Source organism: Misgurnus anguillicaudatus, chromosome 21, assembly GCF_027580225.2.
Source record: "Misgurnus anguillicaudatus chromosome 21, ASM2758022v2, whole genome shotgun sequence".
In the NCBI taxonomy this organism is placed as follows: Eukaryota; Metazoa; Chordata; class Actinopteri; order Cypriniformes; family Cobitidae; genus Misgurnus; species Misgurnus anguillicaudatus.
The window spans coordinates 21,527,073-21,766,339 of record NC_073357.2 but is presented as its reverse complement, the minus strand read 5'-3'; the positions used below and the strand labels follow the sequence as shown (position 1 = coordinate 21,766,339).

Genomic DNA, 239,267 nt, shown 5'->3' with positions numbered 1-239,267 from the left:
GACATCTCCAGTGCTTCACAAGATTAAACTCTTCATATTTAATATAAAAATGGTGCTTGTGTAGTGGACTGACTGAGTATGTTTATGCCCATCTCTATCAAAGACTAAAAAGAATGTCTTATTTCAGCTTTTTACAACCATTAAAACATTAAAAACATAAATGACGAGTAATCATACTTTACCCTTATCCTTTTCATATCTAACAGCCGAACTTCTTCAAGCTAAAAAAAAAGAAAATAATAATGGAAGGGGGATTGAGATGGGAGAGACAGAATGATATCTCACAGATCATAAATAAGGTTCCTGCTCACATGAACACTTCCTGTTAGTTGAGTGTGTGGTGGTCTCAGTACTTCCTGTTTCCCTTTGACATTGACCCCCTCATGCTCAGGTATCAAATGCAGGAAAGAATTAACTTAACTAAAAACTCTAAACAAACAGATATGATTTTGAGTCGCTTTTGCAATATATTACATTTTCATATTAACATTTTTTGTTTTTGGTCTATTTGTTTTCAGTTGTATTCTGTTTTTTTTGTTGTTTTTAAGTTTATTTAATGATACTATTTTAAGTAATGACCAAATAATATTTTTTCTAGTTTAATGTTTTTCTTATTACAAGTTAAGATAATGCATTGCATATGATTGAATTCATACCTTTATTAAAATGAATGCTTTGTCACTAATTGCTTTGATGACACTCATGAGAAAACCTGATGATTCATGTAATCTAAGAACATTGCGGAAAGCATCTTGTGTGATTCAGTGAAAGAAATGTGACCTCTTAACACGAGTAACATGGTGAATGTCACAAATGAGCTTTTTCATTACTGATTTATGAAATCTTAAATGTTTTATAGCATAAATATTTGTTTTTTTTTTCCTCTAATACATTGGTAAAACCCCTAAAACTCTTTAAAAGTATAGTAATTTTTAAAGACATTTACATTGTATAAAAATTAAATAGAGAAATTGGAGATTCTTGTTTGCATGTATTAATTTAATTATGTTTTTATTATGTTATATTATGTCATATGTTATTATGTACATTTATTTATATATAAAAATGTAAAGACATATTAGATATTCTTGTATGCATTTATTATTTTAATTATTTGTTTATTATGTTATATTATGTCATATTTTTTCATGTACATTTATTTATATACATAAAGGCCTGTGATGACTATGTAAAAAGTGTATAGGATGCTGTAACCAAAACAACCAAAGAACACAGACAGACAGAAAAGATAGATAGATGTAATTGTAACTTGTTTTATAGCAACTTATGCATTTATAAATATATAGTAGAAAATTACATTGTTTTGTAGGCTAATATTCTCAGCTGTTATCGGTTAATATTCTCTGATCTCAGCTCGATCTGCAAGCTCAGAGTTAACATGTCAGCTGCAATGATAAATATAGACATGCATGTCACACCTGCTGACTATCAATCTGAATGAAAGAGCAATTGACAAAGTGAAAACGTTAGGTGGTAACAGGGTCACCTTTATATATACCACATTATACAAGCCTACTTATTTAAAGCATATGTATTATTTTGAACTACAGAAGTTCTTAAAATATAGGTTCTTGCAAGAACCTCTGTATTTTGTTTAAATCTTAAGGGCTAAAAGGTTTGATTTTGTAAACCTTACTTCCATGTTGTTTACGGTGCAAATGTCACCAAGCTGGGAACCACCTGCAATTTGTCAATTGCTAAGGAAAGTGCATGCCTCTTTTGGGCAATGACCCATGTCCTGTGTTTGTTAATAGCAGGACAAAGATGTCAACAGTTCTTCCATTCAGATCATGTGGGATAATGTGCTCTTAGTCGTTTGCTATTATTGTCATAATCATTTTCTATTTTTATTTTGGATTTGAACAGATGGAAGTATTTAAGCAAATGTTTAGCGTCAACATAAAACCACTTCTGTATAGCTTAGTAAAAAGATTGGCGTTAGCAGAGCAAAAGGTCATGAGTTTGATTCCAGGGAACACTGATTGCTGATAAAAATGTGTTTTTCAGAGTGAAACAGAATGATTAACAATAAATCTTGTGCAGGACCTTTATATGAAAAGAGTGCTGGGTGGACTTGGTGATAAAATTTCAAACGTCATTTTAGAAGTGGTACAGACTGGTGAAGGTGATTTCATCACATGCAACAGGTTCCAAGATCAGCATTGGTGCTTGTACACTATTTCTATCAACCACATTAGATTATATCAGACTGCAAGAGTAGGTTTAAAATAAATTTTAGGTTTAGGGGCTTGTAAAAAAATATTTACTCATTATTTACCTCTGATTTGAGTTAGAGTTATAGATAGGTTTTGGTTGCATTATGTTTATTTGACAATAATGTAATGTTCTGGCAAAATCATGGTGACTGGTACAGATAGAGACATTTTTTGTTTAGAACCTTTAAGAAACTGCTTTAAGAAAACTCAATAGGTCACTAAGAGCATATTAGGACATAAAGTGACAAACAAAGTACCATAAGAGCATTTCTAGCGGGGGGGGGGGGACTTTAGAGCTGACCTAGATAAAACTCTTGTAACCTAATTGTTCAAAACAATCACTCTAGTGCACGCAAATATAAAGAGTTTCAGTGATTAAATAGAGAAGAAATCAATAAAACAGGCACTCCCATCCAAAGAGACATAATGCTATATGTATGTTATTTTATATCCTTGTTATAGACCAGTGGTTCTCAAACTGGGGGCCCCCCTGAGCTAATGCCAGGGGGCCCCAGTTTAATGGCAATTTATAAAATAATAAATTCTGTGTAATTAAACCTCAGAAAAATAAGGGTACTAACCAACAGCACTACATTGTATTATTTATGTTTTGTATAATTCAAATTTTAAGTTTTGGAATGTTTCTTTGGGGGCCATGAAGGGATGCACTATACACAAGGGGGGGATTTTATGTCTCACTTACGTCTCATTCTTACATTGTACAATTCTATTTCATTTATCAGTTACATTATGGAAGTGGATCAGTGGCAGCTGGCGAGATCTGTAACCGGTTGCATAAACATAGCTGGGTATTTTCCAGAATTCTGGCCTATTTATGTCCCCAGGGTGTACTAAACTAATCAAATCTAAGTAAAAACTAATCAAATCTAATAAATTTGAGCACCATAAATTAGTATAAACAAAAACAAGCCTATACTTTTTTATGGCTACTCTTACTAATAATTTTATCACATTTTATTGGTGTTTTGTGGTACAATATTGTCTTTCACCAAAGTTTTTGCCATATTTCAAACATTATTTATCACAAATTAATAAAAAAATATATGCATATGAATTAAATGTTACTTGAACTAATAAACTACATGCACAGATTAAGCATATATATGCATTTTGTACTTTATTTTGCGTAATTTCTACCTGTCCCATGGTTTAGCTAGCTGTCATTACCAACATGCTCTGCATAAAGGGACTTTCCCACAGTTTTTTTATCATAAGTTTATTTGGTAGCCATGGTAATTGACATAGTGGAGCACATGGATTTCAAGCTGCAAGACTTGCCTGCAAGAGATGCCTTGATGTCCAGAAAAGTAAGTAAATCTACTCTTTATTCTTTGTGTTGGGCATGTACACTTATTATGCGTCGTTACCATATGTGTTGTATTTCTGTATTTGTAAACATTTTTGAAATATTTTTATCACTTTAATAGTTAAAATGGTGTACATTACATGTAAAAAGCTAGCTACACTTGCTTAGTCATCATCTTAGCTGGTAAGGCTAGTTTTTTTACAAAAATGTCATTACCAGCACAGCCATTACAGCACAATACATAATTTTGCCAATAAATTATGTATAAATAACAAAAGCATCCTACAATTATACACTTCTGACAATGTATTAAAAAGTTTCGATTTATGGCATTTACTTAAAATAAGCTTAGATTCCAAGGCAGGGTAGATTGATGAATCAGAAATTTAGATACGTAAATGACTATAATTCATCTTGCAAGTAAAAATCTCATTAAAGGGATGTTTTTGAATGGTCATCATGCATCATTTCCTCAGTTGCCGCTGAGACAGGAGAAATATGGATTTCAGTGTTGCACTTCCTTCTTTCAATAATGTAAAAATCATCATTTTGCATCATTGAAAGAAGGAAGTACAATATCTTTGTTGAGGGGGTGAGACTACAAACACCCCTTTTCTCTGTCAAATAGGCACCAAATTCTAAATGTATGTTACATTTCGACTACAAATATGACACACTTTCAATAAAGATTAATGTTAATACGGGTGAAATGCTCCTTTAAGTTCAAGATAAATTAGATTAAATGTGAAACCACAAAATGTTTTAAAAGCACTGATTTATCATTTAAGTTTTATTTTTTACATATATTCAATGATGTGATGGTAAAGACACATTTACTTGACATGGTTAAGAAACTGACAAAAAATCATAAATTCCCTTATCTTGTGTTCTCAACCAAGCTCATAACGTCGCTCCTGACTTAAGGACTGATACTTTGATGTATACCAATTAGTCAAATTTGGAATTTTAATTTTTAAAATTGCAGCAACCCAATTTGGCCCTTAATCTGAGAAATACCCAGCCGTGACGTTAAGACTGCATCTTAAGAATGATTCTGACTAACCAGCAATTATTTAGAGCTAATCAGTCTTATTATTTGGATTAAAATTAGACTTACATTTCTGTGTAACATACTTAAAACAGTTATAATCAGTCTTGAAGAAAAAAAATCATGACTAACTTTTAGTAGTCTTAAAGGTTTATGCAAACGGCCACTGGTCTTGGTGAAGGAGGAAGACGTTTCTTCTGTGGCTGGCTACCGTAGTGATGTATTACAGTTTGGTGACAGTTCTATTGAGGGGCTTGTAGGTAAGTTTAAAAAAGCAGGCGAGATGGTAGATATGGGAAGGGTGTAATGAGGTTCCTCCTCTGGACCTGTGAGGTCTCCACTGAGCACAAGCTCATCCAACCATATCTCCTTCAGCTCTCCCTCCTGAGGTCCCGCAAAAAAACGCAAAACAGCCTGAATCTGCTGCAGCTCCCAAATACTTTCCAGAACTACAAGCAACATGATCAATCCTACAATAAGATAACCTGAAAGAGAAAAACCTTGAATTAAAACATTTAGGGGCAGGGTTTAGAATAACCCAGGACTTTGCTATTTTAGGACATCTAAGTAGTTTTTACAAACATACCTTACAAAAACATTACTGGTGTGCATCTTGAGACAAAACAATGGCACTGATATATTTTAAGTTATGTCACTCCACGCTGTTTTCAGTTAAGACAGCTCAAATCTGAATTTTAGTCTGGGACTAGACCGGAAACTGCGCCATAATATACCTGAGTGCAAAACAAGCTTTTTACTCCAGTTTTGGATATGCACTACTATGTCAGTGTTGGTTAGGTCTGATTCCTAGTATTAAGCAGTCATATGTTGTAGTGTACATTATGGAAGCTACGGACACATAATATACATGGCAAATGCTGAAACTCCTTATGGACTCACAGGATGTAGCAAACTCCAGTCCCTGGAGTGTTGCTTGGCTTTTGGTCCTCCCTGGAAGGTAGTCTCCAAGTCCAATTGTGCTAAGTGAGATAAAACAAAAGTACAGGGACTCCAGGTAACTCCAATCATTCTCCAACAAACAGAGGGCACCAGCAGGTAGCAGGAAGAATAGTGTTGCTGTGCATAAGGTCAGCACGCTACAGTGCAATAAGGCAGCGTGGTTATGAGACAATCCCCAGTAGACCTGAAGGTTCTGAATAGGAGTGTGTGTTGTCCAAGGTAGAAGGGCATGTGTAAGACAGGACAGCAAGCAGTAGGGTAATGGGGATTCCCACAAGGCAGTAGACGACACAGAATGCACGACCTTCATCTGAAAGTGGCATGGTGGTGCCATAGCCTGTTAAAGACAACTACATATTGTCATGCAAGTGTGATGTTCAAATTAGAGTGTATTATATAGTGGCTTGGCTGCAAATTAATTATAATCAGAATGTATATGCCACAAACTACTATATAATACTCCAAAATATGCACGTCCCAAAATTGTTCTTTACAGGGATGCCATTTTTGGCTCCTTAGAAAAGGTTTTTGTTAAAGGAACAGTATGTAAGAAATGTATATCAATTAATCATAAAATGGCCCTGATATGTCACTAGACATTAAGAAATCATTTTCATTTCAAATACTTATATCACACAAAACAGTGGTCTGGCCAGGATATTGTCATTTAAAAAGTGGAGTTGCAGCCCTCAACTGATGTTTATGTTGTCATGTTGTGTATTGGCCACCAGGGGCCCGTTCTTCGTACGTCGCTAACTCAGTTAGCTGGATTTGATTGTTGATGATTTGGCATGATCTTGGATTATTTGGTTCTTCGAAGCTCATTCTAAACTTGCTGTCATAGCAACAGGTCCGTAAGCTCAAACCTGCTCAGGAGCAGGCTTATTTCATGTAAACAAGATTAGTTTGTACCTTTTTAAGCGGATGTGATACGGAAAGTCTGACGCAGTTGCGTATTCTCCATTATACAAGCGCAATCTGCGTAAGATGCATGATTAATATAAAGAGCTTTTCAAATTCAACACGTAATAAAAAAGGATATATTAATTAAATCTTTTAGAGATGTTATTTAAAAAATATATAATATAACAAATATATTTTTCTGTACTTGTGCGACTTGTTTTTGTGTAACAGGTGTTTGATTATTATTCTTAAACGAATGACAAGACAAACATGCTGATCACATTCATTTTAAATTTGTTTGAATTAATCATACCCAGCACTAATAGATGTTATGTACAATAAAGACTATTACTCAGTGTGAAATAATTTTCATTTGAATAAGCTAATCTCCTATTTTAGTTTTTTCTTTAGATTGTCAAGTAGCTTACAATGTCACGCATGAAAGGGTTTTCGTTTAATAATTTCTATCTGTTCTATCTTTAAAACGTTGTCTACAAATATGTTACCCTGTCCCTGTTCTGTGACAAAAATGACCAAAATAACCAAATAAGTTTTTTTGCACATATTTTCACATATCTTTATCTTCTTTATTACACTTTTCTGTGCAGACGCAGCATGCAGGACTTTCAGTTAAACGCGGAATACTGCTAATATAGTCAGAAATCAGTTAAGAATAATGCAATTGAAGTAAACTTATTTAACCACTTGCATATAGTTTCTCTAAAGGACTACCATCTGAGAGGATTTCTTTACTGTCATGTGCATTGCTATCAGAAACGATTGCATTTTATAATCTTTTGATGTAGAATAACATTACCATTCCCTTACTGCACATCATATTTTATTTACCACATTCTCGGAAACTGCTAAAAGTGTTGGTGTATTATCTACAACTGCACAAAAGAGAGGAAAACACTATCTTATAATAAACTACAATAAAAATTTTATTTATCAGGAATTAAATTGTTGCATTGGCTGTGGGTTTAAGAAAGAGCAATTGCTCCAGAGATGATCTGAACAATCAATTAGTTTAGAGACATCACTCCTGCCCGCACATCACATGAGGATGGAGGACCACCACCTGTTTTTATTCTGCTTTTTATGTTGCTGTTTCAAACAGATAAAACAGCATTTAACTGTTTTTAAAAGAGATTTAAAGTACTTTAGGAGCATCAAATTTTAATTACAATCATTAATTTCAATATTTGACAAGCGTAAAGATATCAAGATTATATTTTTACAGAAAATTGTACATTATTTATGGTGATTTATGTACTGAAGTAGCTTTAACTGGGTTTTTTAAATTCAGTGTCATAAAAAGTTCACAACCTTTCATCAATAGCTCTCAGACTGCAGGGGTTAAAAAATGGGCGTGTTCTTTGCCATTGTAACAACTGGCCAATCACAGCGTTGCTGATCAGTGTTTCTACTATCGATATGTATTGCCTTTTCTTGCAGTGCACGAACGCGCAGTGATTTCAGATAATTCAATCCTGCCATACTAATCATCAACAGCAGAGGTGTTCAAAGAACCAAATAAGCGAGATCATAATTAGTGAGATCTAAACATCTCAGATGTCTCATTTGATCTCGGATGTATTAAGTGACGTACGAAGAACGGGCCCCAGTTGTTTGATTGCAGTACCAATTTTAGCCACAAGTTTTGTGATTGCAGTACCAGTTTTGGCCACAATCTTACATACTGTTCCTTTAAGGGTTCTGTGTGACTGGAGACGTTTCTGGTTGGTACCAGCAGCAGCAGGTGGCAGTAAACGCACAAAAAATATTTTTTTCCGTTTTGAATATCATAATAGTACTTGTTGTGTTTTGCTTTGCACATACAATAAATAGCAAGGGATTATTCATGCACACAACCAAAGAAAATGCTCATTTTGTAGAGGAGGACCTTAGGTAAAAGATAATGTAGCATTTGTGACTCTGAGGCAGAACAAAAGACCATTTCATACCTTATTATTATTCATTAGAAGATTGTTGGATATGTGATGATAATAGAACAAAATAACAAAAATGGTTTGTTTAAGAGAATATGGTAAGAAATGTATTCTTTGCTAAATATATAAAACAAACTAATTTTATTTTAAAAATTAACTTTTACCTTTTTAAACCTGTTATGTTTACCAAATTTCCTTGGTTTGAAATATATGGAGGGCTAAATATGTATTTATTTTAATGTTTTATAACATATTATTAATATCTGCATTAATATTATGATTAATATACCATTATTAATACCATTGTCATTATTATCATTATTAATATTATTGCTATCATCTCTATTACAACTGCTATTATTATTGCTATTATTGGATGTATCAAGATTACCATTATCAATATTATTCTTTTTTATTAATATTATTATTGCTATTACTACTGCTATTATTTATATGATTTATTTTTTATCCTCTTCCTGATCCTTCACCCTCCCCGTAAGTCAGGATGAAATTAGTATTTTTGCTAATTTGTTTATCATTACTATTATTGCTATATGTCATTTCATATTAATATAATTTTTTATTATTATTATTGTTAATAATATTCCTATTATTATTGCTATTATCACCCGCCTTATCCATTTTGTTTATTTATTTACCTCTAATTATGTATGTTGTACTTATGCTCCTTTATTAAAAAAATCTCCACTCTTACATCCAGTTACAGTTACAGTCACACACACACACACACACACACACACACACACACACACACACACACGTGTTTTGTTAAAAAATTAGCCATTATTAAAATATTTTTGCCTTATGGGGTGTGTACACAAATGAGGAAACACCAATTTAATCCGAAATAGTAAAATATAAAATAGATAATAAAATAAGTAAATACACAACACAACAATTATCTATGGAAAGTAATCAAAGTATAAATTTAACTTGAATGTTGCTTTATACATCATTTTCTGCATCCACATTGTTCACTTTTTTATATTTTTGTTTCAGTTTTTTTTTTTATTCACTGGGTGTAGCTATTGCAATTTTTAATGTTTGATAAATAAGTAAAATTACAACAGTAGTTTTTGATCTAAACATGCAGAAGGTTTTCATTTAGGTTTGACATCTCACCTGTGGTAGTGAGAAACGTAATGACGAAAAACAACGACGACGTGAAGTCAAAGTTACATTGATCGCTGTCTGATTTTAATACGGCCACACCGCGTCGACTCGCAGAAAGCACCTTCGTTAACAGCTCATCCAAACTGCGCTCTTCAACACAACGATTGTCTGCCAAAAAACGTGCTTTTAGTTCACGGACCTGTTCAACGAGATCATTCTCTTCAGGCTCTTCTAATATCATAAAAACAACAGCACCGCAGATGATAAACAGACCGTATGTGATGATCAAGAAGGTTAAAGCGTGAGCACGTAGAAAAGTTTTCGCTTTATCTCCAACCAGAATCATTTTTGTATCCATAACCGTGTTTTCTTAGTATACAAGACCACACAGTATGTGTAACAAAAGCTTGGAACTGATACGAGGAGTTCAATACATGTTTAAAATTTGATGCATCAGCCTTCTGTTTACTCAATGTGCAAACTACAACCAAACCTTGACTTGTCTTACTATAGCAACCATACTTCCACGATATTTGAAGTAAACCATTGGTAATAAAATGCATACATAGTATACTTTTACTATAATTAAACCATGGTTAACTTTACAGAGGGCTGTCAGTATCACTTTTTAAGTCGTTTGGATAAAGGCAGATTAGAAGTCACATAAGAATGCCATTTAACATCAATGAACATCAATGAATTAGTTTCACACCCATAATGTCAAATATTAAATGTGCACAAGCATGAATTAAGTTGTCACTGTATACTTAAATGAACAGGTTCATGACACAAAAAACCCCACTTCAAATAATTGTGATACAAACATTTATATTTTGCATATCTTACATAATGTTGTATATTTATTTTACAGGCCCAAATCATTACAGAAAATAATTAAACAAGGACCGTCAATAAACAAGGCAACTGTACACACATCCTAAAGTGGCAGGTGAAGCGAGTAATGGGAAGATGTCCAGCGCCGCACTGGTTTACTGACTCGTCCTATGACCGGCAACTTGTGAGCGTAGACACGAGGTGGAAGGGAAGTAACAGGTGGGGTTGGAATAAAGCTTGTCTGGAAGCGTCGTCCCTGGCAACGACGACCCATCTGCCGTCCACCGATAATGAAAGAAAAGGCCGGAAGTCCGGCCTGAGGGGGTGGGAAACGGGCTTTGGGAAAAATGTCTCTGGATTGGCTGCTTGAACGCCCAGCACGGGATGAAGAGGATCTGGAACGTGAGACTGAGGATGAGCGGGCGAAAGACCTGTAGAGAGGGACAAAGAGGCCACAGGTCAGAAGAAATGTACTCTGTTAAAAAGCTTTGTTACAGGCTAAATGAGTTTCCTGTTTAACATAACTTTGTGTTGTCACGAAGTCAAATAGATTTGATTCATACCTCCCTGGGGCAGTAGCAGCCAGACTTGGTGGTTGTTCTGTGCGTGGGCTTCCGTCTTGCCGTGGGCTGATGTTCATACTGGCAGTCAGTTGGGGCATCTTTCGTGTACTCTCAAGATTGGCAGCGCCACTAGCTGGCTCCTTCCTGTTATCTAACGATTGACAGGGAGCTGCAGGTGGGATGCCACCTAGTGGTGGGTCAGTGCTAAACCGTACAGCCAAACTGTCTCCAAAAAAAGAGTAGAGTTCACAGTACATGGCTGGAAGAGAGACTGGGGTCCATTCTTCCCATTGACAACCAGCTCCACCTGCTTGTAAATGGCTTGCAATGCCAAGAGGGGGTTCAGAAATGGGTTCGGGAGGAGGGCTGAGACCAGGAGAGCTTTCTCGAAACCCTCCTGCTCCGGTGACAGATCCTTCTAGAGTGGCACTGCCTCCTTCAGCTGCCATGGATAGACTATGTGCCTTCATTTTTAGCAAACGCTCTACCGCCACCTTCAGGGAGGAAAGGTAAGTGGTCACTGTCATTTGATAGGCTTGCATTAGAGACATTTAGCATGTTTACAGCGCAAAGAATAAATAAAAGAATGAATGAACGAACAAACAAACATACAAGACCAATATTTGATGCTGAACTGTGTAGGGGTGTGCATTGGCACTGCCCTCACAATTCGATTTCAATTACGATTCACCAGGTAACGATTCAATTCAATTCGATTCTACGATGCATTGCGATGCATCAGAATTCTACTGTACACAATGAGGCAAATCAGTCAAGTGCAACTATCCTCAACAAAAACGGAAGCTTAGCAGCTTTAAGACAATGACAATTATATACCTGAGATGAGAATTTACACACAGCGCAAGTCTTGTCTAGTTTCCCATTAACTTCGTAGTATCCGAAATGTGCCCATATGTCCACTTTCCATGGAAAAGGGTGCGTCTTTATTTACCCGTCTATCCCGGTCATCTCTCTCCACCTCAGCCATCCTGATTGTTGTTGTTATGCCCCCGGAAGTAATTGAAACTTCACAACTTTATTGTCCACTCGAGGCCAGAAAATAAACAGTGACATAATCGATTATGGCACTTTGCTGCATCGATGCTGAATCAGGCATGCGCGCATTGCGATGCATTGCCGAATCGATTATTGTTGACACCCCTAGAACTGTGTACTTAAGTGTTTTACAAATGTATAAATGTATCTCTCTTAAAGGGGCCATGGCATGAAAATGAGACTTTTTCCATGTTTAAGTGCTATAATCTGATCCCCAGTGCTTCTATCAACCTAAAAAATGTGAAAAAGATCAACTCATTAACTTAGTTTTGGTAAACCATTCTATACAAGCACATACAAAAATAGGTCGTTGAAATTTGGCCCTCTTTATGATGTCATAAGGAGCTCTTATTAGAATAATACCACCTCTTAATCTGCACTACCCAATCACAGCACTGCCATTTAGTGCAGAGAAAAAGAGAGAAAAAATAATTGACAACACAATTGAGTTTCAATTGCAACAAACCACCATCATTGTGATGAGTGTTTGCACTTCATCAGCTCATTTGCATTTTAAAGGACACACTTAAAACAGCACATTTTTGCACACACCAACAAAGTGTCAATTTTAACATGTTATAATAAATTATCTATATGGTATTTTGAGCTTAAACTTCACATATGTGCTCTGGGGACACCAAAGATTTATTTGACATTTTAAAGTCTTGTGCCATGGCCCCTTTAACTGCTCTCTGCAATATTTCATTCTGATGGCCTTTGGTTAATCCATGCATTCTGCAATCAAATATCTGAGAATAATTACTGTTAAATGTTTTAATAAATTGTTAGTTTACCCAGCACCTGAGAATTTGCAGTATATGAAGGATCAAGGGCCATGGTCTCAGCTTAAAATGTTCCTTAAAGTTCTACTAAAAGAAATCGTATAGACAGTAGCTTCCGGTCTCTGTTTGTTTAATGGTCTGACTAGTGTCTAAACTGGACTGGACAACATGAGGATGAGAAAATGAGAAAATTATTCATTTTTGGGGGAACTATCCCTCTTTAAGACAAATGTCACATACATGTTAAAATACATGACATAAGAGTACATTTCCAATACATTTTCATTATGGTTTCATTATCCCTGAAAACCAATTTTGCCTAGCCTGACGTTCTCATTCTCAATTCTAGTCAGGATTTGAGTCTGATACCGCTCCATTGGGCTATGATTATGAGGCGTGTCTCAACCGAAAAATGCTTCTGCACTAAATTGGATAGACCTATGACCAATCAGAGCAACGGAGTGTGTGACGTATGTTGAAATGACGTCTTTTGCAGCTTGACCGAACTGCCAGTTATTTTGCTACAATTTATTTTTTTTATTTTATTTGATCCATTGGTATGTTGAATGTTAAATAAGCACATTGTAATCCTCTTGTATGTATGCAATGTTCTTGTTCTTGAAATGATTAATTAAAAAAAAAGTTATTTCGCTACAATGACACTAACATTGTGATTATACTAAGTCTGAGTTAGCAAACGTACATTAACACCTACTATTTTTACAACATTTCAATTTATATCACAACATTAAGTATTTACCAAGTCATACAGTCAGACTATCTCTTCCCATTTGTACATTAGGTGAACTTAATCCACGACGATACCCATTACGTTTGGTTGAAAAATATCGGAGCCTAATGTCCCTCCACTTATTCAGCAGCCACGATTCCGGGGTTGCAAAAAGAAGCTGGCAACGACCGCTAATTATATCCATTCTCGTTGTGCATGCCGAGTTGCATCGCCGTGATACCCTTTTCAGTTGCTTCTTGGTTCTTCATAAGTGCGACCAACTTTTGCCAAATCCCGTAGAAAGGACGGCAAAAACATCTTTCCGATCAACAAATGCCTTGCTCGCGTTTCTCTGTTCCTCTTTTAAAATCAACGCTCTGACGATATCTTTTAGAACAGACTCAATCAGCTCGTTTACATGCACACCAATAATGCGATTATTTCCAATAATGCGAGTAAGGACTTAATCGCAGTAAGATGTTTACATGACTGGAGCTAGCTCTTCACTCCGGTTTACATGCAGTTTTTATTTTCGGATTATTCACACATAGCCCAATGCAGAGCACACATGATGAACTCACATACATGGTCCACAGATTTACTTACGTTAAATGACAAACACGTTGTTATGGATGTATTTCATTATCCGGTGCCGTGATGAAGATAGAAATATGACAGTGCCTATAAAGGGCATTCACATTAAAACGATATAAAATATAGTTTTAAAAATCATTTATATTAACGATAATAGCAGAGTTCACACAACAACTATAACAATAGCGATTTTGGCACATGATGAACGATAAACCATTGACAGCCAATCAAATCTATTTTAACTTGAAGTGCACGCGCACTTAAATGCAGTAAAGCTCATTCATTGCTGAGGTCTATAAAATAAAATTACCTCAGGTATACAGTGCTGATGCAGTTGCTGTGAAATTCACTACTTAATGCTTTTTCTACCACACTGACTACGCCAAAAGGTAAGATATTATTACACACTATTACATTCATTGTTCAGTTACGCGAAACGCAGCGAGTTGAGGACATCTGCTGGTTTCCCGCTGTGTAAATGCAACAAGAACAGCTCTATTCAGTGACATGTAAACAATTGCAAAAAAGTTTTTATTACAAGAAATATCCAATATTAGGTAATGCCGTGCTGGTTGAGCGAATTAGCATGAAGTTATCATTATGATGTGGTCACTAATATATTTATCGTTATAATAATTGTTATAATGTCCCATAATGGTTTAATACACTGATGTCGTGTTATTTGAGCTATTTCTGAATGAAGACAGACTGCTGACAGCGAGTCGTGTTGGCAGAGTTCCTAATGTCAAGTTTAAAACGAATTTGTGCTTAAGGTGCGTGACTAAAACACACATGCACTTAATTAGTGCGGAATAAATGCGATTAAAGCGTTTACATGGACGCATACTGCGATTATAAACGGCGTACGCCACCTCTTTTAATGCGATTATACTTACTGCGATTATGAGCTTAATCGCATTATTTTTATCGAATTATTGCGTTTACATGAGGTAAAGTATAATCGCAGTATTGACAAAATCCCATTATAATCGCATTATTGGTGTGCATGTAAACGAGCTCAATGTCAGAATCCACACATCTGAATTCTACAGCGGCAGCCATTTCCTTGTAAATAGATTCAACACACGCGCTCTTTGGTGACGTGGTTGATTACGTTACTGTTGACCATCTGTCCATCATCGTATAAAGCCCGCCCTGACAATTTGATTGGTCGACCAGCTTTGGGTCTCACATAGTAGTTCCTTAACGGAGAAACCCCAGACCGATCTTCCCGTCCTCAAAATGTTGTGGGCGGGGCTAAGATCGGCTGGCACCCAGGCTAAATTTTGCCCATATCGGGGTCTCTTCTTGGATGATAGAATAAGTTAAAAAAAAGTCAATAATTATATCAGTTTTAACCCTTTATTAAAACCTGTTCAGGGTAATACAAAACCTACTTTTCTTTCGATTTTACATTAAAGACTTTATCCATACATATTTATCTTCGCATCTTAAAAATTACTTACCAGAATGGCTCCATAGACTTTGTGGCCATCTGCTTTCACCTGAGCGTTGGACACAGAATAATCATCTAACACAGCTTGTAAATTTGCCCAGTATGCAGGGAGGTGAGGATACAACACACGTTCAACAGCCTGTGTTGGAAAAAAAGACACACTAGTGTTACATTCAGAGGTAAAATGCGTGTTGTGTAAACCGAGGCTTTACCTTCCAGCCGAGTGCGTGCAGACCCACTACAGCTCCGTAGTGGGAACAGAGAGGTCTAACTGGATCAGAGAGAACTTTCTGCAGTGACAGCAAGATCTGATGGTACAGCCCACTTACAAGATCACCATGTGTCCTACAAGTCAGAATGGTGATAGCAAATCAAAGTTCATAATCAAAAAATGATTCAAGCAGATTTAAATCAAAAGAGCCGTAGTTTTCTTAAGGTTGTATGATGGGAAAAGACATAGACTGTAACCATGTGTCATTTATCACATGTACTATTGAAAAACTTGACAAATTCAATCAATTTTTTTATTCCTTAAAACCTAACAAAGTTAAAATGTGTTTTCAACTTGAGTGTATAAAAGTGCTTTCAGTATTAAAATGGGTGCCATTAAAATTGGGCTGGCAGTTCACCAAGATTTGTATATTTAGATAAAATGGCGATTGGAAAAAGTTAATGCTTGTTTTTTTTATGTACCAGAAGATGTGGCTCAGCAGCAGAGCAGCGTAGTCTCTCAGGGTCCAGTGGTCATTAAGAGGGTTGATGGAGGCAGCCAGTGGCTCCAAGATGCAGTACATGACACTGGACACCAAACTGCGCACATACGAGCCCAGGTACAGATACGGGTTCTGCACCAGACTTTTCACCATATGTAGAAGTCTGTTTAACTGGTCTAGGTCATGACTTACTGACTTTACCTGAATATGGTAGAAAAAAGAAAATAAATCATAATATGGACAGAACAGTTCACCATATTCCATTATCAAATTTAATTTAAAAACAAATCTTAGAAAAAAAGCATTATTTATTGAAAATTTATCAAAAAACTATGTACAAAACCAACATACCCCGCTGATGACGTACACAAAGTAAGGCAGGAGGGCAGCAATCTTTGAATTGTACTGTAGGTCCAGCAGAGCAACCTAGTAAAATGATTTCAGGAAAATAACAGATTTTGTATTCTAATGTTTATTCGAAATATGTTACGTTCAGATTAGCGATGTAGTGACAAAGAATACCTTCATAAGATGTGGGTCCTCTCCTAAAATGGCTCGAGTTATTTGTTGGTAATACTTCAGCAGATCATCCGATAGAGACTGAACAGAAGTGGGTACTAAAAAACAGAAGATAAGTGTTAGGGCTGGGCGTTATTGACCAAAATGTTTATGGCGATAAATAAATAAAAAACAACAATCTCAAAGCATCGTGTGAGATGTCCAAATCATTTTATTCAGCATATGCTGAAAATAAAAACATGGAATAAGTAGGCATGTTAGACTGAGTGTGACAAAAGAACATGTGAAATAATGCACATATAACAAATGATCAGGGGAAAAGTCTGTAATTTCATATTAAACACAAGTGAACCCACCGCAGGTCTCTCAAACCCACTGCAGGTCTCTCAAGGCATGTGCAAAAAGCTGCACCGCCATATAATGGTGTCTTACCTGGACACTTCATCCAATCAGAGAAGCCAGTGAATGATTTTACTACCTATTTGAAAGTTACTTCGTAATTATATATTATGTCTTTATATTTACAGCACAGAGTGCACTTTTCCATCCAGCCATACAACTAACTGGCTTAGCGATATGTCCAGCAATCACTGGGTAGCGCTGGGAGAATAAAAGGGACATGTTTTTAAATTGACTAAATTCAATATGTTGATGAATCTTTCATGCTCTATGCCAGGCAGGGTAGACATATAATTATGTTTAATCGGAGCGATTTCTTAAGTTATTTACCCCTGCCGGCTGTGTACGAACGTTGCTTTGTTCCACTATTTTGTATGGAAGACGTCTAGATTGTTTTCCCTCCACTAAAAAGGGGCGGTGACGAAATTGACAGTCAAGTTCCCCGGATGTACTGTATAGGTCCCTGAAATTTGGCTCTCCTTGTGATGTCAGAAGGGGATTGTGATGCCATTTAGTGCAGAGATCAACTCAACTGCATTTAAAAGGACTGCACATTTTTGCTCACAAAGTGGCAATTTTAACATCCTATAATAAATTATCTATATGGTATAGTGCTTCACATAAGTACTCTGGGGACACATCTTAAAAACTCTTCCTGCCCCCCTTTAACTTGCCCATATTTTAAAGGGTGAGCATTTAGTTTTTTGCAATTAAAAGCGAATTAGTGAATATACAAATTTGCAGAAATTTGCCATTACAAAAAATAATAGGCCCTATAATGTGAGGGCTGCACTGTAAATCACATGCGATTATCATGCACATCTCATCAGTAAAGCCGGTTCTATGATTAGTAGTAAATCACCATAACCTGCTTTCAGAAGGAGCAGCATTTACTACACAAAGCCATAGTTTACTGACAAGCTAGGTAATATTACATTCATTATTGCAGGCGATTCGTCGGTCCTTATGAATGTGATAACGCCTAGCTTGTTCACCCAAAAATGAAACATCTGTCATTATTTACTCACCCTTAGGATGTTCTGAACCTGGATAAATGTATCTTTTTCCTGCTTAACACAATTTTTTTTTAGGAATGTTTGTAATGAAGCTGATTGGAGCACCATTTAATTCCATAATAGGAAATAAATCCTATTGTTACAAATATTGCTCAAAATATCTTTACTTGTGTTCAGCAGAACAAATAATTTTTTGGGGTGAACTACTCCTTTAACATGAATTTAGCAGTGATTTTAAGGTGCCTTTTATTTGGTTTCCCAAACACTGTGCCAGACAAGTAGGCCAATTTCATGCCGTATTGATTCTCCTGGTATTTTCCATTTAGTCAAATATTTGATAGTTTATCTACTGTACACAGTAAGGATCAAACTAATCAATTGAAGTAATACACATACATAGCAGCTCACATGTTTTAGGTTTACCTGTGCCTTGAGGTTCCAGATTGCCTTTCCCATCAAGATACGACACATGTACTGCCAATGAGCAAAGACACACAAAAGAAAACTATAGGTTTATAAAATGCAAGCTAGTAAACTCCACACAATTTAAATTTTGACACCCACCGTACCTCGAACCATTGTCTCTGCACAGCCTTTGGGGATGTTGGTAGCAAGCGCCAACTCCACCAGGTTTATCTCTCTATCCTCTACAAAGAACAGTTCTCCTTCCTTTAATGGTCGGAACGGTAAGGAGTCTTGTGCACCGTAGCCACAAACGGTCTTGAAAATATAAAACAGATGTAATGTTGCCCTCAGTGTTACATTGTAACAGACATGTATGTATACACAACAACAACGAGATACCTCAGTATTGCTCCACCGCAGCGCTCTGTTGAAGTCTTCTACGCTCAGCTTTCTTCTTTTAGCATGTCGCATGAACTGTGAGCTGTTCTGTTGTGATAGATAAAACGTGCAGCCTTGATTCTTTGCAAAATTACAGAATCTTTGACAGGTTACTTAGTGACACACGGCCATTCGTTGAACAGACACGTGCACTTGCAGGAGTGTTGTAAAAGTTAAGTCTTCAGATAAATGTTATAATTTTATAAATAACCTGTGTTGCTTCTCGGAGGCGATAACACACATCCTCGGCCAGCAGAGCTGCGACCTCCTCGCTGAGCTCCACTCCTGCGCTCTCGGCCATCAGTTTAATCGATTCGCGAGGCACCTCAGCGAAGCGCCGTTCCTCCCTTTCAGTCATGTTCGCTGCAAGTTACCGGGAAAAGACGTTTGATCAAGGAGTCGGTAATTGAAGATGTTCAGAGTTATACGGGGGTTTGGTTAACGCGACAATAGCTGCATCGCATCATGCTTAACAGACGCAACGCAAACAGTTTAGAAAAGAGGCAGTTATTAAGGTTGGTGATACCATTCGAGTTATTCGTGGCTAATTTTAAACTACAACCGCCAAAATAGGCCAACCCTCAATAGAATGTTGCGGACCAAAAACGAAACAAACCTTCTCAAACGCACGATTGACAGGCCTGTAATTTCACCAGTCACGGTTTCAAACGGCGAGCCTGCGCAGACATTAGCAGCAGCACACCAGCTACTGTTTATCCAGCCATTGCTATACAGATACGCGCCTGATTGGCCATTAGATCAGAGCATGCGCATTACGCTGGACAAGCAGGAACACTGGTACGAAGGAACTTTTGAAAAGGAACCATCGTGTTCGTCATATCGACAGTCATACGCACTTCAAAAAAAATCCTGCAGCTTTGAAACTAGCAGTTTAAACACTTACAAAAAGGTTACAATCAAGACAACTGAAGACATGAAATCCTTTAAGGAAGTTTTATTAAGATGTAAGGATGCGGACACTCCAAAAATAATTTACACTCATTAAGTTAAAAAAATCCATATGTTAAACATTCATATCGCAAGCCATAAATACACAACAGTAAAATAGTCTCAAATTTACATAAGGTTCTCGTTCAGTCTGTCAAATATAAGTGACCCAATTCAGAAGTACAGGACAGACTTAAACTCAAACCATGAGACTTAGTCTTAAGAGGCAGTTAAAAGCAAAAAAGGCTGCAGACACTATATACACATTAAGTAGTAAAAACAAAGGTTAAGGATGGGTTCCGCTCAGTACAGTCAGTGTTAAAGCTTATAGCCATTAAGGCTTGGTAGTAAACATTTATGGTGGGTGGTTAGCATTTCAGGGACTTTTGCCATGCCAGAGGTCTCATGACAACAGCAGCTCCTCCTGTGTGCCACCTTTGCCAGCTTTCTCCAACTGCTGAAGCCTAAAGGCCAGTGGCAGCAGCAGGTCATTTAAATGTTGACTGCTGAATGTAAAGGCATTGTTGGCCACTACATCTACTGATGGAGGGGTGATCGGACCGGAGCCATCGAGGTACACAGGTGAGGCCAAAGCAGATGGAGGCGATGAAGAAGGTGGAGACGGTGAGGAACACGTGTCCGAGGCAGGCGAAAGAGATCCTCCATTTAGCATCTGGTGAGGCCAAGGTGTGTTGTTAGAGACGAGACCCTTGATTGAATTGGGGAGCCCATGCTGGAACCGGCAACGGGTGCCATAAAGACAGAATCCAAAAGCACTAAATGTACGACAGAGGGCACCACGTGGTTTCCACTCTTGGGCATTTGATGGGGGTTGCCAGGTTCTCTCATCCTCCGCGCTGTCAGATTCCGAGCCACCCTCAACATGCAGAAAGTGGCATCTGGTGCCAAAGGGACAAACACCAAACGCACGATATGTACGACATGGTACATTTCTGCGCCGAGGACGGACAGGCCTCTGCTCTTTAAGGTTGTGCACAAATAGACAGCGTGTGCCATAAACACAGTATCCAGCAGTGTGGTAGGTACGACACAGCTCGGTTTTATACTTGGGATGGCGAGAAGGTACGTGAAGATCATGAAGGCCGTGAGCAAACTGGCAGCGTTCGGCATACTTGCAGGTACCCGTTTCAGCGTAGCGGCTGCACAGTTCAGTCTTGTAGCGGGTGGAGCAGAGCCAGGGGGTCATAGGAGATGGAGACTCAACTAAGGGAAGCAAAGCTTCAGCAAGAGATATGGTCCCATTGCCTAATCCCTCCTCAGGGAAGACATGATCAGTCTGGCCTTCCGAGGGGAACAGCATCAGGTTATCTTGACTTGTCTAAAAAGGGCAAAAAAGTGATTAAAGTTAATACGTGCCCTAGGCAAACATTCTTACCACAGAATTCACTTGAATTTGATACTGTTACAGACACAATCCAGAATATACATTTAAAAAAGATAAATTAGATTCTTACCTCAAACATGACTATGTTTTTTGGACTATATAAAAGCAGCTCACAAAAACCGTTTTGTCGTTTAGAAAGTTGATATCAAAGCAAAAGACATCCAACTGTACTCCAGACAAACACCCCGTTCTGTTGTTCTACACCAAAGGAAGACGCGGACTACACCATGTACCTGGCAAGCGCCGCGTACCCTCAAATGTTAGCCACGCTGTTTTAAAGCTGACCTGAATTTCGTTCCCGCGTTCCTTTTAAAATATGAATCAGCTGTGAATCGTAAACGTCATGGAATGGTTCGTATCAACCAATCAGATTTCAAGGAGTTGCCCGTCAATCTAATTTGTGAGCAGTCTGATTGCCCTCATGCTTCGGTGATGCTTTTTGTCTGTCGTGGGTGATTCGAAAATTGAATAGGATAAAATTGAGTCATTACCGCTGCCCTGGTCGAATAAACATTGGTATAATAGCTCGATGGCCAACTTCAAAGGGTCGAATATACACCCAGGCCCATCCCGTATCAATTACCGTGTCACACCTAAAAGTTGTTAATTGAGCGTTGTCTGTGAAGTGCAGTTTATTGAAGTCTTTAGGACATATTTACTTTGTACACGATAAACGACACAGACTTAAAGAATAACACTATATCTAATCAAATATATAATTTACACAGTAATGCAAAAAAATGTAAATTTATCAACTCGATTAGAAACAAATAAAATATAGAAAATAACAAATGTTTTGGTTTCCTAAAGACGAGGGGAGACTGCGATCATGGATCACCACTATGAATTTTGTAGCCGATCTGTAGTTAACTGAAATGTAGTTTTTGATACGCTTTAGCTATGATTTGACATAAGGTAATATACTTGTTTATTTTGCTTATTATCAGAAATAAACTACTTTAAAAGGATCTGTTGTTATTTATTCTTTGTAGAAGTTTTGTTTGTTTCACGAAAGCAGTTTATATATGCTGTTACTGCTGAAACCGTATACAATACTTAGACTATAAGCTAATTATTTATTCTGTTACTTCTTACCCTATTGAAAAGTCCAGCAAGGATCAGCCTAAGCTGGTAGCTGGTGTTAGCTGGTTTAAGCCGGTCCCCCCAGCCTGGCAAAGTTGGTCAAGCTGGTGGGTCAGCTGGTCTTCCACCAAAACACAGCTAGACCAGCTTTGCTTCACCAGCAATACCAGCTAAAACCAAGCTGGGAAACCAGCTGACCAGCTTATGCTGGATTTTTCAGTAGGGTAACAACATATTTTTATTGAAGCATGCCGTCTTTTAATTGCAGTCTTCTTTAAACACATGTGTTTGTGACCCACAATCATGAACAATTTAATTGATATTTGAGTCATACTTTACTGTAGTAAAATACATCAATGCCATTTCTCTGGGGAAAGATGAAAATTGGCCTCTTTAATGACCACAAACAAAAATCTTTATTCATTTTCTTATCACAAGATACATTAAAGGATACAGACACTTGAATATAAAAAAAAACGGGTTTGGGGAAAAGTTTGTGTTGTGAATCGAGATTTACAAAACTGAAATCATTCACACCTTTTAAAGAAACCCTAAAACCAGACGGTCCTTCTTCCCCACCCTATCCCATAATGGACAACATTTTTTTGTTAGTGCTTTGCCAAAACATTGTAGGGGCACAAAACCTCTTCATAAAAACTGATGATGCTTAAAATGGGACTGGTCAACATTTGTGTCTTTAGTGTGCAGTGCACGCTCTATTTGTTTAAGAAACATTACAAAACCCCTAAACAGGGAGAAAATGTACAATAAATTTCAGTTGTCGAATTTCAAGCCAAGAAATCTGTCAAAAATCCCAACTGTTCAACCCTACACATCATCCAATATTTCTATAGTTGAGCCACTACTACAAAATCGTATCAAATACATCATATTTCCCCCTCTCACTGAATTCCTATCATTCATTACCTACAATCACTAACATTATCCTCCCCGTAGCCTTTTTTATTTTTCCAAAACAAAGACCTTTAAACAAATGCAAGTGTCAAACAAACGTTTATGGCTTTGTTCAGGATGTAATATAAGAAAAAAAAAGGTTCAATATTGAGGCACACAAAAGTCTAAATGAATTGTGACATCTGATATCCCATTTGCCTTACATTCATATCTTTGAAACTTTACAATATTAGAAACCATCCTTAACAGTTTGTTTTTATACCAAGACAGCATTTCAGGTAGAACCTACGAAACCTTATGTATCACTGACTTTAGTAGTTACATTGCAAGATTTGGAATCCCCCAAGAAACAAAATGGTATCTGACTATATAAAAACCATCCCAACTTCAGATTTGTTTTACAGAAGAAAATATTCAGGGGAAACTTTTCTTTATTGCCCTCCATAATAAGCAGTTCTGCCGAGCCTTAAAGACTAGAACCACATGTACAAGTTAAAAATAAAAAAAGCATCACAATCGTTATTACGAAATGAAGAGGACAGCCCATACTCAATGCTTTCGAAATTGGAAAACAGTGGTAAGACTGTAGACTTTCTCACACAATTAAACCCTTCATTCATACACATCACGTTGTTGAAAAATCCTGTTAATATTTATACAAATAAAGACAAAACTGCAGGAAAATAAAGTGTGCTTTTACACCTTTTTAGATCGAACATGGTTTGCTTTAAATTAGTTAAAAGTATTTGCATTTAAAAAAAAAAGTAATGGGACTGGAGAAAATTGAAATGAAACACTAGGAGTAAAAAGCAATGAAGTCTGGTGTATGCTGGTTAAGGAGTACAGGGAATATCAACTTCTGTGCCTGTACTGTACGTGTGTACTTATGTAGATGACAACCGTAGACAAGAAATAGAGAAGAAGAGTTGATGATGGCTGGATTTAACATGCTCAGGCAAAGGTTGCATTTTATTGGAACATCGTTTAGTCCTCCAACACTATTGGCTCGCTTGTGCTAGAGGGTAAAATGGGTACAGGAAGTGGCCGGGGTGGCACAGGAAATTTGACTCTAACTGGGATGTGTGGTTTTCTTGCTGCCCTCCTCATCTCTCCCTGAGTAAGGTGTTTCCTCAGGGCTCTGTAAACCCATACATATAAAATTAGACTCGGGAAAAACCAAAACATTGCATTTCAAATGCAAATGCATTTTTTTAAACATACCTGGTGTCTTTTGTAGCCACAAACACTACTGGATTTGGTGCATCGCCTTGACTGACCTTTTGCCTCTTAATAACGGACTGGTTGGCTGCTCTCATTCCTGATGTAAATGGTCTTCCATTAGTGGAGAAAGAATGACCTCCGACCTGCAGCTAGTTAAAGTTCCAAAATCAGCACACATTATTTTACCTCTGGAAAGTTTCATTTATGTAGTTGAGTTGGAACTCACATTATCGTAGGGTCTCTTGCCCAGTAAGGCGGATGCACTCCGTGGCTGGTTGGCCTGGTTACGGTTGATAGGGGTCGGAGCACCTCGAGGGGCTTTGTTTCTCAAAGGAGCTTGAAGAGCTGAAGAACACAACAAGCCTTTTCAATTGTATATTCTTATATCATCCAATTATTACATTACAAAGCATCACAAAGAAAACTGAAGTTGAAGAGAAAAACTAAAACAAGTGTTTTGAAAAATAACAAATGTATTTATCTGTAATAAAAAAATTTAATCTATTATTAATTATTAATGCCTGCATCCTTACCTAGTTCCTTAACTATATTGATGAGGGATGGTCGAGGAACAGTGCGGTTCTTGATACCACTCTTTGCTGCTTTAGGAAGTCTTATCATACCTAAAACAGAAATGAAGCAATCAACAAATACTCTGGGGGGAAATTATGCTACTACATGCAAATACCTGCATCAAAATATTTTACCATTACACCACAGCATGCGACTACTGGTGGCGATGTGATGGCTGGGGATACACTGTATATAGACCTTAACTGAATACAACTTGACATATATAAAAAATATAAATCAAACATCCGTCTGTTTCATAGCACACGTTAAGGAAACAACACGGGTATCACAAACAGACACACACATTCTGCATGCAAAAACCTCAATTTAAAGTCTACTCGAATGCAAGACTGGCCTATTTTTCATCTTTTATTTCATTTTAAGGTAAATTTTAAATAAAATTAAGTAATCTACGAAAGTTTTTTGTATTACAGTAACACAGCTGAGACTCAAACAGGGGACCTTCTTGCTGTGAAGCAACTCTGCTATTCACTGAGCCACCACTATCATTTAAGAGATGGTGCCTTACCTAGCTACAAATCCAGCAGGTTATAACTGGTATCAATTCCATATCTTGCAAACAGCATATTAACCTTAAAATGACGTGGACACTACCACCCGTTGCGCGGTTGTCATGGAAACCGTCACACAGCCCTAATTGTGAATAAATTCTGCTTACACTCTGCTTTGACAGCATTGGCATTAATGGAAGCGTAGGGGCGACGGGCTGCTCGGCGAGACTGCAGGATGTCCTGGCACACGCGACGGGCAATTCGAGTGAGTTTGGTTGTCTGCAGGATAAAAGTTTGACGGTTTTTAGCCAGAAGTTTTGCTCTTCCAGCATTGCTGGTGAAAGGGGACATGCCCTGTACTTCCTGGCGGGTCATGTGACCACGTGGAACAGCATCCTGTTGAAATAAATAAAAGAATGATGTTCAGTTTCGCACATCTAAGCTTCTATCCACCTTTACTATTGAAAATCGTTTGGTTAATGTAAAAGCTAGCTAATAAAAAAATACAAAACAATTGACTGACACAAAACCTTACTATTTTAAAACAGTGAACATTCAAGACACAAAAGATAATTGTGTACAGCATCTGTGCCAGTCCTTGTAGCACCCTCTAGTTGAGTGGGGGTCTTAAGACCACCATACTTCTTCCAGTAAATCCAACAGGTTGAACAGAGTCGGCACTGCATGTTGGGAGGGCCCCATGCGTACCACTGCTGAGACTGGGCAGCTGGAGAAGCAACAAGTCAAACAGATGAATCTTTTTACTATAATGCACAGGGATGTTCAAGCTTGCATCCAAACATGAGCCACTGATACTCACTGTGGCAGCTTTCACAGCTGAGGCCTTTCTGGTACCCAGTGGCTCCGTTCATGCCAGGTTTGTTACCAGGAGCCATGATCTGGTTGGGGTTAGGTTTGGTGCTAATGGAGTGAAATAGACAATATTTGAAATGACAGATCTGGATAAGAGAAACTGAGTGACAATCACATCATTTGTTTTTGACAGTTCGGTGAACTTTATAGGCATTTAGATCTATTAAACAGTAAAAATGCATTTTAATTATGTTTGGAATAAAACAGTAGTGCAGCATACTGTATGTAACACAATAAATACTTCCAAACAGGGCTACAACGAATGACTCATTTGAAAATCAACTCATCTATCAATTATTTCTGATTATTTTATTAGGGTCCAAGCACCGAATTCCTCTTGTTTTCTTTAGGGTTTTTTATTTACACTTTTGGGAATTTTGTGGCCCTTAACATACTCAAAAAAACTTCCACAAACGTCAGAGTCATCAGCCATTAAGCCCAGACAAAGGGTCATACATGTACGCACACAAAACTTGGTACATGTATAGTTCTCATCGACCCAACAGATTTCGCACTGCCACTCATTAGCTCCGCCTAACAGGAAGTCAGACATTTTGCATTTTGCAAAAGTGCATAAGATGAACTTTTACATACTCCTAGACCTAGGGGATTCATGCGATTGACAACAAATTTGGTGAATTTTTGGGTTATATTACATTCAGGTATATTTAAGGCTTTGATAATGCTTAAAATAATTATGAACGTCCAAGTTGTTGGCTGGTAGGCGTGGGCAAAATTGTTTACATGGGTGTGGAAAAAGGGTTCTGCGCCCCCCTTGGACCAAAGTGCTGGGGTTTGTTTTACCTACACTCCCCAAACATGTCATTAACAGTATTATAAAAGTCCACTGATATTTACCCACTTAACTGCACGTGCCCACCATGCATCGTTTTCTGGGAGCCACCATGTAGCAATGGCGCTGTGGTGCCATCATCGCTGCTTGCAGCTTTATATCCAAATACTACAAATGGACTTGCAGGAACACACACATTCCCTTCTCTAACACTATAGATGATTGCTTTTCATGTAGTGAAATAATTGTTTTAGACACATTATAGTTGTTGTTCATAGAACAATATTGGTTTTGTTCTTTACATAGTTCATATTTTAATTTACATGTATGCCATTAATAAATATGGTTAATTTTAAAACAAGCTCTAAAGGCAATATGTTTAATGCTCCCATATTTAGGTCACTTTACATTAAAGCGTCTGCTAAATAAATAAATGCAAATTCAGCAAATACTTTAGCAAAATTAAACTTTGGTTAAAATCATTTATTATTTCACTGACATACTATTTCTATTGCATACAGTGCAAGTAGTATAGCAAGTTCCAAAAATACGTGCAGTGACACTAAATACTCACTAGGTGGGGATGTACACCTGTTTTAGTTTGCTGTCTGCCTCTGCTGCCTTTAGTCTTTTCTGAAAATAAATAAACATACATGTATATAATCAAAAATAGATAAAAACATAGATAATGGTTATGTGCATTCAAAGAAGCTAATGAAACTTTTGGAATAAAAAGTGTCATACCTGCTGGATGTAACGATCAGTAGTCTTCCACATGTAGTAGAACTGGACCACACTAGCTAATGACTTCCAGGGCAACTAGAGCACAATAGCGAAAGAGACCAATCAAAACTAATCACGAAAACCTTGAATATAGTAACATTATAGCTTTATGATCATTCGAATTTCAACGAACTGCACTTTCACAAAAGGTGCATTTTGTGATGAGGTTTTCATAAACTTACAAAGTCTTGGCGGATATCATTAAAGTCTTTGCCATATTTCTCCAGGGCTTCCTCAAACAGCATGGCTTCTGATGCGCTCCACTCCTCCATCTCATCTCTGCACAGCACCGGGCCGCCCTGCGGCACCAGTGTGGACATGGCCTTGGCGAGGTCATAGCCATTCTTCTGCAGAGTGTCCATGGCGTGGAACTACAGACAGATGGAAAGTATGAATGTTAGAGGTTTGTGTTAACTAAAGACTGAGTGTGCCCCCATGCTTTTACTCACCAGTGTGATGTCTCTAGATGCTGCAGCTGCACTCATGTGAAGACTAGGCTGGCGAATGGAACTGCTGCAGTCGAGTGCACGAGCAAACGTGCCAACAGCTCTAAAATACACATACAATATTTACATTAATATCATGAAAATCGTTTTAAAATTACTTTTTACTTGATTTAAAATAGCAACATAATAAAACTTGTACATGCAAATGTATAATTATTTTTTGGACACATTTCAGAATGCAATTTCACAAATACTGAGCCTTACATATTGCAACTTCAATAAAGTAAAGTACTTAAGGGGCTTTTTACGAACCGTGCCACTACCAGGAACTGGTCTATCTGAGGATCTTTCAGCTGGTTATTAGGATCCCAAACCTTTGTCTCAAGTTTCTCCTGAACTCGACTGTCTAATTCACCTGAAGAGACCAGGAAACCATTACTGTTAGTAATCAACCCAAATCAATTCAGAAAGTATTTTAATGTTAAAAAAGCAGAATAACACCTCATTCTAAATAGGTGTGACAAATTAAAGTAAGTTAAGTTATAGTGTTAAAGGAAAACACCATCGTTTTTTTAATATTTAACTATGTTCTTACCTCAACTTAGACAAATGAATACATACCTATCTTTTTCAATGCGTGCACTTAATCTTTGTACAGTACGTTGTGAATGTGTTAGCGTTTAGACTAGCCCCATTAATTAGGATCCAGACAGGGATGAATTTAGAAGCCCACAAACACTTCCATGTTTTCCCTCTTTAAAGACTGTTAAATTAGTAGTTACACGAGTAAGTATGGTGGCACAAAATAAAATGTGGTGATTTTTTTAAAGCGGGAACTATATTGTATGGCGGAAGAGCACTTAGTTTGCAGCACTTCGACCCTGGCGGAGTGCTGTAAGGGGGAGTAGTCAGGTGTAAAGATGTGACTGCAGATTTACGACGCACTGAACAAAGATAAAGGGCATGCACTGAAAAAGATAGATATGTATTAATATTGTTCTTACCTTAAAAGTTGAGGTAAGAACATGGTAAAATATTGAAAAACAGTGGTGTTTTCCTTAGCCATTTTATTTTTCTGTACTCCAAGTACAATATCTTATGAAGCAACAAAAACCATAGTTGATCAAAAATATTTTAAGCCTAATATACAGCTCAGATGGAGCTGTATATTAATGATTTCACTGTGGGTTGAGCTATCCAGTATGACACATCATGACTACAAGACAAAAACAGTTCTGTGGACTGTAGACATAGTAACTTAATGTATATTACTTTAATTCCTAATAAATTATAAAGTAAACAATATTTTTCTTTTCAATATTAAAAAGGAATTTTAAAATGAATTTTTTTATAGTATGGCTCCAGTATTGAAATCTTTTCACCTTCTGCAAGCTTGTCAGGGATCTCGGCCTGGTATTTGGATCCAACCCTAATCTCCCCCTGGTCAGCCAGCAGTGTCTTCTGTACTGGGTCAAACACCAGAGAGTAGAAGAAACAGTCCTGTAGAATACAAATACACATACAGACAACAAATAAGAATCTGATATACTTCTTCAGTTAAAACTACACATTTCTGTGGTGCTTACTACCACAAAAGACTTAAAAAAAAATATTTTGAGCATAAAAACCATAAAGCCTAGATTTAGGACTAATTGGATTTTATAAATAGTGATTTTCATAAAAATATTGTTAATCCCCAAAAACTGACTGTTTAACGCAAAACAAAATACACCTTATGTGAAATATCATCCATACAGCTCCTTGACAAATCTCCCGGAAATGCGAGTATAATGTTTGTCTCCCAAAATGTTGTGCTAATTGTAAATGGAATGCTCATGATCAACTGCAGGTGGATATACTCACCTCTCTATCTAGGTAGCCAGTTAAAACATCCGTCTCATTTAAAAGCGTGACGTTGCATTTTCCGCTGTAAAAAATAAATAAAAAATAAGCCAAACATGATTTTAATAACCAAATACTTCAATAAAAAACAGATGTTTTTTTACTGACTCTTACCGTATGTGTGTGGCTGGGAGAGACTCAAACTGTCGAGACAAGAAAAGTTCTCTATGTTTGAGCTGGTGCTTCTGCTGTTCAGATGTCGAGGGCTGCTTGGACTCTTCTTCAAAGTCCCCTTAAGCACACACAGACAACCATAATCAGTGCTATGCTAATAGCCTAAATTACTTTTGAACCACTTTTCTTTTAGAACACACATCCATTTGCATCCATTTATAGATCCCATATTGACAGTTTACGCATCATGACCTGGTTTTACAAACAAGGCTTAGCTAAAGCCAGGACAAGGCCTTAGTTAAATTAAGATGTTTAGGCATCCTTCATATGAACATGAAAAATGTGTTACTGGTGTGTAACTTGAGACAAATCAATAGCACTGACATTTTTTTTTAAATCTGTCAGTGCAAGTTATTTTCTGTTGAGACAGCTCCAACATGTGTTTTAGTCTAGGACCAACCTTAAGCCTTGTCTGTGAAATTGTTAGCATGTGTCTTAATTTTATTTAACACACAAAGTTATTACATTAACTATCATTAGACCCGACAACTTTACTTCATTATTTGAGTACATTTCAGGAAAGGAAACCCTTATGATGCAAGCAGCAAGACAGTATTCAAAAACAATCTTCCCAAGATACCACCTTAATATAAGATTTATAACAGGCATTTGTATTCGAAAGTGATTATGATATTTTCTAAATAGATGATAGTGAGAGGTAAGCACTGAGCAGGTTTGGCAGACTTTATCAGACTAGATCTTGACTGGACTCCACCCCTGCACGGAGCCTAAGGAAACCCTGTCATTGAAGAGGGTGGGACCTCAGACCACACCTCTTTTCATTAACCCCTCCTGCAACCCCAGTGGCCCTGCCCCCTCCTTTTTCTCCCCTTGGCCAATGCGTCCCTGCCAGCTTAACTGGGAAACCCTGTGCAACAAACCTGAGGCACCCATCCCCCATCGAGCAACAACCCCCCTCCATGTACAAGTACGCCTTAAAAAAAAAAACGAAAAACAAAAAAACACTCTTTCACACGTGCACAAGCAAATGAACACTCGAGACGCAGGCACGACAAAGCCATCATACACACACAGGCGCCACCATTTACGCACACACGCACACAAACGTTTAACACCACTTTCACTTCTTGACAAAGACACCGGCCAGACGTAGTGTTAACCCTTTGAGCTCTGTGGCCTGGCAGGTCCCATGAAGGCTCTTTTGTTCTGGGAGCACAGGGCGAAAGGCAGCTGAGAATAAGCACAGAGGAGCTCATTCAGCAGGGATGTGTGAAAAAAGAAAATGGGCAGAAGATAGAGACAAGAGGAGGTTGTGTAAATGCAAGCTCTGATCTTGTGTGACAGGAGAGTTTAAGTGCTATATAGTGCAGCTACATAAAAATAAGGTTATGTACAGTATTAAAAGTAGTCAAGCAGACTTTGACCTCTCACAATCACAACAGACTTGAACACCAACCCAATTCACAGACATAACTGGTTTACAGCACATTGTTTGCTAACATCATTTATATACAAATAAAGCAAATGAATTGATTAGGTTAAAGACAAACTGTTAAATGTTTCCTTATTTGTAAGTGGTTTTGCATAAAATCATCTTTGCAAAATGAAAAAATGTATTAAAATATACTAAAATTGTAATTGTAAAACAAAATTTGCTCGCAAGCTTAGATAACTAGGGTTACCCCGATCATATCAAATATGTTTGATATTTAGTATTTCAAATAGGTATGATTATGTCACAACTTTCACAATAGCCAATGAGAGACAGAGGTCAATGACAGACTTTTGAAATGGCGACCGCAAAACAAGCTGTTGTACGTGTCCAATAGACAGCAGAGACAGAGAACAGCCTGTGGAAGTGTGAAAAAACACAACTGCTTGAATAACACGTCTGCAAAACTGTAATGTAAAAAACCACACCTAACGATTTGCTAAAACATTATATGACTAGACACAACACTTAAGGATTGTTTCTCGTAGGGATGCTCTGTTCGATCGGGCGCAGTTCGTTGTCGGTCGATCATCGCATAAATGACTCAATCGGTACTCGCTAAATTTGCTGATCTCATGAACCGATCTTTGTGTTTACTTTTGTCATCATAGGGCTCCTGGATGCGGCACAATTGGAGGCCATTTTTACGCAGTGCAAGCATTTTAAAGGGGCCATGCCACAATACTTTTTTAAGATGTCAAATAAATCTTTGGTGTCCCCAGAGCACATATGTGAAGTTTTAGCTCAAAATACCATATAGATAATTTATTATAGCATGTTAAAGCCCCACTGTGTAGGATCTACTCCCATCTAGCGGTAAAATTCCATATGACAACCAACTGAATATTACTTTCTAGCCCCCCCCCCCCCCCATTCGGAACACGTTTTAACTAGTACGGTGGCCCTGTCATGCCAAGGTTAACATGGCTTCCAGTAGCTACAAAGCAATGATAAAAATGAACAATTTGCAATGTACTTTGCCTGTGATCCGTCAAAGCACACAGATTTATGTTAAACATGTAAAAAGTCTGATTGTCATATGACGCTTTTATCAATGAAAGGCTAAAAATAGGGCTGTCACCGTGTGTTTGTGCTAGAGGTTTAGAAAAGATGAAAACATTTATCTCAGTACCTCAGATTACATAAATGGGCGGAGAGACGGCGTGTGGCTGTTCGAACACATTAAACCACATGCGTGTTTACACTAACTGCATAACCATGCTATAGTTAGCCAAGGAACTATAAAACTTCAAGTTTACAACATAGACTGTATAGATTTAAACAAATATGCTGAATTACCTGTGGTGAAGATAAAAAGTAGCAACTTCAGTGTCCATTGAGCCCCATTACATCTTCATGCCGAATGTTTATTATTTTCATGCGTTTTGACAGTTTAAACTTCCATTTTAATCGAAGCTGCTCCTGTGCGCATACACACGAAGTGCCCGCTCACGGACACAGCATGTCACTCAGGTCACGAGTACGGAGCGATCTCTCTCGCGTCTTAAAACTATATTAACCTAAAAAAAACCTAGAACAGTTACAGTCATGAAAGAGCTTACATATCAGCTTTAAGAATCAGTATCAGGCATTAGTATTGGCCGATCATGAAGACAACAAATTGGTACTCTGCATCGGCTGCAAAAATCCTGATCAGAGCACTCCTAGTTTCTTGTGACTGGAGCAGATTTTAAGCAGTCAGAAAGGAACACAAACTTAACGACTGAGTCATTGCACTACACAACACATTTAATGTCTGATTAGTGATTAGTCACGACTAGAAATTCTGCATTGCCCTCTTTGTTTTTACTTTCCATCCATGCATAATAAAGGTTAAATAAATTGGTAAAGAAATCTAGAGTTAAGAAATTAATTTATTATTCTCACATTGAAAGTAAAAATACTATTCAGCTAAAAATGCATTGAATGAGTAAAGGGCTCGTTATAGTCGTGCGTAGGTCCTACGGCGTAGCAGCGACGGCGTAGGTTCCGCGTCGGTTTTCATTTATACTTTTGCGTCGTCGTCCGCGTCGACGTGCAAACACACGCGCGACCGCTGGTAGGCAGTATCCACGCGTGTAACCACAGTAGCAGCACAAACGTGAAAGAATAAGAAGCTTAGCAAGTTAACCCACAAACGAAGAAGAAACAGCAACTTGTTGTGTATAATTTGAGAAGACCAGCAATGATGGAAGTAAATAAACAGCGACTTTTGATGCAGTTTGAGTTAAATCACTCCTCAACTTGGCTCATCTTTGTTTTCACCGTCACAAACGGAAATACCTATGACGCAGTTTTTTTACCTGACGGGAGGGGTTCTGGTGGACCAATCACAGCGCTTGCGGTCCGCGTACATCTGATGCGCTGTTAAATTTTTTGTGAGGTGCCCATCAGGCTACGCAGAGCTACGCACAGGCTACGGATAGCCTACGCCGTAGCTACGGCGTAGAACCTACGCGCGACTATAAATCGCCCTTAGGTCATACACACTCAAACTGAAACTGACATCAGAATAAACTGTTAAAATTGTTTTAATAAAAATGGTCAACCCAACAATAGCCTAGAAAGCGCCTCATTAAGCAAAATAAAAATATGCTTTTTTAAACCTTTAAGGGTTTATGAAGCATATGAGCCACGGATAAGCGAGGTACCTCTAATGTTAATAGACCGAGAGCCGAATTTATTCCAAAATTGCTTGTTTCTCCTCAATGGAAATATGTAAAACAGTATGAGTATGTTTTATCATCTACTTTATTAGCCATTTTTTTCACTTCTTTATTAACGTTTTTCCATCTGCTTTACAAAACAGGTTTTCGTTCACCATGTTTGAGTTTATAATGGTTTTGTTTTGTACATTTTTCCTCTTAATACATTTTTTTTAAATATTGTTTTAACAGTAGGCTAATATATTTCTGAAAAATTCCCCACCTAATTATGTCTTTCGTAATGCATAAGTGTTGCACAGTGTAATTATAATAGCAGAAATACTGGCTAAATTTTACTTCATTAAGAATTTGATATGTTCCGTTGTCCTTTTTTTTTTATTGAGGCTACCTAAATTTAAATAAGCCTAAATAATTTTTTTAATTAAATAATAAAAATAAAATAAAATTATATAAACTAAAACTAAAATAATTTTTGTTTGGGTAATTTATATTTGTCTTAAATATAAACAAATTAAAAAATTAAGCTAGGTGCAATCCTTTTTTATAAGGATGAAAAATGTTTAACATGCATTGTGTATTCGTTGCACCTGTTGCACCTCGTTGCTTTGCGTTTACAATTACATAAATAAATAAATTTGTTTTAACAATATATGCTATATAATAATAACTTTCTACAAAAATGGTACGTAATAACAACCCAACAATTAGGGTTGCCGCGGTGACGTAATTTTCCCACCGGTTAATCAGCGCGTCACAAACCCGGTTATACCGGTGTCACCGTATGGGAGGGGCTTATAAATGCGCATGCAGACGTGCACATTTTACTTTCACTTTTGAATTAGGCAACTGTTTAAATGCAGTGCTTGCGTACGCTGCATTATATTGCGTATGAATTTGCATGCAATTCGAGTGCAACAGCTGGTTTACTTAAGTGCTTGAGTCAATGTGCGCAGGTAATTCTCAAAGAACCAGCCAGTCCCAAGCAGAGCAACCAGCTACTTCTCCATAAAGCGCTGCTTGAATGATGGGTTTATTATTTTTCTTGATGATAAACACAACAACTAAACGATCTCGCTTATATTAAACATCATATATGTATATTATAACAAAAACGAGTAAGCACGTGGCTTCTGCCTTCGTCTGGTCAGTCAGCTCGCCTCGCAAACTCTGACAGGAATAAATGAAATCTGACACTTGCTGCTCTTTGACGTGACGCGCGTTCAGCTCCGCTGAATTCAGGCACCAGACACATTCAGTTTGCTCTCTCTAACAAAACTAAATGATTAAATTACACGAAAATATCAAAACGGCGGTGAAAGACGGTGTCGCGATGGGCAAGTGATCTAACCGGTGAGAGGCTGAAGCACCGGTAATCACCGTTTCACCGACTATCGTGGCAAGCCTACCAACAATACAGCTTATATAAATGAAGGTGGTAATTTAAACCACATTTCGCTATTAAGCCAACCAAAATCACAAGAAAAATTCACTCACCGCGACAGCCCTAACAAAATCATTAATCCACTGGGGTCCTCAGCAACATTCAACAAGCTATGTACATATGCAGCAAAATTTTGGCTATTTCTCTGACATGACAATCTTAAAAATATCTTGTGCACCATGATTTTTAAATCTTGTACTGTGAGCATGTTTCAGATTTAGGAGAAAAAACGCTTAATAAAAATGAGGGCCAGATTTAAGCCAAACTGCAGAATGTGACACAACCTGATTGCCTCTAGAGTAGGGTTGTGACAATAGACGATACTATCGTGTATCGACGATAGTCAGACATATGGCTGATACCGGGCTTTCATGACAATAGTTGGCGATAGATATTATCATCATTATAGTTTCACATTAACATGCGCATTGCGTGCTTTTCCTCGCATGAGAGGGTTTGTAGGCTTCACTTTACGCAAGAGAACTTGTAACGTGTGCATATTCCTTCTCGCACACACCTGGACTTGTAATGCGTGCTTCTTGGACACTTGATCGAACCTGAACGAGCAAGACATGGACTCCTTCTAGCACCTGAACTTGTTATGCACATGACTCAGACTCTTCCTCGCACATGAGCTTGTATAAAGGCCCGGGTATACTTTTTTCCGTGTCCGCGTCCGGCTCGCGCGCGCACGCGTCCGCGCAGCTTTCCGAGTATAGGCCCCGCGGCTACACGCGGATGGCCGCGTTCGACACTATACGCAATTCAAATGATTTCTTATTCAAATTATTAGTCTAACAGGCTGTCAGGGCAGCACTGATTTGGCGACATTTACAGTACATTAAAACATTAGGATAGGTGAAGAAAAGTAACTGATCCACCATTGCAAACACAGTTTAGAACAAACAATAAGACAACAAAGAACAGGAATCAAACAAACATGCTCCAGGGCTTTCTGTTCTTGGAAGAAGTAAAAGTTAAAGAAGAAAAACGATAGTGTGTGTGCAAATGCTGTCTATTTCCTTTGTATAATTGTTTATAGTGGAGTGCCCCGTCTAAATATGTTCACGCGCATGCGCTGTCGTACGCGGACTGGACGCGCTCTGTCCGCGGGGTCTCAAATTTTGGGCTGCACGCGGACGGTCCGCGCGGCCGGTCGCGGACCCTCTTGATGACGAAAATGACGTCATGCGGACGGCGCGCATACGCGGACGTCCCTAGTATACTTTTGGCTTAACGCGTGGCTAGAGAGGTTTTTAGGCCGCAGAGATTTAAAACCAGCGAGTGTGTTGTTCCCACTCCCTGGCACGCAGAGCCCCTAGGCTTTAATAACGTGCTCGGATTAAAGGCATCAGTTTTAAGAAAATTGCGGTCAAAACAGTGTTGCCCTTACTTAGAGTAAATCAGCTTCACTTTACTATCTCACAGACTGACGATGGGATGATTTCGCAATGGGGCATATTGCCCAACACTACAGTCATACGAAAGATCTCAAATTCATTAAATGCCATGTAGAAAATATAAAGCTATAACACAGGATATAATATGAAACACTTACTTGCATTGCTATCGGCCAGTGTGTTCAGGTTGGCAGATATATCTCTCCGCCTAAAGAGACAGACCACCTTGGCTTCTACATTTCCATTGGCTGTCTACAGAATGAAACAGTTCATCAAAAATCAGAAAGTGTGGGATATTGCTCAGAACATTGATCCCGAGTTGGATCACTTAGTAAATAAAGCACTTTCATTATAGAGTTAATACAGTATGTCCTTCAACATATAATGTGTTCAATAACTACAGGTTTTGCATCTGAGCTCTTCATTATGTAAATGCACAAATGTCAATGTGAACACTCATGCTTGAACACAGACTTTGTCTGTGTCTTAGATTAACAGTCCTGCTGTGCTTTACAGCCCATCAAAATTAGGTTACATAAAAGTTTTTTAATCTCTGCTTCAGGAAACAGGCCTGTGTCATGTTCAGCATTATATAAAGGTCTCTGTGGCTTGATCTTCATCTCAAACAGCCCAGTGCACATCACTAGACAACAGCATTAAGCATTAGCAAATCACAACACATGGGAGCAGGTGACAGAAACCGTCTGTTATGCTGCCATGAGTGACAAGGCATTAGCAGAGAACTGACGTGTGTCAATCACCCCTTTTCCTGTGTGTTATGTGTGTGTGTGTGTGTGTGTGTGTGTGTGCGTACACACACTAACAAAATTATAACTACTGTATATGTTGGTGGATATTAGAATCCCCAACCAATTACAGGCAGTTTCTAGGCAGCAAGACTGGTGACACATTATATGTATTATGTATTTTATAAGATTTGAGTCATGTATTCTATAAATTCATCTTGAACAAATGTACATGGGGAGAAAACATTTTACATACATCAAACAAAATTAAACACATAACAAATTGTTTTATCAAAGAGTATAATGGATGCTCCAAAACTCACCTTGTTGAGTTCTTCTATTCGGCGGATCAAATACGGGTTACTAGAGGAGTTTTCAAAATACACGTAATCTGTTGAAAAAATAAAAATAAAAAATGATAAAGCACTAAGCATAGTTTCTGAAAATTATGTTTTATGTAGAAATAAGAAAAAACTGCAATCCATTACAAAAAGAAAGACAATGACTGCTAAAATTTGCATAAGCATTCTTGAAATCGTAATGTCTTAAAAATTGGCTATTCTTTCTACAACTTTCTTCTAATAATTTACAGAAAATGACCACTTAATATGACAAAATGTTTGTGGTCTTCAATTAATTTGTGTTATTATGCAAGCGTTTCATTGCACAAACACCACAGCAGAAGGTGACGTGAGCTTTGGTATGGGTCAAAATTGAGAGAACACACGATCAGACATAGTAAACACTGTGTGCACTGAACACACCACTACAGTTATGCAATCACTCTCTCTTCTGTTCTGGTCAGCCCTGGATGTTCTCGCTTGCCACTGCTCGGCCATGTTCTTAAACCCCACCACAAGGGACGAATCAAAATGGAGGTCTCTTTCCAAGTTCATGAGCTTCATCAATCAGGGAGACAGTAAGAAAAGGCTTGGCTGCATGGATCAATAATTTTTCTCAAGGAGAATCAGGGTCTAGCCATCTGCTCTTCAAGCAGTGATGTGCTGTTTTGCACATAGCATCTGGTGTATCAGACCTACTGATACTGAAACATTTTGGAAAGGCAAAAAGCAAACTTACTGATACTAAAAATACTGGAATTTACTAAGCCCTTAATCTATGACTTATAGAACATAAACGTTGGCAACCCATGAAAAGGGATTATCAAACCGGGTGTCAACAAACCTCAGCCATACACTCACTTCTATAACAGTCACAAAATAACTGATCAACCAGCAGTTATTTAGCCAAGATTATTATCACGGGTCGACAACACTGCTAAAAGTCAATTAAGAAAAGATTAGAAGCAAAGCAGCATTTGCGTGCTTGCACACGACCAGTACTGTCTAGTAATGTACAGAAGACAATCATCCTCTTCGCATCCTTATTACATGTCTGAACACCCTGTCGTAAACATAATGTAAGCTTTATTGAAACAAAACTGTTACAGTTAACTTATACCGCATGTTAGACTCTTTCTTCCTGATGAACAAAGCAGCAAAATCTTGCCTCACTTGAACTTACTCTACTACAAATCTAAATTTCTGTTAAATTTGAAACCATTAAAAATTAGCCTTTTTCCATTTTCATTGTCCACTTCGACAAGTAAGTGTAAGCTGACTTTATTTTTCACCAAGCAAACAAAGTGGATTAATAATTATGAAACATGTAGTCATGCTAAACCAAATAAAAAACCTTTTTTTGTAAACTTAAAATCAACCATAACTGTGCATTAAGACTTATTGTAGCATTCTTTACGATAATATTTTTATATTGCACGATAAGATTACAGTACATCTGGTATGTTACTGTAACCTTTGCTACAATTAATAACCCCTGAGCAGTGAATTATGCAATAACCTGTGTTAGTAGTAAAGGGCAAAATTCAAACCGACAATTCAGCAAGCACAACTGCATTTACAAGCTTAAATCGTAATAAGTATTCAATAAAGCAAAATGAACACTGTGATCAAATGTGTAAGATAAGACCAGGCCACAGCAGGCAGGGTTTCTGATCACAGTGGTAGAAAAACGGATGCTTGGATGCGTCTGAGCTTCAGCCCCTAGGTCAAGTTCAATGACCTAAACAGAACTCCACATATTCTGTACCTACATTTGAAAGGTCATTGTTACATTGCAATCATATACAGAAAGAACAATTAGCCCCTGCATAAAGAACTTTCTTTACTTGTGAACAGGATTAATACAGCGTGTAAAATGCTTTATTTCCTTTTCAGTTTACCACGAAACAGTCTATGAAGTCTGCACTTAAAAGAATAACAAGCAGCATCTGATAATGCAACACAGTCAGATTACCGTGACCTATTTATGGCCGTTTACCGGATTTAAGAAAATGAAAACACCATAGTGACCATCTCACGGTGCAGTCGTTGACGTTGACCTACATGCAGTATCATTAACTGAAACTGCATTATACAGCAAGAAGTCGATAGGAATGATTACTGCATCGCTAGAACAATAGACGTTCAGACGTGACACTGTACAGCGGTGTGGCTGATGTACAGTAGTGTGTCTGGTGGCATTTTCATTCATTAAAATTTAGATGCACCATGTAACGTTTTCTATAAAGGTATAATGGCATGAGCACTCAAATGTTGCACATATCCATTAGTAAACATTCACCTTTATTCATATTCACAAGCAGACTTCAATAATTTATATGGCTTTACCATGTTATAGACCTTCTCATTAAACAATGAATTTGGGTTCATCATGTTTCAAAGGGTCTTCATTTTCCTGCATTATAAACAGTTTATTATTTTATAATTGCATTGTTACGGTTGACTGAAAAGCAATGACTTCCATATATGCTTCATTTAATTCAGTTGTCAGAAGTTTGGCACAATGGTACACTTCAAGCAACGTGTGCAGCAAAACTTCAAACAAAGTCTTAAAAAATGAACTTACGTTTTACTTGACCAACAGCTTCCTTAAAATGAGCTCATTTAAAATCGCAATGGCCAGTCATTTAACACTTATGTCACACAAACAGACTATAAACAAAACGAAATTCTAGACACTCAATGAAAGTTTCTACTGTGAGAACGAAAAAAGTAAACTTTGTCTCACACATACAGTAATATGAAGATTTCTAAATTGAATTAAATAGAGTTTTGAATGGACCTGAACAAAAATGAAACTAGCCTAGCCTAGCTCGCTTAGCAACGGATTCCGCTCATTGTAACTAAGGCGGAAACAGCCGCTCGCGCTAATGCTAATGCTAACCCCCGCGAGCTGGCTGCTACTGTTAGCTTCAACAATAATACTCACCTCCAACTCGGTACATGTTGGCCGCCATTCTCTCGGTCTCGTAAACAAATACAATTATTGAAATATCCCCTTGTTGTGTGGACAAAAATATGTATCCAAAAGTAGTGCCGCCGTTTATATTCTCGCATGTATTGGCGTACTTCCCACCGTCGCGAGACAAAGCCGGGACCCGGCACGGCGCTGCCGCTCTGGCGGGTAAAAGTTTAAAGTTTCCGCTACAATGTTTCTCCGGATGGTAAAAAAAATGCGTCTTTGTTTCGGCGCTGAGATATAACTCCCATCGAAGCCCTTTTCAGACATTCACGCATTCCCACTTCACAAAGGCATGCAGACACAAGCCCTTGATAGCCAGCCTGTCTTTCTCACTCCACTCTTCCTCCCATCCTCCGCTGCCTGCTTCATCCTCCTCTTCTTCACCTCCGCTCTGTTTTACACACATACACACACTCCCCCCTTCCAACGTCATCTTCGGAAGCTCGTAATGACACTTAAGAATTCGACGAATTCCCGCGAAACAGAAAGTAAGGCCAAAATACAAAATATGTGTATGTTTACGAAATTTCTTTTAGTGTTTTACTAGCAATAATTACAACGGTAATTGTTTTGATGACATGACTGAACCTAGAATGTCAATCAAGGGTTGATTTAAAGACTAAGCATATTTACCAGCAAAAAAGCAGTATATGAAAATGACAAAAATAGAGAAGACTAAACTACAAAAAGAATAAAGTTTTATCAACAAAAAGTTTAATTACTTTTATAGTAGCGAGCGAGTACGTTGTAATTGACTGGTCTGCATTTTTTTCCCACTATTACACCAAGAACTATCAGATGTTCGATGTATAAAATTCATATTCAAAGATTACAGTTTTCAGATAGTAATAATGCATTGCTGTTGTCCGAAATTCAAGTCAGTAGACTGACAGTAGTATTCAGTTTCGAGCACGGTTAACTCCATATATAGCAAAACTAGGTTATGAGTCAAAAGTGGTGCAACACTGCCCTCAACAGGTTTGAAAAGAACATCACAACTATTACAAAATAAAATAAAGTGTTGTATTGTCCACTAGGTGGTATTTTAAGATGCTTTAAGATACAGATCATTTTGTAGCGGAACATACAAACAAAAACATGCGTACATCAAAACATATTTATTGAATAAACAATAATTTGAAATTTTCACATCTAACTTGATCAATAAAATACATGTCTTTTGTAAGTTTTTTGAAAGTGGACATATTGCTGTTAGCAATTAAAGCATTGATTATCCTACTGAACAACATTATGCTTCACATAAGACAAATAATTGATGCTTTATGAAATGACACACATGTAGTTTTTAATGGCTGAGAGAAAAAAAGTAATGAGGATGAGGACGAAGCATGTAAATTTGCAAAATAAACATGTAAACCTACACAATTCAAATTTAATGAAAGCACAGTAAGTAAGTAAGTAGAAACAACTAAACTTAAGAATAAAAAAATGTTAAGTTGTACATAAAATAAGTACACTGCAATTTCTGGGTAAATCACCCAGCAAAAACTGGGACAATCTCATTAAAAATAAAAAATAATCTCATTTTAAACAAACCTAAAAAAAACCCCCCGAAGATATTTTATTTTGTACCATTATTTCCTTTGATTTTGGGGTGAAATGTGGCTTATCTTGGGTAAAATGTGGATCCACCCAAATAAAGGTATTTGGTCACAACACAACAACATGTGGTACATGTCAGTTCATTTAGGAATGTAGGTAGTGAATAGTTTATATGCATTTTGTATGACTTCTCAAAAGAATGTTGACATATTTTGCAATAGCAGGTAAACCCTTCCAAAATGGATTGTGTCACAACAGATTGTGCAATATGACGTTTTATTCTGGTTTCATTTCCTTAAAAATATGCATGCCTCTCTTGATTCACGGTATGTGTCTCTGTGTTCCATTTTCTGGATAGCTGAAGGAAGAAGAGACCGAAGAGGAGGAGTGCAGATGATCCTTATTGTCTCCAGTACCTGCCCTTTTAGCTCGCCATTGGAGAATGCAGGTGTCTTTCCCACCCATTGACAGAAGATGACTGTCATTATGTGTGAAGCGTACATTAGTCACATGACTGCCATGGCCCTCATATTTATAACTTGGTGCCTAAGAGAGAAATAGTGAGAATAAATATTCAATATTAAATATACAAACTCTTTCATTACTAACGTAGTGAATGATAATAATTCTAATTGTTTAGTGCCAATTTAGTTATTTAATTTAGATTAACATACACTTTCATGTCCTGTCCCATCAAAATGTAATGCCTTATTTAAGCTTTAGCCTAAGACAAGACTAACCTTTGGTTTGGGACATGGATACTGAAACAGGTGAACTTTACAGAAGTCATCAGCCACTGCCACCATACTTTCACTGTGTGATCGACACAAGGCATTGATGTCTGTCCCATCTGAGCCCTCAAGCCACACACCTAAAAATCAGTTAAAGGTTGTTTAAAAACTGGCATATACACAGAACAAAAAGCACACGCAAGCTACATAATGAACAGTATGTAAATGTCTGTAAATAGAATGTCAATAAATAGCATGGAGAGGATTTGGTTGATTCAAATCCCAAACCCTCAAAAGTTGAACCACAAATAACAAAAACCAGTTTGGATTATTTCCTACCCATGACATGGAAACCAAGCACACACGTGTAGGACGCCCACTCTCGATCTTTACTCTCAAACCGGTTCCTCAACAGCTTGCAGCCACCTGCCACATCCCCTTTAAGAAAAAAAAAAACACAAACGTTCAATTTATCATGATACTTAAAACATCTCATGTTTATACAAAATGCTTAGAATGGACTATAGCACAAAAACATGCATGCTTACAATAGAGAATTTCATAATCGCCAGAGTTGGACATGATGTACTTTCCATCTTTGGACCAGTCCAGGTGAGTAATGAAGCTCGAGTGTCCCTAAAACATTCCAAACAATTAACACACTGGGAAAAGTTATATCTACACAACTAACTAGTACACAATGATAATCGACTCCACAATACCACAAAATACATCATAATTTCACAGTTAAAGCATGCTTTGCTTACTGTGCATTTCCCAAATCGCATATAGCGCCGACCCCCATCTGTGACACTGTAAATGTAGATGAAGTTGTCATGGGAGCCAACTGCCAAAAAGCAGCCATCTGTGTGGGCAAGAAGTAAAATTTAAGATACAGACTGCAAAAGGACTTGTGAGAACTGTGGAAATGAAATGGGCTTTACAAATATAAAGTGCTTAGCATAAATAAGGGACCCTCAATTTAAGATTTTTCTTCATTTGTTAGTAAATATGAGACCAATATGTTGGAATGTTTTATTAAACATTATTGTTTTTGAACATAAGAGTGAAAGTCACTTTCCATCTTTTAGTATATGAAAAATAACACAATAACACACATTTCAATCAAACGAGGTGATGCAAAAATGAGTACACCCTACAATGAAATAAAAGTTGATCTAATATTTTGTAAGGCCTCCTTTATTTTATTTTTTATTTCCTTTTTAATTTGTATCACTTTCGTGACAGAATTCAAACTTATTAGAAATGCTTCACTAATTATCTTAGTGAACTTTGACAATTTTTTGTGCAAAAAATTCTCATGTCTTATGACATTTCTTTACCATGTGGTGCCATTTTGTCACCATTACATGGGAGTGGATTTTTAAATACTACTCTTAATTGCCAGTTATCCTGTGGCCACATGTGTGATGATGGATTAGAGTCATTTCCTAGTGAATTCATTTTAATTAATGTAATTTTTTCTGCTAACATATTTATTGGGGTGTACTCATTTTTGCATCAACTCAATTGACTTAAATGTGTTATTTTTTGTATCCTAAACACGGTAAGTAACTATTAATAGAATAAAATGTAAAAAAAAAGAAGCAAATTGGTCTCATATTTTCTAACAAATGTAAAAAAAATCTTAATTTTAAGTTATGCTGAGCACTGTACATAATGTAGTAAACTGTAGTAAATGCTATGTTATGCTAGCTAAAACACCTAAAATGCCCTAAATGCCATGAACATGTTACATCACAAGCATAACAATCCTCGAGCTTGTAGTTTTAAAAGTATGTAAAAAGTATAAAAGTATAAATCTATTAATTTTAGCCTCAGGTAGCCCTGTTAAACCTTTCAATTAAAACCTGTTTTTTTTTTCCATAAAAGTGAGACTTTGATTTATAATTAGTCACAATTGTAGCTATTTTACAAACAGCAGAATAAATACTACCTAAAAAAATGGTTATTTATAACTATGCTGTGTTTCATTTTAGTATTTCATACTGTAACAACATTGTATTTTATTTTTACCACCCATTTAAACATTTTCATATGAATTCAAGACATCAACAATTTTTTTTAGACTTTTCAAACTACAAAATACATTTTTGTCACAATTGTAACTAGTGACATTAAATGGGTTAAAAAATAAATATGTTCAGACAGTGGGTCTTTGTAAAATGTGACCCAGTCTGTGAAAACCCAGCTGTGAAAATATAACGTTGAAAAATATAATCTTTCATATAGACTGAGAAAGGTCATGTCAAAGTTTGAAATTGAAGTAAAATCAATGAGTGAAGTCAAACTTTATGTATAACTTGCAATGATTAAAAATGAAGAGATTTAAAGTTAATTTGAAGTTCTCCTGTTAGTAACTGCAATTTCCTTTCGGTTTTTATACAATACCCATTATTATTCTACGATTTTAACCGCTGACCTGGCGAGTATCTCATCACAGACAGCTGCTCATTCCCGTCTGTAAGGTCTAATACCACTTCTTTGGTTTGCAGATCCAGCACAACCCATCTATGTAAGCGAGGGGTTTAAAAACATCATAAAACATGAACAAAAGAAACTTTCACAAGCTCATTGTAAAACTTAAGGTGTAATTGTTATTGGCTGTGCCATAAATTAATGTTTTACCTTCCTGTACTTAGTCCAACAGATACAACAGCTCCATTGGGACAGAAATCAGCACACAAACCAGACTCCTAAAATAAAAAAAGATCAAATTCACCTACATATTACAGTATATATTATGATAACATTGTGTTAATGTTAATAAACAGTAAGTTTGATATTTTAAACAATGTACACTCAAATGGTGTTATGTTTTAGGTAACAAGACAGTGATTAAAATAATATAAGGTTGGATTTGATGACTTACACGTCCAACTCAGTAATCGCAAAAAAACACAAGATAAAGAAATTTACTTTCATCCCTCCAAAACAATCTTTGTTCAATATCTTATAGAAAAAAACATCAAAACTTTTCACAAATTCACAGGAGATCATCTTATGACATTAAGAGAAAAAAGACCAAAACCACAGGTTGCTCAGCCCTGTATAAATATGTGAAGTAGCTGTGTTAAAATTAACCCAGAGTTAGTTGCACCTATAAATACAATTTCAGTTTCCTGTCACCTTACTAACCTCTAGTATAATGCACCAGTCTAGTTTGTGATCCTCTGCATTCCACAAACATACTTGACGATCATTCCCACATGTAAGAAAGATGTTTTGAGAGGGGTGTGTGGCCAGACCCCACATTTCATCCACATGCCCCTAATGAAACAGTCCCAAACTATTAGTGGTCACCTAACATAAATGCATATATAATTATATCATTTTTGAGTACAAACAATATACCTGCACAATGGCCACAAACCCATCAGAAAAAGTTCCTCTGAGGATTGCGTTTCGTGTTGTGCCAACAAGCAATTCCTCACCATCTACATCTGCAATGGTGCGGACTGCACCAAATTTCTCTGGAATCTGGGAAAACAAAAACGATTAATTAAATTGTTACATTACATGCATTTGGTAGGACTTTCTATCTTATAGTTTCCGTCTTCTATCTTCAAGTGACTAACAGTGCATTCAAGCTACACATTTAGACACTACATGTATTTCAAGGCCATCAAAGCCTTAACCTTGGGAGTTATACGAACCTAAAGCTCACTTCTTTCATAGCCTCCTGATACAGATTCAATTCTCACCTCACACTCTCTTTCAGGAGCCAAATCTGCACTCCAGCGGATGATCTTACGGTCTTTGCCACCACCGCTAAGTATAGTGCCACCCTGCTGGAGACACATAGCAAAAACACTGCCCTCATGAGCGCGCGTCTGCTTCATGATCTGAAATGTCTCTGCAGACGGGGAGAGAGAAAAAAGTGAGAAGGAAATGAAATATTAAGAGACTAAAAGTAGCCTCAGTGTTTCATAGACATGATATTTGTTGACGGTTTGGGTTGAAATAGGAGAATGACAATTAAGTCACACATACACACAGTGAAGGAATCACTGGGTCTGTGAAACATAAATGTGATATATAACACATTTACATTACATTTATGCATTTGGCAGACACTTTTATCCAAAGTGACGTACAGTGTATTCAAGTTTGATGGAAACCTAGTGGAAATCTAACCTGTCGAAATATATAGGCGCCGCACTGTGTGGTAAAACACATTTGTGATATGGTAAGCAAAAAACAACAAACAAACTGTATAAATAGTATGCACTGTGGTATAAAAATAAAAAATAATGCTTGTTAAATTATCAGATACACATTTCAATTTTTTAAAAATGTATTAATAAATATTGAAATTAACAAATTAACTAAGATTCATTTAATGTCAATTTTTGTTCATTGCTAGTTAAACCAATGTTAACAAATACAATTTTGTTGTAAAGTGTTACCAAATTTTAATGTAAATGAGCTGTGTTTTGACCATGTACATTTTATGTACCTTATATACTACATTAGGGACATTCCCACAGTGATTAACCAACCATAAATGAGCCAAATAACTGCTTGTCAATCGAAATTTTTCATAATTCATTAACAACTTTTCATGATAAACTATCAAGATTTTAAGCAAGGTTTTGTCCTACACGTAGATCATAAAGCATTGCAATCCACTGAGAAATGTACATATAATTGTCCTTCTTATAATAATAATGATAATAATAATGATAATAAACAATTAAAAACATGCAATCACCCTTTCACAAGTATGTGTTTACAGGGTCTTGTTCTCCATAATATGGTGGCGCCATTGACCCATCATAGCAACTGGCTAAGGTGCTCATTCTGAATGTGGCGTCTATACATGTCAATGATCAAACCACAACCTTTGCTCTGCTAATGCACGAGCGATCAGGTATCGGTGATACATACAGTGTATTTAGAAATAAAGAAATACTATGTTGCACACCCTTTGCTCCTTTTCCTAATGTTTTAATGTCTGCAGCTGATTTTCCCCACGTAAGAATGTTTCCCTCAGAGTCGCCCGTCAACACATCACCCGTGAGACTGAAGACGAAGCACAGGACGAACTTCGGTTTTTTGTATTTCTGTAAACACAATGTCAAATTGATAAATGTAACCAAATACTAACTTCAGTTGAACATAGTAAGCTCCTTAAATCTTAGTGTGAGCAGTGACAATTGTCATCAGTTAGCATGCAACACGTAGTACAATGATGGTATCATAAAGTAATACCGTGCTACTCAGATATGTACTACAGAACTGAATGATTATCATATTTGTATGCCAGGAAACTACAAGGTACTTCTAAGAATATCATGGTACTTTTTTTGTTAATAAAACCTCATCTGTTTTTAATGGAATACCACATGGTACTGAATTTACAGGGAAGGATAGTAAACTTGACAGACAAATGTGGACTCACTCCAAAAATTCCCTGTTTCTTGGTCATTGTCCCAGCACTCATGGTCCAGAAATATACATGGGATTTGCCACAAGTGATAATGTTGTTGGTGTCTGTAGGGTTGAAGTCCACAGCTAAGACTGCTTCATTAGTGCTCTGAAACCAACATACATACAAACACATTGAAAAAGTGTATATGGATTCCCACAGTATATTTAATTATGTGCCAATGCCTCTGTGTTATCACAAGACAAAAAGATGTGTTTCAACTTCAAACATCCAGTAAAAGCAGCAAATATCACTTCAAAAACAGATAATTACTGTAACTGTTCTATATTAATAAAGGTGTGCCCTAGAAACAGTAAAAACAGAACAAAGTTCAAAGTTTATTTAACTCCTACATTTTCATCTACTTTGAATTCATCTTTAAGAGCTTCTGTTTGGAAAGAAGTCAGAGAATAAAATTTGAAATGGCTGATTTTATCGCACACCAAGCTGATTTTAAAAAATGGACCAGCCCACACATAGCTAAAAATCTAGATTGACTCCTTCAGCAAACACACTAAGTCTCTTGACAAAACCACAAGCTTTTCAATTCCAAATACTTCCTAAATCTATTACTAACTGCACACAGCAAAAATAAAACAAGAGGAAGAGAAACGGCTTTATCCGAATGCTTTAAAAACACAATCACTCACAAAAATCTACTGTAAAATATTTAGCCGCTCCCATAGCAACCCCACTCAAACCTTTACTCTTAGAGAAGTAAAAAAAAAAATTGGAACAAAGGGGGAACGCAGAAAGCATGTTTTCTTCTGTGATCCACAATAAAGGCAATACAGGGCACAGCAGAACAGCTGGCTGTATGTTCAGCTGAGCTGCTGAAATAATCATGGGATGATATTTCTTGAAAAGCTATTGTGTAGAAACCATCATGAAATATTTAGGCATTTGACGGGTTTCACTTGATAGAGGGGCAAGGCAGGAGTTTTTATTGAAGAAACATAATACATATTTGCAAAGTTACTTAGTTACAAAACTTAAATCCAGTGAAATATGTCAAAAAATAACTTTAGCTGGTTCTTATAGTAAAATAGGTAAGCAGCTAAACCATGTTTAAATTGAAAGGTGCCTTGTGTAACTTATTGAAAAATCTCTTGACATAAATGCAATATACATAACTATATTATCAGTGATAAAATACCTTACAAAATGAACTGTATAAATAGTTTTTATTACCTTAGAATTAGCCGTTTTTTTATATTTTTTCGCGGGTCCCCTGCATGAAAGTATGCCATGGACAAACTGTTCTAGAGAGCGCCTTACGTCACTACGTTGTCTCAGACGATGACATATTTGTCCTGTGGCGGCTAACGTAGCTTTAATATGTGTTTCGAAAAGGAGGGGTAAGCTGTGAACTGAGTGTTGTTTGTAATGCACAGTCTCACCACTTGATCCCGATAAAATCTACACAGTGCACCTTTAAATTTAATAAAGTTACCAAGTGAAACACAAAATGGTGGGTATTGTATAAAAGTCTAAGATATCCTCAGAAATATTGTGACACAAACCATGTGTGCACATATTGAACAAACCTTGACCTCAGCATGCTTTGTGTTTTTATTCCAGTCCCACAATGAAAGCATGTGTTCGTTCGAGTCATCGATCACACACAGGAATGTACCTCCATCCTATGATAACAAACCAAAAAGATAATTAGTGTACTCATTGTTTTTAATCAAATCATTTTCCCTACACCAAAAGCATTTACTAAAGTATAGACAGATTAAGTGAATGCAGTAATCGACCTGCCTGCTGTGTTTCACAGGAATCACGAAAACTAGATACTCACAGAGATGGAAAATGCTAATGATCCAACACCTCGCTCAAATGTGCCGAGGCCAATCTGCTGCAGCGTCACTAGTGTTTTGGAGTCCCAAATGTGTACGAAAGGCTGTAGAGGCTGATATACACAATCACACACAAACATGAGTAAAAATATACACTAATCGATTCGATACTACTTGGTGGTGAAAGTTGCAAAAACAAATTTGAGGGGTGCCTGCTCATGCAAAAGTCATCACCACAATGCAAACACAGTTGTGCAGTGGTGCAACCTACATTTTTTGCAATTACTCTTTAAGATTTGTTTCCTGAACCCTGGTAATAAACACTGAAAGGACAAGATGTTTTTTTTGGCACCAGGCCAGCTAAAAGAAGAGGTTTGTTGGAAACTGCAGGTTGTGTGATTTTTACAAACAAAAGTATTCTCATGGGGTTGCGCAACAGCTCTAGGTAAATGTATCTTTTCATCTGATGAAGTAGTGATTGGAGACTGGGGGAAAGTCTTGTAAATTTTCCATTTACAGTGCATTCACGATATACATTATAAGTCTGTTCCATAAGAATCCACAACCTTTACAGTGCTAATGCAGTGCTCTACCAATTGAGCCACATGAATTTGAAGTTATGTTGTGTGGGCAGTGTTACATGACATATCATATCATTTTTAAATCAGTAAAATCAAATCTATTAACATGCATCTCACCTTGCCATCTTTGTCCACCCCTGCGGTCTGTCCGGATGCAATACGCACTTTGTCTGGATGGATGGCGAGACTATAAGCCAAAAAGTTACAAATACTATAAGCAAGCACATAAAACTATGCAAAAAAAAAAATGGTGCTCAATTGAATGTACATCAAAACTTACCATCGCACACAGTCTGTGTGTTTGCGATAATGTCGTTGCGTTTGGTTGTTGAAATGGTACAAAACCACAACACACGCAATAAAATAAACAGCCTCTCCAGATGGCAACAGGTAAAGATTTGCTCGACAGTCCCGTCCTCTGTAACCATAGCTAAAATTAAAGTGTCAAGGAATATTCGCTAAAAAATATTCATTACTAAAAGGGTAAAGCTCAATCATTGTGTTTTGTAATGTTAGGTAGTACCAGATTTGTTTTTTTGAAAGATGTGACTGACACGTTTTCCAAAACGTTTCTATGTCGCAATCTTTGAATTTTGAAATTCCCCAATATAGTCAGATTGGTCAATCTTTGTCTGCACAATGATTTGTATAACAAAGTAAATACATATTAAAAAATCGTTGCCCTTCAAACAGCAGTTGTTTAAAGTACTGCACGTTTCTTATCTATAATATTTGAAGAGTATGGTTCCAAAACGCAATAAATCCATTTTGACAAATTTCGGTAAAAACGTGTTTTCTATACCAAGAAAGTGACTAGATGAAAACCACTATTTTCTGTTCCAAACTTTCACATAGCATCTTTAGGTTATAAAAACATACAAAATTCAAATCCATGACTTGATTTTCAAAGATTTATTATAAAAACGAATTATTTTTTCCACAAAATGCAATAAATCCATGACCATTTTTTTTTCAAAATGCTATAAATCTATTCAATCAATGTATAAATGTGCATTCATCTTTGCCATTTTATATTCATTTAGTTGACTAGTGGTATACACTGATTAAAAAAATAAACATTAAAACACTTACTTTGTCATATTAAGAAAACTGTCATTGCTGCGTTATACTTGACGCCGTAGCTTAACATTTTTCACAGCAATCAGCTGTCAAATGTTTTGGTCCTGCTCGATTTTTTTGTTTTTGTTTGTTTGTTGATCACGAAGTGCAAAGTTGATGAGGAAAAATAGGACTCCGTGTACTCAACGCACCGCCATTGGTTGTTTACATTGTGTGGAATGGTGCGCTGTAATTTGTGGAGCGGATTTATTGCATTCTTTAGAAAAGCAGTGGTGTTTAACGAGTTTTGGGAAAAAAGGGAGAAAAGATGACAGAATAACACGGCGAAGATTGGATTTTGCGTAAAATTAAGAATTTACTTTTAAATACTGACCTGATATAATTGACCTGTGTTTATCGCGTTTGGAACCAAACTCTTCATTTGTATATGTGAATAATACAACTTTGTTTAAAAAAAATGCATTTAATTTTGAAATGTATAAAAGATAGTTCACCCACTCTCATGTTGCTACAAACCCGCACAAATGTCCCTGTTCCGATGAACACACAAGAAGATACCCTGAGGAATGTTTGCAACCAAACAGAAACTGTTCTGAAGTCTCAATGACTTCCATAGTATTCTTTTTCCTGCTATAGAAGTTAATGGGGCTTCTGGTCGGTTTAGCCACAAACACTCCTCAAAACATCCACCCCTGTGTTCATCAAAACAAAGACACCCATACAGGCCTGCAACAACATAAGAGTGTGCAAATAACGACAGAACTTTCATTTTTGGGTGAACTATCCCTTTAAGAATACCATTTTCTTTTAAATTAATTAATTCATATTTTTTATTTGGGTGGTACAGGAATACTGTAAAAGACTTTATTTAGGATACACCCAGTCCAGTTCCAGTTTCTGTGACGGAAGATCCATTTTAAGATCTTCGTAGTTTAGAATGTTGGATGGAACATACATGGTGATTGGTCTCCCCCGAATAAACATCTTAATTGACTGATCTATAAGCAAAAAAAGTGCATGATAGTTTTGGCATTGAAGCATGACGACATCATGTCTAAACGTACTTAAAATAAATCTTGTTATTTTTTATTAGGATTTATATACTTGTATACACAATTAATAATAAATGTTAACCAATTAATTCTCACAAAGTCTAACTTGTTTGTTCTGAATGGTTGTTAAATTTGGAGTATAAAGGAATACTAAATATTTTAAACGGTAAAAAAATACAGGTTGAATTTAGGTTATGAATCCGATGCATTACAGAAACTTACTCTGTGTTCCTCTTCTAGACCCCTGAGACCCTGTTAAAGGATAAAACACAAACACACATTAACTCTGTGGCTGTTAGTCACATTAAAGAATTCCTGCAGCCCAACTGCGTTCCAACCAGCTTCACAGTGAGTGCCAATGAGAGCACCCCTCCTAGTCATCCCTGTTATTATCTTAAGCTAGTTTTGGAGTTCACTGAAGGGAAAAGTCTCCCTTTCACATGGCTTTTGAAACGATAAGGCAGGAAAGCCAATGTGAGCAGTAAAATGACAATAGAAGCAGAAGGCTTCACTGAAGAATTATTATATAAGACGGGCTGTTTTGATTCTATGGAAAGCTGGAATATCTTGTTTTCCATACAAGCATCATTTGGTTTTGAGTTTAAAGCACACACAACTCCAGCAGGACTGATGCTATTAGCATAATCTTGGTCAGGACCAAAATAAGATTTTGTAAATGTGTCATGTTCATTTACAAGGAATGAGAATCCACTGTATACTTTCCACCTAAAAAACTGCTAAAACCAAAACGTTGTTTGGAGGATTTAGCTGGTGGCTCAGTTGAACCTGCTGAAAATATGGCCAATCGCCCTCCAAAACAGACAAACCAGATCAGGCTTTGGGTCCACCAAACCAACTTTGCATGGTTTTAATAACTTTGTCTGTTGCTTTAAGTAGGGTTGATGCTGAGAGCTGTCATGATATATCAGATAAAAGCTAATCATTTTCAAGCCAAAAATTGTAATAAATCATTATGAACAGATGAAACAACCAGGCAGAGCCAGAAAAATAGCTTTTGCCATGAATTTCTGGCACCGATATCAAGGAATAGGAAAACGACATCCATCATTCTCGTCAGAAAACTCAGGACAGTGTGGTTTCCTTAACCAAACAGAGCAACTTTCCAATGTGAGCACAAGCCTTTTTAGGTGTCCTACTGGGGCATGTGAGCATGCAAAATAAATGTAATAAAACTAGACACGAGGGCACTAATGTTGCTATAATTATGGTTCAAAAGTTAATAAATAGTTACATTTACAGTTACTTTACATTGTAGAAAGACCTGTTAAAAATAATAAATAGTTTTAAAACGAAAAGGCTGCACTCTCACTTTAAAGTCTGCGATTTTACAAAATACAGTTACTTTGTTCACCCTCTCATAAATTAATAAATAAATATCCTCTTTCACCTTTGTAAGTATTATTCAAAGGAATATTCCTTTCATAAAAAAAGGTCATCCAAGATTTTTGCATGACGTATGCAAACTACCGCTCCAGTGTTTACAAGTGTGGAGAAAGATAACCGTTCCGACTTTGTGGAATGATACTAATTAATGTCTTTGTGTCAGTTTATTGTTTAAAATGGTCCGTAAGTGTGCGTTTTACATATGTATCGTATTACCTCTTCACGAGATTATGCTGGTGCGTCTCACGGCTAGTGCAAGACAAGAAATTGTGGTTAAAAAGTACTTTTTTTATTTGGCAAAAATTATACTCGTTTCGCTACACACCTGAAAGATCTAAGGTGACTTTCACATTAGCACTTTTGGTGCGCACCCAGGTTCGATTGACGTCAGAGTTCGCTACATTTGGATGATGTGAACGCCGTCTTCCGAACTCGGGTGCGCACCCATGTACTCGAGTCCGCTTAAAAATGGTGGTCTGGGGTCCGGTTCATGTGAACTCCAGAACGGTTCGCTGCTGATGTGAGTGCAATTGTAGCAAATCGCGGAAGTGAACCGTTGTTAATTACGTATTATGTGGAATATTTGTTTTGGAGCCATGTCAGGCAACTTAACAGACAATGGCTACATAATAGGTGTGTTTTATAAAGGAAATAAAAGCCAGTTTTCCCAAACCTATGAGAAGCTTTCTAGTTATCAAACACACCCCAAGGTAGGGCTGTTGTCGGGAGAGGACAACCGGAAACATTGTCCCTCCCTTTGATAAAGGAAGCCCAGTATGGATATCTGCGGTATTTAAATTATTGGGTACAATGAAAAGAGGGCCTAAACGTTAGGGCCTAATGTTCCATTGGCTGATTAAATCAGCTTAAATAAGAAATGATCAGCAGTGAGGAATGAAGAGAAAGATGCCTTATTACCTGCACTGGAGATAAGGTCTTTTGCCCGGCTATAGAATAAAAACACAACAACAAATGAAAGGGTTAAAGAAAATAAAAGCCACATTTAAAAATGTATGCCATAAAATGAGGTTAGATCAGCAATGTTTCACAGTTATAACTTTATATCTATTGACAGCATCAGTCTTATTCCACAGTTTGTGTGGATTTTAACTGAAGGCCAATATATGAAGCATAATGTCATGTACGAATACACCTGATAAACCCTGTAACGAGTTTGACTCACCTCTCCAGACTTGGAGAACGAGTAAGCAAGTTTGTAGATGAGGCTGCTTTCTTAGAAAGTCGCTGTTTGGTCTTGTCTTGGGGGTCTTTAGTTAGCCTCTCACTATTTCTCCTTACCCTGATCCCAGGAAGAGAAACAAACAGCAGTCAGTTACTGCATGCAACATGTGGTCAGACTTGTAGAGAGACCATGCCAGACAGGAATTTAAATAAAACAGGCTTAGCTTGATTAGATAGGCAAGCACACTGTCATGTTTAGAAATATTTAGGCTCGCAAATGCACCCACATGATCAAACCCACCACCATAATCATCCAAAATCAAACAAACATGCAGACAGACATGTAAAGTATGAATCAGAAAAATCAGAAATCTATGAAAAGGTAAGACAGAAAATAAGTTAAATATTGTCTATAATGTTCTTATTTTTTCACCAATGTTATGCAGTATTGTGTCAAATGTAAAATGCCGATCTGTCTAGTACATATTAGCACTAGCCCATGCCTCAATTCAAAATCTTATGTTATAATAGCAATGAAGCTTTCAATAAACTGGCAGTAAATAGGGTTTAAACCATAGACGTAGTGTCTGTGACATCACCCATAGGTTTGTGAAGAGCTTTTTTGAAGCCAATAGTAGGCAGTGCCTCCCGTCACCATTTTGTCACTGCGCATAACTCACGGATAACCGATAATTGCTTAAGAGGCGGGACATGGGTGAAGCAGAGGTGGCTTCTAATAACAGTAGTACTATGAAAAGTTGCCTGTATCCACTTTTATGTCATTAAACGCAAATTTTTTGGGGTCGACAGCTTATAAAAACGTATATTTGGCTTATTAGCTGTACATCCTGTCACACAGCAGCTTTTGGGCATTATTCTGCTTCATTTCTTGTTATAAGCCAGAAATGACAAGGAGGCGGCCTCTCGCAATACAAAGTCAATGGAGACGGATGGACCCCCCCCCCAAAAACCATCTCGTAATTCTTACACCGATTCACAACAAAAAGTTTATTATATTCATTTATAATTTGAGCCGTCATGTACGATTTAGCGGGTAATGTAAAAATAAACATGGTCCCTGTTATTTTAGGTGTCAAACATAGAGATAACGATATAGAAGCAAACGTTATGGATTGCAGCTTTTCAGTCATCACTATTAAACATTTGTCCATCAGATGGTGAAATCAAAATAAGTCAAGCATGGTTTCATATATGATACTCAACGATTCTATGTAACATTTTAACAAGACATTTTTAAACACTGTACTCCTTGGACACTGTCACTGGTTGAACATGGCTTTAGATTTCAAACTCTCTTTCTGCTTTATCTCTACAAATCTATACAAAAACACCCAAACATACAGTTAAAAGATACAGAAGTTACAGAGACACTTGCAACCACAGAAATAACACCAGAAGTATGCATGCAGTCAAATCAGTGATTGGATCAAAATAGTTTTGCTTCATGCTAAAGAGACAGTTCACCAGGAAGTGAAAATGTTGTCTTTTTACATAACCTCATGTTGTTTCAAATTTAAATTTGTTCCACAAAATGCTTAAATATATATATTATATATTATTATCAAGTTTAAAATGAGATGAGGTTATTAAATAAAGACACAATTCTGATTTTGTGGGTGAACTATCTCTATCTCCAAGTAAGATTTTAGATTGGTTAGTATGATTTCAGTGCACCCAGTGTGAATCATGAGTTTTTGTGTTTTTGCAAAACCAAGTTACAAACAAGTTTCCTAAGAGATATTTTCATAAGTTTTCAGACATTCCTGTCACACCAACAGCTTATCAGATCTAGAAATTATCTCACTTGTTCAGTATTTACCTTAAGGGGGTTCAGACTGCCTTGATGACACAATTTATTGCTCCCTTTATTTACCACAGAATTCTGCTCTATGTTTCTCGCAACCATAATAAGCGACATGGATACTGACCTGTCAACATTTTTAACTGTACAAACTTGTTCTTTTCACTGCCGACCTCTCTTTTCTATTAAAAAGTCAATGCTAAATTTTCCACAACACACAGATGTGCCAAGACAAATTGCAATCCATTTCCAAAGAGGAATATAATGAACTGCATCCAGACACTGACAAAGTGACAAGCATAAAAGCTATGAAAGTGTTTTCTTTAAGAGTTGAATCAATGCCAGAAGCACATCATGAATCAAATGCATCATCTTTAAGATCACTTGTGCAATACAAAACCTAACAATGTGACACCTACGTAAATCAATAACAAAACAAAACTATAATAATTATGCTTTATGTATCAACTCCATTCCAGATGTTTAGATGCCAAGAAGTTCCTCAACAACTAAAAATGCAAACAAATGATTGAGGACAAAATATTTTCATGCAAGGAAAAAATACAGAGCTATAAAGTTAATCAAGACTGCATTGCTTAGAAATTTTGGCCTTAAAATAATTAAAACTTCATATTAAAATCTCTTGCAACTTGACACATCTAAGCACAACACTTGTGACACACGTAAGATTACTAGCCTAGGCTGTTTTTCTCTAGAGACAAATCTGAGAAGCAGAAGGCTTTTAGGCAATAGTCTCCCTGTTTTATCTCCATTCAATTGCACTTCTGTCTAGTAGACACCACTGAGATATTAAAGAAGTCGAATTAGTGATTTATGTGAACAAGCTCCAAACTAAATCATACACTATATACACATATACCGTAGGATCCAAAAATCTTATCTACAAAACATGATCTAATTTATTACTTGACAATCCACTAATGCTGTTCTATACATAAATACTAATCTGGGTGCCAGGAACCAGCTCAACAAGTTGTAACTTTGGTTTTTGCAGCAATGCAAGCATTAGTGTATGAGTTAGATTCAAGACCAGAGGCATTCAATTTAAGAAGCCAGCCAATGCTTGAATCCATGTGTGGGGATCAACGCACAGCTGTTTCTCGCCCTCCTGGATGGGGGAAAGAGGACCTCCATGTGGGCTGGTTGTTGTCTCTCTTGGGGGTGCTGGAGAGGAGGACGTTGGGGTGTGAGGGCCTGAACCCTGGCTGTCCTCACTGCCTTTGCTCTGTTGTTGCTGGAGGGTTCTGACTGTGGTGGGCTGGATGGTATCTTCTACCACCGAGCTCCACGTCTGGTCCTTCTCTCTCTCATCTTCATCAATGTCTTCCTCTTCTCTGTGGAGCTTGGTCAAGGGATCCTCTGTAAAGGGCGTGACTTCAGGTAAGGCATCCTCAAGGGACAGACTCTTCATGTCCCGTGTTAGGGCCAGTGGAGCAGTTTCGTAATTTGGGATCCACGGCTCGGTCTGTATACACCTGTCACTAGTGCTCGGTTTGTGGTTGGAAATGGTTTTAGCCCCGCCCTCCCCATTTTCAGCTGTGAATGAGTTATGGCTACAGATACACAAACAAAACAGGTAAAGGTTGTCTCAGAATGCTGTTTGACATTCATGTTGACAATACAGTTACTAATAACAGGACAGTTTGCCTGAAAATAAAATAACTGTTGTCATTTATTCACGTTCCAAACCCATTTGACTTTTTTCTTCTTGGAATACAAAAAAGATATTTAACATAAAGGTTTTTTTAATAACGGGAGCTAAGACCATAAATACCAAGTTTTTGAAGCACTATGACAGCTTTGTTTCAGAAACAGACTCTCAAATCTTATTCGGTTCAAATACTATGGCATCAAGATGTGAGTCCTAATAATGTATGACAACACTGACATCAAACCTGGAGCAATACACTTTGCATCCAATATCTGAAATTAAACATAAATTTAAATAGGTACAAAGCTATAGTAGGACATTTGAGCAATTGAAAGGAGTTATCCTGCAAAATATCTTGGTTTGTGTTTCAAGACTGAAGTAAAATCATATAGGTTTGGAATCAAGAGTACAGAATATACATTTTTATTCTAACTCTTCCTCTTAATAATTTTTTTAATTTTTAAACCAAATAAATGACGTGCTATACTGCTTGTACAATGGTGATAGGTAATGAAAGGTAACAAATGGTTCATCCCGTCCAACTTGTCAACTTGCAAATTCTTTAATTACTAGACCATCCAACAAAATGTCACAGACCTTTAGTAAACCTAATTTGAATAGTCAAACCAAACAAATAAGAAAACTGAGGTACTAAAGACATTTTTCTCTGTATTTAGAAATAAAAATTTTTTTTTTCTGTGCATATCCCATTCTCTCGATTGGGAAAACTTTTGAAACTTCTTTTCAAAAGCATTAAGCATCAATTCTACAGCCCATTCAGTAACTAAAATTTAATTTTAGCTTTACATGTGATGGTTTATATAACTATGCACACAACAATTTTGGATAGGAAACTGCAGCATTACCCAATCTACCCACAACACCACCCACAATACTCAGTACCTGTTGGATAGGTGGTGAATTCCATCAAGGGAGCTTGTAGACAGTCTGCATTTTGACAACCCATCCACATAACAGGGCTGATTCAACACTCGGGCTGCAGCAGGGTTCACTAGTGTTACACACAAACAAACATTTACATAAATCTATTTAGATCGTATCTAACCAAACGATATCACTTTGTTTATGTAAATGAGGAAGAGTCATATCACTCCCCGGTTAAATACGGCGTACCACAAGGATCAGTTTTAGGCCCTATCCTATTCTCGTTTTTATGTCCATGACCAACTGTTAACAACAGCAACAAAATGTTTCATATATGTTTATGTTTTCATATATGTCATTAAAGGTGCTCATGGTGTTGCGCAGTGATACACAAAATCGTTGGGTACAGCGTTTATGTACTGGAACAAACAAAAATACGATAAACCTTACTAAAGTAATAGAGACACTGATCACTTATTGCTGGAATATAACATGCAATAAAACTGGTTGCAGGGTTCCCACACCTTAGTTAACTTCAAATTTAAGGACCTTTCAAGGACTTTCCAGGTCACATACACTCAAATTCAAGGACTAAATGTGGGGACACATTTCAAGTAAGAGCAAGGTAACATCATGTTACCTTTTAAGATACAGTGTAACAGTTCCCTTTCGAGGGAACTCGTGCTGCGTCACTGCTGTTTAACTTTGGGGAGGCTTTCAGGGGTAATGTGCGTCTGAATGTGTATATCAAATTTAACCAATGGTGAGGCTTAACGACAAAGACAGGGTGACGCAAGAGTCAGGAAATATATCGCTATCTGAAATACTGCCAAAGACGATGTTACAGGGATGCAGGAAGAATGGGAGAGGAACAACAGTTACATACGTAACCCGAGGCGTTTTCATGTGTCAAACCAACTATGCAATTTTTTGGTATGAATCAACATACGCATACAGAAGATAAGTATTTAAAACTAACAGTGTAGCATGTGTGCTTAAAGCAACACCAAAGAGTTTTGGCTCTTTGCTCCCCCTACAGGTTAGAAGCGTAATTGTCCATTACCCACTGTCATAAATACTAGGCATAGCTGGCTCTGATTGGATTGTAGGTCTGCCGTAAAGCAAGTTTTTGTAGTTTTCACTCGGACTACAGGACCACTACCCGACGGTTGGAAACTTCTTTAGTGCGGTTTTGGCCGATAGAGGGCTGCCAAGCGAATGTGAAAGTGCTGTTCACCCTGTTTAGAGTGGATGAACGACTGAAACTGTTTTGGAAGCGTTATTTTAAGGTAAAAAAAACTCTTTGGTGTTGCTTTAAAAGGCTAGAAATTTTATAATATCCTACACTACAACACAGGGAATTATATGGATTGCATAAAACAGATTCAAGCACTTTCAATGACATCTATCTATGTATATTTTTAAAAACCTCCCAGGGCCTTGAATTTTTTCCCCCAGATTCACAAACTTTCAAGAATTTCAAGGACCCTTGGGAACCCTGTGGTTAGCAAATATCTTGCAGTACCTTTATATACTTGATGCATCTAAATCGTAGCACACTCAATTAATAAACATTGCTCTTACCAGCAATCAACTGCTGTTTTAGCAGGGGTATCTGTTGATCATGAAGGCGTAGCTTGCGTAAGGCATCGGCCAGTGAGGACTTCAGTAGCGTTATTTCATCTTCCTGTGCTTGGAGGCGTACCTCCATTAACGACAGCCTGTCAGGAAACCCTGTGCTGCTTTCTGCTGACATATCATCAAGAAAACAAGACAGATGATCAGAGCACTGAACATAATTGTAATGTTAACATTGACCAATTATGTGATTTCAATTGAATTGAATAAAGATTTTGTAAACTTTAACACTCATCTGCTCACTATGTATAGACAGTGTCTTAAAAAACAGTTCAAAGATGTTTTTATTTACTCATCCTCATGCCATCCCAGAGGGATATAACTTGTTCAGCAAAACACAAGCAGAGTTATTCAAAAATAACTAAGACATAGTGTTTTATTTGGATTATACAGTGCACACTGCACTTCATGAGTTTTGGAACAGAGGACCTTTGTGATATTTTAGTTGTTTACCAAAATGTATTCCAGTTACAGTCATATTCACATCCAAATTGGATGAAGGGTATAGGAATTACATCCGTTTAATATGTAACTCCCCCTTTTGAAAGAGGCCAAAAGTAATGGAACAGCGGACTTAAAAGCAATTTTACGGATGTGATTTTAAAAAAATAATAATTTCCTGATAAATCAAGGATGTTAAAGGTCTGCAGTTGATTTTATGTATGGCATTTGCATTTGGAAGCTGTGAATCTGACATCACCCACATCATTACAGACCATATTTAGGTTTCAAACACACAATCAGTCTATAAGTCAGATAACACACTGATGAGCACAGCATCATAAAAATCCGGAACATCTACATATACTAACAGTGGTGGATGATCACATTATCTTCAAATTTATTAAAATTGTACATTTTTTAAAACTTTATTGGCTTTTGGTTTAATGGTTGCTCATGCATACACATTACAATATACTCAAGTTTGACCATATATAACATGATTGTTTTGTAAAGCTCACGCAAAGCACATGACATAATAAAGCAATAAGCCCCAAGAAGCAGTGGTTTACACAGAGTTTTAGAACTGGTATGGGGCATTGTTAAGCATGATGTGACGCCAAAAAGAATCAAGCATTTTAGAGCACCATGTAATAATGTTACTTTTTGCATAGTATATTATTATAAATAACACAGTTTTATTACATTTTGAAATTATATTTATTCTTATTGCAATTGTACTGTAAAACAAATGACATATTCATATGAATGATGCAACAAGTATTCACTATTTACAGTATTTTCTTCTTTTTTCTTTCTTTTTTTTGTTAATTTTGCCTTTGGGGATGGCCCCTTCCTGTTCCAACATGGCTTTTATTTGACAGACAGTATGTTATTAGGAGACAGGAATGTACAGGGTATCGAGAGGCATACCGGATCGGCAAAGGACCTTGCAGGGCTCCAGACTGCCACAAATGGAGGCATTTTGCCACCAAAATTAGAGTGTGTGCCACTGAATTTTACAACTAGTCGCATTTGACGTTTTTTGTAATGTGACACTGAATTTGAAATAGCACATTGTACTTTCTGCATCTATCATCAGAGTATTTATTAGTAATACAGTGAAAATTAGTAGAAATGTGAATATTTGGTTAGAATGTTGGTTTATGGTGTGTGCCCCTAAAATTTTCAGTTGGGGGCTACTGTGCTGTGCTCCTAGTGAAAAAAGTTAGTCTGGAGCCCTGCCTTGGGTCGGAAATTAAACTGGGGTTGCCAAAGCGTGTAAAAAATACAGTGGTGTAAAGCACGCCGCCACTGGACTCTAGAGTAGTGAAGATGTGTTCTCTGGAGCGACGAATCACGCTTCTCTGTCTGGCAATTCGATGGACAGGTCTGGGTTTGGCGGTTGCCAGGAGAACGGTACTTGCCTAACAGCATTGTGTCAAGTGAAAAGTTTGGTGGAGAGGGGATTATGGTGGAGGGTTGTTTTTCAGGGGTTAGGCTTAGCCCCTTAGTTCCAGTGAAAGGAACTCTTATTGCTTCATCATACTAAGACATTTTGGACAATTTCATACTTAGCCACATTACAAGTGTAGTTGTATTTATAAAAGTAAAAACCACATCACACAATATCAAAACAAATCAACAGCATCACTACAAGACCTACCCACACCAGGTATGCAGAAATATACAGCTCTTTTCATTATTCTGTTATTTTGTAACAGGACCCATGCAGTGTGATTGACTTTTTATAGCCTGACCCGATCAGCCTCTGCTTTTAGAAATTTGAAAATTAACTATGGTTTTATTATAGTAAAATTACATTAACCATGTTTTTGGGCAGATTGACACATGGGTCAAAGACGAGACGTCACCATTTTGGTGTCCGCATCAAATATAATTTACAAAAGTGATTTTACATACAAAAAACACCTATAAAATGAAAGTAAAATGTCTACTTTTATGTTTCAAATAACTTTTGTGAAAATACAATGACCAAATATGAGTTTAATAATGATCCAAAGTGTAAAATCGTCATTCAGCGTAATGGTCCGGACTATGATTTCACTAATAGATTTTTAAATAAACGTATAAAATACCATGTTAAAAAAATATTTTCTTCCTTGGCATGTTCACATAAGTATTGGCTGTTTTATATTAATAGGACTATGTGTTATTTTTTTCGTTAAATATTGAAACAACTAGGGGACTTTTGTCCCGAATATGCAGTTTGTCAGAGGTCATTCAGTGTAACGGGATCAGGAAACCATTTTGAAATTAAATAAACAAACAATAGTCATCAAGCAGTCTGTGACATTATCAAAAGACCCCCTGAAGACCATGTGGTGATTCAGCAAGGTAAGTTTATTGCCCTTAATTATTTGATAATTTCACCTTTTCATAGTGTGGTATCTTGAGTTACAAAAACGACTGTCATTCAGTGAAATGCAAAAAAACACTTTTATTGATAGATTTTTTGAAAAATAAGTAGATGTTGTGAATAATGATGATAAACATTTCTGGTCAAGTTCACTGTTTGATATAGGTATCTAGTTGTTAACTTCTAATATTAGCTTAAGTAAAAGTTTTGTCATTCAGGGTAATGTTTTGTCATTCGGTGTAATGCAAATTGTATGTTACACCACAGTGTCATCCATAACACTGAATGATAGTGGCACTGTTTAGATAACATTTTTAGCATTTTATTTCTATTTCAGATAAATGAGGGATGTTTAGCACAAAAAAATATATCAAACTTTATCAATATTAATGTTTTAATGTATTTTTGTCGTTTTGGCACTGATTTCTTTTAGATGCCCACAAACAAAGAGAAAGTTTCTAGGCACTGGCAGAAAGTTAATGCAGACCCAGTAGCTAGGGCAATGCATTTAGCAAGGAGACGAGAAAAGTATTGAGGAGTGCAATTAAAAATAATAGGGCTGGGTTTAAAAGATAGATTTCTCGATCAAATATTCTAATTTTGAAGAAACAATAGTGATTTGTAAATCCCAATAATCAATCTTTCAGTCTATGCTGTTTTCAGATGATGTTAATCAATATCAAATTGATTTGAAATTGAATCAAATCGTGAAATTTGTGTCCAAGCCTAGCCCTACAGAATAATAGTTTACTGCTGTTTTTAGATAGAAACTCCACCCTACCTATACCACAAGTTAAAGGGATAGTTCACCCAAAAATGAAAATTTGGTCATTATTCACTCACTCTCATGTTGGTAAAAACCTGTATGATTTTTTTTGTTCTGATAAACACAAAGGAAGATATTTTGAGTAATGTTTGTAACCAAACCGTTCGTGGACCCCATTTACTTCCATAGTATTATTTTTAGTATCATAGTATGGGGTCCACAAAAGGTTTGGTTACAAACATTTCTCAAAATATCTTCCTTCCATTTATGCGGGTTTGAAACAACACGAGAGTGAGTAAATGATGACAGAATTTTCATTTTTGGGTGAACTATCCCTTTAAGAGAGGCCACTGAGGGGATTCTCCGCCCATAATACAAATCCTGATAACATGTCATTTATGTTGCCAAACAGAAAGTATTTTTAATTAATAACACGTTTTATATAGATCTGTCAATAATTTTATGTCAATAATTACATGGAATCTGTATTTCAGCAACCAGAGAAGAAAGCAAGCTGCCTTGGCTGCAAATCCTGATCACCTGTCAATCAGGAATTTATCAGATGCTGCAGCTGAGAAGAGGCGAAAGCAATGGCGGGAAAATCAAAGAAAACACAGGGCAAAAGCTAAACGTATAAGGGCAGTTCTGGATCTTATTATACAGTATTACCACCTGTTCAGTTAATTTTTACGAATATGATATGCATTATGGAATAAAAATGATTATTAATTTCAGCATCTACTTCTGTGATTTGTTAAGGAATAAAATGATACAGAATAATATTCAAAACATTGCAATAATGGAAACAATGACACTATTTTTGTCAAAAATGTCATTCAGTGTAACAAACCATGGTCATTCGGTGTAACACATATATTTATGTAGAAATTAAACAATATACTTATTCTGAGCTGTACATATTAAAATATGTATAATAATGTGTGATCCTTCAAAAATTTTATTTGATTTGAATTGATTTTCACTTCCTTACAAAAACTTCTTGCTGACAAATGGGTAAAACCTAATGGTTTAAAGGATATTGGCGAAGTAAAATGCTTTAAAATGACAAATAGTTAGTATTTGGTGTCTGCACTGTGATCTATAAATAGAGTCTTGTAATGTGTCATCAAATAATAGTTTTTCTAAAAATGTCTGATAATATTTTTTTGCATAAAAATATTGTTACACTGAATGACATTTTAGTTGGTGTCTTCTGTACAATTCCAGTAAAAATGTATGGTAGTAATTATTTTTTGCTCAGAAAAACATATAGTTAAACAGGACATATTCTAATGTATGTGAAAAAGACTAAATTTAAAGCTCTTTTACACTTTTATTTTTTTTATGCTTTAAACCCCCTTTTCGTCTTTGACCCACATACATTGTATTATTATAGTTCTAGTTTAAATATCATGGGTAAAGATTCCTATGGTGACTGCTGGCCAGAGTTTCATACCATCAGTGTGGCAGCTGGCCCTGGTTATAGCTTCATATAGTTGAGAAATAAAGTTTTGTTCCAGAGATAACGGCACAAAAAAGAATAAGGAAACTAAATAAAATAATAAATAAATGACCATTCCTTTTTCTGTAGTAGGAAAAAGCTTTTATATTGGTGCTGAAAATGGACGATAAACTGATGCAGTTAACACAAGTAACACAGTTAACGTTGCATTTCAAAAATGCATTACCACACTGACCTCACCACTACACACCCACTTATTGTTGTAATGCTTTGATCACCTGAAGTTATTGACTAATCTATTTGGCACAAGGTTTAAAGCCTGAAGCTCTTTCTCTTTTGTGAGAACCTTATAACTGCTCAGAGATAGGAGATGGGTCTTTAAATTACTCAAAATAACTAGAATTTTACTATTAAATAAAATATTACAAGAAATTATTAATTGCTACTGTAAAATTGTAATCCAAAGACCTTAATGACTAAACATAAAAACAAACTTACATCAACATGACCACTGTTTGTGTGTTTCAATGGTTGTATTATTTTTACTGTTTAATGTACTTTATGTTTGCTTGTGTATTATATGTATACGTACCAAATTCAAGTCTTCTCATGTCTTCATCAAAAACTACTTGTCAGATGTTCAAAGGCGGTAAACTATAGTTTGTACCGTGTCTACACTGGAATAGTGATAGCATAAGGTGCTCTCAAAGGATGTGTGCCATTCCACAGACTCAAACAAAAGCGTAAACAGACCCAAAGAGTTACGTAATCCCTGGTATAAAAATACAAATCCTGCACAGGTCCTTCTTGATAAACGGGCACCCGCAGGAATTAAAAGAACACCCGATCCGTTATCTGATAGAAGCAGTGATTTAATTCCGTACCTGACCCGTTTGACATAAAGGCAGCGACCTTACCCGCATATCGCACTAGAAACCTTTAACTGTCTTTAGACAGAGCATGAACACAAGCACAGGACCGTTAAAAACGGCTGCCTATCAGCGTGTGCGGAATCGAGACGAAATTGACTTGGGATTTAAAGGCCTCACATGTGTCACGCAAATGACACGTTCATTTTCCGTAGCAGTCCATAAAGACATGGATGTTGCGAGTTTGGTGTGGAGGTCAAAAATTCCATAAACACACTCCTAAACCTTGTAGAAAGTGATAAAACTGTAATAGCTGCAGAGAGTGGGCCAACTCCATATTAAACCCTATGGATTAAGAATGGGATCTCATTCAGTTTCATGTGCATATAAAGGCAGGTGTCCCAAAACTTTTGGCAATATAGTGTATGTCATGCCCCAACTTCCTGTTTAAATATGTCATAGAGTAAAAAAATCTAGTGTTTGTATGGGGTATTTCAAGGACGAAAGTCTCTAAAGTTGCACTTTTACTGTCTGTGGGTTTGTACTTGTTTCTCTCAAACAAGCACACACATAGACTCATAAATAGAGCTATTCAATGCATCTGGACCAGAACCATGAGTCCTTTGCTCTCTTCTCACAATGGGCTCATTGACAATGTGGGACACTGCTCAATATGGTGTCAGTGAGCTAGCATGTTTTTCAGTTTCACAAGACAGACTAGCGTCCAAAACCACAAATGAACTAAACAGAGATCAACAAAGCAGGCGTGCTATGTGTGCACAAAGAACACACCTGATAGTCTGTTTCTTTAAATCACCTCTGATTTGTGATACACAATAATTGCAACAAATCACGTTCTGTGTGTAATCACATTTACAACTATTTTCTAACAAAAAGGTGAACAGAAGAAGCTAGAAATACGCCTGTTCAAGGGGTTCTTAAACAGTTTGATTGGATAAATAAATCTGTGTCAGACTGAATGAATTAAAACAACATGTTACCACTTTAAATTACCATTTGTCTCACGCTTCCACATAGTGAAAACCAGGTCGCTATGATAATATTCCTTGGCTTCTGGGATTTTTTTACTATAATTTAGGAGCTTTCCATCACCTTTGATAGTATCTTCACATTTCCCTCAAATGTTGAAATGACCTGTGACTAGGGTGACCAGACGTCCCGAAAAATTCGGGACAGTCCCGAAATCTAAGCTGCTGTCCCGAATCCCGAATCCTGCTCTAATTGTCCCGAATATCATACTGAAGCTAAATCTTAATCCGAATCCCGCTTTAATTTCCCCGAAAATTATACTAAAGCAAAATCTTGAGTAGTAGTTGTCTGATAAAACATGAGCGAGGAGGTTAAGTCATCCTGCAGCCAGCCCCCGCCAGCTGCCCATTGGCTGCAGTCAGCCGCCGCCGGCTGCCCATTGGCTGCAGTCAGCCGCCACCGGCTGCCCATTGGCTGCAGCCAGTCACCGCCGGCTGCCCATTGGCTGCAGTCAGCCACTGCCGGCTGCTCATTGGCTGCAGCATCTTGTTTTTATACTGTAGGCTCTCATTGTGCTGGCAGCAGTTAAAACCTCCGCGAAATATGCTGACGTATTGTTTCTATTAATGTATCTTATTCATCTATATGCACAAAGACAATAGGACCTTTTTGTTTTATAGAGTTGATTAAGAGAGCGAAAGTTGCAGCAACCGCGAGGACAGTTGAAAGTGCAGGCAGTGACAGTCATTCGCGTAAAGGAGTCAGATTGGTCGAGGGCAGGCAAGGCACTTTGTTAAAAAAATACTTCTATACGTATTATATAAATTTATACGCATATGTACTTATATTAATAAAAATAGGATTAGTTCAGTAACTTCAGTTTGAAATTCCTTATTTTTATTATAAAATAAAGAAAACTATTATTGTATGAACTATTATTGTATAAAGTATAAAATACTATACGTATTATATAAATTTATTTATATGCATATGTACTTATATTAATATGATTGATTCCGTTTGAAATTCATTATCTTTTATTATTAAATAAAATTAATAAATAAAACTATTATTGGATGACCCCCCCGTTATGTCTGCACCCCCCCCCCCCCCCGTCCCGAATTTCAGCCAATCTCATCTGGTCACCCTACCTGTGACTGTTCACAAAGAATCGTTTCACACTGTAGGAAGATTCAAGCTTCTAACCCGAGAGTTGCTGGTTCGAGCCTCACAGCTGGCTGGTTGTGACTGTGGTGCCCTTGAGCAAGGCATCTTACATCCTAATTGAAATTTAGAAGTAATTTAACCCAGGGTTAGAATGTTATGACCCTTAATTAAACACAGCTAAACAGCTAATTAAAGGTGTTCAGGGTTGCTTGATTATTAGAGAAAGGTGTGTAGGTGCAGGGTTGGAGAAACCTGACCTAAGGTTTAGGAATGCACAGTGTGAAACATCAGATTATGAATAAAGAGTTATCTCATAACCCCTGGTTAAGTATGAACAGTGTGAAATGTGAAACAGTTAACATTCCATTTGCCCAGGGTTTAGAATAACCCGGGGTTAACTTTTTCCAGTGTAAAAGAATAGATTGTCTTAAGAGGAACATGCTCTTCAGTTTCTCATTTGCTGACTGTTGCAAAGCATCGAGTCATAGAATTCTAACCCTGATTTGTTTCACAGTGTCCACGTTTGGCACCACAATGCCAGGCAGGGTTTCATAACCCTAGGTTAATTTCAGGAATAACCTGCATCTAATAAAATAAAGTGTTATTCTAATGTTAATGGAACGTTAAACTAACCTAAAAATAACATTCTAATTTTGTAAGGAAAATTTTCCTGGCTAACCAAAAACAAACCTTGAAAAATGACGTTCTGGAACCCAAAAACTAACGTTAGGGGAACGTTTTGGGAACCAAAAATTGTTAGTTGGGCCACTTGTGTCCCATCTGTCTGTGGAGTCACTGCAGTTAGAGAACAAAAAGACTGAGCTGCAAGGTCCATAAAACTGCAATGTAATACGACACGACCCAACTGGTTGGGACGGTAATCAAAAGAAAAGAACAGAGTGATCTATTTTTGCATTGAGACCTTCAAACCAGCTGTGTGTGTGTGGATTAGCATTAGCAATTAATTCCTGAAAATAGGGGGAATTTAGATGACTCCTATGGGTAGTATTTATTAACTTTGGGCTGGACTTGTAGAAAGACAAAAACAACCTCTGTACATTCAAGGGAAAGCTACTACTTCCCCAAATGCAGTGTATTTGTATAATGTCAAAGGAGTCTTACAAACCCTTCAGTAAGCAAGTCATGTCAGAGCATATGTCACAACTCTCTGCGATATGGATATCACATATACTGATATCACGATAACTGCCGATTTTCAATATATTGTGCAGCCCCCATGCTGATGAGTGAATTTGAATATAATTTTTTTCAGCACTGCAAAGCATGTACATACATGCACACTTTCTCAGTTATATACAGTAGATCCAGAGTTATGACTCACCAGACTACTGTTAGTAATCTGGTGATTACTAACAGACACCTGTTAGTATGAGAAATAATAAACAGCTAAAAATGGTGACAGATGTGTCAGAAATCCAAGCCTCCCTCTTACCTCGCATATCAACCTTTTATCTATACAGTACATTCCACATATTTACTCATTTAATAGTGCTTTCCATTGCGTGGTATTAGAGCTGGCGAAAAAAATCATCTGCGATTCTCCGATTCTCATGCGTGTCTCATCAGTAAACCCGGTTTGGTGATTAGTAGTAAAGCGCTATCACCTGCTTTCAGATGGAGCTGCATTTACTGCACAGAGCCATATTTCACCGAAAGCTAGGCAAAATCGTGTTCATAATCGTGGAAGATCGTCTTCGATTATGAACGCGATTTTGCCTAGCTTCTTGTTGAAATACAGCTCTGTGTAATATATGCTGTTCCATCTGAAAGCAGGTGATGGCGACTTACTACAAATTTTTCGGCCAGCTCTACGTGGTATGACTAGACTCGGCACAACTCGACTCGCTTCACTTTGGTTCGGTTTGCTTTTCCACTGCAGTTTAGTGTCATTTCAAAGTGGGTGGGATTATAGACTTATCTTTATAGTTGCGCCACCTCTACTGTCGTGACATCATACGCGATATAAACAAACGCACAACACAGGAGCAATAAAGCATATCAATAGAATAAGTGATCTGTATTTATTACACGTCACAATGTTGTATTGGTATGCTAGCTTGGAACTTTACCCGAGATGCAATGAAAAAGCGCCAAATTGTATCATGCCCATTTTTACACCTGCTAGATAAATTTTTTAAATTAGATTGCTTTGAAAAGTAACAGCATACTACTACTCCATAAGTCAGACACCAGTTGAAGTACCATTCATGTTCACAGCACAAACATTGTGGGAGTTACACTCTAAAGTTATTTTCAACCTAGCACTTGGCCAAAAATGGACGAACCCACTCCTTTGGGTTGTAATTTAACCTATTGTGGGGTGTTTCAACCCAAAATGCTGAGTTGTTATAACCCAATGTTGGGTCAAATACAGTATTCAGTACCTAAACGTAAATTGCCGTTGATTACATCACATGGTAATACTATTTTTCTTGTCTATACTATGTCTGACAACGGAACCAGAATTTGACAAAATTTGTAAATGAGAACAGCTTTGTTCAGCATTAAAATACAGTACTGCATGTACCGGTTCAGAAAGCAAATCTAAGTATAACGTTGTCATGAATATGCTAATTAGGGCATGACCTCATCCAGTCGCAGTAGGAAACACTGAAATATAAACATTTTCTGGGTTAATTTAACACAGCAGCGGCTGGGCTTGTCTCTTTTTGACCAAGCAAGCGCTGGGTTGAATATAACCCAGCATTAGAAAAAAGGATTTGGTAAAGTTTGAGCACATAACTTACACTTACACCATATACAGTATGTACAATTATAAATATGAAATCACACTCAAAGCATTTACAGTCTAAAAGCACTCAGTAATAAAACTATAAGGGTTTGTTTTTTGATTACAATTAACATAAGGCCAGCCAATACACAGATTTGGGTAGGTAAGACACTAAAAAGAATACAGTGCATCCGTCTGGCATCTGAGAAAGAAGTGGGTGTGAAAGAGTAAAAATTATACCATGAATTTAGACTGCTGCAGTTTTAGAAACCAGGAAACACAGGAAGGTTAATGCAGAAGGATTTATTTGGTTTCATCTTAATGGTTTGTTTTTCTCTAGCAAAAATGACTATAAACACTCCCAATTCCCAAACAGATAGTGCTGCCTCAAATTGTACTCATGTAGATCACTAAGTATAAGTTATCGTAGTAATTAGTAATCCCAGTATTTAAAGAAATTATATATTTTTAAAATCTAATTCATGATACTGTGTACTACTGCTAAAATGCAATAAAATGTAAACTACTCTTATTTTGGTTCACCTGACCCTGATTGACCCTGTTATAGAATAAAAGCAATGGAACAGAATGCAGGACTACTGATAGGGCTGGGCGGTATGACGATATATTTTGTTACCATTAAATAAAATGTCAGATGTAACAGATTTTTCTATTCTGTACATTACGCTTAATGTAAATAAGTGGGCGTGGCTAACTCGGCACTCCTGCATGTTAGCCTGAGTGTGAAGGAGAAACATGTAAGCTACTAATAACAAATGAAAAAGTAATTTTCATACCAGTAATGTTATTTCATAATAAGCGCAAGTAAATCCACCGCGGGTCTCTCTCTCTCTCTCTCTCTCTCTCTCTCTCTCTGTGCTCATGTAGCAGAGGTGTATTACGTGCAGAGGTCTCTCGAGGCGTGCGCAAAAAGCACATAATGCTAATAGCTGTATAGTTTTCTGAACTTTAAGCAAGCTAAGACAAAACTTGTGTTTTGCCTCCCTCTCTCAAGGGTTTTTTTCTCCAATGGAATTTTTCTCTATTAAAATTTGTGTTTTTTCTCATAGGAATTTTTTCAACCCCTAGGGAGTCAGCTGACATTGGCTTACCTTAGAACTCTCTTCTATATGTTACATTATTACTATGCTCACTTAGCCGCTAATATTATTACTAATCTTAACCGCTGTACTCTGCACTCTTAGAAAGGATTTACACATCTTTTTGCATTAAGCTTTTAACACATTATGTGTCATTTTGTGTTGATTTTGTGTTAAAATAAAACATGTTGTGTTAAAAGTAACACAAAATCTGTTGTTTCGATAATAACACAGAGGCTGTTTACACTTGGCATTAACATGCGTTTTAGTCGATCGGATCACAAGTGGACGACGTTAATGCCAGGTGTAAACGGTGTTCAAAACGATTTGAACGTGTCCACTTTCGACCACTTTCCACCACATTCAGAGGTAGTCGAAAACACTTTCGATCGGATTGATTTTGTATTGTAAACGCACATGTGGTTGAATGTGTTCGAACAGCAACACGCGACCGCCTTCTCTCCGCCCATTTATCTAATCTGAGATACTGAACGCAATGTTTTACACCTTTTCTGACTTCTGGCGCGAACACACTGTGAACAGTGCTATTTTTAGCCTTTCATTGATAAAACTAAAGCGGCTGATCTCCGCAGTTTCATTTTGCAAGCGTGTGAAAGTTGCGCAATCTTATTTCATCAATTGTGCTGAAATATCAGAGAACGCTCTAACATGTACATGGACAAAACACTGTGCAGCATGTTTACTTACTACACAAGCAGTGGACTCTGACATAATATTAGTTGGCGTCCATATAAACTCATAATTACTCCCGCTTTGGTTTGAATGACAGCGGAAGGACTCGCCCACTGTCTCACAGACCACCCCCTCACAGTATTCAGGACAGAAGCGGTCGAAAGTGGACAAAAGAGAATGATTTAAATACCAGGTGTAAACGTGATGTGTTTCTCTCGTCCACTTGTGATCCGATCGACGAAAACACATCTTAATACCAAGTGTAAACAGCCCCACAGAGATGTGTGGAGTCCAGGACAACGCATTTAGTGTGTTGAGTGCCAACGTTCTAAGAGTGCTACTTTTGTTGTCCACCGATTTTCCTGTATTTCCTCCTGGTTTTAATAATGTAAAGCTGCTTTGAAACAATTGTGAAAAGTGATACATATATAAAATTGAATAAATTAGTGACATTTGCGCTGCTGGAGCAATGTAGTTTGTCATTTGGCCATAGTAACAACATCGGTTAAGGTCTAATATTAGTAAAGAGTCAATACCTTAAAAACCAACTGCATGATCATCGCCCGTCATATTTATAAAATCCATACCTATCCGTCTCTCTTATACAAGAATTTATTTTGACTGTAGGTTGGTGCATATATTCATACCTTTCATTTTACATTTTATGATGTACAGTTTTATTTTTAATGCATGCATACATACAAAACCCAATGCATATAACTTCAATAATCTATCAAATTAATAACTGATTTAACCTCTTACGACCCGAGCTTTGGTTTGTCTTTTTTTTTCAGATTTCTTACAGCTATTTTAAGTTTAGCATTGAACATGAAGCAGTGTAATTGTCCACATTTGTTTACAAGAGGTTAAAGTTACACAAAATTAAGTATTGTGGTGCAAACAACAAAAAATTTGGACATCCAACATCTTAGGATGCTAAAACAAGATTCTGTCTATCAAGACTTAAAGGAATAGTCTACTCATTTTCAATATTAAACTATGTTGTTGCTTTGGCTGGGAATTGTTGGTGCATCCCTCTGTCATCTGTGTGCGTGCGCGGGGGCGCTGGAGCGCGCTGCGACGCTTTGATGGCGTTTGGCTTGGCCCCATTCATTCGGTGGTACCATTTAGAGATAAAGTTAGAAGTGACCAAACACATCAACGTTTTAAGACGAGTAGTTATACGAGCAAGTTCGGTGGTACAAAATAAAACGTAACTCTTTTCTAAGCGGATTTAAAAGAGGAACTATATTGTATGGTGTAATAGCACTTTTGGGAGTACTTCGACTCGCCTGAAAAGTCCGCTCCCCTTCTCACTCTCATAATGGGAGAGGGAGGGTGTTACTGCGCCGAGTCGAAGTACTCCCATAAGTGCTATTATGCCATAAAATTAGTGCTGCCTCACGATTAGTCGCGACTAATCGTTTGCAGAATAAAAGTTTTTGTTTACATAATATATGTTGGTGTACTATGTATAATAATTATGTATAAATAAATACATGCACATGCATGTATAATTTAAAGAAAAATATATATTTATATAATAAATATTTATATTTATATATATTTATATATAACATAAATTATATAAAAATATAAAACTTTATATACACATGCATATATTTCTTAAATATATACATGCATGTGTGTGTTTGAATTTATACATAATTATTATACACAGTACACCAACATATATTATGTAAACAAAAACTTGAATTCTGCAAACGATTAGTCACGACTAATCGTGAGGCAGCACTACATAAAATATAGTTCCTCTTTTAAATCCGCTTAGAAAAGCGCTACGTTTTATTTTGTACCACCAAACTTGCTCGTATAACTACTCGTCTTAAATAGGAAAAACGTTGATGTGTTTGGTCACTTCTAACTTTATCTCTAAATGGAACCATTGAATGAATGGGGCTAAGCTAAATGCTATCGAAGCGTCGCAGCGCGCTCCAGCGCTTACGTGCACACACACAGATGATAGAGGGATGTATCAACAATTCTTAGTTAAGGTAATAACATATTTTAATATTGAAAATGAGTAGACTATTCCTTTAAACTGTTGTTGTCTGGGCATTTTCACTCTAACACTAACCTGCCCATTTTTTTTTTAACTGTGGTGGACATTTAGTTAACTACAGTGAGTGCAAATTTGTATATTCCAAAAACAATATAAAACTGAAAAACATATATACCTTGAAATATACAGTTACCGTGAAAAAAAGACTTATTCCGTGAAATGGATTTTTAGTCATACCGCCCACCCCTAATTACTGAGATCCATTTCAAAAACTGGTCTTTTTAACTTTGACACAGCATCTTCAAAAAAGCAAAACACTTTTGGAGTGATGCTTAAAAAATAAACAATGCAAGATGGGACGGGCAAAAACAAGATTAATTCAGTTTTATATTGTTTTTGGAATATAAAAATGTTTTGGAGTTTCATCAAAAAACATTCTTCCATTAAATAACTGATTTATTAAAACACCAAATCAAAATTTGTGTGCAACATGTCTTTGCAAAAGTTTAAGAAAGTCCTTTGGTTGTTAAGCTGTAAGCCACATCTATCAGAGACTGGGAGTGCTGTGAGCGGTTCAGCTGTACTCCTGTGCACATCAGGAACCGATTAGTGGTTTATGTTCATCTGTATTTTCTCCTGCTTTTTTCACTCAGTAGTTGTGCTCTCACTCTGCATATGGGAGATTGGCAAACAAATAATGGAGAATGTTTGAGAGAGCTCTCATTAACATTTCCCAGGGTTGTTTTTTGTTTTGAAAGCAAACTATTTCTATATTTTTATAGTTCTGGGGTTTTAATTTCATTTTAGATCAAGTTTGTTTTAATGGTGTTTTTATCTTGTTTTGATTTTGTTTTTATCTTACGAAAAGTACTACTTTTAGTGTTCGTTTTATTAAAGAAGGCAATAAGTCGCAACTGCCTAGGATACCATTGTCTTTTGTATTGCCTGTGAAACCTTTTGTCATTATTTTAATGAGCAACCACATTGTTGCACGTATAGGTCTTTTATTATCAACAGCATTTTTTACTCGTGTCTTGTTACAAAAACAATAATGGCTGGTCGCTACACGTCTTTAAACAACCCCTTCCAGTCTAAACAGGCGAAGTTTCACTGTCCAATCTTCCAGAATTGACTAAATACTAAAACAAACAACTCTGTCCTCTGGAATTCAGTTTACTTTGGACTAGGGGGCCAGCTTTAACAATGCTTAGGACAGCTGACGGAAATGTCACTTGCCTGTTCCGGCCAGTGCTGCATCGTCACGAAGGTTTATCATTTGCATATGTTTTTAGGCCTTGCCAGTTTAAATATTTAAGAACAAGACCTGAAAAAGATCTCAGTGCGGTACTGATACTTAAGTATGAGATGAGTCTTACATGTGCGCACATCCAAAGCATGCAACTGAAAAGTGTCAAACAGTGCGTAAATGGTTCAGACAATACTGAGTTCACGTTTTGCACTGACAAACATATTTACACAAAATTAACTCAAATTTAGGAGAATGAGAGGCGATTATTAACCTCTTCCGAGCGGCAATCGGACATTCGGATGAATTTTTGACATTCAAGGTATTGGTAGCTCCTCTTTGGGTTTGGAACCTAAAACTGGTTCTTGTTCTGTTTTGTTAAAAGAACTGCGTGGAATTATTAAAATCATTAAAATCATTCGAACTAATGTTGTTAAATATGGAAATAACCGATCGTAACCACAAACAGCTCTCTTTTGCCTTAGCTACAATATATAGACCTCCGGGCCACCATGCAGATTTCCTTAAAGAAATAGCAGATTTCCTGTCTGAGCTTGTAGTCACTGTAGATAAAGCTCTTATCGTTGGTGATTTTAATATTCATGTCGATAACCCAAAAGATGCACTAGGACGTGCATTTATGGATGTTCTAAATTCTCTCAATATTAGACAAAACGTGACAGGGCCAACGCATACTCGTAAGCACACATTAGACTTAATTCTGTCACTCGGGCTCAATATTAATGACATCAAAATATCACCTCAGAGTGATGCAGTTTCTGACCATTACCTTGTGTCATACACTGTACTTCTAAATAGGATCAGTCAATCCACAACATGCTACAGATTAGCCAGAACAATAATTTCCACCACTAAAGATAGATTTATTAGCACTCTTCCAGACCTGTCCCAAATTAAACATGTAGCAGATAACTCTGACGATCTAGATATTGTAATAGAAAACCTAAACAATGTCTGTTCTAACACATTGGATGCCGTTGCTCCCATTCGAAAAAAGAGAATCAAAGAAAAACCGCCAGCTCCATGGTATGATCATCACACCGCAGCACTCAAAAAGGCAACTAGGAAAATGGAAAGAAATTATAGAAGCACAAAGTTAGAGGTATGGCGTGCAGCATGGAAAGAGAGTGTTAAACAATACAGACAGGCTATTAAAACCGCAAGATCTACCTATCTTAGCAGGCTTATAAATGAGAATCATAATAACCCTCGTTTCCTCTTCAGCACGGTTGCAAAACTGACTAGAAATAAAGAACAAACAGAAACCAATAGTAAACTTCAACACAATAGTAACGACTTCATGAACTTCTTTTCTAACAAAATTACGTCTATAAGGGAAAACATCGTAGCTACCCAGGCAGCCACCACTCAACCCGTTAGTTCACTTAACACTAGACTACCATACGAACATCTTGATTCATTTAAACCTACTACAATAGACGAGCTCTCTAGACTAGTTACATCATCCAAATCATCGTCCTGTATATTAGACCCCGTTCCCACAAAACTGCTTAAAGAGGTATTCCCTGTAGTGTCAACCCCGGTTCTAAATATCTTTAACTCATCGCTAGAAATAGGATATGTTCCAACAGCTTTCAAACTAGCAGTTATTAAACCGCTGATTAAAAAACCGCAGCTTGATCAGGGAGAACTTAATAACTTTAGACCAATTTCAAATCTCCCTTTTCTTTCGAAAATATTAGAAAAGGTAGTGGCAAGCCAGTTACGCACATTCTTGACAAATAATAGTACATATGAAAAGTTCCAATCAGGATTCAGGCCCCACCATAGCACAGAGACAGCGTTGCTTAGAGTTACAAATGACCTCCTATTAACATCCGATCGTGGTGAAATCTCAATTCTTATATTATTAGACCTTAGTGCAGCCTTTGACACAATAGATCATACAATCTTACTCAATAGACTAGAAAACTATGTTGGTATCAGTGGTCAGGCGCTAGCCTGGTTTAGGTCGTATCTAACCAATCGCTATCACTTTGTTTATGTAAACGAGGAAGAGTCATATCACTCACTGGTTAAATACGGTGTACCGCAGGGATCGGTTTTAGGTCCTATCCTGTTCTCGTTATACATGTTACCTCTAGGAGACATTATCAGGAAACATAACATAAGTTTTCACTGCTATGCGGATGATACCCAGCTTTACATCTCCTCACATCCCAGCGAAACACACACGTTTTCTAAGCTAACAGACTGCCTTAGCGATGTTAGTGACTGGATGGCACATAACTTTCTTAAACTGAACTCCAATAAGACAGAGATACTTATTATTGAACCGAATCGCTACAAACATAATATGTCAGATTACAAGTTGCACATAGATGGCTGCGCTGTGGTGCCATCTTCCACGGTTAGGAACTTAGGTGTGATGTTCGACAGCAACTTATCCTTCGATAGTCATATCGCCAACGTCTGCCGCACAGCATTCTTCCACCTTAGAAATATCTCGAAAATACGCCATATACTGTCTACATCTGACGCAGAGAAGCTTATCCATGCTTTTATGACCTCTAGAATAGACTATTGTAACTCGCTACTCGGGGGATGCCATGCAAATCAAGTAAACAAGCTTCAGCTAGTTCAAAACGCTTCCGCAAGGGTACTTACTCGATCTAAAAAGTATGACCACATAAGCCCAATTCTGGCATCTTTACACTGGCTACCAGTTAAATATCGCATACAATTTAAAATATCACTAATCACATACAAAGCTTTAAATGGCCTAGCACCCTCATATCTTAGAGAATTACTATCAGAATACAATCCATCACGCACACTACGGTCGCAAAATTCTGGTCTCTTGATTATCCCTAGACTATCAAAAGTGTCTAAAAGTGGAAGGTCATTTTCCTACTTAGCCCCTAAGCTCTGGAATGATTTACCAACCGATGTCCGAGAATCAGACACAGTCGATAATTTTAAATCTAGACTTAAAACTTTTCTCTTCAACAAGGCATTCACATAATTGTTTTATTAATGGTACTCATCTCACAATAGATAGCTTGAACAACCTAATAAATAAATAAACTAAATATTCTTACGAAAATGTTTAATCTCTCCTTACTCGTTTACATGTGTGCAGCAAACCATGAGCCGGGCATAAACTTTTAAAAACAAAGGTCACGTATAAAATAGAAAAGGCTACATACAAGGAAAAGAAACGCTACTCTGTGCACATACAAACCACAATACAAGGCCTAAACTTCAAAACTACACCAATAAATCCCCGAATCGGGCCATTAATTGCCAAGCGCAGAGGAGTGATTGAAAGTTATGTATGGAATTATGTTATCACTTGCTCGGCCCATCTCCTGAGGTTTCTGAGTCGAGTAGGGGAGTACTGTGAAGCCCAGACAGGCATCAGGGAGATGGCTGGCGCAGTCACGTCCCCGTCTCCCCTTTACTCCCTTGCTCGTCCGAACTTCAATAAAGCACGATGGCTATAGATTTGTGGTGTTAAGCCCACTAGTCGGGGGCGGGACTTCAGTCCTTAAAAGGGTGTCACTGCACCCATTTCCAAAACATTCGCCGTCCCGTGCATTTTTCTCATTCTCCCTAAACCAAACTGTGCAGAGTCTTTCACTAGGATGACGTTGTATCTTCAATACGTATATGTACATGTGTGTGTATGTATGTGTATATGTGTGTATGTGTGTATGTATATATATGTATATGTGTATATATATGTGTATGTGTGTGTATGTGTATGTATATATATGTGTATATAGATATGTGTGGATATATATGGATATATGTTTGTGTATATGTATAGGTGTATACATGTGAATGGCCCCTACGCTAATTGGGTTTTGTTTTTCTTTCTTTATGTCTCGTCCTCCTCTCCGAGGACAATGAGACAAACAGACCCAGTTCCGGTAAATGTGAAAGTCGGCACACCTCTGACCCACCGGCAGACCTTCAACGTGATGCCCAGCTGATACATGACCAACGACCACCGGCAGAACCTCCGCCTAATCTCCTTAATCGTTTCAATGTATATATAAATATATCTCCCAAGGGTTTTTCCCTCCTATGACTTTTTTTTACTTCCCCGGCTGAGCCTGGGGTTTTTTTTTTTTTTTCTCCTAGGGGGTTTTTCAACCCGGGGAGGCAGCCCTCTTGGGCTTAACTTAGCGTTAACTTCTTTACGTTACATTAGCAATACGCACGCTTATAATGTTGATTCATAGCCGCATCAAATTTAGCTGCTTGTGCTATCGTGTATTATGTTGTGCTATCTGTCGTTTTTCTGTGCTTTTCACTTCTTCTATTAATGTAAAGCTGCTTTGAAACAATCACCAATTGTGAAAAGCGCTATATAAATAAAATTGAATTGAATTGAATTAAGTTTTGGTTCTAAGAGCAGTTCCGATGCGATGCACAGGCAAAATGCTTGGAACGGACACTTTACATAGCCATGCCTTACCTCATGAATATTAATTACGCTGAGTCACCTTTTACGTTCACGCAACCAAATTAGCGCAGCTTACCACAGAAAACACTCACGCTGCTGAGTTACGCTTTGTACTTACACTCTTAGAACGGATGTGTTAAAAACAACAAATTATTGGTTCTGGGGCAATTAATTTTGTGTTAAAAATTGACACATAATGTGTTAAAAGCTTAAAGCACAAAGATGTGTAAAAAATTAACATAGCCTTTCTAGTGTTAACAAGAGTGTAGTGTTAACATGTCTAAAAAAAGTCAAAAGTGAGGATTCATTTTAAAAGATTAATTGCGATTAATCGCATACATAATAAAAGTTTGTGTTTGCATAATATATTTGTGTGTGTAATAATTATGTATATGTAAAAACACACATGCATGTATAAATTTATAGATCCCCTTTTCCTGCTTTTTCAAAGCTTTGATTGTGTTTACGGTCCGCAATATAACATGTGCTCATATTTCATGTGTAAAAAATGCAGTATATCTCTATACCGCTGTTTTCACTGCAAAAACGGGCTGATGTCTTTTTTGTTCTAGGAAGTCCCTCCTTCAGAAATACGTAACGAGTTGTGATTGTTTAGCTTTTTTAGTATGTTGTGATTCGACAGCAGCTTAGCTTAGCTAGAGCCGTTTAAGCTTAGCTGCCGACTGGCGTATTCCTGTGGGCGGAATTCACGTTAAAAACGACTCTGACTCATAATAATTTTAGATTGATAAGGACTTCCTACTGACCAAATGCTGTAGTACACGCACAAGCTTGAAACACAGAATCGCAACCTTGCGATTCAGAATCGATTTCAGAAAGACATTTTCAATGGGACACACGATTAATCGTTACAGCCCTACTATATATATATAGAGTGAGAGAGAGAGAGAGACACACACACACACACACGCGCACACACACACACATATAAATGTGTGAGATATAAATATATATATACATACACATATACATATATATGAATTACACACATTGCACACACACATATTATGCAATCTTTTGACAGCCCTAGTAACACGTGTGAAAAATGTTATCTTGCAAGTATCCGGCTGTACAAGTAATATAACACTTGCTCCAGGACGGCATCAATCTCAAATCATGCAGTGTTTTAGATTTTTTTTTTAAACTACTGCTCCTAAGATGTCCACTTCAGGACAGTTTACGAGGATTACTTCAATAGGAATGATGCGGAATTCTCACAAGCATGTGTTTATGTTACCACATTTATTTTTAAATTAATCTATACCATAATTGTACACTTAAATACACTTTGCCATTGTTTGCCCAGGCTTCTACTTAGGTTGAGTTACCAGTATCGGTTATTGAGGTAATTATGCAATAAAATAAAAAGTTAATACATTTATATCTTGTCAGTCTTGTACAGATTATGAATTATAGTCTTACAGATACAACTGTCCTTCGTACAAAATGTATATCTGTACTTACATGGCGCATATTAGAACCTTTTTAAAGGGTGCTCCAACCCTGCTGGTGCCCCCCTGGTATAGAGCTTAAGACAAATTAAATGTGTCCAGAAAGGTTTGGAGGGCTTGATAAGGACACAGCCCATAAAACTTATGAACAAAATTATTTTGCATGAAAGTACTGAGCATAAAAAGTCACACTAATATGTTAGAGAAACATCTGCAGAGAGAAGTTGAAACAGGAAACAATCTGGATTTGGTCTCCATGGCTTCTTTGATAGTCAAAGAAAACCCCTGCCCCTGATTTCACGCAATCATTCTACTTTACATTCTCTTTAATGCAAACCTATAAGCAAAAATGTGTTTATTAATTCATCAATTATGGTTATAACAACATACCAGAATCTTCTGTCTGAAATGTATACATGGTGTTAATTAATTAAGGTTTTCATTAATTCAGTCTTTGTTCAGTTTTCGAACATGGGCCAAACTTTCATTTAAGGTAATTTAGCTATGTTCATAATCTGACATTTATTTCAATGAAAATATGAGCAATGCATGAGATGACTTGCACTTTCATCTATGGTTTACAAAACCACCTGCTCAATGCAAAACTGATGATGTCACAATTTCAACAAACATTGTGATAAATCTGGTCTTAATACCTTACACAAAACCTGTCTAATATTAGTAATTACTGTTTTCACTATGAGCCATGAAACAACAGATACAAGTATACTGTAAGAAATGAAAGTTTCAAAAGCCCTGTTTGGTGCTTCTCTAATTCTTACTGCGTCTTTCCTGTCAGCTTTGTGTCAGACTATTATGGCTACAGCAGAACTTCCTGTGCTGCAAAGACTGCCCCTGCATTCTCATTCTTTAGCACAATTTCTCACCTCCCACAATAAGAGCAAGAAAACTCTGCATGAGACAACGTATGCAGATAAGACAACAAATTACAAAACAAATAGTGTTTTCTTTCAGGTGTTTTCTTTTGGTCATTGAATTTGCAAAAAAATTATTGTCTGACTTACAAATACTAAACTTTACAGGATAAACTAAATTGATTCAAATGTTCCATGAGAAAACACCTCTTTAAAATCTGCTTTTGTTAAGAAGTCAAGCGAGTTATGAAAGAAACAAATTCTTTTTCCTGAACACATGCCAAATACTTGTGTGCAAAACTCTCCCTTGTGTGCTACACTCTCAAAACAGTCTGGCAAATTCTACATTTGTGACCCTGTCTGTGAAATCTAAATTCTAATAATTTAAATATGAGATTAGTATCATTAAAGTTCATTTCACTTTAATTTCAATCTTTGACGTGGCCTAACTTAATCAATATTTAAAATATTGAAGTTATGCATGATGATTTTATGTAGAAAAGAGCAAATCACACAAAATAAATGACTTCAGATGTTTTTTTCACAGACGGGGTCACATTTGTAAACTTCTGTAGAAGTAGGAGATGAAAGAATTGGAATCATAATCTACTTTCATCAACATTTCAAATTGTATGACAAATGTTAACCTTTAAATATAAGCAAATTTATTAATACTGCTATTTATACAGCGGACAGAAACCAAATTAACCAAAATAACCAAAATAGGTTAATGTTGCTATTTTACCCAATTAAAGGGTCACATAGCAGACAGAGCAAAAAAGTAACACTCTTTTGCATTATATCCAGATATTGTGAATGTTTTAAACATATAAAATGGTTTAAACATTTAAAGGTGCCAAAGAATGTATTGAAATAATGTGTTAAATTGTTCTCTGATATCTACATAGAATGTATGTGGCTTTATTATTAATTAAAAATTATTCACAGACGGTTTCATGTGTCCATTTACAACCCTAGGGTTTGCCTTTAGAATTAAATGGTCTATTATTACTTTATATGAAATGGTCATGAATAATAATGCTGAACTCTGCTCTGATTGACATTTTTACAGAGCAGCTCCTTCAGTAGCTCTGTGTGTGTGTGTGTGTGTGTGTGTGTGTGTGTGTGTGTGTGTGTGTGTGTGTGTGTGTGTGTGTGTGTGTGTGTGTGTGTGTGTGTGTGTGTGTGTGTGTGTGTGTGTGTGTTTAAACAAACCTTATGTTTAAGCCTGTATCAGACGAAGATATTGAATTTGAGGAATAATCAATTTAGAATAATCAATCAAATGAAGGGAGCGTTTTTATACAGGTTTTTTTTCAGTATGGACCTTCAAAACGTAACTGTAAAACATAACTGTAAAGTCAATCGTAGAACTTCAGCCTAAACGCTACCATAAAGCATTAACTAGCATATAGCGATAACTCAGCAGTCACAACTTTGTTTTAAGCATTGTAACAACATTGAAATTAATTTAAAGGTGGGGTGCATGATTTTTGTAGCCTGGCTCCGCCCACCTACGTGCTTCCGCTTAATTTTCATTTCGCTTCAGCACAACGTCTGGGACTGCTGTGTAGAGTTTCGTTTTCTCCGGCAAAAATCTGCAGGTCCAATCAACGAACAGAGGGGGGTGGCTAAGACCAATGACGTTGAGGTCGTGCACCAGACTGAGTGACAAACGTCATGACCAAACGTTAGCGATTGGTTATGGCAGACTCTGGGCAGATCCATTAGTTTTAAACTTCAACAGAGGACCCTCCTTAATGGAAGTAACGCTTTGCAATGGAGCGTGGCCAGACTCTCTGTACAAATAAAATTAATGTACGAGAGTCTGGTTGGACCAGCCTATGATTTTTGAAAAACACTTTGGGAAAGGGAAGCGGGCTGACTACCAAAACATACTTGTAGCCAATCAGCAGTAAGGGGCATGTCTACTAACCAACATTGTTACCTGGGTTGCGTATGTGTGGGGCGGGTCTATCAAAAGAAGGTCCAGATTCTATTGGGGTAGGAGCGTGTTTGTTTAGGTGATTTCAAATGTCAACATTGGCTTTCAGAGATCATGCACCCCGCCTTTAATGTGTAATTTAATGTTGGGGCGTACATCACGACTGTAACGTCACAGTTGGTCTTATGTTGAGATTGTGCTGTCTTCCAGCGGTCTTTTGGATGCACAAGGTTTACATTAGAAGTAGGAAACAATCGTGTTTGAGACTCATGATATGTCATTACCATGTACAAAACTCTTATTATTCATCTATGCCTACGTAAATATGTTTTCCATTCTAAACGGCACCTTTAAATTTATTACTATGTGTATGCAAATCAATTCTCAAATAAACTGATTCAAGAACATTGTGTGTATTGAAATATTACAGGGTCATCCTGAAATTTCATGGGCCCAGGGCAATATTTCTCTACTGGGACCCCTCTCTTAATTTTCTGGCTTTGGAAACACTGTGATTGTAGAAACCATTTATGTGACTTGACAATTTTCTATTCAGACATGATCCAAAATCTGATTCACCTCAAACAGACAGAAGGCCCATAAAGTCAAACTGGAAAGCATGGCAGGCTTTTGCATGTAAACAGTCAGATGCCTGTGGGTCTTCCCAGTTATTGCTCTAGTAACAGCTCTTTACTGGTCCAGCTGTTACGGTAGACAAATTACGGTTAACAAATCAAAAGCCATGCCGTAGCACCTCAGGTAAATGGGTTATGTGTTTCACACTGCTCGTTTTATAGCAGTTTAGATATTTTAACACATTTGCCATTGTTGTTATAAACTTACAGGCTTTGTGAATGATGGTTGCACACCGGTCTGTATTATCGTGGAGACATCTCCACACTCCTAAACATAATGTGGCACAAAGTAAAAAGTGATTGGTTGCTTTAAGGGTCAGTCATCATGGCCTCTTGGGCCATTCAAAGTGGTCATGGTTTCCATACCTTTAGTATGAATACTACTTGTACTTTAACAGGGGTTAAATGATAACCCTGGATGTTCAGAATCTGACGTTTCACACTGTACATTTCAAATTTACCAACGTTCTTATAATCATATCAACAGTCATTATTCGTGTTAAGCCACCTTTCCACTGTACAAGACATTCGGACACGACTGTCAGAGTTTGCCACGAAGTGGCAGTCGAAATGAAATTTCAGTTTAATTCGTGCCAACATGGAAGAGAAGCTCATTCCAGCACAAGAGGCTTCATTCCAATATTCACCACAGAGGAATAAATATAAATGAATGTAAATGAATGAAACAAACAGCTATGCATATATAACAACGTCAAACAAAATATAACAAAATATTTTTGGAGAGAACATATGGAGACAAGATTAAAAATAATAATGTATAAATATTGATTTAATAATTTATTAAACTTGATTGGAATACATTGAAATTAGGGATGCATGATATAACGGCCGACAAATCGTTATCGGCTGATAACTGCTTATTTTTAATATTATCGGTTATCGGTCTGATAGCAAAATTAGGCCGATAAATGAAAGCCGATAAATTTTGGATTATTTTGGTTTGTTGAACCACTTCACTTGCTCATTGCTGGCCATGTGGAGTTTTGATTGGTGCTTTCTGACATAGCACGAAGATGACACGTGTTGCGGGCTTAAGAAGAGTATGCTAGTCTAGCGCAAAGACAAGATGTCCGCGATCTGCGAGTTTTTCATCGTGAAAATAATATGAATATTTATCGGCCTATAGATATCGGTTATCGGCCCCCAAATTTAAAGAGGTATCGGTTATCGTATCGGCCAAAATTTCCATATCGGTGCATCCCTAATTGAAATACATCATTTCTAGGTTGACGAATCGCTTGCAGCATAGTCGCTCAAGCTTTTAAATACGGTAAGTTTAATGAACTAAATTCGGGAGGAGCATGGTCATGAAATCCAATCAGCGCAAAGACTTTTTTTTATATAGTTTTCCCTTACTTTTGCCGCATCCCTTCTTCCCCCCCCCCCATTGCCGCACTCTCCAGTGTTTCCCATACATTGATTTATTGGTGGTGGCCCACCACAGAATCAACACTGGCCCCCACAAATAGAATTTTCATCATTCCCATTTACATTTTTATTTCACTATTTAAAACAGCTTAATTCGGCTTAAAATATAATTTGATATATAATACAGATCAAATACAGATACAGATCAAAGAGTAGAAGTGAAACATATTTCAGGTGCCAACACTAGATCAAACACAAACACAACATGATGACGTCACATATATGCTAATTAGCGGGTGGCGTCATCACCACCACAGTCTCTCAAAATCCTGTGGGAAACACTGCTCTCTGCTTAAATATCTATCCCAGTTAAGGGGGGGCAGTCTGGGTTGGGGCTCTGAGTCCTCCCCTCAGACAGCACCCCAAATACAAACGTTTAAAACGACTATTACGTAGCTTGCGTGGTTTCCGTCACAGAGCTCGTGATATGGGCTACGCAGTTTCTGATTGTTTGTCTGTTGTTAAGGATCTATACCAATCGTAACCCTGCTTCGTTTCACAACAGCACGTTTGTACTGCAGTGTGATGCTACCCCTGCTTTAGTACAGGCTTTATTGGGGAAAATACAGTGAACACACAAATTACACATTTTGTAAAACACAATAGTAAAACGTTTTTAGTTAAAAGTGGGTTTTAGAAATAAAATAATACGGGTTAAAGCGCAAGTGTGAAAAGTCACAGTATAAGCTCATGTTGTAATCAACGAAGCTAGTTTGGCACGTCGTTTGCTGTGTAGATGGGGTGTCATAAAAAATGTGGGTAGGGAAAGAGACACTATAAAGGCCTACATAGGAAACCAAGCTTTATCTGATTTATTTTTTTAACATGGCGCAAAAGAAACTGTTATCGCTGTGGGTGTGTCGCAATGTTAAAACATGTTGATAAAGTTTTCATAACCATTAATAAAGTTACTTTTTAAACAATGTATTTAGTAATTAATATATTGTATTAAAAATATAGTGAATGTATACGTAACAGAGAAAAGAAACGTCTTTATGACCATTTGCTACTACTATTGTTATTTTAAACAGTGTCACAGATTTTCATAATCTTCTTTCATGAAAACCAATGCATATACTAAGAAACTGTAAACTATGTAAACTTGGTTACCATGGTATTTTTTTAAAATTTTGTCAATGTATTCTCAGCATACTGTCTGTTACACACTGCAGTGACTGAAAAGCCGTTAACAAACACTATAATACGGCGCGTGATGGAAAAGTTTTGACAGTAAACATCAACATTAACAAAGTCCTTTTAACTGAAACTGGTTAGCAATACTAAATAAATTTGTCAATTATCACAGAAACTGGTAAAAAAGGCCACTTTTTACTCACCAAGACTATTTGTTGATCCATCCATGTTTGAGTCAAATACTCCTTACTGAGATGCAAAATATTTTATCATTAATATATTCCATTTGCAGAAACGCAATACAAATCTCCATATATGTTGTCAATAGCACTGCCAAAAGCTGAAGGAACACATGGCAACATGCAGTGGATGTGCCACAAAGCAGAAGCTGTTATACAGTAAAATCACGAATCCAGGAAATGAGCATTGAGTGAAGACGCATTTGGGGCAAGTGCACGAACGCGTGGAATGGATTTTCTCCAGCTACCACGTCGATGTAAAGTTGATTAAATCTGCGAGATGTCTTTATTCGTTTCTCGTAATTCCAGAAAGCGAAATAAGTATTGCTATTTTGTTGTTGTACTGATCCCCTCCCTCCTAAACCCCAGAGAGAGTAGAAACAAAACTTTGACAGCTTCAGTAACTTTGTTCATCCAATACGTAATCTGCCACCTAGTGCTGAACGCCTGAATAATAAATATATAAAGACGAGCCCGGAACCAATGTGAGCGTAAAGTTCTTCACTTTGTTTCAGAGGGGAAGTCAAAATCCACGGACCAGGAAACCATGCCGCCGGTCCTGTTTGAAGGAGACTTGACAGCAGAATGGGATTTTAGTGGGTTAAGTGATCGTGAGTGAAGTTAAATCTTTTGCGTTTATTTGAGATAAATAATATTCATATTATATAGCTATAAGGCAATTTTTATACGATTACCATTGAATTAATTTATATACATAGCCATACTATGTATATGTAGAAAGATGGCTATGCAAGACATTTTAGAATTAGTAGTAGACACTATGACGTAAAATACAGTATCCATAATATGCATGCAAATACAGTCCGTATTCACATGTAAAGCAGAACACACAACAGAATAAAAAGTAAAAATAGTATTACTATTGCCTAAATTATAATTTACATAAAAGTAATTTGAACTGGATAACATTTATGATGCTTTTTAGGGTTTGTGATGCGATAATCATGAACGTCTGTCGTCATCTGTTACGGATCCAGTGTGTTGGGTGCTTTTCACGTTTCTTGACACCTGCCCAGAGAGTGAAACTGCACCCCCACCAGCAGACCCATGCACTACAACAAAACTATGGCCAGGTACCTTCTTACTTGTGTTACTTAACTTATGTGTAACTCAAAATGTTGCATTATGATAAGTAAATATTACTGAAACTTACTGGATGTTTATAACAGACTATGAGTGTTATTAATGTTTGGTAATATTTCTTTATTTTAAAGGCGCTGAGGTCATTTTATTACAGTTCAGGACGTTCCACGAGTCAAAAGGAGCTTAAAAAGGCAGCAGAATGTGAGACACAAAATAAAGACAGAACTTTGGTCACACATGAAGATGTTTTCGAACGCATTGCTAAACACTCAAAAACCAAAGCCAGTTTCAACAAGGTTGTGGATGTTTTTAACAAGAATGACATTCGACGGCGGGGCCATGTGGAGTTTATTTATGCTGCCCTTAAGAAGATGCCAGAGTTTGGAGTAGAAGGAGACATTACTGTTTACAACAAACTGCTAGATGTGTTTCCCAAAGAAGTGTTTGTACCAAGGAACTTTATACAAAGGATGTTTAACCACTATCCAAGGCAGCAAGAGTGTGGAGTCCAGCTGCTGGAGCAGATGGAGAATAATGGTTAGTTTGTGTGTGTGTGTTTGTGAGAGAAACATTGTGTTCCTGATAAATTCTATTGCCATTCATTTGTTAATTCTAATTTTGACAGGTGTCATGCCCAATGTAGAGACCAAGATTTTACTGGCTCAGATATTTGGGGAGAAGAGCCATCCGATGAGAAAGTACCAGCGTATCATGTATTGGTTTCCCAAATTCAAGCACACAAACCCCTACCCCATCCCACATGTACTTCCTTGTGATCCAGTAGACCTTGCTCGATTTAGTCTTACTCGCATTGCCAGCGACCCTGATGCAAAAATAACAATCTATCAGGTGACTCTCAAAATCCTACTCTTATCATCATCTTTAGTCCTAATAACCTGTTAACAGCACATCACACAACAGATTTTGATGTACAGTAAACTAGAATTATGTTTCTATGTATAGATTAATGTACTTTATTTCACCATTTTCAGTACCCATCGACGGACATCACGGAAACAGGAGAGGAAGCGTTAAGGCCTTATATTATAGGTACGTAAAATCAAAAGGCAATTCAACTCTAGCATGATTTCAGATTAATGGAATTTTCAGGATTTGAAAGTTCCCAGATAGGTTTCAGATTAAGACAGGATTAAGGCCTTAGTTATGTTGAAAAATGTAAGTGTTTTTTACAGACATACCTTACATAAAACGTTACTGGTGTGCAACTTAAGACAAAACAATGGCAATGATATATTTGAAGATATGTCAGTGCGAGCTGTTTCAGTTTTTGGACCAGTCAAACATGCATCTTAGTCTAGAACTAGATTTAAACCCTGTCCAGGAAACTGCCCTAAGTGTTTGTGTGGAAAGCTTGCCCCATGTTCTGCCAGTATAAATGCATTTTGTACAGAACACAAACAAATGCCCTTAGTAGAGTTTAACTTTTCATAACCTGGAATATTCTTCTAATGATATTGTAATATATTATGTATATCATTTATATCTTGTATGTGATTAGGTATACAAGGTCCAGAGCAGCGCTCTCTTCTGGCCAAACACAATCCTTGCAGGCCTGTGTTTGTAGAAGGCCCATTTCCACTGTGGCTCAGAAAGACTTGTGTTCATTATTACCTGCTAAGGGCAGACCCTGTACCACCTGAGGAAAAGGTACTTAATTTACAGTTGTTATGTTATCAGTTATTAAGTGGCATTAGAAATACAGCTCCTGATACTGGTGTACACAACATATCAAAGCCATTTGAGAGAATGAATTCAGTAGAACCTCCTTTGTTAAGAAATTATGTGTATTTGATTTTATATGTATGTTTGTATGTATGTATGTATGTATGTATGGAGTATATACTTGTAACTTGGTACAACTCCTAACTTGTTGTATTATTTCCTCCCTATGACAAATCGCTTGATTATTTCCTTATAATTGTAAATAATTTGATGCATCCACCACTTTTGTAGGTGGAAGAAGAATTTGACCACGAGTTGATCGGACCTGAGCAGTCTCTCTTCTACCCTCAGCGAGTGGAGCTTGACTTGGAAAGAGACATGGGTGATGATGACAGTTTTGATGTGGACGATGGTGAGACTCATGATTCAGTGATGCATATAATATATTCATAATACGTGTTTATGTGTGTGTGAATTTAGTGCTTTATAATGATTCATTTATCATTTTGCAGTGGAAGAGGGGCCAGTTTACGCAATGTGTATGGCAGGTCAGGGTGACCAAGCCACTCTGGCTCAATGGATTTCTGGTCTACAGGAGACCTGTCCCATATTAGGACAGATCCCCACAGTGTTCCGTCTGGATTCTGGATCTAGAGAACTCCTAACCTCCTCAGATGCTCAGCAGAGCCCAAAGCAGGGTCCTGAACCGGGGTCTGAAACAGACCATATTATTGAAGATGAAGTGTTACACTCACAGAGAGTGAAACAGTGAGAATTTGGTGTTTTACAGTGCTAATACCAGTGGATGCTCAATAAGTCTAATATATTGTGGTACACATGTAACGAGGAACCTCACTTTTAGACACAAGTTGTCAAGACTGATAACAAAAGGGATATAAATCTTTCCTCATTTTATTGTGAAATACAAATTTCATGACTAACACAGATTTTTTTTGCTTTTGTTAAAATTTTGATGACATGGCGTGTGACTTAGTGATTTTATATTATGCAAGTCACTCTTTAAAAGTCACATTAATGTGTATAAATATCATATGATCTCACAGTGCAAGGAAATAGGCTATACATTTGCCCCAAATTTTGGTTTAGCATACATCTTACAAATATAAAACTTTCTGTCTGTTTATTTTAATCCCTGACTAATTTGAGAAGTTGGTCTATATATATATACGTATGTACGTCTATATATATATATATATAAAACAAATATGTGGATGTAAAATGTTTTGTGTCCATAATAGATATTGAAATATAGCATTATCTTTCCTCCAAATAACTTTGAGGATAGCTATTCTATGCAAAAGCATGCTTTTGTAGTAAAACTTCAGTGCAATCAAACATTAAAATGTTACACCCCCCGAACAACTCTAACACACATTTATCATTCACAGACAAAAAAACTACAGATGCTACAAAAGTATTATGACAAACTCCTATACAAATGATTTGGACTGACGATAAAAGCAGAATTTGGTTTTATTGTCCCTTGGTCATCATGTATGTGCTTTTTCCAGTACTGTGCACCAAAGTACATCCAGTATAACAAAAAAACAATTAACACCACACTTTCTGTAGCCATAATTGACTTGCTGGTTTTAACCAATGGTGTGATTTCAATGGGGATACATTTGTCAAACATAAATTGCATTTAATTAAGCATCATTATATAAACTTACATACCAAATCACTGATAGTGATTGCTTACTAATGACAGCAATTCATACAAAAATAAAATTTATGGCTATTATGTTATAATAACATATAATAAGTTATAAGTTAAAATAAACCAAGAACTGAAACAAAAATATACTATACAGTGCAACAAAATGTCTGGAAATGTTTTTTTTGTATACAGTTCAATATATAAATAAACACCGGGAAAAACGAATTATCTAAAGTTGTGTGCAGGAAAGCATGAGAAAGTATTACAGACCGATCTTTCTTTAGTCTCAACCTTTTTGCACAGAATAATTGAAGTAATAAATGCTTAGCAGTGCTTAAGCAAGACATGGTGAAAAGTCAATATTTTAAACAAATAGCTTTCATTTTTGTAACAACTTCAACAAGATTCAAACTTGAGAACAAACTAAAAAGTTTAATATATTAATGTACATTGAACAAGAGAAAGTTACTGTAACAATAAAAACCTGATTTTCTCCACAGTGGGACTTTAAAGCCTCAATCGTCAGCCTCAATCTTCACTTCAATCTCAGCCAGGCAGTTGGATCTCAGATCTGAAAAAGTGTTTTTTAAAGACATGCTGAATTTAGCAAATGTTATATGACATACTGAAGGAAAATGTGTCCTACATTTTAACAGGCAATCTGCCTAGCCTTTGAGAATTTTGATGCTGGTGGCAAGAAAGCCAATCTGTGTGTGTGAAAGTATCAAAACTGTTACCTGTGAAATCTCTGCTCTGCTGTTGAAGCTGGTTGGTGATGAAGCACTCTCGGATGGCCACTTGTTTGTCCCAGGCTGCAAGAATGTCCTGACGCTCCTGTTCTCCCAATGAGAGTGTATGGGGGTGTACCTCCTCTATGTGAGACATGACCCCTTGTATACTCAGGGAATACTCTTGCTCTCCACAAACCATACACACCAACAGTGGGTTGATCGGGTCGGAGTCCATGAGGTAGACACGTCTCCATTCTTCCTGTGTTACAGTTACTCCCTCATCTACAAGATGTTAGTAATGTCAATGACTGTACCTACAGTATGGTAGAAAACTGTGTAACAAACAGTACAAAAGTACCTTGTAGACCAGTTTCTTCAGCAATGTCGCCTAATTGGTCCTCTGGTTTTCTGCTGTTTGTGAGAGTAACATTAACATTATTTAATAGATGTCACACATTGGTATATCTTTGAATCTCAAAGTTTTGAGTCATAGTACTCACCTCAGACCTACACATGAGACACTGGTGGTATCCTGACTCTACAAAAGAATTAAAGACAAAGTGTTGGATTAATGCATGCAACGTGACCTACATACACTCACCTAAAGGATTATTAGGTACACCATAGTAATACTGTGTTTGACCCCCTTTCGCCTTCAGAACTGCCTTAAATCTACATGGCATTAATTCAACAAGGTGCTGAAAGCATTCTTTAGAAATGTTGGCCCGTATTGATAGGATAGCATCTTGCAGTTGTTGGAGATTTGTTCCACCACATCCCAAAGATGCTCTATTGGGTTGAGATCGGGTGACTGTGGGGGCCATTTTAGTACAGTGAACTCATTGTCATGTTCAAGAAACCAATTTGAAATGATTCAAGCTTTGTGACATATCCTGCTGGAAGTAGCCATCAGATGATGGTTACATGGTGGTCATAAAGGGATGGACTAGCCCTGCGTTCCAGTTCGTTTTTTAATGAACTTCCCTCGCTAACATCCCTCAGTCTCATTCACTCGGATGTACGTCATTGCTTAGGTTGTACGAGTGCCCACTACTGCTAGAACACTTGAAGTGGGTTCAAATGGATTGCCCCAAAGCCCTTGATCACATGGAAAGTGGAGACCGCCCCCTCCATGTGCAAAGCGCGAGTTGCTGAAGTGACGTCACAATCGTGTTGCATTGTGGGATATGAAGCTGCATGAAGTGTACATATGAAGCAGACTCTCTCCCTCGGTCAAAATCGAGGGAGCAAGGGTCTGTCCATACAAACTTCCCTCGTCCACTTGACAAAGTGGAACGCACTTCAAAATGGCGACAGGGATTCCCCCAAGGGGAAGTGCTTAGGGAAGTTCGCGAGTGTGTGTCTAAAACTGGAGTGGAACGCACCCATGGTCAAAAACAATGCTCAGGTAGGCCGTGGCATTTAAACAATGCGCAATTATTGGCACTAAGGGGCCTAAAGTGTGCCAAGAAAACATCCTCCACACCATTACAGCACCACCACCAGCCTGCACAGTGGTAACAAGGCATGATGGATCCATGTTCTCATTCTGTTTACGCCAAATTCTGACTCTACCATCTCAACAGAAATCGAGACTCATCAGACCAGGCAACAATTTCCCAGTCTTCAGCTGTCCAGTTTTGGTGAGCTTGTGTAAATTGTAGCCTCTTTTTCCTATTTGTAGTGGAGATGAGCGGTACCCGGTGGGGTCTTTTGCTGTTGTAGCCCATCCGCCTCAAGGTTGTGTGTGTTGTGGCTTCACAAATGCTTTGCTGCATACCTCGTTGTAACAAGTGGTTATTTCAGTCAAAGTTGCTCTTCTATCAGCTTGAATCAGTCAGCCTATTCTCCTCTGGCCTCTAGCATCAACAAGCCTTTTTTCGCCACAGGACTGCCGCATATTGGATGTTTTTTTCTTTTCACACCATTCTTTGTAAAACCTTGAAATGGTTGTGAATGAAAATTCCAGTAACTGAGCAGATTGTGAAATACTCAGGCCGGCCCGTCTGGCACCCACAACCATGCCACGCTCAAAATTGCTCAAATCACCTTTCTTTTCTATTCTGACATTCAGTTTGGAGTTCAGGAGATTGTCTTGTCCAGGACCACACCCCTAAATGCATGAAAGCAACTGCCATGTGATTGGTTGATTAGATAAATGCATTAATGAGAAATTGAACAAGTGTTCCTAATAATCCTTTAGGTGAGTGTACACCATAACAGTAAATAAGCCAAAGAATTACAACAAATCTCTAATGCTCCTACGTATTTGTCAGCTATTGGCATATGGTAAAATGGCAGAGTGTTTGGTAAAAGTCCTGTAAAATCCAAACATGAATCATTCACAATTCATTAATTTAACATGTTAATTTAAAAGTCCCTACCTGTGAAGCGAAGTCTTGATGCAAGACACTTTGTAGTGGCACACGACCCAGGTCATTGGCCATCATGCGTCGAAGCTCACTGTCACGTACCGCTTTTCTAGCTCTTTGCTCTTGTTTCTTGATCCTCCAGTGCATGCGCCTCCTATGTATAACCTCATCCGGATCTTCTTCTGGATTTGGAGTTGATTTACCAATGAACAGACCTGCTGGCTGTATCTGATGACCTGTAGGCTTTGCAAACATTTTTGTTTTATTCTGCATGGGAATTTGTTTGTAGGTGGCAGCGTCCTGCGATAAGGGCTGCATGACTTGTGAAGTGTCTGACAATTGCCTTTGCCATGGTTTTTCCTGAGGCGCCTGGTAAGTCTCACCCTGCTGGTCGTCTGCTGGCAGCAGACTTCTTTCCTTCGAATGATGTTGGGTAGGGATGATACGCCTCAATAGTAAAGTTGAAGGTTCAGTGCCAGTTGTATAAACAACATTACTGGAGACATCAGTAGAGCATGGGAACCTTTGTGATCCATCAGAAGGTGAATGATGATTCTGACTTCTGCTATCTCTTATCTGTTCTGGCTAAAACGAAAAATAAACAAGAGTAAGAGTAAAAAAGTAAAATTGTTTAATTATAAAGTTACACTAAATATAGGCATAGGTTTCACTAATAAAATGAGAAGTCCTAAATCATGTGGGATTATAATCATGTGGATTACGTCATTGCAGTTACAATTGATGTTTGAAGTCATATTCTCTATGTATAAAATATGTCTTAAGGAGAACACTGAGGGACGGTTTCCCGGACAGGGATTAGACTAGTCCTAGACTTAAACACTTTTAAGAGCTCTCCAAACTGAAAACAACTTGCACTTGCATATCTTCAAATACATCAGTGCCCTTTGTTTTACCTCAAAATGCACACAGGTAATGTTTTAGAAAGGCATGTTTGTTAAAACTAGTTATATTTCCAAATTAAACTAAGGCCTAGTCCTGGATTAAGCTAATCCTGGTCCAGGGAAACCGCCCCTAGTCCCATACTAAAATGCATGTTTGAGCTGCCATAATTTAAAAACACCTTGTACTGACATACAGTATCTTAAAGGGGACATATCTTTAAATAAGTGCTTCTATCAACCTACAAAACGTGAAAACAAACAGTACCTTTCTTTTGATAAACCATTCTCTGCAAGCATTTGAAAATTAGGTCATTCAGAATTTGCTCTCCACATGTGATGTAAATACAATACAAAATACTAATATAACCAAGGCCTAGTTCTGGCTTAATCTAAACCCTGTCTGAAAAAACTGTACAGGTCTATCTTAAATTAAAGCAGTATGTAGGCCAAAATAGGTTTATTTAATGCTCCATGATTACAATACATATTTTTTCTGCGTTGGTAATCCTAACCATATTTAACTATAAAATCTGGGTGATCGGAATGGAAAAGCCTGCAGGACAACTCAAACTTTAAAAAGTAGAAAACATCTAATCTAGGCATAAAACAACTTCCTTACTATTCCAAACAAGTATGTCTAAAGATTTTACCAACCTGTGAACCCAAATTTTGAAGAGCTGCATCTTTGCTGCCCTGTCTTGCTTTGGCTTTTCTGGCTCGCTGTTGTCGCTTCATTAACCGCCAATACTCTCTCTTTTGTTGAAGCTTGCAGTTCTTACCAAGCTGCCGTTCTTGCATGGTCTGTGAAGGCCAGCGTTGCTTGGGATTTATTCTATTATCACAAATGTTCTGGTTGTCTCTGCTCAAAGGCTGTGCAGACCCTTTGATTAAGTTATGAGACTCATGATGGATGGTGTACTTAGAAGATGAATCTAATGTCCAAGATGGAGAGTGGTACAGTGATGGACTCAATCTGAAGTCTTTCTTATGGTTTGCATTTGAGATGTCACACTGTAATGAGATGTTTTGAGCACTTGGCGCTATATCTTCAGAAAGAAGGTCAGATTCAGTTTTAAAGGTAACTGGCTCATTTCTGTCTTTTCTGTCTTCCACTGTTATAAATGACTCCTCAAGTAGCTTTTTCATGGAAGCTACAGCCTGAAGAGAGTTAGCATTATGGTCAGCCTCTGCTGTTTCATTAAGTGTATATGCTGAAGAGGTGTTTTGTTGTTTAACATTAACAAATGGATACATTTCTGAGAGAGAAAACACAGCCTGTATGGAGGGACAGATCTGCTCTTGTTTTATGGTGGCCTTAGGAAGTGGGGCAATGGTTGAGGTGTCACAAACTCTTGTATTAGCAGATGGATTAACACTGTGTGAAGGCATAATTGAAGGGCAACCTTTGGTTGAGCTGTGGTTTTGTTCGGTCTGCTTCACCACTGAAACGTTTGACTTGCACAGACCGTGGCTGACCCGAGAAGCCCGACTTGCCCTCTGCTCTCGTTTCTTTACTCTCCAGTATTCCCTCATGCGTGCAATTCTCTTCTCTTCAGTCAGGCTTTCAGACTGGATGGTCAGTGTCATACTGTCCATAACTGTATCACTGGCTAACTTACATTTTACCTTGGAGGTGTTTGAAAAGTGGTGTCCAATTGACTTTTGATCAGAACTTAAAAAGTCAGTGGAAAAGTTGTTTTGAACTCCAGACTTTAGAACGGATGGAGCATCTTGATATAAAGGCGAACTGACTTGAATCTGAAATTGTACCTTTTCAATGCATTTCACATTCGGAAACTCATAAGTTGTAGCTAGAGAGGCCTCAAAAGTATTTGAACTGGAGACCGTACCATCATCTTTGATAAAATCACCAATGGTTTCAGAGGAACTTGCAAATGTTTCTTCTGTGGACTGGATAGCTTTTTGGATCCCTGCTTGAACTTCACATGTATGATCAAAACTGCGGTAGTGTTCAGCACAATGCTTAAATGCATCACGTTCTTTCAGTTGGGTTTTCCCCTCTGCAGACAGTCTTGCTCTCTGTTCACGCTTTTTGATTCGCCAGTACTCCTTCTGCTTAGCATGCCTATCCTCAGCAGACTTAACTTTGGTAACACCAAGTAGAGACTTCTGATGGCACTTCTTTGGACTGTATGGAAATTTTGGCTTCTGCCCTTTATGTTTGTTAATTGTTTGGGTAACATTTGGTTTTGTGGCCCATACAAATTGTGTTGTGTTAATTGCAACTGATGCCCGAGATTCCTTAATTTTTTTCCCCTGTGATCCCTGACTGAGGGAAAAAGATTTTACTGATTTGTGCTTGATTCCTCTCAAGGCCTTAAAACCGTTAACTGGAGATGAAGAATATGCTATGCCAGTATGTGAAGACTGGACTTGTCCAAGACTCCGTTCTCTGTTCATAGCAGGCTTTGCTCTCTGCTCCCGTTTTTTAATGCGCCAGTTCTCCCTACGTTTAGCAGCCATCTCTTCTTCAGTCATTCCCATTCTAATGGTTTCAGCTCTGCTGGGGTTGCGGTCTGAGGCAAAGGCACATGTTTTTCTACTAGTCATGGGACTTTTGCTGCCAACAAAATCCTGCTCCATGGTCAAAGGTTGGAGTGGTAAAACATTTTTTATCTGAGGCTTATTCTGGTTGTTGTATGATGGTGCAACAATGCTATTTAAGGCACCTGTTCTATGAGATAGCGTGCTGTTTGCCATAGCCAATGAATGGCATGTCAAGTAGAGAGACTCACTCTGGTCGACCATGGTTCCATTTATAATTGATGACTCTGTAATTGGGTCCCTCACTACTTTTTTATTGCTACTCAAGAAAATGGTGCTTGCTTCTGGAATCTGAGGTAAGACATGATCAAGTTTATTCCTCTGAAAACATCTTTCTGTCTGGCATCCCACATTACTCTCCGATATAAAAAGACCTGAGCTGAAGGAGTTTTTAGCAGTAACCACATCATCCAACTTGCACAAAACATCACAGTTATGAAGAGAAGGGTCACTGCTCACTTTAGGAGTTTCTGAGAAATCTTCATCAATAGCAGTGGACATGCTAATTGTTTGTTTACACAAACCTGGATTTTCATTTCTGATGTCTTTTCTGGCTGATGACTTTCTTGCTCTCTGTTCTCTTTTCTTGCTCCTCCAATATTCCCTTTTGCGGGCAAGAGTGAAATCATCAAACTCTGCTACTGGCTGATAATGCCATTTAGAAGAAGCCTTCTTAGACATGGCCACTGTTTGGTTACACCATCTTGTACCGTCAATTTACCCTGTTAGAAAATAACTTCGGCCTTAAACAGGATTTCTGTGAGGTCACATCTTTAGTCCAGGTGTTTTTTGATAGCATTTGTTTAGATTGCTTCCATGAAGTGCTTGATAGAAAATTCAGTTATTCTGACCATGAGCAGGTGATCTATAGATGGAAAAAAGAAAAAATATATAGTGAGAATTTCAAACTTTAAAATTGTATATTCAGAGACCAAATTTTAGTAAAACTAAATTTGCATTTCATGCCAAAGAAAAAATGAAGGTATTCAAGTTTTAGGTGAAAAAATAAGGTGAACAGAAACAGAGAGAGATTAACTGTAATACGCAAAAACAAAAGATGTAAGGGGGAAAATATGATATTAATTTGAATAAAAATGGCTTTGTGTTTCTATTTAAAAAGCAAAATAATATTACATAAAGTTAGCACAATTACTGCATACAGTACATAGGGTAATTAAAAACAATAAAAAATCTTAGAAATAGTATATATATAATTGTGTTACTTACTGTAGTTACTTTTCATGGAAAGTAATACTAAACGTTACTTTTGCGTTACTTTGTCTTACTTGGCTGAGGCTTGATCTCTTTTTTATGACTGAGAAGTTCTCCATTCGTAAATTGCATATTTCCATCGCAAAAATGTCAACCTCTGGCCTGCCATCTCGGTTTCTAACTCAAACTGTTCCCACTCATGCGCGCATGCATAGAGTGCTTGATTCGATGTGGCTATGTTTAGTTTAAAGTAATGCGTTACTTTACTCGTTACTTGTATAATATTAATTGTAGCTATATCACTGTAGTGAAAAATGGTGAAGAAAGAACACAGTTTGACATGTAGATGATTATGGTTGCCTGTGGAGGATGGGGCCCTCCCTGTGATCTATATAAATGACTGGATTGCACATGATAACGTCACAATTTGGCCGTGTTGATGTGCCCAAGCATTATACTGTATGGATAAAAAGTTACAGATTTTAATAACAAAACACTACTTTACCAGTTTCAGTTTTTATATCTGAAGTCTTCATGTACTTTATGAAATGCAAACGTCCTAAGCATTGTCAGTGATATTTATTTATAGTTAAATTTTACTTTTTAAACTTTACATTTTGTTAACATTCATCTTCATTACAGTAGCGAACATCAGATCACAGCATATGTATTATTAACGACAAACGTGGTGATTCTGAGTAAGTACTGTATGTGCATTAACTTGTTTTATCTTGTACAGTAATTTGCTGGTTTTGCAATTATGTTGTGTTATACAATATTGGTTTTGGTCATACAGTAAATGCTTCAATGCTGTTAAATGGCATGTATTTTAAACATTTTAAACAGTGGTTATTTCAAGGGGACATTTCACAAGACTTTTTTAAGATGTAAAACAAATCTTTGGTGTCTCCAGAGTACGCATGTGAAGTTTTAGCTCAAAATACCCCACTGGTAATTTATTATAGCATGCTAAAATTTACACTTTGTAGGTGTGAGCAAAAATGTGCTGTTTTGGGTCTGTCCTTTTAAATGCAAATGATAAAAGCTGATCTCTGCACTAAATGGCAATGCTGTGGTTGGATAGTGCAGATTAAGGTGTGGTATTATCCCCTTCTGACATCACATTGGGGGGTGCCAAATTTCAATGACCTATTTTTTGACATGCTTGCAGAGAATGGTTTACCAAAACTAAGTAACTAAGTAACAGAAACACACTCCCTTAAAGGGCCCATGGCATGAACATGTTAGCATTGCCACTTTGTAGGTGTGAGCAAAAATGTGTCGTTTTGGGTGTGTCCTTTAAAATGCAAATGAGCAGATGAAGTGCAAACACTGATCACAATGATGGTGGTTTGATGCAATTCAAATTGTGGCAGTGCTGTGGTTGGATAGTGCATATTAAGGGGGCGGTATTATTATAATAAGAGCTCCTTATGACATCATAAGGAGGGCTAAATTTCAATGACCTAATTTTTGCTCACACCTACAAAAGGGGTTTTCACACTGCGCTTAACCCTGGGTTATCTTCATTCTAAACCCCGCTTTTAACCCTGGGTCAAAGAGTATAGAAGCCCAAGAGGCAAAACTCTGTTGTGTTATGGGTAACAGTCTGTAGATGGCGCTGCGGAGCCACGGCCGCCATTATGGACTGTAAGCTGCTGAAATCGTTAGCGCGCCTTACAACTGTGAATATGAGCAAGTGGTTAAAACGCAAGCAGTGTTCTGCAATAAATTGCAAAAATTATCAGTCCACCAGAAACTTGTTAATATTTTTGTGATATTCTATGTAAAAGATTAACTCTTAAGAAATGTTCATTTATAATTTTATTTATTTATTTTTCCAAATCATATATATGGTGATGTTCACTCATTTTTAAAATCAACATTTGAATAAATATCTTACTGTGTGTCTGCCTATGTATTATTTCATGAATTTCTGTTATTCATATAACAAGGAAAATGCATAATAGAACATAAATATTGATAGATTAAAGGTTTGCATTAATTTTATAATTGTATCTTTGCAAACCGTAAGTGGTAGGCTAATGAAGCCGATTCGGTGGGGGACATACCCTTACGAATACTATAGTAATTTGGGACATACTATAGAAGTACGATAAGACTACTATAGAAATACTATAGCAGCTTTAAAATATTATAGAGGTATTAGAACATCATAGAAGTATGTTATGTTCTGTAATACCTCTATAATATCCTAGAGCCGCTATAGTATTTCTATTGTAGTCTTATCGTACTTTTATAGTAATATTTTGTCCCAAAATACTATTTTCCTAAGGATAATTAGGCCATGCATAACCACGTTGTTTTTGTATTTAGATATGACGACCATAAAAAAAATAAGTTATGCCAAGTTTTTGTTACGTTAAGTTGGTTCAGTGCCATTGACTCTCATTATTTTTCGGCGTTTTCCTTCAGTTTTCAGTCCATAATGGCGGCCGCGCCGTCACGTCATGGGGGCAACTGTTGCTATGGAGCGTTCTATTGAGTTTCGCCTCTTGGGCTTCTATACTCTTTGCCTGGGTTAAGGAGCGTTTCACACCTGTAATTTGAAAGCGGTGTTAGCACCGCTCTTTACCCAGGGTTATGAAACCCTGCTCCGGAGCAGGGTTAGCACCGCATTTGTGGTGTTAACCCCGCATTGCGGTGCCAAACGCATGCAGTGTGAAACGAAGCAGGGTTAGAATGTAATGACCCTAATTAAACACAGCTGAAGTAGCTAATCAAGGTGTTCAGGGTTGCTTGATAATTACAGACAGGTGTGTTGGAGCTGGGTTGGAGACTCCTGACCCAGGGTTTAGGAATGCACAGTGTGAAACATCAAATTATGAATACCCAGGGTTATCTCTTAACCCCTGGTTAAGTTTGAACAGTGTGAAACATGAAAAAAATAACCCAGGATTCCGTTAACCCTGGTTTTAGAAGGGTTAACAATTTCAGGTGTGAAAAGCCTAAAAGTGGCAATGCTAACATGTTCATGCCATGGGCCCTTTAACATCTTCTACAAATCCCTTATCCGTCCCCAGTAAAACATAAACATTGCAATAATATCAGAAGTAACAGTTAATTTATGTACACATATCTTAAAAATGTATCTTGTGTGACTGATATGCTGTAAACTGGGTGAATTTAGACCATGATTTTGAATGCAAGTCAGTGACACCCTCTGCTGCATGGGCATACCAATATGGTTGCCAGTGGCTTCACCTCCTACGATAGCATTCTATGCACAATCGAATCCAGTGATTTATATAGATAAGTGGATCCACCACATAATTTAGTTATGGGTAGTAACAAAGGATAGGATCTTCTGTTGTATTTTGTTTATCCATTAGAGTGCCTCTGCCTGATTCGTATGCAATCATCAAACAACAATGGAATTTCAGGGGCCCCTGTGCTGAGTTGGTATTGTGGGGGGGTGGGGCCCTCTAGCCATATGTGCATGTAAAGGGGTAATATAGTATGTGGGTAATATAGTATCCATTAACGTTCAACAAAATAGCTGGTTTTCATAGCGGGTGCTGCGAAAATGTCAGTAATACTGACTATTATCAGCTTAAATTGAATTTAGTTGGACTTGATAGCAGAGGTGGACAATACTTAGTTACATAAGTTACATTTTCCAAGCATCTGTGCTTTATTAGGTTGTTTGTATTGGGAAAAACATTACTTCACTACATTCTAAAGCATAGAATCATACTGTGTATTCTTTAATATTGCATATTAAAATTTATTTAATACCTAACTTAAGCAAAAGTACGTTAATGTACTTAAATATTAAATGTAAAACAAAAACGTATTATTTATGAAATAGAGTAAAAATTATGATAATATGCTTTGGAATGTTTTCCAAAGAAAAACACGGATAAAATACAAATACTTGAAAAACGTTTAAGTAGAAATTAAAAAATTCTGCTTGATAGTGACCCTAGCAACGGTACTGTTAGTACAGTCTATTGCTCAATAGATTTTTCCCATTTTGACATGTTTTCACAGTCTTTACACCAATTTCACGCTGCACTAAAATGCAGCCGCTCTGTCTTTTGCCACTCAGTGGACGTAACCACAGTCCCCCTCGCAGACGGTGACGTCATGTGCATGTAGTCATAAGCTACAGAGCTAACAAGTACAAATAAGTTTTAATAATAGGGTTACCCAGTTTAAAAACTGTTACCAACAATTTTGGTAACAAATGTAAAAAAATATACCTGAGCTTTTTACTTTAAGAAGCATTCTTGAAGCATTTCATGCACAACTATTAATTTACCATCAAGGCGTGGTGCTTTGTCACATCTCTAGATTATCTTATCATTTTCAATGCCTATTTTGACACACTGTATTGTCACACGTTGTGTAGTGTCACACTAACATTTGACGTTACTATCTACTTCAAATGAATTATTGATGGGTGTCTACTAAATAACAATTTGCAAACATGTAAACAAAATGTAGGCTATTTGCATCTGTTCTTATATGTTTTAACGTGATCATCATAACCCAACTGATCCTAATGGTTTATCAACAAACCATTAGGTAATCATAAATGATCAACTATTTACTATGTTGGGGGAAAGGAAACTTTTTTCAAATTTTTGGTTGTGATAAACAATTTTGTAAATTATAGCATTTTAGTCACTATGATTAGAATGAAATACAGAAAATAACACAAGACTTAACAGAACCAGTGACGGTTTTTAATATTTAAGTCAGCTGCTTTAATTAGATTACAGTTAATGTTGACAATATAATGAAAAGTATACAATAAAGGTAACTACACTATAAATTTAAATGCATCTAATGTTAAGGAAAGACATGAAAATGAGGGAACACGTTGCTGTCCCTTTAAATCCGGTCAAACAATCAAAAGCTGACAAAACCTTTTCTGTTGCAAGTCAGTCTGTCCAGCTCTGATATTTTTATGTAAAATTATGTCGTCGCCACGTGTTTGCATACCTAGAATCAATGTAATAAATAAATGAAGACGCGCACTGGATTAAATGATGTAGCTATATTATAAACAGGGACAATGTCCTCGTCCTTATCCGTCCTCGCGAGTCGCTCTCTTCCGGTGGACTGCATGTTTATGTAAACACACTCGTCGCCATAAAAATACCACGTGCGTTATGTATGTGTTTGTTTTACCTGGATCTCACACACCAAACTTTCAGTTCCAGGACCCAAGCTCAGGACACTGCAGTCTCTCCCCGTGGTATTATTTCTTTTCTAGTGGTAACTTGACAACGATGAAAAATACCAGGATGTAGAATTGCAGCGTGCAGGCAAGGACAGATTCTTAAAGGAGTATTGCGCGTGCGCGCCCTTGAAACCATTTTATATTACATTTAAGGAATATATAGCAGTCTGGTTTTAAATTGTGTAGTATTACACATTATATTTCACATTAAACGTAACTAAACAGCTCGATGATAGATACACATCTTCCTAATCTATGATAAGTGATAAGCAACGTGTCCTAGATCGGTTATTCCGAACTAGGACCCCAACACAGGTTTTCAGTAGCAAAATGCTAAGATTCTAAATGTTGCACAATCAATATCAACCTGCGAGGAGATTTTGATTTCTTTTGTTAAATATTAACATGTGTTTGTGTTGTTCCTACAATGAATATCAATCATATTTTCCAAGAAATATTATTACAAAATAGGCTACTAATTTTTATATTTTTGCAATGACCCCAAAACATTGCAAAAGGCTATCGCAAGAGAATATGAGGTTTAAAAGACAACCATTAGTGATTCACGTATGTAGACTACTGTTTGCATGTTTATAAAATACTCTGAGCTCCTGATACCACAACATATTCCCTGTAAAGCCAATAAAGCTCATTCTGATTTTGCCAGTGTGAACTTGAGGGCAACTGTATACAACTTTATATATCCACCATGAACCTACATATACAATGTCTTAATACATTGAAGTTATCCTGAAGTTAACAGTTTTTGAAAACTAAATGGCAGTTGGCAATTAGAAGAAAATAATTAAAGGCTGTTGTCAATTAATGAATATCAAGCTGTTTATCCATGCCCCATGTAAATATAGAAAATATAATTAAGATGTTTAATCCTAATTAATAAATAAATAACATCAATATTAAATTGTATGCATAAAAAATTATAATCTGGTTATAATTTGATGGGCCCCATAGTGCACTAGTAGCTTCACGACAGCTGCTACTGTCTCTTTAAATTTACCCAGGAGCCCCTAAAGGAGCCCCAGGGGCCCCTAGCTCGGCTCTCCACCCTGAAGACAAGCAGAACATCTAAATACAAACCGGAGACCGCCTGAAGTCACCATATGACAGGTCTTTGCAGTAACTACGATCTGAGGGCGACTCAATACCGACACGTTAAAAGTTTTCTTAAACCAGAAAACAAAAGAGCGGTGAGCGCTTCAGTGCAGAGACAGACCCTGCATACGCTGTAATGGGTTAGTGCGTGTTTCAGATATTTATTCAACCACCCGACGAATGCACCTACAAACGCCTCCTGTTGGGACATTGCTACGTACAAGAGGTGGGAATTCTGTGCGATAAGCTACCGTATCACAGGTATGGAGGAAAATGAGTCGGCGCACAAAGCTCAGCAAACAGAACGTCGTTCTTTAGTAATAAAAGCTGAGAAAGGGGAGGCGACACTGCAGCGGGAGAGCTTGGGGGACCTCCCAACAGGTAAATAAATGGTGTGCTAAACGTTTAAGTTTGACCATTGGATCGATTACTTTCATTCTGTAACGTTAACCCCCGTGAACAATAGCACGCAGTTGCATGGCCCCTGGTCTTACAGGCTTCACTATAAACAAAGGCAAAATATCCATGCTGTATGTATTCGCGATGCGCTGTCGCCACCTACCGGAAATGCAGAAATATGACGTCTTGCAGCCGCCCCCTTCAGTGCATTAAATGGACATAAGAAAATGCTAAATTGTGGTAGATTATAATTATCTGAAATAAAAGTATTTTAATTTACTAAGTTATAAATTGAAGATACCAAATGCAACTGTTAAGTAATTATTCAAATATTTATATTATTGCTACTATTGCTGGTTATTGCTCCATTTTTATTGGTTTCAATTTGTTTCTGAAATATTAATGAATGTGATAAACATATTTCTATAATATTATAATAGGAATTACATACAATATATTCAATATATCAAATATATTAAATTAAGCCATACAATATATTCATTTTGCTGATTGTGTTGTTTTGTAATTCTGTTCTCTATTTAGTATAACAGTAACATTTGAAGAGTAAATACTTACAGTATATTTGTTATATTAAGTAATATTTATTTATTGAAGGTTTATTTACAGAAGCAGGCTGCATAAATACATTTACATTTTAATATTCATCTCTGTCATTACAAGTGTTGTTGAGTTGTTCTTCTGACACTGATAAGACTAACTAAGTGATAAGTAGTACACAATATAAAAACCTTTACATGTATTGCAAATTATTCCAGTTTATATATTAATTTTAGAATAAATCTTTTTTGTGTCTGCTCTAGGCGAAGAGGATGTAACCAATGGTCTCACACCTCATGATATCCAAGAAAGTCAAAATAGTTCTCTATGCTTCCCAGGAACCAGCTACTGGTGTGTCTCAGAGAGTACAGATTCTCCTTTGCTTCTGTCTCCTGTTCCAGGGCCATCGATGCAGGATCCCCCTCCCGTAAAACACACACCTGGGAGAGACCACCGGCGCTATTACCATGAGTACTGGCGCAGCGAGTACCTCATGGATTTTGACCGGCAAAATCAGGGGATGATATGCATGGTGTGCGGCAGCTCGTTGGCAACCCTGAAGTTGAGCACCATCAAGAGACACATCAGACAGAGGCACCCGTACTCTCTGCTTTGGAGTGAGTCGGATAAAGATGTGATCAGGTCAGGCTGGGAGAGTCACTTGAGTCTGGAGAACAACCAGAGGCCGATATGCTCTGATCCAGAGAATGCCTCAGAATCAGAAGAGATGCTAATTGTTGATAGCCATTCCACAGGTCTGTGCGTATGTCTTTTAAGCTTGAGTTTGTGAAGTGTTCACTAAACTTTAATCACGCTCATTCACTGAAAATCTGTAATTGTTCTTTATAGATCACAACTCTCCATGTCATTCTAGGCAAATCTGGAAGTAATGTTACTCCAGCTCCCCCGTCCCAGTCTGGGTTCAGCCATGTCCCTCCCTCTCCTCTTGCTTCTTCGGCCCAGGAGCTCCCAGGTCCCACAGCTCAGGTGTTGGAGCGCTACCTGAACGACACGTTGCATGCATGGTTCCGTCAGGAGTTCCTCATGGAATACCAGGCAGAGGCAGGTCGTCTAGTATGCATGGTATGCAGCTGTCTGTTGCCTTCACTCCACCTGGATCACATTAAGAGTCACGTGCTGGATCTGCATCCAAATTCTCTACTATACAGCGCTGAGGAAAAGCACTCCATCTTGCAGAACTGGGCCAAGACAAACGGTGAGGGCAAGACAGACAGACAAAACTAGCTTTAGACCAGTCAGGAGTATAGTAGAATAAAATAATATTGACTTATTTGAGGAAATTTGAGGATTATTTCTCCCGATTTCGGCATGGGTTTCCTCCAGGTTCTTTGGTTTCCGAAGACATGTGAATAAGGCAAACTGGAGATAGTAAATTGCACTTAGGTGTGTGAGAGAGTGTGAATGTGGATGCAACTGTGTGGATGTTACTATATACCGGTTCTTGCCATAAATATAGCCGCTGGCATGGCATTTAAAAGAAAAGAAATAAGTTAAGGATTAGTGCTCTGTTCAACCCCCCCCCCCCAAATCAGAAGCAAATTCCTGCTATGCCCCGGCATACTTTGCCAATAGAGTTCTCTCTTCTATTCTGCCTTCATGTTTTTTTTCTGTTTGCCTTTTCTTTTTGTTACACAGATTCAGATTTTTTACAAGATGTCAAACTGGAGCATCAGAATTGGGGCAACGAAGAAAGCATAAATGGACAATCACAGTTTTTTCCTCTGGAAATGGATCCCACCCAGAATAACTTAGGGAGTTACTCAAGAGGAGATGAGAATCCATCAGATGCTGACCAGAGACCTCAGTCTTTACCTCAGCGTTTCCCCAGAAAGAGACGACTGAAATACGGCAGCCCCTGGCGTCTCCGCCTGGATTATTTAGTGGCGTATGGTCCTCCGGATAATCCATGCTGCTACTGCATGGTGTGTTCTGAGCATCTCCCTGTGCCAAGGGTCAGTAACTTTCGTAAGCACATTCAGGCGTGCCATCCAGAAACAAGTGGCCTCAGCCGTATTGAGAAAGATGCTGTGATCAGGGCTTGGACAAAAGAGGAGAAAATCCACCCTGCTACGCCGAAGGAGGATAGTAAGTTCATATGCAGAAAGTCAAAGACAATAATTCTAAACATCTTGTAAATATCTCTGTATTTAAATAAGATATATATGCACACACACACATTGACATACCTCTGATATAATCTTTCTCTCTTTTCGTTTTGTTCTCTTTCCTAAGCCCTGCCCAGTGGAACCGCAGATGTGAACACTGTTATTAACGCACAAGCATCACCTGTGAAAATCCCAGAGCAAGGTGACATCCAAACGGAAGACGACAAGAGCACAAATATTACACCCTCAACACAGACCACAGGGCGAAACAGGCACTACCCGGGTAAGGACCAGCGGCGGAATTATCAGGCGCACTGGCGGATGGACTTCCTGATGGATTACGACTGCAGGAGGCACGGACTGATCTGCATGGTGTGTGGTGCTACGCTCGCTACGCTTAAGGTCAGCACTATCAAAAGACATGTCCTGCAGGTGCACCCCCACTCACTGTACTTCAGCCCAGAAGAAAAGCAGCTGGTCCTGCTTAGCTACAGCAAGATCTCCCTGCATTTACATTCTGATGACTGTTTTTCAGGATCAAACCACAGCCATAAAGAAAATGCTAATGTTAATACGGGATTAACTTCAAATCAGAGCACTTAATTAAAAGAAAGAGGTAGGGATGTGTTTTTGACATCCTGTTTTTTTGTTTCCTTCACTCAGGAAGTTTGCAGCCGCATTTAAGAAATGTTTGTTTTGGGAGAATAGTTCAAGGATAATTAAAAGTGAATAAAAAACCTGAAATGCTTGATACGTTTTGAAAGGTTTATTTATGCACATCAATCACTTTTCATAATGAAATGAAGAACAACCGTGTCACATAAGTATAATCTTTAAATAGAATTTGAAATGCTTCCAACAGGCAATTTTTCTGAACTGAAATGAAGCTCTTATATGGCATGAAATAGATGTTTGAGTCATGCATTTATTTACAGAATTTAAAGGGGACCTGTTATGACTTTTAGGAAGTTTTGCTGTTGGCATGTACTAGAGTAGATGTTCATGCTTGACTGTTCAAGAATACTTTATTCATCACATATTTTACATTATTGAAGGCACAATGGAGGTCAGCTAGTGTGTAAAAGCTGTGCAGTGGGTAAATCTCACTCTGTTTTAGAGCATCTAACTACCATGCTAAACTCTTAGGCTACGTTCAGATGCAGTGGCGGCTCGTGACTCCTCATCCGAGGGGGGCTAATTCAAAATAAGTGTTCGGAGTATCAGGTGTGTGGTTCCCTTTTCCAAAGTGTGTGTCCTGGGTGTCGAGAGATCCTGTGTGCATCATGTGTTTTGTCAAAAAAAGTGCCTGCTGCACACGCGTCAGGACCGTTTATGATAAAAGAGACGCTGACGTTCACAATATACACGCAAGACACTCCCTTAACAGTAAACTCTGATTACGCATGAGATTATGCTAGTATCTGGCAAATGCGATCATCTCTTTTATCATAAACCCTTTGGACGCGTCTGCTGCGGGCACTTGTTTTGGCAGGACACGTGATGCACACACAGTCTCTTACAGTGTAGAACACATATTTTGAAATTACGAACCACACACATGACGGGCTACACATGTTGTGACGAACTTCGCATCATGCGCCCTCAAAAAAAGAAGTCACCAGCCGCCACTGTAATCAGATGGTTGTCAAACTCGTATTTGAGTCCTTAGGACGGTTGCGTTTAAACGCAGTTTGGTTATTTACAGTTGTGACAACTGCATTCTATAATCTCCCTCACACCTGTATATTTTCGGGTCTCACAACATCATTTACAGAAAAGCTGTGCTGTGTGAATGGAAACCCACTGGACAACTAGTTTTCTATCACGTCATCCGTTGCTCTCTGTGTTAGGGGAGAACACCACAGTTTTTCAATGTTTTGCTATGTTCTTACCTCAACTTGGACGAAATTAATACATACCTATCTTTTTCAATGCATGCACTTATTCTTTGTACAGCGCGTCATGAATGTGTTAGCATTTAGCCTAGCCCCATTCATTCCTATGGCTCCAAACAGGTATGAATTTAGAAGCCACCAAACACTTCCATGGTTTCCCTATTTAAAGACTGTTACATGAGTAGATACACAAATAAGTATGGTGGCACAAAATAAAACGTGGTGATTTTTAAGCGGATAAAAAAATGAGAACTATATTGTATTGTGGAAGAGCATTTAGTTTGTTATGCTAGTTATGCTAATTCGCTCATGAGGCCCTTAAGTAAAGTATATACAGTTTTGCTCTGCAGGTATAACAGGATGTTTAATATAATGTTAAGTGTATAATAAAAGGGATAGTTCACCCCAAAAATAAAAATTTGCTGTTTATTTACTCACCCTTTTTCTTCAGTAGAACAAAAAAAAGATATTTTGCAGAAACTCCTTCACGTGATTCATATAAAGCAAATCAACAGATCTGCCACTTTGGAGCTCAAAAAGCAGATATATTCAGTACAAAAGTAATCCCCATGGCTCCTGGTGACATATTGATGTCTTGTGAGTCAATATGAAATTTAACTTTATTTACAACGTTATTAGCGTTAATGCAGGACCCCATGTGGGATTACTTTTGTATTAGATATATCTGCTTTGGTAAAACGTGCTGTTGCTGACATATATAGAGTTGTATATATACAGTGGTGTGAACAATGTTTGTCCCCTTCCTGAATTGTTATTATTATTATTATTTGTATGTTTGTCACACTTTAATATTTCAGATCATGAACAAATTCAAATATTAATTTAAGATAACACAAGTAAACACAACATGCAGTTTTTAAATTATAAGTGCACTTTTAATCTTTGTACCGCTCCTCGTGAATGTGTTAGCATTTAGCCTAGCCCCATTCATTCCTATTCAAACAGGGATGAATTTAGAAGCCAGCAAACACTTCCATGTTTTCACTATTTAAAGACTGTTACATGAGTAGTTACATGAGTAAGTATGATGGCACAAAATAAAACTTTTGTTTGGAGCCAGAATTAGGGTGACCATACGTGCCATTCTTCCCGGACGCGTCCTGGCCAGGATTTCGGTGCGTCTTCCGGAAGTCGTATTTGTTGACAGCATACGCCATTTAGTTAAAAACAAAAGACATAAAATCGTAGTTTCATTCTTACCTTAAAATGTAATGGTTGCTTTTCTGTAATAATAATAATAATCATCTATGACGTATGCGGTCGAAAATTACGACTTCCGGAAGGCGAACCCGAAATCCTGGCCAGGATGCGTCCGGGAAGAATGGCACGTATGGTCACCCTAGCCAGAATGAATGGGGCTAGGCTAAAGGCTAATGCATTCAGGAGGCGCTGTACAAAGATTAAAAGTGCACGCATTGAAAAAAAGATAGCTATGTATTAATTCATCTGGGTTGAGGTAGGAACATAGAAAAGGTTGAAAAACGGTGGTGTTTTCCTTTAAGGTCAGTGTTCATGACTCCACCATAAGAAAGAGACTGGGTAAAAGTGGCCTGCATGACAGAGTTCCAAAACGAAAACCGCTGCTGAGCAAAATTAAAAAATCCCCAAGACTTTTGGAAAAATACTCTGTGTACTGATGTGTGTCCCATTACATCTGGAGTAAAAGTAACAACATTTCAGAAAAAGAACATTATACCAATAGTAAAATATGGTGGTGGTAGTATGATGGTCTGGGGCTGTTTTGCTGCTTCAGGACCTGGAAGACTTGCTGTGATAAATGGAACCATGAATTCTGCTGTTTACCATAAAATCCTGAAGAACAATGTCTATTTGTTTGTGACCTCAAGCTGAAGCTAACTTGGGTTCTGCAGCAGGACAATGATCCAAAACACATCAGCATGTCCACCTCTGAATGGCTAAATAAAAACAAAATGAAGACTTTGGAGTCGCCTAGTCAAAGTCCTGACCTCAATCCGACCGGTTCATGCTCGAAAACCCTCCAATGTGGCTGAATTATAAAAAAAAAATTGCAAAGATGAGTGGGCCAAAATTTTTCCACAGCACTGTAACAGACTCATTGCATTATCCCAAATGCTTGATTGCAGTTGTTGCTGCTAAGGGGGGCCCAACCAGTTATTAACTTTAGGGAGCAAGCACTTTTTCATACAGGGCCATGTGGGTTTAGATTTTGTTTTCCCATAATAAAAACCTTCATTTAAAAACTCCATGTTGTGTTTACTTGTGTTATATTTGATTAATATTTAAACTTGTTTTATGATCTGAAACATTAAAGTGTGACAAACATTGAATGGGCCAACACTTTTTCCACACCACTTTACTGGAAATAAGTATTGAACACGTCAATTTTTCTCAGTAAATATATTTCCAAAGGTGCTATTGACATGAAATTTTCAGCAGATGTTGGTACCAACCCAAGTAATCCATATATACAAAGACACCAAAACAAATAAGTTCAGAAGTTATGTGTAATAATGTGAAACGACAGAGGGAAAAAGTATTGAACACATGAAGAAAGGGAGGTGCAAAAACGCAATTTCTCCTTTATCTTTTATTTGAAAAATTCTCAAATCTTAAATGTTTTAAAAAATATTTGAAAGTGGGTGGGGATCACATCATAAAAAATGTTTTTCTCAAATACGTGTTGGCCGCAATTATTGGCCCCCCTTCATTTAATCCTCTTTGCTACCTCCATTTGCAAGGAGAACAGCTCAGAGTCATCTTTTACAATGTCTGATGAGAATGAAGAATTCATGGCAAGTGATCTCAGATTATTCCTCCATCTAAAAATTCTCCAAACCCTTCATACTGTATGTTGCTTCACTCCAGTCATCTTCTGTATGGTTCAGGTCAGGGAGCTGGGATGGCAATGGCAGAACCTTGATTTTGTGCTCAGTGACCCATTTTGGGGGGTTATTTTGATGTTTGTTTTGAATCAATGTGTTGATGAAAGATTTAACCACAACCCATTATAAGATTTCAAGTCAAGTTTTGACTTTATATCTGTTGGTATTTGATATAATCCACGAAGCCATGCATCTGAATAAGATGTCCAGGACCTCTGGTATAAAATGAGGTTCAAAACAATTAATGTCTGGTGGTATATTTAATTGTAGACATGGAGCACTTTTTAACCCTGTGTGCACCAAAGCCATCATGTGTTCTTGCTGCAAAAACAAACTCTTTATCGTTTTATATGGCTGCAGAACCCTGTCCTGCAGTTCCAGTATGGCAAATTAATGTTTGTTTTTGCATGACAGCAGAGCATTTCTTAAACGTTGTCACAAAACAACTTGTGGTGATGGAGGTACTGTTTTATACTTGAGATATTTTATAAATTCAAGGGGGGCCATGAGCACTGCATGCAGACCGCCTCTGCTACCACCAGTCTTCCTGCCTTCTGCATGTCTCAAGAACTCTTGAAAGCTGGTGCACACTTCAAAGTCGTCAGCCATTACGCATGGGCAAAAAGTTTGGTACATGGGCGTGTCAATTAAACTTGATGCATAGATTGCAAATACGTGTATGAAACTTGGCACATACGAGGACCTCAGATGCAAAAGCTGTTAACCACAACCCCTGTCAAAAATGAGATGATATTAACTGAATGCTCTTCGCACACTCTGGGTACATTTTAAGAATTTTCTAATATGTACCATTTAGGTACAGATATGTATCTTTAAGGTACCTGTATTGTACCTCTAAGTTGCCCCTGTGTACCTTAGAGGTACTAATATGTACGTTTTATGTACAAAAGTATATTTATTTATGCATATTGTAATGTTCCTGTCTTGGTATTATTTGCACTGTTTAATTTTTGTGCCATTTCTATGTATGCCATTGTTACACCAAATTCTATGGCCATCAAATGATGTGACCGTCGTTGAAGTACACAAAGTCATCAAGCTAATCCCAACCATCACTATAGCACCTAGTCATATAATTCAGTGGTCACAGAATTTGGTGTTACACCAGGCTGGCATGTTATTGGGTGTTCTGTCGATTTATGCTAGCTCTCCCCATCTCAACCCCTAGACCTAACCCTCAAGGCACAACAACATAAGGGTAGCTCAATCTGAAAAGTAGTAATTGTTACAGGCTTTAAAATAGTCCCACGTAAATGTATGTCCCCATCGTGCATTGTCTTTTGAGAACCACCATGGCCCATACACACTGAAAACTTTTGGCACTGACAACCGCATTTAAACATGGAGTAAGTGAATCCCCTATCGTTCCTGTGTATACGTAACAAGACTTGCACCCAAAACTGCGATGATTAATACAGCAACGTTTTGCTATCTCACAACTTTGACTGTGTTACATTTGCAATAAACCACCTCTTGGCGCTGTCTTGCAGTGTTGGCAGGTCCTCGTCTTTTATGGCTTTTGGCTCATGAAATTAACAAGGTGTTATTAAAGTGAGAAGCTGCCGGCCCCAATATTTTTATCTTTGATGTAAAGCATTTGGATTTATTTCGGGTTATTGTTGGATTTTTCTAGTTTGCTGTATTTTTTGTGCAAGATCTGGCAACACTAGTCAGCAAACACTTGTGCCCGTGTCATTTTCTGCACCATGGATACAGAAGACTTTATCCCCTCCTAAGAAAGAGAGACCTGTCATGTGCATGATGCATGTTTAAATACTCATGTACAGATCTGAACTAGCAGACAGTTTGTTTCAATATTATTCCGTATTAATTTTTCTTCTGTATAAATGAATGCAATAAACAATAACAATGGTGCCCATTTAATTTATTGATATGTAAAGCTTGCATTCAACTTAGAATTCCAATGCCACATTCTTTACATGTACAGTACAAAATGATGGATCTAGGAATTTTTGTAGTACACATTCAAACCACTTAATAAATTGTTGTTAAATATATATGGAGGAGAAACAAAAGCTTAAGAACTACACATGCTTTTGGCATTTTTATTTAGCTCACTTTGACATCGTTACAGGGACAAGTTTTCTTGTTTGCATTTTTCTCCCTAAAATCTCCCACATATTAATTTAATTCAAATGAACAAACTGAATGTAGATGTTAGTCATCACATCTAGTTTAATCGAGGAAAAAGGCATAAGCAAAAGCAATCACCCTTTTAAAGAGAAACTGACAATCATAGTAAAGAAATGACAAACATCATAAAGCACTACAGGAATAAGTTTAAATGAAAAGCAAATATTTAGACAGAGAGAGAGAGAGAGAGAGAGAGAGAGAGATTCCTGCATTTATTAAAAAGTAGTTACTTTTTCATAATTTACCCCTAAATTGAAAAAAAAAATTCAGAGCATGACGAATTATTTGAAAGCAACACCTGTGACCTCACTCACATGCTAGCTAGGCAACACAATGATCAGACAAAGTTTAGTCTGCACGTGAATCTGCATAAACATGCACATAACACAAGGTAGTGTGTGGAGAGAGAAAAAACAAAAACCTGACATGAACAAAAAACGTTACAACTTTTAAACTGCCATGGATTATGTGCACATTGTGAACAATTTCTCAGTGGTATAATTAAAAGTCCAACAACACGCTTCCAACTGCATCAGCCGGAATGTTATATGCCACAATCTAACTTTTAGGAGCTGAAAGATTATATAGTAATAAAAGCATGTGCTTTACATTACCAGTGCAACTATTAAGGATATGGTAAGATATTTCATTAAGTCATGCATCTTTGCTGTTCTCTGCAGCCATTAAAGAAAAACAGAAAATCAATTTTAAACTTATGTGCTCTAGGTGTGTTGGCATAAGATCAGCTTTACCTTTAAAAAGGTTACAGTGAATACACGAATGATGGGCATTTACCTTTTGTTTCAACAAAAAACATGACCACTGAGGCCAGCTTAATATATCTAACAGAAAATTCATATCTTCCTCTCCCACATTCTGATGCTTTGAATTACATAAAATCTTAAGGATAATAATATTTATCGTTATATTTATTGTTCTAAAGCCAATGTCAGACGGGACAATAAAGCAGCCTTATTAATCGAGATGTGATAAAACTAGTTGTATAGTGGTAACTAACAATAACATTTACTTGTAAATTCATCCTAGAGAACTGAGTGCAAGAGGTGCGAAAAAGACAAATATATAAGCTGTATTTGTTTTTTAAATATAAAAGCATCACTAGCTACTTCACAGCAAAGAGCTTGTTGTAATCTTACTATATATACATAAACAAAATTAAAAATAATCGCCAGTAACAAGTAGGATAGCGAACTAGACCAAATTATCACCACTGTTAGCATCCATATCCATATCAATCCTGTTTCTCATGTGCAAGTCTCCTAATGTTCAGTGCAATACAGATGAATAATACATTTTTTAGAAGAACTCAAGAAGGGGGGGAACAAATATGGTAGATGATGTTACAAGTCTGGTTTTTGAAGCACAATTTCTTTACTTCTCTCTTTGCATTTCAACGAAATGTTTCTTTTTAAAGTACAGACATTTGCTCTGAAGTCAACCAACCTGTTTTTATTCATCACTACCACACCACCCAACCCACACTCAAAACCAGGTCATAGGTTCAGTCTAGTTCACAAACCCTTACCTACACTGGCTGTCAGAATAGGCATCCAGTTGCGATATTACATCACTCCTGCACCGGAAAGAGCAGCTCCTGGAGCCACAAGCTTCTTTTCCTAATGCTTGCAATTATGCTGCAGTGTTAACATTGAATATCAAGAAGCTTTTTGATTTTACATACTAGCTGGTTCAGTGCAGATGGTCGTTTTAAGAGGTTAAAGAGGGAGAGAGAGAAAGGAAGGGAGGTGGCTAAAGATTGACAAATGGTAAACGTGGTGCTGAGGGATGGAAGAGATGAATCATTCTGTTTTCTGACGCTTCAAAGCTCCTGGGAGTTTTTCTTGTAACCTGAATGACAAGAGTTCAAGAAAAAGTAGAATTAGACAAGGGCCATTAGGTGGCAATATTGCTCCAATCAGGACGCCTATTTGGCAGACATTTCTGATAGCCTTTATTGCAAAAAAGCATGTGACATTCCAACTTACTTTGCAATTGTATTATTGACTTGAGTGCGCACAATGTCAATGTAATGATCAATCTGGGTCTGTGGAGAGATAAAAGGAGGTTGTAACAAAAACTCAAAATATCACATTTTAAAGAAAGAAAATGTCAGCGATGCACACCTATGCAAGTATTGACAGATCTCCACAATAGAATTTGCTGTCAGTGATTACCAGAGATAAGGTTTGCGAATTTGTTTTACGATGATAATTTTGTTGTAAATAGTACATTAAATTTGTGGAAAAACCAAACAGATTATAGGGACGGAGATTGGTACTCCAACTCATATTAAGATTTGGAATAATCCGTCTGTTACAAGGTACTAAATTATTGTGGAAGAATTGGATTAATGGAGGTATTGAAACATTATCAGATTCTTTTTGTATTTATCTGTCTATAAAAATAGCATTATCAATTATTAAATTATTACTATTATTATTATTTTAACAGGTTACTTAAGGATCACCAGCAATGAAATTTGTGTGTGTGTGTGTGTAAAAAAAGTTTTTGTTTTACGATGATACCGTTTGGTTGGCGGCTAAGCCTAAGTCTCTATATTCTCTATTTTATTAATTATTGAAATATGGCTCAGGGGCAAAGGGTTTATCATATTGACAAATTAGCCCTGTCAATCACCACTTAACACTATACAGTACATGACAACTGCATACACTCTAAAAATGGCTGGGCCATTCCCGACCCACAATGGGCAAACACTGGACAGAACACATGCTGGGCCAAAAATTACCCCGTGCTGGGTTAAAAATGACCCAATGTTGGGTTGTTGTTATGCAACCATGGGGTATTATAACCCAGCAGTTTGGTTAAAATAACCCAGCATTGGGTCAATTTTCAACCCAGCACGTGTTCTGTCCAATATTTACCCATTATGGGTCAAAAATAACCCAGCCATTTTTAGAGTGTATATTCAGAAATTATGCATAATACAAATGAATGCCAAGTGCTGTGACTTCTAATGTTTTAAACTGGGATATTGCAGTTATGAGGCCGCTGCCCCATAAAATTGTAGAGACAATTTTGGGGTACCATTATGAATACAAACATATATAAGAAGCTCTTCATCATCTTTATTATTACTCCTTAATTTGGTAAAGAAGTTCAGAAGAGAAGATTGCATCAGCTACTTACTATTGCTGTGTTATCTAAGAATTTATGTTCTAACAAATGCTTTAACAGTAAGATCCTGACTTGAGAAAGGGCTTATGTAAGACCCCTTTTTGTTTTTTTTATCAAAAATCTGCTTATTATAAAAAACTGTTTTCATGCGTTTACATGCAAATCAATAAACCGGCTGTGCAGACAACTGCGTTTACATGAAACTTTGAGATTTGTCAGGTTTCTCGCAGGTAGTGATGTCATCGCCTGTATAATAGTCGATAAAAAAAGCAGATGCATATCTGTCTTAAGGTATATTGTTTTATCTCTTTTCATGTCTCCAGAACCTGTAAATGTAACATCAGTTTTTATTTTTGCAGTTTCTCTGCTAGCTGCTTTAGTAGAGCAGAGACTTTTATGCGTTACTTCCACGTCTGACGTTTATCTTTCAAACGCAGAAACATGCACACATGGAAAAAACCATGAGAAAACCGGTTAAGGTGTTTACAAGCCACGCGAACTCAAGGTAATGAGCAAAAAACTACCTGTGCCGATCGGTTTTTGCTTACACCGTTTATGGGCTTTCCCCGATTAAAGAACACCATTTTATGCGTTTACATGACCCCACATGTTATCAGTTTATCAAGCATAATCGGTGTAAGACTAATCATACATAATAATCACTGGTTATTGAGTGGGGCATCTGTTCTGAAACGTTTACTGCGCTTGTGCATGTGTCATCTTTCAGAAAAAGCTAAATTACTAAAGGTACAGTTGTGTTCAAAATTATTCAACCCCCCAATGCTGTTAAGGGTTTTAGGGAATTTAGTGTACATTTGTAATTGTATTCAGAATGAAATCCTACAATGACTTCTTAAAGAACCATATGCAACTAAAATGACATCAATTGGTTTTGTAATATAGTAGTAAATGTATCTTTTGTGAATTCTTCATTGACACAATTATTCAACCCCTTAAAGAACTACCACTCTGAAGAAAAGAGGTTCATTGAAGTGTTTTCAATCAGGTATTGAAAACACCTATGGATGTCAGGGAACAGCAATAAAGCCTAATAAGCACCAATTAGGCAGCTTTAAAATGACTGTGATACTCAACTCCTTCTAAACATTTACTGGTGTGGTTACAAACATGGTGAAGTCAAAAGAATGGTCCAGGAAGACAACAGAAGAGGTGATTAATCTTCACAGGAAGGGCAATGGCTATAAGAAGATTGCAAAGATGTTAAACATACCAAGAGACACCATAGGAAGCATCATTCGCAAATTCAAGGCAAAGGGCACTGTTGAAACGCTTCCTGGTCGTGGCAGAAAAAAGATGCTAACTGCGACTGCTGTGCGCTATCTGAAGCGAAGAGTGGAAAAAAGTCCCCGTGTGACTGCTGAGGAACTGAGAAAAGATTTGTCAGATGTGGGTACTGAAGTTTCTGCTCAGACAATACGGCGCACCCTGCGTACTGAAGGCCTCCATGCCAGAACTCCCAGGCGCACCCCCTTGCTGTCTCCAAAGAATAAGAAGAGTCGACTGCAGTATGCCAAAAGTCATGTGGACAAACCACAGAAGTTTTGGGATAGTGTTCTGTGGAAAATTAGAACTGTTTGGGCCCATGGATCAACGCTATGTTTGGAGGAGGAAAAACAAGGCCTATGAAGAAAAGAACACCTTGCCTACTGTGAAGCATGGTGGGGGGTCAATCATGCTTTGGGGCTGTTTTGCTTCTGCAGGTACAGGGAAACTTCAGCGTGTGCAAGGTACCATGAATTCTCTTCAGTACCAGGAGATATTGGATGACAATGTGTTGCAGTCCGTCACAAACCTGAGGCTTGGGACCTTTCAACAGGACAATGATCCCAAGCATACCTCCAAATCCACTAGAGCATGGTTGCAGAAAAAAGGCTGGAACATTTTGAAGTGGCCATCGCAGTCACCAGACTTAAATCCGATTGAGAACCTCTGGTGGGACTTAAAGAAAGCAGTTGCAGTGCCCAAGCCTAAGAATGTGACTGAACTGGAGGCTTTTGCCCATGATGAATGGGCGAAGATACCCGTAGATCGCTGCAAGACACTTGTGTCAAGCTATGCTTCACGTTTAAAAGCTGTTTTAACTGTAAAAGGATGTTGTACTAAGTACTAAGATTGAATGTAACTTGGGGGTTGAATAAAACTGATAATGATGTGAGCACAGAAAAGACATTTGTGGTTATTTCATTATAAATGTTATGTTATATTTGTCTGACCTACACATGCCTCTTTGATGTAATTGTAAGCAGGATGACTGAATGATCAAAATCAATGTCAAACCGGCCAAAACAATCAATTTCAGTTAGGGTTGAATAATTTTGAACACAACTGTATGTTCACATTATAACCATAACTATAAAAACAAAACAAAAGGTAAGATATTAGATCACACAAACTACTAGATTCATCGTTTAGAATAACGCAAGAACAGCATTTTATAAATTTAATTACAAGCATTTTTTTAATGTGCAATATTAGTTAATGCAATTAAAGATAAATTATTTGCACGAGTACTGTGAGCGAAATATCATAAAGCATTTTCATCCAGTGGTGTGGATGCTAATATAGTTATCGTTAGAGTTAATGTTATAATGTGGACGGCCCTTAACGCTTATCAAAAGGCACTTGCATGCAGTAAAACTGCATTTTCTTTTGCTAAAGCTTTCACTAGTACCAAAACAAATGATCTGGTATTAATTGTTAAGACATAAAAACACAATATACAAGCAAGACGTTACAAATAAAAATACAGAAACATTTTTTACTGCATAATCGTACTGAAAATCTAACCTTGTTTTTCTCATAGATGGGTGGTACAGTAAAGAGTAGGATATCCGCTGGGGTAAAAATAACAGTATAGAAGCATATGATGATTATTATGGTCACAAACACTGAAATAATTCTCAATAAAAAAATATTTATACTACCTGAACAAGTTTTTAAAGGGAAAGTTTATCCAATAATGAAAAATTCTGTCAATTTATTTTTGGGAGGGGCTGTCATAGGGAGATTTCATCAAAAATATATTTTCTTGTGTTCCAAAAATGAACAAAGGTCTTAAGGGTGTGGAATGCCTTGAGGTTTAAGTAATTAATAAAAATGATTTTTATTATTGGGTGAACTATCCCTTTTATTTTATTTTTAAAATAATTAAAATCTAGGTGTGTGGCTGAGTCATTCCACTTACCAAGAATGAGGAGGGTGATGCCGTTGAAAACGGCTCCAACATAAGTGAGCACCCACATAACTACTGCCAGCTGAAATTTAAAAGGTGGAACACAAGACATTTGTTGTTAAACGACCACAAAGGAGAACAGGCTTTTAAAAATTACAGATTTAGAAGTAATATTTTAAGAATGTTTTCTAAGAATGTTTTCTAAGAATGTATTTAAAGAATTTGAAAGTAGTAATGTTGTTTATTTGCAAATATTATTGGAAAATGTTTAAAAACATGACTCAAAAATACAGAGCATGACAAAAATGCTACAACGCATTCCATCAGAACCTGTTGTTTTAATAAACACTAACTCTATTAATTGTATTTAACTCTATTATGCACACAATTGAATACAAATCTTACATAAGAAACACAATTATAGGGGAAGAAAAACAAGCAGATCATCACATTTGCAGGACCAGAACAGACCTTGAGGGAATCCACCAGATCCTCGACAAGAAAGAGGCGGCTCATCTTCTTGAGCACACAGTTGATGTGGGACAGACATTGGTCCACGTGCTTGCGGAACGTCTCGGGGGGCAAGGTAACATCTTTTTCCATCAAAGCCCTGTCAAGACACATGGATCAACCCAATTAGTCCTGACACCGCATACTTTAACAACACTGAACAGAACTGTACTCAAAACCAATTTTTACTTGAAGTATGACACGTTTAGTGTTTTTCTAAAACATTATGCATCTCTTCTGTGCTGTACTTTTGTTTTATTTAAAGGGTGACAGCCAAGACAAGTTTTTTAAAGGGTCAATGATGTGACTTTAATTATTTTGTGTCAGAATGGTTCAATTAAATGTAAAAGGGTTAAAATTTACAGAGCTGTTTTCGGCATTTGTCCATACAAATTTTACAAAAACGCATAAACATTTACATTAAGAAATAACTAATATTTGCATCATATCTCACAGACAGGAATTTTTTGGTGGAAATTGGAGAATTGTCATCAAGCCATTCACCCATTCACTCACACATTCATACACCGACGACGCATTTGGAGGTTACACCATTTGACATTTTCAAGTCCATTCAGTCTTACCTTTCATGAAAATGGTGCAAATGTAATTTTTTATTGCATAAAATCAACATAAACACACTATGTTCATTGAATGAAATATTCCTAATGCATGCTTTTAAAACAATTTTTTTTTTTTGATTTTTGAATTTCTCATCTTGCCAAACCATTTTTGTCACTGACCCATAAATTGTAAGAAAACATTGTGTTTTGTGCAAATAAAGACAATTACTTGTTTGAATAGAGTGGACTCTTACTTGAAAGGGTGTCCTTCATTAGACTTCTGGACAGCCTGGATGACAGACTTGTAGATGCGGAAAGAGATGGTGACGCAGAGCAGGGCCAAAAGCAGGTAGGAGACGACGCTGATCACACTAAACGCTGCTAGAGACAGCAGCAAGAGCAGCGACACACCGAACACCACACCCGACTTCTTAGGGTCCCGCCAATGCACCAGGTCACACACTGCATAACAGAAAAAGTGTGTGAAAACCTTAAGAAGGGCTGATCAAAATAAAACCATTTATTATTAAACTGATTATGTTCTAATCCCAAGTTTTTTAAGGGCAGCTAACCTATGTGTTTTCAGCAATATAAAAAAGTCTCTGATATCCCCAGAATGAGTCTGTAAAGTTTCAGCTCAAAATGTACCACAGTTTTTGTGTGTGTCTCTTTAAATGCAGAGAAAGCTTCTGTTCCCCTTCCCGTTTGCACTACATCAAAACATGTGTCTCTGGCAAAAGGTTGAAATACAAACTCATAAGGCGTCTGTGAGTGGTTATGGTTGGGGTGTAATCAATGTGACATCACATTGGTAGGGGTTCCCCAACAGCCTGTTTTGTGTGACTGTTGCGTTTTAAAGGAGATTACACAAAGAAGAATAGATGGATTTGTATAATAACAGGATTTTTCTGCACACACACTGCTGACTTACTTTCTGCTAGAAACACATTTTAGGTTGGGGGCTTTAAGGTTTTATTGGGGTTACATGACATTGTATTTGGTCATAAATAAAAGAGCTCATATTTTCCATACTGCTGTCGTTACATGAGACTTTTAAAGTGGCCACTGATGTAGCATAAAAGGAAGCTTTTCAAAACGGTTTATATAAGAGGCAGCCTCCACGTGTGATGATGCCTTAGGGGGATTCAGCTCTGCACATTTCCACATATCAGGAAAAGTACACTCTTTCGACAATGGGGAACGGTGGCAATCAAAATATCTTTCATCACACTTGATGTACAATTCAGAATTTTGCAACCCAGACAAAAAGTAAATTTCTTCTTCCTGTACAAGGAATTCAAGTGTGGGGATGGTAACACAAGACCTTCCACATGCCATCTCTGACTGGTAACGCAGCCAACACAGGTTTGCCTCCCTCAGTTACCTCATAGACAGGGGTGTCTTGTACTCTTAAAGGAGTAGTCCACTTTAAAGATGGGGCCTATTGACTTTTTATAGTAGGAAAAAATACTATGGTAAGTCAATGGGCCCCATCTTTAGTGGACTACTCCTTTAAGTGACACTACCTGACCATTGCTTAAATTAATAATTGCTTAAAAAAAAACGATTTAGAGAAAAAATCTGCCAACTAAGCAGAATTGTTTTAATGGGTTTCCAACAGCAGCTGGTGACATCATTGCTTTTTCTTAGGGACAGCGCAAAATCTGACACACTGAACTGAATATCAACACTGCAAAATCTAAATTAGCATTTGTTCTGAATAACTTGGCGGTAATGTTCTGTTCAGAAGAATAATCTCCATTTGGATGGTACTTTGCAACTCTTATCCACCTTATTTTGACGTAAATGTGGGCGGCGCCATCTTTGAGCTCCTTTGTGTAAGACACTTTCGGTGAGCCACTAAAGCTAATTGACTGGCTTTTAAATGTTTATTATGAAATCCAGAAAGACCGGCATAATTTGTGCAGTTAGGGGTTGCCATTACAGTACAACACGATACACAAACAAATTGTTTTAACCATAATCCACGCAAAAGAGCTGAAGGTGGATGTGGCACACACACAGCCATGATCTCTATTCCACACATCCATACAATAAAATCTTTCATAGAAACTGCCAGTAAACAATACAATAATTGTTTAAAAACTAACATTATGCTGATAAAAATATGCCAATTCTGCTGACTGTCAGATCGCGTGAAGCTTGATGTGTCGGCATAAAAACTCAAGTCAATTAAAAATTCCCATTAAAAAAAACCTCACACCAGAGGGACAGTTGTGACATTTTAAACGTACGCCTGAAAAGGTTAAAAACACTAATTCTTGGTCAATTCCATGTATAAACACTGACTTTCCTATTGTAAAGATTCTGTTATGTCTCTATACTTTTATATTTGCGCATTGAAAACCCGTCACCCCAAAAAACAAACAAACATGAAATTATTAAATATATCTTTAGATAATATCAGGCCACTTCTTAATTTATCCTTACACTGGTTCATACATGGCAGGTGTAGTAAATGTTTACTGTTTAATATGCATGCTCCCACTACACTGTTTTCTACCAGCTGGCTATTGAAACGGATGTCTTGCACAAAGAAGGGAAATACGTCACATCACTTACTTCCACGTTCGAAAATAAGGTGGATATGTTTAAACTGCAGCATTACATGCAGACTAAATGCAGTTGAAAAGCATAATAGGCCCCTCTAATTTTTTTTCTCAACCTCACAATTTGAGATCATACTTGTACAAACAAAACACCCATATACAGAGTTTGTTTTGAAAAACCACTAACCCTTAGTAAGGGAAATGGTTATAGTGATACTTGCCTTGGCAAACAGCATTTAAGGGAATACATATAAGATACATGCACTGCAGTTAAACAGCACAAGAAAATAGAAAAAAATCTAAAGTATGCAGTCAACGTGACATGACCAAAACAAGACAAAACAAGTGTGGCAAATGATTTAAAGCCTGAGTAAAGCACAATTGGTTTTTGTCCCTAGTGCTTTGGGGCCAGCAACAGCATGTGAGGGGTTTCCATCCTGCTCACAGCAGGGGTCTGAGTCCCTCCCATGACTAGCAGCCACAAGGTGGCAGCTTAAGCTGAGAGCACTTGTTCATAATCATCCCTTGCTCTCTGCCTTTAGTGGACCCAGTTACAACAGTATGTCCCAGTGGCTGCTGAGCCGCAGTGGCCTCCTTTTAGTGTTCGCACCACTGAGCTCTTAAAGGAACACGGCATCATCTATGCGTTTCTGTATGACCATGTAAGACCCTGCATGTCTGAATTATCTAAGGTCCTGCATAAATCACCCCATTTATGTATGAGTATTGAAAAGAAAACATGTATATTCATTGGTATGATTAAGAAATAAACATTTTCATGCAATGAACATCTAATGAGGTCAGTTATTTAAAGACTATTGGATTTATTTATGCATTTTAGACGGTTTCAGTGTGCCTAAAATGTTTGTCCCTTACCATAAGTCTTTAATACATTCAGGGACGGTTTCCCAGACAGGGATTAGCTTAAGACAGGTAAAGGCCTTAGTTTAATTAGGAAATATTTTTAGTAAGGCATGTTTGTTAAAACTAGTTATATTACTGGTGTGCATTTTGAGGCTAAACAAAGGGCACTGATGTATTTTAAGATATGTCAGTTCAAGTTGTTTTCAGTTTGGATCTTAGAGCAAAAAAATAGGACTGACATGTCCATTATTTTTATAAGAATATTTTACAAAGCATTTTAGTGCTTTTTCAGGGTAGTCAAAATGTCTCCTAAGTTACTAAGACCAGATAGAAACAAACCTAAAATTGATGTTGCTGTATCTTTTCATGTACCTGTACATACTGTTACACGATACCATAGAAGAACCGTTTTTGGCTATAAGGTCCCATAAAGAACCTTTAACACATGAAGAACCTTTCTGTTTCACAAAATGTTCTTTGTGGTGGAAAAGGGTTCATTAGAATATAAAAAGGTATTAAAGAAATTATTCTATTAAGAACCTTTGAATTATTTGTTCTTTTGGGAACCAAAAATTGTTCTTCTATGGCATCACCAAAAGAACCTTTTGCACCTTAATTTTTAACAATGTAAGAGGCAGACAATTACCCGAACATATGTTTGTTTAATTAATTGCCCATATTTTAAATCTTTATTTAAATACAGCAAAAAAAAAATCATTTTTATTTAAATATGGCAATATTGGCAATACTTTGATTATATTATGACAGTATATTAGTGCCTTATAAAAATATGAGACTAAAGTAAAAACATAAAAAATTAAGGCAAAATTACAAGAATAAAATGAAAAGAATATTTTAAGAAGAAGAAAGAATGAATTTATATGCGACACAGATATGAATGCCAATGAGCAGTTTAAGGCTTTTCCCCACAGAAAACCATTATAATGAAAATACTTAACTAGTCGCTTTACTAATTATAACGACAAATTCAGTATACATATAAGTTGGTTTTAAAGGGAACTATTTAGGAGAATTTTAATAGTAATAAGATAAAATGTTTTGTGAATACGACCTCTGCTCTGGCAAACCTACTGAATACTGCCACACCCCTAAAGCTGGTTAAGTGATGGAGATTCAAAATACCAAGTGACAATCATAAGTAAAGACTAAAAGTAAAGGGCAAATCCCCAATCACTGGAAGCAGTATTGGCTGATACTGAAAACTGTTTACAGACCACAGTGTCTATATATATTTTTCATGTGGCATCATTTTTATCTATTTTTAAAAACAAAACATTATTAAACATTAAAGTTATTAAAATAAAAGTATCATGATCTGACAGCTGTTAATTTATTGTCCGGCAACATGCACAACATATTACACTCCATCTTTTATAGAAACAACTTAAACCACAAGCATAGATGGGAACAGCTCAGATATTAAGAAATACAGCTTCTGTCAATTCTCAGTGCAAGACTTAAAAACCAAACCCACTGCAAATTCACATCTCCTTGGTTTGTCAAGAAATGCAGCAGGTACTACCAAAAATATATTTGCACAACAATTGCACAATGCTATAAGTTCATTATTAAATTATAAACGAGTATTATTTTTAAAATAATAATAATAATACAATTAATTAATTTTAATGCATAAAGAAGTATACAAATGATGAAGCAAAGCAGCATCAAAGGTGTCTTTAAACTGAGGTGGCTCAGAGAAGCATATCAGATGTTATAAACATAAAATGAGTACTTAATACACCAAGATTAAATTAAAAATCCTTATTGATTACTTCCCTTCATATTGTCATAATGATTGTTAATTTATGTCAAATTACAGAATAATAGAATACAGGCCATAAAATCTATAAGGTGCTTTTCGCATCGTGGGATTACCTTGGCACAAACATTAAGCATTGCAGAACTGTCCTGTAGACTGGTGAATGTAGTCAAGTCAGGATGCGACGCGTGTATGACTTCATGCAAAGCTGCGCAGATCGACAGGAGTATGACAAAATCACAGTAAGAGCAATACAAGAGCACACTGCTCTGTATGCTTACACACCACTCTTGTGGAGCTTTGCTGTCATGTGAATGCGCCTGTCGGTCTGCACAGTGTTGCATGACGTTGAACACAAGTTTTGTGTCTTCTGATCAGCCTTTATAGAGACCTCTGATCAAACCTCTCCAAACATTTATCAGCCTATAACAATCAGCAATCCTTGAAAAGAGCATACTACTGAATATGTGAATGGTGAGTTAAAGTAAAAGAGGTAAGTAAGGTCTGGTGTGTATCCTTTGTGTGCAGGGATAGCAAGCTACTTGCCTAGAGAAAGAAGAGTTACCTGTTAGGTGGGTTAGTATTACTGTCAAGACGTGCTCAGCAAGGTGGTATGCTTCTGCCACCAAAATGTCAATTGCCTCCACCTCCTTGGGAAGTAAGGATTCAGACGCATACTCATTTGGAAGAGTTTCAAGTGATGATGACGACGTGATTGAATGTTCAGGATTGGAATGCATTGGAAGAACGGCTTTACTTGGCTTCATGTCAGTATTCACTGTGGAAGGATTTTCATCTCCCTGTTCTTGGCTGCTTCCTAGCTTTTTTAAAGCAGAAATTGTAATGCTCTCCTGCTCAAAGTCCATGATCATTTCTGGGGAGGTTGTAGGAACATCAGATTTAGCATTTTGGTCTATAGTTACATATCCTGGACTGTGGCTCTTGGATTCCACATCCTCCTTTGACTTAAGACACTCCCTCATAAACTCCACAAAACTATCTGTTGCTGAACATTCAGGTTCAACATTCTCTGTATCACTCATGGTCTCTGGAGAATCCGATCCATCTAAAACATCTTTGGGGGTCACAACTTCAGGTTTAGAGTTAGTTATTGTAGCATTTATGACAACATCACTTGTCAGAGGACAAGAAATAACCTCATCGATTTGGCCAGACAGCTCATTGTGGAAAGAGGGAAACAGTGTAGGTGTGTTCTCTTGAACTGGGAGTTGTTGGTCATCAGACTGGATTGGCAACTCCTCCTGCAAGAGCAGAGTTTCACTGATTTTCACTGCTGACATCTGTTCTTGTACATCAACAGGGAGTTTGCTTAGAGTGACAACATTCTCAAAGCTGTCAGAAATATTAGATGAGGGGTCAGATAGAGAGGGCACTGGTACTACGTCACAGTCCAGATTGTGTTTACTGGGTGTCTCATCGTAATCTTCAGTAATATTTTCCTCAAATGATTCTTGAACAAGGGTACTGATGTTTTGACTATCTGCAAGACAGCTGGACTGTGCAGTTTCCTCCGTTTTACTCTCTAAATAAACTAAATTCAGCTGATCTTTTAAAGCAAGTTCCTCACTAGCATGATGATCTAAGTATGTCTCTACTTCACTGGCCTCATTTAAGGGGTAACTGTTATTAAGGGGATTATCAGAACATATTTCTGCATGTTTTTCGGGCTCTTTGTCAAAAAATGACATCATAGGGCACTCATTGGACACAGAATTCTGTGACTTAGGAAGCTGAACCTCAAAGTCGCCTAAATTCAGACCACCAGAGTCAGAAGACTGAATGCAAATGCCAGTTTCAAGATCATCTTTATTCTTCATTCGCTTAGAAGAATATTCTGCATCCGAAACGGTCATTGAAGACATTTTTTCATGATCATATTCAATCATCATGTGCTTGGAAGAAAATTCTGCACTCGAGTCAGTCATAGAAGAAATTTTTTCATGATCATCTCCAATTGTCATATGCTTGGAAGAATATTCTGCCTCCGAGTCAGTCTTAGTAGAAATTTTTTCATGATCATCTTCAATCATCATATGCTTGGAAGAATATTCCGCATCAGAGTCAGTCATACCATAATTTTTTTCATGATCATCTTCAACCATCATATGCTTGGAAGGATATCCTGCATCCGAGTCAGTCTTAGTAGAAATTTTTTCATGATCACCTTCAATCATCATTTGCTTGGAAGAATATTCCGCATCCGAATCAGTCATACTATAATTTTTTTCATGATCATCTTCAATCATCATTTGCTTGGAAGAATATTCTGCATCCGAGTCAGTCTTAGTAGAAATTTTTTCATGATCATCTTCAATCATCATATGCTTGGAAGAATATTCCGCATCAGAGTCAGTTATACAAGAAATTTTTTCATGATCATCTTCAATCATCATATGCTTGGAAGGATATTCTTCATCCGAGTCAGTCTTAGTAGAAATTTTTTCATGATCATCTTCAATCATCATATGCTTGGAAGGATATTCTTCATCCGAGTCAGTCTTAGTAGAAATTTTTGGGTCCGTTTCTACAGATATGTGTTCTGGGACATCTGAATGCTGGGTTGTTGACTCTTGGTCCTCACCTTGCATACTCTTATAGTTAAGGTCCTCCTCCGTTATTTCTAACTCTTGCTGTTCTTCTTCATCATCATCACTGAGAACCTGTTCCTCTGTCTCAATTACATTAATAATTGGAACCTGAATAGTTTTTTCCTGATTTGGCATTTTGGTCACCTTCGTATGTAGTTCAGTTTCAAGGGAATTGTTTCCTTTAGCTGGGACGCTCCCAGCTTCCTCAATCACTGTATCATCTGACTCCCCAGAGCTGTCTACCTCTAAGAATTCAGCAGGTTCCAAGTTTCCCTTTGAAGTACTGATATGTTGCATAGAACTAGTCTCTGTTTGTTGAGTAGCAGGGGGTGATGGAGACTCAAATTCTACAGGAGGTGCAGGGGAGGCATTAAGCCCTTCATTTTCAAGGAATATTTGATAATATTGAGTCTCCACATTTGGTTTCTCTTGCCTGTCCCACATATAAGCTGTAGGTAAAAAGCTTAGGTCAAATTCTGATTCTTCTTCAACACTCCCCTCTTCTGGTTGTTTCTTTTCACCATCATTTATTTCAGCCACATTGGTAGGACGGTCCATGAACTGATCAGGAACTACTGCGAAAGTTTCAGGATCTTGAGGTGTCTCAACTTTGCTTGGCTTCAGCACTTTGCATGGACTTTCCAGTACCAAAGGAGAATCCTTCCCTTCTTCAAGATCAGAATTTCCAGCATTGAAATCTGGCGCTGGAGGCAAGTGCGCTTTCATCCAGTCAGCAGTGTCCTCAAAGTCATTTCCACACTTAACCTCACCAAGCACCTCAAAAGGTGATTCTGGTGAATCCTGCTCAGTTGACGATGTCTTTTTTTGAAAGGACAAACGGGAGGAAATTCCATGTAATACTGTATCAGACTTCTCATAGTGCCGCTCTTTAAAATGCGGAAACCCACCATTATTCCTATCAGTATCTTTCTGCTTGGCAGCTAGAGCTTCAAGTGCTTTGATTCTCTCAGACACTGGGGATGTCTTTATAGGCGATGAGTCTTGATTTTGAGATCCAAAACATTCAAGATGTTCCTTTTTCTCTTTAAAAGTATGACCTATGTTACCTTCAGGTGGCCCAACTGGAGAAAAGAAACTTTGCGGAGGAGAAAAGTGAAGAGAGGTGGCCAAATTCTCTGCAGACTTGTCAGAGCCCAGTACCACTTTTATTTCTGCACCCATCATGCAGCAGGAGAGAGGAGGAAAAGGATGGTTGGAAATCAAGATAAAGGCACACTCTACCTTAACTCAGATATGCTAAAGCAAGGAACCATATTTGAAGTTTGAAGAAAATTTAAATTTAGTAAATTGGTCCCATAAACTTTAGCAATCATTGCTACTTAAGTACTTTATGGAGCATTCCCAAGATGCTTAGCTGCTTGCATCAATTTAATTGAAGCTTAAGCATTCATGCATGCACTGCACAGGCTAAATACTTATGGATGGAGTTCAATGCCTGCATGCCAGCTTGAAAATGTGCTGATACCACAGAAGAATCTTAATGACACACAAGTAAACGATGATTTCTTAATGTATCATTCCTATAGAGCAAATTCATTGTTGTACAAAACAGATGAATTGGGATATTTGAAAAAACTACATCCTTAAAAAACAAACAAACAAAAACAGACAAACATACAAATGTACCACTCAATACCCTTAACAGAACTACAAAAAAGCCATTTTGAAGCTGTTATTATAACTTTAAAAAGATAGCAACATTAATATTGTGTTTTTTTTGGTCTATTGTCATGTCTATTAGTAGAATTTGATTTAACAATATTTGTTGCATTAGTTAAAAAATGTGTACTTTTCACATTCTGTGTCATCTTTTCCAAAGCTTTCATACAACTCCAAATATATTAAAGATTTATATTTATTATGACTGCGATCATAATGGTAGCATATATGAAAGGAATAATTGACGACGGGCCGTTAAATTATAAGAAAATAATTCACACCCAAGGTGGTAATGCGGCACGACGCGAAGCTTCAATTATGGAACAAAATTTACGTTTTTCTCTTAGACTGTAATTTCAGTATCATTGTGCTCTCTATCTCTCTCCCTCTTTCCCCCCTTGCTCTCTGCTAGTCTAGATGAGCTGCATTAACACACCTTTTCATATGCAGTGTTAATGAACTTGAACCACCATTTAAAGTGGTTGTTAAGGTTGTTAAAAAGCTATAGCCTGCTGCATCCCATCAAGGATAACTAATACGCTGTGATGTCACTAGGCCCATTTTAGGCGGGATTTAGTGCCCCCAAATTTTTGTCCTGCCCCCTAAAAAACAGTGCCTTATTCCACAATCTGTACACAAATTTGTGATTGTTTTAGTCCCCTTTAAATCTCATGAAATGGCAATGGTTTCTGCTCTGTCGCGTTTTATTCTGCGTTATTTAACTCATTTTTCAAGTTCTTTTTTGATTCTGCCGCAACAGTACAGAGCCGAGTGAACATTAAAGCACAATATGTGTACATTAATGTGTAGATGACATCTGCATGTGTGTTGTTCATGAAAATAAAATATTATATAAAGTATTATATAATGCTGCTTATATAATGTGATGCGGGGGCAATACAGGAAGCTTTCTCATCCACTGTTAAAAATGTTCACCAAAACCATATCGTATTTGGTGATATGTTTACCTGCATTTTTTTTATTGAGTACATAAACAACATATTAATACCGTGGAATACTGCAATAAGTTCAGTATAAAATCCCATTTCAAAATTTTTTTTTAATTACACTCTAATTGGGGCCATTAATGCACTATTCTTCTCTTCCATCCCAAACAGATCAATGTTTATTGCAGCCTACACTCTTGGAATGAATTTGTTAAAAAACAACACACCAGTGTTAGTTTAGGAATACACACTACATGTGTTGTCCCAGAATCCACACATCTCAGTGTCATTATAGAAACAACAAATTTTGTGTTACTGTTAATACAACTTTTTACTGTTATTAATACAATTATCGTTTTATTTTAACACAGAATTACACATAATGTGTTAAAAGGATAACAAAAGATGTGTTAAAAATGTACACATCCGTTCTTAGAGTGTAGGGTGAACATTAACAATGATTTGGTACAAATATCATGTAATTTAATGTTCATCTGTTTGAATGGTGCTCTGTGAGGATTATGAGCAGCATTCAGAGTCAACAAAAGTTTCACCACATTTTCAGTTTATAGTTAAAATATTAAAACATTTGCCAACATGAGGTCTTGTGTCAGTTTTTACATCAGCGTTAAACTGGGGTATGCAAGATTAACCTCCTAAGACCCGAGCTTTGGTTTGGCTCGCATTTTAGATTTCTTCCAGTTATTTGGGGTTAGGAAGAACCAAATAAATATAATAACCAAATATTTTTCTTTGAACATGAAGGATTGTAATTGTCCACGTTTGTGTACAACAGGTTCCAGTTACACAGAATGAAGTATTTTGGTGCAAACAACCAAAAAAGTCCACATTGTGATGCTTTCAGATTTACACAAAGCAGGGACAGTTTAAGCCACAGCGCACGCTCTCCTTTAATGCCACTGCGTGACAGCTGATGTAACTTAAGATTTGGAATGTCCTATAAATGACGCGACTCAGTGCTGACCTGGTAGAGTAATCATTTTTATAAGAAATCATTTGTACTGGGTATGTGTCATACACGGCCATCCGCACTAGGGATGCTCCTATTGATCGTCTGTACATCGGTATCGGTCGATCATCACATTAAATGACTCGATCGGTACTCAGATCTTAAGAACCAATCTTTTAATTACTTTTGTCATAGGGTTCCTGAATGCGGGTGCAATTTGAGGCCATTTTATGTAGTGCAATCATTTTTTACAACCTGTTGCCTATGTGCACCTGCAAATTTGGATTTCTTTCCTTGCCCTTTATAAAGATAATGTGTATTTTCTATGAGGGCCCTCCAGTTCTAACATGCAGCGCGATGCGCCTTCACATCCCCATTAAACAGTGTATAAAACATAGATATATCGATCAAAGACTTTGCATCTTCATGCCGAAAGTGTGTTATTTGTATGCGATTTAAGGTTTTGACAGTTTAAACTTTTTTTCTTGAAGCTGCTCTTGTCCGTGGCGCGTAAACCCAATGCATGCGCACAGACACAGCCTGTCATTCAGCACATGTACAGAGCAAAGATCCCACTCACGTCTTAAAGCTACAATAACCCAATTCATTTGTCAATAATATTAAAGAGAAAAAAAACACTCTCTGCACCCTGACTGAAGATTTTTTTGCATACTAATGCATTTATTTAATAAACTGAAAACGAAATGCAGTACTTTAAACAGACATAAGCCCTTTTAAAAGGCATATTAAATTGCTCTTTGTAGAATGAATATTAGTTGTGCTTATTTATTTGATTCTCTAATAAAACAATAATATACCTGATTTAATTTTATAATAAAGGCAGCATCTGTGGTATTACTTTATCTAGATAAATAGTTAACAGTTACAGTCATCAAAGAGTTTACATATTAACTTGAAGAATAAGTATTGTGCATTGGTATTAGCAGATCCAGGCGACAAGAAATCAGTATTTGGTATCGGCTGCAAAAATCCTGATCAAGGCATTCCTTATCCGCACGTATCTGCATTTGAGTATAGTTTGAAAGCTGTATGGACTTGAGGTCTTCACGGTCCCCTTAGATCCAAAAACCCGAAGTCCAACCCGAGACCCGAGCGGGTTTGGGTCTAAAAGTTTCACGTGTGCCTGGGACGCGGGTCGGGTATAATAATAGCAGCATCGAGTTTCAGGTAATTTAAAATGAATGCGTTTTGCCGAATGGACCTGAGAAAACCCGAACTCTCTCACGCGGGCGTGTGTGTGTGTGTGTAGATTTCCTTAATCAACCCCTCCTCTGTTAGTGTGTGGTTGGCGCCACGGGTTTCTGTCAGGTTTAGGGAATGGGTAAAACTGTGATCATGACCATTACGATCGAATTTTACCTCCGATAAAATTTTGACAGTGTATGAAGTTTAGAGATGCAGTCCTGTAGTGTGGCTATGAAGTAAAACTTAAGGGGGTCGCACACCAGACGCGCAGCTCAGCGCTGCGTTGAGTCGCGTCTAGGACAACTCGGAGGTATTATAAACCGGAAGTGCACATAAAAATAGTGCAAGCTTAGTCAGATAGTGTCTACTTCAAAATGCAAAATATACGTTAGCAGCCAATAGTCCCTTTCACACATACAGTCTTTACTGGTAATTTACTGGTAAATTGCAATTAAAAGGTCATGTGTGAACAGAACCTTTCCGGTAAGTCAGTGCTGCCAATTTACCAGAAAGAGAGGTTGTAAGATTACCAGTAATTTACCGGTAAGCACTGTGTGTGAACACAAAAATATAGAATACCGGCATTTAGAATGGACGACGTCAGACTGCGCTGACAGCTTCGGGCCAATTATAACGTTTTAATACAGATTACGCGTTTAGCCCCGCACTGTTTACAGACGTGTCCACACACACGCTGCTTGAAAGTCGAGCATACCTGAAGTTTACGTCCACATTTCTTCACCAAAGTTGTTTAAAACAGCTTACCATCTACTTGCCGAATTTCTGACGTCCTCAGCACGCCCTCTGTGAAGCCTAATATGCAAACAGTACTGTTGTTAAGACGCATTTTTCGGTTTGATGTCGCCTAATGCAATGTTGTTTGGTCACAAGCAACTTCGCGACTGTCAGAGTTTACCACAGACGTGAAGACAAAAAAATACGGACTGTGATTATGAACGACGAGGATTGTTTACAAATGCAACACTGAGATCGCTGCGCGCCACAGGTAACTTCCGCTTTCTCACAGAATTTACCGGTATTTTGATACTGATGTGTGAATGATGTCTTACTGGTAAAAAGACGGAATTAATGATTTGGGACAAATATGATGTTATTTAATGTTAAACTATATAAGTGGCACTTTGTGACGTGAGAGGGATTTGAGCAACTTCCTGAGTCATAGCTGGGTGCCACGGACAGGCGCCACCTGTCGGTGCCGGTGTGCGTACACTCATAGAAAACAATGTGTTAATTTTTTTAGAACGGCACGGCGCTGAGCTGCGCGTCCGCTGTGTGTCCGCTGTGCGACCCCCTTTAGTCCATCTGCACCGAAACACAACCAGAGTTTTCAAACTAAAACTGGGTCTGCAATTTAGTTGAAAACTAAAGGTTGAAAACTCTGGAGAACTGTGAATGCAGGACGAAAACACACAAATGGCGCCTTTCCATTGCATAGTACCCCACGGTTTGGGTCAGCTTACTTTTGGGAGCTTTTCCACTGGGTGCAATACGTAGTACAAGAGTAACTTTTTTTGTACCACCTCGTCAGGGTTCCAAGCGACCCGAGCTGATACCAAAATGTGTCGCGAAAACACTGTAGATCACTAATTGGTCTGAGAGAATTGTCACTACCAGGGTCATCACTATAATGTAATAGATTAGCTTTACCTTAGTTCTAGCTTGCGCTGTTTCGCGTAAACATGTGGTCATTTGTGCTTTGCTGTAAGTTCCCAAACTCCCTTTTAGCGATGAAAAACATCCACAGGTTGTGAATCAGGAACCCCATAACAAGTTTTTTTCCAGACTTCCAGTTTGCTGCGGCACATTCGCGATGCGAAACGTCCGCATATATGCGTAAATGCAACTTAAATGAGGCTCAGTGGAGCGTGTCGACCGAAGCCACGGGTGTTTGTACAGAAACTGTCATATGAGACAGAGGTAGTGATAAACGCAATGTGCAAACATCTATTTGTGGTTGTCAATTTTAATTCTTTGGCAGACTGAGAAATAAATGAATGTATGGGAATGTACAACGACGCACGTATGTCACAGTTGGGCAGCGCAAATCTAACGACACGCCTATAATCCCTCCCACTCCGAAGTGTTACAAACTTGATGGAAAAGTGAGATGAGCTGACCCGATCTGACCCAAACCAAACTGTGGGGTATTATGGAATCCTTTAGGGGATCGTAGGGATGTTCCAAAACATAAGTAGCACAATGCTGCCTGAAAAGAACTTTTGACCAAATTTTAAACCAGCAAAACATGCACTCTGAGCAATGTGTGAGATGTAAAATAAATGTGTTAAAGATGATGAAAATTTACATGGGTATATCAAAGAACAGTGCTGAGGGAAATGGCAAAAAATATTATCACAATAGTGTCTACCATATTGATCTGTAACAATATTTATCACAGTATGTTATTATATAATGCAGATAGCCTATGATGTACTTAGACCAGGAATGAGTGACTGAGAACCAGCTTTTTTATCCTTTGTACCAAGGGGCTAGATTATTATTCCACACTCACCAATTTTACATGCCTTACCAATTTTATTCTTTATCGAGAGAAATCAATGTACAACAATTAATGTGTTTTTATGATTTGATTATTTATACAAATTAATAAAGATTTTATTTAACTCGTGATTAAACTAATGATTTTAGGGGACATATGCGCTTGCCTGTGCACATACGCAGTAGCCAAAACGTAAATCCAATTTCCCAATTACCCATCCCTGATCTAGACAATGACTGATTCCTGATAAAACAGGTGCATTTTAAAATATGTGGCCCTGCCTGTGAAAACTAGGCTACAGTCTTAAAATAAGGGCTGTCACGATTATGAAATTTGTCTGAAAGTTTATTGTCTCATAAATTAAGACGATTATGACGATTAATTGTCTGTTTTATTGCTTTGATATGTAATTCTCATTATTTTTTGTTTGTTCATTAAATTATTTTACACATTGTGATTATTTCATTTAATCTTTTGCAAGGTTTACCTGGCAGTAAATATTAATACACATGACACATATTTAAAAGTAACTATTTCATGAATATATCTTTCAAAAACGGAAAATTCTTCGTAAGAAATGAACACAAAAGTGTCTAAGTGTCTAAATCTAATTCTGAGATAACCAGCATCAAAGTTTGGTTGCTTATTGTCACCCTGTATGAACATGATCTCAGCTAAAAGCCATGACACAAACCCATGGCTCCAACCACACATTGGGTCTCATTCACTAACCATGCGTATGCACAAATTTGTGTGTGAGTTGTGCGTACGGATGTTTTAACGAGCAAATCATGATTCAACAAAAACGTTTGTATCAAAATGTATTCTAAATGTACGCAAAAATTCAAGAAAACGTAAAACCATACGCAATAATGACGTACACTATAATCAAATACTAAGCTATAATTATAATGTTTATAATAATGTTGATATATAAAATGTATATGATTATATTTTATATTATTATATTATTACTTTATATTATATATTTGTTAGGGCATCCAATACTTCTTTACCATTACTCCGGTCACTGGACAGCACTGGCTTCCTCCAGCAACAACAAAACCTCCCAAATAAAAAATGCAAATCAAAACTGAACTTTACCGATAATAAATAGGATCATGGATTTCTTTTCGAGCTCTTTTGCTTCTATGACAAACTGCTCTAAAGTTTTCTGTGGACTAGCGCTGCGGAAAACCTTTATATGGAGCAGGTTTGGGCTTGTTTTATGCAAATTACCAACCTAATGCATGTGGCTGCTTATGTAGAACATTCCAAATTCACTAACGTACGAACACCTATAAGAACAAACTCATGTGCATACACACGTGTTGTGAATTAGGCGGAAAGTTTTCGTAAGAAGTTCAAGTGTGCGTATAAATATGAAAAACTTACGCAATTCCAGTTTCTTGCGTCTTCTTTGGAAACACCCACCAAACACCCACAGCGATGGAGGAAAATGCAAATGAGCCCATGGACTGATTATTGAAAGCTTTTTTGTCAGAAGCTGGCAAACTGGAGTCCAATTAATAAAATGAGTTTAAATGCGTGGTTTAGTGCAACTTTGACTGATATTAAGACACTCACACATTTCAAGATTGCTGTCCATAAGAAGCATCAGCTCTTCTGAACCATGCTCTTATAAAGATATCTGATCAAGAGATGTTGCACTCCATAAGGCTGAAAAGGGATACAAAACAATCTCAAAATGTTTAGACCTCCATCAGTCTACACTTAGACAAATTGTCTATAAATGGAGACAGTTAAATACTGTAGCTACCCTTCCTAGAAGTGGGCGCACAGTCAAGATGACTCATAAGACACCATGCAGAATACTCAATGAAGTAAAGAAGAACCCACGAGTTACAGCTAAAGGCTTGAAGATATCATTGGAACACAGCTCTGTTCCTGAGTCTACCATACGCAAGTCTTTGAACAGGCACGGTGTCTATGACAGTACACCACGGAGGAAGCCGCTGCTCTCCCGAAAAACATTGCTGTGAGCCTGAAGTTTGCAAAAGAGCACCTTGGCAAACCCCAGTGCTACTGGGAAAATATGTTATGGATTGATGAAACAAAAGTTGAATTTTTTGGGGAAAATGTTATGGCGCAAAATGGGCACAGCTTACCAACATCAAAACATCATCCCAACAGTGAAGTATGGTGGAGGGAACATCATGATTTGGGCTTGCTTTGCTGCCTCATGGCCTGGACCACTTGCCATCATCGAGGGTAAAATGAATTATTACGTTAAAAAAAAAATTCCTACAGGATAATGTCAGGGTGGCTGTCCACCAGTTGAAGCTCAGTAGAAGTTAGTTGATGCAACAGGACAATGACCTTAAGCATTGTAGTAAATCCACTACAGACTGGCTTAAGAAAAACAAAATGCGCCATTTGGAGTGGCCTAGTCAAAGCCCAGACCTTAACCTGTGGAATGACCTCAAGAGAGCGGTTCACACCACACATCCTACAATGTGTCTGAGTTAAAGCGGTTATGTAAAGGGGAATGAGCAAAAATTGCTTCTGAACGATGCGCAGGTCTGATTCAGAACTACTGAAAGCGCTTGCTTGAATTTTTTGCTGCCAAATGAGGTTAAATCCAAGGGTTCACTTTTTCTCCAGCACTATGTATGTTTAATGGGGGTCCTCAAAAAAGACACAAGAAACTAGAATTATTTGTGTGTTGTCACCTTATGCACATTGTGTTTGTCTATTGTTGTGACCTAGATGAGGATCAGATCACATTTTATGGCAAATCGCACATTGCCTGCCAAATAAATAAACAGTACAAAATGGTACAAAATAAAACGTATCGCTTTTCTAAGCGGATTTAAAAGAGGAACTATATTTTATGGCGTAATAGCACTTTCAGGCGTAATAGACTCGCCTGAAAAGTCCGCTCCCCTTCTCCCTCTCATAATGGGAGAGGGAGGGTGTTACTGCGCCAAGTCGAAGTACTCCCAAAAGTGCTATTACGCCATAAAATGTAGCTCCTCTTTTAAATCCACTTAGAAAAGCGCTACGTTTTATTTTGTACCACCAAACTTGCTCGTATAACTACTCGTCTTAAATAGGAAAAACGTTGATGTGTTTGGTCACTTCTAACTTTATCTCTAAATGGTACCATTGAATGAATGGGGCTAAGCTAAATGCTATCGAAGCGTCGCAACATGCTCCAGCGCTTACGTGCACGCACACAGATGATAGAGGGATGTATCAACAATTCTTAGTTAAAGGGGACAGAGACTGAAAAAACATTTTTAACTTGTCTTTGTTGAATAATGGTAGTCTACCCACATTCAAATAAACATACAAAAAGTGCAAGACAAGTTAAACATCTCAATCTCATAGAAATTCCTCTTTTAGAAATGTCAGCCAGAAAACAGCCCAATCTGAAAAACTGATGCTTATGACATCACAGGCATCTAACTGCCCCTCCACTTTAAAATAATTGGCTACATTTTTTGAGTGGCAGCAAAGTCAGCCAATCAGTAATGAGATTGCAAGTTAAGCCAGTAGGGGGAGCCAGATAGGTGCAAAACTACTTGTTTAAAATCCCCCACCCTAATAGAGCTATCTGAGAGAGGTTTTTAGGAAGCTTCTAAGGCATTACAGACCCAAACAACATTTTTTTTTGTCTACATGTCACACCACAGAACAAGGATAAATACTCCGTTCAATCATTCTATGTCACCTTTAAGGTAGCAATATACTTCAACATTGAAAATGAGCAGACCATTCCCTCAATAATACTTTGTTTTTAAAAACAGATTAAAATGGTGAGACATAACAAATATGTGTGTCTTTAAAGACTGTGTATCTGACGATATAGTGATCAGCCCCAAAAATCCTGATTTGAGCATCCATATACAGAATCTTTATCAACATCATTTTATATATAGTTTAATTACGCAGCCCTATAAGAGAGAAACTTGTTGAATTGAAACAAGAGCTTAATGCCCCTAAACTTCTGTGGGAAAACTAAACCTTGGCTATGCATACTGCGTTAGACTTGATGAGACTATTTCCAGTGCACTTATGTATTGCGGTTCTTGTGTTGACCTAATTACTTATATTGTTTACCTCATTTGTAAGTCGCTTTGGACAAAAGCGTCTGCTAAATGACTAAATGTAAATGTAATGCGGCCTATTGGTGTGTAGCACCTATACATCTAAGAGACAGCAAGGCAGCTTATTAGGTTTTTATACAGAGCTGTAGATGCTCTAAACAATTTTCAGTGTAAGGTGAGGGACATCTTAATGTCTCCCAATTCTGCTAACAATAATCAAAATCCAGAACGCAAATAGACAGCAAAAATAAACATACAAAATAAATAAACAAAACAGAGACTAAGACTTTTGAATGCCCTCTTACTTTGTGGTAAGAGACAACATGCAAAATTTTGAAAAGCAGGTGAAGAGTTGGTAGCAGCAGCCATAGGGTATAACCTCAAGCAGGCATCCTGTTACTTGATCTCTCCCCAGTGTCACTCTACCTCTAGGATGTGTTAGGGTTGTAGCTCCAAACATGGCTTTTTCTGGGGTGGGGGTGAGAACATCAAGGACAAGAATCCTCAGGGACATCAACGTGATCCATTTTTAGAATTCCACTCTCACAAAGTGAACTTGAACTTTTCTGCTATCTTAAAATAAGGTGGCAATCTTGGGATTAAGCTGGACTGACAGTAATGTTGACCTAAATCATGTTAGCAGTTAGTGTAGACTGCAGATGATTGAATTTCTAGCATCTGTGGGGACTGAGATTTTCTAATTTTAAATGCGAACCACGTCAGAAGTGGGGTGTAGATAAAATGAAAAGGAAAACTAGCTAAATTCTGTTTAAAGGGCAGGTCAATAATGAAAGCTGATGGTACAGTTTAACATTTTAAAACTACTGTAGCCTGGGGAAGCATATCTTCTTACATTATTGACAGATGCCTGGTTCACAACATATTTAATAAAACATCAGAAGATCAGCAAACATGCATGATCTGTTTTCAAAAGTGTGCTTTAAATATTTCCAAGCAAAAGTCAAAGGCCTGCATTCATCAGGAACTGTTGAATGTAGGTGGAACTCGGCTGTTAATTCCAACATGCATGATTGTGTAAGGGCAGTTAAACTGCAAATACATAGTTAAGAGGCGTGTAGGTGTATATAAGTATATGGAGAAATATATTTTTAATAAGATATGTGAGTACATATTTTTTTTAAAGATTTTCTATTCTAGACCATGGCATGGATTTCACAGAAACAGACTGGCTTCTCGATTCAGAAAGAACCATTCAATATAATTCATTTGGTTTCCATTAAAGAACTAGTAGCTTCTTTTCATGTACTCCTAATGGAGCTCCACTGAGAGCATCTAGCCTGGGTTAGAGGAGAGGGTCACTGGCGTGTGGGATGGAGAGCATCATAGCAACAGCTCAGCGGCATAATTACTAGAACAGAGATGACAGAAGAGCATGGAGAAAAGAGGTAGAGAAGCAGGCGAGCATCATAGAAGAACTATACACTTGCCTTGAGGAGACTGAATGAGAGATACAGGCGAAGAAATAAAGGAATCTGAAAAAATAAGAGGAAGAAAAAAAGAAGAAGAAGAAAAGTCTCAATAACTTTCTTACACTCTACATTTTTAAGAGGAAAATGTTAGTGAAATGCCCAGCAAAGCATCTTTTCCAAGTGTCTAGAAATAAGCAAGAGAAGAAGCAGCTTAATTACTAGCTCTTTGTCCCACATTTTCTTAGATAACATGTATGTGAATTGAGAAGTTATCCAAGTTACCTTGCAAAACCTAAGCTAAGCTGCAACTTGGTTAGTTGTCAAAATAAAAAATTGTAACTTAAAAGGGCAAATAAAAAAAGATGGAACCAAAATACAATAAAAGAGACTTGCATTGATGCAATGCCCTAATGTTGATCAAATTAGAAAGAAAAATCTTGGACATTACACATCAACTAGTACAAACAGAGGCTCCCTTAATAACATAGCTGCATAGTAGTAAATAATACACACAAAGAGTCAACCACAGAATAATTTTTATTGATCTCTTCTATAATTTCCAATATCTAAACCCAACAACAAGCTCCCACAGGGTGCACCATTGGTGTGCGTCATGTAACCCGTTAAAGTCATACACCATTTTCAGCCACATAAAAAAAGTGATTTGAAAGCAAACAATTATCATTCATCCAAATCCCTTCCAACAGTTTAGTCAAGTATAAGGCAACACTAGATCATTCAAATAAGATATGGTTTCAGCATCTGGACAAGAACAGGGTGTGCCAAAAGTGAAAATGATGAGAACAATATTATGAGAACAGGTTGATCTAGTAATGCATCAGCCTTAAACAGGGCAAGCTCTACTAATCAAAAATTAGGGCTGTAACCCTACTGCACAGCATTCCTTGCCCACACCCAAAGTCTTTTCAGTAAACAACACACCTTGCACCAATGATTCAGACACCAAAGATCTGACAAATCCACACACACAAATACAGCTTAACGGGACTAAAAGTATCACAATTATGACCTTTGTATGTTAAGCTGACAAACACTCAACGAGAAAATAAGGTCAAGAATATCAAGGATCTGATGCTATCTTTTTGTGAGTGGAGCTGTCTTGGCCTATGACACTGGAAAAGCCTGTGTGATAACCCTCATGCTTGTATTATCAAGTGCATTCCTGAGGGGGCTGAATCAAGGCACCAAGAGTTCAAGAGAGAAACTGATCTGACAAAGCAAAAAACAATATTGAACGCGACCTCTCTCTGGTGTGGAATTTAAAAATATTAGTATATTCTTAATTTTTCTAATTAACAAGTAGGGTGTGATTAATCTGAAAATATATTTAAGCTTTAAACTTAAATAAATAAACGTTTTAACATTTAAGTAAAGTAGTTTTTATTTAACTTTTGGGCACATTTTAATTTAATCAATAATCTTATTTAAGTTTTTATTTACTTGTAAGCAAAACTCAAACTCTGTAATGGTTGGCTGACAATAATAAATATTTGTTTAAGGAATAAAAATAAGAAATATTCTTATTAGGAATAAAACAAATTGTCTTATTAGGAATTGTCTTTGAACTGTGCATAGCTCTGAATAGTTAGGCCTACTACACGAGACGGCCGACAAATCAACGAACAGAGGGCGGGCTGAGAGCCGTAACGTAGACGCTAAGCGCCGAATCACGGTTGTAGTTTGTAGTGGACATGGAGACACAGAAAGCTATTTGCTCTGTTGTGGAGAACCGGCACTTGCCAATTTAAACCCGAACAAGAAAAGTGTTTGTTAAACATTTTGAATGGAGATTATGTTGTTGCCCTACTCTCGACAAGTTTTGGGAAAAGTTTAATTTATCAACTTTACCGATCGTCAGCAAGAAACTGTGTGTAGCACAGCTTGACGTGCACAACGATCAAGAAATCATGGAAGGGAATTATATTGTTCACAGTAAATGGTGGAGGACGCGTGGGCAAACATTCTTTGGTGACATTCCTGATTAACCAGAAAATAAGGTAGGAAGATTTAATTTACATGTAGTTATGGTTGTCTGGTGGAAGAGTTTGAGAGGAGAGAGGGGCGTTCCTCCCGTTAGACGTGAGTGGAAAGACAACGTAAGGATAGTGTTCAACTAACTCTGGCCCGATTTACTTTACATAATCTGCAAAAGTCGTTCATAGCCATGTTAACTCCGGTATTTCACTCGATGGGTTTGTTTTTACATCATACGTGTATTTTACAGCAGAGATTCGATGCCGCTGAGCCGCCGCATAACGCACATCATATTCAAATGTTATGTGTGATTGGCTTACGTTTAGACCAATGATTTTAAACTTCAGACAAGCCCCTCCCACGAGAAGGAAAACGATTGTCAATTATAGGGATGGGCATTCGATTAAATTTTTTTAGTCGATTGTCGGGAGAATTAACGATCGACTATCGATTAATCATTAATATTTTTATAATAAAAAAAAATTATTTAACTTTTATAATTAAAAAATGTTGAATACAAAAAAACAGCGTGTTTTCCTCCATGAGACCTTTATTACAAGATCAGCTTGTGGCAAACAGTTAAACTACATTTAGTTAGACAAACGGAACATATATGCGCTTAAATATGCGGTGCTCTAAAGCAGTGGAACCTGCAGCTGCGAGCCGCATTCTTAAAAAGAGACCTTATTTGTTCCAAAAAATCATGACCTCTTCATGATTCTTTTTTTGCAATCAAAACGGAAGGTCACAGATAACGGAATATGGTGTCAAATATTGCACCCTGGTGGTAAAATGTTGAATTGCTGCCACACAGTGAAATTCATTTAATTGCTTCAAGACACACGCTACGCTAGGCAACGCAACCTGCATTAGATAAAAAAAGTATTCGATTAATCAATAACAAATTAACGTAATCAACTAAATTCTTAACGATCAATTATCGATCGTCGATTAATCATGCCCATCCCTAGTCAATTATGCCCAGCCAGACTCTGTCTATGAAGCGAAGCAAAATAGCAGAGGATGGTATTACCAGGCTATTATGGTGGTACTTGGAGAGCCAAATATTTTCAGAGGTGGTACTTGATGTTAAAAGTTTGAGAACCACTGATCAGCTGATACGGGATAATTAGATGTAACATAGATTTTTTTTTAAAGAATATGGCATTAGAGCTCTGATGTGAACAGAGAATAAAATAAAACCGTAAAACATGTTAAAGCCGTGTTAAACCACAAAATACCTTAGGCCAGGGGAAAGTAGCAGATCACGAGACAAAATGAACCATTTTAACACCATTTTACCATTTCTACAGTTAATGATGCACAGCATATTAACACACTAGAGCAGTGGTCTCTAACATGGTGCCCGCTCGCAAGCACCAGGTTGCCCTCATGGAGTCTGTGAGTTGCCTGCCAAAGCAGTCTCAACTTTAATATTTATTAATTACATATTTTTTATATTATCTTGGCTTCATTTATGCATGTTAACATTTTAAACAATGATAAAATAAAATCAACAAGTAAAACACATTTTTTTTAGTAGACCGTTTAAAAAAGTAGCCCTCCAGATTGTTTTATCCATTGTGGAAGCCCTTGCTCACAAAAAGGTTGGAGACCCCTGCACTAGAGCATAGGTCTCCAATCCTGTTCCTGGAAGGCACCTGTATGGCTGATTTCAGTTCCAACCCCAATCAAACACACCTGAACCTGCTAATCAAGTTGTTCAGGGCAGCCTAAAAATTATAGGCAGGTGTGTTAGAGTAGGGTTGGAACTAAAATATGCAGGACAGGTGCCCTCCAAAACAGAAGTGTAGACATTTGTTGTGGGCATTCTGCAGTTTATCCAAAGGCTTTTTTAACATTCATAACGTTTTCGGATTTAAACCGCACCGGCCAAAAATTTGAAGTATATTGACGATAGAAATTTTGGCCATATTATCCAGCCCTATTTAAAAGCTGCACAAACTTTTTTATTTAAGGTTTAAAATATTAAAATCAAAAGGATTATATTAGGAAAACTCCATAGTAGTGTGTGACTTTGTAGTTCTAAACGTAGGTTTAGGAGGAGCCAAAACATTCAAGCCTGTCAATCATCATAGTGAGCGTATACAGTTTGGTGGCTTATCACACCAGAAGCGTTTATGGCAGTAGCAGGAGCCTTTTTTGAATGATATTCTATGGGCAGGGAGCATTTGCGCGGTGTTTATGCGCGCCAAACGCCTTGCGTTTTTTGCCGCCAGCCGCAGCACGCGCTTTTAAAGGAGTGCTGAGAGCGGAGAAGCGCCCGACGTCATTCTCGTCTTTCCATTGTCCAATGGAATGAGGGGAGAGGCGGGCCTTACGTTCTGGTGAGGGAAGTTTACAGTTGCTTTAAAGAACCGGACTCCACTCGCTCACTCTCTCCTGCATGTTTGTGCACCTCTCACCCTCAAACAAGGTCATAGCAAGGTCCTCTTTTTAAAGTTTCTGCTAATATGACAGTTAACAGCAAAAGTTCAATATTTGATTGACAAGACAGCTGATTCGGTGGTTGATTAGTAATATAAAAGCCATAAAGCGCCAGTAATTAAAAAAGGCAGTGCGTCGCGCCTTGCGTTTCCAAGCATTTAAAGTGCGTTTGGTGTGATTAGCCCCTAAGGCAGCCTCCAGGTCTCTGCATTCAGCTGCAATTCTTCCGGCATAATCAACAGTCCATTTTTCTGTGTATTTATATTAGGGTTGTAACGGTATACCGGTATGGTGGTATATCTTGATATTAACTTTTACGATTATCATACCGTAAACATTTGCTTATACACGGTTTTGGAAAAAAATAAAGCAGATCTCACTTGCGCTACTACGCACATGCAACTTCATTCGGCGTGACTGCTAGACTCCACTCGTTTATATACAGCAGAGAAAATGTCAGAGCCCACAAATTCTATCCTCTATCCCCCACCAGAAAAAAAAAGGTAAAATCTACAGTATTAGAATACTTTGGGTATACGAAAAACGAATGCGGGGTTGTCCTTGAAGATGGATATCCAGTTTGCAAGAAATGTGGACGAAGAGTGGCTGCAAAAAGAGGCACTAAAGTTTCTGAGACGATTATCATACCGTGGAAATCTCATACCGTTGCAACCCTAGTTTATATAGCAGTTACATTAAAATGTGCATAGCACTGCACAATTGTGTTTTGCTAAAGCTAAATAGGTTGTGTGTTTACAGTTGAGTTTTGGTTAATTTCTACTTCTGTTTTTGCACTATTTTTTTGCACAGCAATTTAAAATGTAAATAAAAAATAATTTACATGCAACTTCAGAATATAGCCCCATGCACTGCCACTCTGTGTTTCAGAATTCAGATTCATTAAGTTCAAATACACAGAGAAAAGTGTAACATTTTTAAGTTTTTAAAAGAAGTCATTTTCGGCTTCAGTTTCGGTTTTCGGCCGAGTGACTCCTAAATTTTCGGTTTCGGCCCAGAATTTTCATTTTGGTGCATCACTACTTTGTTCAGTTCTACTGCAGGGGGGTTGAACTTGGGGACCGAAACCCAACCTCAGAAGGTTCAGCGCTCCTTTCGAGGACAGCAAGCCAAGTTTGTTTACCATAGTCAATGAGACTAAATGCGCAAACTAGTGAATGCACTTTTAAATGTAAACTTTTACACATGAATACATTTTACATTTTAAATGTACACTTCTACACATGAACACATTTTACAATGCAAACTGTAAATGAATACCCCAATTCAGGGCCTTATTAAGCTATAATAAGTGGAAAATCTAATTGAGTAAATATTTATGATTTTATCCAATTAGTAGATAAAAAAGAATCACCCCATTACAATAACCATTCGGCACAAAAATGCACCTTCATAGGTCCAAATAGTTCTTTGAACCTTTGCACATGATTAGCATGAGGAAATTCAAATCATTATCTGCCATTAACTGCCACACTTTTATGCATGTGGCAGATGCTTTTATCCTAATCGACAAAAAGTAGGTTTGTTCCTTGGGGATGTGTGATATTGTATGTTATTAGGATCTGCATTTGTTATAATTGTTAAGTTGAAATAGTGCCTTTTTACTACTTATAGTTTTGTTGTTGTTGAGCTTAAATGTTGATGTTTGCGCCAACGTCTGCCGCACAGCATTCTTCCATCTTAGAAATATCTCGAAAATATGCCATATACTGTCTACATCTGACGCAGAGAAGCTTATCCATGCTTTTATGACCTCTAGAATAGACTATTGTAACTCGCTACTCGGGGATGCCATGCAAATCAAGTAAACAAGCTTCAGCTAGTTCAAAACGCTTCTGGAAGGGTACTTACTCGATCTAAAAAATATGACCACATAAGCCCAATTCTGGCATCTTTACACTGGCTACCAGTTAAATATCGCATACAATTTAAAATATCACTAATCACCTACAAAGCTTTAAATGGCATAGCACCCTCATATCTTAGAGAATTACTATCAGAATACAATCCATCATGCACACTACGGTCGCAAAATTCTGGTCTCTTGATTATCCCTAGACTATCAAAAGTGTCTAAAAGTGGAAGATCCTTTTCCTACTTAGCCCCTAAGCTCTGGAATGATTTACCAACCGATGTCCGAGAATCAGACACAGTCGATCATTTTAAATCTAGACTTAAAACTTTTCTCTTCAACAAAGCATTCGCATAATTTGTTTAGTAAAGGTACTTAACTCGAAATAGTTATTTGTACGGAACAAAGCACTCGCGGTCATAACACAGACCAACCAAATAAATAAATAAAAACCTTATCTTATCGTATGGTCGGGTTGCGATTTTGGAACTTTCGTGTGTCTTGTGAATAGGATGCCATACTGACCCGTTTGCCACTGAACCTGCATAAACGACGACAGTGGGGTTCCCGGCCTTAGTCAAACGTGTTGGCACGTATGGTCGGGTTGGGATTTTGGCGTTTCGTGTGTCTTGTGAATAGTATGCCATACAAACCCTTTTGCCACTGAACCTGCATTAACGATGACAGTGGGGCCTCCAGCCTTAGTCAAACGTGTTGGCAGGTATGGTTGGATTGTGATTTTGGCGCTTTCTTTGTCTTGTGAATAGTATGCCATACAGACCCGTTTGCCACTGAACCTGCATTAACGACGACAGTGGGGCCTCCAGCCTTAGTCAAACGGATTGGCACGTATGGTCGGGTTGCGATTTGGCGCTTTCATGTGTCTTGTGAATAGTATTCCATACAGACCCGTTTGCCACTGAACCTGCATTAACGATGACAGTGGGGTTACAGGCCTTAGTCAAACGGGTCGACAGGTTTCATTTTCTCTTAAAGACCGGAAGGTGACCCTTAGTTACCATATATAACGTCGCAGTGGGCCCCCAATTTGCAAAATCCTCAACTGTGGATAATATAATTATGCCGCAATAGTTAGTCTGTCTGAAACTAAGCTGATTAAACCACATCACTGTGTGACACTTGCATTCCATGTGAACGGCCCCTACGCTAATATGATTTTGTTTTTCTCTCCCTGTCTCGTCCTTGACCCCGAGGACAATGGGACAAACAGACCCAGTTCCGGTAGATGTGAAAGTCGGCACACCTCTGATCTACTGGTCGTCCTTCAACGTGATGCCCAGCTGATGCCTGACCAACGATCACCGACAGAACCAGCTTAATCTCCGCTTAATCTCCTTATCCGTTTATATGTGTGTATATACATATATCTCCCAAGGGTTTTTCCCTCCTAGGACTTTTTTTAATTTCCTCGGCTAAACAGCCCCGGGTTTTTCTTCTCCTAAGGGGTTTTTTTACCCCGGGGAGGCAGCCTTCTTGGGCTTAACTTAGCTTCCTCTTCTAGACGTAACATTAGTAATACGCTCACTTATAATGTCGAGTCATAGCCGTAGCAAATTTGACTGCTTATGCTATCGTGTATTATGTTATGCTATCTGTTGTTTTTCTGTGCTTTTACTGCTTCTATTTATGTAAAGCTGCTTTGAAACAATTAAGTATTGTGAAAAGCGCTATATAAATAAAATTGAATTGAATTTATAAACAAACATCTACTATATTTTGTAACATTGTTATGTATAACATAATGGTTCATCCTTTAAGAATGACACGATGCAAACATCCCAAACTGTATGTCCACCAATGTAAATTTGACAAATGTCACCTTGACAGTAACGTGGTCTTGTAATAGCCATGTCTCTATTCTCCAAACACAACTCTGATCTGCCCTGTAAATCGCCATGACAGTTAACAGCACTAAATCAGCCTCGTAAACAAAATCACGTTCTTTAGATTGTTCAACATAACGAACATATTCAAACATAAGAAAGCATGTAAATTCATAGGACGACAGTAGAACGGGGATTAACTAAACGGCTGTGTGGGTTCGTATGACGTAGGGTTTATTTACCTTTTCTAAACCCTTGTGACGACAAATAAATGATACAGCGCAATAGAAGCAATCTGCGCTGCTAACGTTATATGCGTACACAAATTGGTTGAACATACTGGAAAAGCTCTACTACTGTATGTCGAGTCATGTTGCTGAACCCCTGGGAATCCCTTCATTTATACCGTCCTCCTGATTCGAATGCATCTGCACTGCAGAGTATCAGCTGATCAGCAACATGTGCCCAATTCAGAGCGGACTCAAATAGGTATTGTGAGTCCAGAAGTATTTATCAAATGTCTTGAAACAATAAACATCAGTTCAAGGCGGGCTATGAGTACAAGTTCATTCTGAGCACCATATTGGACAGACGATAACAACACAGAACAACAATGTATAAGTTACTGAGGAATAATATTATTACAACGCCCATGAAAAACAGGCGATCTGAGAAGTATAGCGTTACGTCAGCTGGAATATTCCGGTGTGTCATTTAAAGATCTAAACGTTCATGCACACTGATTTGAGTTATTTTGTAATATTAAGGGCAGCGTAAAAAATACCATTCTATTAATTTAATAAATGACCATGGCGAACTTCGCTTTAAAATAGTGAATATAAATTCAGGGATAGTTGTATATTTCAGGTTCTCTTACCGGAAAACTTCGAGTCTTTGGACGTTGCAGAGTGTCCATCGTTTAGGCCTCGTGACGACGAAATCTGAGACGACTGAGTCATTGGATCGGACATATTTACGTGTTATTCTAGTGTAACGTTATTAGTAGTTAAGAAATTAGCTTCAGATTACGGCTGCTGATTTATACTTTGAATGCTCCCGATTCAACGACTATTCTCCAATACAGCAGCGGCGTCACCAAGAGAGACTGTGCATAAGCACATTAGGTGAACCTGCCTGAATGTTGCAGTGGATGGGGGCGGTGGAAAAGAAATAGGGCGGGTACGAGAGAGAGAGAGAGAGAGAGAGAGAGAGAGAGAGAGAGAGAGAGAGAGAGAGAGAGAGAATTTTTTTAGGGTGAGAGGTCGATTGCTTAAAGTGGTAATCCGCAAACGTCCGTCTTTGAACCTCTCTACGAGGACACCACCGATGAAGAGCCACGATCACAGAAATCGCGACGATTGTTTCCTTATGGCAATCTTTCGTCTGGGAAATAATAATCGTGCAGTGTATCCCGGGCTTAATTAGCCTACGTACGATTGTGCAAACCCGATTTTCCAACAATCTCGCATTAGACTTGTTCGACTTCATGCGGCGCCTCAAGAATCAACAGCCGGATGACGTCAAAGTACCGCGAGAGCGATTCGCGAAATCATACGAAAGGAGTTTGCTTTTAAATTGCTCTCGCGGAACTTTGACGTCATCTGGATGTCGGTTCTTGCGGCGCCGCATGAAGTCGAACAAGCCTATTCTGTTTCAGCTTTGCACTCGTTCTAAATTGACCGTTTGTGTTTAGCAGCGCCCTCTTTTGGTTAATGATGTTTCCCCAGACTTTCTTTTTAATTCTCAAAGTTTATTTAAATACAAAAATGTGTAGAGTACCTAGATGATAATGTATTCTGTACATTTAAAGAAGTATTTAAAAAATTTCCACAATGGTGGTTTCATTTCCTGGATGGCTTTTGAGCGTTTTGGCTAGATTAGATACAACTACGGCCATCTCGTGAGATGTTTAGGGTAGAATTTTGATGAAACAGCGCTCATCCGGCGAGACTTCACGAGATTTTGTCCGTTGCTGTATCCCTTTTAGTCACAACTTTTAAGGTGTGTTCGACTTCATGCTGCGTTAGAACCGACTGGCGGATGACATCAAAGTACCGCGAGAGCAATTAGAGAAATCATTCGGAGGAATATGATCTCGACTATGCCTCGCGGTACTGTGATGTCATACGTCTGTCAGTTCTGAGGCGCCATATGAAGTCGAACAAGCCTTTTGAGGAGGTGTCACATGGGTTCTTCTGTTTGTTGTCAAAATAAGAAGCAACGTCTGCACTACATTTCCCATAATACCTATAGCCAACACAGGAAGTGTTTATGTCGCTGATATCGTCACAATATGAATAAGCATAACCAGTGTTTTGAAGTGGGAACTGATTGTTTATGTATCTGTTGTTCGTCGGAATTTCGGTCCCTCGACTGCGCGGCAAAAGCAGGGACAAAACAAAAGCATGTGGATATAATTTCAACAAAGGTATGTTTTGTCCATAAACCAAGCAACCCTATGTTGTGTAGAAAGCAAGGCGGGAAATGTATCTATTGTAAAATACTGTTTAAATTGAGGACACCTTAAACGGGTAGTAATGTTAAAGCTAGCTAGCTGCATCTGCTACACTCAGATGTCCGCACATACGCACATGGTAACTTACTTGTGCAGTTACGTTGTTTTGCTAGGTTAAAATTTCAACACTTTATTTTTGTTCATGCTGTGTTTAGTAAAAGACGGCGTTGACACGCTGTCACAAAAGTTCCAATTTGCAATCAATTGAATTGTATGTCATTTCATAATATAAGCTTTAGCTTTATTTCTAGTCTTGGTTTAAAATAGGTTATACAGACAAGTAGTGTAACAGTAACTATGTTGTACATGTATGATAAAGCCAAATGGCCTTGGAGTTTCCTTTTTTTACTTTAAGTTGGAAATCAATTTGACTTTAATTCATTAGCTATTCTTGGGAATTCCCCTAGATCAAATATATTACCATTTTTATAATTTATTTATTTTTACATGTACCATAACAATTATTTGAGAGATCTTGGACACCTTGTTACCATGTACATACAAGGGTATGCAGTAAATAATTTTTATCATGGTATAGATTAATAGTACTATGGTGCTACCACTGTTCTATCATGGCACCCACACAGACGTCATATAATAAAATGGTTGTATACAAAAGGAAAGAATCAAAATATTGTGAGCGTAAAATATTATCTGTATTTTGATGTTCTGACACATTAACTTAAGCTTTTTGTGTGTGTTTTATTTTACAGAAGCTCGCTTTAGACTGAGATTCTTTTTGTGACCTAACTGCTAACCATGGGGCTTCGGTCAGCTCAGAAGAAGCATTTCCCTCTTCGCGGAATTGATGGAGTGGTGCAGCTTTTCCAGTCTGAGCTTAACAATCCAGAACCAGACCTAGCCTTGTTGTCTCTTGTGCTGGGTTTTGTAGAGCACTTCCTGGCTGTCAACAGAGTTGTTCCCATCAATGTCCCAGGGGTCCGCTTTGAACCTCTGAAACCTGACTGCCTCAACTCTTGTTTCCCCACCGTAGAGCTAAATCTCATATCTGCCCTCTATGAACGCTTCACGGCCCAGATCCGTGGTGCTGTAGACTTGTCCCAGTTCCGCAGACCTGCTGGTGGATCTAGTCGTGAGTTGGTGAAGAAGGTCTCGGATGTGATCTGGAACAGTCTTAGCCGGTCATATTTCAAGGACAGAGCACACATTCAGTCCCTTTTTAGTCTCATCACAGGTAGAAGTTTACAAAAGTTCTACTATCTCAGGGAGATGATGAAACTTATGAAACTTTATTGATCGAAACATGCAATATAGATTCATATTTTAAAAAATGTTATTCTTTTTGTAAGGCACAAAACTGGATAGCTCAGGAGTAGCATTTGCTGTGGTAGCTGCATGTCAGGTGTTGGGCCTGAAGGATGTTCATCTTGCCCTCTCTGAGGACCATGCATGGGTGATCTTCGGAAAGTGTGGGGAAGAAACTGCAGAGGTCACCTGGCATGGGAAGGGCAATGAAGACAGAAGAGGTCAAACTGTCAGTGCTGGAGTCAGTGAGAGGGTACAGAAGGTTTATTACTTGTGTTTACTAGGGATGCACCGATATGGAAATTTTGGCCGATACCGATAACTTTTTATATTTGGGGGCCGATAACCGATATTTTCACAGTGAAAAACTCCCAGACGGCGGACATCTTGTCTTTGCACTAGACTAGCATACTCTTCTTAAGCCCACAACACGTGTCACAGAAAGCACCAATCAAAACTCCACATGGCCAGCAATGAGCAAGTGAAGTGGTTTAACAAACCAAAATAATCCATCATTTATCGGCTTTCATTTATCGGCCTAATTTTGCTATCAGACCGATAACCGATAATATTAAAAATAAGCAGTTATCGGCCGATAACGATATGTCAGGCGATATATCGTGCATCCCTAGTGTTTACCATGGGTGTGATAAATTTAACTATAATAGACTACTGTGTAAGTATGTTATAAACAGGCAGTCTTGGCAATACTCAATCTTTATAAGTACTATTTGCCATATTTTTAAATAATTGTGGAGACTAATACAAATTAAAATAGATGTACTGACAAAGATGAGTTTTTTAAGGGACTGTGTTTAACAAATCAAAGCCGTATTAGTTTTTTTATAACCACCCTTTAATCTTTATAACTGCTTTACTTTGGGTTTTCTATCAGCCAACATCATAGTATATTAATATTTTATAAACACTTTTGAAGGAGTTTACGTTTATCCTGGGTAAATTTGAACCATTTTGGAAAAAATCCTTATTTATTCATTTGGTTGTTAAAAGTCTATGCCTGACCAATAATTTTGTATTTTTTTCTTAGAGTTGGTTGTATCTTAAAGGCTCCTATATGAAGTGTAACAGAAATATGGAAGTAGCTTTCATGGTTTGTGCCATCAACCCATCTCTAGATCTGCACACAGACAGCACAGAGTTACTGCATCTCCAACAGGCAGGTCCCAGTCTCCTGTGATGAATTATCAGAACTTAATCTGTGTTAATTGTATTAGACTTTTAATGGTTTATTTTTAACCATCATATTTATATTTCATTATTCAAGTTTTGATGCATCTGTTCTCAGTGCAAGATTTACTTGTTAAAACGTCTTTACTTGTCTCGTACAGAGACTGCTATGGCTATTGTACGATCGAGGTGATCTGGAGAGGTAAGTCATGTCTCTCACAAATAAAAACACAAGCAGACACTTATTTGATCTGTTTGTGGTGCATGCCACTCTTGCTGATTTTTTTTCTTTAATTGGTTACGTTAAAGTTATCCTATGGCAATGGGCACTTTAGCTGATCTTGAAGATCAGGAACCCATGACTGGCAAGGAAAGCCCTCTATCTATTCACCTAAAGGTATGTGATTACATTTCCATCCGTACATTGAATGCATGCATTTAGTCTGCACATGCATACCACAAAAATTTAAAGGGATACTCCATCATTTTATCACATTAAACTATGTTATTAACTTAACTAAGCAGAGTTGATACATACCTCTATCATCTTAGTGCATGCACTTAATCGCTGTGGCTTTTTAAAACGAGTAGTTATACGACCAAATATGGTGGCACAAAATAAAACGTGGCGCTTTTTAAAGCAGGTTAAAAAGGATAACTATAATGTATGGTGGAATAGCACTTTTGGGAGTACTTCGACTCGGCCCAGTTGTTCCCTATCTATATGAAAGAAACCGTAGTTTCTCAACCATGATGTGACCTTGGTGGCACAATGTCACAAGTAAATAGTGATGACAGACGCGTCCCTCACAGGTTGGGGAGTGGCTCTTTGGAAAGAGCACCATCTCCATTGGCACATAAATTGCCTAGAAATGTTAGCTGTGTTTCGAGGATTGAAACACTTCCTTTTAGTCCTCAGAGGCCATCATGTTCTGGTCAGAACAGAAAATATGTTAGTGATCAATCGATCAAGGAGGTCTGAGGTCACGCCCTCTGAACAGAGTGGTGCATCAGATTTTCCTCTGGACCCAAGGGAAGGTTTTGTCGATCAGGGCATGTATATTCTGAGAGAATATGGGAACAGACATTCTGTCAAGGCGAGGGCTGAGGCCTGGAGAATGGGGACTCCACCTTGAGGTGGTGGAGCAGATTTGGACCACATACTGTATAATCAAGCATTGCTTATTGCCATTTTTGTCAAACGGATTACGTTTATGAGTACGGAATAGGGATGCTCCGATCAGGATTTTTGCAGGCAGATACCGATCACCGATTTGTTGTCTTCGTGATCGGCCGATACCAATGCGGATACCGATTTTTCAAGCTGATATGCAAGCTCTTTGATGACTGTGTAACTGTTAACATTTTTTCTAGATAAAGTAATACCACAGATGTTGCCTTTGTTATATTATTTGCAGTAATTAGGTATATATTGTTTTAATAGAGAATCAAATAAATTAGCAAATATTTCTTCTGCAAAAAGAAATTTAATATGCCTTTAAAAAGTCTTATGTCTGTTAAAAGTGATGAAAATAAAACACTTCACAGTCTAAACTGTATGAATTAAACATACACGCATTCGTATGAAGTATAACAGTTCTTTAGTGAAGAGCAGAAAGTGATTTTATTGAGCGATGAATTAGGTTACTGTAGCTTTAAGACGTGGGAGAGATCACTCCGTTCACGTGCACTGATGACTGAGAGGCTTCTGTGTGTGCGCGCGCCGGATTTACGCGGACGAATGAAAGTTTAAACGCTCAAAACTTTAAAACGCATGCAAATAATAAACTTTTGGCCTGAGGATGCAATTATCCGCGATAGATGTGTGTTGTATACGCTGTTTGATGGGGATGTGAAGACGCGTCGCGCTGTTGATCAGATCGCGTCCTCATAGGAAATACACTTCTCTGCAAAGGCAAAGACAGAAATGCAAATCTGCATGTCGCACATGAGCGATGGGTTATAAAAATGCTTGCATTGCATAAAAATGGTCTCTAACTGCAGCCACATTCAGGAGCCCTATGTTGACAAAAGTAAACAGAAAGATCGGTTTAGGAGATCCGCAAATTTAGCGAGGAGTGATCGAGTCATTTAATGACGTTACCGGCCGATACCGATCCGCGGCCGATCGATCGGAGCATCCCTAGTACGGAATTAAATTAATGCTGGTGTTGGATATGGATTGAGTGTTGCTTTCACTGCTTGTGTGCGTGTGGCAGTGACGTTATTGCTTGCGCCTCTGGCAAAAAAGAACCGGCTCCTAATCGGAGTGTCGTGAGACTGAGTGGCCGGTTATCAATTAGCAGCAAAACATGGGCAAAAAAGTTATTTATTTTAGAGACAAAAGTAAAATTTTTGTTGGATTTTAAGAGCAGCAACATAATTTGTTAGGGGTGTGACGAGATCTCATGCGTCTCAGCAGATTAAACCCTCACACAGAGTTTACATGATTTAATGTCTGCATGTTCTTGCTCAAAAAATTACAGTGGCTGTATCATTTCTAGTGTAAAGAAATGGACATATATTAAATATTAATATGGATTTAAACATTGTTTGACTAAAAATAAGCGTTTCTCTCCGTCTAAAATGAAAGTGAAGACAGCGTCCGCGAGACGAGTCCTCTATCGCCCCCTGCAGGCATTTGTTATAATACATACATAATGCTTTTTATTTACAGGCCACAAAATGTTGTTTAACATTGGTTTTAATACTTTATTTGAACCAATTATTATTGCATCTTCGTTATTATGTAATTTTAAGTGCTACTGCTCACTTGGGTCTATTTTTATTACCCCAAAATAACAAATTACTTCATTATCAGTTAGCAAAATAATTGTTAGGGCCAGTCCTTGATGAGTTAAAACATTTAAAAATAATGTGATTTCAGTTTCTTAGTCATTTATTTTATCATTGAGTGATTCTTAAAAAGTGTAAAAATATTGTCTCGTCTTGTCTCGTGAACACAATCTCGTGTATCGTCTCGTGGATTAAGTGTCTCGTTACACCCCTATAATTTGTCTCTTTGTTTGTTCCAGGCTGTCGACTCCGCAAAAAAATATTACAACAACGAGCACATCTACCCTTTTATGTATCTGGCAGGATACCATTACAGACATAGAAATGTCCAGGAAGCTTTGGGAGCCTGGGCAGAAGCAGCATCAGTAATGCAAGAGTAAGTTAAACACCACAGGAATATGGCTTTAACATATATGATAGACCATCATTGCTGTTTAAAGTGATCAATTTATCATTTTAATTATTCTAACATAAAAATGTAATGTAAATGTAAATCAATTTTTAAAATAAAAAATGTATAGACATACTTAAAACTGTTTCTTAAATACAAGTTTTAAAAGTGTAATTAAATAGTTCAGTAATACTGTGAATGTGAAAATAATTTTTTAAGTAAAACAAAAATAGACAATTTTAAAACGTATCAATGTTTTAAATCATGAACTAAATAAGTAAAACAATAAAGTAGTACATTTAATAAATCATGGCCATTTTAAATTGCATTTTTAAAAGGCATTTGCCAATTTCTTTTGTTCACCTATTTGTTAATTGCTTTTCATTTTCCATTTATCAGTTAAGCTGAGAAGTGCCATTGGCACGTTGACACGTGGGGCAACCAATCAACTTTAAAGTCAGTTTTTAAGATACATCACACTCACTATCCATTGGATAAGAAAGATGTAGCATCATTAAAGCTGAAATGTGTAGTACATGTGACCACATACCACTCACGCTGTGGGACTGTTGGCGTAGAGTAAATTTTTGTCTGTATGCTTGTTTACATAGCCGCTTTTCCATCGCATGGTGCCCCACGGTTTGGTTTGGTTTGGGTCGGGTCAGCTTACTTTTGGGAGCTTTTCCATTGGGATCACTTCGTAGTACCCGATACTTTTTTTCGTACCACCTCGGTTGGGGTTCCAAGCGACCCGAGCTGATACCAAACGTGACGCGTAAACACTGTAGTTCACTGATTGGTCTGAGAGAATCGTCATCGGCGCCGTCATCCTATTATGTAAAATATTAGCTTTAGCTTGCTGCTAGCTTGCGCTGTCTCGAGCAAACATGTTGTCATCTGTGCTCTGTTTTAAGTTTCCAAACACCCTTTTAGCGATTAAAAACATCCACAGGTTGTGAATCAGGAACACATAGAGTTTTTTCCAGACTTGCAGTTTGTGGCGGCACATTCGCGACGTGCACGTCAGTATTATTTATGCTTTAATGCAACTTCATTGAGGCTCAGCCTGAGCGCCGTCGACAGACGCCACGGGTGTTTGAACAGAAACTGTTATGTGAGACAGAGTTAGTTATAAACGCGATGTGCAAAGTAAACTTCTATTTGTGGTGGCCAATTTTAATTTTGTGGCGGCACATTCGCGACGTGCACGTCAGTATTATTTATGCTTTAATGCAACTTCATTGAGGCTCAGCGGAGCCGTCGACTGACGCCACGGGTGTTTGAACAGAAACTGTCATGTGAGACAGAGGTAGTATTAAACGCGATGTGCAAAGTAAACATCTATTTGTGGTGGCCAATTTTAATTTTGTGGCGGACTAATAAATAAATGTATGGGAATGTACAGGACGCTCTCTCTTGTATGATGTCACAGCCGTATGCAGCGCAAATATAACGACACGCCTATAATTCCTCCCACTGCGAAGTGATACTAAACTCAATGGAAAAGCTAACCACGCCAAAGTGAGGTGAGCTGACCCGACCCAAACTAAACTAAACCGTGGGGTACTATGCAATGGAAAAGCGCCAATACAGTATTAAAGTTATGTATTAAGTGTACAAAGTTAACTTTTTTGCTTTTTTCCACTTAATGTAGTCTGCACCATGCACAAAGTATGAAGTTCAGGTTGATGGTAGGTCTTTGATACTGTGTCCAATGACATTTTTGTCTAACATTTACGGTAAGGTTTGTGTTGGAGAGAGGGTGCATCTAAAAACGCACTTGAAAGTTGATTGGTTGCTTCACATGTCAACGGTCCAATGGCGTTTTTTTAACTTGATTGACAAATGTATAATAAAAATCAATTGGCAAATTAAGAGAGTGGGTCCAATAGATGCAAATTTCGGGAGTTTCAGACACAAGTCTGGTTTCACAATGCATACGTTAACTGCACGTTTTGTTTTTAGCGCTGGTGTTAGCAGGTTAGACTATTGCACACTTCCCATGAGTTCAGCCAGTGTGAGTTTAAATGTGATAATGTGATTGGTTACATGTGTGTGATGTAGCAAACCAATGCGATTTTAAACTCTGGGATTTAGATATCTTTGGAAAACTCAAATATTATGTATAAACTAATGTAATGTTAAAAACAGTACACAGACATATAATTAACAATAAAAATTGATTTTCAACACAGTGGGACTAAATGTACATTTAAAAGAATTTATTAATGTGCTTTTTATTGTTTTATTTATGCAAGTTTTAATACGTAAATTAAATAAACTTTTTTAATAAAATAATTTCTTTTTAAAAGTTAATATTTATTTACAAGTTTGAAATTTTTATTTTTTGTTTAAATTATTAAATTGATAAATTGATTTCTCATTTTATTTTAAAGTGGTACTCTTCGTCCGTCATCAACTTGAGCTAAGTTACACCTTTGAGTTAAATATTGGTGTTTTTCGGTTTTGCATTTTCACTTGTCTTCAAGTTTTGTGTGTTTATTTTAAACAGCAGGGTGCAGTGTTTATGAATAAATCTGAAATAATTCCTTTAATTGCATTAGCTGTCACATTTTATAATTATTTGTTCAAAGGTTACATGTACAGCATGTCATCTTAAGCTTTTTGAACATCCATAATAAATTGAACAGTAAATATAACAGTTGCCAGCATTGTATGTCCTGTTTTTCCTTACACAGTCATCAGAGGCGTATTCCTGCTTACTCTTGGCTCTTATCCCTGTCCAGAGACAGTCTGTATTTTCATTCCTCGGAACTCAGTGCAGTGGTTAAAGCGCTTAAAATAATTCCTTCTCATGTTCATGTGTCCCGAAGGATGTCTGCAAAACGCATGCCTAGGTCTGCTGCTCACTCCCATTTACTTCCTTTGCTTTTCCGTTTCCTTTTCCTTTAGGACAAGAGTAGCTATCGCTCTGGCCCTATTTCCCTCTGATGTGTTTTCATGTTTGTTAGAGCCACTTTAAACTTTGCTTGCTCAGGGTTGCACAAGGCCATTACAGTCCCATGCAGGGCATCTTTATTTTCATGTGCCCTCACTTACTTATCAAGACTCTTCAAAATCTGAAAATGTACTTCAGGTGATTCTTCTCTGATGATGGCTCGGGCAGAACATCTGTTAACTATAAGTCTGCTGCAAGACTGCATTTCTAATTGAAACACCTACATTTCTAGAACCAGTCAATTCACAATGAGAAACACAAGCCATGCCTGCTATTTTCCTCATTCAATAATCCAGGTGCATCCCATTGCAGTTTTGCTTTCATAGCGGAAGGGAGGCAGGGCTATTTTTCACTGTTGTAGACAATAGAATCTGGACCTTCTTGTGATCGACCCGCCCCATGGATACGCATCCCAGGCAACGATGTCGGTTAGTAGACACGCTCCTTACTGCTGATTGGCTACAACTGTGTTTTGGTACTCGGCCCAACTCCCTTTTTCAAAGTGTTTTTCAATAATCATGCCCCCCGCCTTTAAAGAGAATATCTCCATTTGCGTTCAACTTTGAGCTTTGTAACTTTTCAAATTTTCTTAATGCTTAAACGGCAACATTTCACAGTAACTATGGTTAAAAAAAGTGACCACTTGAAGTGCGTAGTGAATAGTATTTCATTTGGGACTCAACTTCCATTTCATTCAAAAATACGTCACAGTACTGTTTACCGTATTTTCCGGACTATAAGTCACACTTTTTTCATAATTTGGCAGGTCCTGGAACTTGGAAGTCAGGTGCGACTTATATGTCAAAATTATTTCATATGAACCAAGAGAAACCATAACTGTCTACAGCCACAAGTCCGCTCAATGCAGCTCCTGTATTTATGTAATTCAATGGATTCAGTGATTCACCTTTTGAACTTGATTTGGCTTCTCGTGTTAATTTAGCCTCCCAGGTATTTAGCCTCCCAGGTATGTTCTGTATGCTATTGTGTATCGTGTGGAGTACCTATAGAGTAGTATTTCATCCTTTATATCTCCGAAGAGTCTTTAGTTTAATCAGATTTATAAAAGAAAGATTAGCTTTACCGAATCTTTCCGATCGAAAAATGAAGAAGGAGGAGTTTTCTACCACGGGAGGAGCGAGTCATGCAACACTTATAACTTATGATTCACTACATTTTTGTGTCATTTTATGTAATATATGGACGCGCCTATTTCCAACATAAGACAGAAGTCTTACTTACCGCATGCAACCCATGACCCGGTTGGAAAAATCCAGCGCATCAAACACACAAGCAAATCTCCGCTGCTACTCCAGATAATAAACTATATCCATTGTTTTCATAAGGTTGGCTTTATTCTCCTTACATCCAAAAATACATTCTTCTTTCGTGCCATTTTTGAGTTTTAAAATTAAACAATGCTGTGTTGCATGATATGATGTTTGCAAGTTCTAGCGTCTCCCGCTGATTGTCGGGTGGGCGGGGTTTTCCTGGGGAAGTGCCCATATAAAGAAGTGAAACATATAGAAACCCCTGAAACATCAGCTGGACCTGTAATCGAAAAAAAAATTTTTTCCAAAACTTGTACGAACCCTGGCGAATTTCTTTTGTTTAAGTGCTTAAAAGTGTTTGAAATAAAAAAGAATACATGTATGCAACTTTCAGCAAACATTTATTGGAATTTACTCATGGGGGTTTTACAGTAGCACTTTTGGTGCGCACCTTCAAGTGACACCAGAGTTAGGTTTGTTTGGATGATGTAAACACGCGCCCTCAAACCAACATTGCCTGCCTAAAAGAGTGGTCTGGGATATAGTTTGTGTGTACGGTTTACTGCTGCTATGAATACATCCACAAACAGCTTCATAACACACTAAAGAAAAAACACAATAAGAAAACACAAAATTGTATCATATAACCCCTTTAATGCTTCTCAAACGTATTAGCAATAAGAGAAGATAAACTGTGGCATTTCAAATTTCTGCCATAAAAAAACCTTTATGTGTGACAGCCTGTTAAGAGTCCTACAATAGTTGTTAATGTTTACACATATCCTGTACACACGTTACATTACAATTTGACCACACATTTAATCTCAAAACCTGTTTTTGTTTCTCTACAGTTACAATTACTGTCGAGAAGATGAGGAGATCTATAAGGAGTTTTTCGACGTTGCCAATGATGTCATTCCCACCCTCCTTAAAGAAACTGTGGCTGCTGAAAGTGGAGAGGAGGCTGAAGGGACAGAAAAGGTTTTCATTTAAGAAGCTTCTAGATGCAAATTTAAAAGTCATTTACTTTGTCAGTTCATGCTTGCATGATTTTTCTGTGGAGCACAAAAGGAGATGTTTAGTAGAATGTTGGTACTGTTTTTTTCTATACAATAGATGGATGGATGGATGGATGGATGGATAGATTTCTAAAAACAACACAAAGCTATATAAAATATAAAACCATATCCTTTAATATATTACAGTATTTCAATTTTAAGTGTTACAGTTACAAGAAATGCTATAACCTGGTTTGTTGGGCATTGTTAATAATGTATGTGGTGTGACTTGAACTATTCTTTTAAATATTTTTTGATTATAGTATTAGAAACAAAGTTGTGAAGGGACATTTTCCCCCCTTTTATCCTTGTTTTTTACTCTTTCTTTTATCATAAAGGACCAGCCCAGACAGGTTGCTGCCTTATCTGCACTTCAAGACCCAGAGTGCTTTGCTCACTTATTACGGTTCTATGATGGGATCTGCAAATGGGAAGAGGGAAGTCCCACACCAGTGCTTCATGTAGGCTGGGCCACATACTTGGTGCAGTCCCTCAGTCGCTTTGATGCACAGGTAAGACCTGTCAAACTTTTCAAAGTTTTATTGGAATGTCATGTATAATCAGTTCATTTATTTGGTTGTCTCTAGATTAGACAAAAAGTGTCAATCATCACCAAAGATACAGAACCACTGGATGACGATGACCAGTCTAGTGACGACCCACGTGAAGGACGTAGACGGGGCCCGAGACGAGAATCCAAGCTAGATGAACAAGCAGGACCATCTCCTCCAGGTGCAGCCTTGCCCCCTCAAAATCCTGTGCCCAAAAAAGTGGGCGGAGAAGGGGGACGAAGACGATCCTCTGCTGGAGGTCGAGGGAAAGAAGCAGATGGCAAAAATGAGCCATCATCACCAAGTCCCACACCTTCACCTCACCAACAAACCGTAGTTTTGGGAGGGCCAGTCGTGGTTTTTCATAGCGAGAAAATGAAGGGTATGAAGGGGCTGCTCTCTGCAGCCAAGATCAACTCTAGTGCCATTAAATTGCAGCTCACTGCTCAGTCCCAAGTTCAAATGAAAAGACAAAAACCCACACCTTCTGGAGATTACACTTTGTCCTTTATGAAGCGCCCTCGCAAAACACTTTAAAGTCCCCATTAAGAATTTTGTTAATTTTCAACAGTTTGGAGCCAGAAAACAGTTATTAGGTCAATTGTGTTTTATTATTTGATAGTAATTTTATTAATTTGCCTGAATTATGTATAGACAGTTAATTACAGTAAATTATTTTGAAAAAATTCTAACAGGCCAAAGTTATTGTCTCTCTTTAAGTGTTCAGATAACATGTAACTCAACCATGTATGATTTGTTTTGCTGTCTTTCACATTGGATGCAATGGATGTTAAATGTTCTCAGTCGACATCGATTGGTTTTGTGTTTGTTTTGTTGTTTTTCACATAATTTCATAATTTGTATCAAAGTTACAGTTTCATGGAAATTGTTATTTTTGAGAGATCCAAAGTTTGGTGATTCTGTTGTAAAAACATTTTCTAAGTGTTGAAGTGTATTATCCAATAAAAAAAAAAACTTGAAGTTTGTCATCATTCATTTACAGTCTATAAGCGACCAGGTTGTTGTAAAGGGTTGATATGTGTTCATGTAAACAGCAACTATGTGATCGCCCATCGGCGTGAAGGGAGTTTTGGGCATGCGCAAACGCTGCAAAGTGTACAGCGTCTCTAAATCTGTTCAGCGGTTCCACGGGTTGAGACGGGCAGGTAAAAATGATGGGGTTAGGACACTAATAAGCGGGGTAGAATAAACGTTTTCGTTTTACATTTGAAAATATATATTTTAGTTTATCTTTTAGTAATATTTTCAGCTTTTCTGATGAAAGCGCACTATAGGAAGAGATGACCGTACTGCAACTAAAAAACTGTTCAGAAACATAAATGAATCGCACAGAGCTGCAGGTATGAATTCTATAGGAGTTTCGTTTTTGGATCCTTTGAATGATTATGATATTATTAATCGGATCGGGAGTGGGACGTACGGCGATGTTTTCAAGGCTAGAACATAACGATGACAATTTGGAATATGTTGATGCATTATGAAAGAACGCATATTGCTTTTTTTAAGAATTTATGGATATTAATTTGTCCTCTTGGTTACAATCAATTCACAATGTAACCTGCCCGACTGGATTGTTTGGTTTTCAGAAGTGATAGTATTTTTCAGCAGAATCCAAACATAACATCATTTATTACACATTTGTACACAGACTCTGACCTTTCGAATATCATGTAGCCTACGTCCACCACTAGTGCTAATAAAACATCAATTCAGACAACTTGAAATGTTGCTGCCTAGGCATTTGTTTTTTTCTCCAGGGCTAAAACAAAGTAACAAGTTTTGCCTGAATCTTTACAACCAATAAAGCTCTGTGTTGTCAGAAAATAAACAGGCAATAGTTTGTTAAAGTGGTTTCAAACATAAAAAAGTTTGTAGGCTATTGTATGAGCGAGGAGATTACAACAAAAACATTTTTGGAATGTTACAAATCTACAACAACTATGCATGTCACTCAGATATGACACAGATATGTTTTTAGCAATTTATCTGAAAAATTGATTGGGTTTCTGGTATATTCTGTCTTTAATATGTTTAGTAAAGTTGTCACACAGAAATTCCTAACACTGTCCACTCTATCATAATAAAGTGGGTGAGCAACAAGCCTTTGTTATTACATCTTACAATGCACAAAGAATCCTTTTTACCATTCTCTAGTACAACTTCTGAAGATTTATAAATATTTCATGGTGATGATTCCCAGCTGCATTTGAACTAGACAGTTTGGAAAGTCAACATTTCATTTAATGAACTTGTCAAGTGCAAATCTAAAGAAAAGCTTTAAGTTTCTGGTTAAAGTGTCGACAGACACCCGGTCCAAGTCATTGTCCCTGGTTTATGGCTACATTATTTCAGTTCCACAGCTGAACCATTAAGAGAATGTTGCACTGTTGCTTTAGTCATGACAGGAAGCCCTCTTGCATGCCAGGAAAACAACAGGAAGGCAGCTCAGTAAGTTCCAGGTTTTGTCCAGAATTGGTGGGTCTGTTATGTTTTTGAGGATCCATAAACAAATATGAAGGTCTCCTTTCCTTATTAACCCTTAATGTTTGATGGTATATAGGCCTGTTAAGAAGTGTTAATTTAAACATTTTTATGTTTGACACAAATTTTTTGTAAAGTTTGACATAAAAAATACAAAATTACATGACACATATTTAATATACACGCATACAAATTTCCAAACTGTCTTTTTATTTAATTATATTTGTATATGATTATATTTTTATAATAATTGGTTGCACTCTTAGAACGGGTATGTTAAAAACAACACATTAGTGTCCACCCATCATGTTATTTATGAAACAACACATTTTGTGTTACTTTTAACACAACTTGTGTTTTATTTGAACACAAAATGACACATAATGTGTTAAAAATACACATGTGTTAAAAGCTTAAAAAGATGCGTAAAAACATCCTTTCTAAGAGTAATTTTTACATTTTATGTTTTCATATAATTTCTTTTTCCTTCTTATTTTCTTTGTATCTTAAGTTTGTACTAATTATTTTCAACACAGCATTAGGCTAAAAAGAGATGAGCCCAGCCGTTTGGTTAAATTCACCCAGAAAATGTTTATATTTGACCCAACAATGGGTTAAAACAACCCAGCATTTTACAGTTTAAGAACGGCTGAATTAGAAGCATCAAAGTTTGATTTTACTCATTGATTTTCATTTTATTTTCTTTCGTTGGCATGGCCTTTCTCAATCAAAATTGAAGACAAAATGTTTTTTATTATATACCAATTTGTATGTTCTTTACATTATGTATAGTAGGATGATTTTATGCAGAAAACATGATTTTCACCGAGTCACAATTTTGATAAAAGCACTGGAAAAATTTAAATTTAATTATTTCTTATAGACAAATTTGCAAATGGCACAGAATAACTGGTTACTCATCATTGAATAACTAATTATTATGTGCTATTGTTATTGTCTAGAGCAGGCAATAACAACAGTTCTTGGCAGTAGCTACAAACAAGGTTACAGTGAAGGACACAGCGGGCTGCCAGTGACACTGAGATATTTGTCATTAAGGTTCTTGCCAGAAGAGCTGGCTCTTGTCCTATTTTTTATTTTTATTTTTTTACGGTTGAACTGAGAAAGTAACCTTAGATCATGACCTTAAAGTCACTTTTGCTTAGTTTGTCATCATTGTCAGATGTGCTATTGTTTTTTGAAAACCGAAAACAAACATATACATACAAAATCAATATACAGTTATGTTGTAAAGTTTTGCTCAAGCTTTAAATCAATGTCACAATCCTGCATTAGTGTACTGTTGATATTATTATTTGGATATTGACTAATTGCATCAATATACCTCAAGTGCAATCAGAGGTGCAGTTTTACAATGGGCTTATTCAGAACCATCCATTTAATACTGACATGCTTAAGTTATTGCTATGCTAAGGTATGCAAATCTGTAATCAATGTTATACTGTACTGTAAAATTAAAAGTGAAATCTGACCATATAGATCATATACAATTATGTATTTTCTTTCAGGCTAGAAACATTAAGAGCTCAGAAATGGCGGCTATTAAAGTGGTTAAACTGGATCCAGGTGTGTAATTTTGTTGTTTTGAATTGTATAGATCAATTCCTTATAATTGGTTGTGTAATTGTAAGCACTGCTTACAATTATAGTTGTAGATTACAGTCATTAGAAAATATATTTAAAAAAGCATTCCTGTCATTAATATTTACTGTTACCTTAGGCTACCTTACAATTATCCAAGATTACAATGTGCTTGTGCAGCTTTCAGTGTCAACATTTTGATGCTAATACTTTGTGTTTATTAATATTTAGTCATAACATATTTGGTATATACTGAGATATATTTCTCTCTCTCTCTCTCTCTCTCTCTCTCTCTCTCTCTCTCTCTCTCTCTCAGGTGATGATATCACCTCTATCCAGCAGGAAATTACAATGATGAAGGAGTGTAAACATAAGAACATTGTCGCCTATTACGGCACTTACCACAGGTATGTTTTTTGCTTTGCCTATTTTTCTTCAGCATCAGGGCCTACATTCCTCATTCAACAAGATGTTTTACACCTATACCGACAAAGTTGTACATTGGATATGAAGCAGAAATCCTTTTTAGACATGTTTAATAGGTTCTGCTAAATGTTACTGACATTTGTCAGCACATGCTCAAAATGACTGAGACTCCCCGAATAATATTTCAAAAGGATATATTCTCACATGCAAGCTTTCATAATGTTTATGAAATTGTTGTCATGGCTGTAGGTTATGTGTGTGTGTGTGTGTGTGTGTGTGTGTGTGTGTGTGTGTGTGTGTGTGTGTGTGTGTGTGTGTGACCAAACCACATTTTGAGGTCACAATGAGGAAACAATCTTGAATGATGTTTCTTGAAATTCTGAAGTACAGTAGGATAAAGTTATCTGTGAGGGATGGCGTTAGGAAAAAGGGAATAGAATATACAGTTTGTACAATATTACATCTATGGAATGTCCTCTCAAAACATGGAAACCAGAATGTGTGTGTGCGTGCGTGCGTGCGTGCGTGTGTGTGTGTGTGTGTGTGTGTGTGTGTGTGTGTGTGTGTGTGTGTGTGTGTGTGTGTGTGTGTGACCATGTGCTGAACTTTTTTGCATTTCAGGAACACTAAACTATGGATCTGTATGGAATACTGTGGGGGAGGATCACTGCAGGACATTTACCAGGGTATACACTGACTAACATTAGCATTCTGTACTAAGCTTGAAGGTTTATTCTTAAAGAAAGTTAATAAACTATGTAAACCTACAGTAGAATGTAAAAATTACTTTCTTACTTAGTATTTTTGTCTTGTTTTCAGTACAAATATTTAAAAATTCTTAAATTTAGATATTTTTTTGATGAGCAAAATTATCTAAGGGAAAATTAAGTCTAGTTTTTAGACAAAAAATATAAAATTTAAGTGAATTTGTCCTTAAAACAAGCAAAAATATTTGCCAATGGGGTGAGAAATATTTTCTTGAATTAGGTGTTTAAGAAAAACGTAAACATATTTTTAGATTTTTTTCTTACCCCATTGGCAGATGTTTTTGCTTGTTTTAAGCACAAATTATCTTAAATTTGATATTTATCTAAAAATTAAAATTATTTTCTTAGGTCATTTTGCTCATCAAGAAAATACATATTGATTTAAGACTTTTTAGATATTTGTATTGAAAACAAGACAAAAATACTATGTAAGAAAGTCATTTTTTCCTGTGTTTTTTCAGAATAACTATAGGTCTGTTAACACATGACTGCCTTCATTGACAGTGTTAATAAAATTTAGATTTTTTTTCTCTTAGTAAAATGGACCAAACCATTAAGTCACACTGCACTACCCAAATTCTTGTCCAATCAAATACTCTTTAATGCCACCTGCAATGTACTAGCATGTAACAAATCTTGATTGATGGCTATTATGTAACCAAGTAACACTGAAGTCAGTTCTGTGTTATTTGACCTCTTTAACACAACAGTGGCACAGTTTTATTAGTATCATTTCCTTTTAACTTCAGTGGTTCTCGGTTCTGGTCCTGGGGGCCCATTGCTCTGCACATTTTGTATGTCTCTCTTATCTGACATACAAAACCGTTCAATTCAATAAGATCTCTGCTAATGCTAATCTCTGCTGAGGATTTGAATCAGCTGTGTTAAATGGGGGAGACATGCTAGATGTGCGGAGCAAGGGGGCTCCGGAACCGGGATTGAGAGCCACTGTTTAAAGCACACAGCAATGTAGCCATTGTTGGATGTACACTGCTGATGTAAACTCGCCTAAAGGATTATTAGGAACACCATACCAATACTGTGTTTGACCCCCTTTCACCTTCAGAACTGCCTTAATTCTATTTGGCATTGATTCAACAAGGTGCTGAAAGCATTATTTAGAAATGTTGGCTCATATTGATAGGATAGCATCTTGCAGTTGATGGAGATTTGTAGGATGAACATCCAGGGCACAAAGCTCCCGTTCCACCAAATCCCAAAGATGCTCTATTGGGTTGAGATCTGGTGACTGTGGGGGCCATTTTAGTACAGTGAACTCAGGAAACCTTATCCTGCCTTATCCTGCTGGTAGTAGGCATCAGAGGATAGGTACATGGTGGTCATAAAGGGATGGACATGGTCAGAAACAATGCTCAGGTAGGCCGGGGCATTTAAACGATGCCCAATTGGCACTAAGGGGCCTAAAGTGTGCCAAGAAAACATCCCCCACACCATAACACCACCAGCCTGCACAGTTGTAACAAGGCACGATGGATCCACGTTCTCATTCTGCTTACACCAAATTCTGACTCTACTATCTGAATGTCTCAACAGAAATTGAGACTCATCAGACCAGGCACATTTTTCGAGTCATCAACTGTCCAATTTTGGTGAGCTCGTGCAAATTGTAGCCTCTTTTTTCCTATTTGTAGTGGAGATGAGTGGTACCCGGTGGGGTCTTTTGCTGTTGTAGCCCATCCGCCTCAAGGTTGTGTGTGTTGTGGCTTTACAAATGCTTTGCTGCATTCCTCGTTGTAACTAGTGGTTATTTCAGTCAAAGTTGCTCTTCTATCAGCTTGAATCAGTCGACCCATTCTCCTCTGACCTCTAGCATCAACAAGGCATTTTCGCCCACAGGACTGCCGCATAATGGATGTTTTTTCCTTTTCACACCATTTTTTGAAAACCCTAGAAATGGTTGTGCGTGAAAATCCCAGTAACTGAGCAGATTGTGAAATGCTCAGACCGGCCCGTCTGGCACCAACAACCATGCCACGCTCAAAATAGCTTAAATCACCTTTCTTTTCCATTCTGACACACAGTTTGGAGTTCAGGAGATTGTCTTCACCAGGACCACACCCCTAAATGCATTGAAGCAACTGCCATGTTGATTCGATAATTGCATTAATGAGAAATTGAACAGGTGTTCCTAATGGTCCTTTGGGTGAGTGTATATACTGTATGGGTACCACCTGGTGGTACTCATTTAAACACCAGCAGTGTACATTTGGCACTGGTGGTTTTGCTGTGTATTAAAGGGTTGAATGTATTTCTGCATTTATTCTCTGAGGGTAAGTTAAATCTTGAAATAAAGTCTTTAAATGTTCATCACAGTAACTGGCCCTTTAAAGGAAAAACAGATAGCTTACATTTGCCGGGAAACACTCCAGGTGAGGCTAGTAAACTTTTAACAGCATCTTATTGGCTTATATTTCTCAGAATTACTGTACATAATAGCCTATGTCATTTTCTGAGTGAACTGCTGTTCTTGTCTTACTCAGGGTTTGAACCATCTCCACGAGACAGGCAAAATACACAGAGATATTAAGGTAGATGCAACTTATCTGTTCTGGTTACACAATGTAGTGGGTAACTGGGGACTTATGTCAGAAGTAAATAAATAGTAAATGTCTTCTGATATAGGGAGCTAACATTCTTCTTACCGATCGAGGAGATGTCAGATTGGGTAAGTATACCGTATATGTGTGCTTTAACACTAAACTATAGATGTCGGTGTCATGCACACACAAATATTTCTTTCTGCCATATATATTTACGTATCCTCTCTCTCTCTCTCTATCTATTAATCTATCTAGCTGATTTTGGAGTTGCTGCTGAAATTAGTGCCTCTGTTGCCAAGAGAAAGTCCTTCATAGGAACTCCCTACTGGTGAGCCGTCTGGACAGATTTGCCCTTGATCTGACCAAAATTACAGAATGATTACGGATTGGTCTTGATTGTCTTGATTTAAAGCAACAAGCATGCAGTTTTTACTGTGAAACGTGCTGGCTTCTTTACTACACAAATATAGTCCTTCAAAATTCCACTTATATACTATGCTTGCTCTGTGGATTTTAAGCCAAGTTCAAGATTCAGACTGATACGGCAAAATGTTTTTCATTTGGAATATAATTCCCTCTTTTCAATGAATAAGTTATCCTATTACATTATACTGACAATACTGAAAGACACTGTCAAGAAAAGTACATCAGATGTTTTATTGTTGTGTTAGGATGGCCCCTGAGGTGGCAGCAGTTGAGAAGAAGGGTGGATATAACCACCTGTGTGACATCTGGGCAGTGGGAATCACAGCCATCGAGCTGGCAGAGTTACAACCTCCGATGTTTGACCTTCACCCCATGCGGTACAAATAACATTAACTTTATTTATGAGAACAGCAAATACGTTTTGAATATTTATGTAACATTAAACATTGTTGGGCTGATGTTTAGTTTTCTGTTGTAGTGCTCTTATGTTGATGTCCAAAAGCAGCTTCCAGCCTCCCAAGCTAAAAGACAAGAGCAAATGGTGAGGTTAAAAGGGGTACATTTTTTAATACTTAAACCATATATTAAGAAATGTGATTATTATGGTAATAAGTATTAAGATTTGACCTGATTGCTGGGATGTTTGCTTGCAGGTCTGCAGGTTTTCATAGCTTTGTGAAGATGAGTTTGATCAAAAGTCCTCGCAAGAGACCAACAGCTGAAACTCTCCTGCAGGTGATACAGATTTATCAATGTCTTTGGTAAAATAGGTCTTTCTGGGTCAGCAGATACATTTATACTTCAAATGTCATCTAGCTGTTAAAAGATCCCTGTCTTTCTGTGTTTTTGAAGCTTTGATTGTGTTTACAGTGTGCAACATAACATGTGTTCATGTTTCACGTGTTAAAAAATGCTGTATTTTTCACACAATTTACTTATCTGTATACTGTAGCTCTGTAGTCACTGTCCTCAAAAAGGGCTGATGTATAATGTCCCTCCTTCAGAAATACTTATTGAATGCTGCTTGTGTAGTTTGTTTAGTGTGTTGTAATTCGATAGCAGCTTAGCTTGCCATTAGCTTAATTGGCGACTGACGTATTCCTGTCGGTGGAGTTTAGTAAAAAAAAACTGTTCTCATGACGTCATTAAAGCAGGAAGAAGAGGGCTCTAGTCCAAACCGGCCGTTCGCTGTAGGCTTTGAAAGGCGAATTCTGTTAAAGAAAATATCGCCTGGCAGTGAACTTTCAACTTTATCATTTTACAGGTATTATTTATACTATTATAGCAACATTACACACTAACTAGGGTTTAAAAAATGGGATCAGAAAGAACGTGACTTTTGCGTAAGTTTTGCGTGTTATCAAAAGGTTTAAGTACAACCAGACAGTCATTATTGCAAAAGCACTCAACAGTGTGGACCTCAATATGAACAGCTGACTTTTTTGTAAAACATGACATTGTTAAAGTAGCTCAGAAGTTAAGTCCAATATCCAGAGTCTTGGTTTTTGTTAACTGCTGGATGGAGTTCTCTATGGTCTCGTAGACACTGCAAACTTTCGGGAGTGACAACCGCATTTAAATGCGGAAGTGAATCCCCTAAATGTTCGCTTCATGTCTGTACGGAACAAGACTCGCTCACGAAAATGTGATGATTGACACAGAAATAACCATAGCAACGTTCTGCCGTCTCGCGTGCTCATCACTCACAGCTTTGACCAAAATAATTTAATAGCATTGTGTTTTGCAATAAACCATGTCTTGGCATTGTGTATTGTATGCTTTTGTGAGACTGCTTCACAGGGCGCTTTTGTCTTGCAGTGTTGCCAGGTCCTTGTCTTACTTGTACGTAAATACAGTTTTGGGGCTTAACCATTTATGGCTTTTGGCTCATGAAGCAATCAAGTTTTTGGTGTTAATAAAGTGTGAAGGTGCTGGTCCCAATATTTTGATCTTTGAGGTAAAGCAATTAGATTTATTTCAGTTTATTATTGGATTTTTCTTGTTCGCTGTTTTTTAGTGTAAGATCTGGCAACACTAGTCAGCAAAAGCTCGTGCCTCTCTTATCTCTTTCCTCGCCATTGATAAGTTATCTCGTCAATTGACCTTTCGCCGGCCCCTCCCCCAAAACGGCCATTGTCCAATCACACATCACAGCAAGCGTTACTATGCGAGCACCTCCGACAAACATTCACGCCCGCAGCGTTTGTGAGCGGTGCATACAATGGATAAAACAGTGTGGACTGCCCCATTCAGTTAAATGTGTCGAACATTTACGAAGCATAAATACGTCTGCACAAAGGTAAGGCTTACAGCTAACTAGTTACAGTGTGGTCTAGATCTACTAACTAGGGGCAAGAACACAAATTGGACCAAAGTTATGATTACCATGAATATAACTGCCAGAATGTTAACCTACTCTCTATGCTAAATTTAATGAGTTATTTTGCCAACATTAGTTAACATGTTAGCTAACGCTAGCTACGTTAGCTGCTGTTGTGTTGGGACTTTCAGCTCCCCAACTTTATTTTTCGTCAGTTTACGACAAAGTCGAACATAGCCCCCTTAACAATCAACTTTAAATAATTTGTTTTATCTTTCATGTAGCATTTTATGAACGGAAAACCTACCCCTGAGTTTCCCAATCCCGTAAATGCTGTGCAATTTTATTATATTATAAGTTTTATTTATTATATTATCTGTCCTGCAACTTTTAAGACAAAACAATTTCCTATTTGTGAAATCTATCACCATAAATAAAACATTATGATTCTCAAAACGGCTATCCTCAAAACAACAGACAGAGAAATGTTAGTTAGCTTTGAATGGCTTTGAAACACACGTAGGTTTAGCTAGCCAACATACCCTTGTATTTGAACAAAATAGCTACTCGCAATAGACATTAATAGACTATACCATATGAAAGATAACTTACTCGGCAGTGCAAGAGCATGACTGGTCCACAAGGCTGTGCTGATTGCATTTGAGTTACAGGTCATGTGGTTTCTCATTTCTTGCGTGAGACCGGTAAGCATTAGCCTCGATAGTAGTCGTGTCTCCTTCATTGCATATTTTTATTTTTTGAATATATCCCTCCACTGCATACTGTAACCCCTTTTGCCTCGATCTGGAGGAAATCGCGGCGGTATTGCGCCAAAAAATATCACTGACACGCACGGGTATATCGCTTTCCGCCATGGCAATCTGTCGCGCTGGTCATTTGTTTGTCGGAAGTAGCAACAGTAACTAAGTGGGGCGGGGCTCGGCGAAAGGCTAATTAAGAGAAAACGCTTTTCTGCCAATGACGCTTCCCTGATGAGTTTTTACAGCAATCTATATTTCCGCTATTATCCACTAGGTGGCGCTCTTACCCAACCTATACAACACTTAATCATCCACTGATACAAAAGCAGTAAAAACTGTGTATGTTTTGATCATCGTTCTGAATCTGATCTCTAACAAAGTCCTTTACAAATCTGCAGTTATCTCAAATAATTTTTTTTGTTTGTTTGTTTGAAAGCAGAGGGTCTGATATTTCATTTGATATATTGTATGTTTATATATTTATTGAATAAAAATTTCTGGAAGTCATTAAACTTTTGTGAAAATCATAAAAATTGTTGGTGCTGGCTTTTAAAACATTTGACTTAAATGTGTCTTGTGATCTTAAAAATCTTAGTCTGGAGGTGTATGTTTAAATGTTTAAAATTACTTTGTAGACAAAAATATATGTGTTGTGCCAAACATGTACATTTCTTTCATTAATACACTAAAACGTTTTAAATATATATATATTTTTTAATCTTAGGGTGAAACTAAGTGATAACATTTTGCTAATTCTAGTCAAAGCTGCATATGATAAAATATAACAGAATTTCGGTTTATTTTGGATGCTTTTAGTTCTAACACAACACAATTCCTATAGCTAAACTGAGTTTATTCTATAATTTGGAAAAAATATGGAGTGTTTTAAAACATTTGACTGGTAGTATATATTGTGCATATTTTTCAAAATTATTTATCAGATCAATTACAGTCTTACTCACTTCGTACAAATCTGCCTAGCCTAAGATATATTTTCTAATAGGTCAAGGCCATTAAAGTGCTTGTAAAGCTTTGAAATAACAGATTTTTTACATGATCACTTGTTTGTTAAATTGGTTTGCTCAAAGCTGTTTGTCTTTTTATGTAATACTTCAAAATATTGGGTCCTTGAGTATTTTAATAATCGCCTACAATTGTGAAGTAAAAAGTTTTATGGTTCTGTTTCTTTCTCAGCACCCATTTGTAACACAGCTATTGACCAGAAAATTGATGATTGAGTTGCTGGACATGGTAAATAATCCAGACCTCCACCATTATATCAGCCCAGAAGAAAATGAAGATGTGAGTAAAATCCTGAATGTTTGCTTGTTTGTTTATGGCAGTTCATTTTTTATAGTTAATTACATGTTTACATGTATTCAAATGAAAATAAGGCTACTTAAAGGCCTTGTGAGCTTTAAAATGAATAATTCACCCATGATTGAGTTCTCTACTAACTCTTATGTTGTTCCAAATCCTTAACTTGAATGAAATCCATTATTCTGTACACTGTAAACAGGGAGTTTTTGAAAAATTACATGAGCTGTTTTCCGTAAAATAAATGTAAATAGAACTCCACAAAGACAAAAAAAAGTTTTACTTGCTTTCAAAGTTAGGCATCACCAACAATTTACTACTAATACATTTGTAATCCTTCTTTTTACAATGTCAGAAGTACAAAAGCTGTCACTGGGTCGTTACCCTTAAAAATGTCCTAATACAGTAAGGTATGTACCATTTATGTACCTTTGAGGTACTAATGTGCCCTCTTTAGGTGGAAATGTGTAGTTTTGAAAAGGTACCACTACAGTGACAACTCTTGTAGTTTTCTTTATGAGAGTGTATTGTGAAATCAAGGTAGCATAAGATATAAGATTGTTTGGGAACTGAGTACAATGCCTTTTTAATGTGCATGCCAGAATTAAAGTTTTGTGCAAAACTTTTTTCATTTACAGTATTTTTGGTATATATGTGTATTACAGACAAATAATTCAGCTCCAGATAAAATCCAGTCTGAAGTGAAACATTTGCCAGTGGAGAGGAGTTTATCTGAAAAACAGTGTAAGTGTAATTTTTTTCCTTTATTCCTACACAACACAATTAAAAATTATGATTAACACAGTATTCAGATGTTAAAATTTTATTACTATGTTTCATTATTATTCATGAATGATTAGTCAGACACAATTTTAATCATACATGATAATCATACACTGATAATATTAAAGCCGCTCTATACATTTTCGGCGTTTTTGTCAAACAGCGACCCCTAGAGTCGCTGGAGAATACTTGCAACTGTCGTAATTTCCCACTCTAGTACACCTCTGAAGATAATGACCTGGGCTGCGTTCCCCGAAACCTTCTTAGCTCTACGTCGTTCTTAAGTTGTACCTTAAGCTGTACCTTATCGTTAATACGTGTTTCCCGAAACGTTCTTAGTTACGTATCACTTCTGTAAGTCGTTCGTTCGGAAGGTCGGTCTGGAGCACTCTTAGCTATACCTTATCCCACTTGACTCCGCTAGGGGCCATAACTGTGATAAAAGCTTGTGTATATTGCAGTCTATATAACTAAATATCTGTTAAAAAAAGTTGAAGTACACTCCGTGTTAAATTAGGCATTTTTTATTTAAAGAATAAAACATTCACATAATTAGACATAATTACACTGATGGTTGTTAGATTTTTAATTGTTTTCCCAAAGTAACATCAGCTTCAAACTATTATTACAGGCTAAAGAAACTATTAAAAAAACAGTTTGGGTAAAGGAGTTGGTGAAACTATGGCAGGTAGCTATACAGCGAATCTTACTTTCAAATCCGTTAAATCTTTAGTTTACCGGCTATTTTAGCCGCAATAAAACAAATCAGGTAAAATCGCATGCCACGGGAGCACATTCATCACAAAATCATAATTGTTGATTTTCCTAAATATTATTATTGATGTTAGGTCGACTTTGCATCAAAGTTTTTAATGTTAGGCAGCTGCATGCCATATTCTTTATAAACATTCAAAAGAAACTGCTCCACTTGATTATTGCTTGTATAAGGTCAACAAATTTCAACATTAAAACTAATCAAAGCTAAAATCTAAAGCAATCATAATATATATTTATATATCACATATTTTATGTTATACAGTATTTAAGATAAACAGACAGGCGCGGCTCCAGAAATGCGTCCATTAAGCATTATCCGCATTGTAAACCGCTTGCGCATCCACTGTCCAAGCACATAAACGCGTGAACTAATGAACAACAATTTGTTTTTATATATTTTAAGTGTAATGCCAAGCCAGGTGGCTTGCACGACCCACCTTATTCCCCTGTGCAACGCATTTATTGGGAAATTATCCTTTAAAGTGAAGGAATAATGGATGCATTGGAGCAGTTTATGCATTATACTTTAAGACATGAAGTTGCGAGTTTTGCATGGGTTTGATATAAAATAAAATATACAAGGTTTATATTTAGTTGTTTGCAATTTGAAATATTTTTACCAGATATTCCTAATAAATGCAACTTGAACTATTTCTGAAATGTTTCTTTAATAAATAACACCGCTCTCTCATAACGCAGCGAAGTACATAAAGTGAACAATTGATTGTCGAGCAATCGATATCAACCTATTCAGCACCATCGCCATGGACAGCACCTGGTAACGTCGTACGTAAGAAAGTATACCTTAAGAAACCCGCTAAGGTACAGTTCGGGAAACGCCTAGAAAAGGTAAACCTGTAGTTAAGGTTTAACTTAAGAGTCTTCGTAGCGCGCTAAGAGAGAACGTTGTCGGGAAACGCAGCCCAGGTAATGTTTCACAATTTCATACAAATATTAGGCTACTGCATAGTCTACTAAACTACAGATGATGGTAATAGCATAATAAGAAGTTACAACATTACAACAACATACAACATAGACCGCAAACAATTTTACAAATAAGAGATTTATTTACTAGTCCATCAACAAGATCGCCAGATCAGCATCCCTGTTGCATCCAGTGCTGTCTTTTAGCTCTCGCCAACGAGTAAAAACCTGACCGAGTGGGACTCTTGTCCGGTTCCTAATGCGGTCAGATTCTCTTTTCCTTTTCCTACTCTCTTCCGAAAGCGTTTTCTTAACTTTTAAATAGTTTAGCCTCACGTCTCAAATTCACGCATGCAGTTGTTGTTATAGGCTTGATCGACTTCATGCAGCGCTGCAAGAACCGACAGCCGGATGACATCAAAGTGCCGTCTCGGATCATTCTCGCGGTACTTTGACGTCATCCGGCGGTCGGTTCTTGCAGCGCCGCACGAAGTCGAACAAGCCTAACGTGTGTGACGTCATTGCCGTAAAGCAAGTCATGACTCTCGCGAGATTTGTCAGGGGCGGTTCTCTCAAGCTTGCATTGCTGGTTTTGCTAGTGGCGTCCTCCCCTAGCTTCAACAGGAGGATGATTCGCCCTACTATGACTTTGTTTACCACCGAAATAACTTTGAAGTTGTTATATTAAGGTAAAATAACTGCATAGTGTGTCTTTAAGATAAATAAGATAAAATGTACTGCCTATGACTTTAAAGTATTTAATTCATTTTAGTACAGATAGAATAGAACAAACAGGATATGATATCATATTCTAAAAATGTGATGTGTTATGTGGGTGTGTTTTCATTTTATCCGTACATTTTTTAAAGTTCATCTTCATTGACATGGCTAAGTTTCTGAATCTTACTGTATGTTATGCGATGCAGCTATAACAAGATGCCCATTGAGCACAGCTTAGCGACTCATAGTACTGGTACTGTTTAACACAGGCCTATGGCATGCATGTGCTTCTGTAGCCCCCACACTTACTCACAAAAACTGGACCCAATGGTCATTTCTTATGCAAAACGGAGAGTGTACGTGTGTGTTATGGTGTGGAAAGTCAGTGCCACAGTAACTAAGAAGCCATTGTCATGCATCCTGTCTGTAACAGGACATTACAGCATTCACAGGCTTAGGCAGATAAATAGAAAGAGAAATAGTTGTTGTGCAAAAAAATGCAGACAAGGAGACAAGCCTGGGCTATACTTTGTGTAATTGTCATACATGTAGACTGAAAACTATCATATGTGACTAAAAACTATTAAAAGCATTAAGCGACATGTACACTTACCTCAATAGTGCAGCAAAGCACACAATTAAGAAGATTTTGATTTTGTGTATATATCTCCAGTATTTTCTGTTTGTATCTTAATAAGAAGAAAGAAGAATAAATATGGATGGACATTAAGGGCCCTATTTTAACCATCTAAGCGCATTGTCTAAAGAGCACGGCGCTTGGTCTAAACGGGCGTGTCCGAACCCACTTTTGCTAATTTAACGATGGGAAAATGGTTTATGCACCAAGTGCATGGCCTAAAAGGGTTGTTCCTATTCTCCTGATGAGTAACGGGTGTGTTATGGGTGTAACGTGCAATAAACCAATGAGAGTCTCAGCTCTAATTCCCTTTAAAAGCCAATTGGGCCTTGTGCCATGCCTAATCCCTATTTAGAAAGCGGAATTTGTAAACTGAAAAATTAAGCGGAGGAAGAAGACCACCAAGTTTAAGATTAATGTTAAAAAATTGTGTTATTTTTATTTGTATTGAAATTATTATTTTTTGGATTAAAATCTTTAAAATTCGTTTTCTTTCAGTCATGGAAGTAAAAATAGCAGGCTTTTAATTGCTGTAAATGTATTAATATCCTACATAACCATTGTAATCTGATAAAAAAATTGCAAATATGCAAGAAAAGGTTTGTAGCCTACTCTGAAAATACAAAAAAGAGATAAAGAATTTACAAACACGCGCAGAGCCGTTTCAGCACTCAGACAGCGCCATGAGTTTTTTAAAGCATTACTTAAGAAAGGTTCTCATCTCACCATATCCACAGGTACAGACTCATCATATACAATACATCCACGGGGTAGCATTTAAAAAACATTTAAAAACAGATGCATTTGTTTAAAGCAAAGCATTTATTTACTTACCAGGCTGCAGGTGAAGCAGCTCTTTACGCCTTCTAACGTCTCATAATCGGTCCTCATTTATGTCCAAGAGATTCAAATATAATCTTTTACATTTTAATCCTTTCATATTTAAAAGCTTTTTTTGCACTGCTGCAAACATGCGTTGTCGTCCCGTTTATAGGTGCATATTTCTAACGCGCTCATTAAATAACAAAAAACACTATTGCACCATAGACTTTAGACCCGGTTTTAGCTGATCAATGGCGTAGTCTATTTTAGTTGCCTCAAAATAGCAACGTGCCAACAATGCGCCTGAACACACTTGTTTTTAGACCAGAATGCCCATTGGGCACAAATGGATTTACTATTTAAACAACATGGCGCTAAACGTGAAAATGATTGCGCTGGGTTGAAACTAGCAAAAGACACTTGCGTCGTGCATTGCGCTGCATCGCGCCGGGTATACGATAGGCCCCTAAAACTTTGCTAAAACAACACAGCTGGCCAAAGATGTGTATAGATATATCAACATGAACTTCTAATTTTGTTCTCTAACACTAAACACTGTCCACATTTCTGTCATGTACTTTCGCATTCGAAAATAAGCTGGATAGTACCATCTAGTTACACATTTGCACACCGACTACATATATTATGTACATGTAGAGCTGGACTTTAAAGTAAAGTGCTGCCTATATTTGTTTATTTCAGTTGACCTGGTAAAGTTTACCCCTCCAAGGAGAAAAGAGACTGAACCCTACCCTGACATGGTTAGTTTGATTTCTCTGACTTATAATTTTAAGACTTGAGAGCTATTTGGTGTGTTGCATATACATTGAAGCATTTAACAGACTCTTTTATCCAAAGTAAAGATTTCTTCAAAATAACAAAGGACTATTTGTCTCTTTTGGGTCCAAGGGCTTTAAAGGTCCAGTTTTTTTGTGTTTTTGAAGCTTTGATTGTGTTTACAGTGCGCGATATAACATGTGTTCATGTTTCACGTGTAAAAAAACGCAGTGTTTCTCACACAATTGACTTATTTGTATGTTGCTGTTTTCACTGTCCGCAAAATGGGCTGATGTCTTTCTTGTTTTATGAAGTCCCTCCTTGAGAAATACGTAACGAGTTCTGATTGTGTAGCTTGTTTAGTGTGTTATGATTTGACAGCAGCTTAGCTTGCCGTTAGCTTAGCTGGCGACTGATGTATTCCTGTGGGCGAAGGCTAGTCAAAAGACTGTTATACTGACGTCATTAAAGCAGGAAATAGAGGGCTATAGTCCAAACCAGCTGTTCGCTGTAGGCTTTGAAAGGCGAATTCTGTTAAAGAAAATATATCGCCTGTGGATTTGACCTTTATCATTTTACAGGTATTATTTATGCTATTATTACAACATTACACACTAACTAGGGTTTAAAAATGGTATCAGAAAGAATGTGACCTTTAATATCTGCATCCAGGCAGAAAAACAACAAACCAACCAAATACTGATCATGTAATATTTTGTCTGCATTAGATAGTTATGAGAAACAGTATAAAAAAACATTTGTGTTATTGACAGTCATAAAAATAGCTGTTGATGTTCCTAGGGTTCTTACGATGATTGGAGCATATCTGGAGATGAACCAGAATCACCGTAAGTGTCAATTAATTCATTTAATTAGACTGTAATTTCAGTGCATGTTTTAAAAAATTATTGTGATTGCAATTAACTATGTATTTGGATGATATTAATTGCTGCAGGGGTCTGCTGGAAAGTGTGGAAGAGGAGTTACAGCAGAGGTGAGGCACTCCTGCAATAGTGTAATCTGATAGAGTTCCATCTACTGATGAATTTTCCTTTTTCAGTGAACTGTGGCTTTAAAGGCGGAGTCCACGATGTTTGAAAAACGCGTTGGAAAAGGAGACGGGCCGACTACCAAAACACACTTATAGCCAATCAAATCAAATCAAATGCCTGGGTTGCGTATGTGTGGGGCGGGTCTATCAACAGAAGGTCCAGATTATTGGGGTAGGGGCGTGTTTGTTTGGGTGATTTCAAATATCAACATTGGCTTTCAAACGTCGTGGACTCCGCCTTTAAGGTCTATTTCAAGTTTATGATTGACAAGTTATTTGTTAAAAATGTCAAATGGTCTCGGATATTTAGACCACATTGTACTGCACAACAAGATCACTGTACAATCAAGTTTTTTGTGCATTGATATTTCTTCTGTCTTGTACTGAATACATTTTCTTTGTATTTTAGGAGTTTAACAGTTAAAAGACTCTCCTATTTTGAGGTATGGTATAGACATTAAGAAACAAATTGAAGAGCGAATTAAAATGTATTATTAGTAGGGCTGTAAAAAATTAATCGCGTTGATCACAAAAATAGTGCATACAAAATAAAAGTTTGTTTTTGCATAATATATATATATACAAAATAATTACACACAGTGCACACACATATATTATGCAGATATATGTAATATGTATATGTATATATGTGATATATGTAATGTTTGAGTATTAGAATCTACTCAAACAAAGTGAGTGCAAATTGTACAAAAGATTCTATAGGTTGTTTTTACAGTGGGTAGTGAAGGAGGGAAGGAGGGGCGGGATAAACATCACAACAACCAACCGTTGCATCATTCAATGACTAATAAACAAAGCAGAAGTATCATAGCAATTAAAGTGCTCAGCTGAAAAAAGCTGGCAGTCTGTGTCTGCCTGGCGTTTTCAGCCGGGTTAAAAGCTTTGGTGTGCACGCTCCCTAATCACGATTAATCTTTTGACAGTCTTAATTATTAGATAATAATTTATGTTAATATATATAAATAATTTCTGGTATTTTAATAGTGGGGTACGAGAAAGAGTGGACTGTTCAGCCCACCACCTTTATCCGGTGTGGCATCACTTCCTCCTTTGAGTTCTTTAGATCTAGAGGACAAAGACCTGACACTTCGACCCAGTGCTACTTTGTGCCCTGAAACTGCACTGCGTCCAAAATCAGGTATTACTACACAGTACAAAATATTCACATTACAGATAAAATACCAAACTTTTCAACATTTCGTTTAATTCCTTTTTGCAGTGCTGTTAAGATGTTCAGGAAGCCAGGATGTGCGAAAATGGTGCAGTGACCCCAGTGTCGCTGATGAGAAAGATACACAAGAACATCAGAGAACTCGTACACAAACTCTTAGCAGAGACACGCCTCTTTCTCCAGAATGGAGCACCATGAGAAAGAAAACAGAAGACTCTGTAAGTTACGAAGTATTGCATGTAACAAAATCAGATCAAATTGTACATAGAAGAATTGTACCCAATTCTTGGGTATCTATGTGAATTATTATCAACAAAAATTTTACTTAATCCATCCATGTTTAAAGTGCCCATATTATGAAAAACTCACTTTTTCTGGGTTTTGGGGTGTTAATTTGTATCTCTGATGCTCCCACACGCATACAGACTTGGAAAAAAATCCATCCATGCTGTTTTGAGTGAGATACAGGTTTCTGAATGTCCTCTGCCTTGAGTCTCAGATTGCGCGAGTTCAAACTCAGCTCCGTTGTGACGTAACTAGCCGTTTCGTCACATTCAGTTTGAATTTTCCCACCCACCACCCCACTCGCAGGTCTCCACCCACCAGGGAGCTAGAGAGAGCACAGAGCAGTCAGTCACTTCGCTGATACCCTGCTGTTCCCTTTCAGTCGGTCACTACGACATCACGTCGTGACCGACGAATTGGGAACTCGCTTAGAGAGACCAATCTGCTTCGAATACTACTAAAACGCCAATGAACTTGGCATTGAGATATTTGCATAATGCTGGCGCCGCCCCGCCAGGTGCGTATATAAGGAGCACGTGCAAATAGGGAAATCAGCTTTTTATCGCTTCGAAAGCCGGCTTTATCTGACTGAGAAGCTACTCTCTGCTCTTCTGGGAACGGTTGCTGAAGTTGATTGACAAGCAGTACTAACACAGCGGACGCTCGCAGTATTCCACTGCTCTGCATATTTTTTGTTTTGAGTTTAGTGTGTGCGTTGCCTTTCCCTGTGCGCATCATCAGCTGAGCACCTAAAGAGTGATTTCCCTAAAAGAGTGATACGTGAGAGCTCTGTGTCTTTTTAAAGACAGCCACTCTCTCGTATATTCGGAGATCAGCGTCCTTTTCAGTATTGCTTTTCGTCCGTGCGATCTTGGATGTGAGAGGTATAAGGGTTCCAGTTACGGTCACGAGCGCTGTCTTCATGCTTGGGCATCAAGCACTCTGAGGCTGCGTTCGTGGAGAGTTTTTGTTCTCTCTGTGAGAGCATAACCCTCTTGGATTGCGGAGACTACTGACGTTTCTACGGGAATGCTGTCCGCGCCTTTGCAGTGCTGACACCGCCATGGTGCGGCTGTCAAGCGCTCGCATGACGCTCTTCGCATCACTACGCGGAGTAGGACGGAGGATGCGTCCTCCACCTACCGGCCTTTCCTCCTCAGCCGGTTGAGGCTCCGGTGGAGACGGCAGAGTCGTGTTCTACGATTTCTGCCGAAGATGGCGGCCGTGCCCGCTCGAGTGGCGGAAACGGTAGAGTTGGAGAGGTTAACCCCTCTCCGCCTGAACCGTACCGCCCACGTGATTGGTATTTCGGAGCTGCTCGGGCCTCTCGGTCCTCTGCTCCTGTGCCTTTCTTCCCGACGGCACGAAGAGCTGACGTGATTTGCGGCCATCCGGCCGTTCAGCTTCAGCTTTCACCCCTCACCTCCCTCACCAATGGAGCCGCTAAGGGCAGGGACCCTTCAGTGGAGCGGGGGGTTGCGATGCAGCTGCGTTCCTGGAGGGACCACCCAACCCTTCCCTCCCGTGTTTGTAGACAGTCGTCCGGTTACGGGCGCTGTCCGTCAGGCATGCGGAGAGGCGGCTTCAGCCCTGCACGCAATAACGTTGCTACGGGTTCACCAAGGATTTACGAGGGAGGCCGCGACCTTCAGTCGTGCGATGTTCACGACAGTGGTTCAAGATCGCCACCTTTGGCTGTGTCTGGCTGACGGACGCAGGCGAGAACAACTTCTTGAATGCTCCTGTCTCACAGACCGGCCTCTTCGGCGAGGCCGTGGAGTCGTACAGCTCCGCTGCGCAGACTGAGGCGATCTCTGAGGTCATGCCCCGGCGAAGGAGAGCCGCCCTTGGTAAAAACCACCACGCCGGCTCCTCAGTCTGCCTCTCGCCGTCGGCGTCCTGCGGCGACCACCTCCGTTCCCCTCCTCGGACCCCATCTCGGCAGCGTGGGGGAACCGGTCGTCAGCAGCTCGCCCCGCCCGCTTAGCCGCTTCCCGTGAAATCGGGAGTTTAAGTGGCCAGTAAGCGGGCGACCTGGATTGGCAGAGGATCACTCTTCAGGAGACGGCGATTCGCTCCTTCCCCCGATAGAGGGTCGGGTGGAAAATTCTTGGTTTGCATATGTTCCACCGGCTGTTTAGCCGGTACCCACTAACCACACATAGAGTGCATTCCTCTTCCCTCTCCAGGTCTCCAGAGGATCGAGAGAGCCGTGAGCGGGCACACACCAGCTCACCCTACCTCTCCTCTATCGCCAGCGGGTGTTCTGAGGAGTCCGAGCCCTCCACTCAGGAGACCGGACCACCAGCACCCTCATCGGAGTCTGCGCTCTCCGCAGAGGAGACCAGACGACCGTCACCTTCAGCGGGCTCAGGTCAGTGTCACACACACATACTGTAGATGCTTATGCTGTCACAGCAGACGCACCGGCAGTCTCACCTGTCTCGCTTCGCTGCCCCACCGCGGGTACTTTGGTAGTGTCGTTAATTCTCCTCGTACGGTGCCTGGGTGCTTGGCTTCAGTTCCCAGCCCGTTCGTTGAGTTTTACGCACGATCCGCCTCGGTTAAGAAATACAATTACCGGCACAACCCCTAAATTCTTGGGCTTTCGTTTCACTATAGTGAAAGTGTCCGATGCACATGTACTGCGTGCATAAGTCGATGTCCTGCTGGCGAAGGATGTTCGAGCCGGTCCCTCTTACCGAGATGATGATATGATGATAGGGTTTTTCCAGCCTTATCTCATAGTACCCAAAATACGCGGTGGGTTACGATCTATTTGATTTACACACCGGCTCTACAAAGGTGGTCTTTTTTTGGATGATAACGCCGAGGCTCGTATTTCAATATTCAGATCGGTTGCAGCCTTAGACCTGTAAGTCGTGTAGTTTTTGTGTCCATCTCCCCTCGCCTTAGACCGTTTTTTCGCTCTGTGTCGTGGGGTGGGCATATTAATATTAAGTACACCATTCGAGCTGTCTCTCTCTCTCCGTGTCTCCATGAAAGTGCTAGTCACGACATTTAAATATCAGAGAGAGAGTGTTGTTCGCATTCTGCCTTATTTACGTCGACTTATAATAGCCCATTCTTGGCAGACGTGCGCGAACACAGAGAGTTAATGCTTCGGCATCTCGCTCGTTTAGTCATCAGGTCGACTGGGAAAGAGCAACTTTGCCCCGTGCAGAGGATCCTTTTTCTCAGTATGGAATTAGACTCGATCAACTAATTGGCGTGTTTTACAAGAGCGCGCAATTAGTCAGTGCTGACTTGCCTCGGTTTAATTCGAGGGAAGTACGCGGTCTCTCTGAAACAATTTCAGAAGCTCCTGGACATATGACAGCATGCTGCAGCTGTGACACTGCTCGAGCTGCGTCATATGAGACCGCTTCAGCGTTGGCTTTACGATCGAGTCTCGAGGAGAGCATGGCGCACCGGCATACATTGTGTAAACACTACACCTGCGTGTCATTTAAATTTCCCCGTAGTAGACCCAGCATTTCTGATAGCAAGATATGCCTCTGAGGGGTCTCCTGGCATTCTGTAGCATGCGATGCCCTAAGCACGGGATGTTCAGCCACGTATGACGGGCTTGCAGTCTCTGGGGTGTGCATAGCACCCCAACTGCCGCGAGCGGTGCGCTGTATATCTGGGACTTGTACGCTCCGCTATGGAGATGCGAGGGAAGGATGTATTTGTCGACACTGATAACATTGCGACTGTTGCGTTATTTACCGTTAAGGCGGTTTTGCGCTCTCGTCACCTGTCGCATCTCGCTCGTCATCTCCTCCTTTGGAGTCAGAAGCATCTGAGGTCCCTTCGTGCCATTTACATCCCGGGATCGCTCAATACAGCGGTACGCGCTTCCCGAGCTGCGCCCCGGCGAATGGCGACTCCACCCCCAGACGGTCCAGCTAATTTGGAAGAAGTTCGGTTGTGCGTAGATAGATCTGTTTGCGTCGCCGGACGATACCTACTGTCGCCTATTTTATTCACTAACCGAGGGCAGCCTCGGCGTGGATGCGTTGGCACACAGCTGGCCGCGGGGGGTGCGTAAATACGCATTCCTTCCAGTGAGCTTTATTGCGCAGACACTGTGCAAAGTCAGGCAGGACGAGGAGAGCCTTTTATTAATCGTCCGTACTGGACGACCAAGAATTGGTTTTCATAGTTAATGCTCCTCGCGACAGCCCTCCCTGGCGGATTCCCCTGAGGAAGGACTTTCTTTATTAGGAAGGGGCACATTTGGCACTCGCGCCCCGACCTGTCCATGTATGGTCGTTGAGCGCTCGCAAGGTTTAGGTGATTTATCGCAAGCGGTATCTAACACCATCGACGCGGTTCGAGCATCGTCCACAGGACGGGCTTACGCGCTTAATGAAACCTTTTCGTCACCCGGTGCTCTTCGCAACGCGAGGACCCAGAGAATGCCCTTTTACATTATGCTTTTATATCTTTAACATGGGTTAGATGGTAGGCTGTCCCTCAGCCATTAAAGTTGATATCGCCGCTATTTCTGCTCATCACTCACTTCTCTACGGCAGATCAGTTGGCCAGAATGATTTAATTATTACCTTTTAAGAGTCGCTCGCAGGCTAAACCCCTCGCGCCCTCCCTCTTTCCTCCTGAGACCTGTCCATGGTGCTGAAGCCTTCAGGTCTCCGATTTTAGCCTTTGCAGTTTGCGAGTCTGAAGTTTTTTATCAATGAAAACTCTGACCCTGCTAGCATTGGCCTCCATGAAGAGAGGTGGGGATTTACATGCATTCTCTGTTGACGATTCGTGCTTTTAGTTTGGTCCTGCTGTCTCACTGAAGACCCAGACCAGGCTACGTGCCCAAAGTTCCCACCACTCCCTTCAGAGATAAGGTGGTGAGCTTGCAAGCGTTGCCTTTGGAGCAGGCAAACCCAACCGAGGCTTTGTTGTGCCCCGTACGCAAACTGCAATTCTACGTGGTCCGCACGCAAAGCCTCAGGACCTCAGACCAGCTCTTTGTTTGTTATGGTGGCCAGCAGAGAGGGAAAGCTGTCACTAAGCAGAGGATGTTTCATTGGATAGTTGATACTATCGCCCTGGCTTATAATTTGCAGGGCATTCCTTGCCCTTTAATTTGAGAGCGCACTCCACTCGGAGTGTTGCCTCATCTTGGGCTTTAGCTCGTGGTTCCTCGCTAACAGACATCTGTAGAGCTGCTGGTTGGGCGACACCTAATACGTTCATTAGATTTTACAATGTTCGTATCGAGCCTGTATCCTCTCGTGTTCTTTCCTCACCAGGGAGGCCACGGAGAGCAGTCTCGCAAGTCGGCTTGCAGCCTCCGACTGAGGCTCCAAATTGAGTTTCAGTATGGAAGGCTAACAGAGCAAAAATCGGTAATGGTTTGATTTGCTCTCTCCACTGCCTTGACAGCCTTTGTTGCGGAGCATTGGCTGTCAGCCTTTCACTAGCTGTATTCTTACGAACCTACGTGTTTGGCCAGGGCCCCACATTGTGTCCCAACGGGTTCCTTTGTGAGTATTATTCCGTGGGGTTAATCCTACCAGCCCACGTTTCCCTTAGCAGAGCACTGCTTTGCTTACACAGCCACGGCTGTCATTTATACCTCAACTACGGTTGACTTTCGCCCACCAATAGCCCTTAACGGGGCGGTGGCTTCCGCAGCGTCCCTATACCGCTCAGATAGGGCGCTTCCCAGTTGCTGGCACTACTGTGGGTTAAAGGAACATCTAGTGCCCGGCCTTCTGCCTTAAAACCTAATTCTCCTTATCCTTAAGTGGAACCGGAGGGCTTTACGCAGACACTGGAAGAGGTCAGCCCTCAGTGGCGTTTTGGTAGGGATTCCCAATTCGTCGGTCACGACGTGACGTCGTAGTGACCGACTGAAAGGGAACGTCTCGGTTACGGATGTAACCCTCGTTCCCTGAAGGAGGGAACGGAGACGTCACGTCCCGTCGCCACAGGTGCTGCCACCTGCTGTTACGGCCGGTCACCTTTCAGGCTTTCTCAGCGAACAGAAGCTGATTTCCCTATTTGCACGTGCTCCTTATATACGCACCTGGCGGGGCGGCGCCAGCATTATGTTAATATCTCAATGCCAAGTTCATTGGCGTTTTAGTAGTATTCGAAGCAGATTGGTCTCTCTAAGCGAGTTCCCAATTCGTCGGTCACGATGTGACGTCTCCGTTCCCTCCTTCAGGGAACGAGGGTTACATCCGTAACCGAGACGTTATCATGTCTCACTGAAATAACAGTGCAATTTGGATATTATGGATTATACTCCCGCCTACTTTTAAAAACAAAGTTTTAATGCGTGGTTATTGGAACCCGGAGTAATCTTATATACAGTTTTACGACGCAAATAGTCATCAGATTGTAGGCGATAAGACCTTCATGCGAAATCTGATGTAAACAACAGACTGTGTATCTATATTTCACGGATTATACGCATTTGTGGACAAAAATGGTCATTGGATGTATTTTATTGGACTTTCATGGATCATTCACACATCTGAAACAGACTGGATTCGATTTGCGATCGTTGTATCCACACAAAAGGTAATAAGTCACGTTATATTTTGCATGTTGTCATCTTCTGTCACAAAATACTACATGAAGCTAGAGCATCTGTATCTCAAAACAGAGATGATACATTGATGCTAATCCCGTAAATTATACCTTTTAAATGTATAGTGATGTTAAAATTGTTTGTAAACAGTAGGCTAGATAGATATTTTTGCAGGCTAGATAGTTTACAGCGTGGTTTCGAAAGTTAAAAAAATATTTAACGGCTTTATTTTACAATTCTACAAGAACTAAGCAACAGTGCTTTGCCAAACTAAAAGTTTTTTGCCAAACTAACCGAGACCGGGCCTTACCGCCCCAGCTTTTCTGACGAGGCTAACCCCCGAGCCTCTTATAACTTTACGGTCTGGACCTCCCGCAAGCTTCTAGCAATTAGCACGCGGTCCACAAGCAGTATACATCCCCCGCCGGGTCTTAATTTCTTTAATTTGCGAAAATAATGCGTTTGAAAATGTTTTATAACGGGAATATGTTAGTATTGTCCAGGGAAAACGAGTGTATTGTTGAGACTGCTACATCACAATTTACGCTGGAATCTTTGTGTGTCATGATGAGTTTGACACACCGAGACCGGGCCTTACCGCCCCGGGTTTTTTGACGAGGCTAACCCCCGACCCTCTTATAACTTTACGGTCCGGACCTCCCGCTAGCTTCTAGCAATTAGCACCCGGTCCACAAGCAGTATACATCCCCCGCCGGGTCTTAATTTCTGTAATTTGCGAAAATAATGCGTTTGAAAATGTTTTAAAACGGGAATATGTTAGCATTGTCCAGGGAAAACGAGTTTATTGTTGAGACTGCTAACGTTACATCACAATTGACTCTGGAATCATTTTGTGTCATGAGTTTCTTCTCCTGTAGTGTACTTATTAGTGATACTTTTCTGCATGATTTGTCTGTTGGTAACATAAACCGTTAATAATAATAATATATAAAATAATAACACAGTATGGTCTGTACTGCTTACGATATCACTATGCACGCGCACATGACGTTAGTAGTGGGGGGTGATCAAAGGAGCAGCAGCTCATAAATATGTAATGACTAGCTCAAAACGGCACAATCTGAAATGCCCTGAAACAGAGGCTCCTAGAGATGGGTAACAATCTTTTCCTACAAGCTATTTCGAGCAAACAACTTTTGAAACATGCTTTATGGAACTCATACACATATTTAACTTGTGGAAAAGCAGTCATAAGATGGGCACTTTAAAAAATTTGATGTGTGTCCATATTTTTAATGTATTTTGCCAACAAAATTTCTGAATTTCTGTACCATGGACAGCTTTTTAAAAATTGTCAAAATAGGCAATTTACTTTGCTGTGTGTCACTCTCATTCTAGAAAACATTTTCAATTATCTATATTTTGGTCAATTGGTCAAAATGAAAATGCTACAAATTTCTGAAACCTATATCTGAAAACTATAAGCTGTTTGGTGTGTTAAAAAATCTTTGTATAGAAAACATCTAGGCATTGCGTTTACAATCTAAAATACTAAAAATATTACTGACACATTTTGCAGACTGAAAGTCATTATACAGAAACTATTCCTTGTATTTCAAATTTTAATTCATAGAGAGCTGATTCTCATGGACTTCCTCCCACCCCCCAGGTCTATGTAAGTTTAACCAGCTAATTGCATGTTCCTCGTATAATCTATGCTCTTCCTTTAGTTAACAATAAATGTGTTTAACCCAGTTACAATAATACATTATACTATGTATATATGTATGTATGTATGTATGCATATGGGAACCTGCCCTTAAATTATAATCTCGAGATCTAATTATTAAGAGCATCAAAAGTTAATTTCATCATTAATTACACTATAATTTCAATATTTGATATGACCTTACTTAGTCAATATTAAAATACAAAGGTTATATTTTCACAGAATGTTCTTTACATTATGTATGATGAATTTTACAAAGAAAGCTTCATTATAATTATAAAAATAACTTCAGCTGGGTTTTTCACATATAATAACAAATAATTACTCACTAAGCATGATTGCACTTCTAGGGCTATGTATGTAGAACCAAAATATTTGTCTTTAAAAATTTTTTTTTGAACATATTGTGTAGATGGGTGCTTGTTTTACAAAAGTCTTTAATGGATGCCCACTCATAGTTCATTGTGCAGAGACATGGGTTTTGCCCAAAACCAGAGGTATGTATTTTTTTTGTACTTCTGAATATAAAAGAAATACAACTCCTAATAAATAAATAAAAAGCATCAGTAGTATAAGAAAGAGAGGGTTAACAATTTATGTTTTATTTTGTAATTTCCCCATAGATCAATATCTTATACTGGGAGCAGAGGAGGGTGTCTACATTCTTAACCTAAATGAGCTGCATGAAGACACTTTAGAAAAGGTATTGTTAGCTAATAGATGCAAAATGCATTTAAAATATAATACTGTCACGTGTGTCGTTATAAACTGATCAAAATGAATTCTTTGTATTTACATTATATGCACATTATATTATCTTAATTAGCATTAAGTGTAAAGTGTTAGGCTTTAGTATTTGGGGGCAGTTTTAAGAATAAGAGAAACATTTTATTTTATTTGTTAATGTGTTTTCACCTCTTGATCTTTATAGTTGCTTCCACAGAGATGCACTTGGTTGTATGTTATGAACAATGTCTTAATGTCCATCTCCGGTATGTACTTTTACATTTTTTTTTTTATAAAATAATACTTATTTTTAAGGGACATGTGTTAAACTAGCATGTTTCAGATATGGCACTGTCATAAAAAATGTTCAAAATATGGTCCCTTGCAGAAAGTATACAAGCTGCAATTCTAAAATGGCAAGCATAAAAAGATATAACCAGTAAGGCATGATTAATTCTGTACATAGGCAAGTCGTCTCAACTGTACTCTCATAGTCTGACAGCTCTGTTTGAGCAGCGGGGACACCTGCAAAGGAAACAGGGTCACTTGAGCCACTTGTCCCTTGGCACTAATCGTTTCACAGATCGGATACACAGGTAAAAAACTTAACATTATTATTTTTATAATTAATTCTATTATGTGTGGTTCATTTGGTGCTAAATGTTACATTTCAACAGGAAGTTTGCGGTATCTGTAAAAATTCCAGACACAAAGGGCTGTCGAAAATGCAGTATAGGTTAGTATGATTCAATAAACCAGTGCATATTCATGGTTATGTTAGTCTTTAATTACCTCCTGTAATTAGTTAAAAACACTAAAACCATGTATAGCTGATGGCCGTTGCTTGTCTTTTAACATGTTTATCAAAACATAACTTTTTTTATCTTTATTAGCTCGTAACCCATATACAGACAGCACATTCCTATGCGCTGCTGTTCCCTCTGGGCTTACTCTGCTTTTGTGGTATGAACCGCTGCAGAAGTTCATGCACCTGAAGGTAATAAAAATAAAATCCTTTTACTTCTATCCATATACACTCACCTAAAGGATTATTAGGAACACCCGTTCAATTTCTCATTAATGCAATTATCTAATTACATCAATCACATGGCAGTTGCTTCAATGCATTTAGGGTTGTGGTCCTGGTCAAGACAGTCTACTGAACTTGAAACTGAATGTCAGAATTGGAAAGAAAGGTTATTTAAGCAATTTTGAGCGTGGCATGGTTGTTGGTGCCAGACGGGCCGGTCTGAGTATTTTACAATCTGCTTAGTTACTGGGATTTTCACGCGCAACCATTTCTAGGGTGTACAAAGAATGGTGTGAAAAGGGAAAACATCCAGTATGCGGCAGTCCTGTGGGCGAAAATGCGTTGTTGATGCTAGAGGTCAGGAGAATGGGCTGACTGATTCAAGCTGATAGAAGAGCAACTTTGACTGAATAACCACTTGTTACAACCGAGGTATGCAGCAAAGCATTTGTGAAGCCACAACACGCACAACCTTGAGGCGGATGAGCATTCATTTCTATGTGATTGATTAAATGTGTGCATTTGCTAATTTACAAATGCATATTAAACTTGTAAACCATTCGTTTAGTTTTTTTCTTTTTAGATTTAAGAGTATTTCTGGTCCGAAAATAAAACAAGTTATTTAAAAATTTCCTGTGTGACGCTGTAGCCATCACACCCAGATATTATGCACAGGTACTTCATGTACTACGGCTTTTGATCAGTACACTCTAAAAAAACAAACGGTGCTATATAGCACCAAAACTGTTGATCTGAATCGTAAACATAGAAGAACCATTTTAGTGCCATATAGCACCGGTGAAGCACCAGTGAAGCACCTGCGTAGAACCATATAGGTGCCATGTAGCGCCACTATAGCACCACATTTGGTTCTACATAGCACTATATGGTTCCACACAGGTGCTTCACCGGTGCTATATGGCACTAAAAACGGTTCTTCTATGATTACGAGCAAAGAACCACTTTTGGTGCTATATAGCACCGTTTGTTTTTAGAGTGTAAGTCCTTATCGATCTGAAATCACTGTTGGTTTATAACATGCATTTGAAAAAGCAACACTCGTCAAACACAATCTTTATACATATTCTTTATTATCATGAAAATACCTGAAAAGGTTTGAAGAACAGCAATATAAATATATCCTTAAAGGGACACTTCATCCATTTGCATTAATCTTTGTATAGTTAAAACCCCAGTCATGTTTTTGAATGGTCATGCATAATTTCCTCAGTTGCCACTGAAACAGGAGAAATACAGATTTCAGTGTTGCACTTCCTTCTTTCAATGATGCAAAATCATCATTTTGCATCATTGAAAGAAGGAAGCACAATATCTTTGTTGAGGGGGTGAGACTACAAACACCCCTTTTCTCGGTCAAATAGGCACCAAATTCTAAATGTATGTTACATTTCCACTACAAATATGACACACTTTCAATAAAGATTAATGTTTCTATGGGTGAAATGCTCCTTTAAGACATTTCCTGGAGCTGTGTGTGTCTGGTTCTTCTTCTGCAGCGCATATTGAGTTTCTGCACGAGAGCCCACTCTGGCTTTTGGATGTAACGGCATTTCACCGTATTTCATTGAGAAGCATAGCAAGCATCATCAGCCAATTTATCCACACTATTCCTGACGTAAATGCGGGGGACGCCATCTTGCGCTCAGATGGGTAAAACTTCCGGTGGGTCACTACAGCTAATAGTTGTCCTATTGCGAGGGATACGAGTGTGCCGTTTTGACTGGCATTTTAATGCATATTATGAAATCCAGGAAGACGGCATAATTTGTGCAGTTAGGGGTTGCCATAATAGATGATACAAGCGCAGTAAATCTCTACAAAACAGTTGTTTTAACTATAATACACGCACAAGAACTAAAAGTTTATGTGGCGCACGTGCATCTATTAAATGTATCCACACATCCATCCAGTAAAACCTTTCATAGAAACTGACAGTGAACAATAAATGAAGAGTTTCGTTGCAAAACGAGATAACCACAGTTTTTTTAATTGTTCAGAAATCTAATTTTTTGGTTGTGCATTCCAATTAATTTCAATTTTCATAACTTCATAACTTAAAAAATACAGCTAAGTAGCACAATAAAACAAAAATATAGCTGCAAGCAGCGATACCGGGGTCAAGCCAAACATGGCAAAAAATGAATCATACGTGATTGACTGTCATGATTTAAGATCTAAGTTTGCATTAGTTTTATGAAAAAAATAGTAATTTTCTTGTATCTTGAGACCACTAGGTGGCGCTTTGCCGAAACAAAAGATGGTGCCTCAGGTCATGACTGTGATGACACATACCAAATTTAGTGTAAATACAATAAAGCGATATGGAGATAAAGCCTTAAATGACTTGACCACTAGGGGGCACTGACCAAACAATAAATTGTGACTCAGGTCTTGATTGTGATGACCCCCCCAAATTTGGTGTAAATACGATAAAGAGATGCAGAGATATAGCTTCAAATCTCTTGACCACTAGGGGGCGCCGAAAAGTTTACAAGTCCTCCCAGAACATGTTGCTGATGAACCATACCAAGTTTCATAACAATACGCAATTGCGTTTCTGAAATACTTGAATTTAAAGAAAAAATTCAAAATGGCAGACACACAAAATGGCCGACCAAAAACCATTTGGTATTGTTTGACTCGGCATGCCTCACGAAATCAAACAAGACCAGTCTCATAATTTTACATTCAAGTTTGCAGTAGTTATAAGCAAAAATAGACATATTTTATATCTCGTGACCAGTAGGGGACAGTGTGACGAAATTGTGCATGCACCCTCAGGTCATCACTGTTATGACATATACCAAGTCTCATATTAATACGCAAAAGTTTTGCGAAGATACAGGCTCAAACACATTTTGGCGTGCTCGCCCTCGCATTCTTTGATGCGTTATACGACAACGGATAGGTCTACCGAAAAGCTTTTGATAACTTTTTGTCTAGAGTGTTTCTAGATGATGCATACCACAAATCAAGCCAATCACACGAGCGTTCTAGGAGGAGTTCGAAAAAGTAGGTGTTCAATATAATTCAAAATGGCCGACAGGAAGTAGGTTTGACTCAGACATATTTGGTACCGTCGGACTCAGCACGAGCCAAGGAATCAATAGAGTGAAGTCTTATGTCATAGTGGCAATTTAATCATATGATATAAAAATTTTAAACAATTTCTTTACATATCCTGACCACTAGGTGGCGCCATCCTAAAGATTTATAGGTGCGCTCAGAACATGTCACTGATGAACCATGCCAAATTTCGTAGCGATACGCCATTCTGTTTGTGAAATACTGAACTTAATGAGAAAATTCAAAATGGCCGACACCCAAAATGGCCGACCGAAAACCGTTTGGTATCGTTTGACTCGGCATGCCTCAAGGAATCTAACAAGACCACCTTCATGATTTTAGACTCAAGTTTGAAGTAGTTATAAGCGAAAATAGGCATTTTTTGAATCTCGTAACCACTAGGTGGCGCTGTGACGAAACTTTGCAGGCACACTCAGGTCATGACTGTAATGACATATACCAAGTTTCGTGTCGATACAATAAAGTTTTGCGAAGATACGGCCTCACGTCCGTTTTGGCGTGCTCGCCGCCATATATGTTGTCAATTTATACGAGAACGCATTGGTCTATCAAAAAGCTTTTGATTACTTTTTGTCTGGGGTGTCTCTAGATGCTACATACCAAAGGACATGCAAATCGGACAAATGGTCTAGGAGGAGTTCGAAAATGTAGGTTTTACGAAAAATTCAAAATGGCGGAAAGATGTGCATGAGACAAATGACATCAATGTGTGCATTTGAATCATCATGAGCCAAGGACTCAGAGGAATCAAGAATTTAGTTTCTAGGACTCACGGGTCAGAAGTTATGAGCATGAACATAAGTGGATTTTTGGACTGTTGGTGGCGCTAGAGGGTTTGAGTCAGACACACCAATGTTGCTATAGTAACTTCTAAGACCGTCCTCTACATGTGTGCCAAATTTCATAACTTTCCTATGTACGGTTCTATGGGCTGCCATTGACTTTAATGGAGGAAGAAGGAAGAAGAAGAATAATAAGAAAACTAACAGATACAATAGGTGTCTACGCCACTTCGTGGCTTGACCCCTAATAATAACATGATAACATAATAATACAATAATTATTCAAAGACAACATATTATGCTGATAAAAATATGCTGATTTATTTATTCTGCTACTATATATTATTACAAAAATTAGATTACAGTACATAATATATAGCCTATGACATTAACTGATTATCAGTTCATGTTTATAATAGTTTGTGATGTGTTTACGCATACCATTACTTTTGTTAGGCCTATGTTTTAAATGATTTTTTTAAGCAAATAATTTCATAAGCTCATGTCTTATTTACTGTATAATAATATTTTCATAAAACGAAAATACTGAAAACATGTAATAGGAGTTTAATATGTTTATTATTAGTGATGCTCCGATCGATCGGCCGCCGATCGTAATCGGCCGATAACGGCATTAAATGACGCGATCGGCACTCGCTAAATTTGCCGATCTCATGAGCCGATTTTTCTGTTTACTTTTGTCATCATAGCGTTCCTGATGCGGCTGCAATTAGAGACCATTTTACACAGTGCGAGCATTTTGTAACCCATTGCTCACGTGTGACGTGATTTCCCTCTCTGCCTTTACAGAGATATGCGTATTTTCTATGAGAACGCGCAACACACACATCTCTGCTACAAATGAACAGCGTATACAACACATATCTATCGCGGACAATTGCATCCTCGTGCCGAAAGTTTATTACTTGCATTCGTTTTAAAGTTTTGAAGGTTTAAACATCCATTTTCCTCACAGCTGCTCTTGTTTGCGGACTATGAGGACGCGCTCTGGTCCTCAGCGCAATGCGTCTTCACATCCCTACCAAACAGCGTATACAACACATATCTATCGCGGACAATTGCATCCTCATGACGAAAGTTTATTATTTGCATTTGTTTTAAAGTTTTGAAGGTTTAAACTTCCATTTTCCTCACAGCTGCTCTTGTTTGCGGACACCCGCCGCACGCATACACAGCAGCCAGTCATCAGTGCATGTGAAGAGAACGATCTCTCCCACGTCTTAAAGCGACAGTATCCTAATTCATCTCTCAATAAAATTACTCTCTGCTCATCATTGAAGAACTGTTGTACTTCATTCGAATGCGTGTATATTTAATTCATACAGTAAAGACTGTGAAGTGTTTTATTTTAATTACTTTTAACAGACATAAACCTTTTTAAAGGCATATTACATTTCTATTTGCAAGAAGAAATATTTGTTGTGCTTATTTATTTGATTCTTAAAACAATAATATACCTAATTTATAGTTAGTTTCATTTCTACAAATGGTGCAAACTCTGCTAGATTATAGATAAAAGATTCCCAATTTACTGCCATTCTGTGATCGGCACTGATCGGCGATCGTCAGATCATGATCTTGGTGAACGGTAATCGGTGATCGGCCCCAAAAATGCTGATCGGAGCATCTCTATTTATTATGGTTTGTTTAAATAACTTGCATTGTGTTGAATGAAGCATAAGTTACTGCTGCTGTAAGATCGCTTGAAGGGCTGATGTGTAGCCATAAAAACTCGATAAGTCGATTAAAAATTGCTGTTTAAAAAAAACTCACACCAGGGACAGTTGTGACATTTTAAACCATCACCTGAAAAGGTTAAAAACAAGAAGTCTCTGTATATTCCATGTATTAAACACTCGACTGACTGTCCCACTGTAGAGATACTGGTTTGTCTCTGTGCTTTTATATTTGCACATTGAAGACCCGTCACCCCCGAAGAACAACATGAAACGATTGAATATATCTTGATGTATCATGACACTTCTTAATTTCATCCTCACACTGGTTCATACGTGAAATTATGACTGTAATCTTCATGCAAATCGCCGGCTCTGGTTCAGTGACAGTACGCGCCGGAAGTTGCACCCATAATTCGCGCAAAGCGTCATGGGGCGTAGGAATAGTGTGGATAGGTGCACCCCTAATTTTGGTCAGTGTCTCCGCCAACCAATCACACTTTTTTTTGCCATGGTTAATCCATCTGATGGAAAACAAACTTTGCCATTTCTCTAATTAAGTTGCTCTGTATTTTGCACCTGGTTACCTGTGGCATATTTCTTGTGTTTATGTTTAAAAATTTTTTTACTTTAAATGCAAAATACACTTGTTATGTTTTTCCAAAACTATTTGTATTGATTTGTTATATAAACAAGTGATTTACATAAAGTTATTACCATGCTTGACAATTTTTGTAATAACCAGTTTTTCCGGACCTATGAAAATGATGAGAATTCAGATTTGGACCTTTGAATGTAAACTTTGAGAACCCCTGCAATAGAGTATTTTTGGGATGTGGTGGACTAGGAGCTTCGTACCCTGGATGTGCATCCCACAAAACTCCATCAACTGCACAATGCTATCCTATCAATATGGGCCAACATTTCTAAAGAATGCTTTCAACACCTTGTTGAATCAATGCCTCGTAGATTTAATAAGGCAGTTCTAAAGGCGAAAGGGGGTCAAACACAGTATTAGTATGGTGTTCCATAATTTTTTTAGGTGAGTGTATGTAACATTAATAATAGCAATATATATATATTTACTTGGTACAATCATGATATATTAAGGCGGTAAAACCGCATATGCGCAAGTTAGCCATGAAAAATCTTCTCCTTCCCCACCACAGCCCTAGACCTATATTGCAATTTAGTAATGCACAAACAGAAATACAAAAGAACTAAAATTCCAGGCTGTCTTTGCACTTAAGCCAATATCTTTGCCTTCTTGTTTTATTTTTTGTACGTTCTGCCACAACAAAATGTAGCCTACTTCATCCTCACAGCTTACGTCAGAATCCGCCAAGTCGCACAGTAAATCTTGTCGTGTGTGACTTTGTCCGAATTATTTTTGCATAAACTCACTCGAGAATTCGCATCGTGTACACCCACCTTAAGTCCACTAAGTTAGCAATATTTGCTAACAGGAGAATGCTGGCAAGTGTCTAGAAATTCAAAGATCTATATCTGGACAAAAATGATATCCTTCTCATTTTTACCAGTGATAAACGTAACCTATTGATGCTTTGCTCCGCCCTACGAAATGAGCCTTCGCTGATTGCGAGCGTGTCTCAAACGGATGTGCCTCTGGTGTTGAGGCTACGTAAGACTGGACGAAACCATGCAGTGAATGGGGGGGGGGTATTTTACTGGAAATGCAGATACAAGCCATAACTTTGTTTTATTGGTAATTCTTTGTTAAATACATTTATAATATCACTTACATTATTACTATTACTGTTACTTATAAAAAATCTTTGGGAGCCCCAAAAGTGTGTGGGCCCTTAGAATCGTTCTAACTTTTCCCATCTTAGTGATGCCCCTGCCAGGGGGTAAGTGAAAAGATTTAGATTGTGCTTTGATCTCATTTACTTTTGATAAAATGTCTCTTCGTTTGTCAAGTCTTTTACCTAAAACATTGATTTTTGTGAGGAAATCATTGTAAAAATGACCACTTTAAATGTAATATTAATTTCATCATATTCAGCAGTGGTGAGTAAATGCGCTGCATGCTCCAAAATGCAACATCGATGTAGGCTTACAAGAAGTTTTGAAAAACCTGATTCTCCTTGTGACTCCACTTTATTCCAGCAAATGAAACAGCATGGCTTGGCAAACAATATTTTTGAAAAAATATGTTCTTCTGGCAAATTAAATTTTCCCTCCCATTAATTTTGTATCTGAAAGTAAAACTTCTAGAAATGCATATGCAATAAGGTCAGTACCAAAAATAATTATCTACTGTGTGTCTTTAGTACATCCCATCTCGTTATTTAAAGTCAAAATGAGGGTTTGCACAAGCTGTTAGCAGGCCCGGTGCCAGCATTGCATAACTATACCTTATTGTGAAAGAAAAAAGAAAACTGCTGTTGCTTCCTGAACAGTAATGAGCAATACTTTTAAGAACAATGAAACAAATGTTGGGAAAGTGATATCTTTGATAATTCTTTACGCATTTTATGTTTCTTCATACCTCCTTTCAGCATTGATGGCGCTTCTTGTTTGTCACTCTCTGCGCTGCCTATGGTCCTGGATGGCTTATTGATCTCTCTGCTTTGCGTCTGACTGCTCACCTGCTCTTATGTTTGAATTTGTTGCCTGTTCTAACTGGACTACCCCATCCGCGAACTGGAGTGACTCTATCCTCGTCTCTCTGCCCTCCTGGAGCCCTGATGTTAAAAAGTCTGATTAACTTCGCAGTTCGCTTTGAGGATAATAGTGACAGCGATATTATTGCTTGTGTGAGTTGCATTTCAAGAAAAGTTTTTTGAAGCATCAAGGAAACGCCACCTAGGTCGCCTTTCTATAGGCTAGCTCGTTTTTTTCTTTTCCCACTGAAACCATTCACCTGAGATTAGGTAGTTGCAGTTTTTGGATAAATTCAGTTATACAGATTTACTGAATTTAGGTCTCTGTTAAGAAAACTGGGGGAGGCACAAATTCTTTCTGGGGGGGGCCCCGCCCCTCCTATGTTCTCCCAAGCCACTGGGCCTTGCTGTTAGTAAATCTGGCAGTAGTGCCTCACTGCAGAACAGGACATCCAGGGGGGTGGGGTTGGATCCAGATCCAAGGAGTGGGGTTGGATCCAGAGCCAGGGGGCGGGGTTGATCTACCTCCTAACTGTGATCATTACTAAATTATGAATCTTTCTCAACTATATTATTAATCAAACGTACACTTAAAGTTATAAGAGCAAACGTTGGTGACCACAGGTTGCAACTAATTACAGGCTGCCTGCAACAACGCAAATATCATTCATTTGGCGGAGCAAAGTAAGAGCAAAGTTTTCCCTATTTAAAGACTGTGACATGAGTAGTTACACGAGTAAGTATGGTGACACAAAAGATTAGAAAATATTTTTTATAGGTATAAAAAATGATAACTATATTGTATGGCGGAAGAACAACACCGAAGCAACACTTTTTGTTTCTCTCTTCACGTTTGTCCACTTTCCCTGCTGCTAAAGAAACTTTTAAGCCTCTTAAAAGTCCTCGTCCACACTCCTAATAATTTTATCCCTTAAGACCTTTTTTAAGGGTTAAGATGCTTTCTGAATTCTTTCTTTACTAGGATCTTTTTTTTAATATTAAGGGGAAACACCGACATTCTAAGAATTTTCTTAGAATTTTGTCACTAGGATCAGCACTCTTTGCGCGAAGCTTTTTCATGAATATGGGCCCAGGTGTTTCAAACCTTCTTCTAAACCTTCATTTCTTGTCCTCCAGTTCTTTTCAGTGAACTATGGCTTCGTTAGCTTAGATTTCACACCCCAAATTTTCAGCTGAGATGTCCGTGGTGCTGAACTCAAGCACATCAGGCACTAGGATCACCTGCACATACAGAAGCATCAGCTTTGCTTATTTGCAACCCTGAACTAATTTGGGCTGCTCTTAGTAGGTTGCATTGGTCACTATGGAAATCAGCTTTAGTGCATGTGTGTGATGATGCTCCCAGAGAAAAGGATCCATTTGCAAAATTTTTAACACAATTGAAGTCAGATAGGCAAGGTCAAAAACACCAACAGACAATCCAATATGGACTAGGCAAACTCAGAGTAATAAGGCAGGCAGTAGGTTGAGGGAGGCAGATAACAATCAGTAGTTAAGACAGTTCCAGGTCAAACACAGGCAGACAATAATATAAATAAATGCTCAGTCATGATATTCGGGACAAATCAAGACTTTGGACAGACTGGTGGAAGAGCTAGGACTATATAGTGTGGATAATGATGATCATGTGGAAGCGTGAATCAGTACCCGGTATGTGGGCTAATGGGAAATGAAGTCCAAGTGATACAGTTAATATTCAGGGGATGTCTCCCTCTGGTGGCGATTAGGGAGCGGAGTGGACGCCACATTTGTGACAATGTTATATATTTTGTGGCTTTTCAGTAAATAACCTGCAGATATTAGACAGGACATTTGCACTGTTACTGTTGTTGTTTTAACAAACTACAGTAAAATGCCATTGTAGCTGGGTTGGGCATTGTGTTTGCAGTATAAAAGGTTGTGGGTTCCCAGTTAACATACACACTGATAAAGAATGTGTATCTTAAATGCACTGTAAGTCACTTTGGAGTGTCTGCCAAATGTAAAGAAAAAGCTTTTAAAATTACAAAATCACAACAGACGGAACGATATAGTGTCTACACTATAAATGAAATATAAAGATATATTACATGAATATAAGAGGTGAAAGTGAATGGTTACTTGATCAAGATCAATAAACAATATAGTATAAACATGTCAAATGTATTGTCCTATGCTTATCTTTTTCTTTTGATCTTTTCATTGTAGCACATATCTGTGCCCCTACCTGACCCATTGCCCATCTTTGAGCTGCTGGTGTTAATGACAGATGAGCTTCCTCAGCTATGTGTGGGGGTCCGTGATGCCCCCCCTATTAACCACCAACAGCAAAATGGGCAGCAGCTCAAGTTTGACATCATCCAACTGAATGGCATGGCAAACCCTCAGCCTGGTGAGTGAATCCACACACATTACTCAAACCAACATGTGGATAAACATATTGTCTTTTTGTTTATCTCATGTATGTTGATGATTTTTTTTTCTTAGATAGTGAGACAAAAAGAGCTGTACAAGTGACACAGCTGGACAGAGATACAGTCTTAATTGCTTTGGAAAGTACGTGACATACATGATGAAGCACAAAAGCATTTACATTTTACTTGTGTTATACTGTAAGTGAAGGGATCCCCACTTTTATTTTCTAGAAACAGTGAAGATTGTCAACATGCAGGGTGTCGCCAGTAAGGAGTTACCATCTCAACTGGAGTTTGACTTTCCAATTGAGACTTTAGGTAAGAGACACTGGAGGTGCACTAAGTGTACACTTAGGATTTTTACTTTTTACTTGCTGTCATGGCAATCACACTGACACTTAAGAACATGTGACCCGCGCGGAAACACACAGAACGAATGCAAAATCCGAAATTGTGTCCTAATAGATATTGTCCAAAATCATAGTTGACATTATCGATTGCACTCATTCAATTCCACTATATATCCACTGCAATAACAAGATGTGCACTCAATAGCTAGCTGCTTAAAAATAAGTCACTGTGAGGGTCACACCTACTGATCCATATATGACTGGATTGATCATGGAATTCTGTAAAGCAGCAGGAAGTGAAGCCACCTGAAGTGGTTGAGCAACCATACTTTCATGACCAACCACCAGTTGATGTCAGTGACTGATGGCTAATATTTTGAGGCAAAGTGTTTAATAATAGAGCAAGATGATAAATATTTAGCTGGATATGTAATGTCTGTTTTAAGAGGGAATATTTACAGAATAAAACTGCATTTACTTTGGCTATTGATTTCCCCTTTACAAAAATAAACCATGGTTAATAATAGTAAAATAGTATTAGTTACCACTTGTAAAACAATGGGTAAGCAGTGGTTACTGTAACAAACCACGGTATTTTGTGGTAAAAACATTAAACCTTTAATACATTTAACCATATTATAATATCTGTTTAGAAATGTACTCAAAATACTTAATGATATATGCCATTGTTTATGACACAAGGCATGTGTTAAAATGTGTTTAATGTGTTATTTTTAAATAGTTTGTTTAGAAGAAAGTGTTTTAGCTTTCTGGAAACATGGGCTTAAAGGGTGCAGTCTGCACAATGGTGAGATAAGAGATTACAACGTTGTCTGTGTTTTTTTATGATTTATTTGTTAGTGTATGTTGTCATCCTTTGTAAGATTTTATAGATTTGTGATGTTGCTTATATCTTTAAATTAATTCTCATGTATTCGCATAGATAACACAGGAAATCACAGATGAAAGCAGAGTGTTTAAAGTTTTAGGAGCACACAGGTATTTAATCAGTTTTTCTTTGTTACAGTGAGCAAATGTTTGAACTGCTGGTGACAATGATTCTGTTTGCATTTTTCTCATTAAAAGAATTAATTACAAAGTATATTATTAACACTAATTATTAACAATAATTTCAGAATTTATTAGTAAGCTATACCTTTTTCAAACTGAGTAGGTCTACAATGCGAAACCCTACAATACATTATTTAGCATCATTTGAGATTGATCAAGAGTTTGTACTGTAGTGAAAGTATGGGAATCAGACGATTTGTAGCAATGAGATAACATGGTTAATGTACAGAATCATAGATATTTTATATTCTGACATGTTTTATTTTTTGGTTTAAAGTGTTCAAATCCTAAGGTTTCTAAATCCCACATTGTCATGTATTTTACTGTTTCTCTAAAACCTTTTCTGACAGAGACATCGTTTTACAAAGCACCCCAACTGAAAACCCTTCAGCAACTAGCAATTTATATATTTTGACTGGCCATGAGAGCAGCTACTGAGGATATCTGTTGGACAGAGTGGACAAGAATCTGAAGATCTTAGAAATCCCATCATGTAACACTAAGAAATGTAAATTTTTGAGAGACCGAATGCATGAAAAGCAGTGTATTTTAAAACTGTACATCTGTCTCATTGCATGTGTAATGCAAGCATTGATTGCCCTTCAGTTAATCTTACTGGTACACATTCTGAAGGTATAGGAAAGTGGATGCATCGGCTTTTTCGTTTCTCCCTCTAAAACCATTGCTTTTGGTTGTTGAAGAGCCCCAGTATGAAATAGATTTAATGTTCAATATGGATTAATGATATTAAACATATTTTTTTTAAGTTGCAAAGATAATGTGACCAATTTGTGATAAATGGTTTGTAAATATAAACTACTAATAAACAGTGAAATAAAAAATTTATTAATCACATTATTAAACTTCCACAAACCTAACATCCACCATAAAGCCACCACCATCAACTAGTAATGGCTGCGATGCCAGCATCACAATCTTATTCATTTCAAAGAAAGCTTGACGATTTCCAGTGATATGAGGAACAGCGACCATTGGTGACAGGAAATGGGCGTGTCCAGGTACTTGACAAAGTTGAGCCCTGACAAATGTTGGACAACGTTTTTTTAAATGGAAATGGTGGTGCATTGAACACCCTGTTCTGATGCCACAAGAGTCGCAACTAAGGCAGCTGAGAAGGCCATTCTTTGTCGGGTTTTTTTATCGTTTTTGGAGCCTGATGAAATCAGAATAAATGTTATAAACGTGTCTAATACTGCCAAATACCAATGTTACAGTCACTGCCCTTGCCACCCAGAATTAAAGAGAACATCCCAATTTTGCTAGCTGTCTCTCTACCGCGTGGTTTATTTACATGTTGCTGCTGATTGGGACACACCAAACAAGAGAAAATGTATTTAAAACCTGTTGCACCCCAGTTCAACTTTATGCAAATGACAAGCATAGATAGTAAGTAACAAAGTACAAATACTTTGTTACTGTACTTAAAGGGGACATATCATGTCATATTTTCCATGTTTACGTGCTATAATTGGGTCCCACTCCCCAGTGCTTCTATCAACCTAGAAAATGTGAAAAAGATCAACCCAGTAACTTAGTTTTGGTAAACCATTCTCTGCAAGCATGTGAAAAAATAAGTTATTGAAATCCAATCACGCCACTGCCATTTAGGCCCTGTTTACATTAAAGCATTTGCGTTTTAAAACGGCATTTTAAAATAAAAATGATCCTCGTTTATACTGGCATTTTAAAAAGAATCTTCATCCACACTATACACAACCATAAATGCATGAAACATGACCAGTCACGTAACTGGGCATGCGCATTAAAGTGTAAAATAACTTATTACTCAATAATAGCTTACCTTTGCGCATTTATGCAGCCTAGGGGTGTGCGATATTGACAAAAATTCATATCTGGATCCTTTGCAGGCAACTACAGCAGACACTATTTTTGAACCTATAAAAATGTGTTTGGGAAGGCTAATATTGTTCTAACTTCCCACCTACAACATATTAATATGATTAATAGGTTAATGTTGATGTTTGAAACCAAACAGAAAGGTCTTTATGATTTAAAAAGGAAGCATTCAAGTGAACAGTACTAAACAGTAGCGAAAAAATTCAGCAAATGCAAACTTCAATCAAACATAATAAGAGGTGAAGTAAAGCTTTAACCTACAGAAATGGTTATTGCTTTAATGTAGGGAGTTCCTCTTCAATCATTTCACGCTGATATTTTATAATAGTTAATTGTTCACAGTTCATATTTATGATCTTAGTCCATTTTAAAATTTTCGTACAAACTGACTGTATTCTTCAGAAAAACACCAAATAACTTATTCAAAATTAATATGACGTTAATTTTTAAAAGTGTGCGAGGTCCGTGCATGTCCTCCTCTAGCAACACAGAAATAGCAAAAAGCGCAATCAGCTAAACGAGCATTAAATATTAACATGACGTTGATTTTATTGTTTTATTAATTTATATAACAAAACTTATCAACAAAACATTGATTAAAATTAAGAGACAAATTATATGAAACAAAATTAATTTTAAAGTAGCAAACAAAACTTAAATTAAACTCGAAAATAATGTCTGACCCATTACAATTCTCCCTTCACATTGGCCTTTACAACGCCTTATATGGCGTTTAAAATTACAGTCTATCTTTCGTAATAAGCTAATTAAATTTACATAAACAACATTACAACAATATTCAAACCCAACAATACTCAAACATAAATATAAAACAGACATAATCTATACGGATACATGTTAAAACAATCTGATATAGCGTTTATAATATCTGGTTGGTATGTTTACTATTTTTGGCAAAACCTCCGTTGTAAACCTCCATTTACCTGAATAAAAAACATTTTAACTTTGAAAATGATGCGCTGTCGCGTTGAAATCAGCTGTTTGTTTACATAAGACTCCGTCTTCGTTCATTTACACTGCAGGGCAACGTCTGAGTTCTCAAACTAAAACAGGGTCTGCAGCGTTTGCGAACAAATCCGTTTATGAGAGTCGAAAACGGTGGTGTAGTGTAAATGAAAGGCGTAAACGTAGCAAAAGTAATGCGTTTTAAAGGATAAACATTAATGTAAACATAGCCTTAGTGCAGAGATCAGCTTATTTGCATTTTAAAGGTGCCCTTCCTCTGTCGTTTTTATTGTTTTATACTGTTTTCTGAGGTCTACTCGTGACGTTTGTATGGTTTTTACATCCAAAAACATAAAAAGCAATAAGTAATAGGCCATTTTGTACCCTGATTTTGAGGCTGGTTAGAGAAATGATCAGTTTTAATGGGCGGGCTGCATTGGCGACTTGGAAGTAAACGCCCACTGCTATGATTGGATAACAGTTTTTCGTTCAAACTAACTTTCAATTTTATCTCATGTGTAATCAGTTTAATGTTAAGTGAGTGTCTTAAGACACAGTGTCTTTCTTACACACGCATATTTTATCATAAACCCTTTTGACACACACACACGCGTGTCTTTTATCGTAAACCCACGCACAAAAACACAAACACACACACACACGTGTCTTTTATGGTAAACCCTTTCGATGCGCGTGTAGCAGCACACGCACAAACACACAAACGTCTTTTACATAAACCCTTCGACACACGTGTCTTTTATCACATTTGATGCGTGTGCATGAATTCGCGTGAATCGCGTCCCTCTGAAGAGAAATCCCGGCCGCAACTGATAGTGCCACAGTGCTAAAGTGTTTTACTCACACAAACACGCGTCTTTTATCATAAACCCTTTCAAAGCGTGTGCAGCATGAATTCGTGTCCCTCGGAAGAGAAAACACCGGCCGCCACAGTGACACATAGTACTAAAGTGTTTTACTCACATAAGCTGCGCCATTCTGTCTGGATCCAATATTGATAGAGGAGCACTGCTTTTTAATCGCAGTCTCTGATATAAACCAGTCGTCATATAAACCTTGTCATGTTTGTGGTTCGCAATTTCAAAATATGTGTTCTGCCCTTTGAGAGATTGTGTGTGCATCACGTGTCATGCCAAAATAAGTGCCTGCTGCATATGCGTCTAAAGTGTTTATGATAAAAGATTCGCTTGCGTTTGCCAGATACTCGCATAATCTCATGCTAATCAGAGTTTAATGTTAAAGAAGTGTCTAGCGTGTATTTTGGGAACGTGAGCGTCTCTTTTATCATAAACGGTTTTGACACGTGTGCAGCAGGCACTTACTTTGACAAAACACGTGATGCACCCAGGATCTCTCGTCACGCAGGACACATATTTTGGAAAAGGGAACCACACACGTGACAATCCGAACACTTATTTTGAATTAGGGCATCCTCGGAAGAGCAGTCACGAGCCGCCACTGGTTACGCAAGAAACCCTTGTTCCATAAAGGAAGGGAACAGAGACGTCATGTCATGACCAATGAATTGGGAACGCGCTTCAGGGGACCAGTCTACTTCGAGAAGCTACTAAAGCGCTAATGAACTTGGCATGCAGGTATTTGCATCTGCTGGTGCCGCCCCGCCGCACAAGTATAAAACAAGCCTCAGGTGCAATACCAAATCCGCTATTTTGCTGAGAAAGCCGAGCATCAGTGCGCGGCCGGCATCAGCAGTGGAACAGCAAACTGTGGCAACGGGACGGGACATCTCCGTTCCCTTCCTTCAGGGAACAAGGGATACATACATAACCAAGACATTCCCTTTCAGTTGGTCACAACGTGACATCATAGTAACTGACTGAAAGGGAACGTCTCGGTAAGTATCTCACGAATTGGGAATCCCTACCAAATCTGACCCTTCCAGTGCATGTGTAAACCTTCCGTCTTCTATCTTAGAGACGGAACCTGGGCTTACTGCTATTGGCCGATCACTACAAGTTCCTTAACCCACGGTAGTGAACTAGGCAAACTGGGAAGCGAACCCTTCTGGGCGGCACTAGAGTTTTATTTTAGATTTTGATGTCCTTAAGAATATATTTGCAGTTTAAGTACCAAAAACAATCTTTATGTATTTTTACAGCTCCTTTTCAGGAGCTCTGCTAAGAAAGGTCATTTGGCCTGTAATAAGTAATATTTGTTCTGTTGTTTAATAGGCACAACGACAGCCTTTGTAATGGAGGACGACGCGACAACCAGCCATAACTTCTGATAACTCTTTATTATATATTCAGTACCGTAACACACACAGTATATGTCACTACCGTTTCCTGTGTATTCCAAAACTACCGTAAATAACCTAATACTACATCCCCCTTTCCAAATAAGGATACTTTTCTTTTAATCCTTTAGGGATGCAACATAAACTTGAAATAAAGAAATATTTATCTTTTCAATAAACAATAAACATTCTCAAACAATACGGTTTAAATAACAAATTCTACATTTTGAACAATACAACTTTTTTTTTCCTAACTAGAAGGATGGGGTAGACTGCCCAAAACCTTCAACCGAGTGTGGGGATTATTCTGCCCGATTGGCCACTCAGTGTATATCCAGGGTATCACAAACTACATTCAAAGTCCTTCAGATACCCAGGAGGTGCTCTAATCCTGGTAGGATATCTTCTGGCAGCTTGTGCCGTCGGCTGGTGAACCTTCGGACTTTCTGGTGTGACCATTAAATCTGAAGAGTGTGGAGATACCTGGCTCTCTGTCAGGTCAGGAAGATCAGAAGAGACCACAGGAGCAGTCGTAGTTGGTGAGAGGTGAAACCTGTTTCTCCTAAGTGTACCCCTTGGTGTCTCTATAAGATAAGATCTGGGTGTGCCAGCCGCAGACACCACAGTACCCCTTTCTGACATGTCTTTAACCCATACATTTTCCCCAGGCTGCAAGTGTGTCATCTTATGTGCTTTGTGTCTTCTGTCAAAATTTTGTTTCTGTTTACATTTGTATATCAGCTCCTTCTTCACCAGCATTTTCACATCTGGACACTTTGGATTAAGCTGAGAAGGGATCAAAGGAACCCGCGTTCTTATCTTCCTTCCCATGAGGAGCTCAGCAGGACTATAACCAGTAGCCAGAGGAGATGCACAGTAAGCCATAAGTGCAAGGTAGGGATCATTTGCCTTTTTGAGAAGATTTTTAATTGTCCTCACCGCACGCTCCGCCTGTCCATTGCTTTGCGGAAAATGAGGACTCGATGTCACATGGCTGAAACCCCAGTCCAGTGCAAATACACGAAAACACTCTGAAGCAAACTGTGGTCCATTGTCGGAGCGCACAACCTCAGGGATTCCATGACGTGCAAAGATGGATTTAAAGTGTTCAACCACAGCCTCTGAAGTTGTCGACGTCAGTTTTGCAACCTCAAAGAACCTAGAAAAGTAGTCCACAACGACCAAGTACACCTTGCCGTCTTTCTGAAACAGATCTGCTCCAACTGTGGACCATGGCCTCGACGGAAAATCAGTAGGCAACATCGGTTCTCTGAGGTTAGTTCTCTCTCGTGCACATGTGTCACAGTTCTCAATAATTTTCGTCAGCTCTTTACTAAGACCTGGCCACCAAACCGATAGTTTAGCTCTCTCCCTGCACTTTGTGATGCCCAGATGACCTTCATGCAGTTTCTGTAGCATCTCGGCTTGGAGTGACGCTGGAATCCCACTTCTGACACCATGTTCTGTTGTTTAATATGCACAACAACAGCCTTTGTAATGGAGGACGACGCGACAACCAGCCATAACTTCTGATAACTCTTTATTATATATTCAGTACCGTAACACACACAGTATATGTCACTACCGTTTCCTGTGTATTCCAAAACTACCGTAAATAACCTAATACTACAATATTCATGAGCCTCTCTTCTGATAGGCCTGCTGTTTTATGAGTGAAATATGCAATTGAAATAATGTACCCAAGGAAGTACACTAAATGTTAGTTTCTGTACACTAAATGTTAGGTTAAACCAAACAGACCCAGAGACTTTAAATTTAGATTTTAACCTTACCATGTTTAACTCAATAAACAAACAGACACCAACAGGCAAAACTTGTGGCAAAAGAAGTAAGCATCCATTAAGCAACATGTTGGCATCACGTTAGCGTTGCATAACTGTTTACAATATATAATTTCAGTTTTCCTGGCTCCATAATGTAACTGTTATGTGGTAGAAAGGACCCAAAAGCAGTGATAGCAGTTAAAGATGTTTTAATAGTCTTGCCACAGGAAAGTCTATAATAGATAACGAAGGACAATATACAGTGACGTCTTCAGATCACTAATGATAACAGGAACTTAAATATCTTCCGTGGCTTTTGCCGAACAAAAGGGCTGCGGGATTAACTAGGCACCCGGAGAGAGCAAGAGATGGCCAATACCAGCCAGCAGCACCACACAGGTACAGTCACAGTTTCTCTAGAGCCACAGTTCTGTGTATGACAAACAAATGCAGGGGTAATTCCAACATCAAACAATAGTTTCTTCACACACGCAACAGGACAAGACAGGGTATTGCTGACATAAATCCAGAACCGAGGTGAGCACATCTGCATTGCATAACAATCTGACAAAAGACAAGACACGAAAGATAAAGCCTAAGTTAATGAGAAAAGATGAGGAACAGGTGGAGAGAGAGAGTGGAAACAGCTGCGGCTGAGAGTAATGAGAGTGGGCGATGTTTGTATGTGTGTGTGTTTGAATGTAGAGAAAGAGAAAGAAAGAAACTAGGTCATGACAGTAACTTAAAGTTAGGGCTGATAAATCGCATACGATTGTTTTTGCACACCTTGTCAGTAAAACCAGTTCATTTATTCACCACCATCTGCTGGTGGAGTAAATGTAATGCAACAAAGCTGACAACCATAAAGTGCAAGTAGGCTAAAATGTTAATGCCCCTTTTATTACGTGCTTAGTTTGCAGAGCCAGTCAGAGCTTTGTTCATGGTTTCAAACCCATTTATGTAGTAGGTGCATTTCACAGATACTGATGAATTTCATGTGTTCACCTTGATAATAAAATGTGTGTGTTTGTGTGTATAAAAATTTAGCTGTAGGAAGCAGCACTCTGCAACTTACTAACTGGACTTGGGCTGGACATTTATGTATTTTTCAATAGTTCGCCTGCGCATTCAGATCTTAATGATTAATGGTAAACAAACTTGGCTTGCTGTCCTCGAAGGGAGCTCTACAGCTGAGGTCTGAACTTTCAGTGAGAGCGAGCCCCAAGTTCAACCCCCCCTTGCAACAGAAATGCACAGAGGAAGAAAGAGAGCAGTGAAGGAGGAGATGGGGAGGAGGAGGGAGGCCGGAAGGCTGCCTTATATACGCCCATAATGTGAATGTTTAGGCTCCTCTCGAAACTACGTTTAGAACTACAAAAAAAGGTGTTGGGTAATGTATAATGTGGCAAAGGCCAACTGGACAGGGCTTGGACAATGTGGATGAGAGTATTCATTAAACTTTTTTTCAGAAATATAATTGAATAATAATATTTATTATAATATTTTATAATAATTTTATAATATAATAGGCTATACATTTGGTGATAGGTGATTTTTAAAAAAAATTTTACCACCTTTGAAGAATATATTCTCTTGCATGAAACAGATGATACTGGAGTACACAAAACCTGTTTAGAAAGCTTTCCCATGGTTTGGCTTCACTTGTATGAAAAATAAAGCTGCCAAGTTTCAAACTTGTCAGATTGAGCTATCAAAACAGTAGTGTGGTTCACTAGAGGAATGAACCAGTGTGTTTGCTTCAGACGTCATATTTCACGTGACTAGTGATATAACGACACAAGCTCCGAAACGAGTTTGAAGCAAGCATCAGAGCTTTGGTGTCAGACGTAACATCACTACCCACAGGTTGTGGATTTGAGGTCGGACCCAACAAAGTAAGGACTGCCACATCTTTGATGTGTATTGGAGAAACCAGAATTAAACTGTTCCACACTGATAAAGCAGTGACTTGTAAAATGTTTAGAACAGACGGCTTATGTCAAACTAATTGTTCAGGAATTTCGGAATAAATAAACATTAACCATTGGTCTCGTATATAAATGTTTTTCAGAAGCCTGTACAATGATTTAGTTTCCAGACATCCATCGATTGAACAGCGTTTTCTCGACATGGTGCGTGCGATATTTCTTGGAGGTTTGTTCGGCAAAAAAGGGGTGGGGCGGTGGACAGTGCTCAGGGTGGTGACTGAAAGCGGTGACTGTGTGTTACTGATGTCAGGATTTTACAGAAGTTTTGAAACTTATATGGTACTTACATAGCCACTAGATCTCAGCGTTATGAAAAAAGCTGCGAAAATTCAGATTTGACAATATGGACCTTTAAACTTGTTGCAACAAAGCAATAAGAACAAACAAAAGGCAAACTAGCCATCTAAAACAAGACAACCAAAATGAACAAAGCAAACAACTTTTATAACACAAAATGGAAAGAAAATTACATTTAACACATAACATTAAACAAATCAAAACAGAATCAAACAACTACCAAATTTAACCGAATCATAAACGTACACTTAAAGAAATATATTTAACAAAGGTTTCCATTTTCCCTGGTCCCCTGTGCCCTATCAGCAAATGGTACAACCAGCAACTTAAATTCTGTGTTTCTGCCCGGACATCAATCTTTGTCACACCGGGACATAGCTGCTGACGTACCCTCTGCAGACCAACACCACTCATCACAGTAAACTGAAACTCATATGGAAATAAGTATAAATAACAGATACAACGTAAATTTGTGTGCACTCCAAATCAGAAACTATGTAAAATGAACAAAACAAAAAATGAATGACTTAATTGTTGTGTGTGATTATTATAACAAATACTGAAATAAACATGTTTTAAATCAGGAGTGCCCAACCAGTCGATCGCGGTCCACTGGTAGACCGCGGGCTGATCCCAAGTCGACCGCGAGGGGTGTAGAAAAAAATTAAAATAATATTAATAAATAAAAGTTTTTTTATGTGTGTTATATTTTGAATTAAATGTACACTACAGCCTATATCATGAGTCCTTGCCAACACGTCCACAAAAAAAGTATTTAAAAAAAGAGAAAAAGAAAAAAGTAGGTGACGTTTAACCTACGGTGGCGCGTGTCATGCATGACAGCGAACAGCGGTTTCGCGCGTGTCATGCATGACAGCGAACAGCGGTTACACGCTCATAAACGTTAACATGGCCGAGGGAAAATGAGCAAAGACCTACCATTTTCACCCTGAATGGGAGGAAGATTATTTTTTTGTTTATTCTCATTTAAAGCCTGTTTGTTTGATCTGCAATGCAACGGTGGCATTGGCAAAGAAAGGAAATCTGGAGCGGCATTTTAAATCAGTACACGGGAGCTACGAGAGGGATTTCCCTGCAAAAACACCTCTACGTGCCACAAAAGTTCAATTCAATTCAATTCAATTCAATTTTATTTATATAGCGCTTTTCACAATACTCAATTGTTTCAAAGCAGCTTTACATTAATAGAAGCAGTAAAAGCACAGAAAAATGACAGATAGCACAACATAATACACAATAGCATAAGCTGTCAAATTTGCTGAGGCTATGACTCGACATTATGAACGAGCGTATTACTAATGTAACGTCTAGGAGAAGAAGCTAAATTAAGCCCAAGCAGGCTACCTCCCCGGGGTAAAAAACCCCCTAGGAGAAAAAAAACAAAAACCCCGGGTTGTTGAGCCGAGGAAAAAAAATAAAAAGTCCTAGGAGGGAAAAACCCTTGGGAGATATATATGTATATAAACACATATAAACGGATAAGGAGATTAAGCGGGGATTAAGCGGGGTTTAAGCGGGTTCTGCCGGTGGTCGTTGGTCAGGCATCAGCTGGGCATCACAGTGATGGACGACCAGTAGATCAGAGGTGAGTCGACTTTCACATCTACCGGAACTGGGTCTGTTTGTCCCATTGTCCTCAGGGTCGAGGACAGGACAGGGAGAGAAAAACAAAATCATATTAGCGTAGGGGCCGTTCACATGTAATGCAAGTGTCACACAGTGATGTGGTTTAATCAGCTTAGTTTCAGACAGACTAACTATTGCGGCATAATTATATTATCCACAGTTGAGGATTTTGCAAATTGGGGGCCCACTGCGACGGTATATATGGTAACTAAGGGTCACCTTCTGATTTTTAAGAGAAAGAGAAAATGAAACCTGTCGACCCGTTTGACTAAGGCCTGTAACCCCACTGTCGTCGTTAATGCAGGTTCAGTGGCAAACGGGTCTATATTGCATGCTATTTACATGATCATGAGAAAACGCGACATCGCAACCTGACCATACGTGCCAACCCGTTTGACTAAGGCTGGAGGCCCCACTGTCGTCGTTAATGCAGGTTCAGTGGCAAACGGGTCTGTATGGCATACTATTCACAGGACACAAAAAAGCGCCAAAATCGCAACCCGACCATACGTGCCAACCCGTTTGACTAAGGCTGGATGCCCCACTGTCGTCGTTAATGCAGGTTCAGTGGCAAACGGGTCTGTATGGCATAGTATTCGCAAGATAAAGAAAGCGCCAAAAGCCCAACCCAACCGTACGTGCCAACCCGTTTGACTAAGGCCGGATGCCCCACTGTCGTCGTTAATGCAGGTTCAGTGGCAAACGGGTTTGTATGGCATACTATTCACATGAACACGAAAGTTCCAAAATCGCAATCCGACTATACGTTAAGATAAGGTTTTAATTTATTTATTTGGTTGGTCTGTTTTATGACCGCGAGTGCTTTGTTTGGTACAAATAACTATTTCGAGTTAAGTACTTTTACTAGACAAATTATGCGAATGCTTTGTTGAAGAGAAAAGTTTTAAGTCTAGATTTAAAATTATCGACTGTGTCTGATTCTCGGACATCGGTTGGTAAATCATTCCAGAGCTTAGGGGCTAAGTAGGAAAATGACCTTCCACTTTTAGACACTTTTGATAGTCTAGGGATAATCAAGAGACCAGAATTTTGTGACCGTAGTGTGCGTGATGGATTGTATTCTGATAGTAATTCTCTAAGGTATGAGGGTGCTAGGCCATTTAAAGCTTTGTAGGTGAGTAGTGATATTTTAAATTGTATGCGATATTTAACTGGTAGCCAGTGTAAAGATGCCAGAATTGGGCTTATGTGGTCGTACTTTTTAGATCGAGTAAGTACCCTTGCGGAAGCGTTTTGAACTAGCTGAAGCTTATTTACTTGATTTGCATGGCATCCCCCGAGTAGCGAGTTACAATAGTCTATTCTAGAGGTCATAAAAGCATGGATAAGCTTCTCTGCGTCAGATGTAGACAGTATATGGCGTATTTTCGAGATATTTCTAAGGTGGAAGAAAGCTGTACGGCAGACGTTGGCGATATGACTATCGAAGGATAAGTTGCTGTCGAACATCACACCTAAGTTCCTTACCGTGGAAGATGGCACCACAGTGCAGCCATCTATGTGCAACGTGTAATCTGACATATTATGTTTGTAGCGATTCGGTTCAATAATAAGTATCTCTGTCTTATTGGAGTTCAGCTTAAGAAAGTTATGTGCCATCCAGTCACTAACATCGCTAAGGCAGTCTGTTAGCTTAGAAAACGTGTGTGTTTCGCTGGGATGTGAGGAGATGTAAAGCTGGGTATCATCCGCATAGCAGTGAAAACTTATGTTATGTTTCCTGATAATGTCTCCTAGAGGTAACATGTATAACGAGAACAGGATAGGACCTAAAACCGATCCCTGCGGTACACCGTATTTAACCAGGGAGTGATATGACTCTTCCTCGTTTACATAAACAAAGTGATAGCGATTGGTTAGATACGACCTAAACCATGCTAGCGCCTGACCACTGATACCAACATAGTTTTCTAGTGCGGGAGTTAAAAGCACAGCTTGCAGCGCGGCAGTCAATCTTCACCAAACCGAAGACCCAGAGTAAGGCCGCAACTATCGCTTCCTATCGCGTCAGTCACGTCCTTGCTAAATACAAGAAGCCTTTCAGTGACGGCGATATGGTGAAGGAAGCCTTTCTCGAGGCAGCCGATAGCCTTTTTGACGGCTTTAAAAATAAAACAGAGATCGTGAAGGCCATTAAAGATGTGCAACTCTCCCGCAATACTACAACAAAGCGATTTGAGAGAATGGCTGTGGATGTGGATGAGCAACTGAAGAAGGATATTGACGCGTGTGAGGACTTTTCCCTCCAATTTGACGAGTCGACTGATATGGTGGATGTGGCACAATTGTGTGTTTTCATAAGGATGGTTTTTGTAGACATGAGCGCAAAGGAAGAGCTACTCACAATTTTGCCATTAAAAGGACACCCCAGAGGTGAGGATATTTTTAATGCTTTTATGGGATTTGTTAGCGAGACTAAACTGCCGCCCTTTAAGCTGATCTCCATCACAACTGATGGGGCACCTGCAATGATGGGCCGCACCAGTGGGTTCATTGCACTGTGCAAAGAAAGTGAATCTTTCCCAGATATCCTGAATTATCATTGTATAATTCACCAGCAAGCGTTGTGTGGAAAGATTTTAAATATGAAAGAAGTGATGGATATTGCGATGAAGATTGTGTGTTCAGTTCGGGCTAGGAGTCTGCAGAGAAGGCTTTTCCGTGCTCACTTGGAGGAGAATGATGCTGAGCACACAGACCTTCTGCTTCACACGGATGTTAGGTGGTTAAGCAGAGGTAAATTTTTAGCCAGATTCACAGAGTTATTGCCTGAAATCAAAGACTTTCTGAAGCTTTCAAAACATGTGGATTACCATACAAAGCTAGAGGACCACGAGTGGCTTTTAGATTTATCTTTCCTCACTGATCTCACTGGCGAGCTCAATGATTTGAATTTAGAGCTGCAGGGAAAGGATAAAGATGTAGTCAACATGATGAGTTCAGTGAATACATTTAAAAGCAAGCTACAGCTGATGTCAAGCAGGCTGCAGCCTGGTAACCTGCGCAACTTTCCCCACATGCAAGCAGAACTACAACGTCAAGGTAAAGGTGTGACACAGCTTAACAGTGCACGTTATGAGGAGCATGTTCAGAGCATCTTGGCAGAGTTTGAGAGGCGTTTTACTGACTTTGCATCCATCGAGCCTGTAGCCAGCTATATGTGTTATCCATTTGGTGCAAATATTGATGTTGGTGACATTGCTGCCAAAATAAAATCACTTTTCGACTTGAAAAGCTCCGATATTGAGGATGAGATTCTGACATTGCAAAATGACATTGAAATCAAAGCCAGATCAACATCCGCTCAACCTGGAGAGCATGTAGTGTTCTGGAATCTACTGGCGGAGGAGAAGTATCCCAATCTTAGAAGATGTGCCTTGAACCTGACAGCTCTTTTTGGATCGACTTATTTGTGCGAGTCTGCTTTCTCACACATGAAAATCATCAAGTCTAAGTACAGATCAACAATGACTGATGACCACCTTGCAGCCTGCCTACGCCTTGCAACCAGCTCCTACACTCCTGACTACGATAAGCTATCCTCCTCCTCCCAGTGCCAGGTCTCCCACTAAGGTAGAAAGTGATTTCCTTTTTTTTTTAACTCAAAGCTACCTGTTTTGTATCTAGTTATTTTTCTGTGTGGTTCATAATAAAGTCAGTTATGACTATTGCTCAACATACAGATTGGCGTGTTTGTTTGTGTGTGTGTGTGTGTGTGTGTGTGTGTGTGTGTGTGTGTGTGTGTGTGTGTTTGAGAGAGGTTGTGTTGTGATGTCTAGGAGTTGTGTGACAACAAAAAAAAGTGTTGTGAGGTTAGTTACTGCAGGCTGGAAACATTGTGTTATGGGTTTGCAATGTTGACACTGGACTGGTAGATCTCGGGAGGTTGGCTACTTGAAAAGTAGATCTTGGTTTACAAAAGGTTGGGCACCCCTGTTTTAAATGATTCAATACAGAAATTAAAAACATAAATGTATGTAAGTGTGTGTGGTCTACATTACCACTACTGTGCGGCCACCTCTTGGGCCATCACAAGTGTGTTGGAAAGGGATAAAACTGTACCTGAACCTGGTGGTTTTATTTCGAATAGGATGTTAAAGAAATTGTGACTGAGATGTGTGGATTCCTTGGTGGTGTTATGTGCTCTGCTATGGTAATGGGGCCCGATGGCAGGTAGATGGGTGCCAATGATGCATTGTGTGGTTTTCACCACTCTTTGCAAGGCTTTCCGCTCATGCACTTTAAAGCTGTCATACCACACTGTGATTGACCTCGTAAGGATACTTTCGATACAGTGGTAAAACCTAACTAGGCTCTCAGGACAGATGAGCTTTCCATGTAGGCTTCTGAGAAAGTATAAGCGCTGTTGTGGATTTCTAACTAGAACAGAGGTGTTCTGATGCCAGAACATATTCTCAGAGATGTGGACACCCAGGAACTTAAAGATGAAGACACGCACTACTTTAGTCTTATTCAGTGGTGGGCAGTGATTTATCTTCCGAGGGGCATGAATTCAAAATATGTTCTGATTACACATGAGATATGGGCTAAATACATGTTGTGAAGTAGCCTGACGTTGTCATACTCAATTCTAGTCAGAATTTGAGTCTGATACCGCTCCATTGAGCCAAAATTATGAGGCGTGTCTCAACCGAAAAATGCCTCTGCACTCAATTGGATAGACCTACGACCAATCAGAGCAACGGAGTCTGTGATGTTGAAATGGCGTCTTTAGCAGCCTGACCGAACTGCTAGTAATTTCGCTACAATGATACTAACATCATTGTAATTACTAAGTCTGAGTTAGCGAAGGTACATCAACACCTACTATGTTTACAACATTTCATTTATATCACAACATTAAGTATTTACTAAGTCATACAGTAAGACTATCTCTTACCATTTGTACGTTAGGTGAACTTCATCCACGACGATAGCTACCCATTACGTTGGCTTGAAAAATATCGGAGCCTAGCATGTCCCTCCACTTATTCAGCAGACACGATTCCAGGCTTCCGAAAAGAAGCTGGCAACGACCGCTAATTATATCCATCTCGTCGTGCACGCCGAGTTGCATCGCCATGATACCCATTTCAGTTGCTTCTTTAACTTTGTCCTCCATAGGAAGGACGGCGAAAACATAAACAAATGCCTTGATCGCGTTTCTCTGTTCCTCTTTTTAAATCAATGCTCTGTCGATATCTTTTAGACTCAATGTCAGAATCCACACATCTGAATTCACCAGCGGCAGCCATTTCATTGTAAACAGATTGAACACACGCGCTCTTTGGTGACGTGGTTGATACGTTACTGTTGATCATCTGTCCATCATCGTATAAAGCCCGCCCTCACAATTTGATTCGCCGGCTGGTTTTGGTATTCGCATAGTAGCTCCTCAACGGTGAATCCCCAGACCGATCTTCCCCGTTTTTCAAATTGTGGTGGGCGGGGCTAAGATCGGCTGGCACCCAGGCTAGTTGTGAAGGGTTTTGCCCTCAAATAAAAAGTCACCGACCACCACTGATCTTATTGATCTAAATAGGGGTGTGTTTGCTTCTGTTAGATTTCCTGAAATACACAGTTAGTTCTTTGGCATTGAGTCTCTGGATCTCCTCCCTGTTGGCCGATTTGTCGTTGATTTGGCCAATCACTGTGGTGTCATTTGCATATTTAATGAAAGTGTTGGAGTTACACAGAGGAACACAGTCGAGCAATGGGTAAACAGAGAGCAGAGCAATGGCCTCAACACGCATCTCTGAGGGATATATATATATACTTTAAAGAGTTAGGAGCACCAGCAAAAATTTAGGCGCATCCATCCAAAAATTAAAAAGCACCACAACTACATTGTAAATGTTAACAGATTTATTTTATTAAAAATAAAACACCACCACCGGGCTTTACACGTCCTATGCCCAGCATTTAAAAGTTGGTCTTCTATTTTATTTTTTGCTGCATAAATTCCTAAATTAATACCCAAATGCTGTTGAAATAGTATAGCAGCAATAATCATTTAACAATTACAGGTAACATGATTAAGATTACATAGAAAATTTAACACGTAAAACACTGATTAATTGTGACATTACAAAAGTGACCCTAATATAGAAGGCTAATATATATTGGTATTGATAACTGCATTACCAGGATGCTTTTACTACTAAATAGGCAATGTTAAAAAAAAAAAAACATACCATCAGCATTGTCGTATTCCACAGCAACATGGACCACAACAAGGATGTTTGTCGAATGTCCATTCACCAGCGCATGCGCACATACACCATCAAACACACTTTGACAGACAGGTCGGTGTCTCCATCAATAATAAACACATTTGTCATGACACGTCTTGTGTTATTGGCACTTTCGCCATGTTTAAGCAAGGTACGTCTGGCGCTTAAAATGTTTTGATTCCGTCATTAACGCCGTTTTACAGGATTTACAGTAAACACAGTAAGTTACATTTGCATAGCGGAGACACTCAAAATCTTTAAGCCACTCTCTCTGAAAGTTTTAACGTCAACTCGTATTTTCCGGTAGTGGAGTTACATTTGAATCCGGATCGTCGTCCAAAAATACAGTAATAACCTTGGCTGTAATCGGCTCGCTCTCGTCATGCTCGCGGCGCGTTCGTCTTTTCACATTTCCGCGCTTCACGGCAACAAGGAATGACTGACGCTCATATTAGCCAATCTGCGGTCTTCATTAAACGCAAGAACTTAATGGTGAAATTTGATTGGTTATGTATCGTTGGAGAGAACACTGAACCTGGGACAGCGCCAGCACGCAGAATCACAATCAACTCGCGGCACAACAAAATGGGCAGTCGCACAAATGCTCCCAAATATATTTTAAGGTCGCACAGATTAAATTTCGGTCGCATATGCGACCAAAATGGTCGCAATTTCGAGCCCTGTATATATATATTAGATTAATATATTGTGCAGATGTCACGAGTGACTTTTAGGGCGGAACTAAAGATGTGAGAGAAAGTTCTGCCCGGACCGAAGTGTGCAAACACCCGTCACTTCCGGGTAACCCCGGGCAACCGAATCAGCGCAAATGGGAAACAGGTGGAGGCGATGACGTGACGATCGCTGACTGGGCTGTTTGCAGCCTAAAGTAAGTATAAAGGAAGCATGAAAGTGTGACAGAGCGCATAGCTACCGTCACGGTAGCGGAGCGCTACCTACCATAAGGTAAAGACTGAGTATGTTACCTTTATATGTTGGTATAGTGTGTTTATGTATTTCGTTAACCATCATACTGTTTCTAATCATTTGTTAATTACAGCCATTCATCAATACACTTATTTATCCCGTAGCTTTTGTGTGCACATTTTTGACATCTAACACTACGGTGATTTATATGCTATAGCTACAGCCATTTACACATCTCTTACTGTTCGAATCATGCCATTCACTTCACAACAATAGCTGATCACAATAACTGCACAACACATGTTTTTATTAATTATGTGTCTGTTTATTTAGTTTAAAAGGTAACACAGTTTCAAGGTACCATCATTGTGTCTTACCAGCATATCCCGTTTGGTCTGTTTAAAGGGAAGTTTGCTGCAATGGGCAGGTTTAAATAGCTTGAAATGACGCTATTACTTCCGGGTCAACAGGAAGTGACCCAGAGTTTGATTTATTCATTTAATTTAATTTATTAGCTGTAAATATATATTGTGGCTTTGCCAAATATGAGCTTGCATTATAAAAATAATGGTCTGCAATTTTCTAGCTTTGTATATTTAGTATTTTGGCTGTTGTTAAGGTTTTATTGTTTGCTCACCTGAGGCACCCCTGTATTGTATTATGTGTTGGTATGTGCCAATTTCAGAGGTGTGTTTCAGGTCTATAAATAGTCGAACAGTGTCAGTCTTGGAAAAAGGAAGGAGAGGTGAAGACATAAGTCTGATGTAGGCTCTCAAATGTTATTTCTTATTAAGCTCTGTTTCTAAGCAGCTGAAATTATAAATTTTGATTGTTTTGTTTTGTTTTGACTCTCATGTCAATTTACTTTCTTCTTTAATGTTGATGATTTTTATTGCCTTTATTTGGCCTGAATTGGGGTAAATAAATTTAAAATCCCATCTTCTCAAACTCATCCAACTTCTCCTGAGTGTTTACATCTGTTCACGACCTCTCAGTCACATCTACCCACAACAGAAAGACACAGTGAGGTTGTTGACGTTGTTGCTGTTGTGTGTTGGAACGAGCTACTGTGGGCGAAGCGGCGTTGAAGCTGTTGTAGAAATGGGGCGAACAGGCAGAAGCATTGAAGGAGGACCTGCTGGCAGAACGAGACATTTTATGAGAGAAACAAAGGATCGGGTCTGAAGAAGCCAAAGTTAAAGGGGTATGTGCTCACCTGCATGTGTGTTGTAGTAAAGGCAGGAGTATACAGCTGATCTCACGGCGGAAATCAGACAGCATTGCTGGCCGGTTGGAAGCCTGTTGGAAGAAGAAAACGAGTGAGAGAAGGACAACCGTACAGAAATCGTGAGTACAGTGGGTTGTTTATTGCATTGGACATCAGAAAGTGGAAATTAATTCTGTGTGTGGAGACTGTGTACTGTTTTAGTGGCCCCACCGCAGAGAACGAAGCCGGTGGGCAAGCCAGGGACCAAACGGGGCAACATATACTATCGTGTGGATTACTTGACATAACAACAGCGCTACCTGCATGCACGGCTCCAGTGGTTCCCACGAGACGTCTTGATGTAGTGTGGAGTACCGGCCTTTCTGATCACTAAAGTGTGTGTATATTGCAGTGGGTGAGTGTGCTTTTTGACAAGTGTGCACCTGAAGTCTTGCAGTGTTGTGCCGTGTCTCTTGCTGTCTGTACCTACACCTAGGTCAAGCCAACTTGTGTGTGCGCTATGTGGACTGCGGTGGCAGCGACCATCTTCTTGTAACTATTCATCTATAACTCCAGCCTGTGTGTCCAAGTAAGGAGGAAGCCGAGTGAGTGCAACTAGTGAGGTATTGTGGGGGAAAAACCATACTGTCCGACGGGGAGTGGTGAATGATTACAAACGAGTCTACTCACTTGTGTGCATATCTTGTGTTGTGGAGAGTTCAGCTGCCTGTCGCTCTGAATCAGGTATCCAGCCGGCCTGTGGAAGGGTCAGGAAGTGGTGCATCAGTCTGACGGCACGAGTACCGTATTGCGGTTTCATCCAGCTCCCTTTCCCGAGACGACCCTAGTGGTGTCCGGCCCAACGAGTAGCAGTAGAAGCTAGCAATAGCCTGCCCTCCACAGCCCTTGAACGAAGCCAAGGTGATGTATGGTTTTCCTTGTAAAATACCCACCTGTGTAGTCCCGAAATCCAAATATAGCGATTGAAGCAAGACACTGTCCATAGTGAAGGAAACAGTCCTGTAAAGCCCAGAACAGCACGTCCAGTGAGACCCCAGAGTAATTGAATCGAGCTAACCCTATACCTACCTCGAAAGTCCTGTAAAGCCCAGAACAGCACGTCCAGTGAGACCCCAGAGTAATTGAATCGAGCTAACGCTATACCTACCTCGAAAGCCCTGTAAAGTCCAGAACGGCGCACCCAGTGGAACACGGAGAGGTATCAAATAAAGTTAAAAGTGCTACTTACCTTGTTTTCCTGCTGTGACTGTAGGAGCGCCGCACCACGAGCTGCAAGGGCCTCAAAGCTCTGGATGGAGGAGAGCTGCCCAGGTCACCTTTGAAAAGAGCAGAGAGGAGAAGTCAGTTAAATCAAGTGGAGTTGGTATCAACATCTATCTTACCTTTGCTTGCAATTGCAGGAGTTCGGCTGTGGTGTGTGTGGCCATCCTCTGTCTCTGGAGAGAGAGACGCCACCCCGAGACCCTGTGGAGAGGAGAAGAGGGACCAAATTATTCCCCAGCCTTGACTTCAGGAATCTCGCTCTCGCCTGGTTGTAGGTAGCAGCTTATACTTGTTCCATACACTCATTGTGTGTTTGTGTCTTTGCCTCCAGGAGAAGAGGAGGGCGCCACGCGTCAACAACCTCACTTGGAGGAGGCCAACAGGCCCCAGGAGAATATACTCCCCAGCCGTGGGAACAAGGGAGCTCCGAGTCCCCCCTCCCACTTTCCCCTGTGGGCACGTTGCCCTTGGCGCCCGGGCCTTTCCTGTCTGCAAAGACACCAAGAAGACGTAATTTTAGATTCCCCTTTCCCCTTCCCAAGAACATTTTAATAAAATGAAATAAAGTTTTTTTAAAATTACTTATCCTCTCTCGTGTGTCGATCATTGGGGTATCTTTGGGGACCTCCTCGAGGTGGAACTCAGGGGAGAGACACTAGTGGTCCAACCCCGTCGGTGACACATCCTATGTTTGTGTTGCCAAATCTCATTTATATAAAGAAGATCTGATATAAAACAAATCCTTTTTATTCATATGACAATGTTAATGGAAATTTAAGTTGAATTTGTCAAGTGGGTCAGCTGCCTTGACTGCCAGTGTACATGCATCAAGTTTTTTTTTATTTTACCCATGAGACTCATTTTTCTTTAATTTTTTGGTTGATACATAGTATGCTATACTTTTAAATTTAAAGTCTTGACAAATATTTGGAAGAACTAGGCAAGTACAAAATCTGAATACATGAATGAGGTAGATTCAATTGATGTAAGTGCCCAAAGTATTTTGGTGGTTTTGATTTCTTGTCAGTTAGCATTAGAGACACAGAACTCTAAACCTCATCACCAGCTGTAAGTTCACAAAGCAAAATGTCAGTTTGTGGTCAGTGTATCAAAGTGAAAATAGAATGGAAAGAAACCAATAACCATACAGCCTTCAATGGAACTTAGTGGTCAAAAGTTTCCCCAGTTTCTTATGCTGCTAAAAACAAGGTTTCCGTGGCCACACACACAGTCAGACTATCAAGTCTTTTAAGTAAACATTTTAATGTGAGATGAATAGATTGAAACTAAAATGGAAGAAATTGTATTTTTATTTTGTTGTCATACAGTTAAACATACTGATCCTAAACAAGTTGAATATAATGTTACAAATTTTTACATTCTAATGCTGAATAACTTATATAATTAAATATTTCATATAACTTATCACTTATATTGTTTATATTAATCAAATCCAATTCTTTAAAGTGTGAACATATATCATCAGTTAACATGCCATTCTTCATTTTTGTTTTTGTTGTTTATGCAGGCCAAAACTGCACAAAACTACAGAGGGTTAATGAATGAAGGTAAAAGTTGTGATTTATGTTGTGTCAGCAATAAAATCATGTAGGTTTGTTAAAGAAATAACAGTATTCAAGTTAAATAATATAAAAATAATAAAACTATCACAGTATTTTAAACAACAATAAAATAAATAAATAAAACATGCTTATGCTTGATATGCTTGATTATGCTTCATCAAACATGGCTTGTTTCATGATTTATAAAACATGGTCATTTCAGGACCATGGACAGAGATATTTTATAAGAGGCATTGCAACTGATTTTACTATGTATATATAATAAGAATAATTCTACAAATATTTTGTTGTATAACATTTTGTATTAATTTGAATTAAAAACGAACAATATTAAGTATCTAATAAATTATTGTTTCAAATACAGTGTTTGCATATGTTTTGGGAAAAAAATAATGAGTGAAACATGTTGCCATGTTACACAACAGAAAAAAGAAAGTTTATTTTGTTTTAGAAGAAACTTTTATTTAGTTTGTTTTTTATGTTCACTTGAAATTAATTTGATGAAAAATTTGCAAATACATAACTGGGAACATTGAATTAAACTTTATTTGTCTAAAGGTGTGCCTAACATGCAGTGAAACTGTGTCAGATCCAGGAAATGGGTAATGATTTGGGTGAACTAGAAAAATCACGTGATCGAAGTTATAAAGGTTTCCAACTGTATTTTTAGCCAAATTGATCTGGAAGATGGGCAAAGAATTTTGTTTGATCATCTTGCTCTTTCAAAAAATTGGTAAGAGTCATTTAAATAATAAGCATACTATGTTTTTTAAAGATCCTTTTATCATTTGAGTTATGTCTGTAATTAATCTTTTTACAACTGCGACAGTATATGGAAACATCATACAACTGGATCCAGTTTTGTCAGTTCAAGAAGGAGATAATGTGATACTGTCCTGTTTTATTCCAAAAGAACAAATCAGTATGTTGTTGTGGTACAAACAAGTCATTGGACAAGATCCACGTCTTATTGCTTCTTCCTTTTACCATTTTGCACAAAAGCAGTTCTACAATGATCTTGACAATGATCGTCTTACAGTGTTAACAGGGATTGGGAGTTTTAATCTGACAATCATGAAGGCCAAAAAATCAGATGCAGCCACATACTTTTGTGCTATTACTTCGTCTAATATCATTTACTTTGGAAATGGAACTCTTTTGATTATTGAAGGTTAGTACTGTAAATTAATTGGGTAACACTTTAAAAGTAAAGGTTGAATTTGTTAACATTAGTTAATGCATTAGCTAACATGAACTAACAATAAACAATACCTATACAGCATTCATTCATCTAGATTTGTGTTAATTTCCGCATTTAATAATACATTTTTTAAATATTTAAAGTTGTATCTGTTAACATAGCTAATGCACCATGACTTAACATTAATAACAATTAATAATTAAAAGTATTGGCAATAACAAACATGAACAAAGACTAAAAAAATGATGAAAAACTATATGGCTATACTGTAGCTTTTACTAATGTTAATACAAACAACCTTTTAATAAAGTGTTACCAATTAATGTTATATCAAAAACTGTTATATTTTTATTGTATTATGTCATTTATAAGTAATTTATGCAAAATATCACCCATCCTAGGAGCAGAAATCAGCAAACACCATATTCTACAGCTGCCCAAGTTTAAAACCGAGTCTGAGATAAATGTTCCTCTGCAATGTTTAATACTAACCAAGACACTGAATGATGAAAAGCATCCTATCTACTGGTTTAAACATAACTCAGAAAAATCTCACCTTGGAACTATTTATATTCAAGGAAATACAAATGATTCATGCTTGGGAGACTCTGAAGCTGACTGTTATTCACGAAAATGTATTTACAACCTAAATCCAAATAGGAACTCTAGCTGTCCTGATTTTGAAACGTATTATTGTGCGCTAGCCATGTGTGGTGAAGTTTTATTTGGAAATTTTTCTAAAAATACTGCTGGTAATTATAAATATTAAAATATATATTTGGTACCTATACTAACAAATAACAAACTATACAGCAATAAAGTAAATTAATTTAATTTACTTAATTAAAATGTATAATGTTATTATTAAGATGTTCTTAATGTGAAAACGAAATATATGGTCAACTTTACAATATTTATTAATGCTTACCTGCTTGTTCTATACTGTGTGATTAATTATTTTGTTTCTCATGCATTAGACAACATTAAGAGTGTGAATATGCACCTAATTTCCCAAATCAGCCTCGCCATACTCCTGGCAATGGGTATTGCTATCAATATTCTGCTGTATTGCAAGAGAAATGGTAAACATTTACAACAAAATATCTGGTGTTGGATAAAAGCTAAAAATGTTGTTATATTGTAGTGTACTGTTTCCTTGACCTATAAGTTTATGTTTATGTTTAGTGTTTCGTTTTAAAAAAAAATACTACATAATTGGATAATTTGTAAATGATAACCATTGAATATTTACACAAATCGGCCATAACATTATGACCACCTGCCAAATAGTCCAACTTTTGCCACCAAAACAGCCCTGACACGTCGAGGCATGGACTCCACTTGACTTTTCTATCGGAACCAGCATTGACTTTTTCGGCAATTTCATCTACAGCAGCTTGTCTGCTGGATTGGACATCAGTAAGCCCATTTTTCCTGGGCAATGGGCAAGCTTAAGGATCTGAACGACTTTGACAAGGGCCAAATTGTGATGGCTAGACAACTGGCTAAGAGCATTTCCAAAACCACAGCTCTTGTGGGGTGTTTCCTGTCTGCAGTGGTCAGTATCTATCAAAAGTGGTCCAAGGAAGGAAAAGCGGTGAACCGGCGACAGGATAATGGGCGGCCAAGGCTCATTGATGGGGAGCGATGGCTGGCCCATGTAGTCTGATCTAACAGATGAGCTATTGTGGATGAAATTGCTGAAGGGTGAATGCTGGTTCTGGTGGAGGGGTCTAGTGGAGTCCATGCCTCAACGAGTGAGGGCTTTTTTGGTGGGAAAAGCGGGACCTACATTAGTCAGGTGGTCATAATGTTATGGTTGATAGGTGTATAAATGGTAGTTTACATTCTTAAAGTCGTATTTTTCTTTATAACAGACAGCAAATTGAAGGAAATACAGAATACTGATGCTTATTATGATGGTGATGATGTGTCAAAAAATAAGGTTTGTAAAATAAAAAAATTGCTACAAAGCTGTTTCTGTGGAACTGTATTTACTAATAAACAAAGATGGTGGAAATAAGTGGATATACCTAATAACAGTTATTTGTTTTCCTTTTAGTCTGAGGAAATGACTTATACTGCAGTAAAGTTCTCGACCAAACACTCACGAGTGAAAATGGAGACCAGCCCAGACAACACACTGTACTCTGGTTTGGCATGTCAACAGCACAGCTTAAACTACTATTAAAATAAATCAAATAAAGTGTCTCTTTTATTGCATACGCCAAATATCCACAATAGAGTTTTAGAATAGTAAATGACTCTAGGAGTAAATAACTAAAATAACAGCCTGTACTACCAACCTAAAACCTCAAGGTGGAAGCAGAGACCAGAAGTTATATTCAGCTTGAGGCTGTCACATATAAGTCAAAATGTCTTGTTAAAGCAGTGGTTCTCAACTCCAGTCCAGTCTGTTCTGTGTCTCACATTTAAGGACTCTTATTTTGAAATTTTGTCTGTGTCATTCATTTTTGTAATTTTGAGTAGTTCTTTTGTTTATTTGTCTATGTGTTAGTTTGCTTGTTCTTAGTTTAGATTATGTTTGCCTGTTGCTTTACTTTACTTTAAGTTAAATAAACACTGCACTTGGATGCTCAATCTCTGCCTGGCTGCTCACTACCCACATTACATATATTTTATTTTGCACTACATTAACTCAGTTTTGCACTGTTTTGTAAGGGTGAATACACTATTGTGGTTCAAGCTGTAGGAATGCTGAAATGGCTAAAGAAATGTTAACAGCAAAGTGGTGAAAACCATGTAAATTACCACCCTTCTGCTGCTTAAACCAACAATGGGAATAAGCGCAGTGATAGCAAAATATTTTAGAGAGCATTGCTAGGATATTGTCACAGTTATGCTGTGTTCATTGTTAATGTCTTTTATACATGACATATATGCCATTGCAATAGGTAGCACTTAAGTATTAATTAGATAAATCAAAACTAAACAACAAATTTATAAGAGAAATTCTTTAATTACAGTACTGACTTACGGTTACAATTTAATTGAAATGGTAAATAATACATGTACAATTTACTGTTTTTAACGTGAATGAGAAATTACCTGAGACGTAAAGAATAAAAGACAAAAAGAAATTGTAGAAGAGAGGGACCACTGAGAACTGGAAGCTTGGCGGAATGGATGCCTGAACCCCAGAGCTCAGGAAAAGAGGAAGTGCATAACTTCAGGGAAGAATCCAAAAGCAGAGCTCAAGGATAGCAGTCCAGAAGACCACCTTTAACCCCGACTGTATAGGATAAACAACTCTGCCAATTAGCACCCCTGTGTGCTCAGGAATGCAAATGTTACTTTTCATCATATTTATTTTACTGGCCTGGCATGGAACACGACATTCGCAAGTGGGTTTGTTTTGTCACCAGTATGTTTGCATCTTTGAAGCAAATTTTTTACTTATTACATAACATTTTACACACAGAGACATTAAAAGAGTACCTAAGTTCTGATTCTCCAGCCTGCGTGCTATAGGGTGGCCATTATTGCCAGTTCTGCCGGACATGTCCCGAACATGTTTTTGGGTTCGTTCTCCGGAAGTCGCGTTGCCCGACCGCATACGTCATCGAGGTTCTCACATTTCAGTTAAAATACATTAGAAAATTAATATTTATTTCTTTTAAGACATGCAATCATTGTAGTTTCATTCTTACCTTGAAATGTAACGGTTGCTTTTCTGAAATTAAACCCGAAATATTAAACCTTGATGACGTATGCGGTTGT

At 38.0% G+C, this 239,267-nt stretch overlaps 13 protein-coding genes across 35 annotated transcripts; 6 read left to right on the top strand and 7 right to left on the bottom strand.

The window, feature by feature from the left end:
- Positions 1-2,530: 2,530 nt before the first annotated feature.
- On the bottom strand, positions 2,531-10,159 carry kcnk7 (potassium channel, subfamily K, member 7). Its single transcript, XM_055197041.2, is given in 4 exon segments — positions 2,531-5,097; positions 5,513-5,822; positions 5,824-5,909; positions 9,571-10,159. Coding segments are annotated over 4 exon segments (1,023 nt in total). The 5' UTR covers positions 9,920-10,159; the 3' UTR covers positions 2,531-4,819.
- A 204-nt stretch (positions 10,160-10,363) lies between these two features.
- Positions 10,364-19,838, bottom strand: taf6l (TAF6-like RNA polymerase II, p300/CBP-associated factor (PCAF)-associated factor). Of its 3 annotated transcripts, XM_055196614.2 has the most exons (13): positions 19,683-19,838; positions 19,278-19,429; positions 19,028-19,114; positions 18,793-18,943; positions 18,647-18,697; positions 18,236-18,274; positions 16,812-16,906; positions 16,641-16,715; positions 16,270-16,490; positions 15,789-15,921; positions 15,587-15,715; positions 10,959-11,452; positions 10,364-10,826 (listed from the first exon to the last, which is right to left on the bottom strand). In XM_055196614.2, the coding sequence occupies exons 2-13, from the start codon at positions 19,422-19,424 to the stop codon at positions 10,499-10,501; spliced, it is 1,950 nt and encodes a 649-aa protein (XP_055052589.2). In that variant the 5' UTR covers positions 19,425-19,429; positions 19,683-19,838; the 3' UTR covers positions 10,364-10,498. The 3 variants fall into 3 exon arrangements, with proteins under 3 accessions (XP_055052589.2, XP_073715920.1, XP_055052598.2); XM_073859819.1 differs by having other exon boundaries at positions 19,278-19,818; XM_055196623.2 differs by lacking the exon at positions 18,236-18,274 and having other exon boundaries at positions 19,278-19,815.
- Positions 19,839-20,006: 168 nt separating this feature from the next.
- cth1 (cysteine three histidine 1) lies at positions 20,007-21,691 on the bottom strand. Its single transcript, XM_055196904.2, has 2 exons — positions 21,490-21,691; positions 20,007-21,353 (listed from the first exon to the last, which is right to left on the bottom strand). The coding sequence occupies exons 1-2, from the start codon at positions 21,496-21,498 to the stop codon at positions 20,418-20,420; spliced, it is 945 nt and encodes a 314-aa protein (XP_055052879.2). The 5' UTR covers positions 21,499-21,691; the 3' UTR covers positions 20,007-20,417.
- Positions 21,692-22,894: 1,203 nt separating this feature from the next.
- mta2 (metastasis associated 1 family, member 2) lies at positions 22,895-42,163 on the bottom strand. 2 transcript variants are annotated; one of them, XM_055196594.2, is made up of 18 exons: positions 41,692-42,163; positions 38,724-38,791; positions 37,813-37,906; positions 30,635-30,752; positions 30,482-30,545; positions 30,001-30,118; positions 28,931-29,033; positions 28,622-28,721; positions 28,355-28,543; positions 28,134-28,208; positions 27,964-28,022; positions 26,544-26,644; positions 26,311-26,450; positions 25,891-26,119; positions 25,172-25,261; positions 24,865-24,983; positions 24,639-24,787; positions 22,895-24,555 (listed from the first exon to the last, which is right to left on the bottom strand). In XM_055196594.2, the coding sequence occupies exons 1-18, from the start codon at positions 41,717-41,719 to the stop codon at positions 24,402-24,404; spliced, it is 1,998 nt and encodes a 665-aa protein (XP_055052569.1). In that variant the 5' UTR covers positions 41,720-42,163; the 3' UTR covers positions 22,895-24,401. The 2 variants fall into 2 exon arrangements, with proteins under 2 accessions (XP_055052569.1, XP_055052577.1); XM_055196602.2 differs by having other exon boundaries at positions 24,639-24,781.
- Positions 42,164-42,827: 664 nt separating this feature from the next.
- eml3 (EMAP like 3) lies at positions 42,828-91,116 on the bottom strand. Of its 2 annotated transcripts, XM_073859815.1 has the most exons (24): positions 90,652-91,116; positions 62,535-62,716; positions 60,969-61,077; positions 59,506-59,967; positions 56,573-56,689; positions 56,308-56,336; positions 54,208-54,237; positions 53,811-53,931; positions 52,134-52,283; positions 51,971-52,040; positions 51,275-51,385; positions 51,018-51,113; positions 49,444-49,578; positions 48,967-49,105; positions 47,744-47,895; positions 47,394-47,519; positions 47,178-47,309; positions 46,668-46,735; positions 46,462-46,550; positions 44,786-44,883; positions 44,567-44,654; positions 44,358-44,456; positions 44,028-44,158; positions 42,828-43,833 (listed from the first exon to the last, which is right to left on the bottom strand). In XM_073859815.1, exons 1-24 carry the CDS (start codon positions 90,669-90,671, stop codon positions 43,609-43,611), a joined length of 2,979 nt encoding a protein of 992 aa, XP_073715916.1. In that variant the 5' UTR covers positions 90,672-91,116; the 3' UTR covers positions 42,828-43,608. The 2 variants fall into 2 exon arrangements, with proteins under 2 accessions (XP_073715916.1, XP_073715917.1); XM_073859816.1 differs by lacking the exon at positions 59,506-59,967.
- A 33-nt stretch (positions 91,117-91,149) lies between these two features.
- Positions 91,150-94,412, top strand: ecsit (ECSIT signaling integrator). Its single transcript, XM_055196788.2, has 8 exons — positions 91,150-91,293; positions 91,629-91,776; positions 91,918-92,323; positions 92,412-92,635; positions 92,779-92,836; positions 93,306-93,454; positions 93,761-93,881; positions 93,982-94,412. Exons 2-8 carry the CDS (start codon positions 91,648-91,650, stop codon positions 94,239-94,241), a joined length of 1,347 nt encoding a protein of 448 aa, XP_055052763.2. The 5' UTR covers positions 91,150-91,293; positions 91,629-91,647; the 3' UTR covers positions 94,242-94,412.
- A 532-nt stretch (positions 94,413-94,944) lies between these two features.
- On the bottom strand, positions 94,945-114,801 carry LOC129437969 (uncharacterized). 6 transcript variants are annotated; one of them, XM_055196436.2, is made up of 9 exons: positions 108,093-108,294; positions 102,572-102,585; positions 102,245-102,442; positions 99,810-102,011; positions 98,266-98,838; positions 96,382-96,419; positions 96,240-96,292; positions 95,888-96,163; positions 94,945-95,721 (listed from the first exon to the last, which is right to left on the bottom strand). In XM_055196436.2, the coding sequence occupies exons 3-9, from the start codon at positions 102,347-102,349 to the stop codon at positions 95,666-95,668; spliced, it is 3,303 nt and encodes a 1,100-aa protein (XP_055052411.2). In that variant the 5' UTR covers positions 102,350-102,442; positions 102,572-102,585; positions 108,093-108,294; the 3' UTR covers positions 94,945-95,665. The 6 variants fall into 6 exon arrangements, with proteins under 6 accessions (XP_055052411.2, XP_055052392.2, XP_055052401.2 ...); XM_055196417.2 differs by having other exon boundaries at positions 99,810-102,442; positions 108,093-108,296; XM_055196426.2 differs by lacking the exon at positions 102,572-102,585.
- On the top strand, positions 101,942-113,093 carry zfta (zinc finger translocation associated). Of its 8 annotated transcripts, none has more exons than XM_055196669.2 (6): positions 107,786-108,159; positions 110,478-110,525; positions 110,616-110,969; positions 111,089-111,430; positions 111,871-112,320; positions 112,468-113,093. In XM_055196669.2, exons 1-6 carry the CDS (start codon positions 108,078-108,080, stop codon positions 112,941-112,943), a joined length of 1,752 nt encoding a protein of 583 aa, XP_055052644.2. In that variant the 5' UTR covers positions 107,786-108,077; the 3' UTR covers positions 112,944-113,093. The 8 variants fall into 8 exon arrangements, with proteins under 8 accessions (XP_073715921.1, XP_055052644.2, XP_055052658.2 ...); XM_055196659.2 differs by lacking the exon at positions 107,786-108,159 and adding an exon at positions 108,794-109,638; XM_073859820.1 differs by lacking the exon at positions 107,786-108,159 and adding an exon at positions 101,942-102,016 and having other exon boundaries at positions 110,478-110,969.
- Positions 114,802-119,009: 4,208 nt separating the features above from the next.
- Positions 119,010-156,725, bottom strand: rtn3 (reticulon 3). Of its 3 annotated transcripts, XM_055196382.2 has the most exons (9): positions 156,408-156,725; positions 147,392-147,436; positions 132,503-135,718; positions 126,975-127,182; positions 126,119-126,257; positions 125,660-125,729; positions 125,263-125,309; positions 121,302-121,360; positions 119,010-121,164 (listed from the first exon to the last, which is right to left on the bottom strand). In XM_055196382.2, the coding sequence occupies exons 1-9, from the start codon at positions 156,499-156,501 to the stop codon at positions 121,116-121,118; spliced, it is 3,927 nt and encodes a 1,308-aa protein (XP_055052357.2). In that variant the 5' UTR covers positions 156,502-156,725; the 3' UTR covers positions 119,010-121,115. The 3 variants fall into 3 exon arrangements, with proteins under 3 accessions (XP_055052357.2, XP_055052363.1, XP_055052366.1); XM_055196388.2 differs by lacking the exon at positions 132,503-135,718 and having other exon boundaries at positions 156,408-156,707; XM_055196391.2 differs by lacking the exons at positions 132,503-135,718; positions 147,392-147,436 and having other exon boundaries at positions 156,408-156,705.
- A 1,035-nt stretch (positions 156,726-157,760) lies between these two features.
- Positions 157,761-170,335, top strand: men1 (multiple endocrine neoplasia I). Of its 3 annotated transcripts, none has more exons than XM_055196709.2 (10): positions 157,761-157,958; positions 158,759-159,240; positions 159,356-159,564; positions 160,360-160,488; positions 160,661-160,701; positions 160,809-160,896; positions 163,535-163,671; positions 168,768-168,897; positions 169,313-169,493; positions 169,569-170,335. In XM_055196709.2, exons 2-10 carry the CDS (start codon positions 158,805-158,807, stop codon positions 170,060-170,062), a joined length of 1,845 nt encoding a protein of 614 aa, XP_055052684.1. In that variant the 5' UTR covers positions 157,761-157,958; positions 158,759-158,804; the 3' UTR covers positions 170,063-170,335. The 3 variants fall into 3 exon arrangements, with proteins under 3 accessions (XP_055052684.1, XP_055052667.1, XP_055052675.1); XM_055196692.2 differs by having other exon boundaries at positions 157,774-157,958; positions 169,313-169,486; positions 169,562-170,335; XM_055196700.2 differs by lacking the exon at positions 157,761-157,958 and adding an exon at positions 158,012-158,124 and having other exon boundaries at positions 169,313-169,486; positions 169,562-170,335.
- Positions 170,336-170,571: 236 nt separating this feature from the next.
- On the top strand, positions 170,572-213,518 carry map4k2 (mitogen-activated protein kinase kinase kinase kinase 2). 2 transcript variants are annotated; one of them, XM_073859818.1, is made up of 33 exons: positions 170,572-170,691; positions 170,811-170,981; positions 173,557-173,614; positions 173,946-174,036; positions 174,677-174,741; positions 177,157-177,212; positions 177,324-177,371; positions 177,466-177,508; positions 177,639-177,711; positions 178,055-178,186; positions 178,288-178,350; positions 178,463-178,544; positions 182,085-182,192; positions 182,873-182,951; positions 187,576-187,634; positions 188,452-188,498; positions 188,606-188,644; positions 189,111-189,144; positions 189,707-189,860; positions 189,942-190,111; positions 198,335-198,376; positions 198,843-198,927; positions 199,054-199,133; positions 199,362-199,422; positions 199,623-199,752; positions 199,834-199,892; positions 200,050-200,153; positions 210,609-210,792; positions 210,888-210,956; positions 211,046-211,132; positions 211,907-211,981; positions 212,112-212,163; positions 212,586-213,518. In XM_073859818.1, the coding sequence occupies exons 2-33, from the start codon at positions 170,889-170,891 to the stop codon at positions 212,671-212,673; spliced, it is 2,610 nt and encodes an 869-aa protein (XP_073715919.1). In that variant the 5' UTR covers positions 170,572-170,691; positions 170,811-170,888; the 3' UTR covers positions 212,674-213,518. The 2 variants fall into 2 exon arrangements, with proteins under 2 accessions (XP_073715919.1, XP_073715918.1); XM_073859817.1 differs by having other exon boundaries at positions 170,607-170,726.
- Positions 213,519-225,145: 11,627 nt separating this feature from the next.
- On the top strand, positions 225,146-226,663 carry LOC129418533 (zinc finger BED domain-containing protein 5-like). Its single transcript, XM_055173670.2, has one exon. The coding sequence runs from the start codon at positions 225,146-225,148 to the stop codon at positions 226,661-226,663; it is 1,518 nt and encodes a 505-aa protein (XP_055029645.2).
- A 2,862-nt stretch (positions 226,664-229,525) lies between these two features.
- On the top strand, positions 229,526-238,244 carry LOC129438296 (uncharacterized). 2 transcript variants are annotated; one of them, XM_073859813.1, is made up of 7 exons: positions 229,526-235,058; positions 235,155-235,247; positions 235,365-235,496; positions 235,928-236,278; positions 236,504-236,608; positions 237,404-237,471; positions 237,589-238,244. In XM_073859813.1, exons 1-7 carry the CDS (start codon positions 235,013-235,015, stop codon positions 237,715-237,717), a joined length of 924 nt encoding a protein of 307 aa, XP_073715914.1. In that variant the 5' UTR covers positions 229,526-235,012; the 3' UTR covers positions 237,718-238,244. The 2 variants fall into 2 exon arrangements, with proteins under 2 accessions (XP_073715914.1, XP_073715913.1); XM_073859812.1 differs by having other exon boundaries at positions 235,155-235,496; positions 237,589-238,241.
- The last annotated feature ends 1,023 nt before the right edge of the window (positions 238,245-239,267 follow it).

Excerpts from the sequence above, each read along its gene's own strand:
- taf6l (XM_055196614.2), bottom strand. The coding sequence starts at position 19,424 with ATGACTGAAAGGGAGGAACGGCGCTTCGCTGAGGTGCCTCGCGAATCG. Across the intron at positions 18,698-18,792 it reads TGCAGAGACAATGGTTCGAG|TACATGTGTCGTATCTTGAT; the intron begins GTACGGTGGGTG and ends GCTCATTGGCAG. Across the intron at positions 16,491-16,640 it reads TTGTGTACGTCATCAGCGGG|GTAAAGTCAGTAAGTCATGA; the intron begins GTATGTTGGTTT and ends TACCATATTCAG.
- LOC129418533 (XM_055173670.2), top strand. The coding sequence starts at position 225,146 with ATGGTGAAGGAAGCCTTTCTCGAGGCAGCCGATAGCCTTTTTGACGGC.
- rtn3 (XM_055196382.2), bottom strand. The coding sequence starts at position 156,501 with ATGTCCGATCCAATGACTCAGTCGTCTCAGATTTCGTCGTCACGAGGC. Across the intron at positions 126,258-126,974 it reads AATGAAGGACACCCTTTCAA|GGCTTTGATGGAAAAAGATG; the intron begins GTAAGAGTCCAC and ends GTGTCTTGACAG. Across the intron at positions 121,165-121,301 it reads GTCAATAATACAATTGCAAA|GTTACAAGAAAAACTCCCAG; the intron begins GTAAGTTGGAAT and ends CTTGTCATTCAG.
- zfta (XM_055196633.2), top strand. The coding sequence starts at position 109,521 with ATGGAGGAAAATGAGTCGGCGCACAAAGCTCAGCAAACAGAACGTCGT. Across the intron at positions 109,639-110,477 it reads CTTGGGGGACCTCCCAACAG|GCGAAGAGGATGTAACCAAT; the intron begins GTAAATAAATGG and ends TGTCTGCTCTAG. Across the intron at positions 112,321-112,467 it reads TGCTACGCCGAAGGAGGATA|CCCTGCCCAGTGGAACCGCA; the intron begins GTAAGTTCATAT and ends CTCTTTCCTAAG.
- eml3 (XM_073859815.1), bottom strand. The coding sequence starts at position 90,671 with ATGGATGGATCAACAAATAG. Across the intron at positions 49,579-51,017 it reads CAAAGCATGCTGAGGTCAAG|AGCACTAATGAAGCAGTCTT; the intron begins GTTTGTTCAATA and ends TGTTGGTTTCAG. Across the intron at positions 46,736-47,177 it reads ACTGGTGCATTATACTAGAG|GAGTCTGGTTTGTGTGCTGA; the intron begins GTTAGTAAGGTG and ends TTTTTATTTTAG.
- LOC129438296 (XM_073859812.1), top strand. The coding sequence starts at position 235,013 with ATGGGCAAAGAATTTTGTTTGATCATCTTGCTCTTTCAAAAAATTG. Across the intron at positions 235,059-235,154 it reads CTTGCTCTTTCAAAAAATTG|TATATGGAAACATCATACAA; the intron begins GTAAGAGTCATT and ends CAACTGCGACAG. Across the intron at positions 236,279-236,503 it reads TTTTTCTAAAAATACTGCTG|ACAACATTAAGAGTGTGAAT; the intron begins GTAATTATAAAT and ends CTCATGCATTAG.
- mta2 (XM_055196594.2), bottom strand. The coding sequence starts at position 41,719 with ATGGCGGCCAACATGTACCGAGTTGGAG. Across the intron at positions 25,262-25,890 it reads CAATGCTGTCAAAGCAGAGT|GTATGATAAGACTTCCTAAA; the intron begins GTAAGCAGAATT and ends TTTCTGTTTTAG. Across the intron at positions 24,556-24,638 it reads GTGGCTACAAAAGACACCAG|AGCCCTGAGGAAACACCTTA; the intron begins GTATGTTTAAAA and ends ATGGGTTTACAG.
- LOC129437969 (XM_055196399.2), bottom strand. The coding sequence starts at position 102,401 with ATGTCTAAGAAGGCTTCTTCTAAATGGCATTATCAGCCAGTAGCAGAG. Across the intron at positions 96,164-96,239 it reads TGAAGAAACTGGTCTACAAG|ATGAGGGAGTAACTGTAACA; the intron begins GTACTTTTGTAC and ends AACATCTTGTAG. Across the intron at positions 95,722-95,887 it reads GCAGAGCAGAGATTTCACAG|ATCTGAGATCCAACTGCCTG; the intron begins GTAACAGTTTTG and ends ACACTTTTTCAG.
- map4k2 (XM_073859817.1), top strand. The coding sequence starts at position 170,622 with ATGCGCAAACGCTGCAAAGTGTACAGCGTCTCTAAATCTGTTCAGCGG. Across the intron at positions 177,213-177,323 it reads TTTGCCGGGAAACACTCCAG|GGTTTGAACCATCTCCACGA; the intron begins GTGAGGCTAGTA and ends TGTCTTACTCAG. Across the intron at positions 199,893-200,049 it reads CTGTCGAAAATGCAGTATAG|CTCGTAACCCATATACAGAC; the intron begins GTTAGTATGATT and ends TATCTTTATTAG.
- ecsit (XM_055196788.2), top strand. The coding sequence starts at position 91,648 with ATGAACGTCTGTCGTCATCTGTTACGGATCCAGTGTGTTGGGTGCTTT. Across the intron at positions 92,837-93,305 it reads GTTAAGGCCTTATATTATAG|GTATACAAGGTCCAGAGCAG; the intron begins GTACGTAAAATC and ends GTATGTGATTAG. Across the intron at positions 93,882-93,981 it reads CAGTTTTGATGTGGACGATG|TGGAAGAGGGGCCAGTTTAC; the intron begins GTGAGACTCATG and ends ATCATTTTGCAG.
- men1 (XM_055196709.2), top strand. The coding sequence starts at position 158,805 with ATGGGGCTTCGGTCAGCTCAGAAGAAGCATTTCCCTCTTCGCGGAATT. Across the intron at positions 160,489-160,660 it reads AGTTACTGCATCTCCAACAG|AGACTGCTATGGCTATTGTA; the intron begins GCAGGTCCCAGT and ends TGTCTCGTACAG. Across the intron at positions 168,898-169,312 it reads AGGCTGAAGGGACAGAAAAG|GACCAGCCCAGACAGGTTGC; the intron begins GTTTTCATTTAA and ends TTTATCATAAAG.